Here is a 288,358-nt window from a genome sequence, read left to right as displayed (position 1 = left end):
TACAAGGACCTTCCCATTATAATTATGTAGAGCAACCATGGCATCTTAGTGGGCCAGTGTTCCCTATGGGATACATAAATGTATCAGGCTAGCAAAACTCACCTACTTTTAACAAAACAGTTTACATGCAGATACAAATAACTCCAAGCATCCTTCATTACTATCAGCCGATGAATGGCTATGCCATCTGCAACTTAATGACTCAAATAACTTCTTCATCCCAGCGCTGACAGTTATTGTTCAAAGTACTGCCCATAACCTTTACAAAGGACACAATTTCAGGACATTCTCACATTACTTTCCTCCTGACGAAACTCCAAAGGTAATTTTCTGAGGAATTAGCTAAGGGACTTGAACTTGAACTTCTTTTTTAAACTAAGTGAAATATTTCTCTGCTGAACTACTCTTATAAAAACCATGGCCAATCACTGGCACACAAGAGTGTGAAGACCGGAATGTCACCATAACCATGTTTGACAACTCCTGACTCTCAACTTATTGGACAAGCTGAACCTCAAATCCACGTAGAACTTGTGAGCTGTCTGGTGAGCAGCAGATAAGCATGTAAGAGAGACAGCAGATCTGTCTGTACCCAACCTGTCTGCTGCTCTGGAAGAGTAATTACAGGAAGGCCTGTGGTAATTAGCCCACCTCTCACTGTGTTTGTCTGTTTTTAAGGCTGACAAAAAGAAAGAAAGAAAAAAAACCTGGAAGCTGACAAAGCCGGAGCCCAGTTTTACCATATGGGAGCGGATTGATAGTGTCGAACAGCATGTTGGGTTTACGTGGAACGGAGTCAAACGCGTAAGCTTAGCTACAGGGATCTCAAATATGAAGACACTCCTCCTGATACCACCAGTCTAACAGACAAGACAGCCACAATCTGCATCCCTTGCTGTTTGTTGTCAAGAATGTTTGAAAGAGTTCTCTCTAGGCAGAGCTCAATGATGAGGATGAGGGCCAGTGTGAGAAAGTTTGGGGCCAGTTGACGGAACTGTCACTTGCCAATGCTTACGTTCCAACAGTTATATATATATATTTGTGGATCATGTACATGAGTTGGTAAGCCTTTAATGCTTTTATGCAAATGTTTAGCTACTGCTAGCGTAAATTGTTGTGTTTACAGTATATACTCAATTTATTATGTTTATTTTTATTTAATATATCAGGAAATGTAACTGTTTTTATGTAACACACACACTGTATATATATATATATATATATATATATATATATATATATATATATAATGTATTTATTTATTTTTAAATACCGGCAAAGGACAAGTTTGACCAACTGGGCCAGCAAAACAAACAAAAAAGTACGTTCGAACAATACTTTTTTATATCAGCCTGTTTGATATTTCTACCAGAAAGACTCAGGAGATAAAATGATGTAACAAAAGCATATATTTATTGACAGCCCGGCAAGCAAATATTTATAAAGTTCTTTGGCTTAGGCCCCGTCCGTAGTGCGCAATCCGAGGGTTGCGGAATCTGTATTTCCTGCCTGAAGACGAAGGCGGGGGCGCAGCCGACCCCCCGGGAGGTATAGGAAGGGACCATCCTGGTGGTGGTGGGGAGGTTGGAGGTTAATTGTTTGCGTCAGCATCTGCAAACTCAGACATGTGTAAGTACTGATCGTTTATACTGCAATTATTAGAACATAATTGCTTAGATCTGAAGGTAATAAGTGACGTAACGATTGAGTCTTCCTGGTAGAACTTACGCTAAAGCTTTCATATCAGTCTATCACTAAAAAGCAATCCTTACTGTCAAGTCCTGTTATGCAAGATGTATTGTTTGCTTCTTTTGTCTTGGAACAATTAAAGCTGTCAAAATAAACAAGAAAACTTTGATGGCTAGCTTGAGAGTAACTCTTCATAAATAGCTTGTGGACAGTCAGATAAAGAGGAGCGGTCTGTCACCATCCTAAGAGGTGTCTGCTGAACTCCTAAACGTACTGACTCAGAGGAAGATAATAATAAACACGGCTTATTTCCAACAACAAAAGAACTCCTCCGTCGAAATGAAAGACTATGACAAATCGTTGTTCTAATGTTTCCTGTGTGGGTGTGCCGTATGCGAATGCGTCTGTGTGTGTGTCCCTGTTGGCTAAGCAGCAGGGTGACTACTCCCCCTGTCTTCCCACCATCTGCCCAAGAGAGATCTCCTCCAGCACCCCTTCCACGATCAGCACTTTTCCAGGCTGAAGCCAAGAGAACGAGACATCCAGCTAACTCTGCAGGTCCCATTGCTCACCTGCGTCAACGAGAACACGGGTCTCACTGATGAGCAGTTAATCAAAGGAAATAAAGTTAGGATAACTATTCTAAACTTCGAAAAGTTATGAAAATCTCTGGCACGGGAAAAGGAAGGGGTGCAATACAATACAATACAATACAATACAATACAATACAATACAATACAATGCAATGCAATGCAATACAATACAATACAATACAATTGTGTACCAAATTAATTAAGCTGTGTGAATTTTAGCAACAACCCTGAAGATATATCGTGTGAACTTGCTACTCTTATTAACTGAATCAACATTTAAATTAACACCAAGATGTGCACTCTAAAATTCAGACTGCAATTACTTAGGCACACTTTAAAATATTAAGCTATTAATCGAACTGATATTAACATGAATAAAAGGGCTCGCTAGGGTTGGATCGATACCACATGTTTGGCTTCAGTACGATACCAAAATCGAATATCTCAGTGTCGATACCATAGGTGATTAGGCAGCCTCAAAAGATAACTGAATTAAATAAAAATTTTATTAAGAACACCGCACGAAACTTTGCAGTAACAAATTTGTTAGTGCTCACTGCTCCAGTGATACAATTGAAATATTTTTTTTGCTATTGATCTATTATTTAATTATACAAAAAGTGTAATCTTCCTTTAAAAAGTAACATATTTTACACAGAACAAGTGGCAAATCTATTGTTTTGCATTTACGGTTCAAGATCTGCACAGATCTATTTTGACATACAGTATAGTTCGTCTCGTCCATTGCTATGGTTATGACTGTCAATCACAGGAGTTTCAGATTCAATCCACCATTTAAATAAGGTCCAGAATCTTTGAAATGTGCAGTTAGCAGTATAACAAATGTATATAATATACAATAAGTGAGCAAAGAGTGCTCCCATTATAATCACTGAAGTTCAGCGCTGCCATCTTACTGGCTTAGTGAAAAATTTTACAATCAATGAATCTGACAACACTGCACAATGAATCTCTTATTGACATGATGTTATTTTTTTTATAAAATGAAAGGATTCTCGAACGTGCTTTGGCTGAACTCTATGAGCTTTCTCTAAAAAAAACTCCAGCGTTTTCAGCGGTTTTTAGTGGATTCAGAGCAACTTAAAGACTGATTAACTGATCTGATTGACCGTTACATTCATGTGCTCAACAGATATATGTCCGTGATAGGCTACAATGCTCAACACTGCAAAAAGACGTTGTCAATATAAAGCTCTTCACAGAGCGCTTACACAAACACACATGGGAGCATAAACATTATTTGGTTACTCGCGATATTCTCTTATTTTATTTTAACAGCACAATCGTGTAGAGTGAGTAAAGAGTGAGTTTGATCCATCTTGTTTCTCTGTTGTCAAACTTGCCGGTTTCACAATCAGTTTGGATAACATTGCCGCATTAAGGTGAACGGCGGAACAGCAGCGTATCAAGTACCGAAATGGTTGTAATCATGATATTGTACCATTTGAAATATAACATATACCGGTATTTTTCCAGCACCAGCGCAACCCTAGGGTTCACAAAAGCAAATATCTCAAATCACCATGCTGCAGCTAGTCACTCATGGTGGTCGTTCTCTCTCAAGTTTAGACTCAAAACCCCCATTTGCCCTTCACACACTCAAGGATGGTCAAACTCCCATTGAGCCAAGCAAGACTGATATAAGCCATTTGGGTGTTTAGAAAGGCTTACCCTTTTCAGTGCTCAAAGCCCCATTAGATAAAGAGAAGCAGGGTAGGCTAATTAGAGTCTGACCGTTTGGCCATTCTAGAGCAAAGATTCATTTGCACTGGTCTTACAATCGGCCTCTCTCTCTCTCTCTCTCTCTTTCTCTCTCCACCTAATAGAAAAATAAGCTACTTCACTCTGCATCGCTGGCAGTGACACCTGCGATGGAGGGGGTAATGGTGTTTAATGGCCTTTTAAATTTTTATTCAGTCTGAGAATCATAAAAGAGGAACCAGGCAGCCACTGGATCTCTTAATAATCCCAATGCTATGGCAACCAAAAGCAAGCTCAGCCGTCGGACATTAGGTTGTTCGCCAATCCACAACTGCTCTCGGTTCTCGTGTAGGAAGAAATGTTGAGATATCGAGAAAGAGGCACATTTCTATATTTCTGCAAGGTCACCAATGGCGTTTTAGCGATCCTAATAATAGACGTTTTAAAGTTTAAGTGCTGCCCGAGGGTCTTTTGCGTGTTCATTAGGAATCACGGCCTGCTTGGCCAACACAGCAAGGAATGGACATTAATAAGGCAGAGGGAAAAAAGAAAAGGACAAAGAGGGAGGAAAATTGAGGAAGAGTGTTTATGTTTTAGAAGGCTGCAACTGTGAGTTTGCACTCCCTGGTGAGAGAGACAAATCCAGATCTGATATGAGAGTTGTGGCTTTTACACATCTGAGACCTGCTGTATCACCAGAACCTATCTTTTATTTACTTACAGCAGAGCTGAGAGGGAGAGAGAGAGAGAGAGAGAGAGAGAGAGAGAGAGAGAGAGAGAGAGAGAGAGAGAGAGAGAGAGAGAGAGAGAGAGAGAGAGAGAGAGAGAGAGAGAGAGAGAGAGAGAGAGAGAGAGAGAGAGAGAGAGAGAGAGAGAGAGAGAGAGAGAGAGAGAGAGAGAGAGAGAGAGAGAGAGAGAGAGAGAGAGAGAGAGAGAGAGAGAGAGAGAGAGAGAGAGAGAGAGAGAGAAAGAAGAGAGAGAGAGAGAGAGAGAGAGAGAGAGAGAGAGAGAGAGAGAGAGAGAGAGAGAGAGAGAGAGAGAGAGAGAGAGACAAATACACACCTTGGAGATTTGGTGAGGATATCAGCAAGTTTTGTACTTGTTTATCCATTACATCAGTGATTCCCAACCAGGGGCATCTGTACACCGGAGAGTCCTTAAGCAGGTTTCACAGGATTCTTGGGACTTTTTTAACCTAAAAAAATTTAAATGCAAGAACTGTGAGAAAACAGTTTGAAATATCCATCTGTTTTTCAGTGGTGACTATTAATAATATAAATGACAATGCTAAATGATAACCACAATTAGTTAACATTTCTGTATTTCAAATGATAATGCTATCAGCCACACGAGTGTATATGCAGCTCCCTCTGTTTAACACATTTAAATTAATTCTGCATTATGGGTGGGTGACATACCGGTAGACACGATTAACCTGTAGAAATTTGTCAACCGGTGCAGATTTTGGACTATTGCTGCACTCACACCATGTCATAATTACTGTAGGCTCCATATGACAACACATCATTGTTTCTATTCGGAACTGTTCATGTCCTCGGACAGGGAATTATGTGTTTCTATGGCAACACAATCAACACCTAAATGAATCTTCAGTGGTCAGGTGGTACAGTGGTTACGTAGTATAAGTAGGAGCTCTGAGAAAAGTCCCATCTTACAAGTTGTAATTACGAGCTCTACAAGGACGTGAACGCTTTTTACAAGTTAAAACCTCGAAATTATGGTAATTTCAACATGGCGTGATTGCACGTTATCTATCGCGGTTACGCTTACGTAACCTTGTTGTGCTGCACTTGGTCACGAAAGCTTATCATTTTCATGAGTTTTTAAGCAATAACTTCTAAAAACAAGGGATTTCAAACTGTTGAAGCACAGTAAGCAGCAAAAGACAACTCATTTCGCTATATGAGAACGCTGTCAGAGAGATGGTTTCTGAGTGCTGAGAGACGCACACATTTGAAACCGCTGCTCATAGAGCATGTGAGTACTGAACTAAATTCGTTTTGCCACATAAATGGGCTTCAACGGTTAAATACTTAAATACTTACTTGTCTTGAGTGAATTTAAACAGTTGAGAAAGAAAACGCACAAGTATATTGGATCCATGTAGTCAGTCTTAAATTGACAGCATCCAAATATACCTGCTGTTGTCTGTGTCATTAATGTTAATCAAACAACATAAAAAGGGAAAATCTCACACTGCTCTTAACTGGATAACTTTTGTAACTTTAATAACAATAAATGTATATTTAATTTACACAGACCATACTTTTTTTTGATCATTTAACTACTTTATACAATTTATGTAGTATTTCTTAGTTCTAGAAGTTTTTCAGGTCTATTTCTATGATATTGTCATTTGTTTTCATATGTCTGAAATTTGTTTCTTTGTTCTTTCTTTGAGAGTTTTTTTTCTTTGTTTTTTCTTTTACTTAGGCTAGTATTAGATTTTTGTGATATTGAAAATGGTCACAGGAATTATGAAATTTCAATTACATCAAAAATGTTCATATAATACAAAACCTTATTTAAACCAAAAATAACTATATCGTGATACATAAAATACAATTACTCATATCATGATATAAGATATTGGTCATATAGCCCATATCCCCTTCTGCATAATCCCCCCTCCCTCTCCCAAATCAGTGCAGAAACTGTGCAAAAAGTCCCGCTGACAGATATGGGTGAACATAAATTTTAAAAAAAGATTAGGAGACACTACATTATAAGACTAGTTTTCAGTGAAAATGCAAAACTTTTTAAAAGTCTGCTCTTGCTATGATTGGTGGGACGTAGTTATGATTACATTCAGCAAGACAAATTTAATGAAACAAATGGGATTTTTGAGACCGTCAGCAGTTCTAGTCAGTCAAGGTCCAGCAGTCACTCTTACGATGGTCTCCTGTCCAGCGTCAGCTGAGTAAACGCAGTGCTTTGTCGTTTAAATGTCAGTGATAGACATCAAACCTAGTTCTTTCTCAAACTCCATCTGCTTCATACAGATGTCTCAATCAAGCCAGCAGCTGCGTGGTGTCTTACTGTCAGAGAGGGCCAGGGCTACACTTCTACACGCTTCTGTTTAGACACAGGAAACGTACCTGCCATACACCACATGCTACCTGACCTGCCCGTCTGCTGCCTGTCATTCAGCCCTCCCATGGACCCTCAACACACTAACGCAAGCCTCCACACTCTTACACACATACACATCAAACTCCTCCTCTAACACTTGTAATGCCTTCTGTCTTGACAAAAATGGTTCAATTATTTAGAAAAAAAGGCCATAGGCAAAGACATGTCAGTGTTATCAATTAAACACATGTACCATCACATCAGAGACAAAAAAATGGTTTGTTGTGACATTTTGCAGATGGCGTTGTGCTATGTACTTATCACGAAACAGGTGATCACTTCTATGATTCAAGTTATGTTTAAACAAGAATCTTTATGGCAACAACTGTAAAATACCCTGATATTACTTCCAACAAACACTTCATAACTGGATCTTGTTATCCTGTCACTTCTTTGTGGATATAAGAGAAAAGGGCAGAACAAATATGCAACAAAAAAAACAACAACGAATGAGTGTAAAATCAAGTCACACTTTCTGAAAGAATGCAAAGCAATATACCCAACATTCAGAAAACATACACAATAAAATATTAAATTAAAATGATTTCTTAAAGCACACACGATTAACCAGTGCAACAAAAAAAAAATGTGGGTGAGTCTTGTGGAAGAAAGAGATCATCATCAAATTTAACTTCTTTAATTTAATTTTCTTCAATTAATGAGCTTTTCCTCTAAAAACAACTTTTTCATTGACAGCAATAGCACAGGCTATTGGATAATGTTAACCAAAAAACAACTACCAATTTAGATAAAACTACTATTTCGTCTAAATCGCACTTTATTCTGGTAAGTAACATCCAGTTTGCACAATTTGCTTGCAGCTATGCACCAAATGCTTTGACAATACAAATGTAAAGTTGTGTCATGGCACACTAAAATATAATTGAGAGAGAGACACTCGACCTTCTGATGACACCATTCTTCAGTCTCTCAGGGCACGGTTGGACCCTGGCTCCTTGTACAGATACACATAACAGGGCCAAACAGATGCTATTTCAGCCCAGAGGACAACACAAACACACTGACAACATACAAATGGCCTGCACTCATTTGACTGTGGGTATGCACTTGAAAAGCAGCATATGCACTGCAAGACCAGAGCATATTATAAACATCATTTATTAGCATGAAAAAATGTAATGGATAAAAAAAGCCCTATTCGGATGGGACTAGTTTTCATGGAGGAAGTTAGAGACATTTGTGTTTCACAGGCTTAAGCCCTATTCGGACGGGACTAGTTTCCCTGAAGTTTGTGTTTCACAGGTGTACTTTGTGAATTGAATCCTGTCCAAATCTGCCATGTCTGTGTTTTTCTCACACAACCTCAGTAAAAATTTCAGAGCAAATTACCTACTTTTTTCAGCTAACTCAATGGTCCGCTGAGACATCTAATCCTGTATGAATGTGAATGACAGTGAACGCTGATTTTGAATTATCCTAACGCTTCTCATGTGTTTTTGACTACCTGAGCTACCGTTTGTGCACCTATCTTTCGTGTGCTTTCATTTAATTTCAATATGGATGTAAATTATAAATGTAATAAATAGAGCTAAATCGCAGAAACTGCGAGGACTGCCCAGGTTAATAACAGTGTCAGGAAAGATACTTGTCTAGATGTCTCTTGTGGGAAGCAGGACGGGGCCGAGAGCCGTGAGAACGGTGCGAGGCCGGTGGCACAATTGCTAATGAGCGTCACCTGCGCGCCACATCGTTCTCAATAGTCTCGCGGAGGAGCTCCGGATTGATAATAGGAGGAGCGACAGTGAAGGACGAGAGAGCACCAGGCCTGGATTTTACATTATGCTTTGTTTATGTGTGCGCGTCAGTCATCCGTGAGGGGCTGCCGCTTTACTTTCATTTGTGTTTATTCTACAATTAAAATGTTTGAACGCTCGCCGGTTCCCCCCTCCTCCTTCCCTGAACAACTAACCTTGCTACATCTCTGCTCACTTGTAGTTTATTATAAACAGCCATAAATATCTATAAATGCATGTGAAATATGTTTAAATAGGATTTTTATAACATATTTAAGTTATATCAGTAAATAATTCATCAAAAAACATATACGTCATATGTGATGCATTTAAACACACCACATGACCTTCTGCAATGCCCACGTCTAGAAAACACACACTCCCACTTCTGTAATAAACACAGTTATTCCCGTCCGAATTGGTACATGAAATCACAGACATCGGGTGATAAGATTTGTAACGTTGTTTAGAAAACTGTCCCATCCAAATAGGGCTTAAGTGACAACATAGTTATCAGTGGAATGTGTTGGCAAAGTCTTTGTCCATTCAAGCCATTCATTGTGCTTTGGAAGCACTGCTTCCTGTCATGTTACCTTTAGCCTGCATTTTCACCATTCTCCACCTCTAATTCATCCTGCTATTCTGTAAGGCTTCAATGAGAACATGTTAAATTAAAGGAGGCAATTGGAAAGCATTATTATCAAAAGATATATGATCTTGTATAATGAAATGAATGCACTGACGATGATCCCTTTCCTCTTAAAAGAAAACACACCAAGTACATACACTCACCGCCCACTTTATTAGCTACACCTGTTTAACTGTCTAATCAGCCAATCAAATGGCAGCAACGTATTTAGGAATGTGTCCAAAAACGACATTATCAAGTCCACTCATTCAAACCCATAATGCACCGCATTAACAAGTGTACAACTGATGTACACTCAACGGCTAAAGAATACCCATAATGCCCTGTGAGGGTCGTGCCGAATGAATTCCCGCATCTCGCCAGAAGATGGCGCCCGCAGCTGAATCATCCATCCATTTTCCAAACCGCTGGTCCAATTCAGTTACAGCATAATATCATACAGGTATAAACTCCTTTTCTTGATTATTTTTGACTATTCATTGATTATTAAATTGTTTAATTAAGGTTTATACATGCTAGTAAATCAACATAAATCGTTATATTGCAACAAGAGCTGCTATTTGCTGAGTACAAAAGCGACAGCCCTTCCGGCGCACTGAGTGTCTGAATTCCCTCACTGGATTTCATTCAACTCCTTTAAGTGGATTATATTAGTGGAGTAATGTAGGGAATAGTGAATGAGGGTATAGGGGACAATTTAGAACACCGCTATGGTCAAGACGATGTGCTGAAGTTCAAACTGAACATCAGAATGACGAAGAAAGGTGATTTAAGTTATTCGAAATCGGCATGGTTGTTGGTGCCAGACGGGCTGGCATGAGTATTTCAGAAACTGCTGATCTACTGGAATTTTCACACACAACAATATTTAGGGTTTACAGAGAATAGTCTGAAAATCTGATAAAAACATTTAGAATATGCTCATTAATAGAGTTTCAGCACTCTAGAGTTTGTAGAGTGCCTAGAGTGAGGCATTTCAGTAAATGAAATCATTAAAACAAGTTACATTATTTGTTATATTCTAATAAATCAAATAATTGTAGTGGATGTGATGCTTTTGAACACTTCCTGTGGCTTGCTACGTTTTAATGTTTCACTATAGCGAGGATTGCTTAATGCCTGATATAGCAGAACTCATGGTCTGAGAAAATATTTTTGCACAAATAATGACCAATAATGCACAATGAGGCCTATCTGTTTCCATTATAAATATGAATAATTTTTTTTTTTAAAGAAGGCAGGGATAGTCTACTAAATTATTTTTAGCAATGTAATGTGATGGCACATCTCATATTTTCCTAATGTCTTGTACTGTTAAAACATGGTGTAACGTGGATGAATATGCATATGCAAATAATATGCAAATGAGGATATGGATAGTAAAACTAGGCATTGTAGGCTCCATATGGTTATTGCGGGGAAGGAGACGGGGTGGAGACGCATGTGTGCACAATCTTCCGCTGACTGGGATTTAGCCTATAAAGGGAATTTTGTGCAGGTTCTTTATAAATGAGACCCCTGAACTCAATTCAATAGAGCACCTTTGGGATGTGAAGAATTAAGGCAGTTTTGAAGGCAAAAGGGGGTCTAACCCAGTACTAGCAATGTGTACCTAATAAAGCGGCCGGTGAGCATATAATACCATTCGAAAGTTTTGGATCAGTAAGTTTTAGTAAGTGAAAGAAGTCTCTTATGCTCACCAAGGCTGCCTTTATTTGATAAAAAAAAAAAATAACAGTAATATTTATAAATATGAAAATTATAGTTGGAACTGTTACTTAAATGAATAATGTATTTTCAAATGTAATTTATTCTTGTTATGGCAAAGCTGCATTTCCAGTAGACATTACTCCAGTCTTCAGTGTCACATGATCCTTCAGAAATCACTCTAATATGCTGATTTGGTGCATGCAACATCTCTTATTATTATCAGATGAAATCAGTGCTGCTTTGTGGAAACCATTATATAGTGCCTGCATTGTTTTGATGAACAGAAAGTTCAAAATAGCAGCAGTTTTTTTTTTTTTTGTGGTAACATTAACTTTATAACTGTATTCACTTTTTTGATCAGTTTAGTGCACCCTTGCTGAATAAAAGCTATTTATTTAAAAATATATATATATTACAGACCCCAACATTTTGAACAGTATTGTATTCATAACAGTACACATTACACACACAGTTTCACCAGCACAATGTACAAACTGTACATACTGACAGACAGGGATCTAGTTGTGTTCCATAAAGCTTGGCTTTTTTTCAGGTTGATTAAAGATCCCGTGTTGATTTCCTTCAGAGTCACACTGAATACAGCGGACACGAAGCCGAGCCAGCAGCTCATCAAACGCGCCACACGATGCCCACATTAAATGTAATGTTTTCTGCCACTCCATCTCGCATTGTTTTATTTTGCTCTCTGGCTTTAATGAATGTGACAGAATTACGCCGCTTTAAAACCGTCTGCTTTATTGTTCTATTTGTTTATCTATTTCTTATTTCCTCGTCTTTTCCCAGCTCTCATCTGTCATTCGTCGGTGCTTTCATTTTATTGGCCGCTCCGCAGAGCGGTACTGTTGATCGCTGCCCATTTTCGGATTAGGAGATTAAGTTATTCATCACTCACCGCGCTCCCTGCTGCGCCACTGCTATCAGGACACCGCCAAATCACAACATCTCAGCCAGCCATTTCAAAATAATTGAATGCACAATAATTTCCCTATTAATACATTTCTCATATTAGAGATTATGCATGAAACATCCACATTATCTGTGGCAGTGTTTTCCTTCTCTCTTTTTTTCCTGTGTGCATGTGTTAATGTCTTGCTCCTCTCCAGTAAATCTAATAGACAGGATTGAATAGCTCATGCCAGGATGAAGGGATAGGTTACAGATAGCCTCCTCTTTTTTATTTATTCATTTTTTTTGCCTCTCCCTCCCTTCTCCTTCTCTAGTGTAAGATGCAGAAGAAAATTAAAGAAAATCGATCATTTTCGACTAGGGTGGTGGGAACGAGCTGTGACGGTTGCTACGCCAACAGTAACTCAGCCTCTCACAGCTGTCTCGGAGAAGTTGTTTTGTTTAGGTATTATTGTTGCTCACATTTTTTGCACTAGACACACCAAAGACTCACACCAACAAAAGGCATATCAATGGATGTGTCATATATGCACGTATTAGCATGAGAACAGATCATTAAATCCACTGTAGGCAGCCAACCAAAACGCCTCGGCACAGCGGCCATTATGTCGTCATCATACTTCAGTGAATCGTATTTTGCTTTGTACTAAAAATAATCCTCTCTTCCACAGCTAGGACAGAGGTGGACTCACAACAGAGCTGGTCACAGATAGAGATTCTCTTCAAACATCAAAGTGTGTTAATCACATTGTTAAATGTGCTCAAGCCCGGATATGGGGTGGAATTGAGGCTATACTGTACATTGCACCAGGACATATACGATCTATTACAGCAGGTAAATGCACCAAAACAGCAGAAAGAGTGAAGGTGAAACAGGAAATGAACACAGAGTTCATGTCCACTATAAAATAGGTCTAAATGTTCACCGCTCAGGTGAAATATCTCTCTTTCTCTCTCTCTCACTCTAATTAAATAGCATATTACTCAAAGACCGACATGTTTGGCTTGTCAAAAATGTTACATTCAGCTGTTGCAAATTCGTGGACTTTTGAAAATCAAGTTTTGAGTTGTGAAAAATCACGTTTTAAAACTGTTGTTCCATTATAACCCCTTAGCAGATCTGACTATCTACCCATCTATCTATCTGTCCATCCATCCATCCACCTGTGTCTGTCTGTCAAAAAAAGTTACCAGTAATCATATAATCACGTGGATGTTTTCAGAAATGATTGTAACCTCAGTTAACTATAATAAACTATATATTTTCAAGTATAGTGCATTAAAAACATTATCAGCCATTTTATCTGTGACAATGAATCAAGTATTATAAGCATCATAATGTATAACAACTAATTACACTGACAGCAGGGTCTAAAAGTTAACTTTACAGGTGTGATGAAACATTTTTGTATTTATGAAAATAAAACATAACAAGCAAAGCTAATCTTTAAGAATTGAATGATTCTTGTTCAGCTGATTAATGACCTAATGATTAAAATTCCATTAAATAATTTGTTTGTACTTTTGAGGAAGCACCTGTAAATTCAGTGCCACAGCAACAAATGTCATTTAAACATAGTATTAACAATGCAACCTGTTCTAAACAAAAAATGGTTCTCGATTGGCAGCCTATGTATAATAGAAAACATTATAAATTATGTATTATGAATATTAGCATTCAAAACCTCTGTATTATACATCGTATATATAAAAAAGTGTTTTACAGAAAGTGCTACTGAACATATTGCTGACTTGATTTGATTAATTGTAACACCATAAACACAGACACATGATTTCACAGCGGGCAGAGAAATTAATAAATAAATAAATAAATATCTCTGAGCGAAAGTGTGTTTGTATGAGCTACCCAGTTCCCGTCTCAAATGAACATGTGCTCTCTCTGCACAGATGACACTCAAAATGCATTATAACCATTAATGAAAAAGTTAATGGGCCATTTTCTTACATATCAATTTACATTTTACAATTTGGGTACACAAATGATGTCTGCTACGGCGGGTCCTTAATATTTTGCTCAAGGAAACAGTTCTAATGTGTTTTGTGGACATCAAATGTAGTGAATAATGATGCGTCCATCGCATGCAAATAAGATGACAGTTGGAATGGGCTGATCAACAGTGCTCGCATAAAGAGGTTACAGACTGCCATGTACTGCGCTCAGTTTCAAAAATGTAGTGTGTCCATGTTTGCAAGCAAATACATAAACCAATGCGCTCAATTATGATCAGCTCCCTTGTGTGCAAGTGCAACTAGCAAATTATCTATCACAAAGTATCCCAATTTTCACACTCTGCTGTGAATTTCATAAAACATGTAAGCAGAAATAAGCCTTAGATGCACTGTATAATACATAGACTTTAGTCAGGGAAGTGCCATATTTAATTTACCAAATTAATAAAAACAAGGATGTGAAGGATAGAAGTAGGGCTAAACTGTGTTTAATGGATTATACTGTTGGCTAACAACAATCTGATATGTTCAGCTGATTGGTGAAAAACCAAGAAACATCAGAAACAACATCAACAACAAAAATGTTATTCTAACATTTTACTGATGCAAGACTTTTATTTTGTTAGCTGTTGATTCTTCTGTCAGACGCAGTTTAAGTAAAGAGTGCCTGAGAAAAACGTTTTGTCCCGATTCAGCATTTGCAGTCAGATGGGATGTTGTCAGGCTATATGTCAGTGTCCTTATTCTATCGTTATTTGTGTAGCTTGTTACGAAATAAAAAGTTTCTCACCTATGAAAGAAAAACGTTCCTGTTCTATCAGACATTAGAGACTGTGCATGTATCGTGCGCTCTTTAATTGCAAGCGCAAATGCGGTGGCGTGTTGTGATGTGTGTGTGAAGTGTGTGAAGGAGTCAAAACAGGAGTCAGGAGTCAAAATCCCTCCGTCACACATACAAGCGAAGATCTGAACAAGGAGATGCGGTTCTGATGCTTGAGATCTTGACTTGACCTGTCAAGTCAAGTCAAGTCATCCTCATTTATATAGCGCTTTTAACAATGTAGATTGTTTCAAAGCAGCTCTACAGAGATAAACATATAATTTAAGGTAACAGAGAATGGTTTGGTTTTATAGTGGCTCTTGAAAAATGTTTTTTCCAGCTAAAGTTAGTTTTGATTGATTCACTTCCGTCTAAATGATCATTTGTTATTAAATTCGGGGCCGCTAAGACGACACCGTTCTCTCTAAACAGACTTTAAACGTGAACCTGTGATAGACGCTGATGGCGTTCACATGCGCATTAAGAATTGATTCTATAGTTATGTGCGTTTGAATATATGTGCGCAGGTTTGTAATTCCTTACAAACTATGCCTAAACAAACTACTTTTCTATAAATTTTGATGCAGAATTTTTATTTTATCTTATCACTTTGGGTAGGTACGCGAACCGAAAAATTCCACAACGCTTTATCTGTAGAGTGGTATAGGGATCCTCCATAGGGAGAGGCTAGTTGGCACTTCAGCACTGCATTGTCATCGGGTCCAGGCGAAAGTCCTTCGTCAGATCTGGAAACGGCCTGGATCCAGCAGGCTGTGGGAAAACCTCGGGATAAACAAAGACACTAAAATTAGCGTAGATGCCATTCTTCTTATGATGTAACGAGTACATCAGAATATGAGGGAAGTGTTCCCAGTTCCGGCTGACCTAATCTAAGCAGCCTAATATTGAATTATAGAAGGCTATAGAGTGTTATGTGAATGCTAGGTCAAAGAGATGTGTTTTTAGTCTAGCTTTGAACTGACAGACTTTGTCTGCTTCCCGGACAATGTTAGGAAGATTGTTCCAAAGTTTTGGTGCTAAATAGGAAAAGGATCTACCGCCAGCAGTCGATTTATATATTCTAGGTATTATCAACTGGCCGGAGTTTTGAGATCGCAATAGACATGAAGGACTATAATGCGTTGAGAGCTCGCTCAAGTACTGGGGAGCTAAACCATTTAGTGCTTTGTAAGTAATCAGCAATATTTTAAAATTTATACGATGTTTAATAGGGAGCCAATGCAGTGTTGACAGAACCGGGCTAATATGGTCGTACTTCCTGGTTCTGGTAAGAACTCTAGCGGCTGCGTTTTGAACTAGCTGTAGTTTGTTTATTAAGCGTGCAGGGCAACCACCCAGTAGAGCATTACAATAATCTAGCCTTGATGTCATGAACGCATGAACTAGTTGTTCCGCATTTGTCAATGAGAGCATATGACGTAATTTAGGTATATTTTTAAGATGGAAAAATGCGGTTTTACAGACACTAGACACGTGACTTTCAAATGAAAGATTGGTATCAAAGAGCACACCCAGGTTCCTAACTGACGACGAAGACTTAACAGAGCAGCCATCAAGTGTTAGACGGTATTCTAGGTTCCCTTACGAAGGGAACTCAACGATGCGTCCATCGACGCCATGGGAACGCCCCCAGTGTGACTGCGTCTGAAGCATCTATGTCAACTAGTCCAATGGAAAGAATGAGCGTCACGGGCGGGTGACGTCATGACCAGGATATGATAAAAGCACATCCGGTGCAAACCGGCATTAGCTTCTGTTGCCTCAGCAAGCGATCTGTGTCAAACTGTCTGTTATATTTACTGTTGTCTGTCTGATATATATATTTATGGAAACTAAACAATTGCACAAACTCTGTGTTCTCCCTGCTCGCGCTATTTAACGAGTAGGGACACACACGAGCTTTGTGTGATGGGTTTGGGAGTAGAGCATGCGGTATCAGCCTCCGAGGGGGCTGATTGCCAACATTGTGAGAAGCTTTCGCTTCGCATGCTCCGCTCCCGCCTGTCACTTTTCGAGGAAAGTGGCCGGGCTCGCAATTCTCAGGGTGACAGGTCCCGCGTCTGCCGAGGCAGCGCGGAGAATGCATTCCTGTGGATCGCGAATAGGATCTCTTTACGGGGTTGGAGACGGGTCCGCGGATCTTATCTCCTCCCTTTCCACGAGGGATCCAGTGCTCTCTCGCCGGTCTCGGAAGCCCGCGCTGCGGTCTCTTCCGCCCGGGGAGAGAGAGAAATCAATGCTTCAGTGCTCTACCTCCGAGGAGGTAGATGTGCTGGGCATTGAAAGTGACACAATCATGGGGGAAGTGAATTTGCCATCTCTTTCCCCAGCGTATGAGAAATATATATAACCTATATATATATATATATGATAGTTTATATATTATATATAAAATAAAGTGAATATATATAAAATATATATATAAAAATAATAAGCTGGTGGAAGTGTTTACTAAGGCTGTAGATAAATTAAATATTTATGGCCAGCAGAAATAAGGGGGCACTCGTCCTAAAAATAAAATAGATTAAACGAGTTTCCTTCCCTCTGTTTTTCCACCTCCATCACGGGGCCTTCCATTTTTCCCGATCTGCACAGCGAGCTGTCTAGATCATGGAAAAAGCCTTACTCCTCTTGTCTTTTAGCCCCCACATTCATGTATATTCAGATATTTGGGGGTTAAGAGGGTATGGCTATGGGGCAATACCCCGGGTAGAACAGACGCTTGCGAGCTATCTGTCTCCCGGTTCAGTATTGTACCTGAAGGCGTCGGCTTCTCTCACTAAACCATTAAAGAAAACTATTTTTTAATCTAGTGGGAAAAGCATATATGGCAGTGGGTCTAGCATGGGCCTGCTTGCACACCATAGCAGTGCTACAAGCATATCAGGCTGACCTGCTGCGGTATTTGGACAGAAGTGAGGGAGTTTGGCCCGATGGGGTTTGAGAACTCCGTCGGGCCACAGATTTATCTCTCAGGGATGGCAGCCCTTGTGGTCACTGAGAGACACCTCTGGCTCAATTTGATGGGAATCATAGAGAAAGATACAAGATAATCTTTCCCTCGCTATGTCCAACCCCCTGGGGCTGCTGGGCGTGAGCAGCTCCAGCCGTCTAGTTTCTCATACACAACACAGCAGCCAAAGCCTTCAAAGCAGAAGCCGGATCCGAGGACCGTTCTTCACGCTGAGAAGGCTGCGGCTCAAAAGAAAAAAAGGTCCTGATGTTCACGCATCAGGCCTGTGAGGACAGCCCCGACCGAAGTGGAGCGGTGTACACCTCATTTTACGGTGCCCGTTCCATTTCGGGGTCCTCACGAGACCGTTCTGCCAACCCTGCCACCCTCGGTGCTTCAGGGCGCAGCGGTCTCCAGCGAGTCGCTGATGCTATGCTGCGGCACAGCATCGGTTTCGCGCCCTCTGAGGGGGGCCTTAGAGCGGCCAGTTCAGGTAGTTCCTGCCATTATGTTTCAGGCTCCGGAATTGGCTGTCTCGATAACACCAGAGACCAGCCTCGAGAGGCTGGTTCCCTTAGTAAATTTTCTGGCAGCGTGGAAGCTTCTGCCGAATATTTCTCATTGGGTCCTGCAGATTGTAGAGAAAGGATACAGAATCCAGTTTGGTTCTCGTCCTCCTCGTTACAACGGGGTGCTGCCCACAGTGGTGCATCCCGAGCAGGCTCTGGTAATGGAGCAAGAGGTAAAGGCCCTGTTAGCAAAGGAAGCTATAGAGCAGGTGTACTCACCCGACATTGCGTCGGGTCTTTACAGTCGTTATCTCATTATTCCAAAAAAGGATGGAGAGCTGCGTCACATACTAGATCTTCGTCTGTTGGAGTGTTTGGTGCTGGAACTCAATTCCAAAATGCTGACACTCAAACAGATCGTGACTCAAATCAGATCCGAGGACTGGTTTGTCACGATAGATCTAAAAGACGCATACTTCCATATCTCCATCCTCCCTCAGCACAGGAGGTTCCTGAGGTTTTCTTTGGGGCAAAGAACACCAGTATCAGGCACTTCCTTTCGGTCTAGCTCTATCACCCCGCACATTCACGAAGCGTGTAGACACAGCTCTGGCCCCGCCAGGCTGCAGTGCATATGCATTATGAATTGCATAGATGACTGGCTGATTCTAGCGGAATCAGAACAGTTAGCGGTTCGGCACCGAGGTGTCGTTCTCGCTCCTATGCAGATGTTGGGGTTGAGGCTCAATGCCAAGAAGAGTGTGCTTTCTCCAGTACAGAGAACCACTTTCCTTGGTGTGGTATGGGATTCAGTGACGATGCGGGCCACTCTGTCGCCCGTTCGTGTAGCTGCTATCCTAACAGCCACAAAAGAGCTGAGGCTAGGCCAGTCACGCACTGTAAAACAGTTAGAGAGACTGTTGGGTCTTGTGACAGCAGCGTTCAACGTGATAACTTTTGGCCTGCTGTACATGAGACCTTTACAGTGGTGGCTCAGGACCAGAGGGTTCTCCCCGAGGGGAAACCCACTTCGTATGATCAAGATCACGCGGCGGTGTCTCCGCACCTTGGTTATATGGAGGAAACACTGGTTCTTAACCCAGGGTCCGGTGTTGGGAGCTCTTTGCCATCGAGTTGTGATCTCGACAGATGCTTCCCTCACCGGCTGGGGAGCGGTATTGGAAGGCCGCTCAGCTCAGGGCTTGTGGAGGAGTCATCATCTCTCTTGGCACATGAATTGCCTAGAGATGATGGTCGTCTTCAATGCGTTGAGACATCTCCTCCCAGACCTGAGGGGCCATCATGTGTTGTTCTGGTGACTGTTAGGCCTCAGGGCAGCAGCGTCCAATGTGATACCCTTTGACCTGCTGTACGTGAGACCTTTACAGAGGTGGCTCAGGACCAGAGGGTTCTCCCTGAGGGGAAACCCACTCCTTACGATCAAGATCACGCGGCAGTATCCCCGCGCCTTGGTTATATGGAGGAAACTCTGGTTCTTGACCCACAGACAACACGTTGGTGGCCTCTTATTTTGGTCCCTCAAGAAATTACGCTGTCTGAGGGCAGTGTATATTCCGGGGGGGGCCAGAATATTGGAGCAGACACCCTGTCGAGGCAGGGGCTGAGGCCAGGGGACTCCACCCCGAGGCGGTGGAGCAAATATGGGAGTTTTACGGCCAGGCAGAAGTGGATTTGTTCTCGTCTCAGCATACGACGCACTGTCCACTCTGGTTATCCCTCACTCAACCAGTCCCCTCGGGGCTGGATGCTATGGTGCAGACGTGGCCGAGGCTACGTCTGTACGCATTTCCCTCCGTTGCTCTGCTCCCAGGAGTTCTGGAGTGAATCCGCCAGGATGGAATAAGCCTATTTAGTAGCACCACCCTGGCCGAGCTGAATTTGGTTTGCGGACCTAATTTTTCTCCTCGACGGACCTCCCTTGGAGGTCCCGATCAGGAGAGACCTTCTGTCTCAGGCAGGGGATGCAATATTGCACCCCCGGCAGGGGATTTGGGAACTGTGGGTTTGGCCTCTGAGGGGGCCCAACTCATAGAGAGTGGTCTCTCAACCGAGGTTGTTTAGACCATTCTAAGCTCCAGAGCTCCCGCTACGAGGAAACTATATTCACTATTTCGAGAGTTTTTCACTTCTTGGTGTTACCAGCGTCAGTGGGATCCGGTTAACTGTTCAGTAAACACAGTATTCGAGTTTCTGCAAGGACGCTTTGTATCAGGTCTATGTCCTTCCACGCTTAAGGTATAATATGTGTGGCGGCCATTGCGGCTTTCCACGCCCTGGTGGGTAGTACATTTTTGGGTCGAGACCCCCTGATCACTCGTTTCCTTCGTGGCACTTTGAGGCTGAGGCATGCAACTTGCACTAAGGTGCTGGCTTGGGACCTTGCAATAGTTCTAGAAGGCCTATCTGGGGCTCCCTTCGAGCCCTTAGATTTGGTCTCAGAGAAGTTCCTTTCTTTTAAGACTATTTTCTGCTAGCTATTTCGTCCCTATAAGAGTCAGACCTTCAGGCCCTTTCGGTCCCCACCTGCCTTGAGTGCACCGGGATGGCCAAGGCAATCTTACCCGAAACATGGATATGTTCCAAAGGTGCCTACCATTATTCCGAGGCCTATTGTGCTGCAGGTTTCTGTCCTCCCCCATTTTTCGGACCAGGAAAAGCTGAACCTCTTGTGCCAGTGCGAGCACTGGACACTTATGTTCATCGGACTTCTCTGTCGAGAAAATCCAACCTATTGAGCATATAGATAGTCGAGACTATTCTTCTTGCTTGTGAGTCTTCTGGCCAACCATTTGGTGGTCAGGGCTCATTCCACTAGGAGTATGGCTTCTAAGCGTATTATCTGGAGTTCTCTCCAAGACGTTTGTGATGCGGCGGGCTGGTCCTCACCGCTCACATTCATGAGGTTTTACAGCTTGGACCTGGATGCTGCCCCAGGATCCCAGGTGCTTGGTGCAGTGTGACAACAGGCTGACACTCAGGCATTTGAAAGTCTGGCGCTTTGGGTATTCTCGTTCCCATGGCGTCGATGGACGCATCGTTGAGTTCCCTTCGTAAGGGAACGTCTCAGGTTACTATTGTAACCATAGTTCCCTGAGAACAGGGAACGAGACGATGCGTCACCCTGCCATACTTCCTGCATCCCTGTGATCGGCTTGCTTCGGCAATTTTCGAAGCTAATGCCGGTTTGCACCGGATGTGCTTTTATCATATCCTGGTCATGACGTCACCCGCCCGTGACGCTCATTCTTTCCATTGGACTAGTTGACATAGATGCTTCAGACGCAGTCACGCTGGGGGCGTTCCCATGGCGTCGATGGACGCATCGTCTCGTTCCCTGTTCTCAGGGAACTATGGTTACAATAGTAACCTGAGACGTTATTACGTGTGGAAGTTTTTTGTCCAATAATTAGAATTTCTGTTTTTTCAGAATTTAGTAGTAGGAAATTACTAGTCATTCAATTTTTGATATCAACTATGCATTCCGATAATTTTGTGAATTGGTGAGTTTCGTTAGGTTTGGAAGAAATATAGAGCTGAGTATCATCAGCATAACAGTGAAAGCTAATTCCATGTTTCCTAATGATATCTCCTAAAGGTGGTATGTACAGAGTGAACAGCAGCGGTCCTAGTACTGAGCCTTGTGGTATGCCATACTGAACTTGTGATCGATAAGACATCTCTTCATTTACTGCTACAAACTGATCGTGGTCAGATAAATATGATTTAAACCATGCTAATGCAATTCCACTAATGCCAACATAGTTTTCTAGTCTATTTAAGAGAATGTTGTGGTCAATGGTGTCAAATGCAGCACTAAGATCAAGTAACACTAATAGAGAGATACAACCACGATCGGATGATAAGAGCAAATCATTTGTGACTCTAATGAGAGCTGTCTCAGTGCTATGGTGCGGTCTAAATCCTGACTGGAAATCCTCGCAGATACCATTTCTTTTAAGAAAGGAACACAGTTGTGAGGATACTGCCTTTTCTAGTATCTTTGACAGAAAAGGTAGATTTGAGATCGGCCTGTAATTGACTAATTCTGTAGGATCAAGTTGCGTGTTTTTAACAAGCGGTTTAATCATAGCCAGCTTAAAAGTTTTTGGTACGTATCCTAGAGACAAAGATGAATTAATGATGTTAAGAAGAGGATCTATGACTTCTGTGAAGGACAACATCATGACTATGATGAGAAAAGAACAGGTGTGCCGCATTCTGTCCTTTTTAGGTCTCATCTTCCTGTTTTTGGTTTGTTTACATGTCTTTGGTGCGTGTTGCATTCATAATTCATTAAGAACCGCATCAGAGTTCGTTTGGAAGCGGACCGAGACCCATCTTTTCAGCGGTCTCGGTCGGCTTGGTGCGCATCTGGGTTCGGATGACAGCGTTCACACTCATGCTCAAATGAATCGCACAAACAAAAGAAATCGCATCAGGGTTTGTTTTATTCGAACCAAACATACCACGTGTGAACACACCCTTAATAGCCTTACCTTATAGACCTTATGTAGCCACGCCCCTTTTCAGCGCCAAGCTCGTTGTCTTTTGACTTCTGGTCTGTATTTTCACAGCGATCTTGCGTAGTTATGAATGAACGGCTCGTTTAAAAAATTTCCAAGGTCCATTTTTTAAGACATATGCTTTACAATGCTTATGATAAACATTACAATGCTCATGATAACTTTCGTTAACTCTACAATAAGTAAATCAACTTCACCAGCTAATTACTCCTGGACAGCGATGCCATAGAAATATACAGAGCGAACGCAAAAACGGAAGTTCAAAGACAATATTCTAAAGATGGTGGCGCCCTCGTTTCTCTGGTGCATAAGGTCTATAGGCCTACTGTTTATTCATTGGTATTCAATTTATGTGTATGTTGTGTAAAGTGGGACGGTACTTTTGTGTGTTTGTTTGTGTGTGTGTGTGTGTGTGTGTGTGTGTGTGTGTGTGTGTGTGTGTGTGTGTGTGTGTGTGTGTGTGTGCGTGCGTGCGTGCGTGCGTGCGTGCGTGCGTGCGTGCGTGCGTGTGCGTGTGTCTGTGTGTGTGTGTGTGTTGTGTGTGTGAACAATTCCTAAAAAGTGTGTTGTGGATTAATGACATGGGAAATTGTGGGTCACATGGCCAAACCAGTTAAGAACCACTGATCTAGGACCTTGATCTAGGACTAAGGTTCTATTAATCCAACTGTATGTAATTTTGTTTTACCTTGAAATATCAGTTTCATAATCATTCTGATGGTACACTGACTTCTAATTCTTTCCCAAGCTCCCCTATTATATGCAATCTGGCCAATGGTGTCGCCAACATTTGATTACACACATACACATTCAAACGTTCGCTGTATTACTGTATTATAGCTGTATTATGTAATACTGCTCACCTTATCAGTCTGCATAGTTCTACTTGGCTTTTGAAAGCTTGTCAACAAACACATGTGTAAAGCTATCCAGAGGGGGACAAAGTACACAACTTCCTTACTTGAGTGAAAGGACAGACACTACTGGTCAAATATTACTCAGTTACAAGTAAAAAATGTAAAGACCTATTTTTACAAAGTACAGAAGTACTTGTTTTTAAAAGTACTTAATTATCAAAAGTAAATGTCAATGCATTGTTGAATTATTGTTGTAAGTAATACTTACAGTACCTTATGCCTCTGAATCTATGCCTGCTTATACCCTCATATCAATATCAAATTTATTTCTAGAACACAATTCCAGTAGTGGGATTGAATGTGAGTTTGAATAAGTGCACTCAATAACATCCACAATGGTTTCGGACACCCAAATTTACTTTGATTTTACACATTTTAATTAATTTTATTTAAATTTAAATTTTACACAGAAATAGTGCCCTATTTAAAGTTTTTTGGCTTTTAGTATGACTATGTTAGCCTTACTGTTATCTATAAGCTAGTGTGCTCCAAAAAAATTACACAATTTGCATTTAGAAGTCCAAACCCAACGTTGAAAATGAATATCAGGTTAATGTCAGAATCCAACATCAGATTGACATTAATCTCCAACGTTGGACAGACGTTGAATTGTGGTTGAAAATGAAAATTGGGTTGACGTCAGAAACCAACATCAGTCGGGTTCTGACGTCAACCAAACTTTCATTTCCAACCAAAATCCAATGTCTGTCTGATGAAGGTTCTGACGTCAACCCGACTTTCATTTCCAACCAAAATGCAACCCCTGCAAAAGTTGAAGTAAAAAGTTTCCAGAAAAAAATAATACTCAAGTAAAGTACAGATACTCAAAAAGTGTACATAAGTACAGTACTCAAGTAAATGTACTGTGTTACTGTCCACCTCTGCAGCTATCCACTGTAATTACGACAGTGGTATAATTACGAAAGTGAATTTCATGTACTTCACTGTTGGGGCTCCAAAATCGAGGGAAAAAACAACAAATTTAGTTCCGTTAGTTTTCAGGGCAACATTCCCCATAAATGTAGGGGTGTAAATTGGACAGTTCATCACGGTACGATAAGATATCAATTTTCTCAGCCAGCGATACGATATTTGCCGATACCTCAAAAAATTCTGCAATACGATTACAATTGGATTCAGGGATATATCGATCGATTTATCGATATTTAGATATAATGTGCCAAGTTTACGCAACCAGTTACATATTATGAACTCACAAATGCAACCAAAATATATAACATGAACATTAAACTCCTTGAAAATTGCACACCCTCTCCCAATTGAGACATTTACAACATAAGAGTTCATTTGCAAAAAAAGATTACTTCAAAAAAAAAATTTGTTTTTTTTTTATTGTGCATTAATCAATCAAACTGCAGCTGGGTTGTTTTTTTAACGCTTTGTAACGTTAATCTCCTCAGCTGACATACACGCCAGACACACTTAATTGTTGTGATTACATGCAATACAGGCAGCTTTTCCCTCTCCACTGTAACATGCTGCTTTATAAAGGTTATAACCCCGAAGAAGATATCACGGGTTCATCAAGTTCATTTTAATGATCCATCCTCGATCACTTTCAGTCAAATTTGATGTAACTCCTCTCAGCTAGCACGTCTTTTCAAAGTGACTAGCAGCTTTGTCACCTGACCTGAATTCTGTGCGCTGATTCGCTAAAACGGACTTATCGGGTTGTGTTCACTAACAGCAAGGGTGCTTTCAGTTAAAAACATGAACATGTAATGCCTTGACAGTGGACAATACCGGCTTTTGTGACAAACGTGTTTAGGGTTCAGTCAATCTTGCCAGACGTCTATTTCATCGGAGAAAATTAACGTTATAAAGACAGGGTTTGACACAACGGCAGACAGTATGGTGAGTAATAGAATGACAGATTATTCATTTTAGGGGGAACTATCTTTTTAATTTAAATAGTCACAGTGTAGTTTTAACGTATTAACCACTGGATAGTGGTTGCTTACTAAATAAGATGCAGGTTTACCCACTGGTATATAAAACCACGTAATGTTATTGCTTATGTGTATGTATATTCACAGCAGTCATTCAATGCAGTACGCTTGTATGGGATCTACTGGGGGATCTGCTATCCGTTCCTCCCAACACATTCCAACACGCTGAGCTCCCTCTCAACTTTACGGAAAATAATCATTTTCACTGTAGGGAGTCGTTCTCTGCACGTCTCCTGCACAATGGTAACGCTCACACGGATGCGGCGGCAGCGGTCCCGGGGGCCGGGGCGGCTGAGCGCAAGGGCTTATGGGTGTGAATATATGTATCAGTGCCATCTGCATGTGAAGTGAGAAAACACAGAAAGGGCAGAGAGCCAATCACACACCCACGCACACCTGAGGAAGGCGTCATCACTGCAGCCTATTGTTTTAGGGCACATTTGTGAATGTGTGAGACACATGGGAATGCTGTCACACCTTTTAAACTCACAGCCACCAACAAACACACAAAAAAATGCAAATCTTAATGCATTTTCAAGCTTTGTGGGTCACGTCAAAAATGCCGCTACATGACATTGTTTGTGTGTGTGTGTGTGTGTGTGTGTGTATGTGTGAGTATCTGGCAACACTGTATGTTAAGATAAAACTCAATTCCCACTCCAACAATCGTTTTGATAAGCACTATAAGTGAACAACACCCACTGCTACAAGACGTATATTCGGTATTCTCCATATACATTAATGCAAATGAAAAGACGGCCACAGTTTGAAGCTCTCCCTCCTTTTTCCTCTCCCTTCTCATTATTCCACTACCTCACACGTTCCCTCTCTTCTCATCTTTCCTCCTCTACCAGCAGCAGTCCAAAGCAATGGCCAATAACACAGCATGCTGGAACAGATACCTGCAAAGTTAATATCATTAATCAATACCAATGGAATTGTGTGGAGGGACGCAGTCAAGTGAGCCTCCCAGCAGTACCAATCTCCCTCCCTTTAAACCTCATTTGCAAGCCCAAGATGGCCGCTCGGATGACTGGCAGCAAAGTTTTTCCAACAAATTTCATGGGGCATGAGCCAAAGATAATAGGTTTTCAGCCCAATGACAATCCAATTACAACGCCAATCAAAGCTGACTCCATGCAGGCTAATTATCAGCTTCAGCCGTCAGTTCAAATACTAACATACCACTTTTTATTTGAATAAAAATTCAGTTTTAAAACCAGGCAGGTCTGCCGTCCCTGATGAGCGAGGAGCAGCAGAGAAGCCTACCTTGGCGGTTGCTTCCCACACTGATAATGAACAGCAGGGTATCGTTTCAGCAGAACGGAACATCCACTAAAATGTTTAGGGATGGCTTCCATGTGTCATTGAACGTTATGAGGGACTTATCTTCAAATGTGGTTTGAGGTAAATCAGACCTATCTAATTGAAGACTGGGTGTATTACCAAATTAGTCCAATTAAATGATCTCTGATAGCCATGTCTATTCCACGTGTGCATTTCAAACTGCAATACACTGCTATATAAAATAATGTCTGAACACAATTTTGACACTTAAAATAGAACACAATGATTTGCGAATGATGTTTTCGACACCCACGTGATTGATTGTTTAAATTGGAAGGACAACTGAATATTATATTTTACCTGCAGAGAGGAGACCTTGGACTTTTGGATACATATTGTAAACAGTCATTTGTTTCCATGTTTGTATATACAGGTATTTGTAAATAGTCTAAGGCTACATTTGTGCAGTTAAAAGAAAATATATGTGTATAATAATAACAATGTGTTGAAATGATGTGTAGCCTACAGCTAATTTGATTATACATAATTCAAGACAGCAACTGAACTTAAGTTTTCAAGTTAAATTAAGGGGAAATTTAAACAATAAACCCAATAAGTGTACACTTGAAGATATCATGAACATAATTTAGAAAGCAAAATATAAATAAATTTTTTTTAATTATTATATATGCATTTGTACCCTTACATTTTTGTTTTTATGGCGTTTTCGATTCGATAAATAGCGAGGTAAATTTGTGATTGGCTAGTGAACGGCTGTTCCAGAATCCAGGATTATTTCCGAATCACAGCATTCACGCAGTACAATTTTGAGAGGATAACACAGATACAGCGGTGTAAAAACAAAGGATCATGAGTGTGTGTCCGCGCCACTCTGAGATGTGCCGGGATGAAATGCACTGAGGATATGGAGGGCTGGCACAGACATGACATCTAATAATGTCTTTCCTCTACAAGTCTGTCCTGCTTGGGTTGGATTTGGAGGAGGTTTATCTCCTTCATATAACCCCCCCCCTCCCCGCACCCGACACTCACAATATACTCACACACCAAAACACACACACACACGCACACACAGACACACAGACACACACACACACACACACACACACACACACACACACACACACACACACACACACACACACACACACACACACACACACACACACACACACACACACACACACACACACACACACTAACAAACAAAACCTGCATCAATAACACAAATGATTAAACATTCATGGCCTTTTGTAGGGAACATCTGCTCTATATCGAAGTCTAGCCTGAGGGACTGGGTGGAAAGAATCAGAAGGATTTTTCTCAAAGAAGCTCAAGGAAGCAATAAGATGGCACTCAGTCCTGTGTCTGAATGTGCCACACTCAGATATAGAAGAAAACACATACACACCCATTGTAAAAACTACATTCAGTAGAAGGTTTTGCGTTTCTGCCTAGGTGAACGGACAAATCAGTAAATTTTTTGTTTAATGCCGTTTAAAGTGAAGAGACAGGAAGTTATTTTGGAAAGAGAAAGAGAGAGAATGAACTATATATGAAGAAAAACTGCTGTGGCAAACCTCCTGACACACTACATGTACATTTGGCAAAACAAATCTGTATTGTATTACTTATTTTCACATTAAAGCTGATATCCGGCAAATTAGCCAATATTATTGAGCTAGCTATACTATTTTATCAGGTGGAAACATCATATAGTATGAAAGATGGACAATATTACTTCTTTTAAAATGTGCTATATAATACATAATAAAATACATAATATAAGTCACTTTCAAGTAAGCAATTTTAATACGTAATGACATGCACCTCTTAAAGGGACAGTGCCCCAACCAAGTGCCCTTATAGACTAAACATTTTCTGTTATCTAAGTCCAACATCATCTGAAAAATATAAATTATATATATGATATGGATAAAGGTATATATATATCTTTATATATATATATATATATATATATATATATATACATATATAGGTATCTATATCTCTATACATATCCTGTAATATATACATTATTTATATAATATCCTGATGTATACATTTATAATATATCTGTATATAAAATATAAAAGGTAATGTAAAACTGTAAAATGTACGGAGGACATGTAAAACTAAATCTTTTGAAGATGCATAAGCTCAAATAAAAGTTTTTTTTTTTATTGCGTTGAATTATGTTGCTTCTGATATAAGACATCCAAGCCAGAAGAAAGGCCAATGACAAAAACAGAGAACAGTTTAGAAAAAATCCAACACACCTCTGATCCCAGTTTAATCCTTTAGACATCATGTGACCGAACTGAGCAATATTTAGTTCAGTTGATGTATTCTGCACTTTATGTTAAGCCATCTCTGTTTTTTTTCCACTTTTCCATTTCTCTTTTTTTCCCCAAACCGCTGTTTCCGTAAGCGTTTCCTATTGATTGCTTCTACCGACTATAAACCCACACAGAGCCACCCCATCTGAGAAATGATTATCTTTGATTATCTCTGAGTTTGTGGTTCAATAAATTCATGAAAATTCGAGGCCTTGCTGTGCTTCCCACCAGAGTCTGTGCGTACAAGTCTCTCTCTCAGTCCTTCAATGTGTTATCACTGCTCTATACACAAACTCCGCACTTCTGAGGAGATTAATGACACATTGTCTGTGGAGATAACATCTGTCTCCACTGCTCCTGAAATATCAAGCTTAATAAATATATTTATGAGCCCTGCTCTCTATAGCACTAATGCAATCAGCTGTTGCAGCTCACGCTGGCCCAAGACACTGAAAACTCATTGACTTATTTTGTAGCAAATTAGTCCAACACCTAATCGCTGAACCCTGCTCCGCTTTTTGAATTACGACTTTGAAACACCCATCCGCTCTGCAGCAACTGCAGTTTGAATTATATCAATTCATAGATTTGCCGGTGTCCAGATTTCATTAGCAACACATTAACAATGCTTTACATATATTACCATCCTGACATGATCTATATATAACTGGCATGGAAACAGTATTACCATTAAACGCACTTGCGTTACGGTAAAGAGATACATCATTAAAACTGAACATGGGTCATGAACAATAGGCATAATTGACTTTCAAAGATGAAGGTTAGAAGTAGTCATTGCGTGAATGTGGACGGGTCTTTTGCGGCAGTAGGGTTTCATCTTCAGAGACATGCAACCCATGAACATAAAATAATTGTTCATATAATTCATATTCATTTATAGTTCATAATAATAATAAAAAAATGTTTTACATGATCCCCTTCACTTTCTCTCTCACACACACACACACACACACACACACACAATTGATCTAATAAATAGCCAGTGGCACCGGTCTTCTCAAATAAAAATAAAATACAAAATAAATTAAAAATTAAATTAAATTAAAAATTAAATGAAATTAAAAATTAAATTAAATTAAAAATTGTATTAAATTACATTAAATAATAGTCATATGGGTTTGAAATAACATGGTGAATAAATGGTGAGAGAATTTGCATTTTTGGCTGAACTATCCTTTAAGTTCAAGGAGTACACAGCGAGGAGCCATTTGTTTCCAGGGTAAACATGTCCCCCCCTCCTCACCTCCGTCCCACAGTCCCTAAACCTGACAGAGCAGTAGCCGAGGGCTACATGAGACACAGGATGCAGTACAAGGACAAATCCCCACCCACGAGGACAGGAAGAGGAAAAATGTGATTAACTCTTTATCATTGCGACTTTACAGCGGTATGAACATCGCTACAATGCGATTTGCCCCCCGATCTGACGCCCCACTCTCCTGTTCTCTAAATATTAGTCTAATCTGAGATATGTGCTGTAGCTTGAGGCGGGGGGAGGGTGGAGGGAGATAAGCCAAGAGGCTAAGCTAACAGAAATTAATAACTGTGATGGAGATCTGCCTGTTTACCATAATTTCAGTGCGAAAAAGCACCCTGAACCCCCAATGATACTCTTTATCTTGATTATTTTGAACAATTTGAAACAACATAATTTTGTTTACTACTTAACCTTTATCAGTCAAACCTGACACTCCAGCAACACCGCTCAGAACTCACTGTTAATGAACACCTCTCTTCTTTTCTCTCTCTATAACACATACAATCTTGTTAAAAATCACCTTGATTATTATACATGAATATTTTAGTCTCGTCGTTGTGTTACACCTCTCAAATACTGGAGGAAAAACGAGTTGAAAATGTATTATATGTGAATCTTTTTTTTTTTTTTTTTTGCAATACGGGCAAGTTTGGTCTACGAATTTTTTCAGGAGTCTTGGTCAGAAAACAATATGCTGATTTGGTGCTCAAGAAACAATTCTTATTATTATCAATGTTAAAAACAGTTGCTTAATATTTAAGCCATGATATATTTTCGTTTACATATGTTTTCACAGACAAGGCTTAAGCTAGTCCCAGACTAAAATGCACGTTTGAGCTGTTTTAACTGAAAGCAACTTGCACTGATGTATCTTAAAATATGTCAGTGCCATTGTTTTATCTCAAGATGCACACCAGTAATGTTTTTTTTTTCAAAGACACGTTTATAAAAGCTACTTAAATGCCCTAATTGAACTTAGGCATAATCCTGGCTTAGTCTAAGCCTTGTCTGTGGAACTGGGACTGAATGTCTTTACTGTCACTTTTGATCAATGGATTATTGTTGAATAAAAGTAGTATTTTTTTTTTATAGCATACCGACCCAAGCAAACTTTTAAACGTTAGTGAACATAAAGAAATATGTTCTTTTCTGTACCGTGTGGAACAGGTCTCCAGTAATACTTCTAGAATAGATTTCTTCTTTAAGCTTTGAAATGAAATGTAATTTAATCAATTAAGGCCAGTTTATCTGTCAGATGATTTTGACCTAAGCAAGCCATCAAGTGCTATCATGTTTAGTTTCACTTCATGGACTCTTTACAAAAAGATAAAATATCATGCTCTCACAAACATAACCTCTCAAGGCATCTCAAGGTGTCAAGTTAGTTTATGAAAAGCAATCATATTAAGTTCCCTGAAAATTAAAAAATGATTGTATGCATACCAGCACAAGCACACAAAGTTGTAAAACGTTTCTTATCAAAAGCATCTGCACCTTGCAAGAGAGATGGGCGAGCAGAGGCATGGATGTTAACTGCTATGGTAACCAACCCCTGGGGACAGAGAATTCTCATTGGATCACCTCCCAACATCTGGCTCTTAGACGTCTCTCACACTCACACTCACACTCACACTCACACTCACACTCACACACACAAAGAAAAAAAAGAAAATGAAATGAAATGCACAAAAGAAAAAAAACAAGAGTGCTTATGGTACACATGCATGGATATTGACCTTACAGACAGTAAATATCCGGACATAGGCTAGTCAGTTTTTTTTTAGTTTAAATGACCTATAATTCAAAAATAATTATACTAATTCAACTAACTATTAATAAGCAGTAATTAGGAGTTTATTGAGGCAAAAATTGTAGTTAATAGTTAGTTAATAGTGAGAATTGGACTCTAATCTAAAGTATGATATTATGATACAGGTATAAATTATATTATTATTATCTTTTCAAGCCAAAAAAGCAAAGGTATTAATATGCTTAAAAGTGCCTTAAAAGTATGCTATTTATCTGGGTGAAATTAATATAAAAAAAAAAAAAATTATATATATATATATATATATATATATATATATATATATATATATATATATATACGATTACATTTTATTGTTTGGAATTAATTCAAAATTAAAATGTCTACTTGACCTTGATAAGGACAGAGAGAAAAAATAAGCACACGTTTCTTAATGTTTCTTATTTAGTGCCAAAGCCTAGACATGAAACCTTCGTAAATATCCTTTATTGTGTTTATGTATTTAACACACAATAACTGAGAGGGCTTCAGCAAAATGGTCTTAATTAGAGTTTTCTTCTTAAAGATACTTGTCACTGATTAAGAGACCCGTTTTAGTATTTTAACATCAATGTAAGTTTTGAGTGACTCTCCCTTCCCCCCAAACACTAGTGAATTATTAACATATTGGCGGCCATATTGAGACAGACTATCAAAACAGTAAGACACACTAATGTGGAACACCTCTCGCGGTAGCAGTGATAAAATGTGTTTTTTTGGGGGGAGGTTTTTACAATAAGGCATGTCTGATGCTGGAGCTCACAGATGCAATATTCCATGCAAAGAAAAGAAACTTATTGAGAGTAAAAGAAAAAAGTTCTTTGTTGAAAGTTGAAAAAAGCATACTTCAGTATGACCTCTGGTATTGTCTACTGTCCACTAAAAACAATTCACAGCCTTGACTGAACAAGAGTGACGGTGCACTGACAGAGGTATTCAGGTGGAAATGACCTAAAATGTCAATTAGCAAATTATCATTGGCTTTAAAGAGAATGGGATCTTTCCTTTCTTTTTTTTTCTAAACTGTCTGACAACCCTATCCCCTGAGACCATTACAGAGTGATTTTTGAGGTATTGTATTCATGAGGGGTTTCCAATAATTGGATTAAATTGGTTCCAGAATGTAGCAATTTATATTGTAATATCCCATTACTTCTAATACTGTTCTTAATTAATTAGGTCTATTTTTTTCTTGATGTATAAGTTAGCTACTACAGGAAGCTGGGTTAAGTTTGTCCCATTCCCCCTCTTTCTTCTCCCCATCCTCATCATCATCATCGCTTTGCATTCTGAATAACAGGTTAATTTTCCGAGATTTGTGGAAATGTGGTTGGATCATACCACATTTGTTTTGTGCATTTTCAGGTCTAAAACAAAAAGCCAACATATAGACAAATGTTTCTCAACATACTGTATATCCACGACAGAAACCTGAAACAAAAAACACCTAAAACTCAACAACCAAAAATATCAAAAATGCAATGCGTATGTGCACTGAAAAACAAAAACACAAAATACAACCTTTCAAATTAGTGTTTCAGCCATGATTTGTTATCACTGTCTCTTTGCTTCATATTCTGGGTGTCATTTTAATATATGAAAGCTATTCTGCTTCGGCTAAAGGTTGTCTAAATGAATACAATGTTCAGACAATTTCCATATGCAAATATGCTTTAATTAAGTCAATTAAATAATTTCTATTTTTTTCTTCCTTTGCAGAGCCTCCAGGCTGTGTGTGGCTACATAACAAACTCGCATTCTTTGGAAGATGGGTTGTGAGATGAAAGTGGCAGACATGCACAGCAAAACGTTACACTGTGTGATCTGACTGTCATTGTCAAAGTCTTGAAGTATTGCTATTTATGGCACCAGTCAGAGCAATATAGTAGGATTCAATTGCACTACATAATTTCTTTTGAAAGTAACTTTTTCATCATCTTCTTAACCATAATATTTACACAGGGCATTATATGTAATAATGAAGTCGCCACAAAAGCATAAGTGTGTAAAATAATGTATTAACATACTGTAAAAAAGCATACATACATACTGTACACTATTGATCAAAAGTTTGGAATAATTCATGTTTTAATGTTTTTCTCACCAAGGTTGTATATATTTGATTAAAAACATAATACTTTGAAACATTATTATAACAACTTATAATAACAGTTTTCTATTTCAATATATTTTAAAATGTTTTTTTTTTTTCGTGATTGCAAAGCTGAATTTTCCAGCATCATTACTGTACTCTTCAGTGTCACACGATCCTTCAGAAATCATTCTAATATGATGAATTGGTGCTCAAGATTTTTTTTTTTATATCAATGTTGATAAGTAATATTATATATATATACAGAAAGAGAGGGAGAGAGATACATAGAGCATATACACAATTGGGGTAAGGTTAAAAGAGAGAGAGAGAGAGAGAGAGAGAGAGAGAGAGAGAGAGAGAGAGAGAGAGAGAGAGAGAGAGAGAGAGAGAGAGAGAGAGAGAGAGAGAGAGAGAGAGAGAGAGAGAGAGAGAGAGAGAGAGAGAGAGAGAGAGAGAGAGAGAGAGAGAGAGATACACACCTTGGAGATTTTGGTGAGGATATCGGCAAGTTTTATACTTGTTTATTCATTACATCTGTGATTCCCAACCAGATATATAAAACATTGTATTGATCAAGGACACATTATATTAAGTGACAGTAAAGACATTTATAATGTTAAAAAACAAACAAATGTTGTTTTGATGTTTCTATTCATCAAAAAAATCCAGAATAAAATGCTCATGGTTTCAACAAAATATTAAGCAGTACAACTTTTTTAAACACTAATAATAATCAGAACCATCATCAACCAACAATTGATTTGAGCACCAAATCAGCATATCAGAATGATTTCTGAAGGATCATGTGACACTGAAGTCTGGAGTAATGATGCTGAAAATTCACAGGAAGAAATGACATTAAAAATATCACATGGAATGCTATACAAATTAATATAAATTGAACTGAATTAAAATATATAAAAATAAAACAACAGATATTTTCATTTGTAATATTATTTCAAATGACTCTTTTTATGTTTGATCAAATAAATGCAGTAAAATTAAAAAAAATCTGTATACATAAACATCAATCTAGTAAATTGTCTGTATATCAAAATGTTCCACACCAATTTCGATTATTTGAAATCTAAAATATTTTAGGTCAAAGACTCCTTAAGCTGTTATCCGGCAAAGAGAAAAGAAAAGAAGAAAACAATTTAATACATAAAATCAACAAATAAATAAAAGACGAAAGTGCATGAGGAAAAAGTGCATAATGGCTTTGTTTCCAGAATTATATGTTCATGAATAATTGCACAACTTGGGTTGCATGAGAACTACCTAACAAGCTGTCACTTCAAAGAAACAGTCAATATTACATAAAGCCATGGTACTGCGTGCTTATTCTATTAGCATGAATGCTAAAATGACACCTGAACAAAGAAGTGTGTGGCAGCGCCCGTATGCAAGCTGCCACGAGAGAACGACCCAGAGTATCATCTGTATTCTTCCCATCAGCCAAACAAACACACACACACACAATGGAAAATAAAAGAGCAACTTTTAAAATCTCATCAGGGACTCAAGCAAGATGGGCTGAATTTACATCACTCCAGTGGCCCTTTAATTTGGTTTCTGCTATATAACCCTGCCTTAAATTACACAGAGAATAATGAAAAATCGTTAGGTGCTTTGATTATATTAGTCAAACATTCAGAGTCTGCATTTCAGGAAACTAAATCTTAGTGTAATTATTAAAAACGCAATCTTCCCAGTGACTATCGCTGGAGGGAATCAGCAGGGACACGATATTATATTTTATAGTATACTTTTAAATTGTGATTCTACCAAAAATATCAATGTAAAAATATTGTAGCTATAAGGATAGAGTATGGAGTCATCAAAATATTTGTAAATCGATTTCCTCACATAGTTTAAATCGATCCCCTCATATAGTGACTACTAATTGATTTTAGAATGTATGGAAGTAGTATTGGGTGAAAAAAAAAAAGTCTCATGTGCAAGACAGCTAAGCCCTTGGTCTTCGGCAACCACAAGGTGGCATCTTCCTTCCTGAAGGAGACTTCTGTTTCATGTCTGATCGGAGGGGGACGCACACATTCAGCATCCTAAAAGCAGGTGGGAGTGTGTGTGTGTGAGTGTCATGGGCTCAGTGTGTTCATGACTAACCTGCGCATATTTAATGAGCAGTACCATCATCTACCTCAGCTCCTCTCTCTCTCTCTCTTGTTAAACGGACTAAAACCACTGTCAGGCAGCAGCACTCATTCCTTCATAGAGAAAGATGAGGGCGTTTAAACAGGAACGTATACGTGTATAAGTAAAATAGGGAGAGGTAACCAGAATAGTGACAGAATGGGATCTTGCATTTCGGTCAAACATTATATATTAAAGAGCATGAGAAAAAAAAAATATTAAAGGAGAGAGAGAAAAATATATAATTTAAGTATAATGTTGATACCTCATGACTTTTCCTAATATCATGAGAGATGATGAAACTAAATTTTAAACACGATAAATGCGTTAAATGTTCTCCATAAGAAATATTGCATTCATTATGTTTGGGGTCTCAGAGACCCAATAAATAAAACATTCAAAATGTAATACATTTTCTGCATGCTAAAATTCTCTGTTTGGTGTTAACATACTGTATACCGAAAGTTGTTTTTGAGATATTTTTATTTTTCTACAATATGTTTTTGCTGTGGCAAAATTGACCATAAACGGAAACAACGGTTTTCACTGATATGGAACCTATTATAAGTATTTAAAGGCAAAAATATGCTAATTTTGAAATAACTACTACCAAAATATATTGTATTTTTTATAGCTCTACTCATATATTTGATTAAAACAGTATAATTAACAGCACACAAGGGATAAGGATAAAAAAAGATTCTTGATAATATTGATCTACAAAAAAAGAAAACAAATAAATAAATAAAAATCTGCACAAAAAGGGACATGAAAAAAAAAAACAATATAAAATGAGGTTGCTTGTCTAAGGTCCACTGGTATGAATAATTACTGCCAAGATGTTCTGCATCTGCAGTTCGGACAGATATTGTTTTGTGTTTCCCACTTTTTCCGCAACTGCTCTTTCAGTGCTGACAGCTACAGGGAACGCGACTATCAGTGAGAGAGAAAGCGTGTGAGAAAGAGAGAGAACGTAGTGGAGGCTACTGACTACTCCTGAAGTCCATTATCTTCACCTCCGACTCACGCTCTCTCCTCACCTGTTCATTTCTTCCCGTCATTTGCCATATGGAGGAGCAGTGCACACTGAGTAAACAGTTCCATTTCCATCGACGGCAGGTCATTACAGGACGTGTTCATTTTCCTTTTCACAGGCTGGCTTTAGCAGCTGCACCTTCACTGATCCTATAGGTGCAATTAAACATCTGCTTGGTGTAATTGATTAATATGATCTGAGCACAGAACATTGTAGATGTGGCTGGGGGGAAATGCGTTCATATTTTTCTCACTTATTCGTTTGTGTCGAATTCAAGCCGGAAGTAAAATTTCATGCTTTTGTATTAATCCTCATTAATTCATTTTAAAATATGAATGCATTAATAATTATTTACATATAATGTGTGTGTGTGTATGTATGTATTTATATACGATACGTAAATATATATAAAACAGATAACGGGTAAAATTTGTTTTTATCCTGTTTTTTTTGGGTCACGGTTTCTGTACGGTTCAGTACTTGCTATGTTCAGGGGGAAAAAAAGGGTCCTACTGTCAAATAAAAATAAAGAAAACAAAAACAAATTATCAAACTGCAAGCAGCAACACAAATCAATACAATAAGGCAAAGATACAAATAAAATAAACGGTGCTTTTTTATTTAGGTATCTGACAGTAGTTTTCAGGTACAGAAATTGAATAGTAATCAGCTGAAGTAATTGAAAAATGAAAGTAATCAATATGAAATTGCACAATCTTCACTGTAAAAATGAAATAAAGATTAATCATTATTAAAGTTACAAAATGTATTCAGTCAAAAGCAGAGAATTATTTCATTGTCTTTTGATTAACTTTAAAAACACAGAGAGTGGGTATATTAAGCTGCAGTCACTTCAAGACATAATGCACAGATCTAGTACACTGATACAGTGCACATCAAATGCACAACTTTCTCGACTGTTCACGTTCACTTAAGACATAACCTTCTAAGTGTGCTAGGATACCTGCCAAGACAGGCATGCTGACATCATTTTAGTGTGAATTTGTCTGTTCAAGTACAAAACTTGAAAGAGAGCTCAATATTTGCGCGGCTTTCCGTGTGCGTGGTTCGGATGGGTGCACACACAAATCTTCTCACAGTGTGCCCGAGTTCTCTTTTGTCTTATTGCGCTTGAATGTTAAAATCGGCAAGGCTTTTATGAGTTTAGTTTAAACGCATAGCGACGTGTGCTGTTCAGGTCTCACCTGTGCTTGCGCGCCATCAACATGATGACGGCGTAAAGGAATGGTCATATACGGCATTCCTACTGAACAAAGTATACAAAGAGTGACTGTTTTGTCCATGTTTTTTTATCATCACTGTAGTAATGTATAGAGAAGCCAGAATACGTATCCATCGACAGAAACTTATGTTAGCCGTCTGTTTTACACATTGTTGAAAATATTATAGATGAGTCATCTCATTTAAGATGAACCAAGGTGCAAGCGTGTGCCGAACCGTGGGTGGAGAACGGTACGTTTCGATTTTGTACCGATAAATGTTACAATAAAACTAATTTATAATACTAACTATTATTATTATTATTATTATTATTATTATTATTATTATTATTATATATAATATGATTATGATAATAATAATAATAATAATAATAATAACAATTATTATTATTATACTATATTGACAGAAACCTAACTGTTTGTTTGTATATCAGACAATAACTGAATATGTCCATCTCTACTAAGATTCCTTGTTAAAATAATATTTTTATCAACACTTCTAGTTTGTTTTCTACACTCTAAGATTATTTTCCTCATATTTGGAGAGAAATAGTAACATCGCATTCACTTTTCTAATCCTGAGTGAGGCTAAAGGCTCAAATCTGCTGTCTCACCTGGGTCAAATAGCAAACAACAAAATTATTTCCTGTCACGCTCCAGAGTTTGAGTTTGAGTCTAGCCAGCCAATATAATCTTGATTCATTTTTTACCATATATGAAATGAGCCAGAGTAAAATGTAGCCTGATGGGGACACATCTGCATCACCACACCAGGAAAAAACCCTCCTAAGCTGTCTTAAGAAGACAATTTACCTCAAGAACAGTTTTTGTTTTCGCGTGCGTTTGAGGAAACAGCATGTTTTGATTATCAGCTTCAGTGTGGAGTCGTTCATGTAAATAGGTCCACATCTTGGGAAGCTAATATGCAAAGAAGCCCTGTCCCGTGTGTCAGGATCTGTGGAACAAGGAGATTAATGGAATCCTAAAAGTGTAAATTATAGCCTTTACCCACTGCAGCGTGGAGAGAAGGGCCGACAGCCCCCAGGGAGGCTCCCCACAAAGCAATTCCGCCAGCTCCACACATGCAGATCTCCTATACACAGAGGTGAAGGGCAATTTCCCCTAGTCTCACTTCTTTATTTATTTCCACAGATAGACTGGCTGGACACATCTACATATCCACGTGATGGTGGCTGCACATGTTGTACACAGGTAATAATGTGCTGGCAGTGGGGGGTCGGCAGGGACAGCGGATTCCACTGTATGATACTAAACCTCACACTGGAAGAAGAAGACGGAGGAATAAATGGGGCTGAAAAAACCTGTCAACATTTTTAATTTTCAATTTAGACTGACATTGTTTCTTTAGGTTCTGGTGTTTGGCCCCTAACATAAAAAAAAAAAAAAATTACCCTATTTACTGTATACTTTACTAATTTCCTGGTCTAATGAACTGTGTACATTTTTCTGAAAAATAAAGTATAATCTTTGATCAAAGTGAATTAAATGATCTTATCTATTAGGGATGCACATTATATCACTACCATATCAGTTATAACAATATGACAATATTAAATATTAAATTGTGCATCATTTCCCCTATTTTTACATTTAGATTACCTTTGCTTTCATCTAACACGTAAAATGAATATTGATATTTAAAAACTTAATTCCCGAATGAATTCCCGATGGATAAAATCATATCCGCCCTTCATTATTTTACATTCTGCATCATGTTCAGCATGTTATGTTGCAAATGGCAATTTACAATCACTTTAAATCTGAAATTGAGCAGAAAATAAAAAATAAAAAAGGAAGGGAAAAAATGCAGAGCTGCACAAATCGGGATAAATTAAGAATCATGATTTTTTTTTTTTTTTTAAACAGATATCACAACTTACCCATGATTCTGAACAGACAACTAAACAAAATAGCATGTAATTTACTAGAGGTTCTGACAAAATGTTCATTGCTGCAGTCTATTTACAATTTTTAATTAATCTGAATCAATTATTCAATGACTCACTCAAAAAGACTTCACTTGTTTTGTTACTGGATGAATGAGCATTTTTGAACGAATCTCTTGAGTGAATGATTCAATGACAAATACAACACTTGTCACCACCTGGTGGCGTAACAATGTAATCGATGCAACTGTCGTTTGAAGCACCATGTTATTCTCAAAAAGTGATTTACTCTCTTTTGTTTGCTACTGTAGACATCAGCATTAATATCTGAACTATGAACTTTTATCCCAGTGCCTCTGTGATAATATTAATATTTGTAACAGAAATAATGATACTGTGTGGTTGAAAATACTCTCTCTGGGTCAGCAGCAGCATCAACGCTTTTTTTCTGTTCTGCTGTGATTAATAGACAGACGAATCGTTGTCATTTAGGGATGAGATCACATGTGTTTGAATTGAGATCGCCATCATTTAACAATTAATTGTGCAGCTCTAAGAGAATGTTGTGTCAATGACATGGACTGCTCTGTCATGGACGGTCATACAAAAAACATGCAAACCTTTGAGACCACAGGAGGCAAAAACATCAACAAAACAAAACAAACAAAAAAAACAGAGAAAAAAAAAACAGCGGCTAACCTCTCAGAATTGCAGATGACAGGAGGACACCTCAGGACAGAAAGCCATAATTATAAACACCTTGTATTGTATGTATTATAATGGAGTGATGTGTGTCTGACAGATGAAAACATTTCAGATTTTTTCCCTCCTTCCTTCCTTCCTTCCTTCAGTGGATTTGGTAACACTGCTGTCCTCCACCCCCTCCCCCCCCCCCCCCCCCCCCCCCCCCCCCCCTCAACTCTCCCTTTTTACTATTCATTGAGATACAATCGCCGGTTGGCACTTCTCCAGTGTTAGATGCATTTGAATAATACATGACCTGCCCTTTCGCTGACATCACGGTGCCAGAGCTCCAACAAGGTATGAATCTTATTCTATATATACTTCCAATGTTCAGCTGTTCACAATCTATACTGTCAACAATTTATCACAGGATGTAGAGTGGCGCTGCCAAGTTATCAGAGTGGTCGGCGGCCGTGTATGATCTAGTCGGAGCATCTGGCTTTTCACTGCTCGTGACATTAGCCCAGACAAGAGAATCAGTGGACTATTGAATGCAATTACAGTAAGCAAGACAGACAATAAAGATTGATAGGGCTTTTTCATTTTATCACACAAGGAAACATAACGGCGGTGAGGCTTCTCCTTCAACTGCCTGCATATAATAATGATTGAGGGTGTGCCATGGTGTGGGCAAGCCGAGAGGTGAGAGAGAGAGAGAGAGAGAGAGAGAGAGAGATAGAGAGTGAGAGTGTGAGAGAGAGAGAGAGAGAGAGAGAGAGAGAGAGAGAGAGAGAGAGAGAGAGAGAGAGAGAGAGAGATACAGAAAGAGAGGGAGAGAGATACAGAGAGCATATACACAATTGGGCTCTGCCCTTTTATCTATGCACATGCATCATGAACAAACGGGGGATACACACTCCCTCACACACACATAGTGTGCACATATGCATTCATGTTCACATGCAAAATGCAAACAGACCGTATATATTGTGTGTGTGTGTGTGTGTGTGTGTGTGTGTGTGTGTGAGTGTGTGTGTGTGTGTGTGTGTGTGTGTGTGTGTGTGTGTGTGTGTGTGTGTGTGTGTGTGTGTGTGTGTGTGTGTGTGTGTGTGTGTGTAAGAAGATACCTTCTGTTTGGACTTTCGGCATGAGTTTGTGCAAGAGCCTTGGTGAATAATTGCATTCGGAGGATTTTAAAGGGAGAGAAAAGCCCTCGACGTGCCCGTGCTCTGTTAATGATGAATATTTACACGACATCGATCACATTTTTGCAAGCAATCTCAATGATTAAGAGGGGAGAGAGTCACCATGCATATTTAAACAATGCGAGAGATAATAAATGAGCCCTTTCAATACAATCAACAACCTCAGGCAAAACTGAGGAAAAAACATCACAAGAGAAAATATCTCGGCTGTTGACCACGCTGAAAGGCCAAAAAGACCCCCGTCTAAGAGCCCGGATACATATTCATACAGCAGCCTTGTTGCATTTAAACAAAGTGTGTTTGGAACAGAGCATGTTTACTGAAAAGAGAAACTGACAGGTCACATTAAAATGACCTGACAAGATTCTGAAAGGTGACTATCGGGGTAAAACGCATTATGAATTGCAGTTTTCGACCGGACTAACATGCAAACATGACAAAATGTTTAATTCCTTGAAAGAGAGTGGGGGAAAAATAGCCATTTTCTGGGAGACACTGTGGAGATGACATGTCAACGCAAGACTGTTCTATTATTTGCTTGAGTAATCATAACAATACAACATGCTTTCCCCCAAGAGTTAATTGCAATGTGGAGGAACAGGCCAATGCAAGCAATTCTATGTTTGCACGAGTGTGTTGGCGTGCTGCTTTTCTCTTAAGATAAGAGAAAATGTCTAATTTTAACATGATATGCAATACATATTGATATATCATAATCTATTCTAGTAAAATATGTCTTCATAGAGGGTATGACATGTGTATTGTATATGTTATGGCTGTCAATTGATATAAAATTGAAATCAAATGAATGAAATCAAATTATCACCATTTGGTGGGGAAAAAAGCCACAGAATGATACATATTGTGAAATTACAAAAAAGTGATACTGATTTTGTAAACAAAAAATTTGCCCGCTAAATAATACAAAAATCTGAAAATGTCATGGTTTCCATGTTTTATGGTGACTTTACATAGAAATAACGAGTTTTATACTGTACAAACTATATATCCCTAACCCTAATTTTAAAACTAAACATCACAACAAAAAAAAACTTTCTGCATTTTTACATTTTCAAAAAAGCTGTTTTCTTATTAAAGAATATATCTGTATTATACATTTTTATTTGTATGTTTAAAATCATTATGCTCATGTTAAATTAAACGCACTAATCTTTTTTTTTTTTACATATTTATCTTTGATGGACAAACAAAATGTGTTTCTGGTTAACAAAGACACACAAGGAAAAAAAGAAAAAAAAAAAGATATGAGAAATAAGTATACCACTAATCAAGCACTTTGTTGTCAAAGTTTGCATCCTGCATTTAAAAGGAGGTTTGGAGGGTGTGTGTGTGTGTGTGTGTGTGTGTGTGTGTGTGTGTGTGTGTGTGTGTGTGTGTGTCAAGGCCTGACAGCTGAGGATATTTGCATGCACACACAGTTTCACATGCAGTCACATAGGCAAGCTGCTGGGCTCTTATCACCTCAGATAAGGCCTGACTGGCCTTTTACCTAGGGGAGCCAGGTCTAATCTGAAAAAGCCTGTCACTAACAAAGAGAGATCCCTTCCTCAAGGATAGCAAGGCTAAAGTGAAACCCAACTTTGCTCCTCTGCCTCTTTACTTCCTTTCATCGGCCCCTTCATTTGGACCCAGACTTATTATACCCATAATGCAACACTTTCACCCCGGCTCAACCACTCCATTGCCTGTGGATATTGTCCCTCTTGCCCTTACCCTCTGATAAGTGTAAATGAATGGCCAAATAAATATTGACAAACTGTTTTTTTTTTTTTTTCATTCCCTGCTGGATTGACTTTGTCTGCACCCTAGCAGTTATTACAATAAGCTCTCTGCCTCTTATGTGTGCATCTGCTTTCATGTTGAGTTTAATCCAAGGATAATATGTCCATCACGTTTACGTTAAAAATACAAACAGTCAGTGATTGTTAAATCTATCAAAACCACAGCCATTGATCAAGTCACCCTTGGAGAGATTAAACTGGAATATAGAAATATTGTTGCAGTTAATGAGGGTGTCGGTATATAAAAAACGCCGGACACACAAACCGTGCACACAACGCAACAGTAAAGCGGTGTGTTAGGCAAATTGCTTGTGTGATAAAAGAGCGCCCATATTCTCTAAAGGTAAGCAGTTCTGTTAACACACAAACTCTGACTTCCAGTAGTGGAGCTTTGTTAAGATTCATATCGGCAAATGTCAAAAAGAATTAAAAAGATAACTGTCATTCAGAATGGGCTTCGGCACTCTGACATATTGCTCATAGACGGGGAAGATAAGGCAGACCCAGCCTCCTGTTTCTCAGTCAGAGCCCACTGCATTTCCTGCACATCCAAAGAGCTAATTCCCGCTCATATGAATATGCCATTTTCATACTGCCAAGATGATGAATCCCTGAACTGGCCCTACCAAAAATGCCATATTAATGTCAAATGAGATATAACGATTTAGATTTGTCAGATTGCCCAGTGTCAGTCCACATCCATCCTGTGAGCTGGTGGAGATTTCCCATCAGACACTGAGGAAGAACAGATAACACACCTCTCCGTGTTGGGCTGCTCTCAATGGAAGCAAAGGGGCAAATTAAATAAATCCAACTGCTCCGTTCATTGTAATTAGTACACATCAATAACAGAATACACATATGATATATAGGAAGGAAGGAAGGAAGGAAGGAAGGAAGGAAGGAAGGAAGGAAGGAAGGAAGGAAGGAAGGAAGGAAGGAAGGAAGGAAGGAATGAAGGAAAGAAGGAAGGAAGGAATCTATTATGAAAAAAGTTTTTTTTTTCTAATAACGTCACACATTGGCCACAATAAATAGCACCTTTTTATTCAATCATTTTTGCTACCTCCTTTTGACAGACCTCTGAGTTTCCTCCCAAGTCCATGTTGAGACACTCTACTCTTCAGTTTTCTATAGGATTTAAGTCAGGGAACTGGAATGACCATGGCAGAACCTTAGTGATGTGTTCAGTGACCCATTTTCGTGTTGATTTTGATGTTTGTTTTGGATCATTGTCCTGATAGAAGATCCAACCACTCTCCATTTCTAGCAGAGATGATCAGTTTAGATTTCTTATCTGTCTGTTGGTATTTGATAGAATCCATGATGTCATGTATCTAGAAGTATATTTAACACATGGCTTAATTTGTATCCCTGTGTGCACGCATTATGTGGGTTTGCTGGCAAAAAGCTCTTCAGTTTCATTTGGCCATAAAACCCAATCCTGTTTGAAGTTCCACTAATGTCTGACAACTGAATATGCTAGAGTTTGTTTTCGAATGAGAGCAGAGGATTTTTTGTTTGTTTTTAAACCCTCCCTAACAACCTGTGGCGATGTACGTGCTGCTTGATAGACCCTATCAGAACTATTCTTTGGTTTTATCTATTGTGATGGATGATTAATGGAATTTAGCCTTTGTATTTCCTCACATTTATACTCCTGGAACAGGAAGTCATTCCTGGATCATTTTATGTTCCTAGTATCCAACTAGTTCCTAGTTATGTTCCTAGTCACAGTATACAGTATATACTGTATATATATTGTATATATATATATATATATATATATATATATATATATATATATATATATATATATATATATATATATATATATACAGCGCATTTGAAAAAACACATTTTTTCAAAGGCTTGATTGTGTTTGTGGGGTGCACTGTAACATGTGTTCATGCTTCTTTTTTTAAAAATTGCATTATTTTTCATATATTTTACCTTTATTCTACACTGCTCTGTCCCTCCTTGTAAAAACGGTCTGATGGTTTCCGGGTTCTATGAAGCCAGTCCCTCAAAAATACGCAATGGGCTCAGATTGGTTAGCTGGCCCAGTGTGTTGTGATTCGCTAACCGACTAGTGCACGTTTTCCGGAAACGTCACGCCCCGTACCTTTACCGGTAGCCAGTTTGTGCTTTGGTGTATTATAAACGATGGCGTCAATAAAACCATACCAATTTGAGCCCGAATCAGACCCAGAGAATGTTAGTGAAGATGATCGAGCAGAACCTGTTCAAGAACGGCTGTTAAATGATAAATAATTATTATAGTATTACAAAAAAAAATAAGCTTCATAAACAAGAATTTCATATAATCGTTCAAACAAATTATACTACAGTCCTCAAAGGGATTTTTTTTTAGTAAAGACAGCGGATCTATAGTGATCTTCACTGACTGTATGGCACGGTTACTTTTGTATTTTTAGAACGATTGTAGCCAAATATCTGTCGCCAGAACTATTAACCCAAAATGAACACTAAACTTTGGATTTTCTACAGTAGCCAAATCAAACACAGAACCATGTTTAGCATGCCTGTAGATAAACAAGCGACAAACAATACATAAAAGCTCTAATCAAAGAATAATTTACTCTATTTCAAAGTTTGCTGTTGAGATTTAAAAAAAAGTTTGTAACGTTAGGTGTTTGTCGGACAACGCTAAGTATGAATGAGCATTTAACAAACCAGCAGAGCCAAACAGCATTGTCATTTGTTTACTTCCTTGCTACAATGTACAATTAACAATACGAACTATTACAGGAAAAAACATCGACGAAAAAAAAATCATACTTACAGATTGTGGCCCGTAAACAACAGCTTCTGTTCTTAATGTTGGAACTGCTCCATCTTTTAGGACAAGCCGTTGTGCGAATCCTGCATTGAACTCGCCACGATTGTGGAAGCTTTCCTCCGTAAAATGTGCAGCACAGAGAGCGAGATTTGGGTAATAATTAACCATTGATCCCTAACTCCCGCGACCCTAGGAAGGCTGAACAAATCTGGGCACTGATGAAAATAACAGCGTTTCGACGACATTGTGGTGGCAACAACACTCCTATACCACAATAACTCTTCTCCAACGCAATATAAAATGGCTTCGCCCCCCTTATTTCGTATTCTCGGAGGAGGGGTTAATTGGGGTTTGCTGACGTCAGCAACCTTGGAGGAATGTTGTGTAGTCCAAAACCGGCTGTTTGCTGTAGCCCTTAGAAATGTATTTCTTTAAAAGCAAATATCTCCCTTTGCTTTGAACTTTGAGCGCTGTAACTTTGCAGATGCTGTTTATGCTCAAACAGCAACATTTCACACTAACTAAAGTTAGAAAAGTCAAATTGTGTTTTACCACCACTTTAAGAATGGCTATTGGTTCGTAAAAATGAGAATCGATTAAAATCGAGAAATCAATATTTTTTACCCAGGCCTAATATATATATATATGAAGGGGAATATACTTCAGATAGATTTTACACATAAGGATTTCTAGGGGTGCCAATGTTTATTAAAGAAAAAACATTTATTTCATGATGTGATCCAATAATTCTGAATACAACTGTACTGTATATGTGTTTCCCATCTGTGTTTACTGTGCTGTATTACAATTTAATAAAATACAGGTCAAAGAGGTCAATAGGAGAGGGTTCCCTGCCCAGCCCTCAGCATGAGGCAGGAAAAACAAGCTTCCTGCATTTTAAAGGTCATTAATGAGGCAGAGAGGAACTGTTTAGCATACCGTACTCTCCCTCTCTAACAACATAATCAGCTTAACAAGTTCAAACTACAATGCATCAGCTCCAAGATACAATCTCCGATAGCAATTAAGCAGGAAACATGCAATTTGCTCAAGAAAGAAAATAGTCAATACCTATTATTGGATCTGCATACTGAAGTAGTACGTTTCTCCTAGACTATCAGCAGGCCCTTGAATTGAGTTCACTATAGCAGTCATTCTCAACCCAGGGGACCCCAAAATGCATATAAGTAGTTTTAAATTAAGGAGTACTTGGAAAGATTTATATTTATAAAATAAACAAAATGAATTATATATATATATATATATATATATATATATATATATATATATATATATATATATATATATATATTAATTATAACATATACAAATTAATAACAATAACAATTAGAATTGCTACAGTTTATATATATTCTATAGTTTTATAGTAAAAAGAAAAAGTTATTTAGGGCCCTTTCGCACCAACCTTGTTTGGTCCGGACTTTCGGAATTTTCAGTTTGGTCCGAATCAAAATTACAGGTGTGAAACCTCCCCCGGACCACGGTCCGAACAGACGAAATTTGGTTCGACGAAAAGAGGTAGTCTCGGTCCGGATCAAACTGATCAAAGGTTTGGTTCGTTTCTAGTGTGAAAGCATTTCATGGTTCGGACTTTCAGACCTTTTACAGGAAGTTCCAGTGGTTCCCGCATAGCCGAAAAAACAGAAGGTGGCAGGAAAAATGAGCCGTGGTAGCACATGGGGAGAGGAGGAGACGAGGTTTTTAATTGAAGTATGGTCTGATGACATAAGAAGTCAACTGGAAAAAACGCACAAAAATGCAGACACTTTCCAAATACAGTTGCAACGATATGCGTCTGTTCATTCATGTTGTCAAAGTTACCCGCCGAATTGACAACACTCTGACGTCAGACGCACGTCCGTTTACAAACCAATCATGTCAAGATGCAGCCAACATAGATGATGACGACAGACAGGACGCAAGTATGTCACGTAATGTTCTTTAGTCCGCCGCTCGCATAATTGCAGTGTGAAACCAAACCAAAACTTTCTGAAAGTATAAAATGTATCAAAACGTGAACTTTGGTTCGGACCTTGGTGCGGACTTTCAGGTGTGAAAACGCCCTTAGAAATAATAGGCTAGTCCTGTAAACATCCCACATCCACACTCTTTATTAAACCACTGAACTTTAAGCCATGCCCTTGGATAAAATAATAATAATAATAATAATAATAGGTTTATTAGGTAACAGTAGGTTTTCTACCATTCTTTTAACAGAATCACCATGGTGATTAATTCACTGGGTCATTGCCAAGACCTCTCCTCTTTAACCACAGAGCAATACACACACGTATACATTTACCACCTGTGGCATTGGAGGGGAGCTTATTACCCCATGGGCACGTTCCTTTATTCATTCTACTTCTCTAGCTTTCTGATGGTTCTTCCCAGATCACTCTTTTGAATAGGACACTGCTGATTTAAAAGGGAAAGGCTGCATGTATAACCTGGCTGAAAACCTATGCATAACCCACATTCAACAACACACTTAAAGTATTTCTAAATGACACTTAGAGACACACTCTAACCTGTGTTGCCTTGAGAAGACACAAGGGCAACACACACAATGTTGAGAGGTTAGTGTAAAAATCTTTTTTTTCGTCTTGTTCTCAAAACAGTCGAATTTTAGACTTTAGCTGGCAAAAACAAATACAAATAAAAAAAAATTGAATGTATGTATTTTGAATGTTCAAGAAAAAGGTCACCCGAAAATGAAAATTGTCAGTACTCATCCTAATGTTGTTTCAGACCCATTTGAAATTTTAGATAAAAAAAGATAATAGAATGTAAAGGAAAAAAGCTGTACAAAGGCTTAACTGTAAAATGTTAACTGATTAACTAACACTACTGTCACACTGTCAGTTTTGGGATTAACAAACAGCATTTACTTGCATGAGTCTCGAAATGTCCCGTTCACACAGCAACTTACAGTAGCGTCTGTAATACTGTCTGTATGAAACTACAATGGGAGTCAAGCCCGTATTCTCTTACCTGTGACAATATCGATAGTGACCAAAGTAATATCAAAGATGGCACCATCCATGACACTATAAAGTCATCATTTTTTACACAACAAAAGTCCAATCGAGCTGCAAGTTCATCCATCAAATCTTCATTAACTGACGGCAGCTTTTATATCAGGGTGGTGAGCGGAGCAATTAAGTCATGCGTAGAACAATGTCTGAATCCATTCACATTATGTCGGTTTTCCGAGAATGCGGTTGCGAGTCCTGAAAATGTATGAGTGTGAATTCGGTTAGAACGCAGTTGTCACACCCGTAAATAACTGTACTGTGTGTGAACGTAACCGCATTAAGGAATCAAATACAGGACTGTCAAGTGTATCCTGCTGCAGTGTAAACGTGGCCTAATATACATATGGTGAAAAACTGTAAACTTTGCATTATATGTCATTTTGCTGTTACATTTATTGTTTATTGTAAGTAAAAAGCATGAATTATTTTACAAATATTTTGGCAAATAAATAAAAAAACAGAAGTCTCTACATGATACAGTATATTGTATTTTATATAGATAATTTTGTTTCTCCTTAGTTTTAGGGTGTTTTGTGTTGCATGTTGTTTTTAGTTAATATTTATTGTATTATTTTAGTGACCCTGTGTATCGTCTATAACTGGCTGGACAGGCCACTGAATTCTGATTCATCATGTGGCTTTCTATTTTACCAACTGTAATATTATAGTGTTTATCAGTAAATTTGAAGGTAAGAAGAAGATCATCAATAAAACTGACGACTTAATTAAATATATGGATATAATTTTTGGCAACAACAGCTGCATTTTTATTCCACAAATGTAACTAAATATTTGGTAACCCTTTACAATAAGGTTTCATTTGTTAAAATTATTGTAAAAATAAATTGCTCATAGTTAACACATTAACGCATTCTAACAAATGAGATGTTATTATAAAGTGTTACCAGATAGTTTTACGCAGAACTGAAGCATTGTGTGATGAACAAAAGTCATTATTTGCTTATAATTACACTGTAGCTCTCAATTGCATTACCACACATTCAGACTTGCTGTATTACAATTGTTAAAGAAAATGTCAAATCACTCACAAATCATCATTGATTCCAAAATTGATGTTAAATGACTTAACTTGGTCTGTTTATCACACAAAGCTATTGTGTGGCATCAAAATATAGTGCACAAATCAAATAAAATGTTGTAATTTTAAAGGTTGACAGTCTGAATCCCAATTTATTTTGTTTATTACATGTTTTTTGATATTGAGTTCTAAGGGGGGAAAAGTCTTGTGGGATTAAAAAATACATTGAGGGTAAATAAATGATGATAGAAATTACATTTTTGTGTTTAACTCTCAAGACTCTTTGGCCTATACTGAAAATAAACAACATGGTCAACCCAATACATGTTCGGTATTTTACACTTAAAGTCCTGTTTTAAGATCGTTTCTGATTAAATAGAACGGTTAAGATTGAAATTTGGACTATTGTGTAGGTGGGGGGGTGCTACCACAGAAACCGAAAATTCTCGGGACAGCAACATTTGTCCAAATTTCAATCTTAACCGTTCTATTTCATCAGAAACAATCTTAAAACAGAGCTTTAAGTGTAAAACACTGGACTTGTCCTTTAAGTGGTGATGACTAACAAGGCTTAAATCTATTCTAATATAAACATTGCTATTAATGTCTTAATTAAAGATGTAAACACCAACCCCGCTTCAAAAAATAAGGCCAGACATCAGAATTAAACATGTGGCAGAGTACCGAATGGGACGCCATGTTGGAGGAGATTCCCAATAAAAGAGAATTAGAAAGGAGCTGACCCAAATATCATCTCACCAACAGAGGAATCGTGTTATGCTAAGTAGTCCATAAAGGTACTTAAAGATTATGCAAAGTTCTCTTTTAATGGATAGCATGGAGAAATGAAAGACAGGCAAATCTCCAGGCAAGGGAAAGGTAACCGCCCCTTTTGTCTCAACATGTGTGTGTGTGTGTGTGTGGTGACAGCCACAGGGCATGAAAGGAGTTGTGCTGTGGTACATAAAGGCAGGTGGGGATAGAGAGAGCTGGGCTGGGGCATTTTGGTAAGAAAATAATAAAGGTTTTGTAAAAGCTGATATTCATATGACTTCATATATGCATCAATAAAACAAGCTACATAGTACATACAAAAACAAATTTATATGGTGTAATAAGTACAATTATAATTATATGTTAGACCTTTGTGTTATTAACACACAATGAGAAACCATGTCCATCTAGTGTCATTCACCCCACCTCACTCATCCAGACCTCTCTCACATGCACGTCTCACCATACAACAGAACCAGCAGTGGGGCAGCAGGAAGGCCCTTGTGGAACCCATGCACCGTGAACCCTGAATTTTATGACTTCATTATTTTCCTTCCCTGCAACGCTCGCTTTCATTTGAGCAAGTCTCCACGTTGGTATAATGAGAGTGCTATAAAAACGTTGCTTTAAAAGGGTTTGCATACTCTCCCATTCTCAGCTCAACCCTTCAGCAAGCATATGGCAGGTAATCAGGTCGGCAATCACAGTGCCCATAATACGTGCTGCATGATTTCAGCATTGTGCTATTATCCATCTGTTTCTGCACGGAGAGACATGAACCTTCCTGTGAGAGGTCAGTGCTTTCATGGCACTCCTGGATCCTCAAAGCTTTCTTGCCTTCTTCCTGGTAAACGGCACTCCTGATTTCATATGGACTATTTATTTCCTTTTTCCATCTTCTGGATAATTCCCTGACAAAGGGACATTTAGAGTCTTCTGTCCATCTATCTGTCCTATCTATCTTTATTAAATCTATCTATCCATCCGTCCCTCCATTCATTCATCCATCCATCGTCCGTCCATCTGCTCATCCATGTGTCCATAATCCCACGTGTCTATGTATCTATCTACAGTAAAGGCCGAAAGTGATGTCCAGCCCAGTATAATTGACATATTCACCCTTTACTTTATATTATAAAAAATGATTAATCTTATTAAAAAGCATATTGCGGTGTTGTTCTTGGAGTCAAGGGCTTGACATTAACTTTTTTGCTCACCAGCCACTTTCCAAAGTTACTAGCCAATCAGCATTTTCATTGGCCACAATATTGACGTCAATACTATTTGGAAAGACTGCCATTTAGATATTTTTATTAATATTATGGCAGCAGGTACATTAGGCTGTTGTCACTTCAAGACCTGACGTAAAGATCCATTATACTGTTACACGTATTCTTTCTCAACTGTTTACGTTCACTTAACACATAACTGACTGAGTTTATGTGATTACTCGACAAGAACTGCATTTTGACATTATTTTGTGTTTGACTGTTTAAGTGCAATAAGCAGTGATAAAGAACTATTATGTGGAAAATGAGTATTGGAAGTGTTTCAGATATGTCAGTGTCGATATGCATTGAAAAAGCTATATTTTTAACACTTTTGAAAAAAATGTATATATTATATATAAATTTCAAGCCGCTACGGTGGCTAGTAGGAGTGACCACTGCTGAAATCCACCTGCATTTGTCGGGTTGACGGGTGTTAATGTGAAGCCCTGTTGAAGTCTGTTTTATTTGTGATAAGGCAATTAAAACATGCCAAATTGTGCAGAAATTTTTTTTTGCCCAGGCTGTTAATACAAAGAAGTTATGAACACATGCAAAACACAAAAAAGTATTATAACAGTTATGTTGAAATCGGCATATTCTTTTTTCCTTTTTCTAGGTTTTTTTTGTTTTTCTTGCATAGTAAAATAAAACCTGTAGCTGAAGTTTGCCAAATAATTGCATCAATCAAATACCTTAACCAACTGTAGTGTTTTGTTCTTCCGTCATATTTTATATTTATTTTTATATAACTAACTAAGAACATTAGTTACAAATTATGTCCTGATTCAGTTATGCATTTACAACCCACACTCAACATTTTACCCATGCTTTACTATAATACATGCATGTTGTGGTGCCCCTTATTCTATATAAAAGCCTTGAAACTACCAGAACAAAATTTTTCAAATGAGCATCTACAGTAAACAACCACTTCATACCCACCTGCTTCTGACAGAGAAAGGGTATATCCTATTTAAAATTGGCTTGTTCAAAATCAGAGCAAAAGTCTTAGTTCAGAGCAAGATAAATGCATCAGTCTTTAAATTGGTCAACAAGTGTTCTGCATGATGTAATCTAAAATTTGCACATTGACATTGTTCAGTATAGTAAAATGTAGGACCAATGCGAGGAATAAAGGAAAATGTAGAATGCAAGGACCAATGTGTGATAAAGGAGACAAGTGCACATACTCTATGAGGTCATATTGATAGATGAGCCTTTTGTCATCATGTATATGCACTCACTCTCAAACACACATTTCTATCATGCTGTGCATGCTTCATACATTTTGAAGGCATGTTGAATGTACATTACGTTACATTATACAGGAAGAAAATAGCAAAGACATCTTTGCCAAAGGAAATAAGACCGAAATTGGTCAAGATAGTTTAATAAAAAATAACTGCCCTGAAGAAATGTTTATAGTTGACTGTTTTGTATGTGGTGTATAAACGATACATGTACAGTGGTTTAAGAAAAAAGTCAAACATTCATATTATATTACCAATGATTTGTGTACCAGCTTTGAAAACCCAGTCAGAAGAGCCCTGAGTCTGTGGAATTTACTAGACAGCTCTGCTAAAGAACAGTGGCAAGAACAGCTACTATCTTTTGTTTGAATGACTTTATTGGGTTGTAAAATCTGAGTGGAGGTGAGAGATCAAAATGGAGAAGTACTGAAAGAAACGGTAAAATCACTTTTCCTGTAACAAAAAAATACAGCCTCTAAATCAAGGAAACGAAATATGATTTGAACACAAAAGACACTCCAAATCAGAATAAAATACAATAGGCTTTGGACCAAGACAAGGCGATAAAACCTTCAATAGGAAGAACAGTGCATGACAACTTAACCCTGGATCTGGCAGCTAGAATGGAAACAATTACCTCCACTAGCTTTGAACTTGTCCTTACATTTTTGTGGTACAGTCCTTCATTCCATATAAACAGCATACCGTGCATCTGCTCATTTGCTGAGTCCATGTATAAAAAAATTTAAAAAACTAAATAAATATTAAAAGTAAAAATAAACCATTTAACTGACTAAGCCAGCCAACAGACAAAATAACTGGTGACGGCTAAAAAGTCAATTAGTATTCCTGTTCCATGTTATGCCCATATTCAAGAGTAAGTCCATCTTACATAAAACTCACACAAGACCCCCCTGCTAATGATTTATGGTGGCGAGGACTATGAGAAGGGCATTTAAGCTCAAATTGAATGAAACAAGATGTTAAAGTGCATGATAGTGTATGGCTGGACTGACACGTCAATGTAATCGATTACTTATATTAATGGACTGTTTATGTTTATCCCTAATCCTGTCATGTTTCGCACAAAACAAAACTCTAGAGCAGAAGCTAATGGCTAGCATGGCAGCGCCACTTAATAAGAGCCTGCACATTTTCAGGACTCGCAACAAAAATGGCGATTTCCATATCATAGGGAAGTTTTATCAAAATTGACAGCGTGATATTAAAGTAACACTATGTAGTTTTTCAACCTTCATAAAATATTTCCAAGACCCTTGTGATGGTACATCGACTTAAAATAGGTTAAATGACACGTTAGGGTTGGGCGGTATTTCGGTAATATCGTATACCGCGGGGTCTTAAAATAGCAACGGTATCAGTTTCAATACCGTCATTACCGGCACTTATATATAATAAATAAATATAATTTATTCAATGCCTAAAAATGCTTATGTAGTTGTCATCAAGTGACAGTGTGGAGGAGAGAGAGAGAGAGAGGGAAGGGAGAGGTGGTAAATACTGACGAGGCAATTTGTAAATGTTGCAATAAAAAAGGTCACAGCGAGAGATGGAAACACCTCTAACCTAATGTCGCATCTCCGAAACAACCACCCACTCACTGCTGCGAGGATGCATTTTGCCCCGAGTTCATTAAATAAGCGCATTCGTTTATATTTGTTAAAATATTATAATGTTATTTTTTTTTACGTTGATAATGAAAACTGAAGAGCACTAGTAAGATGGGATGCATCGGGAGTCAGACATTGACCACTTAATTAAGTTTCATTTTGTAAAAGGCCTTTCTTTAAAGTGAATTTCGTTTTGTATAAATGGTATCCTAATTTTAATATTTTTTTTTATCAACCAATAATAAATAAGAATCAAATATAGCAGACAACATAATCATGACATGATCGTGCGCTGGCGCGCCACGGTCACTTGCATTGAAATCTCATCATAGATTAACCGAAACTCAGTGTATGTCTCACAGACATGACAGATATCTAAATAAAGCTTGAAATTTCATTAAACGAAACAATTCAAAACGAAAAGAAATAGGCCCCTCGCTGATTATTTAATCCATGATGTGCATTTCTCTCTATGCGCGTTCATACGGAAATGGCGATCATCAAATTAAACGAAACTATTCCAAACGAAAAGAAATAGGCTAGCCTACTCTCTGATTATGTAATCCATGATGTGCATTTCTCTCTATCGTTCACTATGGAGATGGCGATTCATCAATTTCTTTAAACGAAACAATTCAAAAGGAAAAGAAATATAGGCAGCATACTCTCGGATTTATCCATGATGTGCATTTCTCTCTGTAGGCGCGTTCACTACGGAGATATCAATCGTCAATTTCTTTAAACGAAACAATTCAAAACGAAAAGAAAAAGGCTAGCCTATACCTTCTGATTATGTAATCCATGATTTGCATTTCTCTCTATATATGCGCGTTCACTAGGAGATGGCGATCGTCAACTTAATCTTTGCAGCACTGACAGAAAAGTTGTATTAATAAAAATCAATGGACGCGTGTCACCGGATTTACAAATGCACTTCTTTCTTGTTGCTTGTTAATTTAATTTAAATGAATTAATAAAATTGTCATAATTAAAATAATTAAATATTATTAATTGTCCCATTTTTGCTCATTTATAAATAGTATTTATATCTACCACCCCTTCAGCACCTGGGTTAAACAATTATTTGGCGCCACTATATTATAATGGCCCACGTATTAAAAATAGTCTAGTCTAAATAGGGCTACGGCTCATATTACATTTAATGCCGTCAGCCGGGATCAGACACAACGTGCAAGGGTTGGCCTTGATTTTTTTTTTTTTTTTTTATGCCCGATCTGGTATTCAGTTTCTGAACGGTGTAGACACAAGCCAACAGTTTGGTGACGCTGTCTGAGCCTTATGTCATAATTTTTAATTAGTCACGGTAATACCGTATACCCCGGTAAAATAGGGAGGAGGTTTGACGGTATCAAAATTTGGATACCGCCCAAGCCTATGACACGTCTGCCATAGCCTGACGTGGTCTGTAACTTCGGGTTTCGGGTAGTAACCGGAAAACAAAAAGAACTACAAAATTCGACTGCTTTACGGCATACATAGTTTTTCTTCGTTTGTGATGTCTTACATAAAATCATGCATCATACTCTACCTTGTCTGTGGCCATTGTTGAGTCCAAAGCCGGTGCTGGATAAACAGCAAGCGTGCCCGTGCGACAGTAGGCTGCGGTAGGCTAAATTATTTACGACAGCGGTAATGGACAATTCCGCTTTCAACCTGTAGGGCGACCGCAGAGGAAAAGTTCCTCGGTGTTGCTTTAAAGGTATAGCGAGGATCTTTCCGAATTTTAGAGAAGACCCACCCTCTCCAATTTTTTTTTAAAATGCACATGCGCCTATTAAACGTGTTGAGTGACCGAGGACTCAAGACATGATATGCAATGGAGAAGTAGCTTGTTGCATTTGTGTAATAAATACTATGGTGAACACATTGTAATTATCGAAAATGAACACACAAGGTTTTAGAATATTTCAGCGTAATACCATTTACCATTTGGTCATAAACCTACTTTACACAAATTGAGATGTTTACCGTGTCTACGCGGTGCATGACTTGTGCCAGGGCTAGCATCGCTAATCATAGCTTACATTAACTTTTACTAGCAGTGATTTTAAATGGATTTCTCCAAATAGCATGACAAACGTTACCTGTCTAGTAACGTTAGAATCTTCGCGACTGCGGCATCAGTGGGAAGCCCAACCTGTGCTTTTAGCGCACGCCAGCGTGGAAATATTCACCCAAAATCACTCTGGTCTTGTTTCTATATTCTGCAGCCTTTCTCTTCTTATCATACACTTCGTATACATTTTTTCTCTTTCGACCCTCAGCCATTTTCAAAGGAATGGCTGAAACCGTAACTCATCACACATAATACACCTGAAAGTGCGCATCCGCAGAAGGGACGAGCACGTACGACGGCCTTACGTAACCATATCATCAGAATGATTGACACTTAGGTGGACCAATAGTATAGGCTACCCACCCGGAAAAAGAAAATCCTCCGCTATACCGTTAAATAAATGAGTCCAATCGAAGCGAGTTCATCCATCAGATATTTTAAACAACCAAGGACTTTAGTAACCGAGTGCAGAGAGTATGTATTACTGCGAGCCTCGCACACACTGCAGCTCCGGTGGATGTGCAGGTGAACGCAAATCATTTCTCCATCTCTGTGAGTAAACTACACCCGTTATGATTATACAGTTCACAGTAGTTCTCACATATGACATGGCAGACAACTAGCTGTCCAGTGTGGTTCCGTTCATTCAGCGCGGGTTTGTCGAGAATGCAGTTGTGAGTCCTGAAAATGTGCAGGCGTCAGTTCATTTATAGAATGTGGTTGTCATGCTCGTAAAAAACAAAACGCTCTATAAACGCAACACTATTAATCGGCGCTGCCATACTAGCCATTAGCATCTGCTCTAGAGTTTTGTTTTGTGTGAAACTACTCTTACAATAACTGTTTTGTTAATAACTCTGTCGATCTGACTGTCCGTGGGCGGGGATACAAAAATGAGGAAGTATAATCTGTAGTTTTTACTAAAGCCCTGGAGCTTTACATTGTTAATTTACATGTACTACCAACATTGTAACTATAACAAAGAGGGTTGAAAATCTGCAAACTTACACGTTGATCAAAAGTGACATTTCAAATAAATGCTGTTCTTTTTAACTTTATATTCATAAAGTAATCATGAAAAAAAAATGTATCATGGTTACCACAATAAAATTAAAGGGTTAGTTAGTTCACCCCAAAATGAAAATTCTGTCATTAATTACCCTCTTAAACTTAAGGTTGAACCACTATAGTCACATGGACTATTTTAACAATGTCTTTACTACCTTTTTGGGCCTTGAAAGTGGTCATTGTGCTGCTGTCTATGGAGGAGTCAGAAAGCTCTTGGGTTTCATAAAATATATCTTAATTTGTGTTCCGAAGATGAACGAAGGTCTTCCGCATTTGAAACTACATGATGGTGGGTAATTTGGGTGAATTAACACTTTAAGCAGCACAACTGTTTTCAATATTGTAATAATGTTTCTGAAGCAGCAAATCAGCATTCTAAAATTATTTCTGAAGGACCATGTGAAGGATCACGCAAAATCCTGAAATTCCTTTTCTTTTTCTTTTCTTTTTTTCCTCAAGGTTTAAATTATTATTATACAAATTTTTTTTTTTTTCAATTTTACATTTTCTAAGAAGTTTTAGACTTTTGGACACCACTGTATTTTCATATTTTAATATTCAATATGTCTGATTTATAAATGTAAAATCATAACTGGGAATTTTAACACCTCCCTCCAAACACCAACAACTTCCTGCATCCACATGTTTGAGGAAGGAAGCTCACAAATCTTTATTTAGAGATGTGTGATTATCTCTTTCCCTCTATCACGAGTGCATTAGAATGTGCTGAGAGCAGTCGTTCCTTCCTCTCCTCTCCTCAATCTCTCTCCATGCTGAAGGCCTTGTTTGTACAGCTCTCAGCCCAAATCCATTATTACTTCCTAAACTGACAAATCATTTCAACAAATACAATCTCCCTCTCCTTGTGCCGGCTGATAAGATAAATGCTGAAGTCGAGAGAGGACTGAAACAGAGGTAGAGGTTCATATTTCAATTTGCAAAGCACCTCGCTCTGAATCTTAATTTAGAAGCAATAAGACAAGCAATGTGATAAAAAAATGCTGAGGTTTAAAGTCCTAGTCAGAGACAAAACTCTTATCTAATTCATAATGATAGGCCAACTTTACCTGATAATAATAATAATAATAATAATAATAATAACCCACTGATGATAATAAAGTCTAGAACAGAGATGATTTCCAGTGAGTCCTGCTGTACTCAACACAGACCTCGGCTCTTGTCCCTCTCCATGAGCCTGTGTTTGTTTTAATTGTGACCAATAAAAAAGGTCATAATTAATACCCCAACACAGACACTGATAAACAATTCCAAATTGCCACCATAATCAAATGATGCAAACATCTATGAGTTACAAAAGTTCACAGCCACAACTGACAATTTCTTAATTGTATTCAGTCATTCATGGAAATTTTATTAACATGGAGCTGATGTATCCTGCCCTTCCTCTGTCACAACACCAGGGATCTAATTTCATTATTTTCCACAAGATTTGCTTGACTACTGCCATGATTTTAATGCCGGTGCAGTCCAGATGTTTATGCTATTTAAATTAGGAGGCAAGGCCTGTTGGGTAAACATAATTAAAGAAAGTTGAGTTTTTTTTCTCTCGCCCTCTCTTTGTCTCTTCGCCTCCTCTCTCTCCGTCTTCGCAAGTTTACTTCATTAGGCAACTTTCATTAAACTCCTGACGCCACATGGCCCTCCCATAAAGCACAGTCCTCCGCAGATCTGTGAACGGCTCACGGTGCCGTGAAGGAGACTTACGCACATCAGCACACCCGCAACGCAGGCACGACAGCAGGCTGGCAAGAGAGAGGTCAAGGTCTCTAGCTCCACAGAGGGAGGTATATTAGGTGCTAGTGTTTACATGTTTGCTGTTCTGCCATGAACACAAACTATGCAAAACACTGGCATAAGCTAACAGTATATCCAAACAGATATGCCTGAAAATACACAATACCTTTGTAATTGAGTAGCGCTTGAGCAGTTTGGGTTGTTCAATGGCTGATGGCAATATTTACATTTATGGAAAACACCTTAATTTAAGGCAACTTCCACATATAAGCAAATAAAACTGATTAAATATGTTTGTTTGTTTCACATAATATACAATACAAAAAACATGAACACCACCAATGTGGTAACACTTTACAATAAGGTTAATTAGTTAACATTAGTTTATGTATTAACTAACATGAACTAACATGAGCAATACATTTGTTACTGTATTAGTTCATCTTTGTTAATGTTAGTTAATAAAAAATACAGCTACTCATTGTTTGTTCATGTTAGTTCACAGTGCATTAACTAATGTTAACAAATAGAACCTTTAATTTTAATTATGTATTAGTAAATGTTGAAATTAACATTAACTAAGATTAATAAATGCTGTAGAAGTAATGTTCATTCTTAGTTCATGTTAACTAAGGTAGTTAACTGATGTTTACTAATGAACCTTATTGTAAAGTGTTACCACCAATGTTCATGTTTCCAAAGCCAAAAAGTTAAAGGATTTTAAAAAACTTTTGCTGATAATTTACTCACCCCCATGTCATCCAAGACGTCCATGTCATTCTTTCTTCAGTCGCAAAAGAAATTAAGGTTTTTGATGAAAACATTCTAGAATTTTTCTCCATATAATGGACTTCTTTGGGTACCAAACGGTCCAAGGTCCAAATGACAGTTTCAGTGCAGCTTCAAATGGCTTTAAACGACACCAGACAATGCATAAGGTCTTATCTTGCGAAACGATCGATCATTTCAAAAATAAATAAAAAGGTTTAAGTTTTATAAGCACAAATGCTTGCCTTGCTCTGTTCTGTGATGCACGTTCGTGACTCTCCTGTTCGAACTCGTTCATCAAAATGAACGAATCTTTTTTCGAGTCATTTCGTTCGTTGAATGAACGAAATGACTCGAAAAAAGACTCGTTCAAAATGAAACTTTTTAAAGTTTTTTAAAAAGTGAACTAATCCTTTAAGTCAGTCAAGTTTAAATAAATAAATCAGACAGTAAAAAAAAAGGAAAATAAATGTTCATTACCTTGACAAAGCTGCCAAAACAGTTTCAAAGGACAGGAGGACAGCATCATAGCAAAGCAGATATATGAACCCCGCTTTGATAATTCATATAAAAGCCGGCTGCATTTCTCATTGCTCATACACATGCATACTGTATAGATCGTGTTCAGCATTCTGCTGCTGAAGCAGCTTCGGCATTCTAATTTCAATGACTTGTGAACCCTCACCGTGCATTATAGTTTAAAAGTATCATTGAGGTCTTAGCCGTTGATGAGAGCATTATTTCTCCTGTTTAGTGAATACTAATCAGCCGTCCTAAAGCATGAGCGTATGTGTCTGTGTGTGCGTGTGCGTGCAGAGGAGTGAAAGAAATGATATCACTTATGTCAGAGTGCTAATAGGCCCAGCCACACTCCAAATTTAATTTCGTAAGCCACTGTTCTTGATTTCCCCCCCCCCCCCCCCTTTTCAGATTAGTGACTAACAATCTATTACAGGCAACATCACAGACAGTGTAATACAAGAGGTCATTACAAGATTACGTAAACTCCAGACTTGCATTACCATTTCACATCCATTTACATGATGATTATTACAGCAGAAATTAGACTGTGATTAGAGGGCCCAGTAGCCTTTGCTCTCCACAGACACATCTGGGCACACAGCAGAGGGGGACTGACCATTTGTGCCAAGGATTTATAGAAGCACGTCGCCATTTGTTTTGTCAGCGTGATCGCAGCAGCGCCTCGGTCATAAAACCAGTCATTCCCACTCGCGTTTCCCCACTGCGGGCCAAACCATTCATTTAGCATATTTGATATAAACACCTATTCTTTCCCAGAGTCACAGCACATGTGCAACGTGAAAAAAATTCCTCAGAAAAACATTCTGGCGGCGCCATACGTCCGGTTATAAGTATGCAGCACGCGGAACGTTCGCCATACTTTACTGCACATGAGCTGAGTAGCTGTCAAAATTACAACAGGCATCTCAAGTAATTATGCAGATTTATGCAAAACATTAACAAGAAGAATTAAAAGCACAAATGAGGTGGCTACACTTGAATTGTTAAGATTATGAATAATTACCATGAATCTTTTTTGCTCTTAATATAACTTGTTTTTGATAAACAAAGCCTTAATTATCAGAATACTTCTGAGAATACCGGTGACCTTCATTAATCTTACAAAACAAGTCTCTGGTGAACGGCAGCTGAGGAGGCCCGCTCTCACTCTGAGTACACAAATAACAAGAGCGGCGTATGCTAACTAGCCACTTCAGAGAGCCGAGCGTGCGGCCAGGTATATCTTACAGCTCAGCCACGGATGCACAATCATGCCAGGCGACTCTGCCTTTCCATCTGGGACTCCCTCATTCCAGCTACTCATTAATTACAGCCACATTTCTCACCCCATCCTCTCTTCTCTTCTCTTCTCAATATGAGAGATCTGTTTTCGTCCCTAAACTCCGCTGTGAGAGTAATTGTTTCGGAGCTTCCGATTTGGACGTCAACGGTTGACTACTGGCTGCTCACCCTCGACCCTTCTCGGATTCATCTGTGAGAAAGGACCCGATCTTCACCTTCGCCGCTGTGGCGTGTCACGACGACCCTGCCAATCAACGCATACCTGGCAGGTTTCTCATCCACCCACTCAGTCTCTCAGAACAGACTGAAGGTCCATTCATCCAACCCCTACCACACCACTCTTCCCAGCTCCTCCACCCCTCCATCTGTGCTCCACATAATCTCCTTGTAGCTCACAGACCATGAGGATGGGGCTCACTGGCATAGAAACCTGCTCCATAACCCTCCAGCCAAAGCCCAATCAACAAAACTCTGACAAATAATGCATGTCCATCAAACAGCTGATTCATGACATTGAATTTTATTTTTGGCCATTTGCCTCTTTATGAGAAAGATATAGTGCCGCAGACTCGTCATGATTGTGGATTAGTTAGAGGTTTAGTAATTATCTTCATTTTTTTTAATAATATTGTATGTATTCATATACATACACGATGCTCCGATCGATCGGCCGCAGATCGGTATCGGCCGACAGTCCCAATTCGATCATCCGATCTCAAAAACCGATCGCAATTTCACAAAGTAAAACCGTCAAAAGTTGCCACTGACACAAATGTAAACAGTATACAGATGAGGCTTTTGAGCCACATTATGTATTGTGACTAGGCATGTGCCGGTATCAAATTTTCATGCTGCGATTAATTGATTGAGCTTTTATCACGGTATACGGTATTATCACGATATTTTAATTGCACAAGAGAAACAGACGGATTGGGGGTATCTAAAAAAAAACTTGCATCACAATGTGTAATTGTGATTGTCAAAACATTAATTTTATTTTTTAGTGACAACATGTTATAATGTTTACATGGTTACTGAGGCTACTGTTTGTATTATTGCTTAACACAATTTTCATGATTTCAATTAAATTCTTGGATTTAATTTCAATCTTGATTCAATATTGACTCATTTGGATAAATATTAGATAGGCTACAGTAGATAGCCTGCATTTAAATGTTTCTCAAGAAAAAATATATCTCACATAATGCTGTAAACATACAGAGAGAAATTAAATATAATGCATACAATATAAATATAATAATAATATAAATATAAAAATGTAATATGCCGTAATTTTCATTATAATAACAATTATATAATGACAAGTAAACATATATTAAAATAATATAGTGCACATATTTAGCAAAATACTCCTCTCTATAGCTATTTTCTTATAGTCAACTAACATTAAATGGCTTTCCTGAGGTAAATGTAACGTTCTGTGACATAATTGTTCTCCTGCAGTGTTATTGACCTCTTTCCGTGGTTGAAAAACACTGATTGATCGAAAGTACGTACCTTTCGGTGGGTTGTACTGTATCTTTAATAAAAAGTAACAGATGATCGGTTTACTTGATCTGGGGCGCGCGATCTGTCACATTCACATTTACAAGCACCAAAACAGTATTTATTGTCTGAATTTCGTTATAAAACCTGAGAGCTGATATTTTTTTCATATCAAAAGTAACCTGCTCTGTCTAGTCTGTCGGTGTCAGTGTCCTCTTTGCTCCGCGATTTTTCTCTGGGTGAGATGTGTGGCGCGAGACCGTGTGAAAGTGTCAATTGCGTGAGTCTCAAGCTGAATGCGTGAGAGTTGGCAGCCATGCGGGGGATAAATAGTCGGCAGCGTTCCTACTTCCGCCGTGCTTCTTCTCCATGTGAGGATTGTTTACATTAGACTAGAGTGCGCACTGCATGCACACAGTGCTTATACATGTGATGTGGGGATTGTTTACATCAAAGTGCACATGTGTTTTGCGCAGCATATACGCATTGTTTTTTAAGCGGTTGATGGAAAATAAGCTGATGCGCGTTCTAAAAATCTAAATTCGGATCTATTATTTTTCACGGTATTTCGAAGTCCCCGCGATAACAATATCGTGCATATTCATTACCGCGATTTATCGCATTACCGAATACCGGCACATGTCTAATTGTGACGTAGTGATAAACCATAGTGAATCGCACATTTTTATTTAGAGCAGGTTGGTTCGATTCAAAGAGCCAACACACAACATAACATAATGCGTAGATCTTGAGAAAAACCTCACAGAGTGACATGACATGCTGCTTGACTAAAGACATAGGACTTCCGGGATCCGATCGCGTCGTGATTGTTGATCAAAGTTTTTTTTTTCAAACATCATTTGAAAGTTCAACCAATGGAAACTGGATCTCGGGTCTCTTCGGGTATAGTAAGGGTAGCTTTGTAAAGTTTGATTGGTGGTCTCTGTAAAGGCAGATCAGAAGAGCCGATGAGATGACGCACAACTCCAAAGAAAATATTTCTATGCACAGCTAAAATTGCTTCACTACATTAACCGGTCTGTCTGGAAATAAGTCACGTGTAACAATGTATTGGATAGGTGAATTAGTTCTTAAAGTGACAGCAGCCTAAAGGCCCGTTCACACCAAGCACGATAACTATAAAGATAACGATAAAGATAACTATATATGCGTCCACACCAACGACCGATAACGGTCTTTTTATTCTACGCACGCGCGCGCCCGCGCTGCGGTTTCAAAGTAGCAAAAATGGATGACCTGCGCTGCTGCTTTACGTTACAAAAAAATATCAAAGAAAAAAAAGCGCTTTTGGGTACACAATATCCTTAAAAGACAAGAGGAGTTGGGAGAATCCGAATTTTATTATAATTGTTGTTTACAACATGTCATTGAATATGTTTTTGCTGTTCTTATTGCCTTTACACGTCTTTGCCAGAAAATGTCCTCAGCCAGCAAGCTATGTTCCGAGCGCATCTAAACAGTGAATCTAGCAAGTCTAGTGTAATCGATCTAATCTGACAGTGAATTTAGCTGACGAAGTCAATGATGGGATAAAAACATAGCCTAGTCAACACCTTCATGTATACAACGCCTTTTTCACTGCAAGTGCAGCAATGTTGTCAAAACTAGCGCTGGATAGCCTAACTTACCTGAGGTAATTTTGTTACACTATGCTAAACTGCATAATATCTCATCGTTAATACTTCTCACCATTTATTCTCAGGATACGACCGATTGCTTTCCATATATCCATCTTTTTTATTGAAAAGGGGGTTTGACTTGTCAAACAGTGGAGGATTTTTTGTACCTCGACGATTTACTTCTCTGCAATGTCATCTGCCATTTTAAATTTTAAAAATATTTTATTTGGACTGGAGGGTTTTGGACTTTTGATAATATACCATGGTTCCAAATGCCAACAGTTTTGATTGCTTGGGATATGAACACAAAATTGGGCCAAAAAGCAGTTGAAATCATTGTGAACAAGCCAAAATTAAATTGTATGACCTGTCATATATACTTTATAAAAGTCTTCATGTCAAGCATGAATAATAAAAAAATAAATACATAAATTGCATAACTTTTCTGGGGTTTTCTCAGCATTGTTGAAACTTAAGAACCTCCAAACATGATTAAAATCAATTTTCTTCAAAATTTCTATCAATTGCTATCATATGAGACCATGTACTTATTGGTACCTTTTTTGTAGAGTTATAAGCCTTTACTTTTAAGTATACACCTTGAAATCATGTGAAATTACCAAAAAATCCTTCAGGCTATAAGGGGGTTAACATCTGACAGTCAACAAAGAGCTTAAACGTATATTTATATATTACTTACAGTATATAAAGCTTAAATGACAAGAAATTAGCAGTCGTATCGGTTGCAAAAATTTTGATCTACGCATCCCTGACATACACAATTTACAATATATAGACTACTGTTTGGGGTCAGTATTTTTTTTTTTTTTCACTTTTCAGTAACAATGCATCAAATTGATCAAAAGTGACAGTAAATGCATTAATAAAGGATTATAAATGGATTTATATTTCAAATAAATGCTGTTCTTCTGAACTTCCTATTTAACAATTATTGGGGGGGGGGGGGGGGGTATTGTTTGACAGCTTACAGCTTACATAAAATTGTCAACTGTCAAAAACAGACTGTCCTCAACATTGATAAGAAATGTTTCTTGAGCACCAAATTAGAATGTTTTCTGAAGGATCATATGCCACTGAAAACTGGAGTAATGGAGTATAAATATATAAATTAATAATATATAGCATAAATTAAATTAAGTTATGTTATGTTATGTAATGTTATGTTATGTTATAATAACTTAAAATGAGAAGGCTGGACTCAAACCTAAAAAACCTGGCATAACGGCTCACAGTATCTGGAATACGTTCTGTAATATGCTTTGGGAATTATGTGTGATGATGACACATTCCACTCGTTCCTTTTGTTCTCAAAAAGGAATCAAACGTGTCTCCGCTGAAGTTCTTAGTTGAGCCTGCCACTTATCAGCCAATCAAAAAAAAAAATGGCTACACAATAGCCAATCAGAAAATAGCACTATTGTATCTGGGTAAGTTTTAACGCAACAACCAATGAAAAAAAAGCATATCCTTGAATTGTTCACGTGATTCTGCTACAACATCTTCCGAAAGTTTCGTTCACCCACAGAGGAAACCGCTGGAGCTCCAAGCATCACTTTGACCCCGGAGTCATGATCTCCTGTTTTAATGTTACAAAAAATTCACAACTTGTTTGACACAAACAATGACAACTTAACTGCTGTAAGAGAATGTTTCCCAGATAATTAGCATCAGTTTTTCACGAGTGTCTGTAACTAAGCAAACAGTTTTACTCTTGTCACTCTTGCCTGTCTTCAAAACTTGAGAGCCCTGTAACAATCCTGTTTTAGAGCACTACAGTTCCATTCACAGTTTGGTTATAAACAAGAATGACAACTGATCTGACAACAAGTCCTGACTTTATTTGTTAATAAATTGTTAAGCTGTGTCAGTACCGACAGTCGTGGAAAAGTGTTTTAACATAGTTGAAATCCTGACTTGTATTCCTTTCCTGATTCTGCCCCCACTATATACCTATAAACAGAATGTATATACTGTATATAAGCACTACTGTTCAAATGTTTGGGGTCAGACTTAATGGAAGATGGAAGTTGCCATCTATAAAAAAAACTTTAATAATCACAGCACACATGAGAATAGAAAATTGGTTAGACTTCTATTTCTTGTTCATACAAAGTTTTTGACTAAACACTTCGAGTATGAATGAAACTAATGTGTTCCGTCACAATGTCACTTCCAGTGGTAACACTCAAGCCTCTAAATCACCTAAACCATCGACTACTTCCTCCCTGAGCACAAATACCAGCCTGACTAAAATGACCATTTATCACAATTTAATAACACAGATAATTGTGTTTGCGTATTGATCTATAAAAAACACTATAATTCACAAAACGGGGAAGGTGTGAGAGCTCTGCTTTACTGCTCATCTTCCTGACATCAATGCAGGCATACTGAATGAGTTTACATGAAAAGATGGTCGCTGTTAACCTGTTAGGCAGTGCCAGATTTACAGAGTCTATTTCTACATTTTCCCTTTATAAATCGATAGAGGAGTCAGGCCTCTTCCACAGCAAGAGCTGCTCATTTTCTCCACATCAATACAACCCCACAGTTCACTCTGTTTCATCCCCCTCCTTAGTATTAGGGTGGTTTTAATAGGACTAGCCTTTAGTTTGGAGCCGTATTCCCATCAGGCACAGCGCTTTAAAGTTATTTTAGACTGAAAGGTTGCAGTATGGAGGTCAGAAATGTGGGAGGGGCCGTCCCGCAGACCAAAGCACCGCTCGACCCGGCTCAGCCGCACGCCCCCCGGGTCACACCGTTGCACTTGCACAAGAAGAAAACTTGGCATCGGCTTTCCGTGTGCAATCCAAGGTGCACACAGGAAACATACCCAGGGAGAGGATTCGCTTTTTTTTCCAGGTCTTCCTTTGTTCTCGACTCACTTGAAGAGCGCGTCTATTGCCTTAAACGGATTTAAGCGTTTTCAAAATCCTGGTGTGCTCCGGTAGCGCGCCGGCCTATCGCGGTTTGATGAGAATGTGTTTTTGCATGGGTAATAAAGCAGTGCTCAGACTGAGCCCATCATTATTCTGTTAATGAAGTTAGGTTAGTTCTTTAATTTGGTGTCTGTGTGTTAGCAGGCCTGCTGTTTCTTGCTCCATAGCGGCGTAGGGAGGAAACAAACTCCAGCGTGGCCACCATTCTAGCTCCAGCAGTCGCCCCTCAAACTCCCCCTTCCACACCCAGCACCCCACCGCTTCAGTGCCTGACCCCCAGGCAAACAGATGTCCCATCAGCACAGGCAGACAGGACTGCCTGTCCCTCCCTCACAAGGGCTCTTTAATTATTCCCCCTCTCGCACTCCTCTCTAATAAAACATTAGCTTGCTAATCGAATCTGGTGCAGCTGAATCCAGCACAGCCCTCTCAACGCACGTGGCCAACGACAGAGAAAAGACACACAGACTTTCTTTGGTTGTCTGTGCAGCCATGGTGCATCAATCAACAGACGAGTTAAAGACAAGAATCAAACAAACACGTCAAATTTCAGTTATGAGTGGAGATTAGCGACCTCAGTCAATAAGTATAAACCATCTGGCTCTCCTCAATGGACCTTTTAATGGGATCTTTCTCATATCATTCACTACACAAATGTGCTCAGAAACTCAAACACATCCAGTGTTGAAGAAGGTACTTTGAAAAGTAAAACCTTACAATATAATTGTATTCATAATAAAAAGTAACTAATTATGTTGCTTTTTATGGAAAGTATCACATATAGTAGCTTATGCAATGCTTTTTCCTTACCGCCAACTGACAGAGTCTCTCTCCTCCAAAGCGGATGTGCTCTGTTTGGTTTGCTAACATTTTTGACATTGGAAGTGCTATTTTTCAATTTTGTATTGCATGGAATGATATATGTGTTGTATAATGAAAAAAGTGTGCACCAATTGTCACAATAATTGTTATCCAAGCAAATTCCATGAAGCACTCAAAATGTAAAGTTTCAGGGTGTCAATAAGTCAATATTAGCACATATATCCGCCATATTCTTCAATACAAGAACTTCTGCAATGCTTATGCACCGTAAAAACAGCATCCATGCCCTTTCTCCAAGCAAATTCCATTCTCCCAACAAATAAATATTCTGGGGGGGTAAGTTAGTTTTGATGCTTTACTACAAACACTGAATATAAGAGAATTCTTTCATGAAAAATGTCTTTCTCTCAGACTCTTCAGATCTTGTATTGAATTTCATTTCTATCGTGGGGTAAATACATTAATGGCAGATTTAAATGTACGTACATCACTTGAATATACGCTGCTTCCTGCATTACCTGTTTGTTACCGTTTTCTCTCATGTTGGGTGCCACTGAAACGGAGGGGAAGACCAGCAATAGAAGGCCCGGAAAACTGACCCGCTAAATGTATTCTGCTCTCAATAACTGTTCTCAGCTGAAATTCATGTAAAACGCCAGGAACTCCCGATGCTTTTAAAAGCCACATCTGATAGTAGATAATGACACAGATTTCAGGGCCATTATGGAAGGCTATCAAATATTCCATTTCTTTTTGCATTTAGATTTGTAAAACATCCACATAGTCCGCACCTCATTCACTGACACAGTATCTGCCGAGTGTCGAGGACGATAAGACGGTCCACAACCAACAGACCTTGGAGGGAAAGAAAAAAGCAAGATATAGGAAAATGCTTATCAAAAATGAACTGCTGGAAATGTATAACTCACCACAACAGAGATTTCTTTAATGCTTTAGAATATCAAATGCTTTATATTTAAGCCGAGGTAACAAGGTAAAGGTCAGCCAGTAAAATAACCAAAAGAAGCATGTGCAATTTACATGCATGAAAGAAAATGTGTATTATTACCATGTTTACATATTTATTTCTATATTCTTTCCTGACAATTTGCTTTAAGACTGTACATGTTTTCTCCTTAAATTGTGCCATACAAACGAATGCAAAGGAAAAATTACTGCAACTGAAACCTATTAGTTTCACGTTGATAAAACCTAAAGATAAATGTGAAAAAAATCGTCTGACTGAAAAACAACGACTGGGAAGGGAGAGAAAGAGGAGAAAATGAGAGGTTCAACAGGCACCCATCAAAAACTTCTCAGTAATGGGCAAGCATTCACCCATTGGACCAACATCTTTCAATTTATTAGCATGACAAAGGACACAATCATTTTGGATATGCCTGAATGCAATTTTCATTAACTTCGCAATGATTTATTAACAAAAGTGTCAGGAATGTAATAAAAGCAGCAGGACCCCACAAAATGCCAAAATAAAAAATAAATAAAAAATAGAAAAAAAATTAAACAGAATAAAATAAATATTCTAAATCGAAGAGGAAATGAAGTAAATCAGGAGATAGAAAGAAAAAAAAGAGAGAAAGAGAGAGACATTTTGCAATGTTTTGCAGCCGCAGGTCAGTAGGGACTTGATTCGATCACAGACATCATAGAATTTAAACTATGCAATTAATGCAGCAAGTAAAGAATAGTCACATATCTCATTTGCATTGAATAAAACAACAGTTAGTTCTCTAATCTGATTGGACAAGCAGTGTTCCAAGAGTGTTGATATTTAATATAACAACAGTAAGCATTTTAACTTTTTGTTATGACTGATTATAATTCAACAATTTTGTCTGAATAAATTAAACTAAATTAAATAATAATTTTAAATAATATATTTTTTAAATCACTATATATGTATAATAAACTATATCCAAAATAAAATACAATAAATATTTAAAATAAAAAAATTATAATACTGCCAGATAAACAACATGCATGCTTAGGGATCTTAAAGTACAGGGAAAGAGAGAGCACTAAACATCCTGTCTTGCCATGATTTTCATTCTCACTCACAGTGTCACACAAATGCAAACACACACGTGCAAACATTCTCAAACATGACATCACATGCACACATATGCTCTATGAGAATAAAAAGGACAGCATATTGGTGAAGGTGACAGTTACTTGTACATGTGAGATGGTTTGTCTCTTGGTGGGGGGGGGGGGGGACTTGTGGCAGTTGAGATATTTTTCTTTTCCTTTTTCATTTTTTTTCAATGCTACACTCCCTCGCAGTAGCATTGGCACAATAATAACTCTAAAAATATGCAGAGACAAAATAGAAAAATCATCATCTCTGCATTACCTCCCCCTTCAGTTACTGAAGATTACCATCTCTAAATGTGATTTTCATCATTTACTACTTATTAAACCTCGAGACCAAATATTTACAAAACTGCCGGAGCTAAAATTGCTGGAAGAACTCAGAATAAAGCTCTCATTTCACAGAGTAACAAGAAAAAAAATGAAATGAAGACTAAACATAAAGGTAGTTATTGAGAGACTGCAGCAACGAGGGAAACGTCAGAAGAACAGAAAATGCATTATACAACAAAGAGAGTGTTTATCAGAAGTGCTATGCGGACTACAGGGCGTGACACACACACACACTAACACAACTGTAAGTTAAGGTCCCTTAGCAGAACACTCTCCACACCCCAGAGCCTCTCCATATCATTAAGATTTTATCAACTTATAATCCGCCTGAAAGAATAAATAATAAACTGTAGAGTAAGCAATCTTCAAAAGGCACACACTCCCTCCCAGGTGAACAGCCGCAAGACAAATAAGTCACTGCTGAAAGTTTGAACTGACAAAAAAAAAAAAAAAAAAAACGGCACAAAAGTGATCAGGACACAGAAAGTGTTTCATGTTTTTCCATGCACTCCTTTCTGAGCAGGATATTACATGGCCAACATTCTGTGTTCAACATCCCTGCTTTTCAAAAGTTTTTCGCAATATTTCTCCTCTAGAACAGTAGTCATCAACACAAACATATGGCCTCCAAAGTTATGCAAATAATCAGTGCAAACATGATTGCACCATCAATCCGATTATCCGTACATAAAAATAATTTGTGCTCCAGAAATAGATATTTACCTGCTTTCCCCAAAGGAACAATCCCTGGTAGATTGAACATAGCTTGGAGTAGGGCAAGAATTAAAAAAAAATCGGGGGGGGGGGGGGGGGGGGGTTATGGAGGGATACCATGTATTTCTTATATATAGTCAACTTTTAGCAAAGCTTATTCTGGCAAAGCTGGCTGATGGATGGGGTTCCTTTTTTAAGCCTTTTCAGGGAAAGAAAATAAGCTCAACGTTGCAATTTACCAAGCCATATAAATCAGCCCGTGACCACAAATAATTCTGCGAGGGGAGAATTTATATGTTTAATTACACAGTGCAGGTGCCAGGCTTGTCTTCCTCATTACTCTAAGATACATAAAACACTCAATAACACGTATAGCAGCAGGACAATGGGAAGACAAAGTAATTAGCTGGCTGTTATTTAATAAGTTACTTCAATGAGCTGCTTCATCTTGCTCGAGTTTAGCATACTGTATTTCGTTAGCCGAGCGGTCTGGATTGCTTTAATATGCGTTGCTGGGCTGTTTCTTTCATTCCGTTGGAGCTTATTACCTCTAGTTTTTATGTGCTATGTGGGATTTGTGGGTACGGCATACTGGAGCCCAACCGGGGAAGCCCATGGAGAGCAGGATATATCCGTTTTCCAAGACGTGCAGGTATGTTCCGCACACCTGAGCAGTGTGCACTGGCACCGGCAAGCAACGGGGCAGCACTTTCTGTTCTACCCCTGGGCATGGAATCATATCAAAGACAAGCAGCATGCCAGTGTGGGTGGCGAGGGATTCAAACCTCAAGGTCAGGGGAGTTCAGCAGAACAGAGAAAGGCCTCTCAGGAGAGATAGGGCGAGAGAGGAGTTGTTGGAGGGAGAAAGAGAGACGTTGTTAAAGCCACATGTGCGCAGGGCCTCCTCTCTCTTCTTCTTTAGCTTGCTGCAGTCCAGCTGCCCTCACCACAATCCCAGCCTGGGGATGTTTAACTACCCAATGCAGTCAGGGGCCAAGTCTTGCTTGATCGCTCGCTCTCTTTTCGTTCGCTGTATCTCTCTTTCTCCATTCCAAAACCCACAAAGTCCTGAGTAAACACAGTCCAGCCTACCTCACTGGCCATTTTCTTCTCATTGGGCCTGGGGCTGTTTAGAGACCAGCCAAACCAGGTCCGGTACCCCCTCCCTGCAGGCCTCACACGAGGCCTGACCTCACCCGCTTGCGGCTCCCACACAACGGGCTGTGGGTAAGCTAATATAGGCCTCTCTCTCTCTCTCTCAAACTCACCCACATGGCCGTGTTGGACTTGGCCGGTGCTGGTCTGGCATGAGTTGACAGGCGGGCAGCAGAGGGCCGTGGGAACAGCTTGGCAAGGTTTGATGTCCGCGGGGCCGTTTGGATACGCTGAACGTTTTAACAGGATGTCATGGACTACCTGGCCCGCTCAATCTGTTTCGGCACGTCTCGGCAGACTCGGACTGGGCACCAGGCCGGACACAAACCATTTACTAAAATGCCACATTTACTCTAACCACAGTAATTACTCGACAGCAACAACACGGGTGACCATATTTGACAGACACACTCAAAGAGGCGTAAAAAACAGACGCTGGTTTGGTTAAAACACAAAATTCCACTTGTTTAAACTAGTTTATCCAGGTGCTGTTGCTGCTACCTTTCTTGTACAAATATGTGATTCTTTAGATGTGGAGGTTGGAAACATACCAGAAGTCAATACAATTTGCCTTATGGCTGTGTAATAGATAAAAAGGGAAAGCACAGCCATTATCCTTCCCTGACATAGTTGAAGTGGGCATGCATGATTAATATCAGCTATGGACTTTCGGAATGCAGATATGGAGGTTGTAAGGCAGACACAAGCTTATTGATTAATTTTGTTGGCTTCTCATGTAAATACAATTCTGTTCTATCGAATGCACATAAGAAAACTACCAGAGTGTGGTAAAAATTCCAAATCATAGAATTGTCACAGCAGTTTGGGCATCATTCCTTGTTCTTGCTACAATATCTCTCCAAAGAAACAGGCAAAAAGGTGGGGGAAAGTCAATATTTTTGCTTCTATGAACAAGCAGGAAAAAAAATGATGACCATTAGAGTGTAAGTAGACTAGTGTAAAACCATTGAACAGTCTGACATCACACCTTACATCAACAATGTGGCAAAGCAAGCCCTAATTAGACCATTTTCTTTAAGGAATAAGAAAAGAGAACGGCTCTAGTATACAGTTAGTCTACTGTAAGCAGGAACAATAGAATGGGACAAGATGGAAGCCATATGTGAGCTTTTTGAGAACCAGTGGCATTTGGCATTATTGATATCAAACCTGGTACAATGTGCCTTGACTAATATCGGAATATACATAGATGTAAATTAATTTTGAATGAGTTTTAAATTAACTAATGAGGAGTCATATGAACTATTTTATGACACTTTTTATGGTGCTTTTGAATTTATATTTTTGCAGATTAAAATGAAAGTTCCAGAATCATTTACTCACCCTCACATTGTTCCAAATCTGTTTGACTTTCTGTCTAACGCAGACTGTAAAAAGATATTTAGAAAAATGTTGGGTACCAAACAACATTGGAGCCTGCTTACTTACATTGTATGGACAAATAAACACTTTATTTCTACAATATTTCTCAAAATATTTTATTTTATGCTCCACAGAAAAAAAGTCAGTCATACAGTTTTGGGACAACATGAGGGTGTGAGTAAATGATGATAAAAATAATAAAATATATATATATATATTTGAGTGAACTATCCCTTTAAGAAACTCAATCCCCAATTACTTTCAGTGTATAGAAAAGAGCAGCATGAACATAAAATCTTATTTTCCACTCCGTACAGGAAAGAAAGTCATACGGGTTTGGAAAGACATAAGGGTCATGAAATGACAATTTAATTTTTCATGAATTGTCCCCTTCAAGATACACTGGGGCATTTGAGACATCCAAAACTCAAAATCATCCAGAGTAAACCCAAACAAAAAGTACATGACAATTTAAACCATGCATTGGTTTGTTGTATTTTGAGACGCAATCCCCCCCAATTGAGGCACCTATACCACTGGTTTCTTGGCAGCAAGAGGATTATGGCAGGACTGAGCTGGACCAGGGTTACTTTATAATGAGAGGATGCAACACTCATAGAAGACACTGTCGGTCCTGAGAATAGAAGAGGGAGGAATTGGAAGCAAGGATGAGTGTGCTGAAAGAGGAGGAAGAAAGGAAAACAGAGGATGAGGAAAGACAGAAGAGACAGATGACAGCATCAAGAGCAGCTTGCCCATAGCACTCCCTATCTTCCATGATGGGAGATAGGCTGACAGGGGGTATGAGGTTACTGGGAGATGGCAGAGTAAATGCTTGGTGTTTCATTGGACATTCATTAAATAGCATTGACCATTTTAAATAGGAACTAATAAACTGGCACCTTGCACAAAATAAAATTAAACTATAGCATAATAAAAAAGCTTACACACAATATAATTCTTAGTAGTAGTATGCATGTAGTTGTTAAAAAAGGCCCAGAAAAAGAACAGAGTAGAACAGAAAAAGAGCAGTAAAAGGAAGCTATGGGTTGATTTCCCTCAAAATGACTCTGTTGCAAAACAAAAGCATCATAAGCTCAACCAATGGTTTAGGGGTGGACTATAGGTGCGGTCACATTTACCATTGCTTGGTGAAATCCATTGGTGAAACCCAGTCATTTCAATAGGAATTTGAATTCCCAATAGGTCATTTCGTGTAACGGTGAAACATTTCTCCATGCAGATTTCCCGAGGGGTTTTTAATGCAAATTCGCTGCATTGACCAACATAATGCTGCTTGGTTTGAATGTGGCCTCTGTGCGAGTAGTGCTTTGTGACAGTCTGCAAAATGTTGTTGAAATTTTGCTAGTGTGACTGCACCTTATCCGTTTGTCTGATAAGTGGTAGGATAACCTGTCTGAAAACAGCCATTCATTTCACAGTTCTTTTTGGTAATATAGCGGCACAGAAATTGCACATTTCACCTTTAGAGGTTGTGTGATGGAGAGACCGTGATTAGGATGTATGCATAGAGTATGTCAGATGCTGGGAGAGGCAGCGGAAACAAAGCACAAGGGATATCCCACAATTCCCATTCCAAATTTGCTTTAATCAGGGCAAAGAACCCCCAACCCTTTTCAGTACCCCACACATCTCACCGTCTGCCTTCTGTGGAAGGCCCAGACATTCCCCTGACCCACTTTAACACATCTGGGTCAGCCTCTGAACTCCAATGCACACTTTAACTACTGTACACTGCATGTGTCATTTCACCATGTGAGCAGTGTAAGGGAACATATTTTGAAAATGCTACAGGCTACACATAAAGTAACTAACAACAATGAAGCTATCACATGATATAGTATATCTCAATTAGTCATTTAGTGATCATATAAAAGCACACAAATAAAGTTACACTGCATACAACTAAAAGTAGCAAATATGTAAATGTCTACACAGTAACAGAATAAAACAAGTATAAACGCACAAAAAGAATTAGCCATTTTAATCATTAGCTTGAGCTGTTTTTATTTTATTTTTTTGTTTTTTTTATTTTTTTATTGGGTACCATTCACAGGTTCTCTCGGATAATTAATATGGGCTTTTACAATGGTGTTTCAAAATAGTTAAGATTACCCACAGTCATACCTCAAATTTGAATATTGAAACTGCTTCAAAATGAATAAGACAACAGTTGTAGTTCTTATACAGAAATGTATTAGAAAGCCTATTTTACTTCTATATTCTATAAACTTGTTACAAATTCCGTAGGAAACCCACTGCAAATTACCCTTCAAGATTAGCCTATGCATAAGTGTTATGACTGAACAGTTCGATACAATGGAACATTTTTTTTTTTCACACTACAACGCTGCATGCAAGAAAAAGTAGCTTGTTATTAGAAAAGCTAGTTATTGTATTTAGCTGAGCAACTGTCACCTTACAAAAAAAAAAATTGTGGTGTGCTACATTTTTAGTTACACCGCACACTGCGTTAGTCTTCCAATCTAGCCTACAAATTGTTATTACTGATCAGCTTAATATAAGGTAACATAAAACAGCAATGCAACGTTTTGTCTATGCTACTGGAAAAGTTATACTGTTTTCAAAACAGCTGAGCTACTGAAAATGCAGTCTCTATACACATTGTTTTTTATTAATAAAAAAAAATGATGTTCTGTGTGAATGGCCTCTAACTCTGCATGTGATGTAAAGAATCATAGTATTTGTCTATTCTGACTGTCTTTTTTCTTTTTTTTTTACCAGGTAAGCTTGTTCATACTCAAACTCCACCTTTGTGAACTCTCACAGACACAAAGCGATTCATTTGTCCAAAAATATTGTAAACGCCGTTAAAGATAAGCAATGGAACTTAAAAAGAAAAGACACTGTTTGTGTTGCTTTGAATCCCAAAATGAGCAATTGATAAAGCCAGCAAATAAAAATGAACTGCTCCTGCTCAGCCTAGAAGGGCTCATGAAGGCTTGTGAGGGCACATGGGACGTGATTAAAGACCTTACTCTTTCTTTCCTGCACTTCAAATATAAGTTACTTTTGATGTCTGTGTGAGGGCGTTTGCAGCAAACACACAAAGCAGCTTTACGTTTTTTTCTTCCTCTCAGTTTGGATGAGAAGGTTGAATGCAGGTAAATGACACAGCTGTCCTTTGCCCATGGCCTCTGGTGATCTATCCGCTACAAAACTACCCATAAAGAGTGAGGGAAGTGGAGAGCGAGAGAGGGAGAGTGAGAATGAGCCCATTTCGGCAAGGGCTTCTGGCTACAGTGTTCAAAGAGCCGTGATATTGAAATAAAGAGTGAACGGGAGCGGCGGGGTTTGGAGCGATCCATAGTAGGGTATTGATCAAGGTTAGCACTCTGTGAGAGAGCGCATCATCCCTACCGCGCCGCTGGCTGGAGGGCATCACACACACACACACACACACACACACACACACACACACACACACACACACACACACACACACACACACACACACACAGAGTCTTGACTAGGTGTCTACTCTAAAAACAGTTCTCCACATCTAACATAACAAGGAAATCTCACAGGCCGGGCTGGGTCCTGGGGGAAGACTGAGAGAGGGTAAGAAAAAGAGAGAGTTTACAAATAACTTTTAAGAAAGGAAAAATAGTAGTGGATATTGAGAGTTTGATCAAAATAGCTATTTTTATTTATTTATTATTTTTACTATATTTTTGATTTTGGAATAATAGCAAGGTCACCAAAAAATGGAATAACACATATGGAAGTATAGGATCAACAACAATCAATAAGAATAATTAAAACTAGCGCTGGGCGGTATGACCAAAAATTAATATCACGGTATTTTTCAAAATTATACCGGTTTCATGGTGTATGGCGGAATTTTTTTTTTCTCTTCTCACATTTTCTACGGATTGAGAGAGAATATACTGCAGTAGATTGACTTAGAATGCCCTATTTTACTGTCATGAGTGAATATTCCACACTATTATCAATACAGGTTTGCAAGGCTATTTACAAAGAGGTGCCAGCAGAAGGCGGTTTAGGGTCGGCAGAAATAGCAGTTTCCCCAGTAACGACTGTACACAAAGCAGTACAGCGCTCATACACTCTGCTTTATCCAGAAAAAAGAAAGATTCAATTGAAATAACATCGAAACTTTTCTAGAGACCATCAGTTCACTTCAGATACATTCATATAAAAACACCCGTGCCGCATTTTGACTTTGAAACGTGCAGTGCTCATGTTTATTCAACAATGTCAAAGACTTTTGAAAAACTATTTGTGGCGCGCAGTGTTGATATTGTGAACCAATGTGGGAAACACGGTAATATAATTTGACAGCTATCAATTATAGTTTAACCTATCCATCTTAACCGTTACGCTTAGTAACACATACAGCTATGCCCTCACCACAGTGCAAAAAGCGACCCCTCTCAAACAGTGTCGCGCTGAGCCGAATTCCGATAGTTCTTAAAGTGACATACACTGGCATTGCAGTATATAAAAAATTCATATCATAACAAAAATAAATACCAGTATTCGTAATGAACCGCTATACCGCCTAGCACTAATTAAAACTTATATGTATGTCTTCAAAGTAGCCACTAGGGATGTAATGATACCCTCATGTCACGATTCGATACATATCACGATACTGAACTCACGATCAGAGCATGTGAGCGGAGCGGAGCGTGAGCGGAGCGGGGAGCGGAGCGGTAATACTTCCTCCTGAGCGGAGAGCGCCTTTCTGAGGATTCCGCTCCGCTCGCTCCGTCCGCTCAGTGCTGCTCACATACCTGTCAAGTTTTGGATTTGAAAATAAGGGAAATTTTCCGGCGCCCACCGCGAGCAGTCCCACCACCCCAACCAAGCTCCAGTCACGTTATCCCTTACATTTTAAGACAAGTGTTATAGCTTAAATTAAAACACAAAAGGGTATATATGAAGAGCATTTATTTTAAAGGCTTATTTGCATATTTTCTGTTCATTTTATTTTCATTCCACACATTCTTTTCATTTCATATTGCTTTTCTTTTACAGTTTTTCTTTACATGTCACATAACTTTTCTTTACTCTTTTAGTGAGTTATTGTTCAAATGTGTTGCAGACTTTGCATTCTTTAACCTGTTAGGCTGCAACCCCACTTTTGAAAAATCCTCAGAAATGGCATATACCCAAACTGAAACAGGTAGCCTACAGTTCATTAACACTTTGCACTAAAAGCAAAAGTATGATCTCATTTGAAAGCTGACACCTGGCAGTTTATTGTAAATGTAGAATTAATTATTGTCATTATGAAAAAATAGTTGTTAATAGCTACAAAGTTTTGTAAAATTATTAGAAATTTATTTTGTATGAAACATCTTCAAAGTTTCTGAGAATACAATAGTGGTCAAATACTGAAACTTGAGTGTTATATCTTTTTAATGATGTAGTTTGTCAAGGTAATAACATTAAATCTGATAGTAACTTTGAACTATTTAAACAAAACAAAAAAAAAACGCTTCAGTGCGCCGGCTAACTGGCAACGGTTAACAGGTTTTAAGATGCTAAAGTCGCAGTTACAAAACGCGTGATTGTCCCCTACCCTGCTCCTCTTCAGAAAAGTAAATTCGCTGTCCCATTGACCGCGGTATTTACATGAGGGTTTTGGTTTTGTGGCAGGAGTGCCTTCCGTCTCTGTCGTAGCGTCCATCATCGGTCTCCGATTTTCTTTCTTTTTTCCCTCCGCGTTGTCACTCATCATCTGACCTCACACACTAACCTCGCGACAACTGCCACCTACAGGCTACCCACAGTGACAGTACCTGTAGTAGGCTACGGCAGGTGGCAGTTATCGCGTGGCTAGTGACAGAGCTCAGATTGGGAATGTATTTATCCGCCCGGGCCATTATTATTTTTTAATAGCGCAGGAATACGGGAGATTTTCGGGAAAATACTAATACGGGAGGACGGCGGGAAAGAAGGGTTAAATACGGGACTTTCCCGGCCAAAACGGGATACTTGACAGGTATGTGCTCACTCTACCCAGAATGCCCTATTGTGATTTGCTAGTTCGAGAATCAGTGAATTAGCTAAAGCAATAGTGGGTTGGTTATGGAGTTCAAATATTGTTTTAAGGAAGTTGTGAGCCTTATGCATAAATGCACAGTAAAAATCACAGTTAAGAACGAGCAGGGAGGAGAAATTGAAAGGGAGTGTGGAGAGACTGTGAGAGTTGTTTTTTTTTTCTCACACAGTAATTTTCATTTTGGGTGAACTACTGTATACACAATACATATTGTCACTATTCACGATACATAATTTTGCATTTTTGTATTGCGATATATTGTGACACGATATATTGTTACACCCCTAGTAGCCACTCTTTACTCCACCAACTTAATGTGAAATTCTTATGCAAATCTAAAATGCACATATTGTCCTAATGTCCATGCTAATCCTGACAGCTCAACAGTCAGACAGAGGCTTTGCTCTTCAGCAAGTGGTTCAACAAATTACAAAACGTTTTACAGTATAAATACTGCAGCTGTCTTGACAGCCACGCTCAACACAACATTCCCAGCATGGAACATTCCAACATAGAAAGTGTATGTGGTTTTGAGGGATTAAGGACCAAACCACATGCACATGTAAAAATCCCTGTAGAATTGGAGATATATAAGCTTGGCATGTGTTGTTCATCATAACTGATGCATTTTTTTACGGATAGGTTAAGATCTTTCTGAGAAAACAATATTCAATAAGACACTTATTTTGTCAGCACTATAACCGTGTTTTTATAAAAGTCTATTTAACCCATGAAAAATAGAAAACCAAAATAAGCCTGTAATTGGCCAATACAGCAGAAAAGTAATCACCAATTGCACTTGCCTCTAAAAAGTGAAAGGTGAAACACAGCATTTGTTTTTCTCACTATCACAGGTGGTTCATTGTTTTGCATGACAGCAGAAATTCTGAAAGTGATAACCATACAATTAAGAGTCTCACTGAAGTAGACTGGTAAGAAGTGACCTCTTCAGCCACAGTGATTTTTAAAGTAGAACAGGAAGGATTTACACATTATTTCATACAAGATGTGGGACCACTCAAGTTTTCATGTGCTGTGTAGAGAAATGTAACCTGCCAATTCAGTCTTGAGCCTGCTCTTCAACTCAGGGTTGGTTGGGTAAAAATCACAGGGCACACTGCCCTCCTGATTGAAAAAACACCATGCAATTACAGAACCTCTCATCCTAAAGAAACACACATTGGTTTCTATCTATTGATTGTTCACTACATGAGATACCACCTAGGATGTTTTTTTTTAAACAGTACAGAAGGAGTTTCTACATATGCTGAAAACGCGCTGTTGTTGTTTTTTTTTAATAGGTTTGAAGTCTGCAAAAAAAAAATATTGTTTCTGAAATAAGTCTTTTATGCTCACCAAGGCTGCATTTATTTGACCAAAAATATACTAACAACTGTAATATTGTGAAATATAATTACAATTTCAAATAACTGTTTTCTATTTTAATATATTTTAAAATGCAATTTATTCCCATGATGGCAAAGCTGAATATGTGTGTGGAATCAAGTCTGGACTCGAGTGCAATTATGAATGAACTTGACAAGGACTTTGGCATTTTGGACTTATTTAGTACATATTGTACAGCCAATTCCATATCATGCATAACATGAAAGATAAAAATTAATTAACAAGTTAAAATTAAGATAAGATAAATGTCTCAAACTCAATTGGTTAAGGACTTGGACTCGACTCTGATTCGACAAGGTGGACTCAGACCCAACACTGTGTGAAGTATAAATATATAGTATTTTGCACTTACTTTTTGAAGTATTGTGTCCCCACAGTACCTGTCAGACTGCAAAATCGTGAAATAAAGAATATATACATACACAGATCAATATAACTCCCATAATTTTAATGGGCTCCCTACCCTGTCACAAAGCACCAGTAGAGATAATAGAAAACCAGATTTGGCCAGAGAGAAAGATCAGAGATGGCAAAAGCCATCTGAAGGCAGTTCCCTCACAGGACCATGTTAGGGAGCAAAAGTGATTCTACATTCTTTCTCTTTCTCTCTCTCATCTTCTTGTCAGGGAGCAGTCTGGTCACTCTAAATGGATGGAGAAATTCCCTGCTTATTCATGCATACAGCTGGCAAATTGTCCCTCTCAGATCCCGGCCCTGCCGTGTGATTTGCGCAAGTCGCTGCTATGTAGAGTCTCTGCCTCTTATTGGAAAAGGGCACCACGGAAATAGACAAACTAGTCCTCGAGGTGCATTTGAAGAAAATTATATCTTTCAAGACTAGCCGACGAGTCTGCGCAAAGGAGAAGCCACTAGGAGAAGACTGAGACGCCTTTTAGTGGTGACCTTGACGGGAGTGGGTGGCCGGCAGCATTTCGAAAGGTCTCGCTAAGGCTGTCGTGCAAGTTATTGTCATCATACTGCGAATTAGGAGGCAAAGGAGAGAGAAGAAAGTCGGGAGCAGCTAGGAAATATCAAACAACCTTCGCCAAGCTAGCAAACAAGATTTGAGAAGAGATCCTGGCTTCGTGGTGTAGAGGAGTCCCAGACCATCATCACGGTGTTGAACAACTGCTCTTTTGAGTGGAGTGTGGGTTTGCGATAGGATGTCAGGTACAAAACATGAAGAAAGAGGACATTGAACACACCGGTGTAAGTTTGTGGATTGCTGTATCTGGTACTGCTGGTATTGCATTGAATCCCACCTACAGCCTTTCATTTAGGCTGGGTGAGTGACTGTGGGCCGAACAATCTTCCTTAATATTATTAATGGCTTCATGCGCCCCCTATGGACTGCATGATTACCCCCCGGCACGTTCAGGCGTGCCACGGCACTGTACAACGAGTGCAGATTATTAATGCTTTTACCAACTTTGCCTCCAAGATCATCTGTAATAACAGAGAACATCCGTTAGCGCTGAATTAGATCAATTAGACGGCACTCTTAAAAGAGGTTACAGCAATTCATAAATGGAGCTGTGAGGGAAGGCAAGAGCGGAGGAAAAAAACGAGCCATGTTATAGTCCATGAATAACAATGAGAAGGTATTAGACAGCGTAATAGCACCGGATCATGCACAGACCTGTTGAGAGCTTCAGTCGCACTACAGGAGAGACAAACTTGGTCTTGTTACCAATGTGATTTATGCCAAAGAGAGACAAGCCTCAGATACTTGCAATTGTGGACTCACACACAGAGATACGTTGCTATGAGCTTTAACCGACACTGTATGTCAGGGGTACGCATGATCCAAGAGCTCTGGTTTCAGGAGCTAGTTGAATGTTGTATGGCTATGAAATTAAATAAACAATGTGCATTTCAGCAATATTAGGAGTAATATAGAAATATATATTTAATTTAAGTGAGGATCAAATCTTTTTTGAATTTTCAGGTTGCCAGTCACGGTGACTTGACAAATAATAAATCCAAAACAGTACAAACATATTTTCATCTATGACTGTTGCTTTGTCCATAGTATCAAGAAGTATTAAATAGGAAGTAAGCTTAAAATACAGAATGAATCATTTGCTTCAGCAAATACATTTATAATGTTACAAAAGACTTTAAAATTATGTTCTTTTAAACTTACTATTCATCAAATAACCTTGGAAAAAAAATCACAGTATCATATTTTCAAACAAAATATTAAGCAGCATATTAAAATGATTTCATAATCATGTGACACTGACGACTGGTGTAATGGCTCTGTTGTCTTTTAAAAACAAAAAAAATTACCAACCCCATGCCTTTATCTAGGCTATATTATATATTTTCAACAGCCATGTCGCTTTTGAAGTGTAAAGACCATTTAATTGTTGTGAAGGGAATACAGCATCAACAACATAGCTACATTTATAGTATAATTACCCAATACTGGGTCTGTCTCTCTCAATGATCCAAGTCATATTGTAAATCCCTTATAAGCAAGTCTGCTTTAAGGTGATCCATAAGCCAATAAAATTAAATAATATAAAAGAGAAATACTAAGTAACTAGAAAATGTGCCAAATTTGTCTTCTCTTTTCAAATGGGACACCACAGTTTTCCAGGCATAAACCTCATGCAAGGAGGTCTTTTAAAAGTAACCTGCATTTAATGTCTATTTACAGAGGAATTCTGCCACATAAATGTCCAAACTCTCTTTCTTTTTTTTCCTCTCAGTTTCCTAAAATCTCTTGATCTTTAATCTCTGTGCCAGTGCCTGTAATACAGATTATGGCAGCTAACTACTGACCAGTCAGTTAAATCGTAGCTGGCTGACAACACTGGCAACAGAATTATTTGAATATAATTCTCAAAAGGGAAAATGTTTTAATGACAGGCTGTCAGCATGAACGCAACCGCATTGGAGGGTCAGATTTGGTGGCCACTGACTCGCATAAAAATGAGCAAACAAAGCCCAGAGTGTACAGAAATCCTCGCCCAAGTTGTGTGCATTTAAAGGGTGTATATTGTGACAATGACATGTGATCTGTTGTTCAAAGCCACATGACAGCTCCACAGAGGCGCTGATTTTTCAACACTGCACTAATATCTTCAAGTAATCTACATATGCTCGAATCAAATTGGCTGCAAAGAACCAAATATTGTCTGCTAAGTCACCAGTTACCTGCTATACCTCTCTTAAGCGTTGTAACAGTGCCCAAGTACCGCTCCCAGCAGTCTCACTCGACTGGGCTGAGTTGAAGTCAAAGGAAGAGAGAACAGATATACAAAGAGTGAACACGCTGCCCTCTCTGCCGCTCTACTGGCTGTTCAGACTGCTTTACGCACACTGCAGGCTGGCTAATTATCATGGGGTTCTATGCTATCCCCCCTTGCCCCCCTCCAATCGAGCTCAGCACACCCCCACATCCCCTGCGGGCACGGGACGCACTGACAGTAATCTCCCTGTGACAGCACTTGGACGTGCCGTCATTAAGCCGTCCGTGTTATTGAGATGATAGCCCTGAGAATGTGGCCATCGTGCCAAAAAGAGTGAGCGACGAGCAGCTCTTCCTCTCCGGGTTAAAGACAATAAAAAAGAAAGGGAGGACAGACAGTTTTCCTTTTTCCCAAAAGCCACCCCGGTTTAATCCGTGCTTTTAACATGCTCTTGCCAATGAATATTTTACAGTCCGCATGTTGACTTAATTAAATATAAAATCGACTTAAAAATATCTCCTCTACAAGAAAAATGCAAAACAAATCTGATTTAGGTATATATGCCGACTGCAATTTTATCAAAAATTGTTTTGATAAACAATTATCAAAAGGTTGAAGGAATAGTTTACACGTGACTTCACCCTCATGTTGTTCCAAACTAGAATGATCTCTCCCTCTCGCATTTCTCTCCCCCGTTAAATACAAAATTATATATTTTGTAGATTATCATGGCTGCTCTTTTCCATACAATGGAAGTGAAATTGAAATTTCAGCAGTGAAAATATTTGGGTGAAACAGGCAGGAATCATAGACCGAAACAGTGGTGTTTGCTTAGCAATTCTCTGGTGATGACGCATTTTGAGAACATGCCACCCTGAAAGGCATAAATAGTCCAATTACCCAATAACTCAAAATTAATTATTGAAATTATTTTGGTGTAAGGCTAAATTATGGTCCCTTTGTATGAGGGACAGACTGAATTTCTGAGTTCATATTCATTGTTCCTCTCAAATCTCATTTATGTGATATAAATATGTGCATTTAAAAAATTGGAACATCCCGATCAGGTGCGAGATACTTAGGAAGCAATGACATTTGGCATCATTTACATCTTGACGACATCTTGACACATCTTTATGTGCCTAATCTGAATATAATACGTGAATGAGATTTGAAAGCAGTTGCGATGGGGAGTTTCAGCAGTTGCAAATCTTTTCTCCAGACAAAGCTGTCATGTGGCTAAAGAAATATTTTAATAATAATATAACATGCACAGTACGGATTACTTTTATTATGCTTTTTTGGCATTTTTGGAGCCTGACTGGTCAGCATTCACTCTCATTGCATTGAAAAGAGCAGCATGCACATACAGTTAAACTTTCCTTTTGATATGAGGATGAGTAAATAATTGCAAAATTGTAATATTTAGGTGAACTATCCATTTAGCATGTCAACCCATTTGATAAATTGCAAAGCTACATCATCATAAAGAAAGAAAAGAAAGATCAGATGAGTCAGTGAGTCAATGAGTCAGTGAGTGAAGAGTGAGGGAAAAGAGTGAGGACAGTGAGTGAGCAGAGAGAGGGAAAGAGAGAGGAAAGAAGAAAACTTTCCTACCCTCCTCCTCTCTTCTCAGACTCTCAGAGTGCCCTGACAGGGAAACAGATGGCAATTTAAGCAGAGAATTTATGAGCGCCACAATCTTAATGTTGCATAAAGAAAAGAAAAAGACTCGCATCAAGCCCACTGACAAATGTACTCGCTAATATTAATGCACTCCTCATTCATCCAATATGCTTCCTAATTGCTTTTCTGTACACAGTAATATGGCACCTGCTGCTCAGCCCTTGCTCCGGCGTTCAGGAACCAGGCAAGGCATGGGCCGCCACTGGCCCTCGCTCTGTGATGGATGCATGGCCGTGCATCATGCACTGAGCCTGTCAGGCAGCATAATTAAAATTTTAGACTTACAGCAGAGAGAAAGAGAGGGGGGTAAACAATGAGTCAGAAAACACGGCCACTGCTCAAAGGAATCTTAACAGTCAGTTTATACAGTCTGAACACCTTTAGAATAGTGACTGACACTATGACACAGAGACACAGAGAGAGAGAGAGAGAGAGAGAGAGAGAGAGAGAGAGAGAGAGAGAGAGAGAGAGAGAGAGAGAGAGAGAGAGAGAGAGAGAGAGAGAGAGAGAGAGAGAGAGAGAGAGAGAGAGAGAGAGAGAGAGAGTTCATACAAACAAGATTCAAAACATGAACAACCACAATAATCTCTCTAGATATGAAATAGCATAGAGACCAGTCAATTTGATGACCAAACAATACTATTAAAGGATGTCAGCTCAGCTCAAATACAATTTCAAGCATCAAAAGGGATATATTATTACTGCTGATAATCATCATTGGTTATGAACTTCACAAAACCTGTCAAGAACATGTATTGGTCATACAACATTTCACCCCTAAATCACATTATTTACAACAACAAAAAAAACACTCATATTACAACAATGAAAATTAAAGATCATCATTAAGATAAACTGGGGTGGGATCAATCAATCAGTCTACCTTTTTTTAATAATTATTATTATTTATTGTTTCCTCGGACAGGTGAACAAAACTGGGCACATTTTTGTGAGATTATATCAGACCATGTTAGCTGCTGTAGGAATTGTGTCCTACAAATGTTTGAAATGTTTTTTTGAATCAAGTATATTTTATCCATTCTTGGAATCAGTTTACATCAGTTAATCTTTATTCAAGTAAAGAAATCCATGATTTCTCCCTCACTCTCTATTTTAAAATTTGCACTAACTTTAAACCTCATTCATGTGGTTCCTGTATGCTGAATGAGTGTATGAGTCTGGAATTACACCTTGCACAGAGTCATTTGGGATAATGTAGATCCTCCCTATAGCTCTTGTCATTAACTCTATAACAGCTGCTGTTAAATGCACTAAATTGTACTATAATGAGCAAGTGAATTGCAAGCAATTACAGAGTTAAATTGAATAAATCCTTAGAGCAATAAATTGTCCTTTCTCTTTATTTCAGACTTAATTGATGCATATTCATATGGAGACCCACACATTTAATTCTCAGGGAAACAATGATGTCTTCCATTCAGACAGATTCAGTAACACTTTGAAGATCTAGTATTAACACCAAATAGATAAAGGTATATTAAAACAAATATATAGACAGCACTAACTAATTTGTCATTTATCTTTTAAACAAATAAGGCTTCAACACACATTCTTAAAGTAGGTAATAAAATGTTTTTATTGGATTTGTTTATATAAAATTTAAATAGTTTAGAAGTAAATTAATTTGTATTTATCTTTGTAAAAAATAATTTCTGCAAATATATTTTAAAAAATCAAAAACATTTTATATTTATGTGACTATTTTACATATGACAAACGTGATCTGTTTCCAACTAAACTGCTAGTGTGAAAGCCATCACAATTAAATTGGAGGTTTTTTTTGGCGCTAACCTCATATGACTGTGCAGGCCAAGTTTCTCAACACCAAATATCTGTTGTTGTCCAATACTTTCAGAACAAGTAGTTTTGGTTTACAACCAACAATTCTTGCGCATTTCAAACTCTTCTTCCCAATTCATCACTCCAAATTATGTTTAAAACTCTCACACATGCGCACACACACAGGGCTCTAACTGTGTTCCCTGGCTCCGGTTCCGTGTCAGGGACTAACTCTGTTATGTGTGTAATGGGGAGTGTTGTGCACCTGAAGGCACTTGTCAACACAGGATCCCAGGAGCTGGCAGCAGCCGGGGGCCCCAGCGCCACACATCTGCTGTACCCACTTCCAGTGGGCGCACATATCAAACACACAATTCGTTCAGACACAAAACAAGTGCACAAATAACCTCTTGTTTTGCATGAAAGGTAACAAGAACTGCAAGTGAATTTACTCAACAACAAAAAAAAAACTAATAATCATAATGGTAACACTTTGAAATACTGTTCCTTCATTACTGAATATCTACACAGGAACAAATGAGTAACGCACTATTAAAATACTAGTAACTATTAACTAACAAGAAACTCTGATTAACAAATTTGTAAGTAATAGCGCTCAGTTGGATGTGGTAGTTTAGCTGTGGTAGTTTAGGTAGAGTAACTAATATTTTTCATACATTACTGAAGACTACTAAGAACTACTATATACAGGTTCTAATGGTAACCCATTAGTAATGAATCAAGTGTTACTACATCCTTCTAAAGGAACTACTAATAATTTGGCTTAGTATTCTAAAGTGAAAAGCTTGATAACTACCTAATATTGACTGAAGTCATAAGCTTTTGAGATTTTTGTAAGGTTTTGGATAGTAATGACTCAAGTGTAACTACATCTTTCAGGAAATACTAATAATTTGGATCGGTATTCTAAAGTGAAAATCGTGGGAACACACTAGTAATGACTAAATTGTTCCCAAATTCATTGGAAGGAATTACTATTCAAAATCTTACAAAATCTTTATTTTTGCAATAGTAGTTACTGATTAGCTATTAGTGAACTACCACATCCGACTGGGCACTATTACTTCGTAATTTGTTAATCAGAGTTTCTTGTTAGTTAATAGTAGTTACTAGAATGTTGATAGTGCATTACTCATTTGTTCTTGTGTAGTTATTCATTAATGAAGGTACAGTATTCTAAAGTGTTACCATAATGATTACGAAACAAAAATATATATTAATATATTAAAATGTTTTTTACAAAACGAAAGGTCCGAAAATGATGTACAAAAAAACACACAAATATCACTTTATCCATAGAGTAGCAGGGTTGCTGAATAACTATTTGCATCTCATAAGGCTTTTTGTTTTTGTTTTTGTTCCGAGTGTGTAACAAGGACATAGCGCTTTTCTCAGCCCATGTAAAACTACTCGCGTACAGACCACCACACACGCAGCATTTAACACAGCATGGGCACGAGTTTGCACATCTCAACACCTAACATTACCACTCTCATCTGCAGCTGCAGGTTCCAGCCCACTTCTGCTTGTGCACATCCCAGATAACTCTCTCTCCTTCAATGTCACCACAATTACACAACACAGGCGTGGACCCAGGTCCGGTTTTTGCAGGCGTGAGGTAATAATTGGGTTGTATTTTATGGTTTGTGTATTTTAAGATTGTGAGAAATAGCTCCGCTGAATAAATCATTCATACGTTTGGAGTGATTACCGGAGCGAGAAGAGGGGGGAAGCTGGATCGCCCAAGATAGATTACCCATAATGCATTTCAAGAAGGCAACTAATTAGCAGAAGAAAGGTCAAGTAAAACCAGAAAGTGATTAGAGAGAGGAGACAGAAAAAGAGAGAACGAGGGAAAGATGTTCGCATCTCACATACGTTTAGTCACTTTTGGAATGTGGCCAAATTTTTTTCCCCTCCGCCTCAATAACTGAAAGCAGTCGCTTCAATATTTAATGAAATGCTTATGTTGTGGCACCTGGACACATCCGCATCCACAGCGACCCGCTGCCTCCCAAGTGGGTCATTACTGTAGCCATTTGCAAAGGGCATGGGCCTCTCTCCGCTAGCAATGATGCCAGTCTTCGGGAATCTGCTGCAAAACAGCAGGGGACGTGGGGGGCGGTGCTGTACCCATCTACCGGGAGGACGGAGTACCGCTGGAAAAAAAAAGCAACAACAACAGTCCAATGTTCCACCCAGAGCAAAGCTACTCCCACTGAGCCTTGCAACGCTACAGCCCGCAGCCAGGCTTCTGCTGCCTTCCACGCCCAGAGATTACAGCGCTCTGCCAGCGCAGACACGGCACACGCATTTCTTCTGGTGCATCTCTCCTGTCAACAGCGAAAACACAGCTTTGCGCTGGTACCATCCGCTAAGCGCCCCCCACCCTCCCCCTCCCCCTTAATGATCCAATGCATCAATACCTTCAGCCATCAACGGGGAGCAGATGTCCTCCGTTACCGTATCCTTGGCCGGGATTGGGAGCGCTGCTTTAAAAAGCATTAGTCTCTGGGTCCAGGATGGCTGTCTCACCGTGGCCCGCCACCCGCTTCCACTGGCAGGTGATCCCGGGGCCTAATGGAATTTAATTACTTCAGCCACATTAATCATGGCTACAGTAGAGCAGCCACTATTTCATCTACACTCTTAGGGGTTATTAGTACAAATACACTGTCAAACTGCATTGTGGAAGTGGCATTTTAGGTGTCATCGCCTGTACATTTATTAAAATCTATATCAATATATTTCAGCGGACACTGCTCTCCCCACCTCCCCCTCCCCGGTCGTCTCCAGTGCACATTAGGGTTTCAGACAAACTTTCTTGGCATGAAGTGACACCGGCTCTGAAAACTTTACTTCATTAGTTCTTTCCTGCCACTCCTGCCCGTCGTTCGCCGATTGATTGGATGTGGCTGGCAAGGACAGTGGAGCAGCGCTTCAAGACAACACTCTGAAATGGAGACTTCATGGCTTGACTCAATGGAGGTGTTAAAAACATTACTCAATTCATTATATTATTAATGGTCCGATAGACACATAGAAGTGTTTCTTTTTTCTCACAGCAGTATGTTTAATGTTTTATAGATGACACCTGGTGATGTACTCTATACCTGGTTAAATAATCTCTTTTTACTAAACCATGACAAATAGCAAACAATAAAAAAATATGAAAACATTACTTATTTACAACAATGTACAGTTAACTTTATCAATGTTTTTAACATTTTAAATAGTATGTCTAAATACAAAAGTTTATATATATATATATATATATATATATATATATATATATATATATATATATATAAAAAGAGGTTTACTTATTCACACACTAAATGTTTTTTTCAGATAGTGTCTGGAAAAAATTAAATGTTAGCCATTCTCAAGAATCATCAACTTTTGATTTTTAGCTTCATTAAAGAATGAAACTCTAAAAAATGACTATGGCTATAGGACTTGGAAGAAAATAATCGCTTTTCCCCCACAAAATTCAGTGATTTACTACAGCTCTAAAATACTGCATAGAAACATCAACTTTACCACCTTAACACAACCTACCACTGGTTTATATGTAACCAGCACATATTTCTTCACAACTAAAATAGCACTTTAAACACAAATTTATTTCTAAAACATCTCAACCAAGGACCAGGTGCCGGTTTGTTCTGTCTTTAATTATTATTTCTAGCCTTGAAATAAAAATCAATAAGTAGATTCCCTGAGCCCTCATTATCCTGTTTCATGCATTTCATAGTAAAATAAAAAGCCACAATAGCAATATGTGGAATTTGAGCCCTGTTGCTCTGAGAGCTCGAAGGTCGGGCAAATTAATTTTACTGACTGTGGAGGTGAGGAAGAAAAAAAGGGTGAAACCACAATAAAAAACTCCTCCTATACAAAACGTTTCAACTGCATGTAATTCAGCATCCGCTGTTCTATATGTTTCAACATCTTCCTAATGCAAGCCTCGCATGAGGATTCGAACATGCAGTGACAGCTGAATTCGATGAGAGACCTGCAATGAGAACACTTCCTTAAAAAAAAACTTAACCTCCCACTTTCCATACAGAAATGTAATATGTCAATATATGTAAATGACATTTATAATGTCAGTGCCCAGGTATGTCTGCTGCCTATATGAGAATATATGCAAAATTCATATATATAAAAAACATAGACATATATGAAACATATATTTCAAAATATAGCAAAAATGGCCGTTTTCATGTAAGTGCCATATATTTTCCCGTATATGCACATAAATGTTAAATATATGTAAGACGCATATATGTATATATGCATATATGTACTTATTTCAAATGTATCAGTATCACATGCATGTATGTTTACATAAATGTATTAAATATGTGGGAAACAAATATGTATGTCACATATTTATACGTAATGTTGTCCCTATATGCGATAAACCAATACTATACTGTAATATATGCAGATATATGGTATCATATATGGATGAACTCAAATATTTTCTTCACTTGTTTGGACACATAAATGTTCATATATGTTGCAGGCATATATTGTGTTCTCAGATAAGTAAAATATATGTATAGATATATGTCATGCTATTTAAAATATAAGTACATATATGGCCATACATTACATTTTTGTATGGGTTTGTCCAACAAATTCCAGGTTTTGTTTTATGTTACAAACTCCTTTAAAGACATACCATCTCTATTCCTAAAGAATTTTAAACTGCCTATTTTGTAGACATGCTCCAAATAATAAATATATCAATAGATATCACAGCAAAAAGTCCACTCAAGAGGCAATTCAAATCAGACTTGAATCAGGCAATACATTAGTTCTAAAACATGCCCGCATTCAAAGCCAATGACTAGAAACTGCCTAAAGCTCTACTTTGATGAGGATGCACCTATCAATAAAAACATAATATGATCTGGATCAGAGCGCTTGTTAGCCCGCTCGCAACCAGTCTAGAAGCCTATAGCACTATAGCAAAAGAAAGGCAGCGCTTTTAACAAAGGCATTTGAACAGTGAGCTCTGGGCTTTATAGATTACTATAAGATTACTATGCATGCGCATGCGTTGTTGTGTTCATGAGGTTCAGGTAGCCAGAGAGGCAGCTGGGCCGCAACAGAGGATTCTGGGTGTGAGAATGCGAGCGGTGGAACACTCTGGATCCCTGCCACTCATCTGGCCACCTTCCTAAGCAGGGCAGAAAATCAAACAAGTAGGAAAGAATTAAATAAAAGCAAGAAGAAAAATGATTTCTTATAAATAGCAGGCTTCGCCAGAAGGCATAGGAAATGAGAGCAGCGAGGCGCAGGAGAGGAGCTTGAGCTTGACACGGGTCTTAAAATTGAGAGGGGGCGGAATCAGGGACCTATTGCGCAAAATGGCTCCAACCAAAGCAAGGATTAGTGTTCCTGCCTCCACAGCCAAGATTCTCCAGAACAACTAATCACCTTCAAGTTCTCTTCTCTTTTTTTCCCTTTTCCTTCTCACTGTCTCTCGCTCTCCTTCTCGCTCCCTCTCTATCCTCTTTAAAGTATCATTTCACCCCTCACAGCCATTATGGCTAAAATTAAGCAGAGAGTGTTCTGCCAGCGCCGATTAGACACATCCCTGGATCCGTGCAGAGGAGAAGGTGTCATGTCAGTTACAGCGAAGAGAAGAAATGTGCTTCTCCGCGACGGTCTACACAGGGTAGACTGAGAAAAGCCACGTACATCTGTGGCACACAGCGAACAGGCTTGTGGCAAGAATAGCTTCGATTCATTTCAGAGGGCTAAAATATCAGCCGGCAATTAGAAAAAAGGAGGAAAGGCATACAAAAAAGCTTGTGGAACGTTTTGTGCGAACATGCTAATAGACTTCAGCGTGTTTTGAGTGTTATACAACTCAAAAATAAAGACAGATAATCTACTTTCAAGTGAGCTTAATTAAAGTTATCCTGCAAAGATGAAAAAAGTGCATGTGTTTACAGTCGTATGAATATTCTAGCAGCTAGATTTCACTTGAATTAATTTACAAAACAACGGTTTGCATATCAGTCAAAAGCATGCAGCGATCATTTAGTTTAATGCAAAGAAACAAACACAGGCTTCTTTGTTGTTGCTTTAAAAATACCAAATGCCGACATCAGCAAATCTTACATTCACACTTTAACCCAGTTACAACAAAAAAGCCGGAGAAAAAACTAAAGTTTCATAATTATTTATCACAGGGATGCGCGGAGGAACACGTGTTTACTCAATTTATAAGCAGACAGAGTGTTTGTAAACCTGTTTAATGTGACATTCTGCGAGAGATCTGCATCTCACAAGCACGGCTGCACCCGCAAAGGGCAGCGATGATATTGATAAAACAGTTGTTTCATAATCACAGTGATCTGGAGAACTGCACTGCCACAGGAAGTTTAAATGAGGCTCAGATAGGTCACCTTCAACTTTAAGAGTTTTTTCTGACCTTTAGTTCTTTAATGTCGAGCCGCTGGTTTCAGGTTTGAAGGGAAAAGGATAGCAGTATGATTTCTCTCCAGGCCTATTCAGAGACAGATGAAATGGGCCCTGCATACTTGCAAATGACTGGGAAATATGCAAGTAATTTACCGTTAAATTCCATAACAGGAAAACCTAATTGTACAGCATGTCCAGCCTAATTGAATTGTTCTACAAGTGCATTACTGTTATGGAAATAATACTGACAGGAGCGATAAGAGATTGAACGCGAGACACTGAATGGAGAATAAAATTATTAGATCAAAATGGTAAAGAAAAAAAAAATGACACAAATTGATTTTGTAAAATGTGTAAAACGTGAGCAAAACTTTTTTTAATGAAGAAATTAAGTAAGGGGTGGTGATGGCGCAGTGGATAAGACACATGCCTTTGGTGTGAGAGACCCGGGTTCGAATCCACTGTGAGACACCAATGTGTCCCTGAGCAAGACACTTAACCCCTAGTTGCTCCAGAGGCGTGCGACCTCTCAAATATAGCAATTGTAAGTCGCTTTGGATAAAAGCGTCAGCTAAATGAATAAATGTAAATGTAAATGTAAAAAAAATAAAAATAATAATAAATGTATCTACATCAGAATCATTAAATATTACATACATCTGATCTGATGTATATTTTTTGTTTTAACTAATGTTTTTTATGAGCTACACGTTTTTTTTTAATGCTATGTTTTTCATGTAAATAAATAACATGCTCATTTGTCTAAAACCAAAAAATGGTTTCATGAACCCGTACAAATGACCTCTTGCTTGCCCAGACTGGAAAGGCTGCCCTCTGCTGGTCAGAGACTGAAGTGCAATTGACCCTTCTGTAGTTTTCCTGCAGTGGACTGTCAACTCACATTAGCAGCAGCCTGTGTTAAAAACAGGCTGTCAATTACTTTAAAAAAAAATGTGTTTGCATATGAGATGCAAGTTGCGCTGAGCAACCACATATAAAGAAAATTTGCATACACGCTTGCATGCACCAAATACATTCAGCCCATATAGACATGCTGCAATGTCTTTTTCACAAGTAGAAAAGTACACACAGATACATGCATATGTGTACATGTGTGCATTTATACACTTACAATGCAAAAGTAAGTATTTGCTGTATTCTGTCAAAATACTCTTAGTTGGAAGCAAGAAGCAGAACAATCTTGCCATAATAATTCTGCTGTGAATATTAGCCTTCCTTTGATTGATGCAAAGCACATGTGCAGTTATATTGAAAAAGCTCATGAGTGATAATGGCGAATCTGGAATGTAATATCACCAGCGTTTCCAAGATCTGCTAAATCTACATTAATGTTACGCTGACTTAAGAAAAAAAAAAAAAACCTCATTAAATCACATCACTCTTAAACACCGGAACAGCCTAAATATAATGGACCTAATGATCACAGGCTACACTATCTCTTGACAGCAGGTTGTTTCAGCAATGATAGGTTAATGTCATTTCTCTTTTGTTTTCATTCAGTCATCACAGAGGAGATGTCCTTCTGTGATGACACGCTGATGGTGAGCAACTTCATTTCAGCCCCAGAATATCTCACATGTGACAACACCTTCCTTTGTCGCCAAGAGTGTTGAACTGCTTTGAACTGCTGACTGACAGAATAGGGAAGCCATTCCAAATGCAAATGTAAATTATTGTTACTTACACGTTTAACCCTCTAGACACTGTTCTGTCCTAGTATGTGGAGGAATTCTGAAATCATGTTGCCCTCTTTTGGCTGGCATGTGTGACTGCAGATTCTTTCCTGACATAATTACAACTGCTTGTGAAGGATAAAGCTTCGATATTATGATGCGACGCTGAAAAATGTCAAATATCAATGTGAAATATTTGAAATTTCACTCAAATATGACAATGTTACAAATATAAAGGTTATGACCTTGCTTGCCCTACGTAGTATAGTACAAAAACATAACTGGGTTTTTAGATTCAAATGCAATGACCTGTAAATAAACTCTGTGAATGAAAACCTGTAAAAGTCAAGCAACCCTTCAAAAAAAGCATCATGGGTAAAATAGGGACCCAAGACACACTAGGCCAAACTTCCCTGTAAAGGTCTATTAATCAATATTTCCTTCTCATGCTAACTCTACTCCCAACACATTTCCTCCTGTGCTTTCATTGCTACCGTCTCATATCATACTCACTCGTTTTCTCCGCCTTCTCTCTCCCTCACTCCTCCTCAGACCTGTGGGTCACTCCAGCAGGAACAGGAAGAATCCGTCCTCCTTTCCAAAGCTCACCCCTCTGTCAGTTTCCCCAGCGTTCTCCCAGCATTCCAGTCTTTGATTTCCCACTCATCTGCAAAGATAAGAAACAAACCCCAGCAATGGGAACTTTCAGTGAATATCATTTTCAGCCTCCACACCTACTATCTGTTTTGCTTTCTCTTTTTTTTCCTCCCTCGTTCATCTCTGAGCTCGGGGAAAGCAAAGAGGTGGGTAGTTTATTCAGTAATATTCAGGATGGTTGATCTAAATAAAGATGCTTTTCAAATTCTATTGTACATCTAATGGTCTATAACAGAGAGAGGATTACTGATCTGATTTAAACAGCTAAACAATGCTGAGTGGAGAGGAGGTGCAGAAAAAACGACTTTTGTAGTGACAGATGCACTATCAAGAAATCCGGTGGCTCATATTTCAAGCTGGTGAAATAGACTCGTTTAAATGGCCTGTACTGCCCAATATATAGCGGTAAATAAACGATAAGAGCTTGCCGATAAGCGACCAGCCCCACGCTCTCTCCTCACAGCTGAATCGATACAGCCTGTGCAGCATATCATTCATCTCATAAGTATAATGAGTACTTGTGTTATTAATCTCATCTTTATACTGAGGTAATATGATAGTTAATTCAGCTCAGTTGAAATGAATGGAAATAAGATAATCACAAACGCATCGCTTAGTAAAATCAATCCGGGCGAGGTATTCTAATAACAATACGTATAGGCAACAAGCGCTAATTCCATCATCCGTAGAAACCAATATTTCACTCTGTTCATCTGACTAATGCATAAATGGAATATTTCACACTCTTTTCTTCAGTGAAAACAATATAGATTTTGATTTGCTTGCGAACAATTTTAATAAAAAGCTATTGATGGGATATTGATTGGTTAGCTCACGGCACAGCTCGTGGGCCCAGTGTGCAACAATCATTATGCGCCAAGCTTTTGGGTTCATTTCAACTCATATGGTCAATAAAGACTCCATATGCTCTCGGCCCTTTGAACATGTCGGGATGCTTTTTCTACAGCATCCTCTAAATCTGAATCAAAGTTCCAACGTCTGACTGACCATCAATCAAGATAAGCTATAACAAAAACATGTTGAACAAATTGATATTTTATATCAATCTAATATAATACAGGAACAAAAGAGTCAATATGTTTTGGCGGTACACTATGATATCCACCATCAGTGAAACTTTAGTAGTACTCAATTAAATCAAACTTAAAACTGGCCAGTGTTAAGTCTTTTTTTAGCTTAAATTTTCCAGGAATCACTTTTTTATGCGGTAGTTTCAAAATTTGTGGCATCCCTCAAGGCTCCCTGAGTGCTCCCTCCAGTCTGTACCTTCCTTTGAGAATGTGATCTCTGAACTCCAAGATCTTATTTATCCCCGTGTCACTTTGTAAAATCTTTATTCGTGTGAACATATCTTTTAAATGTGAGAGGCACTGGAGTAACGGCAATAAAAGGCTGGAGAGGGATCAATGCTGAACGCATTACGCCTCGGCGCAGAGACTTGGCTTTAATAATCAAAAAATTGATCCATTAAGCTCAACCTAATTCTTTGCCAAAACGGTAGAGGTGCTCAGTTTTTAACACATGGTTATCTGAAGAATTGCAATTTTTCACAGAGACTCTGGTCTAATGACACAATATTGAAGATGAAATGGGCTCATCACAATATATATATATAAGTTCTGTCAATCGATTAAAAAAATTGCAATCAATCACACATTTTTCTATAATTAATAATAGTAATAAATAAATATATAATTAATCACACCTAACATTATAGTTATATTATATATATATATATATATATATATAACATTACTAACATTTTAAATATATCTTTTTTTTCAAACTTAATCTTTAGTTATAAAGTTATTATTTCCTAACATGCAGATAAAATGCCCATATATAGGGGCTAGCATGCTGCTTAAAGGGGTCCTAGCATGCCCTTTTACGAAGTCTTGATTTTGTTTTTGGGTTGTACTAGAATGTCTTCATGCTTGACGTCCCGCAACTCCATAACTGCGAGTTCTTCTCTAGTGTAAATATGAATAAGGATAACGTCAATTTCAAACCAATTTCGAGACGAATTCAGACCCTGACAATGTTAACGAAAAAGAGGATCGTGCAGAACGGATTTCAAGCACAGACTTTGCGAGCACGGATTTCACAGGTTGTTTCAGAGTAGTATATTTTTTTTAGGTAATTTTCTCATACATTATAGATTCAATGTTATCCACCATATAACCATGATATTTGTCGGAAAACTAAGGTAATACAAACAGTAATCAATCTCAAAACCATGGTTAATTTTTCGAAGGGGAGCTGAACAGCGAAAGCAAGAGCTTACAAAAGCAATAGAAAACAAATAGAAAGCTGTTCTCCATAAAATGTACAGCGCACATAAATGTTGAGGTCATAATGTTCAGGAACAGTCTTTAAAAAACGTTTTAACCACTCTAAGTTTGTCAGCCTTCGGAAGGTCAAACAAATCAGTTTTGGAAATGTTGTGGAAAAAACAGTGTCTCTTTGACAGTGAAACAACACTGTCTTTTCTAATGCAGCTCAACCAGGCCTCGTCCCCTTTTTTGCGTATTCCATGGGTGGGGATTATTTAAATGAGTACCATTGTGACTTCATAAGATCCAGAAAAAAGGCGAATCTCCAAACGAGCTGTTCGTTGTAGTTCTTGAAAAGGGGATTCTGTTTAATAAAATAGCTCTCTTTGGAGTGAACTTTGAGCTTTGTGCAGATCTTGAAAGTTGAAAAAGTGGAAAAGCATAATAAGACCCCTATAAATATTTTAAACTTGCTTAAAGTCACAAATCATGGGTATAAAATAAGTAAATAATAATAAAAATTATGAAAATTGCTACTTTAGAGGGAATTCATAATAACAAAAAATTTACTAAAGCAACATACAGACTTTACATACTGTAAAGTTACAACGGAACTGCAACTGCTGAGAGCAATCATTCATGTAAAGAGCAAAGACTTTTTTTCTTTTTTTTCTGAAGTGATCTAACATTTACCGAGCCCTTCTCACATGACTGTGATTGTTCTCCACACACACTTCAAAGGTTACCGGATGTGCCCGATTCAAAGCTGTAAGTGAGAGTTCCACTTTTGACACTAGGATTTACCAAAAGAGATGAAACATTATCCATGCCACCCTGATGAGCTGCAGCATGTGTGTCTATTCCACTGTGTAGGAGCAAACAGCAAAGTTTAAGAGAGCAGAGGATGGGGGAGAGAGTGGATGAAAAAGAGCACAAAGTAAACAACCAAAACCCTCGGAAACAAGACTCGTTTGGACCTCGGTGGATGTGCAGGTCGAGCATCACGGCGCAGAGACTCTTCCTCTGTGCCGTGTCCATGGGCCACTGCTGCAACTCAACACCAGTGATATCGATCGGCTTTCTAAGCCTCCGCGAACCTGGTCAAACCCAAGTCATTTCTGATATTTACCCACCAAAGTATTCCCTTCTGCTAGCGCTGCCAACCCACAAGACATGGAGGGAGAAAAAAAGTCAATTATATACAACGTGCTTGGTTTCCCCTCAAGGATGGAATCCACCCTTTCTAATCCGATCAATTCATGTCAGACAGGAGGCTGGATTCAGTGCTATCTCTGAAGTCCTGTAATCCAGGCTAAGTCTTCACACTGCCTGCCTCACCTCCACAAGAAAAGGGTTTGGTCCAGAGCGTGATACAGCAAATTAGTCATAGTGTACATTCAGACACACAGTGGATGGGTGCCAGTGTGCTAACAGCTAAGCATAACTAGTAGACATGCAATTCAAATAATTCATATTATAGTCAATACAACAGTTGGCACAAACAATATAGGTGGGACTATGGCTAGTGTCACACCTTTTAAGAATATTTCAATATTTGTTTTATTAAATCATCTTAGAAGCCTTTAAATCATTTTTGAAAGTATTTTTTATATAGCAGGCATATTCAAATACATGAAAAATAAAAATATGCTGTTTCATGATTTCATAAAAGAGCACCACATAATAAATATATACCAGAAATACAATCATTGTTTTAGCCACATAAGTACTGTAATTAATAAATTGTATAAACGTACAACTTGCCTCAATTTTCCCTTAAAAATGTATCTTCACTATATACTTGACTCTTGTCTAAATGAGTGTTTTTTTAATATATTTACTTCTTTAAAGAACAGCTAAAGCATTTGGTTAACATAATTCCCTCAAAAATGGTGGTGATGGCGCAGTGGATAAGACACATGCCTTTGGTGTGAGAGACCCGGGCTCGAATCCACTGTGAGACACCAATGTGTCCCTGAGCAAGACACTTAACCCCTAGTTGCACCAGAGGCTTTTGACCTCTGAAATATAGCAATTGTAAGTCGCTTTGGATAAAAGCGTCAGCTAAATGAATAAATGTAAATGTAAAAACAGGGTTTTGAAATGTGCGACAACTAGCCCCTGTCTGTCCTTTTGTACAGTAGATATTCCACACGGTATAACCTTTGAAAAAAAAAAAAAAGTTTGACTTTTATCCACTGGTGAACTATATCCAAGCAGTATATAACTTTGAAGTATTTGGCTGATGGCGAGACATGGGAAGGTGTCCCATTACAGACATGGAAAGGCTAACGGCCAGTGCACATGGTAAATGAGCAGGAACGAGGAGAGAGTGCTGGGACACTTTAATTTCCACTGACATATTGTGCTTCATGTACAGTCTGAATGGCTCCATAAAGAAAGTGTAATGATGGTCCAGGACCCTGGCCAAATAGCTGACATGCACGGCTTCCCTGGTCAGCTCAGCACCGGGTTTGATCCGTTTCATTACACCAGTCATTCAAATAACGGGCAGCTATGGGAGCTCTGGTAAAGCTGCAACTAATACACATGCCAAAGTCTACATCATAGTGGTTCACTCTCTCTCTCTCTCTCTCTCTCTGTCTGCTTAGTATGCACAGGTGTTCAAGGCTGAGAAAGTAAACATATAAATCTTTTTTATAACATACTATAATAAAATAGATATTAAAAAACTATTTTAAAATTTCATAGCCTAATTTACAAAACAAAAACAAAAAATCTCTATTTTCTCTCTAGTAAATTAAATAATGTTATATAATACTAATAAATACTACTACTATACTGATAATAACACCAACAAATAAAACAGTTATATAATATTCTAAATATAATAATTTTCAAAAATGCACAAATGCAAAATAAAACAAATTCACAAACACATTAAGCATGTTCTAATATGTTTTAGATCATATCTGAGATAAAGCGACCGACACCTATGATAGGATCGCACAATCTACATTTGAAATAACAATTTTCACACCGGTTCGTAAAAACGGCATTAAAGCTTGTCTACCGAGATCGGAACAGAACAATAGCTCCTTATTCTCTTTTAGATGAATGCATGGCAAGGAGAGAGAGGCGCGATAAATCGGCCACCCCTGCTCTTGTCTCGCTTCAAAAGAATCTGTTAGAGAGAGAGAGAGGGAGAGGGAGAAAAAAAGCAGGGAGCAAGACCCCCACGATGTAGTTCCAGCCAATTGCATTCCAGAGAAGTGACCATGGCTGGAGATAAACAATGCACAATAGATCACGCTCCTCAAAAGGTATAAAAGAAAGGCAGATGCCGCAGCAATAAGGCAGTAGCAGGGGGAAAGAAATAATCCGTGTTTCTCCAGCAATTCCGAAAAGCATCGTTGTTTAAATCCTTTTTTTCAGGATAACCCTGTGCAGTGTACGCTGTAACAATCTGCATGTGACGGGAAAGAGGAACACCTCTCTCTCTCTCTCTCCCTATGTGAGGTTGCCAGGCTCACCCTCTTCCAAACCAAAGCCAGAGCCAAAATCGCTTTAAATTGTTCCTCACTGTCGCAAACAAAAAAAACATTTAACACTCACCCATTGTGCGGGGACTGATCTCTCAACCACTCTAGCACCCCGTCAACACAAGCCCAGATATCCTTCCACAGATATGTAAACAGCCCACTAAGATTTCTTTGTTTGGATTTCGAAGCTGGGTAGGTTTGCCTTTGCTGCGCTTGCTTTTACAGCTTAGAAGCAGGTGGATGACAAAACATCAATCTCTCCAGGCACAATGTGTAGCACGTACGCATGACACTCTACACAAGCAATATACAATCACACACTTCAATATAGGGCTCTCAGCTGTAATGATATGTGTTTGCTTAAAGGCAGCCTTACTGAATATTAGAGGATTTTTGGACAAAGAAAACACTGTGCATTACACTGAAAGATGTAATGAAAGTGGAATCTGCATCCACAATATGAGTATGGCAGAAAGTGACAAGAGCATGGGAAAGTTATCACATTCTATTCACACTATATATGAAAGATATGTGCTATAGTCTGTTTGAGAAAAAATAAATGTTTAGGAGGAATGGTTGGAGTGTTGCCACAAAGGAAACCTGTCAGAGAACAACTGAAATGTGGGGGATTGAGGCTGTCACACCATTTACTCCAATGAAAATTTCTCAGAATCAGTTTCCGTATAACACCATAATCCTGGCAACAAGTATAGAGCTAAACTCTGCAGGACAGTGGCCCTCCAGGACCGAGTTTGGACACCACTGCCTTAGGGTTTCACATGGATGATTTTATTATGTAGGCTAGTTAAATTAATAATCTAAAATATCTGTTTTATATAGCCTTTTTTAATCTTATTTTGCCCCCTCCTCATCAAAAGAAAAAAAAAACTATTGAACATAGCCTACAGTTCTTGAAACTTTTGGAATCACAAAATGAATCGCGATTAGGCTATTTTAATTAACAAACATTCCCAGTTTTTGAAAAAGAAAAGAAAACAAGCATGCGTCATAATTACAGAAGAAATAGGCTACATACAATTTATTGAGCCTTCGAAAAATGAGTCCATCAAATCAAACAGGTAAACCACTGCCTTAACCGGCGACATACTTTAATGTAACGTTAACAGCAACCAAAAACAACCAAACGGGAACGTTGTGTGGAGGTAACGCTACAGTGCAACCACAGGAGAACGTTTTAGGGCCCTTCCACACCTACCTTGTTTGGTCCGGACTTTCGGAATTTTCAGTTTGGTCCGAATCAAAATTACAGGTGTGAAACCTCCCCCGGACCACGGTCCGGACCAAACAGACGAAATTTGCTCCGACGAAAAGAGGTCAGGGCTGCCAACTCTCACGCATTGAGCGTGAGACACACGCAATTGACCCAATTCTCACGCTCTCACGCCACACCCCCGATTTCTCACGCTTAAGTGTCAACCCGGTAGGTAAAATGCCTGAAAGATGAGTTTATCTATATATCTACCTGTTGAGCCACTCGCGATCGACTAGTTATACCGCAAATTAGTTAAATATCCCGTAATCTAGAGTAAAGATATTGTGCTCCAAACCGCGCGCACGGCAGAGGTAAGCGAGCGAGAGACCCCCCCGTTGGAGTAGTCTCAAGCCAAGCTAAACTCAAAAGTTGGCAGCCCTGAGAGGTAGTCTCGGTCCGGATCAAACTGATCAAAGATTTGGTTCGTTTCTAGTGTGAAATAATTTCATGGTTCGGACTTTCAGACCTTTTACAGGAAGTTCCAGTGGTTCCCGCATAGCCGAAAAAACAGAAGGTGGCAGGAAAAATGAGCCGTGGTAGCACATGGGGAGAGGAGGAGACGAGGTTTTTAATTGAAGTATGGTCTGATGACATAATAAGAAGTCAACTGGAAAAAACGCACAAAAATGCAGACACTTTCCAAATACAGTTGCAACGATATGCGTCTGTTCATTCATGTTGTCAAAGTTACCCGCCAAATTGACAACACGCTGACGTCAGACGCACGTCCGTTTACAAACCAATCAATGTCAAGATGCAGCCAACATAGATGATGACGACAGACCGCAAGTATGTCACGTAATGTTCTTTAGTGCGCTCGCATAATTGCAGTGTGAAACCAAACCAAAACTTTCTGAAAGTATACAATGTATCAAAACGTGAACTTTGGTTCGGACCTTGGTGCGGACTTTCAGGTGTGAAAACGGCCTTAGTTGGTTGGTTCCCTTAACGTTTAGGGAACGTTGTAACTCTGAGGGAACGTTCCCTAAACGTTAGTTTTTGGTTTGGTTCAAACTAACCTTTAGAGAACCATAAACTAACATTCCCTAAACGTTCTGTGTTAGTGGAGGTTTCAGGAAATAGCAAGTGTAAAAATAAATGTGAAATACAAATTACATTCATGAATCAGCTCAATGTAAAAGGTAACACAAAAACATCGAACGATTTCCATAAATATAGTAACCACTACAGTGCTATATGACTTTATAGCATTTAAAACATATGACAACTTGCCCCTACCTGGAAATATTATTGTCCTGAACACTCTTAAGCTAGATCAGTTAAAAAATACCTTCATTAGTTCACTCTCGTCTAATGTATGCCAATGGGAGGTTATTGTGTTCACTTAACGTTAACTAACAGATAACGTTAGGCTACAACACAATTACGACAATACTGGAATTGTATTAGAACACAAATCGTACAACAAAGTATTTAGTGCGGAAAAATGCTGCTACTACAATGACGAAGTGTCAGGCAGTACAAAAGAGGGGCGTGTTGACCTACCTGTTACGCTTTCACTAGTTTGCACATTTTTGATTGTCTTTAATTGAAGGGAGCTAAACATCCGTCAAGTGATTAAGTAATCCTAAACTTCATATATTGGACAATAAAACTTTTACTTTACAAGATGTTGAGAGATTATATAATTATGACAATATAATATTATTATGCTACTACATTTGTTTATTCAAATCCTAAATGTTCAAAGACAACCAGTCTTATTTTGGTTAAATTCGTTTGCAAATGTGTTCAAATAAAGTTTGGTCATTCAAACTTTATGACGTCAGTGACGCTCGAGCCTTTCCGCGGGAAGTTACTTTCGGTGCAGTGCATCACAACAACAACAGCGGAAGAAGCTCCTGATAGCAGCGATTGACTGCTTTCTGCACAAAAAGCTTCTGTCTGTGTTTATATGATTAAGTGTACTATCGAGACATCTGAGTGTTTAGCTAGCGGTTTATAGTCATCCTGTGATTTGACGTATTTATTTTTCATCATGAGCTGTTTGCTGATGAGAGAAAGCCCTAGGATCATTGCGCTTAATAAGGAGAAGACGGTTTATGACGGGTTCATCACAGTGTTGGTAAGGAAAGTTTCACAGCTCAAAGCTTCACAGTCTTTAACTAAGTGTGAATATACGTTTACAGTGTGAATATGTTATGCCATGTGAATCGCATAACAGGAGTTGAACCGATTGTCACAAGTGTCACATTTTTCTTATCATTTAATCTTTGACAGGAAAAAGACTTCAGGATAAGAATATCTCTACCCCCTGATCATCAGATGAAACAGGCAAAGTATGATTGTAATAATATGGTTTATTTGATGAGTGCATTATTTATTTAAATACCCAAGAATACCAACACAATGTAATATTACAAATGTAAATATATAACAAATGTAAAGAACATTGGACCAGATACAAGACATGGTCATATGTTTTATGTAAAAAAAAAAAAAAAATATATATATATATATATATTTTGTCTTTGATTGTTTTGCAGATTACATTGTTGCTGGCAAATGAAACGGCTACTTCATGGTTATCAACATATTGTGAAGCAGGTACAATAAATCAAAGGCAAATTGTTTTGCAGCTATTTCTCATCATTCAAGAAATACGTCTTAATTAACACATAATGTTTGTCGAGGGGAGAAAAAAAATCATTTTCCATGTGCCTATAGGGTGAAAAGATTAGATTTATGATTTGCCCTGCCTAGATTTATGCAGTACCCTAACTAGTTAAAGTTCATTATTTTCTTATGAATTTAAAATTATTAAAAATTAACTCTAATGGTCACTCTCATTAGTCAAATGACAGGTGCTGGTTTTGCTATTCTGTATGTAGTAGTTTAATCAAAACATTTGAATTGCATTTTTTTTTTTTTTTTTACAGAGATTACAGCATTCAACTAGTTTGATGGATTTTATCCTGGAACTAAGAACAGTATTGGTAAGTATCGCTAAAATATTGCATGTTTTATCCCTGGAGTTGAACATTACCATATTCATGTTGATAAATGTTATACATGATGTAATGTTTAGCATCATATTACCATAATAAGCACATGAGTCCCGCAGAATGAATAAATTATTCTCATTATGAACTTGTCTATTATCAGGAAGTGGCGTTGAAGAGCCAACCAGGATGTCAGTCCTTCTCACCACCTCAGTATTATTCCCAGCTGATAACCGAGATGGAGATCTTAGGATGGGATAAGTATGATATTTCTAGTGAACTAGTGCTTTTCTCGACTTGCATTCCATTGTGTTTTCTTATAATTGCATATAGGACAAATCCTTTGCATTACTGTAAGGACATAAATGCCGCGTACTGTCGTCAACTTTTCATGAAAACATTGTGTCAAATTTCTCACTTTGTAACTGAGGAGGCTAATGTGGTGTCTGTCAGCCATGTTTCAAGCTGTGATTTCACTAGGGTTCTCATTTTCCACTTTCTATTAATGTCCAAAGATATAATTATGATATTAGCAAATGCAAATTGGTCTAATTGGAGACCCACTCTCAAGTTTAATGGAGAAATGTAGGCTGAAAAGTTAGGCTGGAAATAAGGTGCACATTTCAGACCTGAATTGCGGTCAGAAGTATTATACACAAGCGCTATCTATAAATGCACTTGAGATTAATTAAGATCCTTAATTCGTGTCTCTGTTAATAGCCTCAAGTCCGGCACAGTTGCGGACCCTGATTGGTTTAGATTGGTTTAGGAAGGGGGAAGTGCCGCAGAACCTGGTCATTTTAATGAGTTTTAGTTGCCTTGAAGAAGCCACATTTACTGTTAATTACTGTATAGATGGGGTCAGGTCTGTTCTCCCCTCTTATCCCCAGAATAGTTCAAAAGAGTCAGATATTTAGGAAATTACAAAACATCAGCCTCCGGCTGCTTTATAGTGCATTTTAAGTGTGCTATTTGAAGTATCGCAGCAAAGCGTTAGGTCATAAGAAAATGAAAGTTGAATATTTTGACTTTGATCCCAGTTTGCTCCCACTTTACTGTGAGATATTGCATTTGGTCTGACATTGTCATCTGAAACTGCTCAGATTTTTTTTAGACAATTGGTGCATAGGTGCCATGGTGAGAGGTTGTCACACCTTCCACATGTATGAGAGAGAAGCGCTGGGCTTCTCGCTGTGGTCTTTTAACACCCCGCCAAGATAATGACACCTGAGCAGGTTTCCTATTGGCTGGTCTTCTCACCATCTTAAAACTCATGATCCCTGGTGGCACCTGTGAGAATGGAATATCTGTACTATTTTCAGCAGCTGGCTTTTTGCATATCTGGAAAGTTGTGATGAGAAGTCTTCCCAAAAAGTGGCCTTGGCGGTATTACAGTTTATGTTTTCCCCCTTACTATCCCGATTTCTTTGTTTTTTTGTTTTTGTACGGCTTTATGCTTTCATCTATGGCCTGTTTGTATGCAAACATGCCAAATGTTCCTTTCGCCATTTATGAGGGGAGCTGATTTTCTAGTTGCAAATGTAATGCTCTCATCAATCCTCCCAGCAAGACGTCGAGCCGTCAAGCTGTTTCAATCAACTGAGGTGAACGCCAGCAAGGCCTGATACTGTGGCGGGAGATCCCTGTAGAATGCAGAGTGGCTGAATGAGGTTCCAGCTCTGTAAAGAGATCTCAATTTCGAGGAAATGAATGATTGGTGTGATTTTGTGCCAAAAGCTCACGTAATTGAATGTGATGCAAAAGATTCATCCCATTGCTTCATGGGTTGTGAGAGAAACAGACTGAGCATTGAGATCACTTTGAACAGTAGAACAGATAAATCAAGTGTGTTTGCAGGTAGATCTGTAAGAACTGCAAACAGTATTTACAAATGTAAAGCCATTTATATATATTTTTTTAAAGTTGATAGCTCATGCGCATTACTACTTTTCACTTTAATTTCTAATTAAAATGGGGGGGATCCCCCTCAAAATTTAATCAAAAGTGAGAAATAGGATTGTGGGCCGTGCACATGTTTGAGTACATGAGTTAGTAAAAAATCTGTTGTGTTAAAGGGTTAGTTTACCTACAAATGAAATTTCTGTCATTAATTACCCACCCTCATGTCATTCCAAACCCGTAAGACAAATTAAGATGTTTTTGACGAAATCCGATAGCTTTCTGACCCTTAGTGTTAGACAGCAACCCAATTACCATTTTCAAGCCCCAGAAAGGTAGTAAAGAGTGACATCGTTGAAATAGTCCATGTGACTACAGTGGTTCAACCTTAATTTTATGAAGCGAGGAGAAACTAAAATAATGACTTATTTAACAGTTTATTCTCTTCCGCGTCGGTCTTTGATGCTGTACACGTTGTAAAACCAGTGCAGCGCTTCCTGGTTCTACGTCAGAACGCCGGCTCAGTATTGGCCAGATGTTGCGTCACGTGAACAGCGTTGTAGACTGACACAGAAGAGAAGAAAATGTTGAATAAAGTTTTTTTGCGCACAAAATGTACTATCCTCGCTTCAAAAACTTAGGCTCAAGCCCAATTGTAACTCTGTTTTAAGGGCCATGGGGTACACTCGAAAACAAGGGGTAGGGGCAAGGGGTGAATTGGGATTGAGCCTTAAGGTTGAACCACTGTAGTCACATGGACTATTACAATGATGACTTGACTACCTTTCTGGGCCTTGAATGTGGTAAGTGCTTTGTTGTCTATAGGGAGTCAGAAAGCTCTCAGATTTCATCAAAAATATCTTAATTTGTGTTCCGAAGATGAACGAAGGTCTTACAGGTTTGGAACGACATGAGGGTGAGTAATCAACAACATAATTTTCATTTAATGTACAGTGAGTATATTCTGCTGTAATAGCAGAAGAGAGTGTGAGCCAACGAAATGTGTCAAAGTTCTTCAAGAGTTTTTATGTGGATTTAAGTGCTGAAGGACAGAATGTGGATATGTGATCCTGTAGTTTCTGCCGATGGGAACACTCAGAGCAAAGTGTGCATGTATAAACTAACCACGATATGCTGTGTTACACGACTCGTAAATAAGCTGCTGAAATACGAGTGTGTCGTGAAGTGCTGGGATTTTAGCAATAAATCTGTGGTCGCCTTAGTTGATTTTCAGCACTGTTTGCTGGGAGAGAGGATTGTATACACATCTGTGGAGCATGAATGACAAAAATCACATATCCCGGTTATGTTTTTACGTACAACAAATATTCACTGTTGATCTGTCTGACGTGTGTTGTATGTGGTCTAATGTGGGATGCTATTGATCTGTCTTGGCAGGCTGCTCTTCATCGATGCAGAGTTCCGCACACTCAAGATGAAGGCAGAGGATTCTGCTGGTCGTCAGCACGCTGTTACAATCAAACTCAAGTCTAAGGTGAAGCCAAGGGTCAAGCCCTGTTTTATAATGTGATTTTGGTAAAACTTTATTTTTATATTTGTATCCTTGTTAGGCCTGTTCACACCGGGACGAATTTCGCGCGCGATACTCGCCGACGTTTAACGCCTCGTGATTAAACAAAGGGTGTCAATGTGAGTGTGCACACCGACGCGACAAACGCAGCGCGTAAAAGTGTCATTTTTTTAAAAAACGCCTCGGGTTCGTTTTTTTAGTTTGACGCGCTGCATCGAAAAAACTACCCGACCAATGAGATTAGCGCTTTTGCTCACGTGTCTGGAGCTTCTGAAGTTACAGTAAAACACAACTTGGGGGCGCTCAAACACAAAACGGTCTTGCCGAGCACACATACGTAACGGCGAAGAAGATATACGCCAAGTAGCGTACAGTACACTGCCGAGAAGAAGATGAGGAAGATGCAAGCCAAGATAAATGTAGAGCTGCTGGTCTCGTTGGTGTCGGAACATAAGGAACTGTATGACAAACGTGAGAGCGACTACAAAAATATTGATAAAAAGAGAACTGTTATGGAGTGGTATTACTGAGCAAATGGGCCTTGATGGTGAGTTTAATTGTCTTTCATGTACATAGGCTTGTAACTTTTTCCAACATTTTCTGTTATTTCTGGGATATTTCTGTTTTACATTAAGCTCCATCTAATGTCAGGGAATGAATCTGCATGTTCACTCGGCTCATTGTCAGCGAAAATTGCTTGGGTGTGAACACAAAAAACGCGTGCGAATAACGCGCGCCGATATTCGTCCCGGTGTGTACGGCCCTTTACATGTACTTAGGGCTTGACATTAACTCCCGCCAAATATGGGTGGATTTCAGCAGTAGCGTATAACGTGTATCAGAAATATCGATTTTTCAATGCATATCGATAGGCCTACTAAAATATCTGAAAATCTTGCAGTACTCATTTTCCGCAGAACAGAGACAAAATACCAGCTGCACTTTCTCGCTCTCTCATTTCTCCGACAGAGAGTTGACACACAAACCTGCCTCCCCTCACACACTCATTTAATTTGCTACGGATGAATATTGTTGGTGGTACAGGGCTTAAATTCCGGTATGGGATTTCGTGTATTACGTCTAATTTTACTCATTCCTGCAGATTTTGTTTGCCCACACCCAAATTTTGCGCACATAAAGCCGCCTCTTATTACTGCTTATTACACTTAAACAGTCAAGTGCACACAAAATAATGTCAAAATGCCGGCTTTGGCGAGTATACAGGCCACAGGTTGTATTTTACTATGCCAAAAAACAAATTATAAAAAAACTAAAAGCTTACAGGAAAAATCAGTTATTAATATTTTGTTGACTCTGTTGATTTTCTCTTGTGTTCATAATTTCTTTGTATGACAGCCTGGTCAAAAATGATGTCTGCACAATTTGTCATGTTTCATTGCATTATAACAAATAAAACAACTGACTCCAAGCACAACTACAAAATATGCTTACAAAGTGTTTAACAAATGTTTAGTAATATTTGGATAAAGGATGATATCACTGACATCACTTTTGACCTCTACAGTATACATTTCCATTTAAAAGTTTGGGTCAGTAAGATTATTAAAAACAATTGGGCCAGAAGTAACATATGCTCACCAAGGCTTTATTTATTATTAAATAAATACAGTAAAAACTGAAATGTTGTGAAATATTACATATATATATATTAGGGCTGGGTAAAAAATATCGATTTCTCGATTTTAATCGATTCTCATTTTTACGAATCGATATCGATTCGCATCCCAAGAATCGATTAGGCTAGTCATCCTGTTTTCAGTTGATGAATGAATAGAACATTGTAGTGTGCATCCCATCCAATAAATCGCAATAATCTTTGTGTTTTGTTACTATTCATATGAAACAAAGTCTCAGATTTCAAATTACGTCCATTTTCTTACGAAATTCACTGCGCTGTGTCGTGAGATCGCTCTGGCACAGCTCAGCTCAAGAGAACCAGCAGCGCGGAGCACAGAGCACATGATTTTCTTTATCCGCCTTAATAATACCAGTTACAGCGCGACATAAACATGAATGAGCATCTGAAAGTGTGTTAAAAGATAGAGTACATCTTATCGAAATCCGTATCATGTTACATGGAATCGCTCAATCAGTGTTTCAACCGTGGACAGGCGTCAGTGAAACATCTTGCAAACAATGTCATGTAACGTCACATTTTCCTCCGAAAAAACATATCCAGTGACCATAAACTCCTTTTTAATGTTCTTCAATATTTGATGCATGTTTGAATAAATCTGGCAAGTTTTTATGACAGCCACCATTTAAATGTTTATTTTTCAAATAACTTTATTATTAACCTATAAAGATAAATAAAAGTGTAATTTAAGTGTTTGTATACAAATCAGTTAATGTTTACCTTCAATGTTATAGTAGGCTAATGAAGCCTATAGGCTACAACTGACTCCCATAGTTTAGCCTACAGGATTAGTTAAGAGATTTGTTTTCCTTGAGAATTTGCCATGTATTGTAGCCTATCTGATATCCAAAATAATCAATATTGAATCGAAATCGAATCGAATTGAAAGCTTGTGAATCGAAATCGAATTGAATTGTAAAATTTGTGTCAATACCCAGCCCTAATATATATATATATATATTATAAATTTTAAAATCAAACTGGAGTAATGGCTGCTGAAAATTCAGCTTTGCCCTCACATGAATACATTACAGTATCACATGATCCTTCAGCATTTCAAAATGCTGAATTGCTGCTCAAGAATAATTTCTTATTATGATCCATTTTGAAACGAGTTTCAATATTTTTTGTGGAAACCAATAAGTTTTTCATTCATTTGATGAACATTTCAAAGGAAAAACATTTATTTGAAATAAATATCTGACCTTTTGTTTGTGGTAGGTCAGGGGTTAGAATATGCAGTTTGTACAGTATAAAAATCATTATGTCTTTGGAAACCCAGTGTGTGTGTCTGTGTGCGACTGCGCATGTGTGTTTGTAAATATGACGTAACTGAGCCACATTTTTAATAAAAAAAAATCCCCCTTTTTTATTAAATGAGTTTGACATTAAGGTCTACAAAAAAGATAAAATAATTGTCTAAAATAATTTTGTCATGATGCAGATCTATACTTTTTGTGGGTCATAGATGCAAATGTACCAGGATAAGTTCACACAGCTTTCGGTATCTAGATCCTCAGTCTCTGCTGGACTGCAAAAGGAGCAGAACTTTGGTTTTAGTATCTAACTTTTAGCTGGTGGCACTAATGTGCTGTGACTGTAAGATTATGTTGAGAGATGGAGCCGTGAGATTGTGGCAGGGCCTAAAGGAAAGGCGAGAGAGTGTGCAGGGATGCGGTGGCATAGATAAGACCATGAGTGATCCTTATAAGGTGATTACAGGGGCCACAGAAGAAGCAGAAAATTGTGGCGTGTGAATAGTTTAGTCTGAGGGTCGGGCTGTGTGAGTGAGCTCTGTTTGGCATTGGAAGTGGAGACATGGTAGAGATGCCAGTGGCTCCTTGCGGACACTGCACGGGGTCCTGATGAGATTCAGCAGGGCGTGAGAAGCCCCCTGTGCCCACCTGCCCACCATCCTGCTGGGTGCTAAAAATAGCTGTGATCTACCCCCCTCACATCTGCTCATCCTCCTAGAGCCGGGCACCTCTCACAAGGCCCTGCGTCACCCAGCGCCAGCTTACTCAACAGGAGCCAGTAAAGGCATATCTGCTGCTGGTGTAAATGTGGGTTGTGGGGTCATACTCATAGTTGTTTTATTGGTTGTAGTGTGGAAATATATGTTAGAGAATTTAAGCTTAAAGAGGATGAATAAGTAAGGCCTTCAGGAGTGGACTCACCTAGTCTTTCAGCATGGAGAGTGGAAATGGGGTGTTGAAATATAAAATAATTTGTATTAATTTAAAAATGTATAAATTATTAATAATTAAAATAATTATTAATTTATTAATCCAATATCAATTATTAATATTATTTTAATTCTAATTGTATTAATTTATTATATAATTTTATATTAATAGTTTATATAATATACTCTATCGTTCAGTGTTTATATAGTATAATGTACAGTATACATGTCAGTAATTTTATTTATTTATTATTATTAGTTTTGTTGAAAGAAGTCTATTATGCTCACCAAGGCTGCATTTATTTGATTAAAATGTGTGTGTGTATATATATATATATATATATATATATATATATATATATATATATATATATATATATATATATATATATATATATATATATAATTAAAATATATGTTACTACTGTGATGGCAAAGCTGAATTTTCAGCAGCCATTACCAGTCTTCAGTGATATTACTCTTCATTCTAATATGCTGATTTAGTGCTCAAGAAACATTTCTTATTATCAAAGGTAAAAACAGTTGTGCTGCAGCTGAATATTTTTGTGGAAGCCGTGATGTATTTATATTTTTTAAGTCTTTGACGAATAGAAAGATCAAAAGAACAGCATTTATTTGAAATAGAAATCTTTTGTAACATTATTAATGTCTTTACTGTCATTTCTAACAACTAAAACGATCAAATCTAGTTATACATAATCTAAGCATGTTTTCTATACTGTATTTCACTGAATAAGAACAATGAAGGATACTTAATTATATATGTGTGTGTGTGTATGTGTATATATATATATATATATATATATATATATATATATATATATATAAAACACAATACAGTAATATAAAAATATAAAAACATTAATGCATATCTAAATTTTAACTTTTATACTTTAATGTTGAATAAATACTACACCAGACTTCCATTAACATTTTGAGTGATAAAAGCATCTGCTAAACCTTTTTACCATGTATACTGTTTTAAACCATGATTATCAATGTCTCCCTTTTTTTTTTTTTTACTCTCTTTTCAGTATCCAGCTGAGGCCCCGGAGTTTTCTGCCGATCTCCCTGTTCCATTGGTCATCACGTGGACCTCTCAGGTACATAGACTAAAATTACTTTATAACTTTTTGAACAGAATTATTATAACTGAATAGCGGATTTGTCTTTTTATCAAATGACCAAAATTGGCCTTTTTTTAAATAGCAATTAAAGTACAATGTTTTTAATTAACAAAGTTTTTTGGCATTTAAAGGTGTGTTTTTGTTGATGAAAGGTGTTCAGTTCCGCTGCCGCTTTGATGTTGCTTCCATAAAAAAAACAATAACTCCTCTCACAAAGGCTCAAACAGAGCCAAATAAACCGACAGGACAGCGATCTGGAAAGCTACATATGTTAGTGGCCTCTAATGAGCCTCGACGAGTTTCCTCTTACGTATAACAATTAAAAGCGAGAACGGAGACCCATTTTTCACTGTCGTTTTCTTTTTATCATCGTCCTCTGTTTTCGCCTCCTCCCCTGAAAAACAGGCTCCTCTTCAGTCATACGTTTGCTCCAATTACTTTGAGGTGGATGGAAGCGACTTGGCATATTGCACAGCAGTGGTGTGAGTTAGGGAGGGTTGTGCGTTGTGCTGGGTGAGGGATGGCAGTGGAACATGGCTCTCTGACAGAGAAGACCAGCTCAGCACACAGCAGCCTTCTGTCGGCCGAAGCCCTGCTGCGCTGCTGATGTCTTGATGCATCTCCTCTGTTCAGGGAAGAGAAAGGCCTGTCTCCCTGCCTCTCACGTACATTTGAATGAGTGATGATTACCTGCGCTGAACTGACTGTGTGTGTTTGTGGGAGAGTCGGTGAGTTTGTGAGTAATGTAGAATATGGATCAGGAGATTTGGCGGGGTATTCTCTTTGTTATGTGGCGAACACAGCAGTGCAAGTGTGTCTCAGTTGGATTTACACTCAACCAGCCGCCCGGACCCCACTCCTGGAGTACACAAAGAGAAACAATGCTCTCTGCATGAATTTTAACCCCTCAACCTATATCAAAAAAGTAAATACAATGCCTTTCAAAAGTTCAGGGTCGGTAAAGTCTTCTAATGCTTTTGGGAAAGCTTTATATGCTTTGCATGTATCTAATCCAAAATAAATTATGTATAAAATGTAATTGTGAAATTATTTTATTGTTTTCTATTTTCATATAGACAGTCATTATTAAATGCCTTTAATTGCATTTACAGTCACTTTTGTTACACTGAATACACAATATTTATTTTATCAAGCTATTTATAAGATATTGTATTCATAAGAGCTAACAATATTGACATTCTGCTAATTTAATGAGTAATATTATTATTATAGTTTTTTACTTCAAAATGCTGGAAATTAAAAATGTAAATTATTGCGATTTAATTATTGACAGTGCTAGTTTTATTCTATTGCTAAAGACTGTTCATTTGTTGTCAAAGGTATCCATTTATCAGCTATACTGAGAAACCAGAAGCCAAGCTTGTGGTATTTATCCATCATGATACAGTGATAATGGATTATTACCATAATCATGTACAGTTATGTTTATATTGTATTCCAAGGTACTGTACTTCACAGAATGTTAGTACTCACACTGTCACACTAAATTATTATGTAAATAGTTTAGCCCTGCATTGCTTCTTTGTGTAGTGGTTCCTTAACAATCACAATTATAGACCATGGGAATTAATGAACACATACTTTTTTGTGTGCAATTATTGATTTATTTACTTGACACTTGTTCACTAAATGACTGAAAATGCACCATTGAACATTATGAGGATGGACCTAATTGGGAGAGTTAACAGAACAGTAAGCATGCTGTCACCTCACTGGGGAGGAATCCATTGTGCCATTCCACATTTCGGGCACATCTCCAAGAGAAATTCAATTATGAGGACATCTCGTCTGCACCATATATTTAAATAAAAGCATAACTATAATCACACAACCGGCATTAATTGGGAAATAATTGCTGTGTCTTTGCACCTGTGCAATGCTAAATTGTTCGTGCTGTATTGGCACATCGACCCATCATATTTGTTTCATGGTCTCTCTCCTATATCAGAGTATTCGGTCCTCTGTGGCATCAGGGAAAGCTCATTCACATTAACATGTTCTTGCCTTAACAAAGAATTTCCCTAACCAATCCAGATTACTATGCTGTTTTTCTGATTTGGCTGTCTGCACATCCCTTGCCCTAGTGCTACTGTCTAAAAAACAGAAGTAATTTGATTTGTTTTGTTATGTTCAATTACCAGCTCTGGGTGTTTCATTCAGCTCTGCCTCTGTGCTCTCCAATTTAACATGTATGGAAATGTATCAGGGAATCAGGCACATAATCAACGTCAGCACACACAAATTATGAGACAAAAGAAAAACAGATGAGATCTTATCCTCTCAAATACAGCCAGTCCTGTCCCTCTTAAATCAGCTGAGATTGGTTGTATTATGTGGTTGATATATTACAATGGTTCAAAATTATTGTTGACAAATGCGATTTAACATCTCACAATCTAAAATCAAGCCAGTTTTCTCTCGGATCACCATAAAAGTACACAGATAAATAATAATACACTGTATGTGTACATATAGACTTGCTGTTTTTTTTTTGTTTGTTTTTTATTTTTATTTGTAGATCTAATCTTTATTTTTCGGGGTGGAGTAGGTTAATCAGCCTTTTTAGAATGCAGCTTTTTTGACTGACTACAGCAAGAGTTTTCAAACTTTCTCATGCCTATGACCCCCAAATATGATGAAGCCGTCTTTCTGAGGGACCCCCATCTGGGAATATAAAAGATGAGAAAAAATACTTTGTTTAAATAAAGAATCAAATGTATATAAAGTAAAGCAAAACAATAATATATATATATATATATATAGCAAAACAATAATATATATATATATATATATATATATATATATATATATATTATTGTTTTGCTTTACTGTATATACATTTGATTCTTTATTTATTGCATAAATATATTAATCTTTTATCTTATTTTATTCTAGCCTTTAAAATAAAGGATGGATTTTGTTTTTTATATATATATATATTTCTTATTGTTAAAAACTGTCCGTCAGTAGAATAATTATTACAATTAAACTCAATTAATCTGTTATTTTTGGTGTTTTTAATTAATTACAAATGTATATTATTGCATATTGCAATTTATATCTTTAAAGTAAAAATAATTATAAAATTATTATTAAGTCTTTTTTTTTCACTTTTCTCCTAAAACACTGGGCAAATTAAATTGACAAGATAATTAAATTATCTTTTCCGTAATTTAAATTGGGATGTAAACCTTCAGCGACGTTTGCAAACTTCATTTCGTAGAGTGGCATCATTTGGGATGTTCAATGTTTCAGTTCAGCTGGTGTCATCTCTTTCACACTAAATAAGCCTATTCATCTTAAACAGCACTAAAAATGCAGAGAGGATCTGGTGTCCAGACTAAAGCGTTTTGATTCTGGGCTGAGATTAGAGACCTTGAGTTGGCAGCTCGGTGTAAAGTGAGGAGTGTGGGTCTGAGGTCAGAGCGGCCTGGGCGACCTGTGCACCCCTCACTCTGACAGCGTGGAGTGAATCGGGGCCAAACTCCATCAGCTGTCAATCATCAGCTGTGATTAATGAGCGGTCATACTTAAACCATTAGCTTTACCTCACCACTGGACAGCTCCAAAGGAAACAGAGGCCTACTGTGTTTGTATATGTTAGAATTCAAGGAAGCCGTTATGCTGAACCGTAGATGGGTCGTCTGTGGTTCTCAGTGATCAAACGCTATCGCTGAATTTCTCTTGTTTGCTGATGTATGAGATTTGGTCTTTTCCTGTTCAGTCACTTTTTATATTTGATTTGTTCTTGGTTGGTGCTTTAATCAATGGTTTGTTGACAGGTCGTTGATGATGACTTGGAAAGACTTCAGTGGGAATGTTTCTTTTTTTCCTTTTCCTCCCCGAGTGTTGATGGCAGAGGGCTGAAGAGTTTATATAAAGCAGTGATATGAAACCAGACATGTGGACAGTATCAACATCTTCCATATGCAGAAGTGTTCAAGAGTTATTAAAGACAGCTCAGCCAATGTCAGAAAGAAAAAAACAATGTTGTTCCTGCATATCAAGAGTTGCATGAGAATTTAAAAGGATGCTATTTCTAGCATCTAGGCACTTCTGAGAGTACAACCGCTGACTGAGAGGCACCATGTCCAATCAAAGAAGTGTTTGTGGATTTTACTGTAAATTCAACATGCACGTCTAAATTTGATCAATACAATTTTACACCTACTTTAGATCATTTGCTTTAAGTTGGCATGAACTGAAATCTATTATATTTTTTTTCTAAATGCATTTTCTATCATCTATTTTCTAAATTCATGATATTAATCTTATTGTTAACAAATCATCCATGCCTGTTTATTTTATTTTAATTTTTTTAATTCTATTTTCTAATCAAAACTCCAGTGAAATGACAGACTTCCCTCCGGTGAAGTATGCTGGAGTTCTCCAATCATTAAGTCTGCTTAAACATTGATTGCAAGCTCACATTCAGATCCAACCAACAACCAATGGATAGAACTAAGTCCCTGGCCTACTTCTTTTTTTCTTCTTCTATAAGATGTTACACTCGGATGGATGTCGCTATACTAAAGAAAATATTTGTCAATACCTCTGTTCCATTGCAACTTTAAACTGGAAATTCTGTTATCTACCCACCCTTATGTCGTTCTTTTTTCCCCCCTGTAGAGCAAAACATCAGACCTGTTTTTTTTTTCCTTACAATGAAAATTCATCATTGGCTATTGGCTAAATTTTGGTTTACGCTGGTTAACAATTTGGTTAAGTCCGCCTAGGACCTCAGTGAGTAGCCATTTTTCCATAATGCCTGTTCAAACAAAAACATTTAATAAGTATGAAAAGTGTAACGACGAATCATTTGAACATTTCCATATGGTACAGATTTAGCTAGCCGATTAAGTGATAATTTCATAAAAGAGGTGAAATAAAAGTGGTCAAATTTACAGTTGTTTGGCGAATTTTCGCAGCCGAACTTAAGTCATTTCAATTGAAAAATCCACATGACCTGGAGTTTCGCATGAAGGCGAAAGATTTCCATACACAAATTCCACAATGGGTTCAAGTTGGTCACTCAAATTTGCACAATGACCAACAAAATGCTGCTTGGTTTGAAAGTTAATCTTGTGTGAGCAACACTATTGACAATAGACAATGGGCCTTTTTTGCCTGTGAATTTTCACCAACATGTTAATGGGACCACAACTTAACGGTATTCTTGCAAAGCCTAAACTAACTTAAAAAAACAACTAATATTTTATTCCACAATGACAGAATTTTCAGTTTAGTTTGAACTGTCCCTTTAAATGAAGTCAAAAACCAACTCTCAAGCAGGAAAAATACATTTGAAACTAATGTATTGCCCTTTCTTCTATACCCAGAGCACCTTGGCCGTTGTCCACAGTCAGTTCCTGATAAACGTTGAGGCTCTGTCTGAGTTCTGGTCGGTTCTGGATGAGATAGATGAGCAGACGTGGGTGTTGGAACCAGAAAAACCCACAAAAGCAGACTCCATGAGAAGGATCGCCATCGGTAACATTACATTCTTATTACTACATTTGAATCTCATTATTTGCAGATCACAGTGCAGATCACTCCTGCCATCCATCCAACTAAGCCCATCAACAATGATTTCCTGTGATATTAAGCTGCCATATCGCTGTTCTTCCCTAGGAAACAATGTCTCAATAAAGGTACAAATTGACCCCAGACACCCCAAAATGCTGCCGGAGTGCTGTTTGCTCGGGGCTGAGCACGGTAGGCATTTTTCATATCTGCAAATCTCTGTTTATCTCCATACAGCTTTTATTACAGTTTCCTGCATGTGAGAGGCAGCTCGTGTGTGAGGAACTCGTGCCTCCCTCTCGTGCTCTTGTTTTTCAATTACCTCCGTACATAAGTGCACATGCTGTAAATGCTTTACTGCATTTAGACAGGGCCGCTACAGCTGGAGCGGCCGAGCTGACAGCCCGCAATATGTTTGCAGCGCGATGTGCTTTTAGATTTCGAGTGAGATGGTGCTGGAATGGAGGTCAGTTTGCACTATTTAAGCCGCCGTGATTGTTTCTTTAAATCCAAGGTCATGCTTGGCTGACAATGGCACACAGAACACATTGTCGGTTGCCTAGCAATGTTATTCATTGATATTAAATCCACACTTCAATAGTCAAGACGGTGGCAGTCGCGGACCCTCCGAGCGCGGGGTCAGACAGAAATATTGCTTTTTGCATTTACAAATGACAAACAGAGAGTGCGGCTATCACGTCCCTCCCAGATTGATCTCTCGGGTGGAACAGCCATGATGAGCGCGTTTTATTTGAATTATTTGAATATTTCCCTTTCTGTCAGACTGTTTGTCACAGTAGGAAATGTCCTGTTCTTTCGCCCGTGCTGCTGTGGCATTTCTACAAGAGAATAGAGATTAGAGGTAAGAAATGACGCGGCCGTGCATTGTCTGTCAGCGCTCTGCGATCAGGTGAGGAACGCTGAATGAGAGATGAGGTAGAGTTAATTGAAACTGCTCGGCTACATTAGGGGGGGTGAGCGCAGTTCTTGCCTTCATATACAACTCTCCCTCGGGCTTGTTTTTGCCATGCAGATTGATTGATATGATTTATGTTGATGGCATTTTTGTCCCCCAGTGCTTTGCAAACATTATGAAGTCCAGTGTGTATTGCTATTACAAAAACATAAATAAGTGTGTTTTGATAATGAATAATTAAAGATGTGACAGAACAGATAACAGCTTACTGTAGGGTCATCAACATACCAAGACTGTTAAAAAAAATAGTTTGACACTCTCTCTCTCTCTCTCTCTCTATATATATATATATATATCAACTTTTATTTTACAGTATTATTTTTTTTACAGTATTTTTTCTCAGCATTTCATACTTTCATTTAGCAAGGATCATTAAATTGATAAAAAGTTAGTAAAGACATTTAACGTTTAAAAAGATTCCATTTCAAATAAATGCTGTTCTTTTGAACTTTCTATTCAAAAATCCTGAAAAAAATTTATTCTGAAGGATCGTGTGACACAGAAGATAAAATAAATGCTAAATAATAAAAAATCTAACCGACCCCAAATTTCGGAACCGTTGTGCATATTTTTGGGAACTAAATTATTTCTATACTACTAAAATGATATAAAGACATTGTTAGATTTTTTCACCTATACTTTTGGCATATGTCACCACAAATCTGCTAATAATTTTAACTTTTGCTTGTATCTTTCAGTTGTCACTCCTTTACGGAATAAATTGAATGCCAATATACATTTATGGTAAGCAAACTTCTTTTCCAATTCATTTTTTTCCCAAGGAGGTTGAAAATGATTAATGAGAAATCAAAGTGGATGTTGCATATTTCAATGCAAATTTGCTATTTCATGTGCACGCCACAGACAGTTTACAGTTGATGTATGTATTACAGCATAAAATGAATCTGAAACCCCGTGGTGAGAATGTTTTGGCCCAGAACGTTGATTCTCAAAGTGATATCCTGGATTTTTTGGGCAGTAATCACTGAACTGTATTCATTATACCATCATGACTTGACTGTATGTGTTTAATTAGTGCATGAAGGACTGATTTCCTCCTCTCCTCATAGGAACCCGGACTGCAGTGTCCTACAGAATATGAAGGATGTGTTGGAGATAGAATTTCCATCGCCTACCACCCACGAAAAATCTGTACGTTGCATATTTTTGTCTCATACACTGCCACTTACAATTAGTTCCACAGCACCATCACATTTGAAGCTTGCAGTGTTCTTTTTTTTTTTCCCCACCTCCTTTTCTCTGTTTTTATCATCGGGAGAGGTGTGTACGGATTTCCTTTAATTGGGTTGTTTACAGATAAGATCATTACAATAACAAAGGTGGCAGAATCTTCGGCACCATCAAGAGCTGTTTAATCATAGCTCCGCCATTTATCTTTTTTCCTGTGTGCATTTTTTATGCTTTCTCTCTTTCAGCTCGCAGGTTGAAAGGCCGCAGTGTTTATTCATAGTCTGTACTGCAGATTAATGCTTGACCATCATTAACATTCTGAAGCGAGAAAAGTTTACTTGACCAGATGTTGAAATTTTTATCTTCCATCCTTTTAATGGATTGCTCAGGAAAAAAAAGAAAGGGGGAAAAACAACTAATTATCTAAACAGCAATATGCAAACCCGGACAGTGGAAGAGATGAGAGCAGAAGCACAGGAATGGGTGGGGGGCGGGGGGCGGGGGGCGTGTAAAGATTCTCTAGCCTGGCTGAGGTGTCTGAGGATTGTGTGAAGTGGGGGTCAAGCGCATATAGGTCCACCCCGTGGGAACAAATATGAGCTGTCGTGCACCAGCAGTCAGAGTGAATCTCAAATACAGAATTTTAGATCAAAATATGAGAAGTGATGCTTTTCATTTGTTTTTATAATTACATGAGACTTTCCTGTAATCATTAACTGAAAAAGTCTGTCATTATTTACTCACCTTTCATGTGATTCCAAACCTGTATGACTTTCTGAGTTACTTCAGTAGAGCACAGCTGGAGACATTTTGATAAATATACAGTGCTGGTCAGATTGCTGGAATGGACAACAAGTTTATTAATTAAATAATAAAAAAGGGGTTCGTGCAATATTTATGAGAAAGGTAGTGCTGATTCATGAAAAAAAATTGTCAGATATTTTCATTGATCCAATTCACAAACACTGATTAAATCTTAAATGTGATTCAATCACAAACTCACAAGATCAGCTCAATGACTCAGACTGCTGTGAACCAGTCACAGTATCACTGAGTCATTGAGTTGACATGGGATGGATGGATTTCATTTTTCAATCTAATGCTTCTTAATTATTTCTGCTTTACTTAAATGACCTACCATTATTTAAATGTAGCTAACAAACACTGCTTACTAGAGGGGAAAGCATCTATCCCCATTCATTGCAATTGCATATAAGAAAAACCAGTAGATTTGTAGACTAGAAATTTCTCCTTTTGTGCTCCAAGGAAAAATAAAAAATCCTTCAGGTTTAAAACACAAATGTGAGTAAATGATGGCAAAAATGTCATTGCTGGGAGAACTAAGACCTCTTTTTTTTTTTTACTTAACTGAAAATTTGAGTTGTACTACATGTGAAAGCTAATCTAATTTTGTGGTTGTGTACTCAAGAGTTTCAGTGTTGAATGTGGCATTTGCTACTCTTATCGACTTGAGTCCGATATTCCAGATCAGGTCTGCAATGACCCGCGCTGTGGCCAGCCTTTCCATCAAGTGTGTCTTTATGAGGTAAGCGCTTTAAGATTTAGCAAACCAGTTTAACAGTATTTCAAACAGAACAATCACAAAACAATTTCCTAAATATGTGCAATTTGTTAATGTTTGGTATTTAAATCTTTTATTGACTTATTTGTCTTCACAGTGGCTGAGAGGTCTGCCCACAAGTCGCCAAAGCTTCAATATTGTTTTTGGAGAATGTCCTTACTGCAGCAAGGTAATATTCAACTCTATCACACAAATATAGCAAAGAAAATACCTTTATTTAAATCACCAATTCAATTTCAATTAAAATATTAATACATTTCTAAAAAAAAGAAAACAATAAATGCTGATTTATATTTATACTTTCAGCCCATCACTGTGAAAATGTTCACAGGGAACACTTAATAACAGTCTGTTCATTCAGAGTAGAGGTCATGTGGCGTTACGGCTCCAGTAAGGATAATACCAAAAACCAACAACAGTCAATATCGTAACAAGAAGGAAGATCAACATTCTTTTAATGTGCCCTTTTTTTGACTTTCCAAAGCCATCTCTGTGATGGTACCGAGTCCATTCATCTTCCAATCCACAGACATCACTTCCCCAGGGGTCTCCATCATCATCATCATCAGTGTTCTCCCATTGGTTTTGATTCCAGCTGTGTTTCTTGTAGTTCCTCCAGTAGTCGACTTCATTGCTGGGTACTGCATAGTCGTCATTTAGTTTTCGAGTATGCTCTTGCTGATTCTTATAATGACGGTTTTGTTTCCCCCTCATGGTCAACCAGGTCTTTCCCTTGTAAACATCCGCATTCCTCTTTTCCTGTGTTGTTGGAGCAAATTTGATCTTTTCACATTATAAGTACTATAAAGGAAAGGGCTGATATTAGATCTGTTAATACATGTTTATATCAAAAAATAAATATTGCAAAGCATTTTTGTATTTATGACTTTTTGATGCTTTTAAACTTTGATCAACTTGAATAAGTGAATGATTGACTGTGGTCTATTTGTCATTTGCCCTGTGCTCTGCTGTTGGTTTTACTTGTTCATGTTCCTGTCTGTGTCGTGCTCCTGCTCTTGTTCTAGGATGAACTCGTGGAGGGACGGGCTCATCTTCATCATTGAGGTCTTCATCACTTTCATTAGGCATAGACCTTTGCCTAGCACTTCTTTTAGCAGCCATGTCACCTTTGTTTGGTCTCTGTAAAGATGACACCAATAAATAATGTCAATGAGAGTGTATTAAACCACTGTATGATAACACTATATACTACATACCAAGGACTTCCAAATAAGATGATACCTTTGTGAGAGATGCCTAATATTTCTAATATATGGCAACTAAAAAGTTTGGAGCCCGTAAAAGTGACAGTAATGACATTTATAATGTTACAAAATGTCATTTCAAATAAATGTTGTTCTTTTGAACTTTCTATTCATCAAAGAATAATGAAAAGAGTATAATGGTGTTTTAAAAATATTTTACAAAAAATGCAGTCATTTTCATACAATCTACTATGAACAGAAAAATCTTCCAATTTTATTTTTGTAGTTTGATATTTCAGATGTTTTATTTTATGTGATTTAGCTTTTAGACAGTAAAGTTGTAGTTTTAGTTTTTTTGTCAGAAATAATATTTTCAAAGTAAAATATAATATACTTTATAGTAAAATAATATATTTTTTCAGTAAAACAAAATTGACCAAAACTTTAAAAATTGCACTCCACATCATCTAGCCAACAAGAACCAATATTTTGTTGTTGTTTTTTGAAATATACCTGCTTGTGTCTCTCTCGTTTGGTCTTGCTCCAGACTTTGTTTGGTGTGGACCCTCCCAACTCTTCCTGCTCATCTTCCTCTACTGACACCACAGGCTTTGATCTGGCTGGTTTTTTGTCAGTAGTCTTGGGTTGGCTTGCAGCCTGTGGGAGGTTAAGTTAAATTAGATGACGGGAATTTACTTGCTTTCGTCTCTGAGCATTCACGAGAGAGTGAAAGAGCAATAATGCTCCCTCCCTGACCTGGATCCTTAGAGGAGAGGACCTGCCCTGATTAATGACATCATCTGCTCTCCCTAAGGTGGCAACTGTCCAAACTAAATTTGGCCACAGATCACCAGCGAGGTCAGCTGTAGGCAAAATAAACTCCAGGAGTGTTGGAGTGACACGAGGAGCTGCTGGCCTCACGCTGCCTGACGTGGTTTCAGGAGAGCTGAGACACGAGGGGGACATTGATGGTGTTGTTTTAGCTTTTATTCAAAGGAACTGAAGCTACATCGACTAGAAGGAGATGCACAGAACCACAGAGAAAAATCCAACTACAAAGAAAAGGGGATTCAAATCTTAATGCCCTTGCTGTTGACACTGATGCTTTCCATGTGTGCTAAAGGTAGGGTGGTCAAGGTCAGAGGAAAAAGACTGCTTTGTAAGAACTCTCCATACGTGTAAAACATTAAAATAAATTTATAGAGCAGCCATTTCCTGCTCATCAAAAAGGAACACCAATGTGCTCACTGAAGGAACGATCAATTCCTCTACACTTTGAACTGGCAGCCCCAATTTGGTTTTAGCAACATCAACACGCATTGTCCTGTAGTCCTCCTCAACAGAACCATGACCCAATCCATCTCGGAGACACATTCTTAGTTAAACACTAGTCAAGTGCACCAGGGAAGCTCTTACATCCGACTCAGAAAGTCACATATTCAAGTCAGAAACAAATAAATAGTCGGGGTGGGGGAAAAACACAGAATGACGAGATGTTGCGCAACACTGAAACTTCAATTGGATTTTTTTTTAATTTCTATAGTTGCAAAATGCTAAACTTTTTACTAGATTTAAACAAAAACTTTAAATGATGGTTTGACAAAAGATTAAAAAAAAGATCTTAAAAGTATTAAATTGGGAAGGTTTAATAGGCCTTGGAAAAAAAGATATATCCTATTACATTAAAACCATTCACTATTATTGGCTTTCATTTTATGGACCAGGGGTGAACACCATTTAATTTCCAACAATGTCACTATTTGCCATTATTATAAGCACACAAGTAAAGGTGCGATCACATTTACCATTGTTAACCAAATTTTCATGGGCAAAATCCAATGATTTCAATAGGAATGCAGGTGATCTAGAATTCTGCAAGAGGGCAAAAAAAATTCCCAATGCAGATTTTACATCGGGTTCAAGTTGGTAAAGGCAATTTGCCCTTGATCAAAGGAAAGAGGCTTGGTTTCAAAGTAGCTTCTGTTTGCGCTGTACTTCAAATATGTTTACACTATTGGCTATGGACAACTACTGACAATGAAATTTTATTGCAGGCAAAATTTCACAGACATTTTTAGTTCATTAATGTGCACATATCTTACATTATTTAAATCATTGTTTGTATGATTCATGCTTTATTTAAAAAAAACTTGAAAATGCTAAGGTCAATCTAAAACTAGAACTGAGATGTTTTCTGCAGGGGATCCACTGTATGCAGAGTGGTTTCAATATCAGGGACACAAGGAGAGTAACTGACACCCCAAGCACTGAGGGTTTTTACCAACCCTTCTCCAAATCACATTGAGCCTTCTCTATTGAACCACAGATCAAATCGCTGGACAGCTCCACATAAAAATGAGAGGCAATTCTAACTGTCGATCTTTTGGCCTCTACAAAATGTGTGTATTCAACAGCCCCAAATTGGGTTGCTCGGGTGTTCGTAAAGTTCAGCGGTTCAAGTTGGCAGTGATCAACTGTGAAGTGATTCCAGAGGAATTAAGGTCTCTCCACTCCAGACCTCTTGAGAGCCAATAAGCCTTTTGGCAAGGTCACCAAAGGTTAACCTACGACACCACGGTCAAAATTCACCAGCTCATTCCATTTAAAGAGGAAAAGTGCCCTTCTTGTCTCTCGCCAGCGTAATAGAGTGCAGGAATTCAGTGTGGTGTACTTTACGTAGTTTGATTCTGAATGTGCATATAGTATAAGCCCTATAAGTGTCTCCTATAAGTGTCCATGTGATTGCAATAAATAAGAGCGCTTTAATTAAATAGCTCTCTTGTATGGTTTTGACACTGCATTGAGCTGTGGTTCCAGGCTAAGAATCTTCGGTAACTCTGAGTCTGTCACCACTACGTAAATCTCGTCCACATCACTTCGGTCCAACTCCAACGCTGCCAAAAGGCCAGTCAGACGGCTCTGAGCAGGAGTGGGAGTCAGTGTAGCTGGGAAAGGGTCAGAAGAGGGTTCCCAAACCTGAGCATCTCCTTCTCTCTCCCAGACAGATAAATCTGCCGCAGCCCACAGGCTGCTCTGAATGCTCCAGCCCCAGCTCATATGGTCTCTATTAAGACTACCGGGCTGCTGTGCCAAAGCATCTCACACTCACCCTTTGTGTGGTTGGCCTGGCCATCTCTAACGCTCTTGGCCTGGAGAGGTCCAATGGGCCCAGCGGCCCGGCCGCTGACAGAATCCTTCTAAAGGCCTGGTAGTCTGGCTTTTCATTGTAGCCAAGGTTTTTCACGCTGGACAGGAACCTGGCTATTTCTGCAAGGGGTCAGAAAGAAAGACTTCTGAATATGCTCAACTTAAAGGGATAGTTCACCGAAAAACTTAAATTTTGAAGAACAGTTGTCATTGTTCAAACAATGAAAGTTAATGGGGTCCAAAACTTTCAAGTATCATGAAATTAATCCATACAACTCAATTGGTATACTGTAATACTTCCAATGCAACGTACACTTTGTATGATGAAACCGATCACAATTTAAGCCTTTATTCACTTTCAAATCATATCAAAACATTGATACACACACACACTAAAGTCAAACCTCATTAATTCTCGCACGTCACTTGACCAAACGTCTTGATGCTTGACTTGGACTGTACCATTTGTATGAATTAATTCCACATCTTAATGTTTTTGACTTTCACAAATGGACAAAACCACCTGAAACATTCTCTCAAAATATCCTCTTTTGTATTCCACAGAAGAAAGAAGCATGTACAGTACAAGTTTGGAATGACATAAGGGTGAGGAAATGATGACAGAATGTTCATTCTTGGGTGGACTATCCCTTTGATACACAGAAACAATTCTGAAAATCAGATGTTATGCAGGAAATTTTTTTCGAAACTCCTCATCATGTAGAGAAGAGGTCCTCACTGTCTGTTCCATAAGACATAATTACAACGGTAGCACCATTTTACCGTTCCTAGAGTTTTAAGTGAGCAGCGTGTCAAAACACCACAGCGGTACACACCACAAGCACTCAGGGTCATTTCTCGTAAGTGTCTTTCGGCGCTATATCTTTAATATTTGTACCTAGAACCAAACGCGCTTCATTCAATCCTTATCTGTTACGTGCGCATTGCTTCCCTCCCTTCTAAAGACTCTAATTTGCCACATTTGGAGTTGCGGATGACTTGGTTAGTTTAACAGCATAGTAGCAAAAACAGTGAACAGCAAATAGATTCATTCTTTTGCTAAAACACTGCAGAAAATGAGAATGCAGGAAAAATTATTATTTTTATCTGTCATACATATTTGACTCCGACCATTCAAATAAATAAATAAACGAAAGTTTTTTGACAAGATGTTTTTTTTTCATCTACATTTAGCATTATTAATCAGCATATTAAGAGCATTTCATAATAAAATATATAATGTTATACTTGTAGCCGGTGAGGTGGCGATTAGTAGAGGGCATGGCCAGGTAGGTAGTGTTTTTAAGCAGGCACCTGAAGGGAGGCCTAGAGAGGTCCAATCTTTTGTCTGGAAGTGTGCTGTTTGGCAGCACTTCCTTGTGTGTTGGTGCACATATGCGGTCTGGGTGAGCAGACACAAACATCGTACTGTCCGGTAACACTTCAATGTTGATTTGTGGATGGACATGGTCTGGTGAGCAGACGCAAACATCGTGGATTTGTAGGCCGTTGGTCCCGCCCGTTCCTATTTTGATCTTGGAAATTAGTCCAGGGTTGGTGGCTGTGTTGCAGGTTTAATTGATCGATGTTCCTCTTGTGTTTGTTTTGTTTGATTTCCCCAGCTAGCCAGTACCTGCATGTGCCTACATGCATATGTACCTGTATGTGTATGCCTCCAGCGCAATGAGTTTATGGATGTTGTGAATCGGACTGTCTAGCGGGGAGTTTTGATTGATTGATTTATTTAGTACTTTTTCTTTGTTTGTATATCACTTCCCAGCCTTGCGTTGCCAGACAACTTTTGTACTCTCTATGCTATATTGATGCTTTAAAACACATGAACTATTGATTTGCATGAGACTTAAGTTTGCAGTGGAATTCATTTTTGGTTTGGAGTATATTTGAGTTTGTTATACTTTTATGTAATATGATTTTGGGGTTATTTGTGTAATTTAATTTTTGCTTTATTTTGAATTGTTCTGTTCTTAATAACATTGGAGGGGGAATGAGTTTTTGTTCTACAATGTATTTTCTTTGATTATATATATTATTGTCATATTGGTTTATTTGTCAATCTTTTTTTTGTGTGAGATATGAGTTCTTCATTTGTGTGAGTACATTTTAGTTAGTTTGTTTGATCTCCCTTGCTTGAAGGAACAGTTACCTTAGTTGCATACTGTAAATGGGAAAATAATTTGTAGATGGCAAGGAAAGACAACTAAAACTTTGAAGTTACTAGTTAATTTTGTTTTCTGCTAGTGATGAAAGGCATTTTGATTATTATGTACATTGTTCTGTTTTTAGTAAACACTTATTTTAAGCAAAATGCAAAAATTGTGCAGACTTCAAGAGGAAAACCCAGGACCCCCATACAGTATCTTTTCTGCCACATGGCCTTCTGCCATACATAGGTATCTAAATGTAAAAAAGAATAATAGCCTGAAAAAAAATCTGATCCTACCTTTTAATAATCACATCCGATTGGACTCAATTGATGAATTTGTTTCTCTGTGAAAAATTCTCAGACACCACTTTTTTGGCTCTGACGTCCCAATATACTCATCTTTGATGGCTATTTTGACTGTTTAGGATTTTTTTATGTTTTACAAAGTACTTCTGCCGCCCAGATGGAAATTTATAACCATTCCAAACAAATATTGTCCGGTGGGAAGGAAATCTAGAGACCGGACCTCTTGGAACTTTAATTGAATATACTTGATGAAGAGCATCCCAAATGTGTCCTTTTTTTGGAAACTACACAAGTGAGGGCTACTGTGGAGGTTGATGACCATGGTTGAGTATTTGCATAATTTGCAGATAAACACCCACTGAGCTGGTCTGCATGTTTTATGTTGATGCATCCTGCTGTTGACCTAGATGCTTACTAAACACACTCGCAGATGTCCGGCCAAGTGACAACCTGCGTCTGCAGACTTCATTTTCATTCCTTAGGAAACAAAAACCACATCTTCCTAACAAATGGACAGTGGCAGGAGCACAATGTAGAGGGGCCTCTCCGTTCATACGAGAACACAAATGTGTGTCTAATACGGGCACCTTCCATTCCTCACTGTAATAAATATGCTGGATGCAGTGCTATGCCAGTGCACGTTCTCTTTGTGGCAGCCTAGCTGAATGTATACCACATGCGCAGCCTTGATGCATGTTAGAGGTCTTATCTTTCTGGTCCAGCTGTAGCCAGCCTCTCAAGGTTGGGAGAATAAGGCCTCAACATAATCATAGATCACAAAGCCCCCTTTCAGAAGATGCACGTGCCCTCGCTCCCTGTGGAGGGGGGAAAGATACTGCAGGGACACTAGAATCCGTTGATGAAGGAGAGGCAAGGAGATTGTGCTTGTGGGGATGGCGAGGAATCTAAGTCCATGCCCCATACCTTGTTGATCAAAGCAAATGGTCAGCACTCTCACGTGCACCTACCCGTGCTGGAGCCGGACATGGACATGTTCAGGACAGAATCTGGCAGGTTGGACATCAGCCTGTGGTCAAGAGATGATTAAGGGGAAGGTTAAACAGAGGTCCTGTTGCAAAAATGCATCTTAAAACAACTCTTTGCTTTTGACTCATGGAATCACACAACATACATTTAAAATTTCACTGTGAAGAACTTCTCTCTTCTAATGATCTGCAGATCCTTTAAAAGCGGTGTACTCCACTGCTTAAATTTCCAGACAAGAAAGAAAATATGTGGCCTTATATACCTTTTTAGTTTTAAGGCTTTAATAAAGCAGTTGAGTGAATAATTCAGGCTGAATAAGCACAGAAAGCCTCTGATCAGCAGCCACTGTACACAATTAGACCTATGGTGAAAAGGGGAACGTACTTGGCCTTGGCCTCCTGGACCTCAGCTGGGTTCCTAAGAGATGAGAGCCAGGGAAGAGTTCCACACTGCCAGTGAAGCAAGCAGTAGCCCAACACCTCCAAGTCTCCACGTCTGGATGCGGCTGTTCGAGAAAGCGAAGATAAGGAAAAGTAGTTAAGTGTTGGTTGAAAAGACAGTTAAAACTCTTTGATTGAATGACCCGTCCATTGGCTGCTGAAATATGCCCCTATAAAAAAGGCGAAGGAGGAGGGGGGGGGATTGGGGGGGGGGGGGGGGGGGGGTGATGGAGAGGAGTATTTTGTTTTCTCAGCTGGTGCCCTGGCCTGCCTCACAGGCTAACGGGGCTTTTCTTAGAGGGGCTGAGAGTTGAAAGAGTAGGTCAGTTTCCTCCCACCAGCGCTCCTCACATCTCTCTCACACTCCCTCCTTCTTCGTCTGGTCTGGCGACTCGTCCAGGAACCTGATCCTGACGGCCTCTGACATGATCCAGACAGCCTGTGGCCCAGCCCGACACTCTCTACGATGGAGAGCCAAGCAGTAAAACAAAGAAATAAATGTCTGGGCCCAAATAGTTTCCACATGTTTCTGGATTCCGTGGGGTCTCTGCTGGCCTTCAGAGAAGAGCCTGAGAGTGTTTGTATGTTCTCCTTAGACCGCCTCCATCTCCAACTCGGCCGTAACATATTACACAACTGCCATCTAGTGTAAATGTCTTTTGCATACTAAAAACTTCTTACAAGGCCACTTCATCTTTTATTATTCTTACATTTGTTTAATATCCCAATAAAGACTCTACCTCTACCCTGGGCTAGGAATCGATACAATTTCCCAAATCAGTTTGATTCTGTTTCACAAACTCATTATTTGATTAAATGTGATTCCAATATTAAAAATTGCAGTTCTAATGTTAATTTTTTGTACATATTCTTACATATCTAATTATGTACATTATACTGGGCAGTGTTTCAGATTGAATCATTAACTCATCTTCTTGAACTATCCATTACAAGAACCAGACTCAAAACACCAACAATGGAAATAGAAGCTTTCAAAGGGATAGCGGGCTACACTACACTTAACCGGTTAAGAGTCAATAATTTTCGAAATCATGCTTCATTTCAGAAATTGGGCTACACAATGCATTCTGTATCTTTTTGATTCACTAAAAAGAACAGGCTCATAAGAGTCACTGGTTGCAGGAATCAGGCTACACTTGTCACGCTGTATGTTTTTGATTCTCTAAAAAGAACGGGCTCATAAGAGTCACTGGTTGCAGGAATCAGGCAACAATTATCACGCTGTATGTTTTTGACACACTAAAATGAAGCTCACAAGTCAGACTACACTGGTCACAGTGCATGTTTGTTTTGTGTGCAGCGCATGAGAACAAAACAATAAAAGATTTTTAAAATATAAAATAAAAAACTCTACGCAACTGTTCTTAACCTTGGGAGCAGAAGAGATTAATACTTTTGGAATAAGTACAAGGGGGGTCAGTCTTCAAATAAGCCCAAGAGAGTTCTTTCACACTTGCATAAGCTCAATGGGAATATATCCCAGTCTAGTTTTTACAACACCACATCTGCTTATGAGCACTGAGTGTGAAACGGCCTCACTTCAACCAACTGATTAGTCGTATGCCAACCAGACAGACAGGAGTCACATTTAGTTATGAAATATTAGTTTTGGATCCCAGATATTAAACCAATTATGAGTTGCCTTTAAACTAAGGGCCCTCAATGAATTATGTTTGCCTACATTTAAATCTGAATGGGATGGTTTTGTCAATTTCACTCGTATATGAGAGTGAACCTCCTGTTAAGCCTGTCCCTTCATGAAAAGCTCCAACTTCATCAATAAGGGTAAATTAAGGCACATCATTTGTTCGTGCCTAGAGAGAGTATTAACTCAATACTGTAACTGCAGTCCATCTCCTGAGAAATTACCTATTGACTGCATTCATCAAAAGGGAAAATCTCAGCCTAAATCCATGACCATCATTGATCCTGCCATGCCTATTACAGAGTCAGCCTCCCAGCCCGCTAGCCAGCAACACCATTAGGCCACGTATATAGGTTTTCTTTATTTTTCTTCAACCTTGACCAAACTAATTTAGCAAACACACAGTTTAATAGAAAATATTTTAAAATCCCTTATAGGTGACCTTGGAAAAATGCCTCTTAAATGCCATGTAAAAAGGGTATTATGATTAAGGCCCAAAGTGCACAAAATAAAACCATCTCTGTAAACATTTAGTACGACTCTGTAAAATGGAGCTGAAGGGGTGGGCTGCCTGGCCTAGTCCTGACACCGATTCACTTATAAAAAGGCCGATCCACAAGAACGATGCATTCTAGGCTGAGCACAACACCTTCCATCAGTTAGAAGCTGTTGTTCATAATTATGGCCTATTGTTATTGTGATTATCCAAAGCGCCATGTCAAACTCTTGAACCTCTCCTCCTGAATTTCAGCCAGCTCAATTCAACCCTACAGGTTATAATTAGGCCTTTAGCAAAGGCTTCAGTGGGACACGAAGTGTCCGTCTCTGCACTCCTCACCATGGTTACAAATCAACATCTACACGGGGTGCCAGGGGCCAAAAGAAAAGAAACACTCTGCAATCTGCATTCATCTACAGGGCAGTCAGTGCTAATGACCTACACAACAGCTGTCAGTGTCCTCTGTCAAGACGTCTAGTGCGGTGATGTCGGTTCGGCTGCGGATCGTTTAATAGAGGCGCAAACAAGGTTTGTCAAATTTACGGCCTCGCTGCTTTGAGTTTAGCTTTGGGAGTGGATCAGGACATTGAACTCCCAAGTTAGTGCATCAGTGGTTAGGTGTTTTTATAAACTCTCAAGTGTTATATCACTTGCCATATGCAGTGTGATTTACAAACTACAACTGGCCATACATTTACAGAGCAGAAAGACAGAATCAGGACCATATGTATAATCCTGTACATGAAACGTTAACAAATTGTTTCAGGTAAGAACATGGTCTAAAAGCAGCCAGACCTTGGTCTGAACCTGAGCATGATTTACTTTCTGATGTATCAGACAATGTGTTTTACTGGGTCCGTGTTATGAGCTACAGAGATTCATGGACTTTTTCCCCCTTAAATATCTAAATAGGAATACACACATGCATTCCCACATATTCATCCTCCACATATAAAACCATCCCAATGATATGAAAACACCATACTGCCAAAGAAAAATATGGGGGGAGAAGGTTTCAATCCACATAAAATGTGAACCTCCATACGTCTGGTCTGTCATGCCAAGAGTTTTTAAACTTTTTTATGCCATGGACCCCTAATTTTTCGGCTGACTGGGCATCTTGTCTTTTCTCCATGTGCTTTCAAAATTAACAGCAACAGAAACATGACTATTAGCAAGCTTTACCGCCGTGTATTCAGTATTGAACTCCTGTAATATCCTATGGCCAACACAGACAGAGATATTGGCTTTGAGTCCCAGTTCAACAAAACATCAAAGCTTTAATTAATAGTAAATGCATACAAGATGCAGATTATGACTTTGACTAATTATGGATTTCTTGAATTAAGTTTGCCCAAGTAAGCATGGATAGAACAATCAATATCCAATAAAAAGGACTGTACACAATTTACGAGTTAATGTGTTTCCAATAGTGTGACCCAAAGTTAAGGACATGAGACAAGTCCCAGCCACATAAACAGACCCCATTAGAAGGTGAGTAATCTGGATAGTGAATTCATACTATTTGGTAAACCCCTTCCTTTAACATTAACATGAAATGAAAACTATCCCTATTTACTGTATGCATTTTCCTGGTCTAATTGCGGCTAATACATTGATTCATGTTATTCCAAAGAAAAATAAAGGATTGTATTTTTGTATTCTTCAATCAAAACTCAAATACCACATTTATTTTCCCTTTTTCAATTCCCTACTTTTTTCTCACTGAATATTCAGTTTCACTTGAAAATACTTCAAATTATGAAAGTAAAATGGGTTGCAAATGGCAATTTATGTTGACTTTAACTGGGAAACACAGGACATTTATGCATAATGGAATATGTTTCTATCTCTGTGATACCTCAGCGTGGTTTAAAAAGATAAAATAAATGACAGATTTCACATTACCTACTCCTTTGTGAGCGTCTATGCTTGTATACTCAATGGTGCCATTGTGTCCTTTCTTGGGGTTCTCTTTGTACTCTTTATGCTCTCCATTAGGACAGTATCTGTATGACAGTCCATAGTCAGCCAAGTACACCTGCAAAAGATAAAGTCAGCATAAATCATCCCAAAGACATTTTCTTTCAAACTGAATCTCTCCTACTGTATATGGTATTTTAGTGCAAAGTACAACGAAATGGGGTCAAGTTATGACAGCAGACTGAGACTTTAATTGATTATACTCCATTATACATAAGTTCCAAATGTCATCAATGATGGCTGGCCGTCTTAGTAGACGATCAATGAAAATAATACAAACATTCTTATTTAAGTATGTGCCACGTTGGTTTGAGTACACAAAATGAGGTCCCACTTTATATTAGGTGTCATTAACTACTATGTACTAACAATCATTTGATACAATGCACGTATTGTGTACATACTAGGGCTATATAATGCAGATAAAGGACTGAAGAACGTGAAATTGCGCCATTAACGTAATTTACTTCATGCAGTTACATGATCTTAGAAGTCCAGGCTTACTGCATCAGAGATGTCAGAGAGAACAGTCTGTTCTCAGTCTGTCTGTTTAACTTTAAAACACGAGCTCTGTCATATTCTGTGATCACACATCGCACTGTGTGAAATAAAGACTGAACAGAACGTCAAAACATCCCACCGTTGTATGGCCAGATGATACACAAACTACGTTTCTCGGCTGGATAAAGCTAACCAGCTTCTCGCTAGTAAAGTTTTGATGGATGTGGATTGTAATCAAGGTAAACACAATTGCAGTGACGTACAGGAGTCGTACAGTAGCACGCGTGAGTCCTTCATACTGATGCGGAAACAAACCGTGTATGTGTATACTCGATGCACTGATCTCCCATTGTATTTATACATTTCAGTACATTCAAGTTGTTTCCACACACATTCAGGAAGTTTTTATCTGTCATGTGTTTGTTTCTGTGTTTGGTAATTCAGAATATATCCATGTACTGAAGTAGGCATATAATGCGGTCAGGTCAAGGGAGTTGGTTTAGATTTTTATTTTATTTTTGGCTTCTCCATGTGGTCCTGTTCAGTATTGCAACTTGACCTAAAACTAAACAAGCTCTAAAAAGTTTTAAACAAGCTCTTTGATGTTGCACACTGTATACACATGTACACTGAATTCTGAAAAGTTTTTTTAATGGGTGTTTTGGTGTGTATAATTTGATATGGACTCCTTAAATCATGTGGTTATTTGGTGTCCTTTTTTTTGGAATGACAACTATATTTACCTTGAAAAAAAGTTTGCAGAAAATACAGTTTTGTGAGAATTACCCTTCAATCTAATGGTTTACTTTGCTGGATATAGCAAATGGTGACAAAGTAAACACTTTAAACAAGATAAATAATGTATGCTAAATTTCATGATAAGTAAGTGACTGATAGCTTTTAAATCTTATGATTTAATCTTTTACATTTATTTCTGTAGTTACATCTATAAGTACACATTTGACCCTTCCTTTACCCCTTAACCCACCTTTAAACCTGTCCATCCCACCAAACCTGTCCCTAACCTTACCCTTATCCCACCTTAATAGCAGCAAAAGTGTTTTGCTATACATCATGAACACAGTAAGTAGATTAACTACTATGTATTTACATCAAAAAATTACAAAAGACACCTAATATAAGGTGTAACCCAAAAAGATAACCAATCATTTAAGATGTACTTATTGATTGTGGTACTATGCATACAAACTCACTTTGCTTGGATCTCTGTGTCCCAATAAGAGATTGGCAGCCTTAATGTCAGCATGGACGTACTCATTGTCATGAATATATTCCAGCACATCCAGCTGTTAAGGGCAAAGTGACAGAGGGGAAGGTTAACATGAATAATTTAGTAACCTCATAATGACCTACAGGCAGATGAGCTGGATGCAAGGCAGTCGGACTGCCAGAAAATGCAACAAAAACTTATTTAAAAATCCACCATATTATCTAATACTGTAAAAATAATGTTGCCTTGTCACACTTACCATGTTCAATCAAACCCTAACTGAGGTCGCATATTCAAGGGTCACGATTATAGTAGGTTTATAAATTGTAGCAATGTAGTTCTCGCTTCTGTTTATTGAAATAATACACAAATAAAATAAAATACAAATATTGAATAAAAACTTTAAAAAACTTATATGAAAATTAAAAATGTTGTATTGCAATGTGAAAAAAGTGTCAGTTTAAAATTACTAAAAAATAAATGTAAGCTATATAGAAAATTAAAAAAGACAAGCACACAGCCATATAACTAAAATATAAATATGAAAGCCAATTCAAAATATTAATCAATACTAATAGTACATAAATATTACTAAAATAACACTGGCAAGCAGCTCTTACTAAATGTTGAACGAAATTCAGCAGCGTCTCACCATGAGGACACCCAACTGTAGCACGGCGGGCCTTCTCAGCTGTCCACCATTCTCCATTAACACCTTTTGCAGGTCTGTGCCCAGCCTATCCATCACCATAAACCTGTACCTATACAACCAGACAACAAAAATTAAATGGACGTAAATATACAATTGAAACAAAAGAATATAGAAACAAAAAATTGAATGAATGAATGAATGAAATTAACGTTTTTGACGTTGATGTCAAATTCTGGGCTGGGCGATATGACAGTATACTATGTGACTGTGTAAATGTGTCTACAGGTGACGAGTTTGCTGTTCTGTTTATCAACAGGCAGGACTGTTTTATATTATTTACATAAGAGTGACGAAAGCAGAATGTGTGCCACACAATTCAAGACAAGGAAACAAAGCGCAGTTTCACTGTTTACAGTTGCTGAGAAACAATACAGACTTTATGTGCGTATATATTGGCTTTTTCACGACTTCAGATGTGACTCCCCTAATCAGATTCAGAACTATCCGTTTTATACTTATTTTACTGTTTTGAAACTGCTTTTGTATTGACCCCAGTCTTACAGTATAATCCATTTGTTATCTTATTTTTTGTCCATCGAGATCCAAATAGAATGAGAAATTAATCACATGAGATGAACTATTATAAATATGTAAAGTATTTAATTTAATTATCCAAAAACAGGCATTTAAATAGGAATTTCCAGCAATAGAAAATTATATATATATATACATACATGCATACTACTACAGTGATATGCATTACTCATATCACACGTGACTCTAAGTGGTCATATACGGCCCACCATAGCCAAATTGAAGTTCCATACCTTGTCCCGTTATTTTCAGCTAGTCCAGAACCCCAGTAAGTTGGGATCCCCAGAAACTCCTGGTGTTTAGACTTCTTCCATTTGTCCACTGTATATTAGAGTTTAATACCACTTTATAAATTTGCACATGATTTATAAACATATAAAGTTATATGTATACGCATCTCTCAAACACTGATAAAGAAGCACTTCCTCCAGCCTAGCTGGAAGGGAAATCTGTCTTGACTGGCTGTGCACCAGACTGACAGGTGGTCTGGGGCCCTTTGGAGAAACCAGCATCATTATCAGCAATTTGGTCACTCTCTCTGAATTAGAGCTCAAACAAGCTGGGATTGCACTAACGACCACAGAGGTGCATGTTTGCTTTGGTTTATTAATTCGCCTAGCCAGGCTAATTTACATCTATAGCCACTTCATCAGTGACATGCACTTCATGTTTGAGAACTCTCAGATGAAGATGAGGGATCTTCAGTATTTTCATTCAACACTACTCCAAATTTTTACATGTTTCTCTACACCCTTTGGCAATAATAAAATCAGTGTTTACAGATTTTTTTATTCTTAAAATGTCTTGCATAACAATAGAATTACATTACATAATATGGAGAGAATTTAGGTGGGGAAAAAAAGAAAAAGAAAAGAAAATAATCTTACTAGTATCTTGCTTTGCTGCTCTTTGGTAAAATTTCAATTCTGAGAATAAAGGTCCATTTTCATGATATTCCTGAAAATGTATATTCAAAATTGTAGACACTTAGACCATATATTGGGTGATATCTCATCAAACTGTTTTAATATATTTCTTACCACTTTAATCACAAAATCAGTGTCATCTCGAACAGGGACACTCACATCTCGAGAGGCTGTAAAATGTGAACAAATACAAAAAAGTGAAACATTTCATCATTTCATGTGAATCAAGTTGTGTGTCCATTATTTTAAACATAAAAAAAACACTACTGTAAAACTTATGTAAAAAAAAAGAAAAAAGCACACCTTTAAAAATCATTTAGAAAATCACTTTAAAATCCAAGGTGCACTAGCAATATAAATGTTCAGGTCTTTGAACTCTTGTGCAACCATGTCTAATGCCATAAATGAAAATGAAATGATGAAGGTGTTTCACATTCAACACAGAATATAAAGTCATTACCCAAGTAGATCAGTCCAAAACCACCTTTTCCAATGATTTTGCCGATGCGCCAATTTTTCTTTACTGAATCTGTTAAAATGCATCCGTCTGGAAGTGGACGGGGTGGTATGTATTTCTTTGGACCCATGATGTTAAATTGGCATGTAGAAGGTTTCAGGACGAATAATCCTAATGACTGAAGAGAGCGTAAAGTTCCTGTCAAGTCATACCTGGTTATTTAATGGTTCCTTATTTTAACACTGTTTCACAAACAAACTAGAAATAACAATAACGCCTTCTTATAAAATCACGTCAACAATCAATAAGTATAATGTTATACAGAGGAAGAATGTTGATAATCACAGTTTCAGTTATTCCTTTTCAGTGCAGGCTGTTTTCACCGCAACAGACTGCAACTTCCTGAAAGTGATTGACACTCCCCTGACATCGGTTCCAAATCTTTACCAACCAATCAAAAACAGAGATGTGTGTACCCTTCATATTCAACTACCAATAAAGTACTTAGAGAGCCGGAACAACACCGTACCAAGTTTTATCACAGGGCAGCGCAGATGTCATTCAAAATAGGATGAGAAGTTCCACTCGTTTTCGCGAATCGATTCATTCGAACAGTTTGCTGCAAAGAACTGGATCAAAAGCGGTCACAGTTTGTTGATTGCAACTCATGAAAACAAAGTCATTTATGACTTACAGTGTTTTTATAATTTGCATACACAACTAAAATTGATTTACATATTTCGGGTTGTGTGGTTTTTACACATTTAACATCAAATGCTATTAAAACCAACCTGTATTTAAAGCGGTCATGACGTAAACATATTTATTTCTAGTATGTTTTATTTGTGAACAATCTTGCTGTACAGCTATTAAAGTGACTTACTTTTCCCTCCTTTGGTTCACTAAATCGCTAAGCACTAAATCTTTGGCTGCGTCAGAAAAGGCAGACTTGCCTCGCTCGCTGTACTGGCAATGAATGACTTTGCAGGCAGCAGCGTTTGCGCACGAAGGTTACGAAACTGATTTCCGACATTCCGACATTCCGACTTCTGTGGCAGCTTAGCCGCGGTTTAAAGGTCTACAGAAAAATAGAGAGTTTTAGTGATAACAGCGAATATTTAATTAGTACAATAGTAATTTCTCGCAAGAAAATGACATTGAAATTAAAAGTGGAATCCGTTAGCATTTTAGTAGTGGTTTTAATTTTTTTTAATGGTTTTTTGGTTAAATGGATCAAATAAGGTACCTATGGTTTTATTCTATGACATAACACATCAGTATTACTACCCCACTCGTGATTTTTTAAGATGTTAGGTGTCTTGGTCATAGTGGCCGATACCGTGGGTGCTCCGGGGCTCGAGCACCCACGGAAAATACCGAGCACCCACGTGTGTGCCAGACTGCCATGCAGTAGGCTACATTCATTTAAAATTAAACATTGCAGTTGGTGCTATGTGAAAGCGTCTGTCACACTGTGATTGGTTATGTCGCTGTCAGTCGCCTGCTCCATCCTATCCACCAATCACAGCGTTTCTCGGATGAAAACGCCTCTGATCCAAGGGGGTAATCCATCAGGCGGAAGTTGAAGCTGCCTCCGGGGGCCGCCATTGTAGCTGGCTATCACCTGCTGTTAGCATCCCATTGACTCCCATTCATTTTGGCGTCACTTTGACAGGGAATAACGTTACATCTGAGGCGTCCAAAGACTTAATTTGTCCATTATTTATTTCTAAAGAAACACGACAATGTATAAAAGGCTCCATTACTTTGTATCTTACGTTATGGCCCCGTAGAAGCCATTATTGTAAAAATAGGCTAAAAATTGCGTCATAACCACGCGACTTCATGTCGCACAATAGAGACATTACCGTATAGACAGGAGGAGAAGCTCGCACAGTCTCGCAGGCGTACTGACGTTAAATTTTAAATAAATAAATATTAAGCAAAATGACAAAATAATTAATCAGAATACTTACCAAAAGTTGCTGCAGGTCGCGCTTCACCGTCTCTGTGCACGATTAACGTTGGGTGACTGTCTATGGGTGATTCAGATTTGTCTTGGCACAGCTACTAGAAGATTTACAACTGTCAGTCAGGTTGCTCACGTGACATCTACGTCATCAAGCTCAGTTTTAGCCTGCGCAGAACGCTTGGCTATCATGAAGTGAGTGCCCATGTTCGGCTTCAACTCTCTCCGTTGAAATCAACGGGGTCGCTGTGTCCATTTCTTTTACTGTCTATGCTCTGATCGCGGTTATGTGTCAGTTAAACTTTTGATCTCCAATCCTGTCTGTATTTGTGAGAAGTGGCGCTGTCCTTAGCTATGGTCCTGAGTTGTAAGACAGCCTACTTTACGGCTTTATTATCAAGTAAATGGGTGTGTGCGTTCGTGTCGGCGGCTGTCCATTTCCTAAAAGGGTTCGCACACCGGACGAGAAGCGCAGCGCCGTAGTGACATGTCTTTTAAAATTCGAACACATTATTTATTCTCTATGAGTGTAACTTACACACACCGGCGGCGCCCAGCTACGGCTATAGGACCTTGTTCAAAATCCTGCAGGGCCACAGAGCGCGATTTACATAGTTTTATATTAAATTTACATTTATTTGTCTCAAATCGTCGTTAATGTACTGACTTCAACCTGTGCTGCAATATACATTTATTTTACATTCATTTACAGAAATCAGCTTGAATGAAAATTGCTGATGTTATCGGATTTTCAGGTGATATTCTCAATTCATTCAGTTAACGGACCCCCCTGTTGTATTTAATTGTACAGTACAATCGTAACATAGTAGCCTACAGACATTATCTTAATTCCATAATGTCCTTAAACATACCATTACAATATTGCTGGCAATAAACTGACAAAGTGCGCGTCCGGTGTGCGATAGGCTACCTCGAGTTGTCATAGACACAGCTCTGCGCTTCTCGTTCGGTTCTGAAATGCCAACATTTTTTGACTAGGCCTAACGTTACTTTTTTTTTTTTTAAAGGGCGTGCGCCCATGAACACCTACGGAGGAAAACATAAATCGGCGCCTATGGTCTTGATTGCTAACAAGTGGCTATAAATGGGACTAGAGTCATTTGGGGACAATTAAACGTCCTCACGCCGAACAGGTTAGCTCAGTCCATTTTTACAGCCTCATTATGCTTATAATAATTAAACTGTTCTAACTCCAACTTTCTGGGAAAATGTTCTCAAATTAAAAACTGAAAGAGCTGTCAGAAGTTTAGTGATGGTGAGTGACGTTGAATTCGTATAGGACAGTGGTGTCTGGTGCAGTTCGTTTATAGCCTACCTTTAGCTTTTTACTTCTGGCAACTACATTTAGGCTTCAAAATTAAAAAAATTTGTGTTGATATGTGAAAATGATTTTGATGGACAAAAAGTTTAAGTATCATCAGAGAATGTCTAATATGGAGAGAACTTTCACTCTCAGTAAACTTCCGGGTTCTGAACTGGTTGCAGTTCCACTCTGGTTCCATATGAGGGCGCTCACAGGACGAGTGCAGAATGAATGGAGGTCTATGGAGATATACCCCTCAAAATCCACTTTTCTCAGGATATAATTTTATGTCTAGTAATTTGAATGTTGTTTTCGAAAGGAGATGCAAAGAAATTACAGATTACTGGGTGTTAGATTTTTTAGAGTCACTGCTTTACGGCAATCCTTCAGTCACTTTGGTGCTTTCGCGATCTGCACTTTCTTTTCTCTCAAGGCATCGACAACACAGCTGACACAGGTAAATACACGTGCTAGAAGAGTTTCTGTTTTGTTGTTTTAAAAGACCACGTCAAAAATGCACACACATACATATCGTTGCGACCTGTGATAGCTCGTGCAACCTAGCCGATTTTGTACATTAGCCAACTTGGCATTTGGCCAACTTTCCCTCCCACGTGAACCACCGTAAATTCAGGTAGGCTTTGACAACACAGGAGCACACGTTACCTTTTTTCGTCCTTGGGAAATGAGAGATAGGACAACCCTTTCCCACTATTAGAACAATTTCCATGTGGGGACGCTCGCAGGCGAGTGCAGAATGAATGGTAGTCTATGGGGTTTCACCCCAGAAATCCACTTTTCTCAGGATGTAATTTTTTGTCAAGTAATTTGAAAGTTGCATTCAAAAAGGGGGGGGGGGGGGGGTAATAAATATATAATGTAATAATTGGTAGATAATTTTTTACGTTCACTTATCTGTTCTAAAAATCCGTTCAAAAATGTGATGACGTCACATAATAGCAGAATGCTAGCGTGTTCCGGCCAACAACGACCTAACCTCTAAGAAATCGAAAGGACATAAGTACTCGTTCATTAGACTTTTGGACTATAATCTATATTGAACTTGCTGAATCAACAATAAAATCTACCTTGATTCAACGACAAACAGGAGAAAGGGGTACATTTAGCCGTCTAGCCCCATAGACTCCCATTAATTCTGCACTCGCCCGCGATCACCTCCAGTGGAATTCTAATGGAACTGCAACCAAGACAAAAAGTATAGAAGTAACAAGAGGCGAAACTCAATAGAACGTTCCATTGCAACAAACGCGTCCATGCGCAGAGCTGCAGCTCCGCCATCTTGGACTGAAGGCAACACCGCTCGAACGATATCGGTTCAAATTCAAAAGCGGTTAAGGGAACTAAATAGTAGTTTCTAGTTTTTAATATCTCTATAGTCTAAACTAAAACGGCATGTTGAATAATGTACAACAAAATAATGCTTATGGATCGGTTTATTAAACAATTTCGTTATAGAGCATGAAGCTGTCAAATATGCTATTTATTTACCCCAATAACTTTTAGGGATAACTCCCGTTTTCATACAGCACAATTTTACAACACCAGTAACAACAGCCCATGTTCCTCATGAAATGATTAACAAATTCATTGAAAAAGCCGAACACAATGAACAGTGAGTAGGTGAAAGGGACAACACATTAGTCAAGAGAGAATATTTAATAGTAAATAGAAATTTAATAGAAGATCATCATAAAATGATCAGTAATAAAATTGGTGATGGTAAGTAGATCACATCATTTCTGGCTTTATTACACACAACTAAAAAGTGCACACATTTACTACAAATAGAATGGCAATGGTAAGTATATTAGCTGTTCTATATGTTTTAGTCTTTAGTTTTATTATAATTTAATTCATCTTGACTGATAAAAACTTTGTACAACACATGTTACATTTGATACAGAAAGAGAGAGTTTATGTACAGATATACAGATGACCGCTTTAAAAAACAATTCTGTTGCGCTTCTGTTTGGGCTGTGAGAGTTGTCGATTTTGGGGCCGTAATATATGATGGATTCTGAATCTATTGAATAGTTTCACCATGTATACAAGAGCGTTTTTGCACTTTTCCTTGTCACACACTACTTCCCTGCACTCACTGTTGTACACCTCCATGCCTCTATTTACGTATGGAGACGTACGCTGTTCACTTTAACGTTAATAAAAAACCTTTTCTACTTTACCTCTCTGGATCTTTGGGAAATCTATCAAATGCTAGTTGATTGGTTGTACAATGCTAGTTGTTGCAGTTGATAGCAGAACACTGTTTTCTTTGTTTCCAATTATTTCCAGACATAATGCTGTACAGTTGTGCTAACGGTAAAACCGCTGGTTCAGTCCAAAATGGCATCAGCGAGACAGCTGCGCCATCTAGCGATTGTTACCAAAACTGCAACGGAGTTTCGCCTCTTGTTACTTCTACTCTTTGACCAAGATGTTATACAATGGGGCTAATAGGAAGTGCCAAGGCTCTCCGTTAGACGGGCTCTGGTCGTAATCAGTCCTTCACTGACCAATCAGCGTCCATTAGCAGAATGCTAGCGTGTTATGGGCAACAACAACTCAACCTGTAAGAAATCGAAAGGACATAAGTACTCGTTCATTCAACTTTCGACCTATAACCCATGTTGAACTTGCAAAACCTACATTCAAATCTGAGATTTCTCAACGGCAATCGGGTGAAAGAGACAAATTTAGCCGTCTAGCCCCATAGACTCCCATTCATTTTGCACTCTGACGATTGCCCCCAAGTGGATAGATACTGCCTTCAAAAATTGATTATATGAAGGTATCTCAGGACACAGATACTCGGACGTACTACATTCGCTATGTTGTCATTATCATGTGACCTGCCAGCCTCAGTTATGTCGCTTCACTGCCATAGACAAATCCTCTTCCATAGTCTAAAGTGTCCACCATGTAGGCTACACTTCAGAATGGTTGTGTCCAAAAGTTAAAAACTTTGGAGGATGCATTCCAAGGTAGAAAGGCATCAAGGCATGTCCGAATCCAATGTAAGTTCACTTCCTGTCTCCTGAGATAACTTCATCTGATACATTTTTGACGGCAGCATAGATATATCCTTCGTTGCCTTTGATATCCCACAATCCTGTGTTTTACATTCTGTGACAGTTGAGCCTAAAAAAATTTGTCGGTGGGCGACATGGCAAAAATATCATATCACGATTTTTTTCAGGAAAATCACAATTCGCGATTTTATCACGATTCTTTTTCATGTTGGTTTTACTATTTTGCAAGTGATTGAGGCTTACAGCTAAACTAATGTCCCTATGTTAAAAACAAAGCCTTACAAGGTAACAAAATATAAAATAAAAAAGAATGGCAGATATTTGGGCCAAAGTGGCGAAAATAAAAATCTGTGTCATTATTTTCTTTGTTATTAAAAGATAAGAACAAAGATCCTTTAAGGACAAATCGCAGCATGTTTACTATTAGGCTACTGTCACTTTAAGACCAGCACGCACCTGATTTTCTCTCAAACATTTGCTTTCACTTTAGACATAACCAACTTCATATATACCTTGTGTGTAGGGCTGGGCGATAAAACGATAACGATATGTCTCGCGATAGACACGTAATCAAAATCAATAAAAAATGCGTTCGATAAAACGTTCGATAATTTTTTTTCTTCGTAGAAGAAACCAGAGGTTGCGAAGCAAGTTTGCTTGCTTGAACAAAGGCACTCACTCTCTGGTAACCTAGCAATGTAGGGAGTGACACGCTAACAGCCAATCATGTAACAGTATCAAAGTTGGTTGCGCCATATCGTTGTCTCGTGTTGGATTCTTCAGTGACAGAACCGGCGTGGAGTGATAGGTGGATAATGAGTGCTGCAGCGAGCGAGGAAATTGTTGATAAAAGAGACACAGACACACCAACATGGACACACGGGCACCGAAAGGGACATTGGCACGGACACCGGAACAGACACCTGCACTGGCACGAAAACACCAACATGGACACACCGGCATGAACACCGAAATGGTTACCGACACGAAACGAACACCGACACTGGCACAGGAACGGACACAGACAAAAAACGTGAATTTGACTTGGTTTCATGACACTCACCAACAGCAGTTACAAAAAAAAAACAAGACAAGACACAATGGAAACATGAGGGCACACGTATAGTATATTCTTGCAAAAAAATTCAAGTGTTTTTTTTTTTCAATACTTTGCATTTTAAAATAAACTTCTAAATGTCTGTTAAGTAGTCGCTAATGTAACTAAAAGAAGACACAATTTTAAAAAGCTGTTGCAAATGTTGTACACAATACACATACCCTACTCATATTTGCACCAATAAAATATGCACTTTGTTTCTTTAATTTTTTTTAAATTTAACTTACAGTGGAATGTTTTCCTCAAAATCTCGCGATTTCGGAAGTGGGGAGCGGAAACTAAAACGAACAATATTTTTTTACATACCCATTCATCCTGAATTAGTTGTTCAAATTAATTTGTGAATAAATCCTTCAGTGTAATTCATGAGTGAATAGTTTAGACAAGTTTTTTTATTGAAAAGATCCAACTCAAAAGAACTATTTGTTTACAAATCTTACAAATATATACTTTTCAGTCAGGTAAAACTGATGATAGATGAGGTGCTTTTAAACAGGCATGCAACTTTAGATCTATTGAAAAAAATCCCTGTCACATTCATCTTAGAATCACTGGGATATGAGCACATTTGGGCCCTGAGTGGGCTCCAGGGCATATCTCCTGGCTCTCTTGTAGTCCAGAGTGCAATGACACCAATCTTGAGGGGTCGTGGCACCATTTTCCATAAATGCCCCTTGTAATGAAGATGGCATAATTGTTGCAATTAGAGAGAGCAGCTTAGGATGGCCTTGCAGTGACCCACCTCAGCCCAGGTCCATATGGTCTGAAATAGATAATGAGTCTCTTAATGTGTTATGTATACTCAATATGGACTGTAAACGGACAGGCTGTAATTTTCACCAAGGCCGTCAAGAAGTGACAGATAAGTCCCTTGTGAAACTGTCCTGACAATTTTAGTAAGCCACACTTCTCTTTCTCTCACGTTCTGTCTGTCACTTTCTCAACTGCAGGCACACATGCTCAAAATAAGGTGACAAACACTTCTCTTGACCCTTAAATCATTAAATTAAATTAAATTAAATTAAATTAGATAAAAATATTAAATGAACCCTGTATAAAAGCTATAATTTTCCAAATATTTTATTTAATAATAAATGGTTTGAGTAATGTTTTGCATATAAAAAAAGAAGAATACTATGATAGTCCTCTTGACTGTGATATTAACTGTTCCGTTATGTTTTTTTTACCCTAGATTTAGCATTAATCCAAAGAGTAACACTAGAAAAATGCAAAACACCAGGCATTATAATGCAAAAAATGCAAATCCCAAATATGCAATTAATTACATTAAATTAAAAATGAAAAAAATTAAAATTAACAATTTTAATTCTTTTATTTAAAGTACTATGTAGTTTTTCAACCTTCATAATATATTTCCAAGACCCTTGTGATGGTACAGTCTGCCATAGCCTGACGTGGTCTGTATCGCTTTTACTGGCACTATGTAACTTCGGGTTTCGGGTAGTAACCGGAGCACAAAAAGAACTACAAAATTCGACTGCTTTACGGCATACATAGTTTTTCTTCGTTTGTGATGTCTTTCATAAAATCATGCATCATACTCTACCTTGTCTGTGGCCATTGTTGAGTCCAAAGCCGGTGCTGGATAAACAGCAAGCGTGCCCGTGCGACAGTAGGCTGCGGTAGGCTAAATTCCGCTTCCAACCCGTAGGGCGACCATAGAGGAAAAGTTCCTTGGTGTTGCTTTAACACTTTTATTTAAAAATATATATATATATATATATATATATATATATATATATATATATATATATATATATATATAAAGTTGTGGAAAAGTCCTTCCAAGGTCAAAGTTCAGAGGTGGATTTAAGCTGTTGTGGGTGAGTTTGCTACCATACTGAAATGTTGTTTGTCTAATTTACACGTCACATTGTTTAGATTTTTGAAAAAGTCTGAGAAAATTTTGAAAAATAAAACTTTGTCACAATTCTAATAAGTTAAGGATGTTACTTTTATACTTTTTTGCTAGTGCAGATCCATGTTACTGTGTTAGGTTTTTTGTAAGATTGTGTAGTGTTGGTTTTGACCTTTTTGGGTCATCTAGCAGTAATACTCTGAAAAGGGAAACATCAGCATCAAATAATAATGTGTGGAACAGATGAGGAAAATGCATTTTAAAATGTCACAACATAAGACTACACAATAAAAAAGTGGTGTATTTATGGATGCATTTATAGATGCAAATGTAAAAGGGCATAATGACCTGACCTATTACAGATCATTACACTGACATACGTGGTTGGCAAAAAGCAGAGATGTCAAGCCGTATGTTGGCTGCTTTCAGCACATGTTTAATATTCTTCACGTGTGCAGTTCTTTATTAGCTTGTAAAGAAAAAAAAAATGGCGAGGATGCTGAAATTCTCTGTCTTATTCCCAGTATGGGTCTTATTGCATCGGTTCCATTATCAAGTGCTCATTCAGCACACTAAAAGAAGCTGTTTAATATTGTCTGCATTACATGTCGACTTATCATATTGTAACCCCAAGGCATTGCCTGCAAAATGATATGTTCCTCTGAGTCAAAGTATGCCTTAAATGCAAGATTATTTCAGTCTGCATTTCTGTACTGATTGTACAAGTTATTATACAAGAGAAGCACATTAGCAGTCCATACAAGCAAACAGCCTCTACACTATGTTCCAATTACAAACTGTTTTGCTCCGAGTATTTTCTTTCTCTTTAGTGCATTATTGAGGCCTTTAAAACTAGTTATGGTTGCAAGATGTATTACTATTTCAAATACAAGTAATATGAATCTAATGACCAGTAATGAGAGACTGGTTTGCTATTACACAAAGGGGCCAGAGACTTGCTAATAAAGCATGCGGACTGCTTTAGGGAACATGCACTGACCAAGATGTACATTAAGGCCGTAATGTCTCTAAGGCCTGAGGCTAAATTGGAATGTAAAACCCCAAACCAAACATCATTTAGGGCTATATATCTCTTCATGATGTGCCACTATTTGTGCAGATTGGTGGTGGTTATGATGTAATTTTTTTCTCTTTTAGAGCTGTGCATTCTGCAGTGGTCTTTATTATGTTTTCGTCCTAGATAAACAAATAATAAAAAAGAGTGGGAAAAAATCTGAGAATATTGCATAGCAACAATCCAGCCAGAGTCCAACTCATTTAAATCAATAGATAGTGCAAGACCTTTTTGGATATGATTTCTTTCTGTAACGTTGAATTGGTTCTGTCTGAGTGCTCGTGTCGTGATGGCAGGCATCTTCACTGGAATATATGCCTTTAAGTTATTCTCGTTTCCTGAAGATGAGCCCTTGGGTGTCAATCATTTACATGCCTTCATAATATCTCCATTGCTTTTCAAGTCGCCAATAGTCCTTAAGAGGAGCAGCAGTTTAAACCAGAATTAAGAAAGATCTAATTGATATTATTGAGTGTGTATGATAATAGTAATAATACTTTATTTGAGCCGTAAAACTGCTCTGCGGCAATCGTATATATATGTGTGCATAAGCTATGGAGTAATATGATGAACATACACAACCGTTTATAAGTTTGGGGTCAGCAATTTTTTTTTAAAGAAATTAATACTTTTATTCAGCAAGAACACCTTCAATTCACCAAAAGTGACAGTAAACACTAACACAGTTACAAATATATAGTACATTGTTTAAACTTTCTATTCCTCAAAGAATCCTGAAAAAAAAGTCCACATGAGCATATTAGAATGATTTCTGAAAGATCAAGTGACAAGGGGGTTATATGCGCAACAAATCTCCATTTTCTGTAAAACAGATTGCATTGTTTCCGATTCAGGTGTTTTGTATGTGCTTCCTTAAATAAAAACTCTGTTTTACTCAAGATTCTTTCAAAGGAGCTACCAAAGATGAGAATAACTGGTGTCCATTGCATATGCAGATTTATATCTAAAATATTTTTTTATTCGGATATTAAAATTGAGTTAAATGGCAACAATGAAAATAACTAGCTAGGTTAGCTGATTACCTTAAAAGCCCATAGATATTGCTGTCAGTTCATACTACTGCTACTTAACTGCGTCTAAGATGATTTACTGCTCTACACACTGTCTGCACCAACACCTTGTTTATCTTCACTGTCGTATGACGTTGCTTTTCTCGAGAAGCTCAAAAGCAACCGCATGTATACAAATGGAAATAGGAGAGAGAGAAATGTAGATTTACTCTTTCCTATAGCATTATGTGCATGGCGGTTATTTCCCTCTGTAGCAAACACACAGTGAGGCCTGGCTGTAACCTGTAGTTCCTGTTTCCCAGGGTTAATTAAGCTGTCTGGTGCTCTGTGCCTGGATGTGTGTGGTAAGACGGCAAGAAGCCCCTTTAGCTTTGTGTCAACCCTACTGTCCACATTGCCAGCCCCTGCCTCTGTGCGACTCATCGATCTTAGGGTCAGGTAGACAGAGAGAGCAAGCGTAAGAGAGAGGAGGAGGACAGAGTCAGACACAGGGGAGTTCTGTCTGAAAGCGTGTGCACATGCTTCTATGCTGCTTTGACATGGTGTCCCCAGACATGTGCACTCTTCTTTGCCCTGCAGGACAACCAATTAGAACCACACACTGCTGGATGTGAAGGAAAGCAGCAGCAATGCCATCACCGACTTTCTGACACCTTTCACTGTCTTTGATCTGTGAAATTTATGTTTGCAAGTGTGTACTTGCCATCCGCAAACATGTTTTATGCTAAAATCTATTTGTTAATCTTAAACTTGGCATGAATCGGAAATTGCGATAGGCTTTTCTTCTCTATTGTGACGTATATCCGAGTGAAATGGCTTCTCGAACAAGAAGAAATGTAGGGAGGGACTTGATTTTCTCCATTGAAATTGTGAACGTTGTGGCTTGTTTTTGCTGCAATCTCATGTGAGTGTCGTCATCAGAGAAGAGATGTCATCATTGCAAGAGGGAGGGGAGGTTATTTTGATTAGAGATTGAGGAAAGGTTGCTGTGATTTTGCCAAGTAAGACATGTTCCTGGATCAACATTCCTGTCCGAAAATGTAGTCTTAACCCGTCACCCTACCCCTAAACCTAACCCTAACATGTCCCTAAATTCATAGGGAAATGATGGGTGAATTACACTGATGTAGAAGCATCAGATCAACAAAGATGTTGATTCAAGAACATGTTTACTTGGTGAAATCATGTTCTCCTATGAGGTGAAGGAAAGTTAAATTTTAATGTCACGGTTACCTTAACCATACGGTGGCCAAGAGAGCTCAACTCTCAATGAAGATGTTTTCTTAATTTGCTTGTGTGTTTTATTTGCATGAGTTTTCCTCCGTTGCAGCGTGTTTCTGTATTTGGCTGAATTGTGAGTTTGCAGCACATTTCTTTATTTTTTTTGTGTTGTGAGTAGGCCTATTTGCAGCACATTTCTGTATTTGGTCATGTTGTGAGAATTTCAAGTGCGTTTCTGTGTTTGGTTGGGTTGAGAGTAATTGCAGCACATTTCTGTATTTGGCTGCGTTGTGAGTATTTGGCTGCATTGTTAGTATTTGCAGCGCATATCTGTATTTGATTGTGTTGTGAGTATTTGGATTGTGTCTCTGTATTTGGCTGCATTGTAAGTATTTGTAGTGCGTTTCTGTATTTGGTTGTATTGTGAGTAGTTACAGTGCGTTTCTTTATTTGATTGTGTTGTGAGTATTTGCAGCACATTTCTGTATTTGGCTGCGTTGTGAGTTTTTGCAGTGCGTTTCTGTATTTGTTTTTTTTGTCAAGCTGATTAAGATGTTTTCTTAATTTGCTAGTATTTCTTTCTATTTGCATGTGTTTTCTTCAGTTGCAGAGCATTGAGCTCTCTCGGTCACCATAATCTACCACGCTGTCACTCAGTGAAAAGATACAGTCATAGGTCTGCCTGTGGCATGTTTATTTTTTTATAATTCCATGTACCTTTTGATTATGCAGTTCTCATTGCATTTTTTATTTTATTTTATTTTTTTAACTCCAGTGAATATTTCAAATGTCAAATTCTGTATAGGCACAAACCTTAAAGTCTTGGCTGCGAAAATTTTAATGTTTTCACTGTTATTGCCCAGAAACAAAGATATGCCTCATTAAAAGCACATTGATCTGAGCAGGGCAAGTTGTCACATTGCATTTGGCATGAAAAAGCTTATATTTATTTATTAATTTGTATTATTTAATTATTTTTTAAGAACCCCAACTCAATTCATTAAACTCTAAAACAACTATCTAAACATTGTTTTGACCAAGAGAAAGTGTAATTTATAAATTGTACAAAATTACATCTAAAATCATGTGACCTTGTCCCGACCTGACATTAATGAAAGTACATACGGTATGCTATTCCGGTTATGTTAAATATATTGCGGATGTTGAAATATAGCTTTTGTAAAAACTATCTCTCCTATTGTTCAGTTGATTTTAAGAGCTATGCACTAATCTATGCTACAAAAACAAGAGGAATAGAATCTTCTGAACTCTGCTGGGTTCAATAGGCAAGAAGAAAATTAAATTGCATCACTAAACCCGACTTCACTTACTCTTTTTAAAAGATTGTGCTTGTTTGATAGTACAAGCAGTGCTGCTATATTGAAGGCAGCCAACAGGCAGGTCAGTGTGGTGTGGTTTATTTAGCTGATTTGACCTCTTGTGACCCTTCTGAGTTTGCTCTTCTTTCCTCTCCATGTCTCCCCTCTCTATAGCTCTCTCAGCCTGACCACAAGTGTCTTCTCTCATACCGCTCACATCTCACAATTAAGCCATATCAACAACTTGCATCTTGCAGATCTGTGACCTTTATGTCCGTACTTGGTCTTCAACTAAAGGGAATAAGTTTCTTTTGTTTATATATAGGCCTGGCTTTGCCTCTAAAAACGGGGTATTTTATGTTTCATTAACAAACATTTCAGCAATAAGGATTCACAGGTCACATGATGATTTTCATGTTGACTAAAGGGAGGTAGTAGGAACAAAACACAGGACATGTGTTTGCCTTTATAAAGCTATATAATTTGCATACTTATTTTTAATTTTCATTAATTTAATTTTATTAAGCTAATTAATGAAAAGCCATTATTCCACAAACTATAGCAGAAAATGTTCTCAATGGGTGCTGACTCGTCAAGTCAGCATTTTAGATTTTAAGCATGACTGGAATGCTGAATTGACAATTCAGTATCCAGAACTGAAACTGTTTTATAATATACTTATGCCAATATGACAAGATCAGTAGTTTAATAAGTCATATCATTTCTAATTGTCTGATTTGAATGTACATTAACTGGTGACCTGTTAAGCATTATATTCTTTGATGAATAGAAAGTTTTAAAAAAGTACTGACCCCAAACATTTGACCGGTAATGTATATTTTTTACCAAATCAAGAAATAAAGGGGCACATTGTTTCTTATTTGTATATCATGTTAGTAAAAGACTGCGAAAGAATTCAAAATAGTTGTGCAATCTTCAGTTCTGATTGCAGAGACTACATCTGTTTATCTGAGTCGATATTTATAGTAGCCCAAATCTTTGAGTTGAATGACAGTAGAAAGGCATACGGTTTCTCTGGCCGTACACATTGGGGAACCTTAACAAGCTTTGAAAATTATGCTGAATTATTCACCTGTGTGCCAATTACAATAATATTATTTACTTAGCACTAACTTTTCCTTTTATGTTCTGCCTTAATAACAGTGGATATTGAGTCCCTTAAGTGCTCGCTTAGGTTTGCTTAATTATGATGCCTATTATCATCCATGTATCCACCCACAGCTCATCTGCTTTCTTTGCATTCTGTCTCCGCCTATGAAGGCCACACCTCAAAGATAAACACACAACATGCTTTCACATAAACGATGGAACATTTACTCGCTATGAATTCATTGGAGTATAGTTATACAGTGTAGAAAATGTTTATTTGAAGTTTTATGATAAAATCAATGTTGTATTGCATGCCTGTTAAGGTCCATCTGTGAAGAAACAGTCTGACCTCCCGCACTGGGCATTCATTTAGCTTTTTTAACTGCCTCTCAGAACATCAGATCATACAAAAGGCATTAGCGAGCATTAGACTCTGTGTGGTTCAGTTGTGAACCTCATAAGTTAACAGTCCTTTTTAATTTGGTCTCCAGTGGGTTGTTAAGAGCAGGGAATGACTATGAGAAACACAGAAACCCTTGGGCTATAATAATTCCCCTCTTTTTCTATTTTTCTCTCCCTCTGTCTCTTCTCGTGCTCTTGCCCTCCATTTACTTCTCTTCTAAGCCCTTGTTCAACCGTGCATCAAATGTAAATTACTCTAGTTATCTTCTCCTTTTTTCCTTTCTCTCTCTCTTTTGTTTTAATTGAAGCACAATGTTTATAGTATTTAAGGTCTTAGAAACAGGTTGTACAGATGAAGATTTTCCATTAAAAATCCATGAAAAATAGGATTTCCATTTCTCCTCTGATTCATCAGATGAATTTATTCAGATTAGCTTAATATATCTCTATAAGCTGCCTACATCATAATAATCATAGGGTATGTTGCATCTGTATACCTGAGCAGATGAGAGAAAGGGGAAGAAATCAGTTTTGTATTCATGACAGTTTCTCTGCACCGAAAAATCAATCTCAATCAAAGCAGCTACAGAGTTTATCATAAATTATCATGAAAAGGGTTTCCACTGAGTAGATGCTTAATTACAATCTCATTTGAATAATTTTGCATATTAATGAGTGCCGAATGAAAATCGTTTTTGGAGTTCTTACTTGAGCCTGGGAACCCACGGTGATAATCGCAGACCTTTAAAATGTATGTGATCTTATTACCGCACCAAATCCAGCCATTTCTCTCAGCACACAGTTGCGTTATAACTTGATTAATGGACTTGTGTCTTTGACATTAATAAACTATAACCGAATTAGAAAGACTTCATTAGTTTCAGCTTGGACCACATGTTTAGCTACATCATGAATTAAACCGCAGTGATATCTGCACCTTGTTGCATTTTGGTTGGTTGATGAAAGTTTTCTCTGCCATTAGGACTTTCGGACAGGTGCAAATTAATTAGCAAGTAGAATGCTAGTGAAATCAGTTAAAGAATTGTTCATTGTCATTATTTACTCACCCTCATGTCATTGCATGTCATTGTATGAACTTTTTTCCGTCTATGGAGCACAAAAGAAGATATATTAAATAAATGTTGGTAACAAAACAACAAAATGGCTTTGGTGACCTTTGACTTCCATTGTATGAGACATTTCTCAAAATAACTTCTGTTCCACTGAAGCAAGACAGTCTTACAGATTTGGAATGAGGGTAAGTACATGATAACAGAATCATTTTAGGGTGAACTATTCCATAAACTTTAACATTTCTTATGGTTTATATGGTTGTATAGCCATACACAAAAATGTTAACTGTTATAAAATAAGCACTTATTACAACCTTAATAAAAGTCCCTGAACGAAGAGGAAAAAAACAGTCAAAGCTAAATAGCTTTACTGTTGCTTCCTCAAGAAGGAACTTGCTCTCATCCACACATTCTGGACCTCTAAAGTCTTCAAACAAACTCTGGAAAAAAATACCACATTTCATGGCAGAGTAACGCAGGTTTGTGTGGATTGTGGAGAGCATAAAGGGTTGAAAAGTGATCCAACAGCAGAGACTAGTGGTGAGATGGGAGCTCTGTGAACGTTCCTGCTGTTCCTTCAGACTCTCCGCTGTTCTTCTTTTATAGCCTTGACCTTTCCCACTGTTTGCTCAATGATCTAAGATACATTTATAACAGATTAGACTGTAAGGCAGGAGGTCATTAGGGAGAAGTCTCCTATAATATACACAGAAAGTAAACTTTCTATACTAATGAAAAACCAAGGGGTCGTAATCCCTGTATGAAAATTCTTTAATGGATTGTATTGACTTGCCGTTCTGTGAAGAGTTATAATTAGCATTTTAATATGTTAGGTTAAACCTCTGTGTATTCACTTTCTGTGTGTTAATTAACATGCATATGCCTATAGAGATATTTCAGTTCAATGCATAAGAAAGACCCTGTACTATATTACAACTTATTTGGAAGTAATTTTTCAGTTTAAACAATGTTATGTTCTGTTTCTGTGAACATTTCATTGCTGGAGATCTCTCTCTCTCTCTCTCTCTCTTTCTTTCTCTCTCTCTCTCCCTCTCTCTATCTCTCTTTCTCTTGCTGTCGATCAATCGCTCTTAAGCAAACACAGGAGATAAAGTAAGGCTTTAATTAGAGATGTGTCATTAAAATATCCTCTCTTTCCAGAGATGGTGGGGGTTTGCTTCTGGATGGTTGGGTGGGTATTAACAAGTTCATGGATCTTATTACTTTCTCCCTCCGTTGCATGCTGTCAGCTCCTAGGGATATGATATCCGATGGCTGGGCTCACATTTACAACAAGTTCATTACGGCACGACTGCCGCTCTTTCTGCTTGGGCCCAGCTGGTTGAAGGGGTCTGTGTTTTAATTAGTGCTGAGGGTGTGCATATTAATTACAACATGAGTGATATTTACTGTACCTAAGGAACACAGGACCGGCTAAAGACACTGGCAGCCTCAGCTAATAAAGCCAGCCATGCTAATGAGCAAAAGGAACCATAAAAATAGACGACGGAAAAATAATTCATAAAGTTTATTGATCTCGGAGTAAAGACGTTAAGCTCCGATTAAGGGCAACAAAAGGAAAGGCATCGCACTTTATCAAATAAATAAGCCGAGTGGAGAAATGTGAGCACGGAGACAGATTGTCATTAAGTAGGTCACATGACACTTTCCTCCTGAGAACAGGCACATTCGTTCATGTGGGGAAAGAATAAAATAAAGGAGGGGGAAATACAGGAGATTTAACATAAATCTGATAAACGTAAAACTGGTTGCGTTTTGATTGACAAAGACTTTGTGATTAATCTAAGTTGTTTTAGGTCTTATGCCTATTGGAAAAGGTTTCCACATTTGATTCGTTGAAAGTTTGACTTCAGTATAAACAGGTGCAATTTTCTTAAAGGAATTGTGCACCCACAATTGAAAAAAAAAATTAAACAGTATATTCAGGGTTTTCTGTCCCCCATGGAACACAAAAAGATTTTTTTTTATCTTCACCCTGATCAATGTCATGAGTATTTGAATGCAGACTATAATTCAAAGGTGTGGGATGGGGGATGTTTATATATCCTGGTTACTTAACTCCTCTGGTATGTTTAAAGTTCCCCATTTGATATGTAATCTACTGATGACTATCTATCAGTATGGTGGCGCTGGGCCTGTTATCCCATCTTGAGTTATGTCCATGTCCAGTCAGGTTCCTGTCTGTCCGTTGGTGTGCAATTATGCCCCGTCCACAGTGGGCTATGACCTCACAGTGTGTGCCAAGCTCGTGCCAAGATGGTTCCATATGTCCTTCACACAACAAGGCCTGTAATGTGGGAGGTCTGGCTCTTATCCAAGACCATCAAGGTGTCTAGACAGGTATATGCTGAGTAGTCATGAAATCTGCCAACATGTGTTAATGAATGTACGACTAAGCTGACAGCAGTTGTCTGTATCTGAATCACATATGATAACCCTTTACTGGCTATTAGTGTTTCCGCATCCCCCGCTATTCACCCGGCGATCAAATCCCTGATTATTTGGGAGTGACTTCTTGATGGTTACGGTTCTATTTACGAAGCGAAATCCACCGTTCTCCCAGATCACAAGTTCGTTTGCGTGTGCAAGAAACCTAAGGGCTGATTTTTATAGGTTGATAAAAGGCATCTGAAACAGATGCCATGTTAAATGGCTGCTGTTTGAGAGTGCACACTTATGCAGCGGGTGAAAGTGGAATTGCGTTGGCAGCTCTCCAAATGAAGGTTGTGCTTAGCACACACCGGGGAGATGGGGAGAGATGGCGGAAAAAAACGAGTGAGAGAGTTAGACGCTTCATCTTAAGTCATGTCTGGTATCAAGGCAACACACTTAAAACAGCAATTTGTTTCCCTTGCATCCAATAAACGGCTCATTCCTTTTCCAATCAATCACCTGGAGCAGAAAGATTAAAAGTGGGGGAGAGGAACTCCGGGCTGCAGGTCGCTCTGGAGAGGCAGCGGTGCAAGTCAATCTGAACTATCTTCCTCCTGCAGAACAATAACAGCAGATCTGGAACTGACTCATCAAGAGTTTTTCCACTTTATATACAGTGTAATCCACTTGTCGTATAGGGTATTGCTAGGTCAGTGCTTTGATCAGAAGTATTTGTTTGTGATTTGGAAATGTTTGTGTTTTTCAACAACTGTGTATGATATTTCTTTCTGTAATAGTGATGTTGATGTGTGAATCTTTAAAAAAACATTAAAATATCATACGAGTCTTATGCTCATCAGATGTTCATCAAAATGTAGAGTAAATTTGTGTTCTTGTAAACATGTTCATGCTGCTCATGTGCTAAACATTAAAGGGATAGTCCCATCCTAAATGAAAATACTGTCATCATTTACTCACACTCATGTCATTCCAAACCTGTATGAGTTACTTTCTTCTGTTGAACACAAAAGAAGACGTACTGAAGAATGTAAGTCCCCATGTAGTCAATCATTTTATCCCTGAAAGGGGTCAGCTGATGTAAAATTCACTTTTATATGGTGTTTGCATATAAATGTATCTTTGCAGTATGTGGACACACCACCATACAATGAAGAAAATCCATTCGCTCCTTTTTTTTAAATCAAAAATCCTAAACACTCTCAATAATCAAGCCGTTTAAATTTTCTGAGCAATATGATGTCACATTGCTCATGCTCCGCCCACGACCACTGACTGTCCCGTATTAGCATATTTCCGCCCTCAGCCAGTTGTATACTTTCCACCAAGGCAGGTTGCCAAGGCAGCACTTTACTTGTCGTGTGTCGACACCCCCCATGGAAAAGAGGGGTGGGGTGAGCAGTTGCTTATTATCATTTAAGGAGACATGCACCGAAACGGGTCGCTGTGAACAGAGCTGTTTTTGAGGAGGTAAAAAGCGTGTTGTTTTACACACCATGGAGGAATTTTAACCAAAGTGTGTTACAAACTTTACATGAAGACCCTAAAGAATCATACCAACTTGTGGAAAATGGGCATCCGATGACCCCTTTAAAGCTCATCTTTGATCACCAAAACTACACAAAATTTAAATGTTTTTTTCCTTGAAAAAAAATTCTTCATGCCTTAAAATAACTTGAATGTAACTCTACACACTTGCCTCATTATACGCGGTTCTATTAATATGCAAATTAGCCCCACCTCCACTCACTCACACCAGCTAAGCGATCTACTGGTAGACGATCACACATTGACGTGATTGGTTTCAAGCCAGTTTGTGACGTCAGAAACATCAGCGATTTCAAACTGGGTTTTTGAAACTGTCTTTGGTTCACTGCAGTTTTAAAGAGAAAATACACAGCAACGGTGCTGAGTTATGTATTTGCACATGGTTTGTCTTAAAGCATAATTGAAAACACTACATAGACATATAAACAACATTAAAAGCTTGATTGTTTTACCACATGGGGGACTTAATAATTAACTATCTAACCGTTGACTTCTATTGGACAGAGAAAAACATTTTTTCAACATATGTTCTTTTGTGTTCCACGTAAGAAATAAAGTATCAGGTTTGGAATGGCATGAGGATGAGTAAATGATTACAGAAATTTCATGTTTGGGTTAACTTTTTCTTAAATGGTGAAAGTGCACTGTAAAAAAAATGTGCCATAAAAGTAGTCCATATACTCTAACTGCAAAACTTCTGCAGCCATTCTTATTGTGAACATCTCATTGTGCAACGCCCACATCTCAAAATCCCATTAACAACCGATGATAGATAGAACCCTAAATGTTCTTCTTTTTCGATAATCCGGTACAGTCAGATGTACATCACAATAAGAAAGAAAGTATCTTTCGCTACTTCTGTTTCATCGAGACTTTAAGGTTAGGAGAGAAAATATCATTAGCTGAGTATAAAAACGCAAAGTCAGAAAAATCTTGTATCATGTGTCTGAATATGAAATGCTTTGTTATGCAAGAGAGTGAGATAGTGAAACCGAACGGCATCTCCTCCTCTCTCACCCTTGGACACACATCATCTCCATCTTCCTTTTCTTCTATCATTCCATCTCTCTCTCCTTTCCCTCTCGGTCTCGGTCTCATCCTCTCTCTTGCCATTTCAGCGATAGGGCTATTTCCAGCCCTGGTGTTGACAGGGCAATTAGTCTGAGCACCAGATCTCTAAACTCCCAGCAACACTATCATTCTGCAGCCCGTCAATTCATCAGCTGATATGCTATTAGAAAGAAAGCTGGTGCTATAAAACTGGACAATGAGGTCCTGAACTTGGCTGTTTGGAAATGCAGACGTATCACTCTGACAAATTTGTTTTTTGCAACTGGTAACCGGCTAACGGGAGACGGCTCTGTCCGTTGCGGTCCAGGCCTGGCGCGGCCTGTCTGTCAGCCCCAGAGTCTGTGTTTCTCCTTTGATTTGGAGGCACGAGGGCTGTTGTCCTTGTCAGAACATCCACCGTCTCCACCGCAGCCTCGCTCCTCCGAAGATTTCATCAATCCAGCCCCGTGAGAGCTCCACAATCCGCACCCACCACCATGGAGACTTTAGAGCATGACAGAAAGTGTGCGTATTAGCAAGTACGGCCTATAAAAGTGTGTCAGAGCACTCTTCTGTGTATTGTTTGTTGTTTGTTCTTCTTTCAAACGAATCGTTCGAATTCAAGCTGGGGAGGGGTTTCTGCGTGGGGATGGTCCCTCCAGCCTTCACTTTTCTTTCTTGTTATGCCTCCATCCATCTCTCTTTCTCTCTTCAATCAAAACTCCAGACTTTCCCCCTCATCATCCCCTTTGTTTCTATCTTTTGTCTAATTTTGCCTCTCCCTTGACATATTTCTTCCTTTTACGTCTCATCCAGCTTCACTTTCATTCATCTACCTCTCTCCCTCTTCTTTTTTTCTCTCTCTTCATCCCTTTCTCCCTCTCCTCCTCCTCTCTCTTTCCCTCAGCGGTCCGACCGTTCATTATCCTAATTAAATCCAGCAGCTGAACATCCTCTTATCTGTAGGGGAGGAGAGAGAGGCCATGATGCAATAGGGCTGATTTGCATATCCAAAGTTAATTAGTGTGGAGGAGCAGGTGTACAGTAATAATAATCATCACACATGACAGTCACCTGTGCCCGCTTTGCTCTGCCCTTCCGAGATGTGCCCCCTCCTTCCACTGTCCCATATCCCCCCATCATCTCACCCCTACGTTGATGGAATTCACTCTCTTCCTCTCTTAATCTCTTACCATCTTTCCCTGTCTCGGTTTTTCTTTTCTTTTTTCTAAAACCCCCGCACACATGCTTTTTTTTTTTTTCAAACACTTCTCTTTTCAGATTTATTCCACTCACACCCCCGTTTTATTTCTTACAGGAATTGTTGCTTCTGTTTTTGTGTGTGTTGGCTTTTCATTTTTGTCTTTTTTTCCTTCCCATCAGCTCATGGCATCTGGTTAGTCTTTGATGACTCTGTTTCTCTCGACTCCATTTTCTCTTCAGGAGCTCTGATGCTTTTAGCTGCCCTTAGCTAAAAATGCATATTGATAAACAGCGTTTATTGACTTTAGATGAAAATGTATTTATCGTCATGTTATATTCATTCTTTTAGTCCATTTTACTGGAATGGCATTTAATTTTAATCAATAATGTGAAAAAATTACCGGTTTCTGACTGTCAGATTCCACTACCATTCTAAAGTTTTTTTCTTTCTTTTGTAATTTTTTTTGAAAGAAGTGTGTATTGCTCAGCTGCATTTAGTTAGAAATATTTTTAGACTTTGATATACCTTTTCTATTTTAATATATTTTAATGTATTCATTCCTGTGATGGCAAAGCTGAATTTTCAGCATCATTACTGCAGTCTTCAGTGTCACATGATCCTTCAGAAATCATTCTGCTTAAGAGACATTTTATTATCAGTATTTTATTTTATAAAACAATTTTTAACTTTCAATTTGTGTAAATTTGCCAGGTTAAAGACTTTAAATCTTTAAAATATATTCAGGGTTTAGTCTGAAACGTTTGGAAGCAAGTACACTAGATATCCATGTGCATATTCTGTGTAAGTTATAAGAGTTTTATACTCTTATACTAAGAGGATAACAAATATGAAGTAAAATCAAACCCATATGAAAGATATTAGCATTTGAAATACATCAAATGAATATTTGAGCTCCTAAAATAATTGCATATCATGATTAATTGCATATCATGAATAATTGCATAGAGTTTTACAAGTTTTGGAGTTGTGTATTTGTCATGTTAGAGATTGTTATGAATTTTCCATGTTTTAGAAACATGTTCTATGTTGCCATAACAACACGCTACACATAATGCAATAACATATTCGCAATGTTTCATATACTGACTAACATGCAAAACAGTTCAAGTTCCCTATACATTTCTTTGTGTTGGTACAAATATAAATAGCATAATAATGTTTATGTTGTGGCTATATGATTAAATTTGTGCATGCATGAATTTCAGTGAACATTAACCTGCTAGAAAAGTTGCTCAGTGCAGATCCAAATGCACTATTGGATAATTTAGATCAGTTCTTGCAGTGTTATTTTTATTCGAGTCACATTTCTGTGATTTAAAAGTGTTTTATCATTGGCATCTTATCGCGGATGAAATCAAAAAAGCCTTTGTCGATGAACATTTCCGTCACTAATTTTGTTACGATTACAAACAAGGCAGAATAAAACTGAGCTTTGCCATTTTACACCCCCTCTCCTCAGCATACTCGTCTCAGAGCTGTCAGTCTGTGTGATGAGGCTCTTTGAGGTCCGGTCTGTTTCTTTTCATCCTTGTGTTGAAATGCCACTAATTGCTGTTGCTAATTCTGTATGGACATTTCACAGTGTTTCTGCTTCTCAGCCCAATGCGTGGTTCACACCTCCGGATGTCCAGGATAGTAGTGAAGTGTGTGTGTGTGTGTGTGTGTGTGTGTGTGTGTGTGTGTGTGTGTGTGTGTGTGTGTGTGTGTGTGTGTGTGTGTGTGTGTGTGTGTGTGTGTGTGTGTATGTGTGTGTGTGTGTGTGTGTGTGTGTGTGTGTGTGTGTGTGTGTGTGTGTGTGTGTGTGTGTGTGTGTGAGAGTCTTTGAGGTGTGCTTCACTGGGCATATTTAACACTGTCACCATCAGCACCATTTCGGAGCCACAAACTGATGTGGTTACCTAGATACTGCTCCCTTGGGATGCAAATTAAATTCTGTGAAGAGATGTTTTGTTATGGTTGTTTTCCACAACAGAAATATTCTTTCAGTCATCACTGGTGTTCATCCACCATGAACATTTTATATGTATTTACACCTACATTTCACAATTCGAAAGCGAGACTTTGAATTACGTCCGGCCTTGTTTTTCTTGTATGTGTACAAGACTGCAACAATAATTTTGTTAATCAGAGTTTTTCTCTTATTTTTTTTTCCCCAGTACAAATTCTTCCAAATTCTTAAAACAAAATACATTTTGATTGAGAACCATAACTTTATAACACTTTCACATATATTTATACAGAGACTGCAGGTGTTATGTCAAGAATATATATATATATATATATATATATATATATATATTCTTTATCATATTGGCAAATTGTTCTTGTCTTAAGCATAAATATAATTTAATGAGGTTAATTGCTTTAAAAAATCAGTTTACTTGTGAAATAAGAAAAAAAAAAAATATATAAGAATTTGCAGTGTCTAAATATTTGTACTGGAAAACAAGATCAAAATACTGATTTATTTATTTATTTATTTATTTTGTAGTAGGAGTACCAGTTACTTAATAACATACAAACACAGAAGATGAATGCGTTCCTCAGTCTGCTGTCTGTTACGGTTGCCTCTCAGTCACACAGGTGGAATAATTTGTCTGTGAGGAATCACACAAGCCACCAAAATAAACAAGGCCTGTCTCCTGTAATACATTATTTATCATTACAGTCAGTCTTGCTGCTCACATTCCCTCTCATGTGCCTTTATGGATTATTTATGCTGTGTCAGTCACTTGCGTCATTTGCATCTTTTATATATTTAGAGGCCTGGGTGTCTCTTTCATGTGGGCTGAGGGGTGGAGAGGTTGGCAGGAAGGCCAGAGATTGGGAAAAGTGGACCTGAGATGGACACGTGTGTGACAGGGTGACGTGGGGCTGGGTTTGGTGTCTTGTGGACCGGGTGACTTCGATTATTATGAGTTTGGAGCACAAGGGCAGGCGCTGATGCCTTTGTGTCTGTTATCTGTCACTTTTTGTTCATGTTTGGCTCAATAGTGATTCTTTGTGGTTACATCAACATTGTTGTAAAATAATGACACAAATGTGCAAAATTACATATTTTCAAAATCACTTTGTTTTCTAAACCAAGTATGCCTGGGGTGCTGCTATAGGGCTTTAGGGAGAGTGTGGGAAAAGTGTGAAAAATAAGTAGGCTATTTTATTATTATTATTATTTTAAGTTAACTATAAAAGCACTTTAAAATTTGATTGAATTGTGATGAAAAATTAAAATTCACACTATTTATTTTATAAATGCATGTCATTGATCTTACTGTGAATAATTCATCTGTGCATGTTTCCTTTTTTTCAGGTTTCCCTCTGTTGACATATGCTGGATTAGGGGCCGTTTACATGACGGCATTTTGGGGGACTGAAAACGCAAAATTTTGTAAACGGGTTCTAAAGTGCAAGTTTTTGAAAACAATACAATTATTGTCTCCCCTTGTTAAGTCTAAAGGTATGTAGCTTTTCTTTGCAAAGTGACATCGCCAACTACTGGCCTGTCAGCATAATACAGCGTTTTTAATCGTTTTCATGTGAATGGATTCCATGTGAATGGAGATCATTTTGACAATGTTGTCATCTGTACACGAAAAACACAAAGGAAAAAGGTTTCTGTTTTTTAGTTGTTGTCTAAACTTACCCTTAGTCAGGTTAAACCCTGTCCCTTTCTTACAATCGACTGCAAACTCTCATTTTGCCTCAGATTTGCCTTGATTTAATCAGCAATGTATGGATAGAAATAAGTCCTCGTCATAGGCTACTTTTTATCCCCCGATAACCTGTTTTACTTGGATATTTCACAATAAGGAAAAGATGTTGCTACCTCTGTTACAACATGACTTTAAATGGGCTGAATTTAAAGCTGCTCTGAGCAGGTTTTAGTATGCTAACAGTTACTTTTAGTATGCTGAAGATCAGCATGTTAAGTTAAGCACATTAAGCACCACTGTTATACTGCATGCATTAGTATACTGGTATGCATGAGTTTTATCTTAAAATTCACTATAACCTCACGTCTGCTAAAGATTTCATTATGATTTATTATTGTTAGGTAATTGGCAAGGCGTTTTATATCATATAGCATGGCACCCGCATTTGTCATCACGCATGTTTTCTGTTGTACTTCCTTACTGGCGACATATCCAGCAAATTAATCAAACATCCACACATTAGCGTCCTTTGTGTTCTTTGTCTGCTCCTCTCGTAGTTGACTTTCTTTTTTTTCTTTCTTACATCAGGCTTTTGAATGATAATATAGGTGGGGCTGTTGTCTTTTATGCTGTCGTCTGCTGTCCTGTCGCTGATGGAGATTGATGGAAAGACACTTGTTCTCCATGTCCTTGGGTTTATTAACAATTCTCCCCCGTGCGCTTTCGTCTTCATCTGCACCTCCTGCCAGCATGGCTTGGGCTCTTTTGGAAGAGGTAGACAGGAGATCGTTGTCCGTTCTAGAGCTTTGAATGAAAGTGTGGAGGGCTTTGATATCATTAACTCTCTGTTGACTCTGTGAGCTGGTGAGCGGCCAGTCGCCCAGCCAACGATGGAAATAAAGCTATTTACACAGCTGTTAAAGTAATGCTACCTCATACTGGACGCCTCTAATTCCACTCTTTCCCACAGAGGATGCCCCCAAGAGAGAGTGCCAAGAACCGTTTCCCTTAATAACCATACATCCCCAGATCTCTCTATTTGGCTCAGTCTAGAGGGAATGAACCGCCCTCGCCTCCTCAAACGAACACAATTCAAGGCTTCACGTTAGTCCCCAGATCTCCAACATTTATCACACCTAAATGCTCTTTGTGTGAGAATGTAGGTCTGTTCAGAATAGGGACACCAAGGCTTTTTTCATGTTAAAGCATCTTTCTACTATATACTGTATGTTATCCGTCCATGTGGTTTTAATGAAAGTGTAGCGATGGTCAATGACACAATTCGCCCATAATAATAAACTTTTTTTAAATCATTTCAACAATTTCAACAATAAAACAATTTCTTAGAATTGAATTTGTATTCATGTTGTTCCATATGGTCTTGAACAACTATTTTTCAAAACCATGTGAGTCAACTATATTCAAGTAAAGTTTCAATTTAGTGACTCTTAAAATGGCATGTGGTTTAACCATCTAGTAAAAAGTAATTAGTACATCTTGAGTACATGTGAGTGTATACATCTAAATCATTATTTAAAAAAGTACATATTTCAAGATTTAAAAATGTATCAAATTATTAATTGAATCAGTAATTCATAAATTATCATAAGTTCATATATCGTCATGAGGCTATTTATTTATTTACTGACTTAAATTATTAATTTAGCTGGCTGTATATTTTTCACTTTATATTTATACCACCAAAAAACAAAATGAGTTTTAATTCAGAAATTAAAACTTGCTCATTAATTGGTATGCATGTTATTGTATGAATTCATTGTATTTCTAATTATTTTGGAATAAATGAATAGATTAATACAAAAAATGAAAGCCATATCATTGACCCTTGAATAACAATTTTTTTTTTTTTTGCAAATGAGGCTTAAGTTCTGTATTGTCATTATAGCTGAGCTTGTCAAACATGTCTGTGAGAGATCATTCTCTGCCACGTTGTGCCCAAGTACCTCATCCACCCAAACTGGCACTGTCACACTGTGCAGATAAGTAGCTCTGTCTTTGCGTAATGGAAATCAGGAAATGACAGGAAGAAGGATTGACATGAGCAAACAACGGCAAAAAGAAACAACAACAACAGACCGTGTCTAATTCCTTCTGTTACTTCCTTTTATAGCGGAATAAACAGGGCCATCTCGTAAATTCCTCCTGAAAAGTATTATTGCTGACAGGTCTGACCTCGGCAAGCCTGCAATGTTTACCCATAACTCACAATTAACAGAGACATTAGAGAGTTCTCCTGAGGATTGCCAGCTTTATTTCTCTCTAACTGGGCAGCACTAAATCTGGAAGAGATCCCAGTTCTGCCATTTACCATCGAAGGGGCGGATTCCACACCGGAGAGAAGGGGCTCCACAGACTGAACACACTTCTGAGCTTTGGGGCTGTTATGGATATGGCGGCGGTAATTATTCAGGCCTTGTTATTGCCCAGAACACCACACCTGCGTCCAGCTCAACGCCTGTTATTAGAATATCAAAAAGGCCACGGAAGAAAAATGTCTCACACAATCAGAGCTAAATGTGGACTATGATATTATGTGTTGTGTTTTTTCCCTCACACCTAACCCTCCCAAACTTTTTCCGAACAATTCTGAAGAAATCACAGCACAATTTATGGTTTGTTTTAACACAGGCATTGAAATGGGCAAAGTCTCTTCGTTTTACTTGGGCAATAAACGTGCACCTGCTCATAGACGTGTCAAGTCCAATCAAACGCCAGCGGGATAGATCCTCCGACATTTTTTACTACGGTTTATGGCTAATTTCCAATTTATTGCTGTCAACTTGTCATAGCCGGAGACATTCAAGTATTTATTTATTTCATCATTTCATCTCATGATTTTATTAGATCAGTAACAATTGTGGTGTTTTAGAAGCAAACAGGACACAGACAACCCGAAGACTGAAATGAATTAATGAAGGCTCCATCAACCGATAATCTGTTTTACCACTTGCCCGCCATTGAATATCAATGAGACAGCGCCGTTTGCTGCTCTTAATGGACTAATCTTTTATGTCTGAGTGTAGTTTATCCCAAATCATCCATGAGAAACGTTGTCAGCGCGAGGGTCTGCTTGTCAAAACACTACGCTGCCGTGGCCTCAGGAAAGGAAAGTTTCCATGTAATTAAACACAGCATATGACAGAGGCAAGGTCTCATTGCTCACTGCACATCAGACGTAGCAGTGATAGTTGAACATTTGCATGTTACCAAGCATCTTCTGCCTATCTTGGTTTCATTTCCAGAGCGGAAACAAAAGAAGCAAAGACACGCTAAAAAGCAGATATTTCTGTATGTTTACACCGTGCTCATTGGCGTATTCCGCACACACATGCGCGTTCATATGCGTGCCCATCTGCGCTCAAATTGAACACTAATGGAATGTTGTCATGTACTATTGCTGTTATTGTCATTGGGAGATAACTGAAAAATGTCTGTGGTACCTTAATGGTCAATTACAAGCCTGGTCCAATGGAGATGGTGCTGGGGTCCCACCAGAGAGAAGATAAAGGGCCTAGATGAGCTTGGAGGCCTCCATCAGGAGTGGGTCATTGCTTATAAACTTGTGAGTCAAAATTTGGATCATTTCCCAGCTTCTCCCTGCTCGACTGCTACAGATGAGGTTCTTTTTTCTGTCCGCATTGATGAGAAGCCCTGTGGCGTGCCTCTGTTGATTGGAAACCACACGTTAATTTAACAAAGCTCATATATCAAGATCACAGGAGGCCTTTTCTTTATCTCTTTATGCCACTTTTTCTCCCTTTAGTTCTTAGTTTTCCGCTGCTCAATTTATGTCATAGGTTGAATTAGGATTTATAGTGTATGCTTCAGGGGTTACTTTTACCGTTCTATTTTGCCCAAAGAGATCATACATGCAGTGACTCCAAAAAAGTATTTGGACACTTAAGCTCCACTTAAAAATGAATGTCATTAAATTCCATTGCAATATATTTATTTTCATGAGCATTAGCGACTTCTTTAAAAAACATATAAATAATTTTACCAACCCTACACCTTGGTACCTTGAATGATAGCGTGTGTGAGTGCAGTATGTATCCTAATAGATTCATACACTTAAGTGTGTCCAAAAGAATTTTGAGGCCACTTTGTGCATTGTCAACATGCAGGCCTTATGTAGTTTGAATATTTGCAGTGGTGTTTGTGTGTTCAAGGGAACAGCTGCCCTTGCCACCTCTCCATCCGTAACAGAGCTGTCACCCGCTTTTAAATAGATCTGAGTGAATTAACACGGCGCTCGAGGTCGGGTCCGCTGGGGCGCTGGTGACAGTAGCGGTGCCCTCCACTAACGCTGGTAGAGGAGGCTTTGGCACGCTGACATGGCTGGCAGGGCCTGCCCAAAGTGACTCTACAGGGGCTGGACGCCAGCCAATCAACTGAAGCCTGGCCAACAGCCTCAGCCCGGACGAAAGCGGAGCGCAGAGAGGCCACTAGAGAACGCAAGAGCCAGCTTTTTCATTTAGCCGTCCAACTGTTTTCCCCTCTCCTCTCAATTGACAGAATAAATGCACCTGCCATTGTGTGATATTGGGCAGATTAGTTTTGGCTGTGATTGAGGAGTTGGTGTCAGAGTGGGGCATCTCTAAGGGGACCCACCCAGGGTGTCGGGCTGCTGGGAGCGCTCGTTTGTACTAAATAACATCTTTTTGGCCAGCCGTTGGTGCATTGATATTTCGAGAAAGTATAGCCTATTGGTAAAGTTGATTTAGGGAGAATAATAGAGCAGGTAATTGGTATGAGGGGATGTTTGTGTGTTTTAGAGCAGCAATTTTTTTTAAAACAGCAATCATTGCTCTCAAAAACTATACACTTGCTTGAATAATATTATTCAGCTATTAATATTTTTTTTATAATATCTCCTCCAAAGTCTTGAATAACTTGATCATTCCGTCACTGAGAGTGCTTAATTCTGATTGGTTAATCACGGCATTCATAGGTTTGATGTTTCCTTAAATTCGCCTTTGTCCATGGCAACACTCATTCGGGTGACTGAAACGGGTGCTAGTTTTGTTTCATAGCGTGGACTCACTTTGTCTTGTTTCATACGAATGAAATTGGTGACATATTGTCTCAGTTTTACTGTAGATTGTAGTGATAACAATGACCTCAGACTACTTCAGTTTTATTATTGCAATTTTGTTGCAGTGTTTGTCTTGTCTTATTTCAGTTTTTTTCTTCTTAATGGACGTTTTGATATAATATACAGCTAAATTATATAATAATTTCAAAGGTGGTTTCAAATAATAATTTCAAATGATAACTTTCAAATTTCAAATGTTCCAAGGTGGTCGTAAGATTACTTATTTAAAGCTAGACACATAGAAAATATAATGTCAGTTTGCATGTTAATGTCAAGTTATGTCAAGCCTATAATATTTTATCAGGTGTGAGTAAAAAATCATTTTAAAAACCCTGTAATCTCAAATTACTAGACATTCATGTAAATTAATTGGTGTTAAAAGTGGAAACCCTGAATAACGTCAATATGGTCTTTGACATTGGGGGCCATTGGAGTCAAAAACTGCTTTAATTTGATGAAAGATGATCACCCTGTTGAGGTTTATGATAAGAACCACCTGACTTTACATTGTCCTTTACATAATATGATAAATATCACATAGTATAAACAATTAAGTTGACCTGGCATGCATATTGAGAACACTTGCCCAGAAATGTCTCATCTTGCATATTGTTCATACCACTAAAACAATTAGACTTTCCTGTCTTGTGACATCTTATTCTGATGTAGAATTTTCTGCCGCTTGATTTAAATTTAATTGGACCGTACCCAACTGGCTCAGGTCAGTACGAAAAGAAAATCAGGAACATTAATCAAGGTAAAATTATCAGCTGATTAATCAGTGTTCTAATTATGGCACACTGCGTCTCTCTCTTTGTTCTGTTTTAATTACTGTACTTCATTGTCTTTTCCATATGGCCAGCATGTTTCTGCATAATGCCAGTGTCTCACAGCTCAGGGAGCCATTAGTACCCTGCCTAGTGCTGCTGTCCCAGCCCTTCTCTCATGCTACCTCCATCTCCCTCCCATTTTTCTACGGGTGATGTTAGGAAGGCTTGTAGACACTGCAGCGATGGATGATTCTGTAAAGGGAAAACGGCCGTGATGTTGGTTCAGTCTGTAGACAGTCTGTAATGATGTTTGGCTGTTCAGTCGGCGGTCTGAAATGATAGCTGGGAGGTCTTCAGACAGGCCGTGCCGCTGCTGGGCGGATCTGTAGACACGGTGCACGGTGGAGCAGTGTGGACTCAGCGTCTTAAGTGCCAGAATGGATGGGGATCTAATAAATTGTTGAATAAAACATGCTCTGTTGCCACGGGGGCGCGAAATTAGCAGGGCAAATGGTGATTAACCATCCTATCATACTTGCCATTGCAATTCCCAACTTCCTTTTCTATCCTTTTCTGAATCTCTTTAACATTCCATTTTAGTTTTCCCTCTTTTCCATTGTTTTCCATTCCCCTTGCTTTCTCCATCTATGTACAGATAATATTTTGTGTTCTTACATGTTTTAAATAAATTTTTTCCTCAATTAAAGTTTAGCCTTATATAGAATTGAATAGTAATTTTGAAAAATGGTTAAAGTCATGTTAACTTATAAAATCAGTGAGCCTAATAGATGCTGTTATATTCTACATGGAGCTCATAGCGGCCATCTTGAAATCAAATTCTCGGCTGAATACTTCTGACTTTATTTCAGTAAACTTCCTATTAGCCAACATTTTCAGTCATAGAATAAACTCATCTTGACTAACCTTGAACAGAGCGTTTCTACATTGTCACTAGTAACAAAACTTTTTTTGATGCTGCATCCGCACCACTAGGTGTCACTATCTAAGACAAATTCCACAGTGGCCAGCGCTGAGCGCAACACACACTCACACACACAAACTGTCTGTCTGTAGTGCACCTTTAACATTTTAATTGTACATTTTCTATGGTTTATACTGAGACTACGTGGGCAGACGTTGCCAACGGTATCATGCAATAGCAGCAATAACCAATCTGTACCTTTGCAAAGATGAACACTTCATTTAGTGAACTGTTGTGTCTGGTTAACATAAACTGTAGGTGTTTTTCTCACTTATCAGTGTTTTACAATAGTTTTGTATGAACACCTTAACCTCCACATTCTCCTGCACTCTTTCTGTTTTCTTTAAGTTTTTTTTTCCTTCTTTTTTTTAAACGGAGAGTATTTTCTATCTCCTTTCCGATCAGTGCCATGCGGCGTGCTGGAATTAGACATCACTTAAGAATACTCACGCCAGCGTCTCACTAGCACATGAAACCTTTTTTCAATATGTAATTACTGGAACCGTACAAGTGTCTCATGCATATTCATGTGGATTTTAATTAAGCTCATCTCTTCACAGTTTGTGCCTTTGCCTCATGAAAAGTTGCTTCCTCACACTCTGCAGGCTTCACACATGCAGAAACACTCACATGCATATCAGTATGTGTGTCCGTCGGCCCTGAATGTACGAAATGCTCAAAGCCACAGCAAAACGCATGGAGAAGCACACACACATAATATAACAGGTATGATGTTATTGCATTTTGTCATCTTTCACACTGTCTTTCTTCCCTAGATTCTTTCCATCTCAGCGTTTGGCAATTGTACATTTAGCTATTTCGTGGTGTCTACAGCTGTGCATTTAGCCCAGAGAGAGAGAGAGAGAGAGAGAGAGAGAGAGAGAGAGAGAGAGAGAGAGAGAGAGAGAGAGAGAGAGAGAGAGAGAGAATCAAGCTCTGTGCAATGTTTTAGCCCTGAGAGAGGAGAGACAGGCTCAGAAGCATATGCTTGCAGACGGATCAGAGACAGACAGCGCCGTGTGACTCATCAACTATTAAAATGGCCATAAATTATTTTAAACGACAAAATGTAGGTCTATAACTGTGATTGTTCACGCATTGATAGTGTAAAGAGCCACCTTACAAAAATATTTAAATTAGCGCTTGTTATAAATGGGCTAAGAGCTGTGATAGGCCTACTACTGACTGTGCACTCATATGTTGTGATAGGTTTGGCAGTACAAACTCTATAAACACTTGAAGAACTCTTACACTTTTTGTGTGGTGAAAACACACACACACACACACACACACACACACACACACACACACACACACACACACACACACACACACGTGTGTGTGTGTGTGTGTGTGTGTGTGCCAAACCTATCACACACACACACACATGCTGTAAATAAGGACAGGAGGGAGAAAATATGCTAGCATAAAGCCACTTGGCACTTCGCTCTGACAGCAATCCGATGGGTTTCAGAAGGATAACAGCACCATCTACTGAGAGAGCAGAGGACATGTAGTGAAAGGGAGATGGAGACTTGGACAAACACCAACTCAGTAGGAATTCTCAGATAATAATCAGTTTCTCTGGGCTTGTGAAACTGGCTCATTAAGCCTCCTTTTTAACTGGAAATATAGGGAGTGATTAAAGCTGCATTACTGAGTGGGCACAAAATGGCTAACCTCCGGCCACCCACTGCTCCTAGGTGTCTGGCACGGGGTTGTGCACGCAGCATAATGTCTTCACTTCGAGAGCGGCAAATCCATCACCTGCTTGTTTATCTACTTTCCTCTGGCAGCCTTATCAATCAGTGTTAAACCATCACACTGGCATATTTTTCTTTTAAATATCATTAAATGCAGCGGGCCAGACCTATCAGTGGGCACACCATCTCCTCAACCTCCTTTGGGTTCAGCTCACTGCGGCGGGCCAAGGCGGGTCGAAACCAGGTGCCTTTCATTTAACCTCCAACTGACGCATGGCAGATGATCTATGCTGGCAAACCTCAAGTACAGTAGACCATTTTTAAAGGAGTAGATCACCAAATAATGAACGGTCATATCATAATGTTTTTACAAACCTCCTTGACTTGACTATTCTTTTTGTGGAAGGCAAATAGAGAAATTATGAAGTATGTAATGGTTGCTCTTTTCCGTGCAGTTACAACAAATGGAAATGAGGCTTTCAAGATTCAAAAAGGATGCAAAAGCACCATAAAAGGGTTAGTAAATGGCAGCAGAATGTTCGATTTTGGGTGAGCTAATCCTTTGCACAGAGATTTATATGTTTATTAAAATGTGTGATTTATTTCTACTGGCAGAAGGTTTAGTGATGTCATTTGGGTTCGGCATTAGCATACATAATTAAGGCTGGGGAGGGCATCTGGAATGGGGCGAAGCTGGTGTCATTGGGCATAATTGCTTCAGGAGGACATAATTGGGCCGCTGGTTGATTTTCAAAGGCTCATCCCTCCGTTGTCGTGGACACAGCCTGTGGACTTTGGCCTGATGCCAAGCAGGCTCTTAAAGAGCACACAGTATCTATTTGTCTATAAATGGGTGAAGAACACAATTAATCACTATATGATATTATAATATCAGGTTTTCAGTTTGATATTTATAAATATGCATCATTGTATTTCAACAAACACATTGTTGTTATTTTTTCTTATTATTATTAATAATAATGAAAACAAAGTTATGTATATAACTGAATATTTAATTAAATGTTTATATATACAGACAATTACTATTGTACTACAATTACAATTACTATATATATATATATATATATATATATATATATATATATATATATACATATACAGGATGTAATTCATTAAGTAAAATTACTGTAATTTAATTACTTTTCCCCCGAAAAGTATATAAGAGACTCCTCTAAATTTTTCTGTAATTTAATTACAATTACTTCTGATGTAATTGCATTAAAAACTGTATAGACTATAGAACAATTCTTTATAAAACAATAGTGGATTTAACATCAAAATTTACGTCAAATGTCTAAATGTTTTGATGTTTTTAATGTTTTAAATGTTTAATCTTCTCCCTTTTGAGTATTTTTGGTCCGTTGAAGTATAATTTATGCAATTTTATATTATTTATCTGAAAGAATTAAAAGAGCAGTTTCATGTTTGTTCAACTGGTCAATATTGATATGGGATTTAGAAAGTAATTAGTACAGTAATGTAATTATTTACACTTTGAAGATTGTAGCTAGTAATCAATTTACTTATTTTTTTCAATAGTACCTTGTGTGTGTGTGTGTGTGTGTGTGTGTGTGTGTGTGTGTGTGTGTGTGTGTGTGTGTGTGTGTGTGTGTGTGTGTGTGTGTGTAAATATATATATATATATATATATATATATATATATATATATATATATATATATATATATATATATATATAGAAAGAATTTAATATAAATATAATATTAGATAATCAAATAAATTATCCAGGTGTAATGACATGTTGCCGGAAAATGAGTGCATATGGTGCAAAACCATTTCTTATTCATTTCGAATTTTCACCCCATTCAAACTGATGTTCTACCAGAAAGACTCAGGAGATAAAATGATGTAACAAAGCATTATTTTATTGACAGCCCAGCAAGCAATTAATTATAAAGTTCTTTGGCGTAGGCCCTGTCCGTAGTTCATAATCCGAGGGTAGCGGATCTGCATTTCCTGCCTGAAGACGAAGGCAGGGGCGCAGCCGACCCCCCCGGGAGGTATGGACAGGACCATCCTGGTGGTGGTGGGGAGGATGGATGTAGTTGTCGCGACAGCATCTCCGAACTCAAACGTGTGTAAGTACCAATCTTTAATACAGAGAGTATAAGGACGTGATTGGATAGATGAGAAGGTAATAAGTGACGTAGTAATTAAGTCTTCCTGGCAGAACTTTATGCTAAAGCTTTCATTTTCCAATACTAGGCATCATTCTCACATTTCACTAAAACCTCATCTGTGTTGGCCAGCTAGGTAGCGTTACCTTGACAACACATCTAAATCAGAACAATTCGTAATATTCTATACCTCCCAGAAATCCAAATGGTTAGGTTTGCAATGCATAATGACACATGATCAACAAACAAAAGTTGGAAGTGACAGTTCTGTCAGCCAGCCCGAAACTTTCTCAGATTGGCCCAGAGCCATCCGTATTGTTGAGCCCTGTGTGTGTGGGTGGCGTGTGTTGAAATGGTGCTATAACACGTATTGTGATGTTATCGGTGTTCATGAAAGATGCAGCAGAGGACCAATGCTCTCTACCTGAGGTGTTTTTCAGGCAGCAAGGCCAAGAAAAGGAAGAGATCGAGCTACAGATTCGTTTTCTGAGTCTTGAAGGTGGGGTCAGGTTATGTGATCAAACGATAGCGAAGATATTGTATGTTTGCTCTCCGCGTGTATGTACTGTATCTCTTGGTGGCCTGTCCGGCATAGAGGTTGTGGGCAGGCCTTTCGGCTGGCGACCTAGTCCAAAAATCGTGGCCTAACATTTTTATCATCCGTCAGCGCAGATAAATCTGGCCTCCCGGCAGCCCTGGCAGCCTCCCGCTATCTTGTCACATTCCAGACAGTCGGGGTCGGTGGGCTGAGCCAAGCCAGGCCGGGCTGGGAAGAAATCAGGGCCAGGTAATCCATTACTGTCCGGGGGCACGTCTCCCCGCATACGGATTTAATATCAGCCTTCCGAGAGTTATGAGCCATCCCCATCCACAAACACATACCTGACTTATGCAAAACGACAGGCCCACAGCTGGGGGATTTGGACCCACTGTATTTTCTCTCTTTTGTGAGTGAGTGTGAGGTGTGTGTTTTTTTCCCCTTTGGCTCTGATGGTCGGTGTCTCACCCTCTCCTACACTCTCAATCTCCTCCGTGTCCTCTACCAGCAAAGGCTGGACTGCGTTCAGGATGCAAACGGACCAAAGAGACGCCTTCCGTCCTGACCCATTTCTGGAAAGGCAAGGTGACCTGGCTACAGAAGTGCCCTGGCACTCGCCTCGGAGTCGAGAGGTTGTGTGGCAGATGGAAGCAGCACGTTGAAGTTGACATTTGACCCTGATATATGTCCCCCAAGAGGATGTTCTCTCCTGTGATACTGAGGCTCTTTGTAACTCTCTGTGGTTTCTACAGGCAAACACATGCAGAAAAAGCCCCATGGCCATGGACATGGATAGGCATGTCCCAGTTCTAGCCCTTGTAATGTAATTGTAATAAATGGCAAACTATGTGCAAAAGGAAGTGCTCAGGAAGCAAGGTAAGATTGTCTCAGGTGGTACATTTGCCCCGCAGTAAAAAGGACATGGAGGTGAATTTTATGGAAGCCCGTTTCTGCCTTAAAGCTAAAAAAAAAAAAATATATATATATATATATATATATATATATATATATATATATATATATATATATATATATATAAAGTGAGACATCAAACCTAAATTTACAGGAAAGAGTGACAATTATGAGAAATAAATTTGTAGTTGTGAGAGACTGAATCATTTTTAGATGAAAAGTTAGAAAAAAAATGTTTGAGATTTAAAAATTGTGAGATATAAAGTTGCAATTTACAAGACATTATTGCAATTATAAGTAGAAATAATAATAATAATTTGTTACATTTATATAGCACTTAAGTTGTTGTGATATATTTTGAAGTTGCATTTTTAGATCTTGTGTATAAAAAAATTATATTTAAAATTGCGATGTAAGTTGCGATTTACAAAAAATTATCACAATTACGAGAAATTAATTGAAAACCATTTTTCGGTGAAAAGTAAACATTTGAATTTGAGGTGGAGAAATAGCATACAGTAGGCCTTTGTGAGAAATTATCTCAAATGCTAAATAATAATGTTGAGATGTTAAGTCACATTACGAAAAAAAAAAGTTGCAATTGTGAGATATAAAGTTGCCATTGTGGCAAATAAAGTCATATTGTGACATTTAAAGTCAAAATTACAAGAATTAGAGTTTACTTTGAGCTAAGAACAGGCTTCCATTAGTATGAGAATATCAGGATCGAAGGTTAACCCTAGTGAGGCCAAAGCTATACCATCACCTGGCAAATCACATCGGTGTGCTCCAGGAAAACACATGGGCTGCGGTCAGAGGGTCTGGATCTGACTAGTGATGAGACTTTGACCTATAACAATAGAGGCTTTTTATAGATTTCAGCCAAATGTCAGACTTAATGCCAATGCTTGACCCCAGAAAAGGCCAATGAATGCCATGGGGCAGAGATAGATGAAAATAAGAAAAAATGCTTCAATAAATAATATGATTGCTTTTTAGTCAGCCCTGAAATGGACTGTTGGCAAGTAAACAAAGATATTTGTTATTATGTCCTCTGAATGTGCTGTGAAACTTCGAAAGTATCAGCCCCTGACGCATTTGGCTGAACTGAAAGTTTGACAGTGAAAACATTTCCAATTAACCTTCAAATAAAAGACATCTTAATGAAATCTCTCGCTATTTCAGGTTTTCTTCACCCCTCTCTTTCTAGTCCCGTCTGTAGCTTATGGGAATCGTGAGGTTACTCTGGGACATTAAATTTGTCATAGATCGGCAAGCTTGTCTCTTTCCAGCACTCTCATAACTTTTTCAGCATTCTTCTAGAATAAAGGGGGAAGAAAGAAAAATGCCTGAGTAAGTTCAGCCTGCTGGGAAAAAGTTGGCTGATCCATCAAACCTGCTCTCGGTTCTGGAGCTACAGCCTTGTTAGCTAATTGAATATATGAAAAATGGGGATACATCTGAGTGGGATTTTACACCGACCTATGGGTTTCATCTTATGTATGTTTTATCAACTCAGCCTCATGCTTAAATCATAAAGAGAGCTTTAATACAAACATTATGAATGTGATAATATGCAACTTGGATGTCATCACGTTATGACCAGATGTGTGAGCACTGCTGATTCAGGCATGCAAATCTCTCTTTCTCTCTTCCTTTCCTTCCCCTCTTGTCTCATCTATCTTATCTGTTCCTTGTTTCATCCCACATTTTCCCCACTAACACATCATTCTTTCATTTTTCCTTGTTTTTTCCCTTTTCTCTCCCACAACACAATTGCTCCTCCGTCCTCACCTCTCTCTTTCTCTCTGGCCACGTACACACTGTAGGTAAATACAGTTTTCACTCATTTTAGGAGTGCGTGAGTTTGGTTATATTGATTATATGAAAGGGTTTTATTCGAGAAAAAAAAAAATTCTGTCATAATTGACTCATTCTCATGTTGTTTCAAAACTGAATGATTGACTTTAGAACTAGATTCGATATTTAGTTTTTAATTGTTTTTTTTAAACTCAACTTTCTTCAAAATTCTTCATGTGTTTGTCTGTCTGTCTGTCTGTGTGCCTTTCTGTCAGTCTATCATTCTATCTACCGTTCTATCTACCGTTCAATCAATCTATCTTCACTTGCAACATATAATTCATCCAAACATACTGAACACAAAACGTTTCATCCATGTTTCATGTTCAGAACTGCAAGTTGCCAAATCGTTGATATATGGTATGCGACAGTGACTCCTGTTTCCATAAACACACTGACTTATTATTTAGGGATTTTCAATCACTTTTACAGTCTTTCTCAATCACTTTGGCTAATTTTGTTGAAACAGTCTTAACATACTGTAAGTGTAATTGTCACAACTATTTTATAGCACATCAAAACTGGATTGCACCCTAAACATTTAATTAATGCTTCTTTTTTACTGTCAGTGAATTCACCCAAGTTATTTTATTTTATTGTCATCATGTAAGCAATAGTCAAAATGTTTAGATGTGTTTTTTTTATCATGCTCTAGGCTCTGTCTATCAGTTTTGTCAAGCTGAATGCTGTTGTTTATCACACTGAGCTTTTTAGATACAGATTTCCTCAGTAGGTACAAATTGACAGGGAATTACAGTATATTACACATAAAAACAATATGCATATTTGTATAAATACAGTACATTTATTGTTTTTGAAAATGTGTAGCAAGTACAAGAAAATATCAGATATTTATGTAATATTCATGGATGTCTGACAAATATCGATCAGATCATTCTGCATGTGATGGCTCACACGATGAAAGAATATATAGAATTTGTGAAGAGTATGACAATCTCATAGAGAATCATTTCATCAATTTTGATCAGGAAGCCATGTGAATTATTATGCAATTTGTTGACAATTGTTAAAATCTGGTGTGAACAAGACACTAATCGTTCAGATAACTTATTGTTTGAGAAAAAATCTCATTCAAGAATTGAGCCAAGGTGATTGAGGAAAAACTGTAAATGTGGTTGTCTCTGCCCAACTTTGCTCCTGGCCTCGCTCTCTCTGTTTTTCTCTTTTTTCTTTCTCTCGCCGGACCGGAGGGATCGTTAAGAGAAAGCACTGCAGCTGGCGGATGCGTTTCTGTGTGCTGCATGCGGGTCTTTTTAAATAATGAATGAGGTGCGGTGCTGTCACACAGACTTTTGCCTACTGTTAAATGCTGCACTGACGTCTGGCACAGCGACTTGTTAAAGTGTTAGAGGCCTACACATCCGCCAGCAATTTATAAGGGTCTCCAGAAACTTCCACCTCTATCCATTCTGATCAAGGAGCACTCCAGACTCTCTCTCTCCATCCCTCCCTCTCTATCTCTTCCACCCCCAGTTATTTTCTCAGCCCTTTTCTGTTCCTCCATCTATCCTCTCTGTCCGTGTCATCCCTCACCCAGGCACTCCGTAGTTTTCAGAAGTACAGTACGCATGTTTTTTCCATCCTCTGCTCACGAGCACTTGGGAAAGAAAAATGATCAGCGCTTCCTCGCTCATTACGTCGTGGACTTGTACCACCGAATAAGCATTTATCCCCTTGAGGGTGCGGAAGTGTGCCGATGTGCCTCATCAGATGGTCTCGGGGATGATGGGATGTGTTCGTGGCGAGTGGAACGTGTGAATGGTGTGAAGCCAGGGTGTCATTCAGAAGGAGATGGGAGGAAAGCTGCTAGCATGCCCTTGTCTATCCGAGACACCCTCTCCATTCTGGAGAAATAAGGGTCAGGAGTCAGTCAGAGTGGTGCAGCTAATAGAAGATTTATGACTAACTGAATATGCAGATCTGCTTGCTGTGATTGACCAGGATCCACATGCTGCCCTTGGGTACATCTTTGCATTTAGAGAAAGAGAGAACAAGGGGGGGATGACTGCTTTGGGGGACCGCAGAGGAGCATGGAAGAAAAAGTGCAAAAGGAGAGGACAATGGAGAGAAAAATGCACTGGAAAATTAGGCAGCCTCTCATTTTCGAATAGTCCGACAAGATTGTACGGTCTCTGGCAGAAACAGCTATTAGTCATTTGTCCGGGGGGATGAAATCTTCATGTTTTTTTCTTCTTTGTTCTCTCTGCTCACTTTTTCCCTCATTTCAGGCAATTTGAACTCCATTTGCAAGAGTGCAGATACCGCTCTAGAAAGCAGATGTGTTTTACTTTATTTGAAATATACATACAGGCATAATGAAGCTGAACCCTGACCGGGGCTCTGCCATCATATAAGTGCTGGTAGTTTCCTGGCTCTCTGCTGAATGTCTAGGTAAAAACTCAGCACGAGACATCCGTCTAAGATGAGAGGCTTGAGATGGAGAAATTATAGAGCGGGGCCTGGTCTGCAAAATGAATAGGCATACTGACAAATTGAATTGAGTTGCATCAGAGGGCCTCCATTTAATCTCCTAAGTCTTTTTCACCCATTAAAGGAGTCATTCAGCGCCCATCACGTATGCAGGTCCTGCCACCCCACAAGCCGCTCTTTATGTTCCAGCTACTCATCTCTGCCATTTCAGCTTTGCGTCTGAGTGCAAGCTGAGTTTTAAAGTGCCTGCGTGTGTGTCCATTTGTGTGAGGTTTGATTTAATGATTTTCTGGTTTTGTATAAGTCATCTTTTGTCATAACAGTTGCATACATATGGCGGTATAATATGGCAGGTATTAAATGTCCATCGGAAGACTCGCTTGGTAATAACCATGATTGTTTCAGAAGGCAGTGTGGAATTGGTCATTAAAGGATGACGCTATATACATCCAACCATGATGATGTGTGATACTACTTAGTGTGTTACTATAAGTCTCTCAGACAATGATAAAAAAAAATATGTATCGTGAGTGAGTTTGTGGCCAACAACATAGGGAGAAATTGTTTACCTGTCCATTGACATGCATTATGTTTTAGTGCCCCCTGCTGGACAGATATTAGGACACCTGTACATTCTTGGAATTGCAAAATTGCAGTGCATGACAAAACACATTTTGTTGGATATTTTATTTATTCAAAATGTAATTAAACAAAATCTGTTTATGTAACAGTTTATGGTACACACATTTAAATTAATGGTAATTTTTTAAATGTTGATACATTTCCGGGGGGGACGGGGGGATGGGGGGGGTGGGGTTGGGGGGGGGGGGGGATTGGAGAGTTTGTCCTTTCTCATCTTCTTTCCTAATGGAGACAGTATGAATTGCTCTGACATTTATATCACATCCCTGATTCCTTACAGCTATAAAAGTCCAGCAGGTAAAGTTTATGTGGGTGTCTTAAGTGTATTACAAAGCGTCTTTACAAATTGCATTAGTGACTCATTCCCTTCTCTCTGTTTTCCAACTCTTTGTCAAGTGATGAAATTCCACAGAGGACCAAGACGTGTGCAATATGTGGTAAGAATAGATGAAGATGAGAACGATTAAAACTATAAGGGCAGGGGAAATTTACCACCAAAATAAAAGAAAACTGATTGAATGAAATACCTTTACTTTTTTCAACAATTCTTTGAGTCGTTTATGTTTTTGTGTGAACACGAACACGAGTGTTTTACAAAAAACACATCTAAAAAAGCATGCTACCACCTTTGACTCTTGTGCTTCTGTCTGTCCTGTGTGTGTGTGTGTGTGTGTGTGTGTGTGTGTGTGTGTGTGTGTGTGTGTGTGTGTGTGTGTGTGTGTGTGTGATGCTCTCTCTCCCTCCCCTGCACCGTGTGCCCCTTAAACGTGAATGTGGCCCATAGGAGCCACCATGGGAGTTCTGACGAGCATGCTTTGATAGTGTGTCAGAGCAAATTAGCTTCTGTGTGGAGGTGCCTTGGCACACAAAGCCGCTTCCACTCCTTCCATCACCCTGCATATGTGCACAAGATTATAATTAATAAGCAGGCCCGTCAATCACACTTTAATAATAATAATTTAGCATTTAGGGGGCAGAGTGAGGTTATTGGCATCTGTGCCTTTGATGTGGAATATGGGCTGGCTAATAGGAAGGCACTGAGGCAGAGAGGAAGGGAGAAAGGGATGGAGGGACAATACCCGCCCCTTTCAGTTTAAAGTCGGCATGAAACGGAAGTTGCGATAGTCTTTCCTTCCTGATTGTAACGTAAATCCAAGTGAAACTGCTTCTCATGCAAGAAAAAATGTAGGGATTACATTTTTGTCCATCAGAAATTGATTAGATCTTTGAATCATTGTGGTTTGCTATTGCTATGACGCGACCTCATGTGAGCGACAGGTTGTCCCACCCTCACACTAGTGAATACGTCATCAGAGAACAGATTCTGTTGTAAATATTAGAGGGCACATAGAGGTGTCTGTTTCATTAGTCCACTGGATAAGATGCAATCAATAGTATATTCGGAAGAATTTCTGATTTATTATGAAACAGTCAGTTCCATCCTCGAAGAGTTCTGGTTTGTCTGTGATTTCTGTTACGGTTGTAGGTGGCAACAAGTCGAATGATTTTAATAATTTGTTCAAAACACAGATCAATTCAGGAACAAAACAAGGCTGCGTCTGATATCGCTTACTCTTTTGAATAAGTACTTCTAACTTTGTGCTAGAACTGGCAGCACAGGCCTGTCAAATTTCACAAATATTTAGATCAGAAAAACAAAGATATGTGAACAAACGGTATGTTTTGGGCACTTGCATCCATATAGGCTACAGCACCCCCTGCTGTATTGCAGTAAGCATTGCTTTACCCTTCAGTTGGACATTCCTAAAGTTGACACGGATGTGTTCAAACAGGCTTGAAAGCTACTGTTTTTGTGTCAAATACTTTCTTTTCTCCAAACTTAATATGCAGAGACATCTACAAAGTAGCCACCTGTATGGAGATTTCTGTTTGGGACTATAAACATTACTTTGCCATATCATGTTTGTTTGTTTGTTGGTTTGTTTGCTTGAAGAACATCTGACCACTCCCACATAAAATTGGCTAAACTAATGGAGCTCATTAACTGCTTGTCCAAGCAATGGAAGATGTGGGGAGTGTTCAGACCACTGGTTTTAAAACGATAATTTTTGCAATTCCGTTTAGTGAATCCTGTGATGCAGAAATTACTTAAACACAGAAAAGCTGCGTATCACAATTGTGAATCAGTTTGGTAAAATTAACAATCAGGCTAGCTGTTCCCCTCTGTCTCATGCTCTCTCTCTCTCTCGTTCGTTCACTGAGGTGACCATATTGCCATGGCCCTGTTCCACTGTCCCTTATTACTCAGACACATCTGCTAATTGCAATGAAAATAACAAAACAACATATGTCAACACCCCAGAGACCACAGCACTGGTGTCCTGCAGTCACTGAAATGAAGAGTGATGGTTGACAAATGAGCGCTTGATTGGTTACATAAATTACTTTCAGTCGACGGAGCATCTCACCAGGCACTGCAAGCAAACAATCATCATTAAACTAGGGATGAGAAGTGCTAGAGAGAGAGGACCGGGTGAAGAGAAAACGAGTGGCAGAGACAGACGAAAGAATAAGAGGTGGATGTATAGGCAGTGGACAGTAGTTGTATTTTGTGTATTATTTACTTATAGAAATTTAAAATGGCAAGTACACACAGGTGAACAGTTATTTCAAGCAGGAATGAGGCTGCTTTCTGGGACAAATTCCAAACTGCGTTTTTGCACCCTTGAAAAGCGCTTCGGGAAGGGAAGCTCCAAGGGGTGTATAGGGGTGTTCCAAACGAAAGTGAACATCTGAATCCCTTCATGAAGGGCCCTTCCACAAGTCTGTGAAGAGAACATGTGATGGTCACTTCAAGGAAGTCATTTAATCGTTTATGGTCATGTGACCATTAAGTTCACATATAAACAGAATAATTCAAATTGTGTTGTTTTGTTGTAATATTGACATATTACACATATTTTCGTCATGCATTTCATATTAAGTTAAAAAAAGTTTCATAATAAATGTGTTTAATGTTGTATATGTTTAATGCTTAACTTCTAAAGTAAGGAGCAGATTGGGAATACACACACACACACACACACACACACACACACACACACACACACACACACACACACACACACACACACACACACACACACACACACACACACACAGGAGAAGAGATATTCTGATTATTACTGTGTGAAGAATTTTTCAAACTCAATGGAATATGAAGTTTTAATCCACCCCAAGCCAATCTGAGAAAGCAGCAGCTGGTAAACATATGTGATTATTTCACCGGGGTGTCAGAGCTTGTCTAAACTAGTGACCGCAATGCTGAGGTGTGTGAGACAAGATCAGTATGAACAATTAATTATTTGAATTAAATATTTTAATCCGTATTCTGTGTCATTTTTCATTTACCAATTGTTTTTCTGTATGTAATTTACATATGCCCATTAATTAATATTAAATGTAGTTGACACTGTATTTCTGGTCTAATCTGCACGCATTACTGTTTAAGATTAATTAAATAATGATTGAATTAATCTTCATTCTTTTAAATATTTTAAAAGATTGGAATAAGAGAGCACCAGCACACACAAGCAATCCCTTTTATCTGTCAAATTCATTTAAAAATGTAAACTCAATGGATGAAATATGATCAATAAGAGAAAAACACTGTTAATGAGAAGACTGCTGCAGGTTAGTGGGGAAATTGATTTATTTATTATTCAGAATGCACAGTTGGAAAGAAAATGTGTTTCAATGGCAACACTATCATTGCCAAAATGATTCTGCAGCAGTCAGGTGGTACAAGTCAGTTCTCTTTAAGTTGTTTATGTTCATTATTATTGTAATATTACAATAATTTGTAACGCTTTGCAGACTGTTATGACTGTGCATGTGCTTTAGAAGCGTTCATGTGTTTAGAAAAGTGTTTTAGAAAATGTGTTTTGGACAGTACTGAAGGGAAAGTGGGATATTATGCTTTTAAAGCTACCTCGCCATTGCTAGCCACGCCAAAATGACCCTACCCTTAGTAGCCTATAACCTCTGAATGTAATGATTTTGAACAATTAATTATTGGCTTTATCTTCAATCTGGATTTATCTGGAGTAGAAAACTTTGATTAAATTTCTAATTCAGGAATGTTTTGTAGTTTATATGGTGATTCAAAGATAAAATAATAATGTATAGAATTTGGTGGGCGTATGTATTTTTAAGATGTATTTTTAATGTTTACCAAAAGAGGGCAGTGATCAGATGCATTACCAAATGAGTTCATTGCAGTAAAGTGTATTGTAGCAATGTATTAGATGAATATTTGTCTGTGATGAGATAAAAAAGTTTTCCTGATTCCGGAACTCTTATATAAACTAGTGTCAGTGTGGAGATAGTCTCAATTGTGTATTTGTATTTGTACATTTTGTCACAAATGCTCTATGATCTCAGAAACTGTCAGCAGGGGGCAGACGTGTCTCAGATGTCTGATGATATGAGCCACACTTTCTTAGCAAGTTAAAGAATAACACGGATATATCGCGTTCGTATATATTCTATACTATATACTATACACTCTTTCTAAATGGCTGTCTTCGTCTCTTTTAGTTTCTTGTTAAGTTTCACTGTTCTTTATTTAAGAGAAGATATGAGCTTAAATGGTGAATAGTTAGCAGCAGCCTCCAGGATTTGCCTGCAGTAAAGATAAGTTATTTTTTGTATTTGGCTTTTTAGACTGTTCAAAGTGCCTTTGATGTGTCTTTATTAGAAATTCTTGTTGATAAAATCAAACTGACTGACAGTAGTTTCTTATTGTACTTCAATAAATAATTATATTGGTTGGGATAATAATCGTAATAGTGATCTTGCGGAGGATGGGCTGTCAGGCTTGTAGGCACAGAGAGATTCACAGACCTGACAGAACTAGCACATATCTGAGACAGAGAGAGAAAAGCAAAGTGGGTGAGGATGAAGGGATTTTAGGAAAACAGTTATGAAAGAGCATGTACTTAGTGTTTTTAGAACTCAAACTCAGTGAGTAGTGGAAAATATTTTTTTTTAAGAGGAGAGGCAGGCCAATGAGAGGGAGAGAGTGTACAAAGAACAAAAACAAAATTTGAAAACATGACGTTTAAATATTCTGATATGATAAATGAGAAATAGATGGTTGCAATCTGCCCAAGGAAACATAAAAAATGTATATAATAAACAAAGAGAGAGGATACGAGCAGAAATATGGGTGATTGCACTGCTTTCATGGTCAGATCACATTAAAGCCCTGATATGTTTTAATTGTGTCTCCTTTCCTTCATCCCCCCTTTTTTCCCCACAAGTTACATACGCTGACCTCGCATTAAAAGCAGAATCTTTTAATTTTCATTATACTCAAGCACACTTCTCAAAGCTGTCTTCATTTCGGCATCAAAAAGGTACACTTTTTCCGCAGCTTGTTTTAATATCTAGCTGTATAATTAATTATTTTGTTTTCTTCAATTATCTGCATGAAGCATTGAAAATCATTGCATTGAAAGCCACGCATACTATTTCCCTACTACCTGACAGATATAACTAAAATAGGTGTCCTGAAATCACTGTCTCTTTGACAGCAAGGCCTGTAAACGAAAAAAAAAGGGGGTCAGGGGAATGGCAGGCACTTCTTTGATAATCAGAAACTCTCTCTGCCTTTTTTCTGCCTTAGAAAACATGTCAAGTCACCTTTTTATACTTTATTCTTCAAAGTTTGACAACTCATCTTTTGATGCTCCACTTGTTCTTGCACAAGGCATGTACTAGGGTGATTTTGTAGTTTAGAATCAGAAGAATTCCCTGTGACTTGATAGGAATGATAGGAAACCCCTTCTCATGATATGATTCTAAAGCGCCTAATAGTCCCTTTTACAGTCTATGAATAGTCCCAAGACAGCGGTCCAGAAAATTGATAACCCCTGTAATGTTTTTCCTGTTGCAGCACTCAGGCTAAATGGATTATCTTTATCTTTTGAAGTGTGTGTCATTGAGTTCAGTAGCTCTGACCTATTTCTGCTGGACATTTTGAAGCATTTGAGCTCTCTATTCAACCAGCAGTCTCCTGGGCTTTGGCTTTATGATACAGGTACTCTATCAGGCTCTTTTTTCTAAAACACAAATCATCCTGTGCAGATTTAAACACTGCTTCAGCAGAAAGCCTTGTTCCATTCCAGCAGTAAAGTGTGTGTGACTGCAGAAGAGCTAAATCTAGTAGGCTATTTTATGATGTCCTTTGTTTGAATGTAATATTTAAAATATGACATGTCTGAGCCATGGTGCATGGGAATAAACATGCTCTCTACATAATATATAAAAGTGGTTTTGCTCACAAGGAAGAAGGTTTGGATCTATTCTGCATGTCTTAGTTCCCCCTCTTGCATTCCTGTCACTATACACTCCTAACTCAAAACATATTAAAACAAATTGTAATTATGTAAATGGCATGACATGTGTTTTATCTTAATAACACTATAAAACTAGAATTTAGTATTAGTATTTTGTCTGATTTTCTTTTAATATGAGTTTATTTTATCTGACTGCAGAGGAAGTTTTTTCACTCAAAAATAAATAAATAAATATATATATATATATATATATATATATATATGTATATATATATATATATATATATATATATATATAAACAAGAGAAATCTGTCAGTGTGTAGGTGTGTGAACCGGTATCATACACATGTACACCATATACAGTTACATGCATGTATCTGTGAGTGTCTGTGTTTTGTAGTGTGGCTAGGATAATTGGATCATTCAGGGTAAAGGACAAGGTGATGGATGACAGTTTAACAAGACTAAGATTGCACAAGATGGGATTTCAAAGAGCAGAGAATCTATAGCCGCCCGCAGGAGTTAAGACAGCGCTGGTCACGGGCTGCCAGCAAGCGCCTGGCACTCAGCCAATCTCCTCTATTAGAGGAAGAGTGGCTTACAGCTACAAAACTGAGACAATGTGCTATTTCTCACTTCAGCATAAAGAGACCACAGAGCACTGAGATAAGCCACAATCAGATGCAGCACAGACCAGAGGAGATACTTCAAAATGTCTTCTTAAGGAATTCATCAAGTTCTTTACGTTTATGTCCATGCCTGATGACCACCTTTTAGGATAATTAGGAGTGCGGTTTTCATTATGTTAAGCTTCTTAGAAAGTGTTAACTAATGGACTTGAGGCAATTAGCAGAGCATGTGTTGCTGTCAGAAGTTTATTGTTAAACCATTTGCTGCTGTATGTCTGTGGGAAACGAGAAAGGAAAGTTATGAAGGGATATAACAAATGTGCTGGAAATAAAATAGTATGTCAACTGAGGAAATAGTTTTACGAACTGCTGCTTTTAAATCCTGCAATGTTCACCTTAGGATTGACATGTCTGGATCATTGTCTGAAATGTGAAATGTCTTTTCCCAAAAAGTTGCATGTTCTTATTTGCTTTTGCATGTACTCCATGCAAACAACAAATATATATATTATTGAATAAAAATCTCTGAGATGAAAATGATATTAGTTAGTATTCTTAACATACAGTAAGAGTGCCATTTAAGTCATTAAAATTCCCCAATTTTATATATTTATTTGTTAATTTGGAACATTAACACTCATTTATTGAGGTTTCTAGATTTTTGTTTACTTGGGTTTTTTATTATGGCGTGTGTGTGGTTTAACAGTAAAAACAGTAGATGGCAGCATGGCTTAGCGAAAGCTATAAATTCCTCATCCATGATTCCATGCAGATTCCACAGGGCTACATAGGAATCGCAATGTATGATGTCATCTGAAACACGAATGAAAAAAAAAAGCTTGATTCCTAGATTCCTATTATATTTATTCCACCACAATTCTGCATGAAATCAATGAAAAATATCCATATAAATGTAGTAACATTAGGGAGTATGCGCATGAATTTATTAGTTGATTGTGTTATCTCCCTTTTCTTGCAGAAATGCATGAAAAAAATTGTTTAAATAAGCAATAAGTAATTGAATCAGAAGGACATAATTGATATGTAGGATGATGGAATGATTCAGTAATGTTGGCTGCAGGGTGGGCTGACCAATTTCATATCCTGCCAGGAGAGTTAGACTTCTGTGGCATTGCTCAGCGTTAAGCCATCATAAATAAACGGTTTCATTCCCTTTAAGCTTTCAATGTGATTGATTTCACCCAGTGCTTCATTTGTCATTTTAAAGTGGAACAAAGGGTACAATTCAGACAACAGTTGCTTTAGTGCTGTTTATTAATTACAAAAACAAACATTGGAGAAGATTATAGTTTTAATTTGATGTATGCCCTCCGAGCACTTCAGTGCTGATGAATTGAAGTTCAAGACTTAGGCTGCATCCGAAATTGCATATTTCCTTACTATATAGTAGGTGAAAAACAGTATGTGACAAAAGAAGTTTGTCAGAATTCACAGTATTCATAAAAGAGTATTTTACAAGGCAAAAAGTACCCGTGACTTACTACTTCCGGCGAGATTCTGAAGTGTGCATACGATGGACACTTTAATTCAGTTTAATTCACATTTATTTCTATAGCGCTTTTCACAAAATGATGTTTTATTAACAAAGTTCAGGAGAAGCACGTTCAGATAATTAACATAATTAACTCGGGTCGAGAGCATACAGTTAATCAACGATAAGAGGTATACAGTCAGCAGACCTACCTCCGTTCGTTGACAGTTTATCAGCATCCCTCCACCACCCCTTCTCCACACTTCTAGTTCTAATCACTTCTATACACGGGGGGAGTACTCTGGGTTCGGGCCAAATTCAGAGCTCAGACCCCTCCCCCCGGACAGCACGCCAAATACGCATAAAGCTTTACTCCATCAATTATATGTAAGTGTGAACTCGTGAAACATATTATTTCAAAGCAGCTTTATAGAAAATGCATCTGTCTACATTACAATTTACAAACTTTACTATCCCATGAGGCCACAGGAGAGGATTTATGAATGGCAGTAAAGCAACGTGACTGATGCTGATAGGTCACATGATAGTGACAACATGGTGAATGTAGTACGTCCAGAATATTCATACTACACACACTCATAATGTATAGAACATACTTTTTTAGCGGATTACTTATTGAAAATAAGTGCCCACTCAAGAGAGCATGTGATTTTTTTCTTCCAGAAATAGGGAAAAAAATAATTTGTATGTATTTATCAGGACTGTGAAAATCTCAGTGCTTTATTGGAGTAAAATTGCCCCCCACTTTAAATCTTACCACAGACAGCGAGGAGAATATAAGGTTGAATGTCAACCACATGCTCGTTTTAGGGCAGACAGAGAGTTGGAGGCAAAGCCAAGGGCAAAAATTTAATACATCTCATAACTCTTCTTTTCAGGTCAAGAGCAGCAAATCCCAGTCCTGTTCTTGCAATGTTTCTATCATCTGTGCTGTGGATCCAGGTTGGAATGTCTGTTTTAGGCCAGGGTGCAAGAAACTAAGCCATCAGCTGTGGAGGGGTTTGGACCATTATCCCAGATCAAACAGGGCTCAGCAGGAACGGCACTAGAAAACACACTAAGCCTGCTATATTAGGTAAATATGCACTTGACATTAAATACAGGCTTATGGAATATTGAAATGCCCACATAGTGATAAAAGGCATTAAATGATGTGCACTTTAAATCACCGTAGTCCCTTACTTACGGTAAAATCAGTAAAAACAAATGTCTTATTGCTAGCAGCAAGAACAGCAAACACACCAGTGACACTAATAAAGCGGTTTCTGCAGCTTACAGCGATGTGCTAGTTAGTGGCGATAAGTTTGAATCATTGAATCATTAACTCAATTGATTAATTTAAAACACTGATTCATTCAGTTACGCTTCTACTGTGCTGTATTGCTCAGAGACACGACAGTTAATAAGAGTTTGGAATAATTTTCATTGCTAGAGCAAAACTGGCAATATTGTATCTAAAATGTAAGTTTCTCAATTTTAACTTTTTTGAACTGCATCACTCTCGCACTTTTTTTATATTACCTTCAACACCCCTTATGTGGATATTTTTAAATGATAGACAGGCAGAAATTCATTGACCTCGAAGACTTTGATGGATGGAAGCCTTTCCTGATGTGGCAGCCCTAAGAAACAAGAGGTCCACTTCACATAGAATTAGAGGAAAGGGGCTTCATATTCCCTGTTGCTAAATCCTTTATGTTAGGTACTCGGAGGAGGAGCTGGAAAGGCATAACCTTGACATGATACCGTCAGCAGCTCAGCATGTTCACACAATGTAACAGGCAGAGAGTTAGTGAAGCAATGACTGCAAGGCACTGGAACAGCTGAGGTTGAATAGCATAAAGTGATTTGATGTGCCTCCCTCATGCCTACAGTGCCCTGTTTTCATTCTGTCACTCACTCACTATAAATCCACAAGGCAGGGGCTGAGAGTAGGGTAAGCTTGCGTCTGTCATTTTCCAAGTGTCTCTTGCCCTTGTACTCTATTATGTTATCAACAAGTCTCTTATGGAGTGGTAATCGTTACCAGCATATTGAAGTGATTTCTTTTAGACTCAGTGAGAGAGATCGATTCTGTTTGTCATTCCTTCCTACTCGCCCATCTTACAGGGTGTGTGTAATGTGTGTGTGTGTGTGTGTGTGTGTGTGTGTGTGTGTGTGTGTGTGTGTGTGTGTGTGTGTGTGTGTGTGCGTGCGCGCGTGCATGTGGTTTAGGTATAACCTATGTTCCCCACAAAGATGGCAATATCTAAAATCCTTGAACTTGATCCCCATGAGGAAAATAACTTATAAATCATACTATGTGGTGTCTTTTGAAACTATAAAAAGGGGTAGGGTGAAGGTTAGGGGTTAGAATATACAGTTTGTACAGTATAAAAATCATTATGGCTATAAAATGTGTGTGTGTGTGTGTGTGTGTGTGTGTGCGCGCGTGCACGGGTGACCCTGTGGAAAACAGTGAGCCTAATTCATTAAACATGTGGGGGGGAATCATTTCTGTGAACAAAATTTGTTCTAAATTTATGGAAAAAAATTAGGAACAACTGAAAAAGCACTTCAGGAGGAATAACAGAAGTTTTCATATTCGCGTAATGTGCCGATCGCAGGCTAGGATATGATATATATGGTTACATGGATTTGAAAGTACTTCTGATCGGCTGGTGCTTCGGCAATGAAAGAACCAATCAGAGTTCGGTTAGAGTTTCCTTAACTATGTATGCTTAAACTATATACACATAAATAAAAAATCAAACACTCTGATTGGCCTTATAAACGTGTTAAGACGACATTCTATGTTAAATATGTTTAATCATATCAGTAAAATAGTAAGAAAAGTGTTTAATAGATCAAGCTGTGACGTTTTAAAAACTTATTTACAGCTGGTTATTAGGGGTCTGTAATCTGGGTCTATATAAAAGGTGTTTATTGTGTTTTAACTGGTTTTGAGAATTGCAAACTTTCCATTGCCTGAGGATCTTGCTGAAAGTCTTTACAGAGAGCCATAAGTTTGCTGAGATTGGCAAAAAAGTTTGAGAGGAAAGCCCTTATATGGAGATGGTTTGGGTGTGTTTTATGCAAATCATTAACCTCAGGAACACAGTTGCTTATTTGGAATACTTCAAATTCATTAACATTAGAACATTTTTTCTTGAAGTTATAAATACTAATAATCCTCGTAATTATTAGTGAATGAAACCCAGTGTCTGAAAAAACAAGCGAATTGTATGAGCATCTTGAGATGATGAGCTAATGTTTGTGCTGTTTCTCACTCTCTGTGTCTCTTACCTTTTTATGTTCTCTGACCTTCACGCTTGTGGCTCTTTGGGTTGTAATTGGTGAGATTTTGACGTGACCTCTTGTCTCCGTGGAGACGTGTCCTTCGAGACCTTTGTGTGTTCATGTTGTGCAGAGGAACTCGGCTGATAAGTCATGCTACTGTATTAGTCACTGAGGCAGTAGTCTTAATGTCTTCTGGGCCACTCTAAGGGTGTCAAAACTAGCAATGTAGATGTGTGTTATTGTATTATTCATTTCATCTTTTTGTGTTTGGTGATTGTAATTTGGTAATACTCCACATGCTGTATTATCCTTTAGACAAAGTTGTCTTTGGGTTGGGTTTAAAAGAGAGCGAGGGCAAAACAAAATGGTCCCATGAGTTCTCCCTCTGTGGGAAAAAGGGGAGAATATAGGGGAGAGAGAAGATGAGAACAGTGCATGTTTGCAGCATTCATTTTATCACCATGGGACTTAGGAACCACGTTGCATGGAAAGATAAATGCTTATCTTATGTTGTCTTTAAATATTAATTTTAATTTTACATTTAATTTTACAATTTTATTAATTTTAAATATTAATTTTAATTTTACAGAGTGCAGATATATTAGAGGTAAACATTTTACAAACCTCTTATTGGTTATAGATGAATATCCACATCTTTTTTCTCTTGCAATCACACTAAAGCAGCATTTCTCAGCTGGTGTTGGACCTAGATTTTTCATTGAACCTGTGTGGCAACCCAACACCCAGCACTGAAATTGTTTGTTTTACATATGTAAATTGATCTTAAAAATTAAACATTGAAATGAATTTGCATTTATGCATTTAACAGGCGCTTTTATTCAATAGATGAACAATGAACAGTAGATGAACATGCATTTTCATCACAGAGCTTACAATATTTATAGTGTACATTTAATATTAGCTTTTACTTATTAGGCCAATAATATGCAAACAATATTAGTGTTGTTTTCTAGATGTCTCTTGAATTTCACTGGTTTCTTCAAGGTCATTGGAGCCGACACAAACCACTAAACTAAAGAAAATGTGTCGTTAAAGTGATGCATGGCACAATGTGTTCAGATATTTACTGTAAATGTTTTGGTAGCTTCAGCAGCTCATTTCTGTCTTTCGACTTTATTTACAAGTGCAGGAATAAAGAACTATGGAGGGTTGGAATAAATGAATATGGAGGGTTTCTCGTATCCATTCACTTTCTCACACTGGCAGACTTAGAGGGCAACCAGTGTTCTAATAGCAAATTACTGTATTGCTGATAGCTAAAAGTCAATTACTTTATTGCTGATAGCTAATAGCAAATTACTGTATTGCTGATAGCTAATAGCAAATTACTGTATTGCTGATAGCTAATAGTCAATTAATGTATTGCTGATAGCTAATAGCAAATTACTGTATTGCTGATAGCTAATAGCAAATTGCTGATAGCTAATAGCAAATTACTGTATTGCTGATAGCTAATAGCAAATTACTGTATTGCTGATAGCTAATAGCAAATTGCTGATAGCTAATAGGAAATTACTGTATTGCTGATAGCTAATAGCAAATTACTGTATTGCTGATAGCTAATAGTCAATTACTGTATTGCTGATAGCTAATAGCAAATTACTCTATTGCTGATAGCTAATAGCAAATTACTGTATTGCTGATAGCTAATAGCAAATTACTGTATTGCTGATAGCTTGCTGCCTTGGATAACTTTGGCTGTATACTTATAATTGAGGGTGGATAAATGTGGATAATGAGGCCTGAGATGTGCCTGTGGATACTGTTGTTTGTTAATATTCATTTTTACTAGAAAAAAAAAATTAATCTTGGCAGACAATGCTGACATTACTAACCACACTGTTGTGCAGGCAGTAATTAGGACTGGATGTAAAAACAAAACGTCTCGGTTACATATGTAACCCTAGTTCCCTGATAGGGAACGAGACGCTGCGTCAAACGCTGCGGGAACGCCCCTGCGTTGTGCGTCATGAAGCACGTATGGAATCAGCCCAATGGAGAGATGTAACGTCATAGGCGGGTAACGTCATCGACCAGGAAACTATAAAGCACCCCATGAACACAAGCGCAACAGCTTCTGACAGGCCTGAAGGAAGCGCTAGCAGGAATGCCGGGAGTATGGTGGAATGACGCAGCGTCTCGTTCCCTATCAGGGAACTAGGGTTACATACGTAACCGAGACGTTCCCTTTCAAGGGAACTCGAGCTGCGTCAAACGCTGTGGGAACGCTAATACCCACGTCGCCATAGGACCAAGTGACCACCATGTGAGAACTAGCGCACAGAGGACGAGAGCACCTGTGCCCCAGGGGTAGAACTTAAGTCCAGGTCGTAGAACTTAATGAAAGTATGCGGTGAAGACCATCCAGCCGTATCACAAACGTCACTGAGGGAAACTCCTGACAGTAAGGCTTTAGAAGCCGCCATACTCCTGGTAGAGTGGGCTCGTACAGCCAAAGGTGAAGAATGACCAGCCGACTCATAGGCAAGTGAGATAGCCTCGACCACCCACTTGCTCATTCTCTGTTTAGACGCGGGACACCCCTTCTTGGGTGGCCCAAAGCACACAAATAGTTGTTCTGACTTCCTCCACAGGGCAGTTCTGTGGACATAGGCGTCTAACGCCCTAACAGGGCAGAGTAAATTGAGTTTCTCCTGGTCAGACGACAGAAACGGAGGAGGACAAAAGGCCTGCAGAACTGTAGGTCTAACAACATTAGTAGGGACCTTGGGAACGTAACCTGGTCTAGGATGCAAAAAAGCCTTAACCATGCCAGGCGAAAATTCCAGGCACGAGGGTGAAACCGACAGAGCCTGCAAATCTCCGATTCTCTTTAGTGAGGAGATAGCAAGAAGAAAGATAGTCTTAAACGTGAGAAACTTCTCAGGAACTTCTTCGATAGGTTCAAGAGGAGCTAGGGAGAGACCTTCTAATACGATGGCCAGATCCCAGGCCGGCACCCTCGTACGAACTGCTGGCCTCAGCCTCAGTGTGCCATGAAGGAAACGAGTTATAAGCGGGTGTCTCCCAAGAGAAACTCCACTGAAAGGGACGTGGTAAGCAGCCAGTGCCGCCACATACACCTTTAGTGTGGAGGGGGATAGCCCTGTTGAGAAGCGCTCCTGCAGGAATTCCAGCACTGCACCCACTGGGCAGTTAACTGGGTCCTGCAGGTGCTCTCCACACCAAGAAGTGAAGAGTTTCCACTTCAAGGCATAAAGCTTCCTCGTGGATGGAGCTATGGAGTGAAGAATGGTCTCAACAACCTCGGTTGAGAGACCAGAGTTCATGAGCTGGGCCCCCTCAGAGGCCAAGCCCACAATACTGGGCGGGGGTGAAATATCATGCTGCCCGCCTTAGAGAGTAGATCCCTCCTGCCCAGGAGCTCCAAGTGAGAGCCGTCCAGGAGAGAAATCAGGTCCGCAAGCCATACTCGGGCCGGCCAGAACGGGGCTACTAATAGTAGGCTGACCCTGTCCCGGCGAACCCTCTCCAGAACTCCAGGTAGCAGAGCAATCGGGGGAAAGGCGAACAGACGTGACCTCGGCCACGGCTGCACCATAGCGTCCAACCCCAGAGGGGCTGGATGGCTGATGGAAAACCACAGATGACAATGCGTGGTCTCCTTGGAAGCGAATAGGTCCACCTCGGCGCGACCGAAACTCAACCAAAGGAGCTCCACCACCTCGGGATGGAGTCTCCAATCCCCCGGCCTCGGCCCCTGTCTCGACAGGGAGTCTGCTACCACATTCAAATACCCAGGAAGATACATTGCTCTCAGAAATAGTAACCTCCCTTGGGACCACAGGAGGATCTGACGGGCCAACTTGTAAAGCCGGCGAAACCGCAGGCCCCCCTGATGATTTATATAAGAGACCACCGACGTGTTGTCTGACTGAACTAACAAATGATGACCTCTCAGGTCTGCTAGGAAGTGTTTCAGAGCCTGGAACACCGCCAACATCTCTAGACAATTTATAAGCCGTGATAGATGATGGTCCTGCGACAGCCCTTGGGCTGGACGACCACTCGTGACCGCCCCCCACCCTGTGAGGGAAGCATCCGTCGTTAGCGTTACGCGACGACAAAGAGCCCCCAACACAGGCCCTTTGAATAGGAACCAAGTTTCTTTCCACATGACCAGAGCACGAAGGCAGCGCCGCGTGACTTTGACCGTGCGGAGCGGATTTCCCCTCGGGGAGAATCCCTTGGTCCTGAGCCACCACTGTAGCGATCTCATGTACAACAGGCCGCAAGGTATAACGTCGGACGCTGCTGCCATCAGACCCGACAGTCTCTAAAACTATTTTACAGTAAGTAGCTGGCCTAGCTTTACTTGTTTCACAGCTGAGAGAATCGAAACGATGCGGGTCGGAGCGAGTCGTGCCTGCATCGAAACCGAAACCCAAACGACACCCAGAAAAGTGGTCTTCTGAGGAGATAATACACTTTTCTTTGTGTTCAGCCTCAACCCCAACTTCCTGATATGAACGAGAACGACATCTCAATGTCGAACCGCCATCTGCTCTGTCTGAGCTAAAATCAACCAATCGTTGATGTAATTGAGGACACGAACACCCTGAAGCCTCAGGGGCACTAGTGCTGCGTCCATGCATTTCGTGAAAGTGCGGGGAGATAAAGCTAGGCCAAACGGAAGAACCCTGTGCTGGTACACCTCGCCCCCGAAGGCGAATCTCAGGAACTTCCTGTGTTGTGGAAGGATGGAAATGTGGAAGTACGCGTCCCTTAGATCTATCGTGGCAGACCAGTCCTCGGATCTGATTTGTGACACGATCTGCTTGATAGAGAGCATCTTGAATTTTGGCTTCCCTACCGAGCGATTCAATAGGTGCAGGTGTAAAATTGGACGCAACCCCCCATCCTATTTTGGAACGATGAAATATCGGCTGTAATAGCCTGACTCCACACTGGGAGGAGGAACCCGTTCTATAGCCTCCTTTTGAAGGAGTGCTTTCACCTCTTGTTCCATAACCAGAGCCTGCTCGGGGCCCACCACTGTAGGCAGAACCCCTCTGAATCTTGGTGGACGACACCTGAATTGGATAGCATAATCCCTTTCTATTGTCTGCAGGAACCAATGAGATATTTTTGGAAGGCTTTTCCACTCTGCCAGAAATTCTACTAAGGGTACCAGTCTCTCGAGACTGGCCTCTGGTGTAACTTGAGCAGCAAACGCAGCGCCCTGAAACGGCACACCGGCAGGGAACAACTGGTCTAACCGCTCTGAAACCCTCCTCAGAGGGAGTGAGCGTCCCTCGGGAAATCGCTCGCTGGGACCGTCTGCGCCCCGGCATGAAGGCGGGGTTGGCAGAACGGGCCCCTGAGGGCACCGAGGAAGAATGGGCACCGTAGAAAGAGGTGAACACCTTTCCGCCTTGGTGGGGACCACCCTCAGTGTCCTGCGCGCCGTGGCGCCATGACTTCTTCTTAGCCTTCTTATCTAATATAACTGTCCTCAGATCAGTTCTATTACTGGGAGATTTCGGCTGAGAGTGCCGCGGCTGAGCCCACTGTCCAGCAGGGGGAGCACGAGACGCGACACTCTGCTTCAGCGCCCTATATGATGAGCTCGCAGACGGCCGGGGCTGCTCCCGCCCAGCAGCCCCAGGGACATGAATTTTTAAAGGGAGAAATTTCTTAAAAGCTGTTGTTTGCTTTTCCTTCTCCTGGAATTTATCGATGACAGAATTTACAGCATCGCCAAATAAACCCAGGGGGGAGAGAGGAGTGTCTAAAAGGAAAGCTTTTTCTTTTTCTTTTATATTTGTCTGATTTAACCACAGATGTCTTTCTGCGGCCACCAGAGCTGCCATAGATCGACCCACTAGCTTGGCCGACTCTCTGGTTGCGCGCAGGGATAAATCAGCAGCCTGACGCAGTTCGCGAACCACGTCAGCACTGACCTCCTCACTCTCACTCACGTCCCTCAGCAGGTCGGCCTGGTATGCCTGCATAATAGACATAGTATGCAGACATGACGCAGCCTGACCCGCCGCCGAATACGCTTTACCCACAAAAACCGAAATATTTCTAAGAGGCTTGGTGGGTAATGCCGGTGCCTTAACAGATGACGCAGCCTCGAGGGAGAGAAAACTCGCAAGCGTCTCTTCCACGCGAGGCATAGCCGAATAACCATATGATTTTGCCCCCACAATATTAGAATATGTTGAAGTCTGGGGACTAAACACTCTATATGACACCGGTTTTTTCCACGATTTCGACACCTCAGTGTGGAGATCGGGAAAAAACGGCAAGCACCGGCGTGGAGGTTGCACTCGTGACGGCAAAAATCTCTCATCTAATTTTGATTTAGAAACAGACTCCTGTCTAGTCACTGGCCATACAATGCTGAGTTTTTCTACAGCTCTTGTTAATACCTCCACTAGCTCATCACTTTCGGGAGTGTAAGGTGGGGAATCCTCCACATCTCCCTCATTTACAACTGGTGCCTCACCCCGAGCGGAAGAAACCGCAGCGCGTGCTTCCGAACACGGGACTGAGGCACTGGATCTCACAGGTGAAGGGAGAGATAAGGCAGAGCCCGTCTCTAACCCCGCTGAGAGATCCATCTGCGATCCCCACGATACGCGTCGTTGCTCTGCCTCGGCAAGATATACATATATATATAAATTGTTTGTGTGGTGCAGAGTATGTAAAGACAAACAATATTCACACAGTGACAGATTCACATATAGCGCGACTGAAGGCACAGAAAGCTGTTGCGCTTGTGTTTATGGGGTGCTTTATAGTTTCCTGGTCGATGACGTCACCCGCCTATGACGTTCCATCTCTCCATTGGGCTGATTCCATACGTGCTTCATGACGCACAACGCAGGGGCGTTCCCGCAGCGTTTGACGCAGCTCGAGTTCCCTTGAAAGGGAACAATAAGTATGTAAAATTATAGATTATGTAATATGTGTAATAATACAGATTTATAATAATAACAAAATATCTAGTTCAAGAATAGTTAAACTGTTTAAAACAAAATAGTATTCTGCTGAATGCTATTGCTAGTCCTGCTTTCAGTGATATATTAACTTATTTACCAAATAGTGAAAGTGACATTCTGTATTGTAGGCATAAAGGCACAATGTTATCAAGCTGTTCATGCATCTCAATCTTTTGACAAAATAAAGCAGAGAAACACTGGGGGTTCCATAAGTCTCTCTGTAGGTTTGAAGCACATCCCCAAATTAATTAAAAGCTTTGATTAAAAATCTATCATTCTGTCAAGCACTTCTGCCATACAAAATTAATGAGCGAGTCTCCATCATCACAACATCACAAAACAGCTCTAAAGCACTACTGAAGGCGATTAAAATCACATTGCAGTAAAATGACGGAACACAGTTTACTCCTCTGCTGATAATGCAGTCAGTGCGGGATATTTTGTCTAAACAATGTTTATGATTACAGCAAAGTGTGAGTTTATATGTGAATTTATGTCTACAAAGAATCTGGACAGGTAGCGTGTGAATGGAGTAATATACTAGAGAACCATTCTTTTGCTGTATTAAATGTCTCGCCTCCTTCTGTCTCTCTGTAGCTCACTTTTTTAGTCTCTGGTCACACAGGTTCGATTCTTCTTCTCCTCCACTCTCTGACTTACAAACACACTTGCATTTTGAAATGCCAAATAATGGATGGAAACAAGGGCATTACCAGTAGCTGGTCAGGAGGCTTCAGTATTGATCCAAGGGCTCATGAATATGAAAAGGCCAGGCAGGGTGATCAGAAAGGTAGGCCGGCTGTCTTCGATATTTCTGGTTATTTTTCTACTGCTATCCATTCTGAGCAGTTACTGAGCATTAAAAGCATTTTATATTTATAAAGTATAAGCAATTAATGTTATCTTTGTTTCCTCCATCAGTTGACTAGAAGCTCTCTCTTTTAAATGGCAAAATAATAGCTCTAATCTTGCTTTTCATTGTATTTATGTATCCATTTAAATATTTATTTAAGTAACATTTTATTTCTGTTACTTATTTGAAAAAAAAAATACATTACATAACAAAAATTCTGCTTTTCCGAACTTTCTATTTATCAGCAAATCCTAGTTGGTAGTTTTCAATATTTGATAATAATAGAATGATTTCTGAAGGATCACTGAAGAACATTGAAGACTGGAATTATGTCTGCTGAAAATTCAGCTTTGCCATCACAGGAATACATAATATTTTAAACATATATATCTGCTGCAGAGCAATTACAGGACTTGCTACTGACAATAGACATGCTGCTGTGAGCAAGTAAGACATGCTGCTGCTGTACAATATACAGCACACATGAATTACCAGCAGCAGATCTGTACAGGTGTAGCTGGGGAAGGTGGAGGGTTTCTGAAAGCATGCTGCAACTGCTACAGCAATGGTATAACCAGTATTTTAAGGTTGAGCAACAAGCTCATTGGCTTCTAATACAACAACAACCAATAAGCTGTGCCCTATAGATTGATGTGATTGCAAGCAGATTGAGGACCTATCAGCCTGTGCCATCTAGATTTTTATGACAGGACTTGTATTACAAAACAGTTATTTTAAATTGTGAAATAAATGCAGCCTTGGTGAGTGTAAGCAACTGCATTTTTTAAAACAACCCCACACATTTGAATTGTAGTGTACTGTAGTAATTTGTGAATGTAACGCACATAACTTGTTACAACACTGTCTGGCACAATCAAGATGTGAATAAAATTGAGAGGTCCAAATCTATGTACACTTACCATTCCCCATGTATCCTTTTTTCATCCTTTATTGGCATTTGTAAAGCTTTATGTTTCTCACTGCGGCAACGGACGTGTTTTCCTCATTTGTGCATTTGGTGTACATGTGTTTTGTGTGACACACACATGCTCCTCCATGTGCTTCGTCTGTTCCCACAGAATCAAAGCAGCTTGGTGAGATTAGATTTTCGAGGCATCTGCACAAAATTTGTTTAAAATTAGAAGCTGAATGCATCATTTACTGCATTTAATGCACTCAAATAATCAGATTTTTATGAGAATTTGGTTATATTCCATTTCCAGGTACTGCATGTAGGCTCATGTAAATAAATTAACTTGAGTGCTGTAGTCACATTAAGCCAGTTTGAATAAAACAGCTGGAATATACCTGTATTAATCAGAATATCAGTGTATTCATTTGTACAGTTGTAATCGAAATTATTCAACCCCCATTGCAAATCAGGTTTATTGGCAAAATAACAAGACTTTCAACTGTTTGCTATGAACAAATCAAACAAAAGTAATGGAAATAGCTCAGCACAACTGAAAATGCAACATTTAATAATCCCTCACAACAGCACAAATCTGCTGAACAGGTGTCTCAAGCACACCTGATGCAACGAATCAAGGGCTTCATTAGTTGCATCAGGTTTGCTTGAGCTAGAACACATGAACTGGCTAGGTTTGTTGAGTGTCACATTTGACTGCTCTGAATTCCAAGATGTACACCACTACTGACCCAAAAGCACAATAAAAGTGCTCAAAATCATATAAATACACCACAGAAGTTTTGGGATCATCGGTATGTCTGGAGGAAGAAGAATGAAGCATATACTGAAAAGAACACTCCGCCTACAACTAAGCATGGTGGTGGCTCAGTGATGCTCTAGGGCTGCTTTGAGGATGGCAAGACGGATTCATTGAAGTATCAGGAAGTCCAATGAGAAAACATCATGCCGTCAGCAAGGAAGCTAAAGCTTGGACCTTCCAACAGAACAATGATCCCAAGCATACCCTTAAATTCCACCAAGGCTTGGTTGCAGAAGAAGTCCTGGAAGATACTACAGTGGCCATCAAAGTCACTTGACTTGAACCCCTTAGAAAATCTCTGGTGGGATTTGAAGAAGGCAGATGCAGCACACAAACCCAAGAATATTACTGAACTGGAGGCCATTACTCATGGGGAATGGCTAAGTTTCCTCAGAAATGCTGCCAGGAGATGGTGTCTGGTTATACATTTCGTTTTAAAGTATAGATGCTTGCCATGAAGGGGGTAGAATTTTGAGACTAAAGAAGTCATTAAAAGTTGCATTTTCAGTTGAATATGGGGAAACAACTTTTTCTATTTTTACTTTCATCTATTTCAATTACTTCGGTTGATTTGTTCATTACAAGTAGCTGAAAGGCTGTCAATTTCGCCAATAAACCTGATATGCAATGGGTTTTGAATAATTTTGATTACAACTCCATAATCGCATGTCCAAACAAAAGGAATTCTGAGTGATTTTAGACACAGACTTTGACTAAATTTGCAATTCATCACTGTTGGGTGTTTATGTTAAGGACATGAATTAGAATGAATAAATTGATGAAATAACTGTCCAAAAAGACTAAAATACAGCACAATAAATATGTCCTGCAGGTTACTCTCTGTTCTGTATTTACCTGCTACTTTGTGTAACTTTCTAGGGTATAATGACATCATCCAGTGAGGTGACTCACACTGACCTCTGAGACACATTGTCATTGGACCCTCCCAGGCCCAACAGCAGGTCACACAATTCAGAGCAGACATATGGCCACGCTGTGCCCTACCAAATGCTCAGAGAGAGGTTTAGGCCCTGCTCCAGGACCCCAAGCCAGCTACTCTGGGCATCTGACCCCTATCTCAGCTCAATGGATTACGCTGATTGGTCGGGAGAACAGAAGGGTCACTGGAATGTCCACAGGGCCGAGAGCTCCGGCCTGTTAAATGTGATTCACTCATTACAGAAGCACTGTTTAGACTCGCAGAGGGAGGGAGGGATAACCTAGAGCAAACCACAGAGAAAGGAAGAGAGCGACAGAGCGAGTGGACAGAAAAACAGACAGATGGGTCACCGGAAGGGCTAACAAAGGCACAGCTTTGACCTGTTTTCAGTCATTTACGTATTACGGTAACACTGTTCAGACAGTATTAAGTAGGATTCAAAGTTGTTTTATTCTCTTACAAGAAAAGATTCTATATAGAACCTTAAAGGGTTCTGTCGGACACTTCATACAACCTTGTAGGGGTGCCCATCATGGGGTCATTTTATGGATTTGGTTTAGCTAATTTTATTTGGTTTCATTTTAATTTTGATAACATTTTATGAATTAAGCAGCTCATATAAACACTTTGTCACTAGGAAAAATTTAAATAACCCATTATACATAAAAGTATTATACAATCAATATATGCCTTTCTGGCATAAAGCGTTCTAGAAAATTGATTTTTTTTTTTGTTTGGCACAATACATTAAGACATTTAATAACAAACAAAAAAAATAAGCAGCACAACTTTTTTTTCTAAATTTATAAAAATAATAAACTCACAGGAATACATTACATAAATTACAAAATATATTAAAGTAGAAAACTGTTATTTTAAATTGTAATATTTCACAGTATTTTTATTTTTTGCTGTGTTTCCGATCAAATAAATACACCCTTGGCAAGCATAAGAGACAAAAACAGAATCGGCTGATTTGATTTAAACACACCTTCAGCATGATTCATCAAGTATATAACAGCCTTGGCAGTAAGTGCTTACACAAAGACTTGCGGTGCTAGGAAGTCTTTTTTTTCTTCTTCTTCTTTTTTTTCTGGCTGACATTAAAATGTAGTTTATTTTCATTAAAGCTTGCCAATATTTTCTGTTCTCACTGCAAACAAAGCTAGGGGAAAGTTAGTTGTCTTATGAAGCCTGTACACAGTGTGAAGTATTTGGCTTGAGATTATTCACATTCTCATAGAAAATGAAAAAAAAAAAGCTTGTATGTCGTTGAAGTGATGTAGATTTTTCTAGATTTAGATTTAATGCAGACGATAATGCAATGCAACGCCTGTTTAAATGACCTGAATCATGCATAAATATTGGCTAGTTTATTTAAAATAAATTTTGAGTTAAATAATCTTTGTTTGTTTGTTTAGTCAGAATTGGCAGATGATACCTCACTGCTGTGTCTGGCAGTTTTTTTTTCCATCATTTTTTTGTATGTCATATTATTCCTGTGAAACTATGAGATGTTCATTTTGAACAAGAGAAAAATCGAGTAATATAATTGTAACAGAAAATGTGTGGCTCATTTCTCGCTCTCAGTCAGACATGCTCGTAATAATTTATAAACAGCATGTGCTGAGATTGCTTGTAAAATGCATAATCGGAAACACAAAAGAGACCCAGTGAAGTTCACACACACATAAACACGATCCATACGTTCATTTGCACCTCCCTATCTTTTTTGCTATTGGGAAATTGCTGTAAAATTTGTGTTATACAGGAATGTCATGCTATTTGGTTCATTGGTTTTCTCAGACAAGGGTGAGAGGTTCATGATGTTGCCCTGGAGCTTTTTCAGCTTCTCAGCATTACCCCACATATTTTTCTTCATTTTACATAAAGTTTACAAATGGTCTGAGCTCTCATTGAGGAATGTATTACATAAAGTATACAAATATGTAATTTTTTTGTATATTTGCCATTTATTTACATCTGATATGACTGTGATGTTCTGTCTAATTATCTAATGTATCCGTGGTGCTCCATTAACAAACATTCATTGTGGGTCAGTGGAAGAACATATATAGCCTATATCTCATGGGGAATGAATGGGGAGCTGGCCCAATGCATTCTGGGAACAGGTTGAGAGTGGGCAGGGGACAGCGTGCCCCAGATCCATCAGTGCTCTTGTGGAGAGCAGGGTTAAGAGCCAAACAACATGCTGCACCACACTGCCTCTATTCCCAAGCTTGCAATCTAAAGGTCACTGCTTTTAATCAGAGTGGGTGCCAGTAATGACCATTCATGATCAGAGAATATTGTACAGAAAAAAAATTTGTTTTATATTATATAATAAACAGTTAAAAAAAATTAATTATGAAAATAAAAATTTATACTATTTTCAAAATACATGTTATTGATATATTTGTAAAGGATCTGTGCATATGTTTCAACTTTAAATCAATGTAATAATTCAATCGTCCTGTGAAACATCAGACTCCGTTGACGAGAGCCTGACTTTGCCAATCATGTAGTCTGCTTCCCTTGTGATTAAAAGTTCACTTTCAGATCTGCTTCCATCCAATCAACAACCGATGGATAGAACCAAGTCCCTTCCCTACATTTTATTCTTTTTCAATATAGTCTGTTTCACTCGAATGTACATCATAACACATAAGAAAAGAGCGGTCGCTAGGCTCACTACTTCCATTTCATCGCATCAAATGTGCAATGTTTGGAGTAAAAAAAAGAAAAGGTAATTGTGACTATATCTCATGTGCTTCTTGTAATTGTGACTTTATATCTCACAGTTGTTACTATTTCTCTTAGTTATCATTTTATATCTCACAATATAACTTTATATTTCACTGTTGTGGCTTTTCTTTTTATAATTGTGACTTTATCCCATAATTCTGACAGGATTTTTACATTATTTCACACTTATTTATTTTTCATTTTCTCTTAGGCAGAAATGGTCTTTCATAAATATGTACACCCGTATGAGGCTTAAAATAGTTTTTAAACATTTCGGTTAGTAGCTAAAATATCCAAATATTCCTAATTAAAAAACACCCCTCAACATACATCAGCCCTCATTACCCACACTGTCTATCATAGGGTCAAAGCCTAAGGTCTCTCTCTCTCTCTCTCTCTCTCTCTCTCTCTCTCTCTCTGTCTCTCTGGTGTATGCTGGGAATTGGGAAGGGAATGCATGGGAGGGTGATCTAGGTGAGAGGACCTTTTCAATTTTTCACTATTTCTTGCTTTTTTCTTGTATTCGATTATTTTAATTGAAAAAGGAAAAAAAGTTTTAATAAAAAAAAAAAAAAAAAAAAAAAAAAAAGACTGAGTTTGTTTTCCGCGAGAGTTGTCTCGTGTCGGAGGTAGGGATGGCGTCTCACACTCACGCGAGTGTGCAGGCGTCAGGCCTGTCGCTCCGGCATGGGATTAGGTGTGTGACCCAGGCAGGTGTGCCTGTAGAGGATGTGTTACTGGACGTGGCAGAGCGCGTGGGCCATGAGAATATCATTTCGGCGTCTCGGATGAACAAGGCCGTAGTGGTATTTTTGAAGGAAGAAAATCTGGTTCATGGTTTGATCGAGAGCGGGATATCGGTAAGTGGCACATTTGTTTCTGTTCAACCCTTAGTTTCAATCACGACGAAGGTGACGGTTTCCAACGTTCCGACTTTTATTCCCGATGCCGACATTGAGCGAGAGCTTTCTCGATTTGGGAAACTTGCCAGTGGAATTAGAACGGTTTCACTTGGTTGTAAGAATGCCGCTTTAAAGCATGTGTTGTCATTTAGGCGACAGGTGTATATGTTTCTAAAAGAACCGACGCTGAATATCTCTTTTCGTTGTGTTTTTGAGGGCAAGTCGTACATGATGTACGCGAGCACGGGAGAAATGCGGTGTTTTGATTGCGGGAGTATTGGACATGTCAGGCTGTCTTGTCCTCATCGAGTTGAACTAGAGAATGAAGCAGGCCCTAGCAATACTTCAGATAAGAGGAATGAAAATGAAGTACAAAAGAGTAGTGTACCAAATGAAGCAGCAGTGGTGAATAATGAGGTTCAGAATGTGGATTCAAATTTGAAGGAAGGAATGATAGTAGAAGATCCATCCACTAATAATGAAAAAGATACAGAGGAAGCTTCTGGTAGTAAGACAAAACAGGGAAAAATGAAGAGAGTTAATGTTGTAACTGATGTGGCTGTTGAGAGAAGCACTGTGGTACAAGGGTCTGGACAGAGTGATACTGTGGTAAAGGGGCCTGAGCAGGGTGATACTGTGGAGAGTTCAGAGAATACAAGCCAGACGAATGATGACGTAAGCGGTTTGAAAGGTGATGTTTTGGAAAGAGGAAAGATAGTATCTTTGATTAAGAAGGTGCAATCAGAAATGGTTGATGAGGGAATGGATGATGATGGCAATGGTGGTGGTGGTGATGATGATGATGATGGTGGTGGGTTGTCTGATTTCTCAGACATGTCAGATGTTTCGCAAGTAAGCTGTGAGCAGGTTTATTCTCTAGATGAAATAAACAAATTCCTGGACGAAACCTTTGGAAAATCTGTTGATGTAAGTAATCATTTTTCTGATCTGAAGAGGTTTGAGACTTCTGTTCGTTATTGGCAGAGGAAGGTTGGAGAAGATGAACTCAGTCAGAGAAAGAGATTTCGTTTAAAAAAGTTTCTTGCAAAACTGAGAAGGGATAAAACCCCTATAAAACGTAAATTTAAATAATTGAATTAATGGTTTGCATATCACTCAGGATGGCTTTACTACACTCTTTATTTCTTTCTGTCTCTCTTTTCTTTCTCTTTATATTTTCTATGGAGATGATAAGGGTAGCCTCTTTAAATATTAACGGAGGGAGAGACAGGAGCAAGAGAGCAATGGTGGCAGAATTAATTAATATTAAGAATGTAAATGTTTCTTTTTTGCAAGAAACTCATACAGATTGTAATAATGAAGTAGAGTGGTGTAGATGGTGGGAGGGGGAGAGCGTCTTCAGTCACGGGTCAAACTTGAGTGCTGGAGTGGCTATTCTTTTTTCAAAAAATTTGAACTTGAGAATTTTGTCAACTGAAGAGATAGAAAAGGGTAGAGTTTTAATGGTTGCTGGGGAGATAAATGAGATAATAAATAGATACTTAAAATTTATTTTCATAAATGTTTATGCTCCAAACAATGGCTCAGATCGTGTGGAAGTTTTTGGGAAGTTGCAGAGTGCATTAAGAAAATGTGATAATGATTCTTGCATAATAATGGGTGGGGATTGGAATTGCACTACAAATTTTCTGTTAGACAGGAACAGAGAGGAGTCTCATCCACCGTCTAGTAATGCTCTTCAGAATATTATTAATGAGTTTGACTTGATGGATGTGTGGAGGAACATGAATAAGAGAATTAGACAGTATACATGGGTTAAAATACTAGATTCTAATGTAACTGGAGCAAGATTAGATCGAATATATATAAGTAAAACAAGCATGAATAGAGTATCTAATGCTAACATTTTCCCTACCGGGTTTTCGGATCATCATATTGCAATCATAGATTTTAACATTATTACTTTAACACGCCCCAAGTTCTATTGGCATTTCAACACTAAGTTGCTGCAGGATAGGTCTTTTTGTGAAAAGTTTGGTGATTTTTGGAAATTGTGGAAGTTGAATAAAGGTAATTTTGAAAAAATAGCACAATGGTGGGAGGTGGGGAAAACACAGATAAAGGTTTTTTGTCAAAATTTTTCCTACAATACTACTGTGTGTGTTAAAAAGAAAATTGAGCAGTTGGAGAAGGAAATTATTGATATGGAAAATGTGATGGATGTAAATGTTTTGGGTGTATCTAATGATTTAAGGAATAAGAAACTTGAATTAAGATCCATCTTAGAGGAAAGAGCGAAGGGCGCTTTAATTCGAGCAAGAATTTCTTCTATCAAGGACATTGACTCTCCCACTTCTTATTTTTTTAATCTGGAGCGGAAAGTTGCACAGCAAAAGCGCATACTTCACCTGCGCAAGGAGAATGGAATCTTAACATCTAATCCGACAGAAATGAGGAAAATGGCTATGGATTTTTATGCTGACTTGTATGGACATACTGACTGTGATTCTGAGAACATGGCACAACTATTACAAGGACTTCCAAAGTTGCAACCTGGGGATAAGAAAAAGCTTGACACCATGATCAGCCTTAACGAGCTTTCAGATGCAGTTCAGCAGCTCTCCACAGGGCGTGCGCCAGGAATAGATGGTTTGCCTGCTGAATTTTACAAGACTTTTTGGACTGTTTTAGGTGAAGATTTTTATGAAGTTTGTTGTGAATGTTTTGAAAAGGGAATGTTACCATCTAGCTGTCAGAGGGCTGTGATCTCCCTTTTACCAAAAAATGGAGATCTGGGTTTTTTAAAAAATTGGCGCCCTGTTTCTTTGATGTGCTCGGACTATAAAATATTGGCAAAAGTTTTAGCCAATAGGTTAAAAAAATACTTGCACATTGTGGTCAAAGGAGAACAAACTTATTGTATTCCGGGTCGTACAATCATGGACAATCTGTTTTTAATAAGAGATGTTATTGATGTGTCTATTATTGAAAATTGCAATGTTGAATTTCTGTCTATTGATCAGGAGAAAGCTTTTGATCGGGTGGGTCATGAGTATATTTTTAAAGTCTTGGAGTCTTTTGGGTTCGGGAATTGTTTTATTTCATGGATCAAGTTATTGTATAAAGGGGCTTCAATAATGCTTAAGATGGGGAATGGTTTGACTTATCCATTGCCGGTGAAAAGAGGTATTCGACAAGGGTGTCCTCTCTCAGGCCAACTCTATAGTCTAGCAATTGAGCCCCTGTTATGCAAATTAAGAAATGGTTTAAAGGGTTTTGTAGTTCCAGGTGACCCTAGGGAGTCGAGATGCTTTGTGTCGGCTTATGCTGACGATGTAACTATTTTTGTTACTGAGCAAGAAGATATACAAATTTTATGTGAGAGTTTGGATGTTTATGAGAAAGCGTCTACAGCTAAGGTCAATTGGGGGAAAAGTAATGGTTTTATTGTGGGCCAGTGGGGAAATGGTGGGCCACCTCCACTTCCTGGGGGATTGCATTGGGGAAGAGAAGGTATAAAAATTCTCGGAGTGTTTTTAGGAGTAGAAAACTATAGAAAAAAGAATTGGGAGGGTTTGCTGGAGAAGGTGTCTGCTAAGTTGTCTAAATGGAAATGGCTATTGCCAGAGCTATCCTATAGGGGTAGAGTTTTGGTTACAAATAACCTGGCCGCCTCCATGTTATGGCACAGATTCAACGTTTTAGAGCCACCAGATGACGTTGTCAAAAGTATCCAGAGAAAATTGGTGGAGTTCTTTTGGTCAGGACAGCATTGGATTCCTGCGTCAGCTCTATATCTTCCAACTCAAGAGGGGGGACAAGGTCTGATCGAAATAAGGAGCAGGATCAACACCTTTCGGTTGCAGGCAGCGCAGAGACTTTTGTATGAGGAGGACGTAGGGTGGACGGGTGTGGCATGCGCTCTGTTGAGAGGAACATCGAATCTGGGATACGACAAGCAGCTGTTTTTACTGCAAGTTAATGAGCTGGATTTGAATCATTTGACTTCATTTTACCAGTCCATGCTAAAGGTGTGGAACAGGACGTTTTCTGTGACCAGAGAGATTTTGCGACCCCAGGACTGGATTATGGGAGAACCCCTGTTTCATAACTCTTTGATACAAACAAACATTTTGTCCTCAAGCAGTGTGAGGAACTGTCTGGTCAGAGCGGGGTGTACGAAGATCGAACATCTAAGGGATGACAATGGGTGGATGACGGCAGTTTCAATTCAGCACAAGACAGGATTACGTTCTTTACGTCTGGTGGGTCGGATGCTGGATGAAGTGCGCTCAGCGCTGCCTGGAGCCTGCAGAGAAGCATTGGGAGCGCCTTCGCAGGGATGGAGCTACAGGTTTCCAGCAATACGGGTCTCTGCTGCACTGGAGAGGGCGGAGGGTGAAGACTCCTTTGTGTCCTTTAAAACTCCAGAGTTGGGATTATTTCAAGATCTTGGCAAAAAGGCATTATACATTGTGTGTGTTAAAGTGTCTCATCAAACTGTTTTGAGAAGAGTTAAAACATGGAGGTGGACAGAAGTGTTTGGGCCAGGCTTCAGAGGATGCTGGAGATCTCTGTACAAACCTCCTATTGAGAAGCGTACAGCAGATTTACAGTGGAGACTGATGTATGGTATAATAGCTACGAACAGACACGTGGCGCACCTGAATCCAGAAGTAGGGAGGGAATGTCCTTTTTGTGGAACGGAGGAAACGGTTGATCACTTGTTTATCCATTGTGGGAGGTTAGGAGGTCTTTTTAACTTTTTAGAGGTTTGTTTTGAAAGAATGGGTGAGGAATTTTCCTATCAAGTTTTTATTAGTGGTCCAAAGTACAAAGTCAGCGATAGAAGAAAAGTGGTTTTGTTAAATTACTTTTTGGGAACAGCCAAGATGGCAATTTGGAAGACACGTAAAAACAGGATCTTGGGAGCTGGTTCAGTTGATGCAGAGAGAGTTCTGAAGGGGATGGTGGCTGCTCGGATTAAAATTGAGTTTGCTTATTTCAAATTAGTTAATAATATTATGGATTTTTCTGCATTGTGGTCAGTGGGAAGTTTTTTGTGTGAGGTTGGGGAGGATGAAATGTTGGTTTTAAAGATGTAATGAAAGGGCTGTAATCTGTATTGATTGGATTGTGTTTTAATTTATTTTTAATTTATTTATGTTTTTGCAGTTTTTTTTTTTGGGGGGAAATATTGGAATGATATATGATAAATGATCAAATAAATATGTTTTTAAGCCTCTCTCTCTGTCTCTCTCTCTCTCTCTCTCTCTCTCTCTCTCTCTCTCTCTCTCTCTCTCTCTCTCTCTCTCTCTCTCTCTCTCTCTCTCTCTCTCTCTCTCTCTCTCTCTCTCTCTCTCTGTACGTGCGCACACACAAAAACACACACATACACATACGCACACCAGGGAAATATTGCAGTGAAATTGCCCCAGGAAGAGCTTGGAAGTAAACAGTATAGTGCATAAATAATGAATTTATCTCTTGCACACATCACCCTGTTGTGACAGTTTGTCTTGTACATTGCTCTCTGATTTAGAGGGGTGAACAGGGAGTGTAGCTAAATGTCGGATGAGAGAATAAGGCCATTGGGAATCTGACTGCAGATGAAAAAGTGTGTTTGAGAGCTAAATGCCGTTATCACCCAGGATAGTGGATGGCGGCTGCTAGCACAGCTGTTTCATAAAGGGATAATTCACTGATAATGTGATAGGCTTTTGGCCAAACTGTCAAAATGGCAGCTAGGTGGTTCAAATACAGAATAGATGTGTGTGTGTGTGTGTGTGTGTGTGTGTGTGTGTGTGTGTGTGTGTGTGTGTGTGTGTGTGTGTGTGTGTGTGTGTGTGTGTGTGTGTGTGTGTGTGAGAGAGAGAGCAAAGCATCCTGCAGCCTTTCTCTGTGTGCACTCTCATGCTCACTGTTCTTTCCAGCATTTGATTTATACTGCAAAAGACACACACGCACCGAAGCAGCAGGTGTTCCATCAACACTGTGTCTTTACATAAAGTTTGCTAACTTTTATTGCCTATTATTTTCTGAGCCATAATAAGTTTCTTTACTATGGTTGTAAATCCATGTTGAGATGCAGGATGTAGAACTGATTGGAAAGAGTGTGGGTGTGTGTGATGATTTGGATTGCTCGCAATTGTCTATGCTTATTCAGATAGGAGAAAGTATAGTTCCCTTTCGTTGTCACTCCGGGTTACGTCGGATGACGACGAATGGGGTTTCGCTTAGAACGCCTATCAACTTCGAGTATTACAAAACGAGCCAATGGCAAAGAAATGCCATGGGTCTGCGGAATTTGCATAGCGTATCTCCGCCTTACCTCGTGGGTATAAAAGGAGGACGCCGGCAACAGGCAGATATGTTTTCGCTTCGGAGCCAAGAGTATTTCTTCACTCCACAGTCATCTCTGACTTCGCTCTACGAGACGAGCTTCTCTCTCCGGTGTTGGTGTGACAGCAATCTGCAGCGAGCTCACAGTGCCTGCTGATCTGTGCAGTGATCTGCTAGTGTGTGTGTGTGTCTCCCTGTGTGCTTCAACATCGCGGAGTTTTTTTTTCTCCTCTCATAAAAGAGCTCGCACGTGGCACGTCTTTTTAAAGACGGCTCGCCCGTGCATTTCTGGTTGCAGCGGACTGGTATCGGACTCTGATGGGCACGAGCGCTGTCTAGTGTGTTTGGGCTTTGATCATGCTTGAACAGCTCTCGTGGGTGACTCATGTTCTCGCTGGGAACGTGATCATCGCGTCATATATAGGTCGAGACTCGGTGAACTCGCAAGAGTGAGAGTCCCCTCATCCACCCCCCGATCTTCGGCTGGTGGCCAGGGTGACCTGAGGGTTACGGTGTGGATCAAGGCGCTGACTATGTGTCCACGACCCCAGCCCCCCTCTTCAATGACGGTGCCCGCTAGTGAACTGCTGATTCCCGCGAGTCTACCCTCTGGTGGCCCGCGTGTTTCAGTTGAAGCTACAGAGGAAGATGCCATGTCTGTTGCAGCATCACTAGGTGGGTTTGAGTCTTCTGGAAGTGAGGGCTCGTCACAGCTGCCACCTTCCGGTGTGCATACGGCTGTGCCTGAGTCTGATCCGGAGATGACGACCATGCTTTCCTGGGACGATGGGTTTTGGGTAAGGCCGCCGACCCTCGTCCACGGCAAACCCCAATACCTCTCTTCCCGGACGTGGAATAAAACCCCCTTGTCTTCTCGGGACTGCTCGCTGATCTCTTCCGCCTTTCCTCCCCTCGATGGGGCCGCTGCCCATGGGTACACTGGGGTCCCCCCGGCTGAACGCTCTGTTGCGATGCTATGTGTCCTCAGAGTGCTTCTTCTCGGCGCAATCCTAAGCACCCGCCCGTGGCCTGTAGTTTTTCGTCTACGCTTGTGGCGAGATCCTATAGTGCCACGGGACTGGCAGCCGTCTCACTGCATGCCATGGTCATTCTGCTGGTCCACCTGACCCAGATGCTCATGGACCTGCACGAGGGCGGGACTGACCCAGGGCTCTTCACTGAGCTGCGCGCCGCCACTGACCTTGCTCTCTGAGCGACGAAAGTGGCCGTACACTCCCTGGGTCAGGTGATGCTCACCATTCTGTGGCTGAACCTGTCTGATGTGCTGGATGTCGCGCGGACCCATCTGTCCAACATTTCCATATCCCAGGTCGGCCTCTTCGGCGGTGCGGTTGAGGGCTTGCCCAACAGCTCTCAGCCGCCCATGAGCAGACTGAGGATGATTCTGTCCCGACGGCCCCGCCGTCCGCTCAGATCCCTTGGTCTGCCCACCGCCGAAGGCGCCCTCCCGCGGCTCCCACCCCGCCCGTTCACGGGCTGGCTCTGGGGGCCGCGGTCGGACGCCACAGTCCTCTCCAGCCCCGCACCCCGCTACACGCCGGGTTAAGCGGCGCTCTTGAGATGGGCTCCTCAGAGATGGGACTCAGTTCTTTCCAGGAGTTGGTAGCAGGACCACTCCTTTCCCCGGGGGAGGGCCGGGGAAGAATCCTTATTCTCCAAAGAGCTGACTCTCCCGTCTCTGAGCACAGAGTTCTCGGACGTCACAGAGCGCCGCCCACAAGCCGTGCTCTCTTCGTCCCCCTCTGTCCCAGAGGTGGTTGACACGGCGTGCCGTCCACGGACCGCTTCGCCCCTGTCCCCCTCTGTCGCCAGACCCCTGGCAGAGCAGGTCCCCGCGGGACGAACAGCCTGGTCCTCCCCTGGCCCCCTCTGCCAGGGCGCGGTTGCTAACTGTGCCCCCACATCGGGCCGCTATGACGTCCACGTCTGGGCCAGTTACTCCGCTTCGCTGCCCCTCCGGGGGGACGCCTGTGGTTCGCATGATCCCGCTGGTTCAGTTCCTGGGAGCCTGTTAGAGCTTCCCCGTCTGTCCCGCTGGGTCCCGCGGACCATCAGGCTCGGCTATGCGATTCAGTTCGCAACGGTCTCCTCCCCGCTTGGGGAGTCCGCTCCACTTTTGTCGGTGGCTATGCCCCCATCAGGAGAGCAGAGATTGCCACCCTGCTGGCGAAGGGTGCAATCGAGACTGTCCCTCCAGCCGAGATGAGGTCCGGCTTCTAAAGCCACTACTTCATTGTCCCCAAGAAAACCGGTGGGTTACGGGAAATCCTGGGCTTGCGCGTGCTGAACTGCTCCCTTCACAGGATGCCGTTCAAGATGCTCAAACGCATTTTCGAATGCATACGGCCCAGGATTGGTTTGCAGCGATCGACCTGAAGGACGCCTACTTCATGTCTCTATTCTCCTTGACACAGACCGTTCCTTCGGTTTTCTTTCGAGGGGCAGGCATCCAGTACGCGGTTTTCCCTTTTGGGCTAGCCCTGTCTCCTCGCATCTTCACGAAGGTCGTCGAGGCTGCCCTTGTTCCCCTTCGGGAACACGGGGTTCGCATCCTGAGTTATATCGACGACTGGCTGATCATAGCTCACTCTCGAGTTCAGGTTGCGAACACAGGGACCTAGTGCTTCGGCACCTAGCTCGTCTGGGCTTTCGGTTCAACTGGGAGAAGAGCAAACTTTGCCCCGTGCAGAGGATCTCTTTTCTCGGTATGGATATCGACTCGGTCGCCATGTCCGCGCAGCTTACGAGCTAGCGCGCGCGCAGTCAATGCTGACTTGCCTGAGACAGTTCGAGGGCAAGAGTGCGGTTCCACTGAAACTTTTTCAGAGGCTTCTGGGGCATATGGCTTCTGCAGCCGCGGCAACGCCGCTCGGATTGCTTCATATGAGACCGCTTCAGCTTTGGCTTCGCGAACGAGTCCCGAGGTGGGCATGGCAACACGGCACCCTCCGAGTAACAGTTACTCCGACCTGCCGTCAGACCTTCATCCCGTGGTCGAACCTCAGTTTTCTACGGGCCGGAGTGCCCCTGGAACGAGCTTCGCGGCATGTTGTTGTAACGACAGATGCCTCCTCCACGGGCTGGGGTGCCATGTGCAATGGACGTGCTGGCGCGGGCTCCTGGACAGGACCCCGTCGCCTCTGGCATGTCAATTGCCTCGAGTTGCTTGCCGTACGTCTTGCTTTGCGCCGCTTCCGGCCCGTGCTCAAGAACCAACACGTACTAGTCCACTCAGACAATAGCGCCACTGTAGCGTACATCAACCATCAAGGTGGTCTACGCTCCCGCCGTATGTCGCAACTCGCTCGCCACCTCCCCATATGGAGTCAGAAGCATCTGAGGTCGCTTCATGCCATTTATATCCCCGGAGCCCTGAACTGTGCAGCCTACGAGCTCTCACGGCTTCAGCCACTCCCTGGAGAATGCCGACTCGGTCCAGCTGATTTGGGACCAGTTCGGGGACGCACAGATAGATCTGTTAGCCTCCCACAACTCGACCCATTGCGCCCAGTTTTATTCCCTGACCGAGGGCACGCTTGGCACAGATGCTCTGGCGCACAGCTGGCCGCAGGGCCGCAAGTATGCGTTTCCCCCAGTGAGCCTTCTTGCGCAGACCTTGCGGTCAGGGAGGACGAGGAGCAGGTCATTCTGGTCGCGCCGTACTGGCCCGCCCGGACCTGGTTCTCTGAACTAGTACTCCTCGCGACAGCACCTCCCTGGCCGATCCCTCTGAGGAAGAATCTTCTTCCTCAGGGACGTGGCCACCTATGGCACCCTCGTCCCGATCTCTGGAACCTCCACGTGTGGCTCCTCGATGGGACGAGGTAGGTTTGAGTACCCTACCACCAGCGGTGGTGGCTACCATCACTTCCGCTAGGGCGTCCTCCACGTGACACGTCTATGCGTTGAAGTGGAACCTCTTCGTCAGCTGGTGCTCTTCTCACCGAGAAGACCCCCGGAGATGCTCGATCAGCGTTGTGCTTTCCTTCCTTCAACAGGGGCTGGAGCGAAGGCTGTCTCCCTCCACCCTGAAGGTCTACGTTGCCGCTATTGCCGCACACCATGACCTCATCGAAGGTAAGTCGGTGGGGAAGCACGACCTGGTTATCAGGTTCCTGAGAGGAGCGAGGAGACTAAATCCGCCTCGCCCTCCTCTCGTTCCCTCTTCGGACCTCTCAGTGGTTCTAACTGCCCTGAAGAGTGCTCCATTTGAGCCCCTGCAATCAGTCGAGCTTAAATTCCTGTCTATGAAGACAGCGCTCCTGGTTGCACTGGCCTCCATCAAGAGGGTAGGGGACCTGCACGCATTCTCCGTTGACGAAGCGTGCCTGGAGTTCGGGCCGGCTTACTCTCACGTGATCCTGAGACCCCGGCCTGGATACGTGCCCAAGGTTCCTACCACTCCCTTCCGGGACCAGGTGGTGAACCTGCAAGCGCTGCCCCTGGATGAGGCAGACCCAGCCTTGCACTGCTCTGTCCAGTACGCGCTCTCCACGCCTATGTAGACAGGACGCAGTGTTTCAGGACCTCAGACCAGCTCTTTGTCTGTTATGGTGGGAAGCTGAAGGGAAAGGCTCTCTCAAAGTAAAGGTTGTCTCACTGGATAGTGGACGCCATTGCTTTGGCATACCAGCAGCAAGGTCGACCGTGCCCCCTTGGTGAGACTGCCCACTCAACCCGGAGTTTGGCATCCTCTTGGGCTCTAGCGCATGGCGCCTCGCTAACAGACATCTGCAGAGCTGCAGGCTGGGCGACACCTAACACATTCCCCAGATTCTATAATCTCCGAGTGGAGCCAGTGTCCTCTCGTGTACTCGCTTCAACCAGCTAGTACCGGTCCCGCTCAGGTGTCTTCGCTTGCTCGCCATTCCACTCCACGGACTGGATACGTGCGATATTCTCCTCAGGTGAGCTTCCCCGAAAGCCCTGAGCTCCTCCAGCACTGCTGACGTCGGCGCCAGTGTCTATTGCCTGCGCGTCGGCTAGGTGCCTCCCGTGTGCATGGTCCCTCCTCTGAGCGACCCCCACATGTGTATTTCCACTGTAAGCATCTTTGAGCATGTGTCTTTCCCTTGGCAAGCCACCTTGCCACCCCTGGGGTTGAAATATTCCACCTGCGGCTGGACACCCCAGTGTTCTCCATATGTCTCCTTCGGGTCATATGTGTATTCTCTAAGTCCCCCCCTCTGGGTTGGCAGTAATTGCATATTTCCCCTAAACTTTGGGATATGCTCCCCAGTGTACCTTGTTATTCCTGTGCTAAATAGGAGTCCTTCGTCCGTGCCAGTCTCACGACAGGGATCTCAGATTTACGCAGGGCACTGGAAGACAGCTGAGAAGGTGGCGTGATTAGACTGGTAACCCCATTCGTCGTCATCCGACGTAACTCGGAGTGACAACGAAAGGGAACGTCTCGGTTACGTATGTAACCCTCGTTCCCTGAGTAGGGAACGGAGACGTTACGTCTTCCTGCCACTTTCCGCTGTACCGCGGGGATCGCCTGAGCTCAGTCTTGGCTCCTCAGCGAAGAAACATATCTGCCTGTTGCCGGCGTCCTCCTTTTATACCCACGAGGTAAGGCGGAGATACGCTATGCAAATTCCGCAGACCCATGGCATTTCTTTGCCATTGGCTCGTTTTGTAATACTCGAAGTCGATAGGCGTTCTAAGCGAAACCCCATTCGTCGTCATCCGACGTAACGTATCCGTTCCCTACTCAGGGAACGAGGGTTACATACCTAACCGAGACGTTTAACTGAATGGACGGATGTAAAAATTCTCACTCATACCAACAAGCCAGGATTTTTTTTCATGTTATTGCCAATAACCTATAAATGGTACGGTGTTACTTTAGTTTTATGCTAAATTATACTATTATTATATTAATTAATTAGTTAATTAATATTAATAATATAATACCTTGAAATAACTTTTATATTTTAAAGTTTTAGTTACTTTGTTATGTGAATTTTTCATTTTTATTTGTTTTAAGCATTTTTTATCTGTATTTTTTTAGCTGTCATTTTTTATTTCAGTTTTAGTTTTAGTAATTTTTGTACTGATTTCAGTTAGTTGCCAGTACAACATTTCTAATTTTAATTTTCTCATATTTATATTTTATTTTAGCTTTATTTCAATTACCACATTTTTAAATAGTTTTAGTTAACAACAACACCGAAATGCTTGATATTACAATTATATATTATTTTGTCTGAATAATTAATATTATATTTAAATAATTAAAATAATTCTATAAATGTGAGGTGACAGTGAATGAATGGACAGTTCTGCAGATGTCTGACCTGTAGAGTTTAATTTCTGTTTATGGGAAACCTTGAAGCGCTAGTTCACTGAAGCACAGAGTCTTTGCCTTGAGTTGAGAGTAATGGTGATTGATGATGTCATTAGATTTTAGAGACCTCACAAGGCTGATAAGTTGAAATAGCAGATCTATGAGGAAACATGTCTGCAGTATGTATGTTACCTGAATTGTTAAGATGGCGATAACGGAAGTGAATAATCCATCTTGGTTTAAATTGTCAGATTACTCCTTACCAAAGACAAGAGGGAGCTTTTCAAATATAACGTACAGTGGTGATTATAGAATTACACGCATGATTAGGACAAAATACATTTACATAAACAGAACTCGGGATTGATAATGTTCTTTACACACACACATATATATATGTATATATATATATATATATATATATATATATATATATATATATATATATATATATATATATATATATATATTATAAGATATATATTTTCTAGATATATTACGATAATTTTATACATATATAATTTTCACTTTAGCCCCTAATGTCTTGATTATCTGCATTTACATTATTAACGCAATGTGTTTACAAAATTAACATAATGTAAAAAAGAACCCTACTGTGTGACGGGTTAAAAGGTCAAAATCTTGTTACAAAATCACAAGGACACAGGTTCGATTCCAGTATCATTACAGTTCACTTTTTTGTATACTAGCTAGTAGCCAGGGTGCATCCAAGACCTTTTTTTTAATAACCATGTTGTATGTAAAGACTAAATAGCCTCATCAGGAACAGGTTAAGGAAAAGTGCAATGGGGTTGGTGGCAACCGGATGGACGCATAGCATCTTGAGAGCAGCTTAAAAACAATGACCTGCTAGGACAGAAATCATTCTCAATTAAATGAGCGAGTGGAACATTTAGAGTGGGTGCAATCCAGTAAAAATGCCGGTACAGATATGTAAATAGATAAGTAAAGGGAGCACTCTAATAGCTGTGCACTGTGCTACTCCATAGAACATTACCTATATTATCGTCTGTACTGGGATCGGGTCGGTGCTTCCTATGAACTAGTGTCATTTTGCCTAATAGCATGTCATTGACTCTTGCCAATGTGTTTTCTTAGAGTCTAACCTTGAAGAATGCACTCAAAGAATCCCAGTATGACAGTGTGTAGTCACCCTCGTGTCTTGATTCAAGAACAGATTTCTTTCCTTGACTGATCGCTGACATTTCACTCACTCCTGGTTTAATATGTTAATTTCTAGGCTGACCTGCTATTCAATTTCATATGACCTTTCTCAAGCCTGAGTCTTAACTGAGAGGTTTATAAGTGCCATTTATCAGATAGCACGATGGAAGCCACAGTGTAAAAGAACCCCAGAGAGCTCCTCATATTGGAAGCTGATGAACATACTCTCATGCATGGGCAGACACATTTAAAAAAAACATTGACACTTTAATTAGCACTGAACTGATGTGAAAATACAGCTCTTATAAGTGTATTTTTAATGTGCTCTGTGTGGTAGTTATGAATGCTGTGAAAGTTGAGATATGGACCAGATAGAGGACAGAGTCATACGGCTCAATAAAACCAGTAAGCATAATAGGGAAATAACATGTAAATGGAACTCTGAAGAACGTCTCGGTTACGTATGTAACCCTCGTTCCCTGAGTACAGGGAACGGAGACGTGTCGTCGGGGGAGTTCCCTGACGAATTGGGATCACGCTAGGGAGCCAATTGCCTTCGAGAGAATTAAAAACGAGCCAATGGACATTGGCATGCAAGATTTGCATTCCGCGAACCGCCAGCGCGGATATAAAAGGCGGAGGTAAACATTGCGCAATGCTTTTCGCTGAGGAGCCGAACAGTGTCCAGTTCTCCGCGAAGGTACAGCGACATGGCGAAGGGACGACACGTCTCCGTTCCCTGTACTCAGGGAACGAGGGTTACATACGTAACCGAGACGTTCCCTTTCGTCCTGGGAACTCCGACGTGTCGTCGGGGGAGTTCCCTTATTAATTGGGATCCCTAATAAAACGCCATGGTGCGGGCCCCTTCCAGCGCCCGGCTAAGCTACCCTGCAGCAGTTTCTTGAAATAAGTTGCGGGAGCTAGCACGGGAACCACACTGCTGTTCCGCAAGACCCGCACAATGGACATTGGATAACACTGGGAAAGCGTTCCCTCAAGCGAGGAGGGAACGCTGCGGAAGCCCCAGCCTGACTGAGGAAGGCCAGGAATACACATATGTACTAGCCCGAAGGAATAGTGAAACATATGGCAGTCCCTGAGGTAGTCCCAAACCAAGGGAAGTGGGAACTCAGCAGGGACGACGAACGAGTCCGTCAAGGGGAAGACACGGCTAAACTGCACGTGGCATGATGGGTCACAGTAGAGACAACTGGAGCACCCAGTCTACTAACAACTCCTACTAGAGGGAGCAGACCTGGCGCCGGGCGGACCGCCACGCCCAGCACCGGAGGGGTGAAGGAGGAACTCACGAGGCTCACCAACGTAGGGCGCCATACGGAGCAAAGAACGCACGTATCCGCTGTTTGAGGCAGAGTGGCGCAGCAAGCCGACACAACCTATTCCCTCGACCCACTGGCCGTAGCCAGAACTCGGGAGGAAACAGGTTCCACACGAAGGCTATAGAGTGTTAGGTGTCGCCCAGCCCGCAGTTCTACAGATGTCTGTCAGTGAGGCGCCTTGAGCCAAAGCCCAGGAAGCGGCAACACCTCTAGTGGAGTGAGCGCGCAACCTGGGAGGACAAGGCTCACCCAGAGAGTCATATGCTCTGATGATAGCATCCATTAACCAGTGGGCTAACCTCTGCTTGGAGACGGCCTTCCCCTTCTGCTGGCCTCCGTAACAGACAAAGAGCTGATCTGAGGTTCTGAAGCTTTACGTTCTGTCAATATAAACCCGCAGGGCACGGACGGGACAGAGAAAAGCCAGGGCTGGGTATGCCTCCTCCTGGGGCAGCGCTTGCAGGTTCACTACCTGGTCCATGAAGGGAGTGGTAGGAACCTTGGGCACATATCCGAGCCAGGGTCTCAACACAACGTGAGAAAGGCCCGGCCCAAACTCTAGGCACGATTCGTCGACCGAAAAAGCCTGCAGATCCCCGACCCTCTTGAAAGAGGTCAATGCCAACAGGAGCACCGTCTTAATGGACAGGATATTAAGCTCTACCGTCAGCAAAGGCTCAAAGGGAGGACTTTGAAGAGCTCTAAGTACCAGAGCAAGGTCCCAAGAGGGTACAGAGTGCGAAACACGAGGTGGATTTAACCTTCTGACACCCTTAAGGAATCTGATGACCAGGTCATGCTTCCCTAGGGACTTACCTTCCACTGCATAGTGATGCGCGGCTACCGCTGCGACATACACTTTGAGGGTGGAGGGGGACAGCCTCCGCTCCAACCCATCCTGCAGGAAGGAAAGCATGACACCGATCGGGCAACTCCGGGGGTCCTCCTGACGGGAGGAACACCAATCGACAAACAGGTTCCACTTCAACGCATAGAGGCGCCTCGTAGAGGGGGCTCTAGCGGAAGTGATGGTGTCTACCACTGCCTGTGGTAGACCACCTAGAACCTCCGCGTCCCGTCCAGGGACCAGACATGGAGTTTCCAGAGGTCTGGACGCGGGTGCCATAGAGTGCCCCGTCTCTGAGAAAGAAGGTCCTTCCTCAAAGGAATCGGCCAAGGAGGGGCTGTCACGAGGAGCATGAGTTCGGTGAACCAAGTCCTGGTGGGCCAATACGGCGCTACAAGAAGGACCTGCTCCTCGTCCACCCTGACCTTGCACAGAGTCTGTGCAAGAAAGCTCACTGGGGGAAACGCATACTTGCGCAGGACCCGGGGCCAGCTGTGAGCCAGGGCGTCCATGCCGAGGGTCCCCTCGTACAGGGAGTAAAACCACTGGCAATGGGTCGTGTCCGGAGAGGCAAACAGGTCTACCTGTGCGACTCCGAAGACACTCCAAATCAGCTGGACCGACTGGGGATGGAGTCACCACTCTCCTGGCAGGGGAGGCAGCCGTGAGAGCTCGTCTGCCACACGGTTGAGCTCCCCTGGAATGTGAATGGCACGAAGCGACCTCAGATGCTTCTGACTCCATAGGAGGAGGTGGGAGGCGAGTCGCGACATACGACGGGAGCGTAGACCACCTTGATGGTTGATGTACGCAACGGTCGTAGTGCTGTCCGTACGGACCAGTACGTGCTTGTGTCTGAGAACCCCTTTGAGGCAACGCAAGGCTAAGCGTACCGCTTGCAACTCTAGGCAATTGATATGCCAATGCAGTTGAGGCCCCGTCCACAGACCTGAAACTGCATGCCCGTTGTACGTGGCCCCCCACCCGGTGGCAGAGGCATCTGTGAAAACCACAGCATGCCTGGAAACCTGGACTAAGGGCACTCCGGCCCGTAGAAACACAGGATCCGACCACGGGGAGAAGGTTGGCCCACCTCGGGACTCGATCGTGAAGCCAGCGCTGAAGGCGGTCTCATATGTAACAGGCCGAGCGGCGTTACTGCGGCTGCCATATGCCCCAGGAGCCTCTGAAGTTGTTTCAGTGGAACCGCTGTCCTGCCTCGAAAAGACCTGAGGAAGGTGAGCACTGACTGGACGCGTTCCTCTGTGAGGCGCGCAGTCCGGGCGACCGAGTCCAGCTCCATACCGAGATAAGAGATCCTCTGCACGGGGCAAAGTTTGCTCTTGTCCCAGTTGACCTGAAGCCCCAACCGGCTGAGGTGCCGAAGCACCATGTCCCTGTGATCGCACAATACATCTCGCGAGTGAGCTAAAATGAGCCAGTCGTCGAGGTAGTTGAGGATGCGAACGCCTTGTTCTCTCATGGGAACAATGGCCGTCTCCGCGACCTTCGTGAAGACGCGGGGTGACAGGACCAGCCCGAAGGGTAGGACTTTGTACTGATACGCCCGACCCTCGAAAGCAAAACGAAGAAACGGTCTGTGTCGAGGAAGAATCGAGACGTGAAAGTACGCGTCCTTCAGGTCGATCGCTGCAAACCAATCCCGGGGACGGATGCATTCGAAAATGCGTTTCTGCCTGAGCATCTTGAACGGCAGTTTGTGCAGGGCTCGATTCAAGACTCGCAGGTCCAGGATTGGTCGTAACCCACCGCCTTTCTTGGGTACAATGAAGTAGGGGCTGTAAAACCCGGACCTCATCTTGGCAGGAGGGACCGGCTCGATCGCGTCCTTCGCCAGCAGGACATCGATCTCTTTCCGCAAGACACGGGCGTCCACTGACCGCACACGGGTAAAGTGGACGCCCCTGAACTTGGGGGGCCGGCGTGCAAACTGAATTGGATAGCCGAACCGAATGGTGCGGATGAGCCACAGGGACGGACTCGGAAGCGCTAGCCAGGCCTCCAGGTACCAATGAACCCACTCGGACCACCGGCGTACCCGCGGAGGGGCAGCGAGGTGGAAGACAGGGACCCGGGTCTGGTAGCGTTGTAGCGACCAAGAGCGGGGTCTGGGCGTGCATGACACCAACCTGCTTCCACCGAGGAGCAGACGGCAGAGAAGGCTCGTGGGCCTTCTGCTGCGGACTGCCCGGTGGCGAAGGGAGGGGGAGAGACGAGGAACGAGGCCCTGCCTCCTCGTGAGCTGGTCTCTGCGCCTCCGGGCCCAGCCGCAGACCGGAGTGACTGCGTCACTGCTATCCGCAAACTGGGAAGAGGGGAACGGGGGTGTAAGCGCTCGGGGGCGGCACACGCTGCCGTTCTGGGCCTCTTGGACAGGGGAGACTGTGTGCCCAGCAGTCTCGGCCGTGGATGACCTGGAGGAGGAAGAAGAAACTACTCTTTTTTTGAAAATGTGGGTACCGCTGACCGAGTGGCCAGCGGTGGAACAGAAACAAAAAGGAAAGTAAGATTTTCCACCGGCCCTCCCCCGGGGGAAGGAGGCGTGCAGGGGCACCCTCCGAAAGAGCAGGATCCAGAACCTCGACCAGGTCGCCCGTCTCAGGGATGCTTCCCGCCCTTCTTTTTACGGGAAGGGGCGGGAGGCGTCTGGGCGGGCTTGGCCGCCCTCTTACGACCAGACCTCCGTCCTCCAGGGGTGGACTGCTGCCCTGAAGGAGGAGCGGCCGCAGGAGGGCGACCTCGGCGACGAGCAGCCGGAGGCTCTACGGCCACAGAGGACGGACCAGCAGCAGTCCGCCTCCTGTGCAGGACGTGCCGTATCGCCTCTGACTGCTTCTGGGCGGTGGAGAACTCTTGGGCGAAGCTCTCCACTGCGTCGCCGAAGAGGCCCCCTTGGGATATGGGGAAGTTGAGAAGCTTGTTCTTCTCCGCTTCCCGCATATCCGAAAGGGTGAGCCACAGGTGGCACTCCTTGACCACCAAAGTGGACATCGCTCGACCCAGGGAACGTGCGGTGACTTTCGTCGCCCGGAGGGCGAGGTCCGTCGCCGCACGCAGCTCCTGCAGCAATCCCGGGTCGAGACCACCCTCCTGCATGTCATGGAGTGCTTTGGCCTGGTGGACCTGCAGCAGCGCCATGGCATGCAGGGCGGAAGCGGCGTCTCCACCTGCCATGTAGGCATCCCTGGTCAGACCAGAGGAAAACCTACAGGCGCGGGAGGGGAGTGAAGGGGCACCCCGCCAGGAGGAAGCGGTCTTAGGACACAATTGCATCGCAACCGACCGCTCCACTGGGGGGATTCCCTCGAACCCGTGCGCAGCTCCGCCATCGAGAGTGGTGAGGAAGGGGCAGCTCCGCCATCGAGAGTGGTGAGGAAGGAGGAGCGAGGTTGCCTACGCCTGGTCGCAAGAGGGGCCAGCCAAGACTTCCTAAGCTCCTCATGCACTTCAGGGAAGAATGGTACTGGAGCAGGCCGCGGGGCAACAGCACGGGCCGCTCCGAGACACCAATCATCCAGCCGTGAAGGTTCGGTGCCCGGTGGAGGGTTCCAGACGAGCCCGACATTTGCAGCTGCCCTATCGAGCATAGCGGCCATCTCCGGATCCGGCTCAGCCGCAGCCACCACGCCCGAAGGGGGTAGACCCGCTGAGTCATCACCAGAAGATGACCGCTCTTCCTCCGATGCCGCGATCGACATCTGATCCTCAGGCGGTGCCCCGAAGGAGACAAACGGAACCGCACGAGGCGGTCCCGGAAGGTCACCTGATGGCAACGAGCTACTAGAGGCGTGGGACGCCCGTGAGGATCTTTCACCAGACGGGACATTCCGCACAGTAACCCTCCTCCGCTCACCAACAGGAATTACCGAAGTAGCCGTCTGCTGAACTGAACCGGCAGACGAACTAGATCGGGGATTCTCTGAAGGGACTCCCCCATATTTCAGGGTTCGCAGTCTCGAACGCAGCATCGCCAGAGTCATGTTCCCGCAATGAGAACACGACTCGTTCACAAACGCTGCCTCAGCGTCCCCAAACATGAGAGGCAGTGTTTATGACCATCTTCCTGAGGGAGAAGTCGACCGCCAGAAACGCACGGGTGAAACGACATCCTGAAAAGGACGCGAAACGACCGTGTTGCTCTTTTAGACAGGGACCACCGCGGCAAACACAACGGGGAAACTGCAAGCCCGTGTGTTGCACTCAGCACCAGTACCAGCCGTTAAAACAGCTTTTTTTTTAAGAGAGAAATGGCCGGCTGCGGGAAGCGATGGTCGCTCAACAATACCGTGACACCAGCACCGAGGATCCTTTCTCGTTCCAAAGAGGACTCGTTGGTTTTAAAACTTCTCAGAGACAACAGCTTAGCTCAACAGAGAGACACACTGGACGGCTCCGAGGCAAAAAGCATTACGCAATGTTTACTTCCGCCTTTTATATACGCGCTGGTGGGCGGGTCGCGGAATGCAAATCTTGCATGCCAATGTCCATTGGCTCGTTTTTTATTCTCTCGAAGGCAATTGGCTCCCTAGCGTGATCCCAATTCGTCAGGGAACTCCCCCGACGACACGTCGGAGTTCCCAGGACGAAAGGGAACTGTATCTACTTGCAAAATTACCCAGGACACCACATTTGATAGGAACCGAGTTCCAGCCTTTCAGCTGCTTTAGAATTTAAATAAAAAAATGTTTGTCTGTGACCTTTTTTTTGTATATGCTACTTTGTTCTTTGTGAATAGCAGTTGGTTGTTGTTGTGAAAGAGTGCAGTACTGAAATGCTCTGTTCCAAAACTTGTTTTTACTCAATATTTTTGTGTGCTATTTGTGTTGACGCTTATCAGTTTAGCAGGCATTTAGCTTAGCAACATGCTAACATCAAACTATTTATTTTCTTCCATAGTATACTATTGGAGTAGCTGCCTAGGTAGAGCAACCAAATCTGTCACGGTCACTTATAAGGGTCTTTGACATTAGGCCTCGTCACTACAAAATTAATCTTCAGTGCAAAAATTTGTTTGAAAAACATTTTAATTTGAATGAACCATTAATGCGTCCGTTTAGATCAACACAAAAATTTGAATGTCGTCAGTGCGACCGATGCTTAAGAACAGTCTATTTTGCTAAACAACGGTGAGTAGCAGTGGAAGAATCCAGAACTAGCTCTCTTGTCTCTGAATTCTTATATTAGGTGCTATTTGATAAACACCATTTCGAATACAAAAATCTAAACGTCTGTTTGAAAACATGTAAATTATGCTTATTTCTTTTCTGTAACATGCGACAAATGGACCAAATTTTCATGCCGAACATTCAGGTATTTAAGATTCTTATCGCCTTAGCAACATGCTTTAGTCAAACTCTGTTGGCATGAATTGTTTTCTGTGTGGAATGCTATTTAGGTGCTTCATGGAGTTGCTGCCTACAGGAATGTAGAATCCTTTCTAGAGCTGTTTCTTTGTGTTCTCAACTTGTCACTCATTCTAAAGAAGAGTCCAGACAGTTACTGCACTTCCTGTTCTGTGCCTGAGGAAGAGGAAGAGGAGAATGGTAAGGAGGAAGATGTGATTAGGATGCTTGTCTGAAGTGGCAGCAGGTAGTTGGGGAGGTGAGGCACAATTACCCACAGAGAGTGAACATGACAACTCCTGTCATGAATGAAGAAGCTATCCTCCAAGCTATTCCAGGAGAGAACCACCATGAAATGTCACGTCGTCTCCTTCTCCTGTCTACCCTCCAACACTTTGGCATGCTGTCCTGTGGCGTAAAGCCCAGACGTAGGAAGACGGAGGAACCCAAACGGCCTTGAGGGTTTAAACCATTTAGGATAAAAACAAAACTATAGATGAATAGTCTAAGCCATTCACTTTCAAAACTGTGGAGATACTCACATCTCAAGGACACAATATCAATAAGAATTAGTCAGAATTCAATTTACTATTAATTTTAAGGCATAATGAAGCAGTTGATCTGTGTGTACTAGGGTTGGGCATCTAAGGTATAATGCCGATCCAATATGCATCTCGATACAAAGTATCCGATCCGATATATTAACGATACATGTGTGGCATTTTGCGATGCAATACGATACGATTCACAGTCATATCACGATACGATGCGATACTTCAGCACTAGCTAATTAGATCAAGTTTATGTGGTGATGTGAAAGAGGATGCGGTGCCATTGAATGAGTATGATTATTTATTAACCAAGTAAAACCAATACTTTTTTACAAACTGGCTTTTCTCTCAGAGCCTGAGTGTCGGTTTACAGTAGAGGGCCATTTTAGAACACATGGCACATATTATTTAAGTATTTCCAAGATAAACAGAAGGTATAAGTGCAATATAGCCTATACTAAAATAAATATATTTGCACTCTTTCAACAGAAAGAAGGCTTACCATTGCACAACAAGAATTGTGATTTCAGTTTTCAACTATGAAAATAAGTTTTACAAAGAGATGTTTTGCCACTGAATATTGAAAAGTTAACGTTGTGAACTAGCAGTGTTATGCTGCTTTTACTTTGATAAATCACTGTCACTGTAAACAACAGGCTAATAAAATAAAATTAAATAAAAATTAAATAAAATTCAAAATAATAAAAATGCCTTTTAGAATAGTGCACATTGGTCAATCACCTTCAGTTAAAGGTTTTTCTTCAGAAATATCAACTGATCAACATGATCAGGGTGAAGCAAGCTACGCTGAGCTGTAACTATATCTCCAGCTGTGCTGTCTTTCAGCTGCTACGCTTGTTGCTGGGATGGACAGATATCTCTTTGCTAAAGCTGATAGTAGTGGAAGATCTACTTGCAGTCTCCACCACTGCAACACATCCCCAAAACCTAAAGTGTCCCTTTCTCTATATTTTAAGATTTCATCCTTAGCTTTCTCCCTGATGGTCTTTGCTGGTGGTCTTGCACTCAGGAAATCTCCAAACATCTGGTCCATGGCAGTCTTTTTCTTTGGAGGGGCATCATCTACAGAAGAGGGCAGAGGAGAGGCTCATCAGTTGTGCTAAAAATATTACTTTAATTTACAATCTGAAAATTACTTCACAATCTGAAAATTACTTCACTATGTTTGAATCTTCACTACATACTTCTGTACATTTTTGGCATTGTCTCCATTTAAACCAACCTGTCTTGTCCTCTTTGGAAGGGCTTTTGTCGCCTTCTGTTTCAGCTGTCTGGTCCTCTTCCAATGTGCCTGTTGCCTGGTCTTCATTCGGCATTGCTGTGTCACTGACCTCTTCCTTAAAAATGCATAAACATGTAAAATAATGCATATTCATATATTATTAGTTCTAAACTGCAATAACAATCTTACTTTAAATGTTCTTACCTCTCCATTCATCTGTACCACCTCTGTTGTTATCTTCATGAATACCATATCCTTGGCATCACTGTCATCCAGAAAAGCCAGGTCTTTAAAACGCGGGTCAAGTGCTGAGGCACAGTGGAGAGTGCCTTCAAGATATGTATAACGGCCATCAAAGTCCTGCCTGAATCTGTCTTTCATATAGGAAATAACCTCTAGATCACTCTCATCTGATTGGAATTGTCTCTGCAATTTGGCTTGGATTGGAGAGATAATGGAGATGGTGGGATTTTTTTCCTCACTGAGGAGTGTGGTTGTCACTTTCAGAGGTGACATTAATTTGATGATCTCTGGGATCAGTGTCATGTCATCTTCTGTCAAACTGGCAATAGCCTCACGCCTCTTTATCTTCCTGGATAGCAGGGTGTTCAGCACAGCAAGCTGCTGCTCCCAGAAACGCTCCAACATGTCGAGGGTACTGTTCCATCTGGTGGAAACGTCATGGATGAGCTTGTGGTTGGGCAGGTGTAACTGGGTCTGTATTTCACGCAGAACTTCAGTTGCCTTGGGGCTTTTGTGGAAAAAGGTGACAAGCTTCCTAACTTTCACCACCAGCACAGAGACACTGTCCACCTTAAAGGCTTTTTGAGATGCCAAGTTCAATGTGTGGGCGATGCATCTCACGTGTGGGTCCATTTTGGCACCAGCACCAGCCAGGATCATGTTTCTGGCGTTATCTGTGACTAACGCGGGGCTCTTCTCTTCGATCTTCCACTCGCGGCAAACATCCTGAAGTAAAACGCCTAGATTATTACCTGTGTGAGCCTCGTTGAACACTCTGGTCTGCAAAACGTGGTTTTTGAGAACCCACCCGTCATCTATGTAGTGTGCTGTGACCGTTACATATGATGCTGTAGCGCAAGATGTCCAACCGTCCACTGTTAAAGCAACTCTTTGGGCTTTGTGCAGAGACTCCTCTATCTCTCTTCTGACTTTGTCGTACAGAGCAGGAATCTGTTTATCGAAGAATAGTTTTCGGTTTGGTATCTTATAACGAGGCTCCAAAACATGGAGGTGTTTAAAACCTTCGTGCTCCGTGACTCTATAGGGCTGAATATCTTTGCAGATGAACAATGCAATTGCATCTGTTATTGCCGTAGAGCGCGCGGAATTGTTAGCAAGCGGGGCATGGAAAAAACCTTCAATACTTTTCATACCACTTTTGGAGCTGGAAGCTACAGGTGAATCAGAGCAGGAGGCAGGGGATGCAGGGGCACTGGCAGATGCTTCCTCCACAACAACACCGTGGCGCCGCTTCAAGTGAGATATCAGATTAGTCGTACTGCCCGTGTATTTTGCAGATGCGCGGCACAATTTACAAATTGCATCTGTCTTGCCAGTCGTCCGTCTTTCTTGTAAAATCCATAGTGTTTCCAAACTTTAGATTTAAAACTCAGTGGAGGATAAATTTTCTCGGCATCCGACATGTTTGTTTTGCTTACTCCTCGCGCTTCCCGACAACTACCTATGGGCGCATCACTGGCTTCATCCGCAGCGCGCAGCTGATACATTGAGTTGTAGTGTACACTACACATCCGCAAGTCCGTTGCTGAGGCCTACTTTATGTAGGTCGATTAAATTATGTGCCAAAAACAAGTTGACAACACTTGTTAATAAATAAAGAAATACATTCTGTATTAAAAGGATAAGCTGTATCTCGGAAAAACCGATGCATCTCGCAAAAACCGATGCATCTCGATTTGCTTCCAAAATTTAATTCATCCTTTGCTGCTCTACCGATGCACTCGCATCGTGCACGCGCATGACCGCGTATCGATACATATCGGTTAATCTTCCCATCCCTAGTGTGTACACTTTTAGCAGGACTTGCGCAGTCATCATTGATTAATTCACATTGTCTTCTCTCTGTTTTGTACTGTGGCTCTAGCATAGCTGTGAATCAAAAGGAGGATTGACTCCTTCTGAACCCTAAATGGTTGGCAAGGACTGATGAAAAGATGAAAGTATTGCTGGATCTTTTTGAGGGAAGCTGATTTTTTTCCCTGTGACTTTGCCCAAGTGGGTTTCTTGAAGGTTGAGGTCAGTTTTTATTATTCTTATGTCTTTAGACTTTTTATTTTCAAAGATTTGTGAGTAATGTTAATTTAGCCTGCCTCATCTGGGTTAGTCAAATAGTATACTGTATATATATTAAAAGTTAATTACAACTATGAAAATAAGTTTGAAATATAAAATAAACTACAATTAATGTAAATATATGTATAATTATTTATAGAATTAGTTACTTAATTTAGTTATAAAATAAAATATATATGTATTTTATTTCATTATATATAAATTCCTCATCTCTAGATGGCTAATTCAAGTGCTATGATTTGGTGATACAAAAGTACTATATTTAGCTGTAATTTCCTTGGTTTCTGTATTCAGTGCAAATGAAATCCGTGTGTGAAGTGGAGGTGTAAAGAGAACACAGAAATGTGTGACTGCAGGTGTTAAGAATCAGTGTCATTCCACGCTTTAAACGGGAGACCTGACTCTCCCTGTACTTTCAGGAAACACCTTCAGTTTAGCTCTAATGCTCCAAGACATGCTGAAGGATGTGGCATCTCTGCTGGGCATCTTGTTGACACTCTACTGGAACAGTTACGGCTCTTCCTCCCGTCGGAATAAATCACTGCTGTTTGGATTTGGCTTGGTTTAAACCACATAGCTTGGTTAATCAATGCTGGACTTAACCTGTGGATCCCAGTTAAAATGTACTATATATATTTTTATAATTAATTAACACTAAGCTGAAGGATGTGTGCTCATTTTACAACTAGCAGATGTAAAAAAAAAAAAAAGAAAGCAGAATATAATAACTAAAATGTAATTTGCTTGACAACAGCAAACATTGCTTAAATAAACGTTTTCCTTATCCTTAAAGGCTACTGTACTATTGATTTCCTACTGAATCCAATCCTGGATTGCTTTTTCCCTTATCTTCGTCTCTCGCAGGTCTCTGGCAGTGTATAATGAGCATGACGTAAGGGCACTGAGGTCAGGGCTGTACAGTTCAGCTTCTATGATTGTGTAATGTACCATCAGGACCAGACATCCTGGAGCAGAAGACCAACTCAGTCACATCACAGTGGGCTCAGAGCACAACATTGTGCGCTATTGTGTGTAATTAAGGGAAGTATTTTCCTTTCAGATGTGCTGGTCAAGCTCAGACACTAAGAATCAGGGTAAGACCAAACACACTTTGGAAGAAGGATGAATGGTGTATTAAATCATTATTAACATTTTGTTAATTTTGAATTAAAAAAAAGTTACATAGGGCACCTTTAATATTATTACGGTATATATAACATAATTTAATATTAATATCTTATATATATATATATATATATCGCTTATAGTAGATTAGGCACAGATTGTGATTTTTATTTTTTGTTACTGTGAGGTCAATAACTTAGCATATTTTACACATAACCACAGCTGCAAATATGTTTCAGTATTTTAGTTTTTATATTTATATTATATAATAGCCACACGGCAGCTCAGCCTCAGCTCATCTTGTTGTACACTTCATTTACCAGTCTTTCAGTCTCAGTGGGGTAATGGAGAAAAATAGCTTGTGTGAAAGTGTGGAGACGATTATGTATTGATGATTCTACAGAAATTTGTGAACCTTTGTATTTTATACAGGAATGCAGAGTATTAAGTGTGTGATCCTCTTTGATGCAGATCTATGTCTTTATCATCCAAAAAGCATTTCCATATTAAGCATGCGTGTCGATACAGCCCAGCTTTTAATGCTGTACATTATTTCTGCATCTGCTGCATGCAGTAAAATGTGCCTTTACATCCTTCACTGACACCTGCGTTCCCATCCCTCGCTCACACCATTACCATGGCAACCAGAGCGGCTTTACACCCAGTCACAAAGAGAGAGCTGGAATCTGTGCTTTGTTTGTAAAGTTTCCAGGCTCCATCTAATTGGATTTTAGACAGAAAACATATTTCAAGTGCATTGTTCACCATTGTGCATGTTCACCCATTGTGCACGCTTTTGCAGGTGGTGCAGAAAAGGAATTTATTTAAAGTGTTTCTATAAAAAGTCATATGTTTCTTTAGCATTTGTTTATATGAGCCCAGGCCAGTGGACCAGAGCATATATATATATATATATATATATATATATATATATATATATATATATATATATATATATATATATATATATATATATATATATATATATATATATATTACTTGCCTTTTGAATCTTACATTTTTATTTATAACCTTCACTTTAATTATAAAAAAACCTTTTTAAGAGTTAGAATTATATCATTTTTATTATTATTATGTATTGCGTTAATATTCTTCATTGTTAAAAAATAAGAATTTTATTTATTAAATTTAATATGTTATTTTCCCCTGCCTGCTCTAAAACAATTTTTGTAATGTCTATTCAGTGATTTATTTGTATTTCACAAAAGTCGCTTGTAATGATCTTTGTTAGTGGGCTTCCCCCGCAAATATTGATCAATATGTGATTAATTGCAATTAGTCTGATGCATATGACTAAAGCTATTGATTGGCCAAAGTATTTTTTACTTGTTTTTCAAATTGTTCCAATCTTCTATGACCTTTATTTTTCCCCACTATATATGTGTACAACAAGGTGTAGAACTTGGTTGTCCATGTAATAATTATTACATAATCATTACTGTAATCAGGACTGGCCCAAGCCTTTATGGGGCCCTAAGCAGAATTTTATTTGGGGGCCCATGGTGCCGCCAATATGATTGATTATTGTCAATGCTTGATCATTCGCAGATTACAAAACACACCCATAATCAATTGTATTAGTTGTAGCTGTGTTGCTAACATCAATGTCTGCCTGTCATGTTTTTACCCTTATACGGTTTCAAATTGTAAAAGTAGCAACCCCACAAGAGTGGCCAGGTCTTATTTTGCACTTTAATATTCAAATTCTTACAGTAGCCTACTAAGTGGTATACTCAATGTGGTAAATGAAACAGCAAACCTGCTTTTGGTAAAAAAATAAAATAATAATAATTACAAAACTGAAAATATTAAATTAAATACTTAAATAAGACATAAAATGAACAGATCAGAATCAGATGGACCAGTAACAAGATAACAGTAATAAATGTATTAAAGGGGTAGTTCACCCATGAAAATTCTGTCATTATTTACTGTCTCCATGTATGGATTTCTTTCTTCTGCTGAACACAAAATAAAATATTTTGACGGATGTGGGTAGCAAAAAAGTTGATTGACCCCATTGATTTCCTTAGTATTTTTTTTTGTTTTTCCTATATGGAAGTCAATGGGGACCTGCAACTGTTTGGTTACACATATCTTCAAAATATCCTATTTTGTGTTCAGCAGAAGAAAAAAATTGATACATGGAGAATGAGTAAATAACATCATGTATGGGTGAACTATCCCTTTAATCCATGTATACTATAGGCTGCTGTCCTACTTCTAACAAAGTGATAGAAGCAACTGCTTACTTTCACTTTAGACATAACCAACTGTGTTTATGTAAACCCTGAGTGAATTTGACAGTATTTGCACAATCAGATGCAATTTAGATAAAGTCCAGTAATCGGATGCTGTTTGCCAGGTTTATAGTGTGCGCACGCTCAGTGTGAATGCACACAGGGAAAAAAAATGTATGTCAGAACAGCATGCAAATTAAATGTTTAACCGGCAAGGCTTTAAAGCAATGCAAATGCAGCCACTTAGTCCGCTTATAGGGAGGGCCGGCTCTGACTGTAATGACATGCATCCAATGACCCTCACCTTCCTAATGTCTAAGAACTTCCTCAAACAGCATCCTCTGTGACTCTTCTGTACAGGCACTGTGAGATTTATGATATTTAGTCAACTCTATATGAATACTCTACAGTAAGATCAATTAAAAAAAAAAGTCAATTAAATGTGTGAGCCTTTGTCTTCATACCCAATGGTGTTTGCGTGTTATGCTAAGGAATCACCACATCGGCTTGGAAAACAAAGAGAACATTTTTCTCATTGTCATGTTGACAAACCGTCTCTCATATATGCTTGTACAGCTGTTTGATTTTCCCTGAAGAATCTAAAGTAGGACATCACACATAAACGCCACATTTCCAGACAGCCTTCTGGTCTTCTCCGGACACCCTCAGCCATTTTTCCAGTATGTTGGCTTTTTTTTTTTTTTTTTCACATACTGTAGAAGTCTCTGAGAGCTTCTCTTCTGCAAGCTTTCTGCCAAAAGGAACTGATAGATCCTGCTCCAGATCACTGTGTTCCTTTTAACGGCCTTTTCTTTTGGACTATTTGAAGGCTGCTCACGTCAAGCAGACATCTGCTGTCCATGAGCAGATACAATGAGGTTGTAATTATAAATCCCCTTCGTTAAAATGCATCTTATATTCTGTTTTATCTGTGTTTATGGGGCTATATGTGGTACGAACAGGTGTTTGGATTACAACAAGGTGTTTGGAAAGGATCAAGGTTGGTATGGCATGCATGAGTCAAGCTGTACAGGAAATGATGGAGCTGTTGCTTATTGTTTCTTTCCATGCAGCAGGGTCATTAAATCGTGATTTATAGCCCGCTAATGATATAGATTGACAGAGAAATTGCATAGTAGAAGGAAGAGGGAAAATGAAGGTAGAACAGACAACTTTGTCGATTTTGCTCATAAGGAATCAGGTGTCCTTCCTGTGTAAATCGCATTCCCTCAAATGCTGTGTGAATTTGTAGGGCCCTGAAGTAATTCATCTAAATTTAGGCAGATGACAGCAATGGCACTGGGATATGAGCTACACTGTTTGTTCTCCTTCTTTTTTAGCTCTCATACCTTCTTTTTATGAGGTGTAAGCTAAATATGCCATGGTTTACATTAAAATGAGAGGTTATCCCTATGTAGCTTTCATAATGAATCATATTACCACTTTCAAACAAATCGTTTGTACGGTCACAGCTTGTCTTGTGAGTAGTGTTATTGGTGGAGGTATAATTAATCATAATTTATGATGGAGACTCCGTAGCTGAGCTGTTGGAAAGAGCTGATTGGACGGTTGATGTGAGGTGTTGTCTCAGATGTGGTCTGCTTCCAGTAAGATCACACTCAGGGCCACTAAGCCCACTTCTCAAGCGTTCCAGTTACAAATGGAAACGTAATAACAATATATCAGGGTTGGGGAAGCGCAAGCCACTGAACAGGTTAACATCATAAAAATCTCCCTAAGGATAGCTGTAGCAATAAAGCTTTTATATATGGTCCTGCATTTTGTTTCCCCCTCTCTTTTGCACCAAGAAAAGGATTCTGGTATGGGCAGTGCCTATACAAAGGAGGAAGATTTTACCCTTAAAGATATGGAATAATGTTATTTCATGTTTCTTGCTTCAAAAACAGTATTGATTTGGTTTATTTCTGATCCGTAAAGCTGTTCTACACAATATGTGATAGGAAGCAAGCTTTGCTTGCCGTCTTGCCTGTCTGTCTTATGTTAAGTTTTCCATGTTTAAAGTAACAATTTTATGTTTAATAAATGAGATTGTTGTCAGGCGTTCTGAAGCGAAGTGGTTTTTAGATTCATAAGGCTAAAGAAAATTGGGTAACACTTTATAATACTGTTCCATTATTATAATGAATAACAGGAACAGATGAGTAACGCATTATTATCAATTCCTTCAGAAGGAATTACTAATGATTTTGGATCAGTATTGATGATTGAAATCTTTGTAAACTTTTGAGTTTTTTGTAAGGTAGTAATGTCTTCTGACGGATTTGATAACACTCGAGTCATTTCTAGTGGGTTACTATGACCTGTACTTTAGAATGAATTATATATTATGCATTATTCACATTAATTATGAACCTGTATGTAGTAGTTTTTGTAGTTAGTCCTCTGGGAGATATGAAAAAAAAATTTGTTTCTGATTAGCTAGTGAACTACTGTACCTCACTCAACTGAGCACTATTACTAACTAATTTGTTAATCAGAGTTTATTGTTAGTTAATAGTAGTTACTTGAATGTTAATAGTGCATCCTCATTTGTTCCTGTGTTTCATTAATGATGGAAGCCTATTCTAAAGGGTTACTGAAAATTGTCGTGTTGTTCTTTGACACATGTCAGAAAAAAGTGGAATCATTGTAAAGTTAGATTGTTGCAGGGGCAGCACCCTCAAAGGTACACCCTTTCAATCCCTAAAATGCATATCTCATGGTTATTTTAGTATTAATTAGTAACTAATTAGTAGTTTAGTACTAATATGTTCCCTAATGTAATCTGTACTCTCTAGAGGTAGATAAGATGCCAACTTTTCAAACCTTTTGCATTTTTCTTTTGTCAGTGCAACATAAAAACGAAATTTAATTTGGTTGTGTGTAACAACCTTGTCAATGACATACGGTATGAAATTATAATTTTTTATCTGCATAGTGAGCCAAACAACAGTTTTTAATTGAAAAGTCTACTGTTCCTCTATAAACATAAAGATCCAAAAGAATTGTATGATAACTAACCTCCACATTATGACAGTTTACACGGCTGTTCATCTCAGCAGGCTGACTGAATAGTCAATTGGCATTAATATTTAATTGTAGGTGGAGATATGTGCTTGTGATGTCATAACCATGCTGGTTTATGAATGAGCCATTTTTTTCAGCGTAGTTTTCATAAATGACCTGGGTGGTATTAGGTAGGGAGGTTATCAATCTCTTTTAAAATCCTATGTTCCATGATATAGCCCCCTTGAACTATGTAAAAATGTATGATTGTTCTTATTCCTGTGAATTCACATAAAAAAGACAGCCATTGGGTACCTGTCTATCTGCCTGTCGTTGCCACATCAGCCTAAAATATAATCTTCCCTCTATGCTGCCTGTGTCAATAGGACCTAGCCAATAACCAAAGTCAATTCCTCAAGGGTGGACACGCATTCGGATCAGATCTCATTCCATATAATTCCCTCTCTCCGGAGTGAGCATTTGCGACATACCCAGGCTTTAGTTTATTAACCTTCAGATTTGCTGCATAAGCCGTTTCCGGGGCAACCACTCCTCTACTCTTTTCCAGAGCCCATAATGCTTGCTCATTCTTAATATACCTTGAGCATTGTCCTGTCAACCTAGAGCTGTAAGCAGACAATTTGATACGGTATAATTGAAGTATACATTTGTTTTGTTCGTTTTTGCTGTTGAATGCTAATTGACTTTAACGACTGGTTCCAAAATCATTGCTCCATTATGACTTAATTAGGACATTACAACTAAGAATTGCTTCATTATGCCTTTATGATATTATGTTTATTAAATAGTATTCTCTATGTGATCATACTCCCATGGCCATTTTATTTCTCATTTTTATGAGCACTGTTTCTCTCGTAAAGTTCTGTCACACCAGTAGAAAAAGTCTCCATACGGTTTATTGGATTTTGTGGGACCTCCAGAGACTTAGCCAGCTGTGATAGATGGTGAAGTTAAAAGATGTTACTTCATTCTAAAAAAATCAATTTCTATAACTCATGTGGTTATATTGGATCTCTACTGTCAGTCACACTAACCGTGAGATGTGAGAAATATGTTTTGATCCAAGTCTAATATGAAGTTTTTCAAGTATTTTTAACCATAATTGAATAAATGAACAATGCATGACATCCTATAATCATAATTTATTTTAAAACAAGCTTTTAAATATGCATTATATCTATTAAGAGCCACTATTATTATTAATATATATCTGTATCTTATTTCAAAGACAGTTAACTGTTCTATGATACTGACTGTTTAGATGTCAAAGTCTGAAGCATTGTCCTAGATATGCCACTAACAAGGACACATGGGGGTTTTATGTCCCAGTGCTTTTCTCACAGTTTGGGATCTCCTGCATCCAGTGGATATGGTGGTTCATGTATGGCCAGCCTGGTCTCATTGTTAATAACTAGGTATTAATATGTAACATTTACAGGTACAAAACAGGTATTACATGGCAAACAAAGTAAATATTACATGATTAATTTTGGTTAAATGATTACAGAAAAGCAATTTATTTTAAGGTTTTAAAGTGTCTTGTTTAACATTATGCAAGTTTATAAAGTTTGCAGCAAGTAACAAGTCACACATCATAAATGATTAAACTGCGTTTAATAAATGTGACTAAAAATATAATGTCATTGATATGACAATTGAATGCAATAGAATCAAGATATTAATGCCACAATTTGTATATTCATATGGATTCATATACATTTGTATGTCTGTAAACATACAAAATAATTTATAAATAATTTATGTTTCATGTTTGCATGTTTCAGTGTCTATGGAAACGTAAGTAAATGTAAGTTCGGTAGAACTCCTCGGTTACTGATGCATTTGGGTATATAAGGCCAGCTAACACTCACTCTTTCAGATTTTGCTGAAGAGCCGAGACAGGGATCTCGGCCATTCAGCAGTGGTTCAGGGTTGTGGCAGGAGGGACCAAAGTCTCTGTTCCCTCCTTCTGGGAACGAGGGTTGCATCAGTAACCGAGACATTCCAATTCAGTCAGTCACGTTCAACGTTACGTTGATACTGACATATTGGCATATACTGGCAAGCTGTAGCGTGCCCTTTTGGCAGATGCCCTCACACAGTCGTAACCTATAGCACCCCAGGTAAGTCCAAGGAAAAATAGTCCTCCATACCAACAGGATGGAAGGGACAGGGCTTACTCTGAAGACTGTCGAAACTGCTGTTTATCCTATTGCTTCAGTTCTCAGTTCCCTTTTTTCAGCCATGACGCAGTGTAATGCGGCACCATGCCCATCTCGGGACTTACCTTGGCTCCGGATGCCATATACCCTAGGAGCCTCTGAAATAGTTTGTGGAAATGCATGGGGAGACATGGACAGCATAAAGTGGAGGACCTTGTACTGTTATGCCCGACCCTCGAAAGCAAATCGATCTTTTGAGGTAAAATCAAGACATGAAAGTATGAGTACTTCAGGTAAATCGCTGCAAACTAATCATGGGTGCGAACACACATGAGGATGCATTTCTGCATAAGCATCTTGAACGGGAGCTTGTGAAGATGAATTACAGGCTGTAAAACCCTTACTTGATCTCGGCTGAAGGGACAGGCTCTATTGCATCCTTCGCCAGTAGGACCGCACACAGGACAGGGGCATCTTTCTTTGCCACCTAGGTAAATAGGACGCTGCTGAACCTGGGGGAACCCCTGGGGAACTGAACCGCGTAGCCGAGTCTGACTGGCCGGATGAGCCAGCAGTTAGTGAGCCACCAGCACCAGTGGGACAACAGACAAACCCTTGAGCAGAACCGCGTAGCGTTCTAGTGTCCTATTTACCTCGGTGGCAAAGAAAGATACCCCTGGAATGCACGGACAGCAAAGCTCTTTTATTGCTGTGCTTGCTAGGGCTGTCGCGATAACCGCAATATTGCAGTACCGCGCTACTGACAGAACAACCGCAGAGGAATGCAAGTAACCGCAGCAACCGCAAACCGCGTTTTCTTTTTTCATAAGGCCACCCTTCGTAGTTCGTACCATGTGTATTGAATGTTAAATAAGTTAATAATGAGAACAAGACTGTTTATCATGGTGATTTGTACAGAGGATTCGTGGATTTGGACTTAAGCCTAAACAGACAGTGAATGTGTTCGACTGAGCGCGTGCGATTACCTGCGTCTGTCTTTGAAGTCAAGTCATGTATATTCGTGAAAAGGTTGCCGTTTCAAAGGAAACAAAATATTTGTCGTAGGCTATCATCTTTTTAACGTGTAAGGGTATTTACCATGAATGGCGTCAGCGCTGGTCAGCATTACACAGCGCGAGGAAGCCGTGGGGGGAAATCAGCGAGTCACGCATAGAATCAATGCCATTGGTCTCTATTAAGTGAAGCATTGCTTCAGCTTTGCCCAAAAGTGAAGCATTTCTGGCCAGCTGAGCCTTGAAAAGTGGAGCTCAACGTTAAAAAATAATGAACACCTTGTTTCATTACATCTATCATTTAAGGAATCAGCTTTTTTGAACGTTTTTGTTGAACGGTTTAATGACTCACTCAAAGACAGTCCGTTGGCATAACAACTGCGCGCTGAGTGACAGTCTTTCAATGCGCAGAGACGCTGTTTAGTTTCAGTTACATTGGTTACATTGTTTTTGTGTGTAAAGACTCTGGGGCGGATCTAATCCGTGGGGAATTTGCATATCATAATTAATAATTGGTAATTAATAATTATTCATACATGTTTGGATTAGATCAGTCTTACATGTTAATAAAACTCCCGATAAGTGATGATATGTAATTTTACCTGCATGCATGCTTGTGTATCCTTGCACTTAACCACAAGTTGATTGCAATTACCTGCACGGACCACGTTTTACAAAACAGGCAAAATTAATTAGCTCAATTGTCAGACTAATATCTGTGGGAATCCACAATATCATCTTACTTTATAGGATTTCAGGAAAAGCAATTCTGTGGCCACAAGAATTGGGTTTCCTGCCCTATAAACACATACTCTTTAAAGTATCTTTAATTTGTAAGCTTGTTGCTATAAGATCTTTTGGCACTTAAGGGACTTAAATGAGCAAAAAGGCAGTACATCAATCAGATGAATATAATGAATTTAATAAGGCAGAACTACTTATGTATTTACTACGGTTACATGGGATATATGTATTTACAAACATAATAAACAACAATACACGATAAGGCATCGATGAATGAGAAATGCATAGAGTGTGGACAATGGAAACACGTGTGAGAGGGGAAGGGACAGAGAGAGAGAGAGAGAGAGAGAGAGAGAGAGAGAGAGAGAGAGCATTGGCAACATTCCCCTGACAGTCCCCTGCCTGTGACAACACGAAAACATCATCTTAATGCTTCTTAGAAGCTCTATAAAGAGATATACTTAAGTTTCTGGGTCTCTCTGTGTCGCGACATTCCTGCGCGTGCGTGAGCGGAGTCCTTTAGGAAGCGTCACTGGGTGCTGCTTGGCGCGCGTTGAACGGAGTTTCCAAGTCTTTGGGGTAACATTACCAAAGGAAAATAGTTCGGCTAAGTTTGTTTCACTTTGTGGAAGTGAGCAGAGTCGACTACGGAAAACAAAACTTTGACTAACAAAGAAAAGAAATAAAGATCTCTACGGGGAAATCACGCGGAGTTAACGTCACATCTTCGCATGGCTGGTGAAGAAGCGTGTGTGCGTCTCTCGCCACGTGGTCACGTGCGCGTGTTTCTCCTTCAAAACGAGCGCGCGCTCGTTTAAAGGTCCCTTGTAGATGGATTTGCTGAAGAGATATGTCACGCGGTGTTCTTTTCACTCGTCGATTGGAATTAAACACGGAGACTTATCTAAGACTGAAAAACACAAACTAAACTAGAAACAAATAAAAGAAAGGCGAAGAGCTCGCCCGGAGGCGAGACCCTACATTTTGACAATCAAAAGTAACAGAGAGACGAGCGGAGGGGGGAAGCGTCATTTATCACCTTGGAGAAATCCGGCCTCTTCCTGTTGACTTGGCCAATTAGAGGGTTGGAATTTCACAGGCGGGACTTTGGTTTTTATTGCTCTTTGTCTAAGAGAGAGATATTTGAAACCGACGAAATTAGGGTGTTTAAGAGCAGAATCTTCACAATTCTTATAATACTAATGTGTCACAAGTTTAGGAAAATGTAATGTCAATTAACAAATGGGGAATGAAGATTGGAGTTTATCAAGACCAAACTTGCCACAAATGGATTTGGTTAAACATTAGTTGGCCAAGTTTAAACATTATCGCATTAGAGTTGTCGAGAAACATAGACCAAACCACAAAAAGGCAACTCATGAAATAGGGAACTTAGATACATTGTTCATACAATTCTCAATTGGATATATAATAGCATATACTGTATATATATGAATACAGGATTCATTTCTCCTCCTTGGTTAGAATTCAGAGAGGGTGGCAGTTCTGTGAACATTCCTTTGGGTCGTAAACGCCGTTATCTAAGAACACCAGTGATGTTAGTTTTGGTCTCTTTTCACTCCAAAGATGGAAAACATAGTAAACTATATTTTTCATTAACTTCTTACATATATTTGGCTCGAGCAAGTTGAGCGATTTCGTTTAATACCAATCACTCCGTGTTTGTTACGCATACAAGGATATATATAAACTCTTAGACCTTTATAGAAGTCCGCAAGGTTCAACTACATAACTAACAGTCCTAGATAGACAGGATACAGTATAAACTTCAAACATACAGGAATACATCATGTATACATTTCATAATCACTCATTTCTGGGTTTTAATGTTATAGATGCATATATGTGTGTGTGTGTGTGTGTGAGTGTGTGTTGTCCATTTGCGCATCTGGCATTCCTTCCTCGCTGGGGGGGGGGTTTGGAGATAACGGTCTTCTTGGATGTTGGCTCGCGAACAAATCAGGATCGCGTGAGGATCTCTTTGGGGACTCATTACGCTGTAAAGGTGTCACAAACTAATCTACCCTCCAGACTGGCTGGCGCTAACGGAAGATTTAGAATTGGAAGAGTCATAGGTTGGGGCTTTAGAAACCCCTGTTAACGTGTGTTTATTGTGTTAAGGAATGCTGACTCCATGATTCTGCGCTCATACCCTACATGTGTATGCTGACCACATCATAACACGTATTTATATAGCAACAAATAAATAAATGGCGGTAAAACCGCATATCGCGCTATTGAGCCACTCAAAATTACCGCAAGGGAAATTCCTTCACCGCGACAGCCCTAGTGCTGTCTATTGAGCCACTCAAAATTACCGCAAGGGAAATTCCTTCACCGCGACAGCCCTAGTGCTTGCTCCTTTATGGAAATCTACTCTTTTGCTCTAAAATGCAGAGGGGTGAATCCCTGCACGTAAATGTGCAAAAGCTCTTTTATCAATGGCGAAACACTGCTGAATGCGCCCTTTCACCCGCAAGAGAGAGCTCTTCTTCTAGGCAAGCTCTTTTAGAGATCCGGGTAAGAGTGGCTCGGCATGCAAATCTCATGTGACAATATCATTGGCCTGTTTTTAAAACTCAGAGGTGATTAGGGCTCCCAGGTGAGACCCCAATATGTCAGTATCGACGTAACATCGAACATGACTGACTGAATGGGAATCACACTTTAAATAAAATATATGTAAATACCCATGAGATCATGTTGGTATGGCAATATGACTTCAATTTATTTTAACATCAGGGTCTATTAACTATCAGACAAGACTGTTTAGTAATGAGAAAATTATAAATTAGGGCTTCTTTGTTGATATATACAGTATATATTCATAAGCTTTGACACCTCATTAACATACAGCATTGCTATAAAAGTTACATTGCTGCAACAAAGGCTATATTTAAATGGTGTTACCCCCGTTAACATGTCAAGACTTCCCAGCAGACCTCCTTTGTTCTCATATTCTGCCGGAGGTAGGCTACTATCAATTTCACACCTTGTGGAGCGGTTCATATCCTGCACATTGAATTGCTGATATATATGTTTTAAAATGATTGTTGTGATTAGTGCCTGTCTTCAACTTTGCACTTACATACTGGCACAACTGTGAAACCAAGTGAATCTTCTCAAAGCACTGCACTGCAAGGTTGAATTTTCCCTTAGAAGGTAAAGTTGTAAAGCAGTGGATGGAACAGAGAAAGCTTAGGTAATGAATCCTGTTCTCATAATTTACTTTCTAGAGAAATGTCAATTTGAAATAGACTTTTATGAAAAATCACCCTTTGATTTTCGCTATGTGCATTCTCTAGTTTTTGCTCTCCTCTGTATCAGTTTATCAAATTGTGAATGTAGCAAGGTTATTATAGTTTAGCATTTTTCATTAGTTTTTATTTTTATTTCGTTTTGACTTTTTGTTTTCAAATTCAGTTTAGTTTTAATTAGTTTTTAAAGTGGGTTTGCTAGTTTAGTTTAGTTTTTATTTTTTGAAAATGCTTAGTTTTAGTTTAGTTTTTATTAGTTTTAGTGTTAGTTTTAGTCTTTTTTTGTAATTTTGGTTATTTGTCAGGGGCAAGATTCAATAAGGTCCGAAAAAAGTATTGTGTAATAATAACTCAACAAAAACATCATACAATTTTAGAATGTATTCAACAATAACACCAGTAGCTACATAAAATGTACATATGTGACCCTGGATGACAAAACCAGTCATATGGGTAATTTTTTTTGAAATTGAGATGTCCATTTATGTTCGCGATTGTGCTGCATTCACTCACAAAAAAAAATGTTTTATACATTTACGGTAGGAAATTTACAAAATATCTTCATGGAACATGATCTTTACTTAATACCAGAACCAGGAAGTACGACCATATTAGCCCGGTTCTGTCAACACTGCATTGGCTCCCTATTAAACATCGTATAAATTTTAAAATATTGCTGATTACTTACAAAGCACTAAATGGTTTAGCTCCCCAGTACTTGAGCGAGCCCTTAACGCATTATAGTCCTTCACGTCTATTGCGATCTCAAATTTCTGGCCAGTTGATAATACCTAGAATATCTAAATCGACTGCTGGTGGTAGATCCTTTTCCTATTTAGCACCAAAACTTTGGAACAATCTTCCTAACATTGTCCGGGAAGCAGACACAGTCTGTCAGTTCAAAGCTAGACTAAAAACACATCTCTTTGACCTAGCATTCACATAACACTCTATAGACTTCTATAATTCAATATTAGGCTGCTTAGATTAGGTCAGCCGGAACTGGGAACACTTCCCTTAAATCCTGATGTACTCTTTACATCATAAGAAGAATGGCATCTACGCTAATTTTAGTGACTTTGTTTATCCCGAGGATTTCCCGCAGCCTGCCGGATCCAGGCCGTTTCCAGATCTGACGAAGGACTTTCGCCTGGACCCGATGACAATGCAGTGCTGAAGTGCCAACTAGCCTCTCCCTATGGAGGATCCCTATACCACTCTACAGATAAAGCGTTGTGTATTTTTTTGGTTCGCGTACCTACCCGAAGTAATAAGATAAAATAAAATTCTGCATAAAAATGTATAGACAAGACAAGTAGTTTGTTTAGGCATGGTTTGTAAGGAATTACAAACCTGCGCACATATATTAAAACGCACATAACTATAGAATCAATTCTTAATGCGCATGTGAACGCCATCAGCGTCTATCACAGGTTTGCGTTTAAAGTCTGTTTAGAGAGAACGGTGTCGTCTTAGCGGCCCCTAATTTAATAACAAATGATCATTTAGACGGAAGTGAATCAATCAAAACTAACTTTAGCTGGAAAAAACATTTTTCAAGAACCACTATAAAACCAAACCAATCTCTGTTACCTTAAATTATATGTTAATCTCTGTAAAGCTGCTTTGAAACAATCTATATTGTTAAAAGCGCTATATAAATGAGGATGACTTGACTTGACTTGACTAATATCCTAGTGATTTTTGGCATAAAAGAAAAATTTATAATTTTGACCCATACAATGTATTGTTGGCTATTCCCACAAATATACCCGTGCTACTTAAGACTGGCTTTGTGATCCAGGGTCACATATGAGCACAAATATGTAAATAGTCTACACAACACTCCGCAGTAAGTGCAACATTTGTAAGTGACGTGTGCCAGGAAAAAACCTAAATAGCCAACAGACTAAAGAAGACACACATGAACGGCATGTATCAACACATTTATGAGCCACACAAGACATTGCTAGGAGCTCAATCTCTTTACCTCTACAAAATCCACACGCCATACCAAAAATCTACGTTACACATCTTCTATACATGAATATCAGTCACATGACCTCTTACGTCATCCGCTCTTTTTCCAGTTGACTGCCGCCATCTTGAGTACCTGCCGAGTACTGTCTACAATACTGACGGCATTAGCTAGGAAGCAGATTTTCTCTGTTTGTTTCACTTTATATATAACCAACTTTGTTTATGTAAACCCTGTGTGTATTTGACAGTATTCGTGCAATAAGACTAGAAAGATAACTTTGTTCAGTAACCTGTTGCTGTTGTTAGACAGGCTTAGTGCGCGTGCGCTTCGGGTGTACGCGCTCAGAGCGTACACCCGAAGCGCTCGTTAGAACCGCGCCTCAGAGAGTTTGCACAAATAAACCACTGTTATAACATAAAAGCAAGCAGCTGCGTGCATGGTTGGGCATGATATGATTGATGGATTTTGACTAAATGCGTGCAAAGTGCGCTCCCTTAATAATTCCTAAAAAGCTGACATCAGTTAATCGCGATCTCACATCTCTGTTAATATCAATTAAGCTGACTGCACAATGAATCTTTCTTAATATATACACTTTGTTTGTTACAATTAGAGGATTTGTCAGCATACAGAGCTCTGAACAAAAAGTCTGTTTTGAGCAGTGAGGGGAGTCTATCTTAAATGCTTCTGATTGGCCTTTGCGTTGAAGAAATCAACACGTTTGTCTGTGATTGGCTACATCGCTCAACGTCTGCAAAAATGTATTAGTTTTTATATGTTTTATTCATAGATATTTCTAGTTTGCGGGAGTCCTGCGAATCGTTTTATTCTCCCTGCAACGCGCACACACACACAGAGAGAGTGCATTGCCGCTCGCACTCGGCCATCAAATCTAGTCCCGCGCCGCACTCTTTTGCATTGGGAGTTGAAGGAATACAACTTTGTCAAATGTTTAATTTAGTTTCATATATAAACTGAGCAAGTTCTGTAACTTGAATTTAGCATTCAGCTGTGGAGCACGAAACTCCTGTTTTATTCTGTGTCTCTATATACAGCTGTCAGACAGGTTTTCTTTCTATTGTAAGTTAAATGAAACATGTTAATGAAACTCTTGGAGACTCTCGCGAGCTTTTGTCTTAGCAAGAGAGAGTCCTGTCACTCCTGTTCTGGAGTCTCAGGGTTTGAATAAGTTTTCTCCTCTCTCTTTTAATACCGGGTTCCTAAACCTGTATATGAGTTTCCACCATCTCAATGTAATCCCTCCCTCTTATAATGTATGTATATTACAATGTTTGACACAAGAAGTCAGACGATGTTGGTATGACTGCAGCGACAAGCAATAAAAGAACTTCTGCTTGGAAAACTTCCTCCGTCTCCTGGTCTGAGCTTCTAACTTTTCTACAAAGAAAAAGTTCACTACAGATGGTGCCGTGAGCCGGATAGAATTAACTTCACCTGAATCCAGATTGGAATTCAAGCTCAAAGATCTGACTGCATTCCAGAGAGAATCTTACCTGAATCCAGAACTGAAATCTCCACTCAACAAAGACTGAGTTCCAGAACTGAAATCTCCACTCAACAAAGACTGAGTTTCAGAACTGAAATCTCCAATCAACAAAGACTGAGTTCCAGAACTGAATCCTGAAACTTCAAAGCTCAACAAAGTACAAACTTTTTTTGACTGAGTTCCAGACGGAATCCTTTCCGTATAAACAACGATTTGGTGAGTTTCACTCTATTCAAAGAACCACTGAAGACCAGTACAATCCTCTGCGCCGTCAGAGAACAGTTATCAGACAGCTGCAGTGTCTGACTAACAAAGTTACCCTTTAAAAGTTTATTTTAAAGATGAAAGTATAGCCTCTACGTTGCTAGAGAAGGTATCCTCTAAAGTTAGGGAAGGTTAACATTACGTGTTAATATTGGTGAACCTCTGTTCAAACAGGGATGTGTTTATCCTCTAAAAGTTAGGAAGGTGAAAGATCCTTTACATTTCCTTTTAGAGAAGATTAGCGTAGCGTGCTAATATTTTGTGTGTTACCCTTTGCTCTGGGCAAGTAAGGTTAACTGTGTTATCGAGTGTAGCCTCTTTTGAGCAGAGAAGATTTAGTGTTTTTGTTTGTTTTATCCTCTAAAAGTTAAGAAGGTGAAAGATCCTTTGCATTTTTCTTTTAGGGAAGATTAGCGTACCATGCTAAGTGTTTGTGATGTGTTGGTAACAAGGAAGTTTAACAATAGTTGATTTGTGTTAACAAGTGTACCCTCTGTTGATCAGAGAAGTTTTAGTGTTTTTGATTGTGTGATAAAGAAACATCACAAAATGGTTAGAAAAAATGCTCGGCTGGTTCCAACAACGGAAAAAGGTGGTCTTGCTACTCCTTTGTGGTCAGATAGCGAATTTAAAACACTGTTAGGAGAACAGATGGATCTAATAGTCACTGAAAAAGTTAGACAAGAACTAACACAGAAATATGAGATTCATCCAGATAAGATTTGGTCTGTAGAAGAGTGTAAAAAGGTTCTAGGAGCAAGTGTTCGCAAGAACAATGTGGAAGCAATTATCTGTTGTCACAGAGAATTTGGTTTAGCAGTAGCTACACAACAGTCTCAGCATAACTCAGAACTAGAAAAAGAGAACAAAGAGCTACGTGCTAGAATTTCTTCTTTGACTAAGAAATTGAACCGCAACAAACCTATAGAAAAAAATGATGTAGAAGAAGTTAGTCAGCCGGATAACATTTACCCTGACTTACGAGCGTTCTTTGAAACAGATGCGGCTCTCCGCCCAGTAACTGATGTTCCTGTAAATTCAGTAAATGTGTGTGGTGCTAGAAAGAGATCGCAGGGAATTGAGGGAACTGAAAGTGTTCCTCCCAACTCTTCTGTTGTCCAAATCCAAACTGTTGCAAAAGCACTTGGACCTAAAGACATAGAGCGACTGTCCCAGAGCCTACCTTCAGCACGTAAACAGTTTTCTGAATTTAGAAGAACATTAATCAGCAAAATGCGTCTATATGACATGTCGTTAACAGAGGTCACACAGTTAATGTCACAAATTTTAAATGAAACTGAATTCAACAGTTTTGAATCTGCCGTGACTTCTGAACTACAACATGCCAGTAGAAGTGATATGAGAGAAGGTGTTTTGAAAATCCTAAATAATATCTTAGGGCCCAAAATAGATTGGTCTAGAATTACTAGCTGTGTACAAAAGAAAGATGAAAATGTGTGCGAATATACTGAGAGGTTTGTCAGTCAGCTGTAACTAACAGTGGAATAGTGGATGACTCTGAAAGTGTGCTTGATGACAAAGGACCACTGATTCGTTTCTGGTCAGATGGTCTTGTTGCTGAATACAGAAGAGCTTTGCCATTCCTAGATATAGCTTGGTCTAACAGAACTCTCAGAAGTAACTTAGACAGTTTGGCAGCATGGGAAAGAGATGCTGATGTTAAAGCCAAAGTGAGAGTAGCAGCAGCAGCTACATTTAGCACAACGCCACCAGTAAACAGGTGGTCTAAAAAAGATGGCAAATGCCACTACTGTGGAAAATTAGGACATTGGGAGAAAGAGTGTAGGAAGAAGTTGCAAGATACAAAAAGAAATGCTAAGCATAATTCTGCTCCTTCTCAGCCTGCATACAACCCTGAAATAGTTCCGCAAGTGTCCACTGAAACTTTAGGACAGCTAGTTCAGGCTCTTCTAAGAGCACAAAAAGACCAGGAAAAAAACTAATTGTTGGGGCTGTGAGTAGCTACCTTTCACCTGTAATCCATCATAATGACAAAAGAATTTTTGTGAAAGGTAGCATACAAGAGAAAGAAATTGATTTTTTGCTTGATACAGGTGCAGAGATTACAATAATTCCTACAAAATTGGCTAAAGGTTTAGACATACTGTACAAGAAAACCAAACTTTCTTTAACTGGTGTAGTAGGTGAAGATTCTGTTTTGTATGAAACCCCGCCCATAGAGGTACAATTTGGCCCTAAAACTCTGACTACAAAACTGCTATGTGCTCCATTAAACACAGGTGCAATTTTAGGCATGGATCTCCTGAGACAGGTACATCTAACTTTAGACATGTCCTAAGAATCTGCTAGCATTCAAATTTCCTCAGCACAAGTTTCTACCAATAATGTAATCCCTCCAGAGTATGCTTTCTTACAGAATCATCCAATTTGGGCTAAAGACAAGGATGATTGTGGTTTGTTGACAGGTGTAGAACCAATAAAATTGACGGGGACTCCACCTCCGGTCACCAAACAATATCCGATCAATAAGGAAGCTATACAGGGGATCAAACCTATTGTAGAAAAGTTGCTGATGCAGGGAGTGCTAGTTAAAACCTATAGTCCCTGTAACTCGCCCATATGGCCCATCAAGAAATCCAATGGGACATGGAGACTTACAATAGACTACAGAGTAGCCAATAAAAATATAAATAAAATCACCCCTCTAGTGGCAGATCCTTCCACAATTTGTAATGGCATACCATTAGAGAGTAAGATTTTTTCAGTAATTGATATGTCTAATGGATTCTTTTCTGTACCGTTGAACTCTGACAGCCAGCCATGGTTAGCTTTCACAGTTGACTATGAGCAATACCAGTGGACACGTTTGCCACAGGGATTTCAAAACTCCCCAACCATATACCATCAGGCTGTCAGATGTGATTTGTGTGACCCAGAATGTCCGGTAAAACAGTCCACTATGATCCAATATGTCGATGATATTTAGATTGCCTCAACAGATCACGAGGTACATCAAACTGAATTGGCATCATTGTTGGACTATTTGCATAAGAAAGGACACAAATGCAGCTTTCACAAAGCTCAAATTGCTAAAAACCAAAAGTCACATTTCTGGGTCAAACAATTGGTGCAGGAAATAGATCCATTACACAGGATCGAGCGGCTTCAGTCAAAGCCATACCCCCGCCTACTACCATTAAAACACTCCGATCATTTTTAGGAACAGCAGGTTACTGTAGACCTTGGATTGAAGACTATGCCTCAATTGCACAGCCGCTCTATCAATTGTTGAAAGGCCACGGTAAAGATTCTGATACTGTTTGTATGGAAGAATGTCACCTCAAAGCGTTCAATGATTTGAAGAGAGCACTATGTCAAGCACCAGCATTAGGAATTGCCCAAACTGATAGACCATTTGTGCTTTATGTCCATGAACATTTAAGCTTCATGACTGCATGTCTAATGCAAGATCATGGGGGCAGTTTACGCCCAATTCATTACTATTCTGGTAAACTTGACATAGTAGGTCAAGGTATGGGCCCATGCCTCAGAGCAGTACAGGCAGTGTATCTAGCGCTTCAGGCTTCATCAGGAATGGTGTTAGGACAGTCTGTAAACGTAAGATGTCCGCACGCAGTGTCCGCATTAATGAATCAAGCAAAAGTCACTTCTGTCACTTCCTCTCGCTGGGGAAATTGGTTAGCAACTCTCACAGCCCCGAATATTGTCTTACAGCGTGCACCTGTCACGAACCCATCCTCATGTATGATGTCTGCAATGACTGAGAATTTGTTAGAGGATAAAGGAGAAATGACTCACGATTGTGTTACGCTTACATATACACCTACGAGTGTAGTAAAAGAAACTGCTATAGAGAATTCAGAATTTGAGTTGTTTGTTGACGGTTCAGCTCAAGTAATTGAAGGTAACAGACGAGCAGGTTATGAAGTAACGTCCACCACAGAAGTGTTAGCTTCAGGATGTCTTCCAGATCATTTTTCAGCTCAAGCTGCAGAACTAGTAGCCCTAACAAGAGCATGCACGCTAGCTTCAGGATCAGTTGCTAATATCTACACAGATTCCAGATATGCTTTTGGGGTAATTCATGATTTTGGTGTCATTTGGCAAACCAGACAGTTTCTAACTTCTGCTGGATCCCCCATTAAGCATGCTGAATTAGTGAAAGATCTGATGTTTTCCATGAAACTTCCAAAGAAATTAGCAGTGATCAAAGTGAAAGCACATCTCACAACTAATACTACGGAAGCTAAAGGTAATGCTCTTGCTGATATAGCAGCTAAATAGGCTTGTTTCTATGCAACTGTAAAAGTGTGTTCAGGTAGTGCAGCACAGAAGACAATTATGCCTCCTGAATCAATAATTGATCTGTACAAAGACGTTCCTCTGAATGAAGCATGGACATGGTTAGACAAAGGAGCCACAGTGGATTCATCTGGTTGCTGGACCAAAGGGGGAAAGTATGTTGCTCCCGAATCACTGTTGCCATATTTGGCTCAACAAATACACAATTTGGGTCACAGTGGTCCAGCAACGATGAATCACAGGTTCTCAAATCAGTGGTGGAATCCAAAATTCAGAAATGTAGCCACAGAAACAGCCAAGAGGTGTGTTACATGTCAGAATATAATGATGTACCAGCAGCCACTACACCAGCAGCACATACCCCAGCCCCGCCAGGACCATTTCGTCACCAGCAAGTTGATTACATATCATTGCCTCGTTGTAAGGGAAAAACTGATGTTTTGGTAGTAATAGATAAGTTCTCAAGATGGGTAGAAGCTTATCCAACAGGGCGTGCTACAGCTGCACATACTGCTAAATGTCTTGTCACTGATTTCATTCCCAGATGGGGATTACCAGATTGCATTGACTCAGATCAAGGTACACACTTCACAGGACAGATAGTCAAGGAAGTGTCTAGAATGTTGCAGATTAAGTGGAACCTTCACTGCCCATACAGGCCACAAGCATCAGGACAGGTTGAACGATCGAACAAAACAATCAAAACCAGACTAAGCAAAATGCATCAGGAAGGGGTACCATGGGTCGAAGCACTGCCAGCAGTACTGTGTAGTATGAGAGCATCACCTAACAGAACAGTAGGACTGAGCCCTCATGAGATTATTACTGGACGCCCCATGCAGATGCCAGGTGTGATTGATCTTAGAAATGCTGATGTACACATTGCCTCAGATGCCCTGATTGCTTACTGTGAAAACCTAACAAAGGCGGTACAGAGTGCCAGAGGGAGAGTTGAGTCATGTTGGCAGACTCCACCAGAAGGTGGACACACAATCATCCCAGGTCAATGGGTCATGATAAAATCATTCAGAAACAAGCCGTTACAACCTAAGTTGCATGGGCCACATCAAGTGATGTTGATTACAGCAGCTGCAGTATTGTGTCAGGGAAGGAAAACCTGGACTCATGTGTCACACTGTAAGGTTGTTCCTGCTCCAACAGGGATAGGATAGGACACGAACCAGTGAGGAGCCGAGGGAAGAACCGATTCCAACAGGCGTCGGGGCCAACCCTTCGGTGAAGATTCCCTCATGGGCCCTATCCTAGTCCATCCTTACCTCACTGTTCCTTAGGTGTCAAAGGCTTAAGAAATAGGGAAAGATGGAACAACAATAGCAGACTCGGAAAATTTACCTCCCTAGTGTTTGAACCAATACTGCTCTACTGTCGAGCAGACTCAGAAAAGTACAACCCTAGAACAAATACTGCTCTCCTGTCTTTTGTTTTCTTTCTTACTCTGTGCAGATACCACTGATGACTTCCCGAGACCCATACGCACTGACCTCGTCATCCGCGTATGAAGCCACAAGAAAACCTCAAGAAACAACTTGACCCACTTCCGAGACAACTATCACAAAAGGATAAAGAAAAGAAAAAGAAAAAAATACACAACGCAGAGACTACGAAACCTTCAGTCATCCATCGACATGATCAAGATTGTCCTACTACTACACATCATGAAGATCGCACAAAGTCGGGACTCCAGAAACAACATATTCTTAGAGCTGATGAATATGTCAAAAACGCCTTGTTTGCTGGAAAGAACGTTTGCAGGTCACATCCGAAGATGGTTGCATTCCAGGACTCACTTGTGCACAAACATGATGGTCCAACAAGACATTCTTGATCTTTCAGCAAAATTACACCAGATGACTGAAGATAATTCTTCATGGTTCGGAAACTTGATTGGTAAACCCTGGCTGTGGATAAAGGAAATAGCAATTATGTTGTTGTTTGTTCTACTGGCGTACTATCTATGCGTCCACAGTATCAAGTGTTTTATTCAACATATGAATCACGCCTCTCACGAGAAAATCACAGTTCCTACCAGAAAAGACTATTATCCGTAAGAACTTCACAAACCCTGATTGCATGTTTGTTTTCTGTGTCAGCATGCAATTACAGAAAAGCAAACACAGAGCGCATTATGTGCCTGTAACTATCACAAGTTGCAAGAATGAATTTTTAATTGTTTAAATTTGTATATAGTGTGGGAGTTATTTAGAACTCCCAAAGGGGGAATTGAAGGAATACAACTTTGTCAAATGTTTAATTTAGTTTCATATATAAACTGAGAAAGTTCTGTAACTTGAATTTAGCATTCAGCTGTGGAGCACGAAACTCCTGTTTTATTCTGTGTCTCTATATACAGCTGTCAGATGGGTTTTCTTTCTCTTGTAAGTTAAATGAAACATGTTAATGAAACTCTTGGAGACTCTCGCGAGCTTTTGTCTTAGCAAGAGAGAGTCCTGTCACTCCTGTTCTGGAGTCTCAGGGTTTGAATAAGTTTTCCCCTCTCTCTTTTAATACCGGTTCCTAAACCTGTATATGAGTTTCCACCATCACAATGTAATCCCTCCCTCTTATAATGTATATATATTACAATGTTTGACACAAGAAGTCAGACGATGTTGGTATGACTGCAGCGACAAGCAATAAAAGAACTTCTGCTTGGAAAACTTCCTCCGTCTCCTGGTCTGAGCTTCTAACTTTTCTACAAAGAAAAAGTTCACTACAGAGTGCACATCTCTACATCAAGGGCCCCGGCCCGAGGATAGTGACGGGAAATATCGGCCCGCAAGTTCGGGCTCGGCCAGAGAATAAGCTCTAGTTGCTTTGCGACTGATGTATCGATCTTGCCGAATCAGGTACTCAAGATGGCGGAAGACAAGTTTTAGAATTGAGTGACGTCAGTGAGGAGACATTGATGACATCATCTGATATTCATGTATACAAAATGCACAACCTATACAAATCCCACAGCTGTACAATTTTCACACCCATACTAAATTTACCCTTTACAATACTCATCTGGATTGAAGCAGCAAACATTCAGTGTTAGAGAAAAAAAATGACATAACATTATTTAGCTTTAGCTAATATTTGAATCACAGCTTATATCATGTTTTGACATCGACAACCCAACTGCATTTTACCTCAAACTTTCTAAAGAAGCCGCAATCGCTTCTCGGGTCGACATTAACACACTGACAAAATTGTATTCAGAATTTAAAATATTTGTTATACTACTTTTTAATGTGTGATTGTGTAAAGGTGTTCACGAGATACCAACCTTTCGCGAACTTGCTTTCAACGAACACTCGTTTTCATGGAGACGCGGTGTGCACGGAGGGGAGGGGCTGTGTGTGTGTGTTTGTGTGTGTGTGTGCGTGCGCGCGCGTGTATGTGAGAGAGAGAGCAGGGAAAGGAAATGCAGCTGAACGAATACGCTGCGTTTTTTAAAAATGAATAGCGAAACGCAATATGTGGCGGCCGGTGCGGCGGCCCAAGACATTGACAAAGACGAAAACTAAGGACATTTACTCTATAATTTTATTTTATTTTAGTTAGTTTTGCCAAACACACATTACAGTTTTAGTTAGTTATCGTCTTTTTGTAATGCCTCGTTTTTATTTCAGTTAACGACAATGTTTTTTCCCACCTAGTTTTCGTTTTTTCGTTCGTTTTCGTTAACAATTATAACCTTGGAATGTAGGCCTATTATTTGAAATATTCACATTTGCAGCTGATACAATTTTCTTGACAATTTGGATTGAAAAAAGAAACCATAACATCATAGTTACTTATTTAAATTGAAAGGTTTATCCTCTTTCACTATCAGATGTATTAAGAATTGTTAAACCTAAACATTAGAACATGGAGTTTGAATGTGACAAAATGCAACACAATTTTTTTTATTTTAAAGCTATAGTATACGATGTTAAAAATCGGTCAAGAAAGCCTGAGACGTTAGGGAAGTTTTAAAAAACTCATCCCGCCCCTCCACACACACACCCCTCCCCTCTGTGCTACCTGATCCCTCCCACCGGGAAACGAATTGAACAACGTCACTCAGTCAAGCTGTGATCACCGGTAGTAAACATCGGACACACATCATATGTAAAATTGCCTTTAGACACTTTAACTTAGTTGCTTCATCAACAATTCAATGTCACGTTTGAGTTCACGTCAACGCAAGATTAGCAACACATGAAATGTTCTAAACTCCCCACCACCATTATTATAATACTACTAGTATTGCTAAGGTTTTCAGTAATTGTTATTGCAGCACACAGCGCATCTTGTTCAAATTTCGATCGGCTCGAACAGAAACCTGCTAGGCCTACTGAAATATATTCAAGGACTTCAAGAAATATAATTACTTTGACCCGTGATAGGCGATGCTAAACGGCTAACATTCCAATGCCGACCGGCAGCAGGAGCAAGTTTGTCAAACTGATAAAAAGCTATTTATGTAACACGTCACACCATAAAAGTATAAATAAATGTTTACCTGCCCAACAAAAAGTCAGCCGTGTCAGCGTCGGTCTTCAGTCCCAGATCTTCCTGAAGCTTCCTCCAACGGTCAATGGTGGACCCAATATTTATCCTACTCAAAGTTCGGCGTTCTTCACATTTTTTTTTTTAATCCCTGCCCGTTCCTCTAATGACTTTCTCTTTCGTCCTAACTTTACTGTAGGGGCAAGCAGGGGACGCTTGCTGCTGTCTTTTTTTTTATCCATTGCTGATATGCTACATAGCTAGCTACCATAGACTGTCAGCTGCTTACGCGTGCAATTTCATGTCGCAGGAGGGGGGCGGGCGCGGGTGCAGTGGAGACGCGAGCGCCAGGCGGAGTTTCAAGTGGAGCTGGTAATTGGATGAGAGCAGTTGACCAATGTAAGCTGTCCGGCCGGACAGCTTACATTGGTCAACTTCTCTGCGGCTGTACAGCCAATAGAGTGAATGGATTTTTTTCATTCTTTTTTGTATTCATATTGTTAGGATTGTACAATATAGCAATAACCAGCATCTAAACGAGGATATTAATAATGAACAATCTTTGAAATCGTATACCATAGCTTTAACCCACAAATAATTTCTGAATACTCCAATCTTCTTGAGCAGTGTTCAAAATATCTTTCCATGCTAATCCACGCTAATGATTTTTTTGCCACAATTTCCTTGCACTATAGCAAAAGACCCTTTGGCTTGCTAAGTCTGCATTTTGGTTTAATTCAACATAGGCTCATTGTAAAATGTGCCTCTACAATTCGCTGCTTTTATTGCAAAACTTTTATTCCTTTTCACAGAAATTCTGATTACAGAGACAGATTATTGATTAGTAAAAACTTTTTTTGCACCTTTCCTTGCACAATACTACTTTATGACCTCAAAACACTTTGACCATACAGTATGGATGATATGTAAACTAATACATTTTCACATTTAAATCACACAACCAGTTCCATTTGTATGGCTTTCTGACATATTAAACTTTCTTGTTAGCTCACCCTGTACAGTATTGCACTTGCAATGCAAGGCGCTGAATGATCAAAGAGCTCAAAGTCTTGTAAAATCAAACTAAAATGGCAAGTTTGCTTGATCAAATGCTTTATTTTATCTCACATTTACTTTTGTTAACAAAAGCAATTTTGTTAATTATCGGTTTTGTTTAGGGTAGGGTTTATTGTAGGTGGTACATTGTTTTCAAATGCGATAGAGAATTAACCTTTTTGCACCATGTACTCACATACGAACTACTGCGATGTATTCAACAACCAATATAATAAAGCATTGTGACATTCATCTGTTTAAATATCACCACAGGGATGTTTTTCCTATGAGCTGCATGGTTTAATTTGTGCTTTGAAAAATGCCATGTATTCAAGATTACCTGCATAATGAGCCAATACTGAAAACCCCTGGATTTAAATGGTTTCTCTATTAGACTCTGAATAGAGTTTCACATGCTATTGGAAAAAAAAGCCATTTAGGGTTAAGTCCCATCTTAAAGCATCCAATCACCTTTTGATACCTTTTTGAGGCATTTTTTACTCTAGAACACACATTTGAGTTAAAAAAGCACAATTTATGATATGCATTGTCAAGATTACGTTTGAATAATGTATTTCAAATAGTTTGGGAGGTTTTGATTTTCTTTCATTCAAGTATGAGCTATACTTCGGCAGTCCTTTACTATTTGGCTGTCCTGTGTTCTCTGTGTGTTTAGCCAATATGTGTTCAGTTAAGCAACTATGAAAAGCATAAATTAATGACTGCAACATTATATTCATAGATGATAGCAGAATTTTAGCATGCTCAGAAGATACTCTCCCACTTCTCTGGTAATGTCTTTATTCTGCAACTTATGGAGCTGTAGATCAGATCAGTATTTGGTGACAGGATTATGAGGTAACGACCTAGTCATTAAAAAAAATGTTCCTCTTCTAGCTCATGCCTCATTAAAGGAGAACTCCGGGCAATTTTTAAGTTAATCTTGATCGTTAGACCTTTGTGAGTACTGACTATAGAAAAAAAATGAACCGGATTGGTGCTTGCTACGCGGAGCTGCGACCGCGAATGCCCAGAGCTCCCACTCAGCTAAAACGGCAGCTATGGGGGCATGGACATAAAGAGCGTTTTTGAGCCTCTTAACAGACACAAAATGCAATTAAATGTCTGTCCCACATGAACAGGGGACCCTACATGTGAACAAGATGCGTTTAGCAACTTAGCCATTGTTTCAACTCACCTAAATAGTCTTTTAGACGGCAAGCTGTAGTCTCGCGCTGCAGTCCCGTGCTGTAGCCGGAAAAGGTAAACAATGTCCAGGTGGGAGGCGCGTTGATCATGTGCGACGAGTTATGATCAGAGTTGTTTACAAGTGAAGAAGAAATGGTTCGTGTTTGTGCCTTTCCGAATTGTGGCAACCGAATGCGAAAATATAATAGCTTAAATTTTCATCGTCTTCCTTTCCATGACCTCGAGATTCAGCAGTTGTGGCTAGTTGTACTTCAACTTGATGTGCAAACTCCCGTAGAAGTACTACGCGCTAAAGATTACCGCATTTGCAGTGAACACTTTGACAAGGATGACTACACACACTCAACACAGCGGGGCCGTTTGAAGAAAAATGCCATTCCATGTACGAAGACTCGTCGCACATGATCAACGCTCCTCCCACCTGGACATTGTTTACCTTTTCCGGCTACAGCACGGGACTGCAGCGCGAGACTACAGCTTGCCATCTAAAAGACTATTTAGGTGAGTTGAAACAATGGCTAAGTTGCTAAACGCATCTTGTTCACATGTAAACACATCTTGTTCACATGTCCCTGTTCATGTTGGACAGACATTTTAATTGCATTTTGTGTCTGTTAATAGGCTCAAAAACGCTTTTTATGTCCATGCCCCCATAGCTGCCGTTTTAGCTGGGTGGGAGCTCTGGGCATTCGCGGTCGCAGCTCCGCGTAGCAATCACCAATCCGGTTCGTTTTTTTTTTTCTATAGTCAGTACTCACAAAGCTCTAACGATCAAGATTAACTTAAAAATTGCCCAGAGTTCTCCTTTAACTCCCTCCAACAATCAAAGGGCAGCCAGACAAGCTCCTCGAGAGGGTAATAACCCTGCAGCCTCCTCCTTAGAGACCTGATCTCTCCACCAGTAAAGGTCATAAGTGACATCAAGAACAACACTGCTTAATGCATTTGGTCATCGCAGAGTGGATGGACCAAATGGATAGATTTATCCTCACAGGTTAGGTTTCTGATCAGCAAGGTACCCTGAAAGAGTTTTTAACAGATCTCGGACTGGATTATTTTACATAGTGGTCATCCAAAATTATACTGACACGTACCAAGCAATAGAATACTACACATTTGTTTTATCTTTTAAGTTAGGTTTGTTAAATTATTACTGTAACACACTGCAATAAATTCACAAAGGAAATGAAAACCCGGTTGTCTTTAGAAATCAATCAAGATTAAATTTGTCAACATTGCTGGGTTTTGGTTGGGTATGAAGCAATAATCTATATGTTAGCATTTAAGTGTGTCAGGCTCACTTAGGCAAATCAGTTAAGCTGTTGATACTGATATAGCAATATAAATATTGATCCTCTTAAGCCTTTGAGTTCTAGAGTAATCAATATGTCAAACCCTGTGGGACACTTCAGTCAAATAATCTATGGTCTCTTCATTACTGACTGTATGGCACTCATGTAGGTATACTCCTGTGTGTATACAACATGAAATTAATAAAGCAGTTTAGATTCAAATGCCTCTGGAAAACTGTGTGCAAAGTAAGTGTAACGGTCAGAAGCTGGAGTTCCCTTGAGAGCCGCCAGAGGGCACTCCACATCTGACTATTGTCATACCTTCACAAACTACATTTCCCAATACTCACTGCCCAGACTCTTCATCCATTATCACATTCACCTGTGTCTCATTATCTTGTTTAGCTCAACCCATATAAGCCTGGTTTTCTCTTTCATTATCTGTGAAGTCTTGTTTAGTGTTACACTGCAATTCTGAGCATTCTTCCTGGTTTCATGTCTCATTTTTTTAAATTTCTTGCCTGTTCCATGGATTACTCTTTAGCCCATGTTCCCTGGCTTGTTGTGTTTGTTTGTTTGGACTGCCTGCCTGTGTTTGACCATGCCTGTACTTTGGATTACGTCTTTGGATTACCCTGTTCAATAAATACTGCATTTGGATCCTCAACGTTCATGTCTCGGAACAGATGTGACAGAAAACTTCGCCACTGTGGATCCAGCAGTACGTCTCGTCCGCCTTTGCTCGCTCGAGGACCACATTCAGGACTTCCTAGGTATTGCCAATTTCACTAACTTTCAAGACTGTGCTCTCATTGACTCAACAACCTGTTAAAATCGACTTTAATCTGTGAAGGTCCTCGAGGATCACTGAGCAAGTTCCTAGATTATGCCCTTCATTTGACTGTTGCTCCTTTACTTTTGGGGAGTCTGAGGAGGACTTTTTCCCATTTTTTGAGAGGGGGCAGTATGCACCAAGCTCCGGTGGCCACGGAGCTTGGCCCACCAAGTTTACCACAATGTCCAGTGAAGATGCCTGTCCAGCCTGAGCTCCTTCCCTTCAGTCCTGCCAAGCCTGAGCTTCTTCTCGTCATGCATGCCGAGCCTGAGCGTCTTCACGTCATGCCTGCAGAGCCTGAGCTTCTTCACATCATGCCTGCCGAGCCTGAGCTTCTTCACATTATGCCTGCCGAGCCTGAGCTTCTTCACGTCGAGGCCGCCGTGCCTGAGTCAGCTCCGGATGATACAGCGCTGACTATCATGGCCAGGGCTATTTTGTGTGTGTGGGAAGCACACACATCTACTCCATCCCGTGACCCCTCAGCCAAGGTGGCTGCTGCCATTCCAGAGTCTCGTCCCGTCATGGCCGCCCTTCCAGAGTCTCGTCCCGTCATGGCCGCCCTTCCAGAGTCTCGTCCCATCATGGCCGCCCTTCCAGGGTCTCGTCCTATCATGGCCGCCCTACCAGACTTTCGTCCTGTGATGGCCGCCGCTACGCCTGTGTCTTCGGACAAGATGGCCACCCCCACGCCTGTGTCTTTGGACAAGATGGCCGCTGCCATGCTTGTATCTTCAGATAAGATGGCCGCCGCCACGCCTGTGTCTTCGGACAAAATGGCGGCCGCCGCCACGCCTGTGTCTTTGGACAAGATGGCAGCCTCTACGCCTGAGTCTTTGGACAAGATGGCGGCCTCTACGCCGGTGTCTTCAGACAAGATGGCAGCCTCTATGCCTGTGTCTTCATATAAGATGGCAGCCTCTACGCCTGTGTCTTTGGACAAGATGGCAGCATCTACGCCTTTATCTTCGGACAAGATGGCCGACTCTATGCCTGTGTCTTCGGACAAGATGCCCACTGCCACGCCTGTCTCTTCGGACAAGATGGCCGCCCCAACGCCTGTGTCTTCGGACAAGATGGCGGCCGCCGCCATGCCTGTGTCTTTGGACAAGATGGCAGCCTCTACTCCTGTGTCTTTGGACAAGATGGCAGCATCTATTCCTTTGTCTTTGGACAAGATGGCTGACTCTATGCCTGTGTCTACACCGGTGTCTTCAGACAAGATGGCCAACTCTGCCCCCTGAAATGTCGGCTACGCCCTGGACCCTGGCCCGGCCTACTCCACCCTGGACGCCTGCCAGGCCTGCTCCGCCCCAGTCTCCAGGCCCTCTTCTGCTCCACGGGCCTGGCCCTTCATCTCCGCTCCACCTCCTTCCTGGACAATTTTAGGAGCATCTGGAAGCCGCTCCTTTGAGGGGGGTGGGGGGCTATGTAACTAGCTGGAGAGCCACCAGAGGGCATACCACAACAGACTATTGTCATTCCCTCAGAAAGTACATTTCCCAATACTCACTGCCTGGACTCTTCATTCCTTATCACTAGGGCTGTGTATCACCAACAATGTCACAATACGATACGCATCACGATACTAAAGCCACGATACGATACGTATCACGATATGGATAAATTTGAATTTAAATTTCTTTTGAGCAGAGTTTAGTAACAGTAATATCTTTATTGAATAAACAGTGTTATAACAGTTGTGATAACTGAAACTATTTAGTTTTGAATAAGTGTTGGAATGTGCACCAAACACAGTAATTTCTTTACATTATGTTGAAATCATTTTAAACAAATAAATACAATAGAATAAAGATAGCCTACCAATAAAGAGAAAAGTTTTTGAAAGGTCTAGCACTAGTATTAAGAACTTAATAAAGTAATTAAATGTAAAATAACATTGGGTAGTATTTTAGTCCTGACTAAATGAAATCGACTATAAATCCAGATTCCTTATAATTAAAGCTATCTTTTGTTGTTTCAACAACAATATTAATGACAGACATATATGGCTGCTGTCACTTTAAGAGCTAGTGCACGGATCCTGTTTTCATTATACTGTCACATCACATGCATTTTATGCTTATTTAAGGCATAACCGACTGTGTTGGATACTCACCAAGACCGACATTTTTTACATCATTTTGCTTGTTTTTGGCTGTAAAAGCGATATAATCCGTGAAAAAGAACTTTTGTTACTCACAGACTGTTTGTGAAGCGGCTTTACTCTATGTAAGCATGCACAGAAAACCATCTCTCAGAGAGCGTGCGAGTACTGAATAGTTGAAAATCGCTTGAATGTTTAGCGTGGTAAGACTTAAAAAGACGAGCGGATGGTAAACTTAAGTGACAATGCAATGCTCGCCCGAATATGCAAGTGAATATTCCGTCATGTCCCAACTCCTAAAAGCGAGAGTGTAGTATCACCGCCTTCAGCGCGTTTGACGCTTGCCTTGAGCAACCCATTTTGAGAGACAGAGAGACGGAAGACACGGCACAGCTGGACACTCAATCAATGTTTGAGAGAATTACCCGCATTATAAGTGGGAGACCTGCGGGAATGATTAGAATAATGCGTAATACTTGAATAACTGGCTACATTCAAAAGCACAACAGTATCGATACAGCAGTTGCTGTATCGATACGCGCATCGTCAGGAGTTCATGAAGAGGTATCGTCATACTGATATTCTGAGCACAGCCCTACTTATCACATTTACATGTGTCTCATAATCTTGTTTAGCTCAGCCCATATAAGCCTGGTTTTCTCCCTCATTATCTGCAAAGTCTTGTTTAGTGTTAAACTGCAATTCTGAGCATATTCCCTGGTTTCATGTCTCTTGGTTTTGAATTTCTTGCCTGTTCCGTGGATTACTCTTTTGCCCTTGTTCCCTGCCTTGTTGTGTTTGTTTGTATGGAGTGCCTGCCTGTGTTTGACCTGCCTGTACTTTGGATTACGTCTTTGGATTACCCTGTTCAATAAGTACTGCATTTGGATCCTCAACCTTCTTGTCTCAGAGCATTTCGTGACAGTAAGTAAGCCTCCCAAGAATACACAAAAACAAAAAGGTTTACATGTCATCACAAGTCATGGCACTCAGAAGCAGCAATGCAGTTTGAGGATGTTAAGAGTCACTCAAATCTGATCAAGAACAGCAGCTAATTTAAGCTTGCATGCATTACACCTCTAAGGTCCCTCTCTTCTCGTAACAAACACAAGTGTTCTCAGATGCTCCAGAGGCAATTTGCACTCACTGCAGTGGTTGTTGCTCACTTAAATGAGAGGAACTTAATTCCATGTGTTTATCCAGTATATTAGTATTATAGTGTATATATTAATGTAATAGCTTGGTGATTTGTAGGCATAAATTGAAAATGGGTTTTCAGACATATACAAGAGTTACATAGAGTTATTCAGAAAGTAGTGATTACTAAACACAGCACAGTTTCAGAGAAACATTTTTAGCTTCTATAAGTCACCATGATTTATGAGGTTGTGGAAACGAAAACATTTATTATTATTATTATTATTATTATTATTATTATTATTATTATTATTATTATGAAAGTAGTAGGAGTGTCAATTTCATTTCTTCTGTTGTTTGCCCTTTTTGTAATTCTGACTTCCAGTTTTGTTGCAACACTATAGTTTACCATTTTGTCCGAAGACACAGGCGTGGCGGCGGCCATCTTATCTGAAGATACAAGCATGGCAGCGGCCATCTTGTCCGAAGACACAGGCGTGGGGGTGGCCATCTTGTCAGAAGACACAGGCGTAGCGGCGGCCATCACGGGACAAAAGTCTGGTAGGGCGGCCATGATAGGACGAGACCCTGGAAGGGCGGCCATGATGGGACAACACTTTGCCAAGAACTGACAGTAGACAAGTTAATTATAGTCGGAGGTGTAAAGAGTATCTGAAAACCACACTTGAGTAAAAGTAAAGATACCTTACTGTGAAAATGACTCATTACAATTTACAAGTCACCAATTCCAATATGACTTGAGTAAAAGTCTTAGAGTATCTGATTTTAACAGTACTTAAACGGTTAGTTCACCCAAAAATGAAAATTCTTTCATTAACCTCATGTCGACTTTCGAAACACAAATTAAGATCTTTTTGATGAAATCTGAGAGCTTTCTGTCCCTCCATTGACCACTACTTAACTACCACTTTGATGCTTCATAAAGTTCATAAAGCGATCGTAAAACTAATCCATATGAATTGAGCTGTTAGTCCAAATTTTATGAATTTACTGTAGTCTTTCATTCCCATATAAACATTGATTAGCGAACATCATGAAGTTCAACTTAACCTGCTTGACGCACGAGAACAATCCTCACTGGTTCTTGCGGAAGCACAAACGTGCTGCGTAACACACAATAATAAACCTCATTGGTTCCCTTTTAAGGGAACTTGCATTGCGTCGAATTGACGCTAGGGGAGCGCTTTGCGTGATGATGTATTGAAGCACATGTAAAATCAGTCCAATGGCGTGACGTGACGTCAGAAGCGGGTGACGTCATGAACCAGGAAGTATAAAGCCGGTTCAAAACCCAGCCGCGACAGTTTTTTTGTCTTCACAAGCGCTATATGTGAAACTGTCCCTGTTATTTGGTGTTGTCTGTTTCTATATATATATATATCATTATGGCGAGCAAGCAGCAGTTCAGAATGTGTGTGCACCCCTGCCCGCGTTATTTAACGGGTGGGGACACACACGTTCTCTGTGTTGTTTGTTTGGGAGAGGAGCATGCACGGTCAGCGCTCGAGGGCGCTGGCTGTGAGCACTGTGATGTGCTTCCATTGCGGACGCTCCGATCCCGCCTGGCGTTCTTTCGAGAGGACGCCCAGGCTCGCGCTCCCCAGGGCTCAGGTCCCGCTGCCGCTGAGGCACAGCGAAGGCTTTAGCCTTTGGGATCGCAAATGGATCTGTCAGTGGGGTTAGAGACGGGCTCTGCCTTATCTCTGCCCTCACCTGACAGATCCAGTGCGCTGTATCAGGGTTCGGAAGCACGCGCTGCGGTTTCTTCCGCCCCGATACACGCACCAACACTTCAACTATCCAGTTCCGAGGAATTGGATGTTGTATGTGTTGATACACGTGTGTCAGAGAATTCGCCACCTCAGTCTCAGGCATATGAGGAGCTTGTTGTAGTTGTGACGAGAGCGGTCGAGAGACTAAATATAGATTGGCCGTCAGATAAGCAGGACGTTCGCTCGAAAAGTAAGCTCGACGAACGCTTCCTGCCCTCTCGCGCACAACCTCAACACCGGGGTCTCCCGTTTCCCCCCGATCTTCACAATGAGGTGTCGAGATCGTGGGAGAAACCCGTGTCATATAGAGTTTACAGTGCACAAACATCACATTACTCCAATATTTCACAATATAAAGAGAACGGTTATGGGGAGATGCCAAAGGTAGAAGAGACACTAGCTAGCTATCTTTCCCCTGAAGCTGCACGACTTCTGGCCTCTTCGGCGATTCAGTGAATTCGGTCGTCGAGAGGCTTCAGGAGTCAGTTAAACAGGCGGCTGCATTTCAAAAACTCCTCCCCCGTCGGATTCATGTCTCTGGGGCTGCTGAGCGGGAGCAGCCCCAAACATCAAAAGCCAGCTCCTCACACCGTGCCACTCAAAAACAGAGCGTGGCTTCTCGTGCTCCCCCACAAAAAAGCTGGGGACAGGGAAAGCCCGCTCAACAGCAGCCGTCAAGGCAGAAAACGGATCTGAGGACCGTTATTCTGTCCAAGAAGGCTGCGAAGAAAAGGTCCTGACGTCCGAGGGCAAAGGCCATCAAGAGCAGTTCCCCTCGAAAGGAGAGTGGTTAACACCTCATTATACGGTGCCCGCCTCCCTTCGGTGCCCTCGGGGGACCGTTATGCCAACCCTGCCACCTCGTGTGTTACAGGGCGCAGCGGTCTCCGGCGAGCACATATCTCAGGGTCCACCCGGAAACGTATTGGTCTTGGGATGCCCGCCCCCTCCGAGGAGGGATCTAGAGCAGTCAGTTCAGTCGTTCCCTGCCGGTTTGCCGCTACAGGGCGACGAGCTGAGTGCTCAACAACAACTAAATCCAGAAGCCAGTCTCGAGAGGCTGGTACCTCTAGTAGAATTTTTGACAGCGTGGAAGCTACTGCTGAATATTTCTCGTCGGGTCCTGCAGACCATAAGAAAGGGTTATCAAATTCAGTTTGGGTCTCGCCCGCCCAGGTTTATGGGGGTCCTTCCCACCGTGGTGGACCCCGAGCAGGTTCTGGTAATGCAACAAGAAGTGAAAAACCTGTTGGAGAAAGGGGCCATAGAATATGTACCTCCCACCAGCAAGGACACCGGGTTTTCAATTCAATTCAATTCAATTCAAATTTATTTGTATAGCGCTTTTGACAATACATATTGTTTCAAAGAAGCTTTACAGAAAGTGCATTTAAGAAATGTACATATAAAAATACAGTTAGTTAATCAGGTAGGAATTTAGGGCATAACATATCGCCGGCGTTGAGTCGTCGTGAGAGGCTGGATACAAACTGGAGCTGTCGAACGCTATTTACCTCGGGACTTGCATCCCGAGATAACAGCAGAAGAGCAGATGGGAGATAATTAGCATAGCTGCTGTTCATAATATTAATGCATTCGATCTGATTCAACAGTGGTATAAAAGGTAAGCATTATGTGAATGCTTGGCTAAAGAGATGCGTCTTTAATCTAGTTTTAAACTGGGACAGCGAGTCTGAGCCTCGAACAATATCAGGAAGGCTGTTCCAGAGTTTAGGAGTTAAATGCTAGAACGCCCTCCCTCCTTTAGTGGACTTAGATATCCTAGGAATGACCAGAAGCCTCGAATTTAGTGATCTTAAAGAACGTGATGGATTGTCGGGCGATAGAAGGTCCATTAAATACACAGGAGCTAAACCATTTAGGGCTTTATAGGTCAGTAGTAATACTTTGTAATTGATACTTGAACTTAATAGGTAACCAGTGTAGAGATGATAAAATGGTGTTATATGATAATATTTTCTTGACCTAGTAAGAACTCTAGCAGCTGCATTTTGCACTAACTGTAGCTTGTTTATTGAGGATGCAGGACAGCCAGCTAATAAAGCATTACAGTAATCTAGTCTCGAGGTCATGAATGCATGAACTAACTTTTCTGCATCAGAAACAGATAGTTTTCTCAGATAGCAGTTTCTTCAGATAACAGTTACGTAGCTTAGCAATGTTTCTAAGGTGGAAAAAGGCTGTTCTTGTAACATATGAAATATGATTTTTGAAAGACGAGTTGCGGTCTAGTATAACACCCAGGTCTTTCACTGTAGTGGATAAAGTGACATCCTTCTAAATTAAAGTTGTATTGTACAAGGTTTTGTGGGTAGTTTTTTGGACCAATAAGTAATACCTCCGTTTTATCTGAATTTAATAGCAGGAAATTACACGTCATCCAGCATTTTATATCTTTGAGACACTCTGTCAATTTAGATGAGTTAGTGTTTTCATCTGGTCGTGATGAGATATATAATTGAGTGTCATCAGCATAACAGTGGAAATTAGTTCCATGTTTTCTTATAATATTACCAAGTGGCAGCCTATATATATTGAGAATAGCAGTGGGCCTAACACCGATCCTTGCGGCACTCCATAGTCTACTGACGTTATCTTCGATTTTTCCCCATTTAAACAGACAAAATGATAACGGTCTGATAAGTACGATCTAAACCAGCTTAATGCCTGTCCCTGAACACCAGTGTAGTTTTGTAGTCGATCCAAGAGTATTTTATGATCTATAGTGTCGAACGCAGCGCTAAGATCGAGTACAACTAGTATTGAGATACAGCCTTGGTCAGAAGCTAAAAGTAAATCATTTGTAATTTTAACTAGCGCAGTTTCTGTGCTATGATGCGGTCTGAATCCTGACTGAAATTTTTCATAGATATCATTTTCTTGCAACAAAGAGCACAATTGAGCGGACACAACTTTTTCTAGAATTTTAGACATAAATGGAAGATTTGAAATGGGTCTGTAATTTGCTAGGTTATTTGGATCTAATTGCGGGTTCTTAATGAGAGGTTTTATTACTGCCAGTTTGAATATTCTTGGAACATGACCTAAAGATAAAGACGAGTTAATAATATTGAGAAGAGGCTCTTCCACTACAGGTAACACTTCTTTCAGTAGTTTAGTGGGTATTGGATCTAATAAACATGTTGTTGGTTTAGATGCAATGATAAGTTTATTTAACTCTTCCTGTCCTATAGTTGTAAAACGGTGTAGTTGTTCTTGAGGGGCGATAATTGAGGGCTGAATCATAAGACACCATAAAAGATTGTACATTTAAAATTGTGTTTCTGATGCTTTCTATTTTCTCATTGAAGAAATTCATAAAATCATTACTACTATACTGTAACGGAATATTTTGCTCTGGTGATGTTTGTTTATTTGTTAGTCTAGCTACGGTGTTGAATAAAAACCTTGGATTATTTTGGTTATGTTCTATTAGTTTGCGGAGATGCTAAGCCTTGGCTGCTTTTAGAGCCTTTTTATAACGTGACATACATGACTTTCCACGCGATTCTAAAGACCCTTTAAATTAGTTTGTTTCCATTTACGCTCTAAGTTACGAGTTTCTCTCTTGATAACATGCGTAGCACTGATGTACCATGGTGCTTTAGTTTTCTCTCTAACCTTTTTTATTCTAATTGGTGCAACAATTTCTAGTGTAATAGAGAAAATGGTGCTCAAACTGCTAGTCATTTCCTCTAGTTCATCTGTTTGTTTGGGTTCACTGAGCAGCTGAGATAAATCAGGTAAGCTATTTGAGAATCTATCTATAGTGGTTGGAAGGATTGTTCTGCCTGGTCGATAACCCGGCGCAACATGACAAATTTCAACAGTACGTATTATGCAAGTTATCATGTAATGATCAGTGACATCATCACTTTGTGGTACAATTTCTATATCGGTTGGATTGGTTCCATATGATATAATTAAATCTAGTGTATGATTTAGACGATGAGTGGGACCACTGACGTTTTGCTTGACCCCAAAGGAGTTTAATAAATCTGTAAACACATCCGCCTAACGCATCATTTCAGTTATCTACGTGTATGTTAAAATCTCCAGTAATTATTGCTTTATCGACATTGACCAATAGATCTGAGAGAAAGTCTGCAAACTCTTTTAGGAAATCAGCATAGGGCGCTGGAGGTCTATATACAGTAGCCAAGGCTAGAGATAATAGGGATTTCTTTCTTATATCTAAGAGCGTAATATTTAGCACAAATTAAACCTGTGACCTGTTTTCTGAGTAAAATTTAGAATATCTCTATAGGTTGTTGCAACACCGCTGCCACGATCGATCAGACGGGGCTCATGCTTATAACAGTATCCTGGTGGAGTAGACTCATTTAGACCGAAATAATCATTTGGTTTAATCCAGGTTTCAGTAAGGCAAAATACATCGAAACTATTATCTGTGACCATTTCATTTACAATAACCGCCTTAGGTGTGAGCGATCTAATGTTTAGAAGACCTAGCTTTAGAAATTGTTTTTGTTCACTGATATTGAGATTTTCTAGTTTAATTACAATAAGATTTATCCTAGATCCTACAGTAGATTTATTGTTTGGCCTCACTAAACGAGGAATAGACACAGTTTCTATATAATGTTCTACACTACTTATATCAATTAAGTTGGGACAGCAATGACTGTGATTTGGACTTTGACTTACTAGTCATATGGTGTGTAACGTCATGGAGATGTTGTCCGACAGAACAGCCGCTCCGATTCTGCTGGGGTGCAGGCCATCAGCACGGTAGAGCCTAGGTCGCTCCCAAAACAGATTCCAATTATTTACAAAGAGCAGTTTCTGTTCATTACACAATGACATTAACCATTCATTTAGTGCAAATAATCTACTGAACCTTTCCTGTCCTTGTCGGTATTTGGGAAGCGGTCCAGACACGATGATCGTTGCTTCAGGCGATGTGCTGCGTACCGTCTCGATCAGGCTCCTGCAGTCCTTCTTCAGAACCTCCGTCTGCCGCAGCCTCACTCATTTGGCTGCGGCACAACAGTGTTGTGCAGCACAACAGCTCCGACGCGCTCGTCACCGTTCAGGATCTCGGGAACATGTGCAGCGACATCTAGAGCACGAGCACCAGAAAAGCAGTGAGTGCGCACATTACCCTTACCTGAGGTAGCATGGACATGATGGACGATGGAACTGCCGATGATCACGGCGTCGTCGCGTTCCGACTCGCGAAGAGGGGAGAAGTGGTTCCGGGTGGAGATCTTGAAGACCGGGAGAGGCGGAGAGGTCCTTGGTCTGGTCCTGGCTCGTGTCTTCCGCTGCGGAATCACCCAGGGCCCATGGTGTTGTGTCGGTGCCGGAGTGAATGAAGCCAGGGATGATCGCGTCCTGGGTGCTTGCGTCCTGTGCAGAGAAGCACACGGAGTAGACGAGGTCGGAGTCAAAAAGTTACTAACCACTGACTTGTGAGCATCGGCGCGTGATGTTTCAAGCGCTGATCGCCGATCTCGCAGCTCGGCTTGCCTCTCTAGCAGACCACGGATCTGCTTCTCCAAGGACTCCAGCTCCAACAGCACCGAATGCAGCTCGAATGTGTCCTCACCTGCACTCAGAGGTAACGTTAGACACACATCCGATATATTCGGCATTATAACAGATGAACAGTAAATTAGTGATACTACCAATACCACTACTAATTTAGGACTGAAATCCTGGATATAACCCGTATCCTTTCAGTGAAATGGGTGTAAATGAGACGATCAATAGGCGAGAGGCCACGCGTGCGATGCTAGCAGGCTAAAGGCTAGTAGCGGAGATTCGGAAAGTTGGATCTAAGTAGCGAAATCAAAGCAATCCGATTGTTTTTTATAAGGAAAAGTATCGAAGATAAGTTCACATGCTATAAAAATAGAAAGTGTTTGTTTATAAATGAGTGGTAAAGAAGAAAATCAAGAATTTATGAATAAATTCGACGGAGCTCCAAACACAAACACAAACCGCACTCGCATGGGTTTTACAGCCGATATTTCATCGTTCCGAAGAAGGATGGGGGGTTGCATCCCATTTTGGATCTAAGAGTTCTGAACGAGTCAGTCATGCAACTAAAATTCAAAATGTTAACTTTGAGACAGATCGTGCCCCAGATCAGATCCGAGGACTGGTTTGTCACAATAGATCTCAAGGACGCATACTTCCATATTTCCATCCTTCCATATCACAGGAAGTTCCTGAGGTTTGCTTTCGGGGGCAAAGCGTACCAATATTGAGTTCTTCCATTCGGTCTAGCATTATCACCCCGCACAGCTCTAGCTCCATTACGCATTCAGGGTATTCGCATCATGAACTACATCGACGATTGGTTGATTTTACCTCATTCACACCGGTTGGCGGTTCGGCATCGAGATGTCGTCCTCGCCCACATGAAAGAGCTTGGATTATGGCTCAACGCCAAGAAGAGTGTACTTTCTCCACTACAGAGGACCACTTATCTGGGTGTAGTTTGGGATTCTATGTCAATGCGGGCACGTCTGTCTCCGGCACGCATAGATACCATTCTGTTAGCCATAAAAAGGATAAAGCTAGGCCAGTCGCTCACTGTGAAACAGTTTCAGAGACTGTTGGGTCTGATGGCAGCAGCGTCCAACGTGATAACTTTTGGCCTGCTGCACATGAGACCCTTGCAGTGATGGCTCAGGACCAAAAGGTTTTCCCCGAGGGGCAACCCCTTTCGCATGATCAAGGTTACGCAGCGATGCCTACGTGCCTTGGTTATGTGGAAGAAACCTTGGTTCCTGTCCCAGGGACCCGTGTTGGGTGCTTCTTGTCGTCGCAGAATGCTAACGACAGATGCCTCCCTCACAGGCTCGGGAGTGATCCTAGAGGGACGCTCGGCTTAGGGTCTGTGGGGGGACCATCACCTCTCCTGGCATATCAATTGCCTGGAGATGATGGCCGTTTTTCTTGGTCTAAAGTATTTCCTCCCAGACCTCAGGGGCCACCATGTGTTGGTCCACACAGACAATACTTCGGTGGTCGCCTATTTAATTCATCAAGGAGGTTTGCGTTCACGTCCGCTGTGCAAACTGGCGCACCAAATCCTCTTGTGGTCCCAGGGCAAGCTGCTTTCACTCAGAGCAGCGTTTAGCCCGGGGGCTGTCCAGGGGCCGAGGCCCGGGGAATGGAGGCTCCACCCCGAGGTGGTGGAGGTGATATGGAGGGAGTTCGGCCAGGCTCAAGTGGATCTGTTTGCTTCTCGACAGACGTCTCACTGTCCACTCTGGTTCTCCCTCACGCATCCAGCTCCTCTAGGACTGGATGCGATGGTACAGACGTGGCCAAGGCTGCGTTTGTATGCTTTTCCCCCAATTGCTCTGCTCCCGGGAGTTCTGGAGAGAGTTCGCAGGGACCATCTGCGCCTGCTTCTTATAGCCCTGCGGTGGCCGGGCAGAGTGTGGTTTGCAGATCTAGTGTCCCTCCTCAACGGGCCTCCTATAGAGCTTCCCGTCAGGAGGGACCTATTGTCTCAAGCAGAGGGCTCAATATTTCACCCTCGTCCCGAACTGTGGAACCTGTGGGCTTGGCCTCTGAGGGGGCCCAGCTCATAGGGTCAGGTCTCTCAACCGAGGTTGTGGAGACCATTCTACATTCCAGAGCTCCCTCCACGAGGAAACTTTATGCCTTGAATTGGAAGGTTTTCACTTCATGGTGCAGTGACCGTCAGCTGAACCCAGTTAACTGCCCGGTTGGTACAGTGCTGGAGTTTCTGCAGGATCGGTTCACTGCAGGTCTATCCCCATCCATTCTGAAGGTCTATGTGGCGGCCATAAGTGCTTACCCCATTCCTTTGGGTGGAATGTCGGGGGGTAAAGACCCTCTGGTATCTCGTTTTCTACGTGGCTCCCTTCAAGCCCCTGGAGGAGGTTCCAGCTAATTTTCTTACTTTAAAAACTTTGTTCCTCCTCGCTATTTCTTCCCTTAAAAGAATAGGAGATCTTCAGGCTCTGTCGGTTGCACCCTCATGCTTGGAATTTGCATCTGGCATGGTTAAAGCATTCCCTCATCCTAGACCAGGTTATGTTCCTAAGGTCCCCACTAATGTGGTCCGATCTATAGTGCTGCAGGCCTTCTGTCCTCCTCTGTTCCAGGATGTGGACCAGGAAAGGCACAATTTGCTATGCCCAGTGAAGGGCGTTGGATGCTTATGTCCACAGAGCTGCCCTGTGGCGTAAAACCGAACAGTTATTTGTCTGCTTTGGACCCCCTAACAAGGGGTCCCCTGCATCTAAGCAAAGGATGAGCAAGTGGGTGGTCGAGGCCATCTCACTTGCTTATGAGTCGACCGGACAGCCTTCACCTATGGCCGTTCGGTCTCACTCAACTAGGAGTATGGCGGCCTCTGAGGCCTTATTGTCAGGAGTTCCTCTTCAGGACGTTTGTGATGCGGCAGGCTGGTCCTCGCCCCACACATTTGTTAGATTTTGTGCTCTGGACTTGGACTCTACACCAGGGTCCCGAGTGCTCTCGCCCTAGTGCTGCTCGCTCTGATTTCAAACTGGACAGGCACTTCTCGCTATGGTGGCGTTGGTATAGACGTTCCCCTAGCGTCAATTCAACGCAACGCGAGTTCCCTTGAAAGGAAACGCCTCGGTTACGACTGTAACCTCGGTTCCCTGAAGAGGGAACGAGACGTTGCGTCACCTGCCATATCTCCTGCATGCCTGTAAGCGACTTGTTCAGACCCTGCGAAGCTGTCGCGGCTGGGTTTTGAACCGGCTTTATAGTTCCTGGTTCATGACTTCACCCGCTTCTGACGTCCCGTCACGCCATTGGACTGATTTTACATGTGCTTCAATACATCATCACGCAAAGCGCTCCCCTAGCGTAAATTCGACTCAACGTCTCGTTCCCTCTTCAGGGAACCGAGGTTACATTCGTAACCGAGGCGTTCTCGCACGTCAAGTGAACATCCTTGAGCTTCCATTTAACACAACCAAGGATGTATGAGTTTGAATGATAAATGTTTATATGTAAATAAAAGCCTATATTCAATCTGTTCATCATATAGGGCCATATTTTAACGATCTGAAACGCAAGTGTCAAAGCGCAAAGCGCAAGTAACTTTGTGGGCGGATCCCGGCGCTGTTGTTATTTTCCATTGCATATTGCATTTAATAATTTGGGTAAATGTGTAAGCTTTATGCCTATTTTCCCCATCGTCATGGACACAACAATGATTTCCCTCGTGTTTTAATATTTTTCCTTATAATAATGTATCATTTGTGTTTTGTCTCTCTGTATTTTATATGCAAAAAAACGCAATAAAGATAATAATAAAAAAATAAAATAATGTATCATTTGCAAAAAGTTAAATGCATCTGTGTAGATGAGAGAATCATCTACAGTGTATGCGCGTTGTTCACACTCTGTATTATGGCCAAGCATGCGCGCTTAAAATAGCATCTGAATGTACGCGCAACGCGCCATTGACTTTAGACTAGTTTTTTTTCTGGTCAGTGGCGCAATTGTTTTATAGAACAGCAAAATAGCATGAGGGAAAGTTTGCGCCGGAACACGCCTCCTCTTTGCGCTGAACCGCCCCGGGGAACGCAAGTGTATTTCTTAGTTAACCGACGTGTGTCTGTGGAGGGAAAAGTCCGCTTTGCGCGGGTGCAAAATAGGAATGATACATGGGTCAGTGTACAAAGTCATTTGCGCCGGGTGCAAGATAGGGCCCATTAAGCGATTGTGTCTCTTCAGAAAATGAAGTCTGTTTGGAGACAGCTTCATGTCTGCCAGTAGATAGGATGATATTCAGAAGAAGAAGAGATTGGGGCCCATCCCAAATGCCATCCTCCACCATTATGCTGCTTATTTAAACTTGCACATAAATCAAACAAATGCATTTAATGCTGTTTAAATCAATGTGTGCGCTAAATGCTATTCTGGGCTTTTAAATAGATATCTGTGAGTCAGGTTAATTATGCAGATGATTTTTTTTCCCTGTAAATGTAATAAAATCCACTGGAGGCAAGTTGCAGAAAACGTCCTCGGGTTACGACTGTAACCCTTGTTCCCTGAGAAGGGGAACGAGGACTGCGTCGAACGACACTTTGGGGGAACGCCCCTCAGCGTAGCGCCTCTGAAGTATGAATGAAACTGAGCCAATCTCTGATTGGTGCTGCGTAATGACGTAATGAGTGACGGCATACAAGCGGAAGCTATAAAGGACGCCGGCACACATGAGATGTCAGCTTCTGTGATGAAGCAAGCGCTCCATTAGATATGGAGAGCGCCTGGAGATCCCATACCCTCCTCAGAGAGGTAATGGCCAACAGAAAAAACACCTTCAGGGAAAGGTTCTTGGCCTCAGCCGACTCCAGTGGTTCGAAGGGGGCCTCGGCCAGCCCTTCGAGAACCACTGCCAGGTCCCATGTGGGAACCCTGGTACGAGCCGCAGGTCTCATCCTCCAAGCCCCACGGAGGAAACGTACGACCAACTGCTGTCTCCCCAGAGGCCCATCACCCAGAGGAGCGTGGAAAGCCGCAATGGCAGCCACGTACACCTTGAGTATGGACGGGGTAAGACCAGCTGAAAAGCGATCTTGGAGGAACTCCAAAATTGAAGCCACTGGGCAGTTAACTGGATCCACCTCACGCTCTCTACACCAATTTGTAAAGACATTCCACTTTAAGCCGTACAATTTCCTCGTGGATGGGGCTCTAGAGCTGAGTATGGTCTCCACTTCTCCAGCTGATAGGCCGGCCTCTAGGTACTGTGCCCCCTCAGGGGCCAGACCCACAGTTTCCATAACTCAGGCCGAGGGTGAAATATTGAGCCCTCTGCCTGTGTCAGCAGGTCCCTCCTGAGGGGAATCTCCCACGGAGGGCCGTCTAGGAGCGATATAATGTCTGAGAACCATACTCGTGCCGGCCACAACGGGGCTACCAGTAGTAGGCTGATCCCGTCGCGACGGACCCTCTCTAGAACTCCCGGGAGCAGAGCGATCGGGGGAAATGCATACAGACGCAGCCTTGGCCACGTCTGCACCATGGCATCCAACCCCAGCGGGGCTGGATGAGTGAGGGAAAACCACAGTGGACAGTGGGTCGTCTCTCGAGACGCGAATAGGTCCACTTCCACTGGGCCGAACCTCTGAGATATTGACTCCACCACCTCGGGGTGGAGTCACCATTCCCCGGGCCTCAGCCCCTGTCTCGACAGGATATCTGCTCCCTGATTTTGACTCCCTGGGATGTATGTTGCTCTTAGAGATAACAGTTTCCCCTGTGACCACAGGAGGATCTGATGCGCCAGTCTGCATAGAGGGCGAGACCTCAGACCACCCTGATGGTTTATATAGGCCACTACCGACATATTGTCTGACCTCACAAGGACATGATGACCCTTGAGGTCTGGCAGGAAGCTCCTCAGAGCTCGGAACACCGCCAACATCTCCAGGCAGTTTATGTGCCAGGAGGAATGATGGTCCTGCCATAGACCTGTCGTAAAGCGGCCGTCCATGACCGCGCCCCAGCCCGTGAGGGAGGCGTCTATCGAAACGGTTTTCCGGCGACATGACGCTCCCAACACTGGACCTTGGGACAGAAACCAAGCTTTTTTCCACATAGATAGGGAACGAAGGCATCTGCGGGTAACCCTGATCATGCGGAACGGGTTCCCTCTCGGGGAGAACCCCTTGGTCTTCAACCACCACTGGAGGGCCCTCATGTGCAGCAGCCCAAATGGAATAATGTAGGACGCTGCTGCCATGAGCCCCAACACTCTTTGAAAATGTTTCACAGTAATGGCTTGGCCTAGCTTTATCCTGGACACTATAGCCAGAAAGGACTCGATTCGTACAGGAGAGAATCGTGCCCGCATCGTGACCGAGTCCCACACCACTCCCAGAAATGTGGTTCTCTGGGCTGGTGTCAACACGCTCTTTTTCGTGTTGAGTCTCAACCCCAGGCTTTGGATGTGGGCGAGGACGACATCTCGATGCCTAACCACCAGCTATTGTGACTGAGACAGAATCAGCCAGTCGTCGATATAATTGAGTACCCTGATGCCCTGGAGCCTCAGGGGTGCTAGAACTGCATCCATACATTTGGTAAATGTGCGTGGGGAGAGAGCTAGGCCGAACGGAAGAACCTGATATTGGTACGCTACGCCCCCGAAAGCGAACCTCAGGAACTTCCTGTGAGATGGAAGGATGGATATGTGGAAGTATGCGTCCTTTAGATCTATCGTGACAAACCAATCCTCGGGTTGAATTTGACTCACGATGATGGGAATAGTGAGCATCTTGAACCTGAATCTCCTCAGAGAACGATTCAAGTGTCTGAGATCTATTATTGGACGCAACCCCCCATCCTTTTTGGGAACTATAAAGTAGCGGCTATAAAACCCGGACTCCCTGTCCGGTGGAGGAATACGTTCTATAGCCTCCTTTACCAGCAGGGAGTTTACTTCCTGTTCCAATACCCGACCCTGCACTGGGTCGACTGCAGTCCAGACCACCCCGTTGAACCTTGGTGGGCGTAAACCGAACTGCAGCCTGTACCCCTTTTGAATGGTGCGCAGGGCCCAAGGCGAAATATTCGTAAGATTTTTCCATGCGTCGAAATATTTTACCAAAGGAACCAGGCTCTCGAGTCTGGCTTCGGGTACCAATCGGGATTCGTTCTCGACCCCCTGAAGCGGATCTCCGGCAGGGTTCGACCGAAAACGATTCTCGATGGGCGGACGCGATTGCTGCCTGGCCGCAAGCCTGTGGGGCGGACAGTGCAGCGCGCGTTCGCTGAAAACCGATGCGTCCCGAAGCGCACTTGGCGGAGGGAAGTCGACATCCGCGGAGGAGGGGACCTCGATCGCTCCGCCACAGGTGGGGCTGCCCGCAGAGGACCTAGGCTGGCTAGGACCTCTTGGACGAAGCTTTTTTAGCCTGCAGGACGGCCCTCAGGTCGCCCTGCTGCTGCTGAGGCTTCGCCTGAGAGCGTTGTCTATGCCCCCAGGCTGTTTGAGGAGGGGCTCTAGACAAAACGCTCTCCTTCTGCGCCTGTCTGTAGGCGGAGGAGCTGGTGGCTGGCTGCGGCTGCCCACTGGGGGCAGGCTTCTTGGATCTGGGGTGGCTAGGGAGGTACTGCTTGAAGGCTGCAGATTGCTTTTTCACCTCCTGAAACCTGTCGACGAATGTATTAACGGCGTCGCCGAACAGGCCAGAAGGTGAAATCGGGGCATCAAGGAGAAAAGCCCTGTCTTTATCCTTGATCCCCGACAGATTTAACCATAAATGTCTCTCCGAGACCACCAAAGCTGCCATGGAGCGGCCGTCTCCTTGGTGACTCGGAGAGATAAATCTGCAGCCTTCCTCAACTCAGCTACATCATCTGGAGTTGGTCCCTCGCCCTCATCCATATCCTTCAGAAGGTCGGCCTGGTAAGCTTGTAACACTGCCATCGTGTGTAAACAAGCACGAGCCCGACCCGCAGCCATATATGCCTTGCCCACCAAGGAAGATGTATCCCTACATGGCTTAGTGGGCAGCACCGGGGCTTTTAGGGACGATGCCGATTCAGGAGATAAATAGGTGGC

The 288,358-nt window shown here is 40.0% G+C and overlaps 2 protein-coding genes, 1 long non-coding RNA gene and 1 pseudogene across 4 annotated transcripts; 2 read left to right on the top strand and 2 right to left on the bottom strand.

The window, feature by feature from the left end:
* The first annotated feature begins 108,447 nt into the window (after positions 1–108,447).
* Positions 108,448–128,832, top strand: fancl (FA complementation group L). Its single transcript, XM_077236984.1, has 14 exons — positions 108,448–108,847; positions 109,003–109,061; positions 109,269–109,329; positions 109,662–109,718; positions 109,888–109,985; positions 113,022–113,118; positions 118,052–118,120; positions 123,505–123,655; positions 123,797–123,880; positions 125,363–125,408; positions 125,735–125,816; positions 127,285–127,401; positions 127,535–127,606; positions 127,744–128,832. The coding sequence occupies exons 1-14, from the start codon at positions 108,761–108,763 to the stop codon at positions 127,777–127,779; spliced, it is 1,116 nt and encodes a 371-aa protein (XP_077093099.1). The 5' UTR covers positions 108,448–108,760; the 3' UTR covers positions 127,780–128,832.
* vrk2 (VRK serine/threonine kinase 2) lies at positions 127,634–144,647 on the bottom strand. Of its 2 annotated transcripts, none has more exons than XM_077236981.1 (14): positions 144,541–144,647; positions 144,199–144,373; positions 143,853–143,908; positions 143,700–143,769; positions 143,046–143,133; positions 142,219–142,327; positions 141,550–141,642; positions 139,760–139,892; positions 135,631–135,751; positions 135,228–135,286; positions 131,752–131,909; positions 129,156–129,299; positions 128,419–128,577; positions 127,634–128,238 (listed from the first exon to the last, which is right to left on the bottom strand). In XM_077236981.1, the coding sequence occupies exons 2-14, from the start codon at positions 144,323–144,325 to the stop codon at positions 128,230–128,232; spliced, it is 1,326 nt and encodes a 441-aa protein (XP_077093096.1). In that variant the 5' UTR covers positions 144,326–144,373; positions 144,541–144,647; the 3' UTR covers positions 127,634–128,229. The 2 variants fall into 2 exon arrangements, with proteins under 2 accessions (XP_077093096.1, XP_077093095.1); XM_077236980.1 differs by having other exon boundaries at positions 127,634–128,196; positions 144,541–144,635.
* An 8,831-nt stretch (positions 144,648–153,478) lies between these two features.
* On the top strand, positions 153,479–239,855 carry LOC143744700 (uncharacterized). The gene is made up of 4 exons (XR_013205898.1): positions 153,479–153,499; positions 197,130–197,326; positions 238,969–239,120; positions 239,597–239,855. It is a non-coding gene; the product is annotated as an uncharacterized LOC143744700 (long non-coding RNA).
* A 36,462-nt stretch (positions 239,856–276,317) lies between these two features.
* Positions 276,318–281,079, bottom strand: LOC143745376 (uncharacterized; annotated as a pseudogene).
* Between the last annotated feature and the right edge of the window lie 7,279 nt (positions 281,080–288,358).

This window comes from Siphateles boraxobius, unplaced genomic scaffold (assembly GCF_051911475.1).
Source record: "Siphateles boraxobius isolate OS27281-9 unplaced genomic scaffold, OSU_SipBor_1 20, whole genome shotgun sequence".
In the NCBI taxonomy this organism is placed as follows: domain Eukaryota; kingdom Metazoa; phylum Chordata; class Actinopteri; order Cypriniformes; family Leuciscidae; genus Siphateles; species Siphateles boraxobius.
This window is presented reverse-complemented; position numbering and strand designations above follow the sequence as displayed.

Bases quoted from the DNA above. Each gene is read 5' to 3' on its own strand.
- fancl (XM_077236984.1), top strand. From the start codon at position 108,761: ATGAGCTGTTTGCTGATGAGAGAAAGCCCTAGGATCATTGCGCTTAAT. The intron at 123,881-125,362 runs GTAGGCATTTTT...TGTATCTTTCAG, and splicing joins TTTGCTCGGGGCTGAGCACG to TTGTCACTCCTTTACGGAAT. The intron at 127,607-127,743 runs GTAATATTCAAC...TTATACTTTCAG, and splicing joins AATGTCCTTACTGCAGCAAG to CCCATCACTGTGAAAATGTT.
- vrk2 (XM_077236980.1), bottom strand. From the start codon at position 144,325: ATGGGTCCAAAGAAATACATACCACCCCGTCCACTTCCAGACGGATGC. The intron at 143,134-143,699 runs GTAAGATTATTT...TCTAATATACAG, and splicing joins AGCAGCAAAGCAAGATACTA to TGGACAAATGGAAGAAGTCT. The intron at 128,578-129,155 runs GTATATTTCAAA...TCATCTTTACAG, and splicing joins AACGAGAGAGACACAAGCAG to AGACCAAACAAAGGTGACAT.